Here is a 239,357-nt window from a genome sequence, read left to right on the forward strand (position 1 = left end):
AGCTACTGGACCACCAGGGAGGTCCCTGCATCTACTTGTTTAGAGAGTTGTTACGCCTCCTGAGGTGAGCTACCCAAGTTCTGAATGAAAAGGCAAAGCAGCAAAGCCTCCCTCTCAGCACCCTGCCCCCAGCAGGGCTCTGTTCCGGCCTCGCCTGCAAGCACCCTCTGGAGGGGTGGGAAGAAGACGGCCAACTGAGAGCCTCTGGCACCCATGTGGGAAGAAGGCCCTTCCTGCTTTCTCTTCTGTTTAATACACCATTGCTGAGGCTCTGTGCAGAATCAGGCATCACAGAGTTGTTAGGGCAGAAAAGGTGAGTAGGAGGTGTGCCCGGGCCCCAGGAACCCTCTACCCAGAGTTCAGGGCACCAGCGTTGAGTGCCACTGTCGCCATGGTTCTCCTTTCACATTTCTCAGAGTTGCTTTTTATGCCTGTGGTCTCAGAGTACAACTAAGGTATGTAAATAACAGATCCCTTATGTTTGCCAAGTTCTTCAAAGTTGGCAAACCTCCCTTACAAAATGGGTCTCAACGAGGCACTCATGACAGGTAACACTGATGTCATTATCTCCATTGCACAGATGAGAAAATCGAGGCCCAGAAAGGATGAATGACAAGGCCAAGATTCAACAGCTGAAAAGTGCCAGGAATTAGCCCAGGCCTTTTGGTGAAGTGGTGAAATATACCAAGGACTGCTAAGAACTAGAAAAGGGAATTGAGTGAAGACACAGGACCGCCTCTTCTCCATTCAAAATGAGCAGGGGAATGGCCCAGTGGAACTTCCCCGACCAGGAATTGAACCCATGCCCCCTGCAGTGAAGCCAGAACCTTAACCACTGGACCACTAAGGAAGTCCCCAAATGGCTTTTCAAACCCTGTCCAGCCTCTGGGATTAAACTCAGAGAGACAGGAAGGCACCAGAGAGTGAGTTGGCAAACTCAGCGTAGTTGGGCTTGGAAGATGTCCTCAGAGCAGCATCCTTAGGCAAATTCCAAGGGGAGGTGGTGACTGGGGAGGTGAGCTGCAAAGCAGGGGGGATTTTCTACCCCTTCTCTTTAAAATGGGAATAATAATCCAGCAGAGGCATTCTCACTGAGTGGCATGATGACCTCTGATGAAGGTAAAAAAACACAGAGCAAAGCCAGCATCAAGTCATGAGGGGAAAGGCATACTTGGGGATCGTCACCACAGCCAACAAGTCCTGTCCACTGTGGCATCTCATGGCCATTAGGGTTGATTTTTTTCACCTCACTTTCTCCCTGTATTATTTTAAATATTTGATAGATGACAACCCTAGATAACTCATATGTAAGTGAGAAAGCATAATAATAAAATGAACTCCCGTGAGCCCATCATGAACTTAGTGTTGTCCAGAACGCTGCCAACAGCCTGGTGCCCACGCTTGTCCTCTTCCCCATCTCAGCCGCCAGAGGTAAGTGTCACCCTGAATTTTGAGCATAATCATTGCCTTGCTTTGAAAACACTCTTTTATCACATTGACATGTATTTCCAAACAAAGTATAGTATAGTTTTTGAGCTTTATAAAAACAGTATCATGCTCTCTCTAGTTCTCTGAGATGCTTTCTTCACACAACATTGTCTCTCCAGGAAAAGTAGAGAAGAATGTGGATTTCGGGGTGGGCAAAACTGGGCTGGAATCCAGATTCTAAATACTCCAGCTGTGTGATTGCATGCAAAAATTTTTAAATTAATTAATTTTATTTTTGGCTGCGTTGGGTCTTTGTTGCTGTGCGTGGGCTTTCTCTAGTTGCAGCGAGCAGGGGCTACTCTTTTTTTTTTTTTTTTTTTTTTGCGGTACGTGGGCCTCTCACTGTTGTGGCCTCTCCCGCCGCGGAGCACAGGCTCCGGACGCGCAGGCTCAGCGGCCATGGCCCACGGGCCCAGCCGCTCCGCGGCATGTGGGATCCTCCCGGACCAGGGCACGAACCCGTGTCCCCCGCAACAGGCAGGCGGACTCTCAACCACTGCGCCACCAGGGAAGCCCAGGGGCTACTCTTCATTGCAGTGCACGGGCTTCTCATTGCAGTGGCTTCTCTTGTTGCGGAGCACGGGCTCTAGGCACGCGGGCTTCAGTAGTTGTGGCACGCGGGCTCAGTATTTGCGGCTCACGGGCTCTAGAGTGCAGGCTCAGTAGCTGTGGTGCATGGGCTTAGTTGCTCCGCGGAATGTGGGATCTTCCCAGACCAGGGCTCGAACCCATGTCCCCTGCATTGGCAGGTGGATTCTTAACCACTGTGCCACCAGGGAAGTCCGTGCATGCAAAGTTCTTAACTCCATTTAGTCTCAGCTTCTTCATCTATAGAAATGGGGCTCTCCTTTCCCCTACAAGGTCACAAAGAGGATTAAATAAAGCGTATATAAATGTTCCTATTGCAGAACAGGTTTTTAAAAATTATTGCGAGCTTATTTTTTTTTCTTTCATTTTTTTCTAGCTCAAGGGGGGAGGATCACTGATCCACAGTGGGGGAAATACTTACAAAATTATTCCTCCCTAGATAATATAACCAACTATTTTTTCAATTACGAACTGGGAACACAAATTTCATTCAATAAGTAAAGACATTACTAAAATATGTACTTCAGCTATATATTATGACTTGCTAATGGATAGAGGGTGAGAGAAAAAGGGAACTAGTGGGAGAAAGGGAAAAATAGAAACTATTAATGAGAGGTCAGCAACTGTGTTTCTGCTTTTTGAAATGTGAATTAACCATTGTTTACAGCTCTTCAATGGCTCCAATCCCTAAGCCTATTAAGGTCTGCTTAGAATGGGATTCTCTCAGCAGCCCACCAAGGAATAATTATTCTTTGGGGTGCAGCAACGGTGAACAGAACAATGTCAGGATGACATCAAGCTGTGAACCAGATGGAAAGTTCGATAAGCCTGTGCCAGATGAAATTCCTTGTGATATCCCAGTCCTCAATTAAGCTCTTTTCACACGTACCTACTTTCCTTTCATAGAGATTTTGTGGTTCACCTCTTATGGTATGGCCTTCACCTGCTTCCAAAATAAGGTTTTCGGCAAATAAATAGGCTAGTGGAAAAAGCAAATGAAATCTAAGATCTGGCGTCAGGAAAACCAGTGAGATTGACATTAAAATGCAGAGCACTGAAATATTTCTATGTGCCTTTGTGAAATATTAATGCAGCATCCTGCAAACATACAGGCAAACACTCGGGGGCAGGGCACCCTCAGACTCTTTGAAGACTGCCTTTTAACTGAGCACAGCTTTCATCATTGGAGATGTTCCATTCGCCTCAGGGCACACTGTGGTCTCCTGAAGTGTCAGCTGGTCAACACAGCCTTCTTCAGAACTAACCCAGAACACCTAGTTCCCCTGGGCCAGGTTGTTCCTGTGGAACAGCTGTTCCACCCTTCCTCACACCTGGAGGGCACCAGCCATCTGCCAGCTGAGAGGCCACAAGGACTGGGGCCCTGTATGGGATTGGCACACATGCTTGGCTTTGGGCTGCTAGGTGTCAAAGTCATCCTCAAAGGATGCACATCTTCAAAGGCTCCTCTCTGCCCACTGCCTGGCCCTGGGCTTCCTGAGGGATTTGGGAACCCCAGCGGGTGCCTTCAAACCCCAGAGAGCTGGGCTGAGGGGGACCCAGCCAACGGGGCTTTATATAATCTGGATGAGAAGGAGGTGGGAGGAGCAGCCTATAAGTAGGATGGAGTCCTGGATTCCCAGGACTTTACAGAATGTAGACCCCTGTAGGGGAAGTTATCAAGTCTGTCCTTTTCATTGTTCTAACCCTGGCATCTAGAACAGTCCTAGGCATATAGTGGGAGCCCAATAAATATCGGTTCACTGACCGACTTGCAGCCCGTGGAGGTTGGCTGCCGAGCTATCCCCACTCAGGGGCAGTGTCCTTTGCAAAGATGGAAAGAAGCAAGTGTAAGCATTTCTTCCATTTCCAGAAATGAAGGACAAGGCAGGCAACAGTAAAGGAAAGATGACAGCATGTTTAAAATGACGCAAAGCAAAGTGTCCATCCATTTCCTGAAAGGCCTCCCACAGTTATCAAGCTGAAGAAATGAGCACAGTACTAGGAGTCAGGAAGTCTGGCCTTTCATCAGACATTTTCACAAATTTGCTGTGTGAAGCAGAACTAGTCACTTCCTCTCTCTTGGCTTCAGTTTCCTCTTCAGTACAATGCAGTGGTTGGGCCAGACAAGCTCCAAAAGGCTTACCCTTTGGTCATGATTGGAAACTCAAGACTGGGTTTGTCAAAGCCATTCACTGCCCTCTTTCCTAGCAGGAGGGCAGCCGCCTACTCGCTACCACATTTTACTTCCTAGGAGCGCCCAGAAGCCCTTGTTCTAGAACATTCCCTGCTGATCATTGTGACCAGCCACAGCCATGACCCAGGGGCCCTGAACACAGTTAGCAGTTCTCAGCCTCAGCTATCCTCTAGAGGCTGGAGGGAGGCACAGAGCTGGATCCTCCTGAGAACTGGGACGTCCAAGAACTACAAGGCAATGGCAGAGCTTTCTTCAACAAGCTTGAAGGCCACTCCATTTCTGGCTGGAAGCTTTTCTGAAACTGGACTGCCTTTCTGTTTCTGTGGGGCCATTTTGCCCTGGATCATTCACTGGATGAGGGCCGCTGGGCCCACTCTCTCACACAATGTGCTTAAAACTTGCTGCTGACAAAGGGAAAGGATGCCTCCCCTTCTCCCCGTGCCCTTTCCTTTCCACACTTATTTTCTTCCCCTCTTTCCTTCCTGGCACACTTTCCCTCACTCACCTTCCAAAACTTCTCTCCCTTTCTTCCCACCTCTTCCCATGTACTTTCTCAGCCTTGGTGCCTCACCCTGACCCTTTTTACTTCTGGCTTCCAAGGGTCTTCTCTTGGGTTTCTGATCAGCACCACCATTCTTTTGGTCTGGAAAGCAGGGCCCAGATTTCTATGTTGTCAAAGTTCTCTTGCCATCTTCACTCACGGGTCCAGGTAGTCCATCTTTTTTTTCCTCTCTTTTCTCCCTGTAGGTCCCTCTTTGACCTTCTTCAACCACATCTTCATAAAGCCCCCTGCCCCAATCTTGGCCATCGTTGGCAGGTGTATTAGTTCTCTAGAGCTGCCTCAACAAAGAAGCACAGTCTGGGTGGCTTAAACAACAGAAATTTATTTTCTCATAGTTCTGGAGGCCAGAAGTCTGAGATTGAGTCTTGGCAGGGTTGGCTTCTTCTGAGGCCTCTCTCTTTAGCTTGTAGATGGTCACTTTCTCACTGTCTCTTCATATGGTTCTGTGTGTCCTGATCTCTCTTCTTATAAGGACACCAGTCATATTGGATTAGGGTCTACCTCAGTGACCTCATTTTACCTTAATTACCTCTTTAAAGACCTGTCTCCAAATACTCAGTGGTACCAGAGGTTGGGAGACACAACTCAGTCCACACCAGCAGGGGTGACTGTCGTCATAGTGGAGGGAGCACAGGCATTATATGCTGGTATCTGGGCTGATTTTCTTGGGCTGCACTCCTTTAGGGAAGGATGTAGAAGGTAGGCACCCTGCAGTCCAGAGGGGGTGGTTTAGTATGACCCTCGGAGGTGCTATCCACTCAGCACCCCAGGTGCTCCCCTACAGTCATAGGCACCTGAGCTAAAGAAAATCAGATCGGGAGAGTCCTAAAAGAAGCCGAGCATCAGGTAAACCAGAAGTTTAATAAAAGTGAAAAAAATTACAACACAGTGGGCTGAAAATGGGCTGCTTTAGAAGGTTTGATATGTTGGCCAGCATGACACGTGGACTCCATGTGGGTTCTGGGAGGTCACAGGATTGGTCCCTCACATCCCAAGATTCATTTCACTTCTTATCTTGTTCCCGTGGGGGAGGCCTCTGTCTTCCTGGTGTAAGTTTTGACCAGGCTGGTTCTGAACTCCCTCATCCTGTGAGAAAAGCTGCCTGAATCTGACCTTCATCCATGATGATGATGGTCATTTGCATAATTTTCTTAGGTCCACATCCCCATCCAGGTTCTGAGGTTGGCAGCAGGTGAAAGCCCGTTTTGTGGAGAATTAAGAGCTTTGGGAATGCTGGAGTCTCCTGCATTCCCAGGAGGTGACAGCCACAGCTCCCAGGGTCTCCTGGCTCCCCTGTAAACGCTTCTGAATCCTGCATGCCCATCTCTCTTGCAAAGTGCTCAGGGATGCAGAATGCCTGGGTGCTGGCAACAAGCGGGGTCCAAGAGTCTGCATAGAAAGGAGCCCTGCGGTGCCCAGGCCTCCCTGGTGGCCACCTTGAGCCTGGCCAGTTAGGAGGTACTGCTCCTCCTCCGGGGGTGGAGGGCTTTCCTTTTGGCGATGTCCTCCTCTGTGTCACTCTCACAATTCCTCTGGAAGAAAGAAAAAAAGAGAGACCCAGGGCAAGAGGGTCAGAAGGTGCCAGGAATGGGGTCGTGCTGGGCAACCTGAGCTGATACACCTGGGTCACGGGCCTGTAAACCAGGGAGATGGACATTGAGGGGAAGGCTGTTGCTCTGTCCAGAGACCAGGGGTGGGTGGGATGGGGGTGGGGAGGGACCTGAAATGGGACCAGACCAACTGCCTTGAGGCTGCCTTCCCAGGAGGAAGGAATACAGGCAGAGCAGAGCATCTAGGGAAAATCAGGTACCAGAAGAGGCCAAATTATAATAATAATGAAAATTATATCCGGTGTCCTTTGTGGCTGCCACATAACCAAGACCACTTGGATAGTTGGTCTGTGGGCTGGTGGGTCTCCTGAACTCAGCCTAGAGAGAACGGGGGAGAGATAGCCACAGGGATCTCCCCGAACTCTGACGGCCACCTCCCCCACTCTTCTTTGACTAGCTTAAGCTGCACCTTTAACCAGCCCTGCCATGTAGTCTTTCCAGGGAAATGGCTTCCGTGCTCCATTTTTATGAAAGAGAAAAAGAGTAAAGTGCAGTCCGTCAGCACCTACATGGCTAAGCCAGAGTGGAGCAGCCACCCTGGTGGTCATCGTGCCTTTTTCATTCACGCCACATGCATCTAATTAAATTATTAAAACTATTAAACAAAGTCCTAATTCAGAAAGACTTAATGCAAGTCATAAAAAAATCTATTGTCAGATGTTCAATTTTAATGCTTCCTAAACAAAAGGATGTATCTTTTCTTTTTTAAGGAAAATGCCTTTTGGAAAAGTGAATAATAGATGTCTGAAACCCATTCCTTTTTTTTTTTTTTCCTTTGGCCACGCCATGCAGCGTGCAGGGATCTTAATTCCCTGACCAGGGATCAAACCCCGGTCCCCTGCAGCGGAAGCGCAGAGTCCCAACCACGGGACCACCAGGGAAGTCCCCTGGGACTCATTCCTTTTCCACGTGTAGGGTGAGCCATTGAGCTGATATCAGGTGCTGACTGTTTGAGTAAAAAGAGGACTATTTAAAATGTTTGCACAGGGTTTCCCTGGTGGCGCAGTGGTTGAGAGTCCACCTGCCGATACAGGGGACACGGGTTCGTGCCCCGGTCCAGGAAGATCCCACATGCCGTGGAGCGGCTGGGCCCGTGAGCCATGGCCGCTGAGCCTGCGCGTCCGGAGCCTGTGCTCCGCAACGGGAGAGGCCACAGCAGTGAGAGGCCCGCGTACCGAAAAAAAAAAAATGTTTGCACAAGGACAAAAATTAAGAAAGAGTTTTATATGCTTTTCAATTACTCTCTGTTCCTCTTTCCCAATGGCCAGCACCGTATCAGGGCAACTCGGCCTGAAAGGCATGCCCGCTGTCAGCCATGTGCCTACCCAGGGCCCTCTCTCCTTCCCCTGGCCTGAGCCAGCTGGAAATCCAAGGTCAAGATCAACTTTAGCCAAATACTTCCTGGACCAAGCCCGGCTATAACAATAAAAATAACTCAAGCTCTGCTGAATAGAAACTTTTTAGCATGAGTCAGAGCCATACAATACAAAAGAAAGCTGGAGAACAGTCTACTTATGATTAACAGGGATTTTCAGGGGGAGCAAGTCCAGTCCCCTTTTACAGCAGATGAGGAAGGCAGCCAGAGAAGGGACACGGCTTGGCCAAAGCCACACAGTTGTTTTGGGTCTCTGGAGCCATAAATCCTCAAGTTCCGGACAAGAGTGAGAACCAAACGTAAAATAGATAGCTAGTGGGAAGCAGCCGCACAGCACAGGGAGATTAGCTTGTGCTTTGTGACCGCCTGGAGGGGTGGGATAGGGAGGGTGAGAGGGAGACGCAAGAGGGAAGAGATATGGGGATATATGTATATGTATAACTGATTCACTTTGTTATAAAGCAGAAACTAACACACCATTGTGAAGCAATTATACTCCAATAAAGTTGTAAAAAAAAAAAAAAAAAAGAAGAGCTCAGGCTGGTGGGGGGAGCATAGGGGCTGTGCCAGGTCCCGCGATGCAGCCTAAGTGCTGTGCGCCCCGAGGCTGCCCAGGGCTGACAGCCCATTCACCTCAGGCTGCCGCCTTCCAGCCTCTTCCTGAGCAGGCAGTCACCTTCTGTCCTGACCTGTGCCATCCTAGACACCCCTGGGGCCCTCACCACACTCGGTGAGCAGTGGGGAGGGTCTGTCAGGGAACCTCGACCAGCTGCAATACTAACACTGCATTTCGTAGCACCAGCACTGCATTTTACAGTCTACAAGAGGATTTTAAACAACAATAATAGCTGCTAATAAGTATTGAGCACTTAAAATGCCAGGCTCTAAGAATATGTCATCATTTAATCCTCATGACTACACTGTGAGGTAGGAACTATTGTTAACCCCATTTTACAAATGATGACATTTTGGCACAGAGAGGTTAAGTAATTTCCTCAAGGTCTCACAGTAAGTGGAAGATTTGAATCCTAGCAGTCTGGCTCCAGAGGCCATGCTCTTGACTACTATATTATATTGTAAGTCTCTCATTCTAGATGTACATAAAACTGCAACAAGCTAATCAAATATAAGATATCATCTAAATATTATTGTTTTTATTATTATTGGCAATCTAAAGCAAAACAGAAATGTAAAAATCGGCAAATGAATGGAAAGCTTTCATTCTAAAGCAGATCCTTGGATCGTGAGGAATTGATTCTGGATTGCCCCCGGTAGTCTCATTGTCTACTGTTCCCACGGTCCCTGGCAGGCTACAGGTCCTCAGGGGAAGGCTGGGGCTGTAGAGTGGCAAGAGCAGTCCCTTCGAAAGCCCACCAGGAAAGGATTCGAGGTCCTCCAGAGGCTCATGCTGCCCCCTTGGAGCGCCCCCTCCCAGCACTACCCCAGTGGTCCCCCCGAACACAGATCACAGTGCAGAGCCTGCCAGAAACAGTTAAGCCCCACCTCCTCTCCCCGCCCCCCTCCCCCCAGCTCCAGGCCTCACCCAGAATTCCACCCAATCAGAGGGCACTGCATTTACCCACCAGGTCCTCATTTTGCCTGAGCTGCACCTTCTTCATCAGGGAGCGGGTGAGGTGGTTACACAAGGAGACGATGCTGAAGGAGAGCTGAGGGAGGGGGAGGAGAGGAACCGCCAGGTGAGGATGTGCACCGAGACCCCGGAGGGAACCAGGAGCCCACCTGACCCCCAGCCCCACCCCTAAGCCCTGACCCACCTTCCACCGCCTGCGGACATACTGCTTCTTGAAGTTCTCCAGGTTGACCAGGGACTCCCTGCGCACCAGGGCTTGCTGGTTGTCCACAGGCTGGGAGACAAAGCAGAGCATGGTGGCTGACGCTGGGCTTTGGACAGCACCAGGGCCCCTGACCGCACGCCACCCTTAGCCTGACCCCGGGACCTCCCTGCTGGGCAGGGCACGCAGAGGAACCTCATGCTGAGGGCAACGGCTCCAGAAGTCTCAGCTGTTCCGGAGATGCCCTCGGCACCCCTGCGCTATTATTACCACAGTCAGATGTGCACGCTGGCTGGGCTGAAGGCTCAGACCCTACCTCCCCGAAGGGGAAGAGCAGGAGGCAGGTCCTTCAACCATGGGTCACTCTGGGGAAGGGTCATCGTACAGCAGCCCAGGATGCCCACTGTGCACTGGGCCAGTTCTGGGCCTAGCAGAATGGATGCCTCGTTAGCAGACGGGCATTAGTACTCCACTCAAAAATAAATGTAAGGAAATAGGGGCTTTGATGGGGGTAGAGAGGAGATGGGATGTGTAGTTGCCTTTCACTGCTTGGCAGTCAAGGCTTAGCTTAAACCCTGACTTCTCCAAGAAACCTGGCATGGCTTCTCTGAGCCTCAGTGTTCTCATCTGTAATATGGGGATAATAAATAACATTGTGTCACAGGGTTGTTTAGGATTAAGTAAATGGGGGATGTAAAGTGCTTAGCTTAGAGTTGCTCAATAAATAGTAATATATTATCGATAGCCTTCCTGTCTTCTCCATTCCATCTTTTTATAAATTATTTTATTTTTATAATAGCTTTATTGCAATGTAATTGATATACAAAAAAAACTGGACATATTTAATGGACTCCAATGTGAGGAGTCCATTCCCTCATGAATTCTTGCCTCTTCATAAAACAAGGTTTTCCTAGATTGAGAAACCAAGAGATGGGTTTCAGGGGTTCTGTGAACCTCCTGAAATGGTCTGCAAATTTTAGTGCATAAACTTGTACATGAATGTTCATAGCAGCATTATTCATAAGACAAAAAGTGGAGAGGGCCTAAATGTGCATCAACTGATGAATGGACAATCAAAATGTGGTATATCCATACAATGGAAGAACTGAATGGAAAATCCATTCATGGAAAGAATGAAGTACTAATACATAGGACAACATGGATAAACCTTACAAACAGTATAATAAGTGAAAGATGCCAGACACAAGAGGCCACATATTGTATGATTCTAATTACATAAAATGTCCAGAATAGGCAAATCCACAGAGACAGAAAGTAGATTAGTAGTTGCCAGGGCTGGAAAGAGGGGAGAATGCGGAATGACTATCTATGAAAGGGTGTGAAGTTTCTTTCTGGGGTGATGAAAATGTCCTGGAATTAGATAGTAATGATGGTTGTATAACCTTGTGAATATACTAAAAAGCACTGAATTGTACATTTTCAAATGGTGAATTTTATAGTATGTGAATTATATAGCTCAATAAAAAAAAACTTAGTGTATAGGTACAGACATACATTTCCTCTGAGAAGAGTCAATAGCTTCCAACGATTCTTAAAGGACTCCGCGACCTCAAGGAAATGAACTGCCCGGGGCGATCCATAAGGTCCCATCCAGCTCTATTCTTCTCTCTGCTCTGACAGCCTCCTCAGAGCAGTGCCTCCTCTGGCACCTCAGTGACCGCTGAGTGAGGCCACTCATTGATTCCTGATGCTGGTCTTGTCTCCTAACCACACTGCAAGCACACCTCCATGCCTGTTTATTTTTCATCATGGCGCCAGGTGCCAGTGGAAGCCAGTGCATATGGCCGGCCCACACTGCTCTGGACCTGACATCTTCTGGCAGGAGGCCCTTTCCCTGTTTACCCAATCTCCCTCCTCCAGGACAGCCTCTGTGTGTTTCAAAGCCCAATTCAAACATGACCTCTTCCAAGATAACTTCCAAGAAACACTGTCTCTCTCTCCCAACATGACCAAAACATGTGTGCTCCTTTAGTATACTTAGCACCTCTCAGTCAGCTCTGCAGTATACTTAGCACCTCTCTCGGTCAGCTCTTCATGTTTTTGTCAACGTTTCCTCACTACCCACTCCTGATGCAGAGCATAAGACAGTGGGTGCTGAAGAGCTGTACGGATAAACTGTTTCCCTGAGCTGCTGCAGAATCAAACCAGAACGAAGTCCCAGGACCTGCTCATTCCCACCGGTGAGAGGCCCAGGCACCTGGATCAGTCCAGCCGTGAGACCACGGAAGGGTGTCATGACACCATGACTCCCCACAGCTCTGCCTGGGAATCAGCAAGGTGAGAGGCAGCGTCCTGGGGAGGTCAGGGAGCAGGGAGGAGAGTGCACGCAACCTTGACACAGAGGGGAGACGAGAGAGCCAGGGGCTATTCACTCCCCTAAAATGGGACACGGTGGTTTGGGCCAAAGAGTGCAGGAGCGGGGAGAGGAGGAAAAGGAGGAAGGCAGAGAGGAGAGAGGAGAGAAAAGGACGGAGGCTCTGAGGGGACCATCAGGCCATGCCTTGCTCTCCCAGCTCTTTCCTTAACCGCCTCTCACCTCCTCCGCAAGCCCAGCCCTGGCTTTAGGTCCCACCTGGAAGAGAGATGCAAAAGAGGGCAGAGGGCAACTGATCTGTGCTGAGCCTGCCTTTTCCTGGCATCAAAACCTTCCAGCAGCTTCTGGGCACTCTCAATAGAACCCAACAGGCTCACCAAGAACCCCAAGGCCTGTATCATCTGGGTCCTTCTGTAACCTGATTTTCTCCCCATCTCCTTCCTGTCCCTGTGGCTTTCATTGCATGGGTCTGCTTGCTGGTCCAGGAACCCAAGGTCTCCGGGTCTTACTGTATTTACTTTGTCATTTTGTTCCGGTCTTTGCTCAAATGTCACGTCCTCAGGAGGCCTTCCTTGACCACCCTATATAAATAGCACCCAGCTGCCCCATGCAACTCACTGTGCCTCTGCCCCAGTTCCTCAAAGCACCTGTCACTACCTGACATTTTATTCCATATTTATTCATTTGTTGTTAATTCCACTTCCCCATACCTCTCAGCAACTAGTTTCTCCTTCCCAAGGTGACTGGCATCCTGCCTTCCCAGCCCACAGAACATTTCTACCTCTAACTTCACAAATGTCTGCAATTCACCTTCGAGTCGAACCCTTGCAAGGGACACTCTTGCACTTCACTTGGAGAGTTTGATGAGCTGGAATTAGTAGACTCTGGGAGTGAAGGGACCTCTTTTTGTCTACTTACTGATTGACACCCTTGTGAGGAGAGAGATGGCTAAACCCCAAGTATGGAAGGTTGACAGGCAGGCTAGGGGAGTCCTGTTAGTGAGAATCCCACCTTCCAACTGGTCCAGCAGTGCCAGCCAGTGAGCAGAGATGCCCAACTAAAATATCACATCGGACCATTCCCAGAGGCCATTCATGGGAGGTGATGCAGTTACTTCTAGGGCCCTGTATATATGCTACACAAAACAGCATGAACTCTGAGGAAGAGGCTATAAACCTGTCAGGCTGGCCTTTCCCAATCAATGGGCCTTGTTGGTTGCTAAGAGGCTCACCAAGCGCTGACGCTGTCATCTAGGCATGAAGGCAGAGAGACATAAATTCTGCAGTGAAGTCAGTTCCCAGAAGGAATGTGACACCAACACTTTGGATTAAATTCAGGGTGTGAGGGGCAACAGAGTTTGTTCCGCCTTCTCCTGACCCTCCCCCTTCTGCAAACAAACAGTGCCTACCTTCCAGCCTTGTGGTCCTTCAGCGATACCAGAGAGTGTGGGCGATTTTGACCAGGCTCCTAGGAGCATGTTTGGTGTCTCAGAAAAATGTTGGGAAGGGAGAAAAGAAGACAGAATGCTGTGGCTAAAGTAAGGTTTTGTTCATGCAGATGAAAGTGTCTCTGAAAAAGACCATTGGGGAGAGCTAGGCAGCACCGACATCCACAGAGCAGGGAGATGGAGCAGCAGCCATCCTCCCAGGCATAAAGACAGACCCTGGCTTTCCAGAAAAGGCACTCCAAAGACTTTCTCTAAATATCAGGGCTCCATAAAAAGAAACGAAATTGAGTTATTTGTAGTGAGGTGGATGGACATAGAGTCTGTCATACAGAGTGAAGTAAGTCAGAAAGAGAAAAACAAATACTGTATGCTAATTCATATATATGGAATCTAAAAACAAATGGTACTGATGAACCTAGTTGCAGGGCAGGAATAAAGAGGTAGACATAGAAAATGGACTTGAGGACATGGGGTGGGAGGGCGAAGCTGGGGTGAAGTGAGAGTAGCATCGACATATAGACACTACCGAATGTAAAATAGTTGGCTGCTGGGAAGCAGCAGCACAGCACAGGGAGATGGGCTCGGTGCTTTGCGATGATCCAGAGGGGTGGGATAGGAAGGGTGGGAGGGAGACGCAAGAGGGAGGGGGTATGGGGACACGTGTATGCATATGGCTGATTCACTTTTTTGTGCAACAGAAACTAACACAGTATTGTGAAGCAACTATACTCCAATAAAGATCTATTAAAAAAATAAAATAAACTCATAAATAAATAAATACCAGGCCTCCTCTACAAACTGCCAACAGTTGGCAACTTTTCGAACCTCCATCTGAGTCACTACTCCAGCCCCATCCTCCACTGAAAGCCATGGACACCTGAGCACCCACTTTCCTCTCCTGCCCAGGACTGTCTCTCTGAGCCTTGCTCCTTCATCTCCCTTAGTGGCATCTCTCTGTAGGTGGCATCTCCACCTCCTCCTTTTGCTGGCTGTTTTGCTGGCTGGAGCCTGGGCCCTGCTGGCCTTACCTCCCTGTTTAACCAGGAAAGGAGCATGTGAGGCTTATAGGGGCCTGAGTCTCTACCTCCTTATGCATGGGTGGGGAGAGCGGCAGAGAGGCTGTGTTCCTGCAGGTTGCCCCTACACTGAACAAGCCAATGGAAAGAGGTAAGAATGTCCCTTTCCTTGCCTGACCCAGCCTTACTTTTCTGAGTTAGGTCTCAGCATAGATACACTCTCACTTTTAATCTTCTCCCCGGGACCTTCAGTTTTCTGAGCAAGTTTTTATCCCCAGGAAAAGCTTCAAAAGCTCTCCCTCCTGTACTGAAGAGACTTGAGAGACATAACATCCAACTGCCATGTGAGGTCTGCGTTTGGATCCTGATTTGAACAAACCGAGTATAACAGGACACCCTTAAGAAAAGCAGGGGTGGGCTTCCCTGGTGGCGCAGTGGTTGAGAGTCCGCCTGCCAATGCAGGGGACGCGGGTTCGTCCCCTGGTCCGGGAAGATCCCACATGCCGCGGAGCGGCTGGGCCCGTGAGCCATGGCCACTGAGCCTGCACGTCCGGAGCCTGTGCTCCGCAACGGGAGAGGCCACAACAATGAGAGGCCCGTGTACCGCAAAAAAAAAAAAAAAAAAAGCAGGGGCATGTGACTCCAGAATGTGTATCCAGATGATAATAAGTAATTATTCTTGATTTTATCAGGTGTGATAATGGCGCAGTGGTCATAGTAAAAAGAAACTCCCTATCAGAGATTCCTGCTGAAGAATTTATGAGGTAAGTCAGTCTGAAGTTTGCTTTAAATTACTTCAAAGCTGGGTAACAGGTACGTGGAATTCACTCTGCCATTCTCGATACTTTTGTGCCAGTTTTGAAAATGCCCCATAACAAAAAGTTAAAAACAGAAAGTCTCCCTCTTTTAAATCTCTGTAACCTCCTTCCCTTTAATCTCCATTTGACAGCTCCACGTTCCTGACACCAAGCTGGGCTCATCCCCATATCCCTCCAAATTCTGCCTGGTACCTTCCCCACAAGGCTACAGCTTGGAGGGGAGTGTTGGGGGCAAGACCACCCCCCCCCCCCGAGAATGTTTCTGCCCTCTGCCACCCCTCTTACCCTTCCTCAGTCAGAGTTCGTCTCCCTCCTGTTTTCTGGAATATTAGGTACCCCTGTTTTCTCACTCACCATGGCCTTCCTCACCTCCCAGTTGGTTGGGGCCCCATCTGTCCCAAACACTGAGTCTTCTATTCAGGGGTTGTCTTGTCCTTATCTGTCACCTCCCTCCAGAGCCAGAGCACAGTCAGTGTTTGTTCAATGAACTGGCCTCTTCTGCTCCTCAAATATGCCCACTGCTGGGTCTCCTCTCCAGGGCAAAGAATCTTCTCCACAGGCCAAGAGTTTCGCAGACAAAGCAGAAAAGGCCATTCAGTTCCACAGACATGTACAGAGGCTGCCAGTGGGGGTGGGGGCTGAGCACCCAGCCACCTCCCACAAGGGCCCACAGCCCTGCCTGATGGAGTGAGGTGGGCAGTCGCCAACTTCAAGATCACCTGGAGAGGTGGGTGGCTGGTACGGGGAAGGGGTTCGCAGAGGAGACTCTGGCTTCTCCTACCGTTATGACTCTGCTCCATCCCTTCACTGCCAGCATCCTGCATCTGCAGAATCACCGGTTACCATGTTATCACGCCATCTCCACCCTTCCCCACGCAAAAGGGTAATCGTGTGAGACATGCCTCTACCTCAGAGCAGGGACAGACTGCTGCCTTCCCCAGGCACCGACTCTCCAACCTCCTTGGGAATCGCTATTCAGGAAGATGTCACACGCACACCCTGCACTCCCCAGGATGGCATTTGCCCAGAGCACAGAGGCTGACCTTTCACTCACAGCCTGGTGAATGAAAGGATCCTCTGTGACGGGAGATGGGCCGGGCCACAGAGCGGCGCCCCCCAGGTCTTCATCCGTCTAGGTACCAACGAAACACTCCATACCGCCACCGTCGGCCCGGCCCTGCCCTGTCCTTGATGTCTCTGTTAAAATGCCAGCTGTGGGCGTGTGGGGAGGAATCTAGCAGGTCCTCTGGCTGGGCATTCCACAGGCTTCCTTGGGCTCCCCTTGGCATCAGGTTCTGCTGCCAAAGGGTGATGGGAGTTGGACCAACCAGGTGACAGAGGAAGGTCACAATCTCCTCTGATTTCCCGGAAAGACTTGGGGGGCATTTTTCACTTCACTTCACTTTGTCTTTGGAAACACTTAGTACATAAAAGAGTCTGTTCATAAAACATCTAAATGACAAGTTGTTACCCACGACTGGACATGAACACAGAGAAGACGATTCCACTACTGTGAGGAAAACCACTTAGGGTTCTGACCCCAGCTCTGGGGCTGACTGGCTGGGGGACTCTAGACAAATCCTGTCCTGTAAAATCCTGTAAAAAGAGGGTGTCGGGTGGCTCATGCCTGAGGACCCCCCAGTATGGACAGTGTGAAGCTGATGCCAGGATTCTAAAATAACCACTTCTCTCTCCCTTTTCCCAGTCTCCTTAATTCAAATCATCATCCACATCTTACTACTTCATTGCATTTTATTTCGACCTTCACAAGAAAGTTTGCCCTGAGTTGCTCAATCAGGGGCTTCCTTTCTTTAGGAAACCTGTGGACTTGGCCAAAGGGACCTTTAATCTTTGCAGTGCCTTATGCCAAATGGGCACATCATGTCCTGTAACAGGGCAGGAAAGTTCTTGGAGAGCTCGTAGATGGGTCTTTTGTATCAGTTCTTCCAGACAGGGTTTAGGGAACAGGGCTTTGCCATCTTCCATTGATTCCAAGATGCACATTTTTGGATCTCTGAAATCAGGACTTAACTCCCAAACGATGGCATCATATCCTTACTGTCGGTCTGAAGTGAAGGCAGGTGTTCCGGAAGATGACCACACTGATTCTGCCAGCCATTGGGGCCACCCAGCCTCAAACCATTTGATGTTAGATTCTCTGCTCGAGGTCCTTTTGTTTTTGTTTTGTTGTTGTTGTTTTGTTTATTCACTTGTTTTGAGGTTCTTTTGGATCCCACTGATTGTGCAAATGCAGAAAGCAAAACCTGCACGAGTACCATGGACCTGGGACTCCTATTCTCAGTGGAGGATTTTCCCATCCCTCTACCCAGTGTCAAGGTTGAGACACACACGTTCCCTTGCCTCCCCTTCCTGCCTGGTGGCTTTATTTCCCATTTACCCTTTCAGTGAGGGTGTCCCAGCTTTGTATGTGGAGTCTCCTATTGGACTTCCCATCCTGGGCTTTTTTTTCTTTATTTTGGGGTCATAAAATAATGATGCATTTACATTTGATGAAAATATGCTTTCTTACAGTTGATGAAAAAAGTTTCTGTTACAAATGTTATATATGATATTTGAAGTGATCCAGCATGCAAATAGAATTAGAGGTAGGATTTTAAAGACATGGTTTCATGGGATCACAATCTCATGCCTCATTCTAAACCACTCCCCATCTGTACTGCTCACTGGGCATCCCTGCCCCCGCCAGCACGTCAGGCTGTTGACTGCCCGGCACCCATCATGGCTCCCCATGACTCTTGGGATGAAGGCAGAGCTCTTTAATACAGCAAAGCCCTGCTGGTCCTGTCTTCTCTCCAGCCACATCCACACCATACGCTATTCTCTCCCCTCCAGCTTTCTTTCTGTCTGAGCAATTTCAGCCCCCAGGCCCCCTCCCAGCACAGAGCCCTGGCATGACAGCTCTGTGGGGAGCACTACCTTCTCCCTGGTTTGCTTAGCTGATCTCAGCTCCAGCATCATCACCTCAGGGATGACTAGATCATCCCCCACTGCGGGCTCCTGCAGTGCTGCATCCTTCTCTTTCATCGCACTGGTCCCAGCTGCAGTTCTACCTTTGTAGAATGTTCTTGATGAATGTTGGAATCCGTTACTGGACCGCAAACTTCGTGAAGGCAGGAAACATGCCTGTTTTCACTCAACATTGTATCCCTGGGGCCAGGCTGAATGCCTGGCAGTAGACAGGTGCTTAAAAATTCTTTGTGAATGCATAGATGGATGTGTCTTGGTGTAACCTGCCCCACAGCAGAGAGTAAACTCTTGGAGACTGGGGCAGTTAGGGGAAGCAGAAAGAGCAACGGACATCATCAGAAGGTCTCCACTTTTGCCACTATTGTGACCTTGGGCAAATCACATCCTCTCTGTTTCCTCAGCTCCAAATTGGGAATAACACCTACCCCACCTATCTGACAGGGGGTTTGTGAGTCTGTGAAGGCACTTTGAAATGATACGATCTGTTCCCTCACCCCCAAGCTTCTAGCACAGCACTGGGCCCACACTCCACACTCCTTCTCCGTGAGCTAGTTGGCTGGCCCCTCCTCCGGGAAAAGGGAGACAAGATGATCCAGTCCTCAGGGAGGGGTGCGCACAGCTTGAGGTCAGGAAGGGAGCACTGAGCCTTGGGCCCCCCAATCTTAATGTCCACCCTGTTCAGACCTTAGGGACATGAGAAAAGGAACCTGCTTGCTGAGTCCTTTCTGGCCTTCATTCCCAACACAAGATTGGAGCCCTTAGCCAGAGGCGGGAAGTGGAGAAGGGCGAGATGCTGCCCCTCCCCTCCTATTCTGCAGGTGATCTTCAGACAGGGACACAGCTGCATGGGAATGATAAACTGCGTGCCTTCTACACACACTTCTTAGTACAATTGCCTAAAGGTATAAGGCTTCCACCTGACTTGGCAAAAACACATGAAAATGCTTACTTTACCTCTGGGATCTGAACTTTAATATTAACGTGAATTTTTACAGTAAAGCCTGTTTCTTCCCATATACTTCATCTTATAGAGCCGGGCATCCTGGGTTTCTGTTTCATCCGTATCAACTAGCTATGAATGAACTTAAGTCATTTTCCCTCTTGAGGTCAATTTCCTCTTCAGTTACATGGAAATGATAGTAACAACAATAATAATACCACTTACCTTCCTGTCTCACAGGTTCCTTTAAGGATCAAAGCCACAAATGCTTGGTAAGTGAAAAGTCAATATAAATGAAAAGTAATCTTTTCTCTGTGCATTCAGAATCCCTCCTTCAGCAGCAGGAAAGCACCAAGCCAACTGACTGTTATCCCTAGTTAACTAGAATATTACCCAAGACCTGCAATCTATAAGGCAGGAAGTGAGATGTGAACAAATCCATTATCACAAATCAGTTATCAAGTATCTCTCCAGGGCCAGCCGTCCTCCCTCTGTAGGAGGGTACACTGAGGGGTGTTCATCCTCAATCGTTTTAACAGCTTAGCTGCCCTGCCAGCCACCCTCCCAGAAAACCAGGCTGGTGAGAGGAGGTACAGAATGGATAACTAGCTAGCCCCTCCGTGATTCTGGATTCTGGGAAGGGGGTGGAAGGCTATGCTACAGACACACACCCCTGCAGGAGAATTCTAGTCGATGCCCTGGCAGGGCAGTTGGGAACAGGCTTCAGCAAACCATCCAGGATGCACTCCTGACTCGATTCTGGTGCTCAGAGCTTCAAGCTGGCCTAGACTTCCTCACTGCGTGATCTGTTGAGCAGCTCCCCTAGGCACTCACTGGAGTCCTGGCAACACACGGAGCTGGGGCTGTCCACGCTCCCACTCTCCAGCTGGAAGCCGCCCACCAGTTCCTGGAGCCACTGTAAGTCTGCCAAGAGCTCCTGCCCCAGGGCTTCAAACTGCGCCTGCAGATGGTCCAGTTTCCTGGCTGTGCTCCCGAGGCGGGACCCTGTGGCCCGGATGTCCTCTCGCAGGAGCTTCTTCGAGGACTCTACTTTGCGGAACTCGTACCTGAGCTGGGACAGGTCGTGCCGGGCTCTCTCACTCTCCTTCCGGTACCAAGCCTCCTTCTCATTGTAGATGGAGACCAAGGTCTCCACATCGTCCTGGATGGTGTCACGGGCCCCCGCCAGGGCCCGGCATCCCTGGTCCACCCGAGCCACGTCCTCGACCACACAGGCAAAACGCTCGAAGTTGACATAGGTGTTGTCGGGGGGCATGCTTGAGTGGCATTTGAGGGTGTACTCTCTCAGGCGCTCGGTCTTCAACTGGGCGGGCTCTGCCTTGCACTGTTCAGGGGTTCTGATCTCTCCTTTGGACTAGGGGGTGTTTAGACAGAAGGGCCAGAGTTACTTTGACGTCTGCTCCAAGGGCAGTCCAAGGTGCAGGCGGATGGCACGCAAGCAGCCTCTTTGCATTCACTGCATGCGCCAGGCCACGGGAGGACCAGGGCGGAATGATCACCCACACAGACCGTAAGAAAGGTCAGGTCGAGGAGGACGGGTGCTGCCTGCACACTCATTCCAGGGCAGGGTGGTCCACGGCCATTAGAGAGGGTCTCCACACGCATAGCATTTAAGGGTGCTCGCACAGACAAGCAGGCTAGAGCCAGGATTCTGCAGGCATCCACTCAAGGGCGGAAGCATACAAGGCCATGGCTGATGGGGGGAAGCTGGGGGCTTCTCTCCCTCATGGCTGGTGGGCTCCCTGGGCCTTGGCAACACCCGGCAAGCTGAGCTAGGAGGCAGCCCACCAGACTCCCTAGCTCTGTGGTCTGGGCCCAAACCTGGAGGGCCCCCGGCCTTCCCCATCCTTCAACAAGCAGATGCACCTGGCCTTCTCCAGAGCACTCCAGCCCTCCCTGCTCTCCATCTCCCGTGGGCCTCCGGCCCCTTCTCATCTGCACCCTCAGATCATCCTTGCCAGCTCTCCCATTTAACAATTTCAGTGACTGGGAAGTCTGGTGACATCCCTGGGGGCACACATCTCATCAGTCAGCAGAACTAGGGCCAGAATCCCACTCTCCTGATTCCTATCCCGCCAAAGTGCTTTTCACCAGCACTTTACTGTTCCTAGACGGCAAGGCCCTCTGAAAACCCAGCAGCTGGAAGCCCAGTTACAAGGCGGGTTAGGCAGGGAGTCACCTTTGTGTCCCCACCCTCCCCAGAGAGAATGAAGCTGCCCTAAGGAGTGGCTGCCTCTCCCTCCCAGCAGGCCTCCACCTCAGGGCCCCATTCCCTGGAGTCTCCAGGGGCCTGAGGAAGCCAGTGACCAGTTTGAGTGTCATCCTTTACTCAGAACTTCGAAAGTCAGAAACAAGGAGCCCTGGTTACAAAGTGGAGGTTTTTACCTGTCACTGATCTCTCTCTACAACTGAGGAGTCCTGATTTCTGCTTTGAGAATGACAGGGACATGTCCTCTGACAAAGAACCCTTTGTAAGATGGGCCCAAAGAACAAGGAGTTCAACTGACATTTGTGAAGGTTTCATTTCATAAGTCACCTGAACACGTGAAATAGAAACTTAAACTTGTTGACCTATTTGAACAAGCCCAGACCCTTGGAAGCCCCCAACTAGCTTTCGTCTGTGCTTGAGGGTCAGTGTTTCAAGCAAAGGCCTTTCCATAGGTCCCCTGCATCCGGCCGCCCCAGGCAGCCCTGGCGACAGAGCAGGGAACTGCTCACTGGAATTCATCACTGTGCCCTTACCGTGATCCAGGGGTGTCTGAGAGCCTCTTGGATCGTGAGCCGTTTCCTGCAACGAGGATCAGAAAACAGTGATGATCCATGAGAAGCTGAGAGCAACAGTCTCCATTCTCACTCTTCTTAGACCTCCTTTTTGGCATTCTTCAACCACTGCCATCAAACTAGAATAATAAGGGATGCAGAGGTGGATGGGGAACTGGCTGCATTCACTGCATTCCAGAGAAAGTGCTCCAGGAAGACACCTCAATAAAATGACATCACATAAACCCTCATCTTTGGTCCCAGAGTTGAAGGGGCCAACACCACACTATGGAAGAGTCATAAATGCTCTCCACTGCAAAACCTTTGGTCTCTGTTTTCCTGTTTGCCTCCCAGATCCACTCTCTGCCCTTCCCTGCTCTGTACCCATGCAGGGTGATCCCATCCCACCTAGCGCTGATCTTCAATAAGGAAATCGGGCCCCTGCACTTTAGAGGGCCCCGCTCTGCCTCTGGTCTTCTAAAGTCTGTGGACCTTACCCCTGCCTCATCTAGGCCGTGCTCTGGGCACCCAGCACCCTACAAGTCCTTGCCCATCTCCTTCTTTGATCTCACAGCCACGGGGCTCACCCTGGGCCCTGCAGAAGGTGTGGGATTAGCAGGTCTCCTATTCTCCCACTGTTCCGACCCCTCTGGGCCCACTTTCGCCCACTCCCATCCTGAACTGACTTGAAAACCCTGCCACTTTCCTTTCTGAATCCTAGTTCCAGGTGCCTTTGGGACAGACTGCAAAAGATGATGAGCCCTGGAGAAACCCAGGCTGACTTATACACACACACACACACACACACACACAGTTATTTGCATTTCAGCAGGAAAAGAAACCAGAACGACTTGAGGAAACAAGATGAATGCCAAGTCTTGACCAGTCCACACTCCTCAGCACCTGCCCAGATTAGACCACAATGGTCGATGATAGCCCATGGCAAAGCAGGGACAGACGGACATGTCTTTGGGAGAGGTGGCAGGAGAGGGTCAGTACCTGAGAAGCCAGTGCCTTTCTCTGTCCTCTTACCGGGTCTCTTTAACCAGAAGCTTCCGAATGAAGTCCTTGGCCAGCTCGCTGGTCTGGCTGAAGAACTCCTCATCAAAGTTGTAACTCACTGCTGTGATATTTGCCAGTGTTTCCTGCTTCGTGTCTCCCAAAAAAGGGGATGCTCCACTGAGGCTGGGCACACAGAGAGGAAACACGTGACCGTGGGAAAGCAGATGAAAGTGGGGGTGACGAACTCAGGGAACCCTGACTCGTACTGCTGCGTGGGCATGGGAGGCTCCCCGCAACCCTGCTGCCCCCTCTGGGGGGGGGCCGGTCAGCATCTTTTCAAATGAGTCCAATTCAATACACTTTATGGAGCTCCTGTGACAGAGAGAAGTACCTGTGATAGAGAGAAACCGTGTCTTCAAGGGACTCGAAAGAGGAGGGGAGACAAATACAGAGACCTGGCTCTTCATAATCTCCAGCCGAGCACAGAATAAAACAGAAGGCCAGAAAAAGGGCTGTGGGGGCACAGGACAGAGGGGAGGCCCAGAGCAGGCTTCATGGGAGAGCTGACATTTGCATCAGTTGTGTCCTGAAGAATGAAGAGGCTGTCAGCAGTCACAGAAGGAGTTGGAGGGTCTTCTAGGCTAAGGGAGCAGCTTGAGCAAAGCCAGAGAGGTGTGGCAATAGATGGGCCGTTAGGGACTGGAAGGGTGAGTGATGGTCCCCTGCAGGGTCTGTGTTGTTCAAATAGTGACTCTTGAATCTACTGTCTCCTGACTCATGTTCCAGATGTGCCACTGTCCCAGAGGTCCCTGCGCCCTACCCTAACCCTCCATGCGCTCCCTGCCTTGATTAATGATGTCACTTCATGAACGTACCCAAGCTAGAAACACAGCATCTTTGACTCTTCCTCCCATTCCCTCACCATTTCTATTGGTTCCATTTCCTAAATACCTCTTAAAGGTCATCCCTATCCCCACTGACACTTTCTTGGGATAGTGAAAGCAAGGCACCCTGGAAAAAAATCTGATGTTTCCCTCCTGGATTTGAATCCCAGCTCTGCCACTCATGTATGAACCTAGGAGAGTTACTCAACCTCTCTGAGCTGCAGTTCCCTCATCTGTAAACTGAAGAAAATGAAAGTCTCCACCTCACATAACCGTTGTGAATAAATATATATAAAATGTTGAAGAATAAATATATAGAGACCGTTCCATGCAATCCTGGCCCATACTAAGAACTCTGGAATTGATGGCCATTATTATTGTCATTGTTAGCACACAAAGAACCCTCTATGACTCCCTGTTTTCTATAGAATCACATCTGAACTCCTGAGCAAGGCATCAGAAGTTGGTCCACACACTCCATATATTTCACCACACTTAGCAAGCTCACTGCTCCCTTCCTCAGCTGGGACAGCGCTTCCTTCCCTTTCCACCGGGAGAATTCATCTCATTCCTTCTAGCCCAGTTCAAATCAATCTCTCTCTCTTCTCTGTCTCCGTCTCCCCCTCCCCCATTAAACCTTCTGCGGTCCCAGCAAACCAGTGGCTCTCCCATCTGTGTCTCACAAAGCCATGTTCATACCTAAAGGATAACCTTGGTCCCACTGGGTAAGAGTTCGCCGTCCGGTGTCTCCCACGCACACAGGGAGCTCCAGGCAAGCAGGACTGATTTTCCTTCATGTAGTATCCTGAGTGCCTGGCACAGTGCCCACCATGGAGCAGGCAGTCAATAACCTGTACGGAATTCAATGAGCTACAAGAAGATTGTGTGCCCTGGAGACACTGGAATTCCATACTCTTTTAATATGGAAACCAGAGTTCTGAAGATATCAAGGTGTCAAGAGTCAACATCTGAATATTCTGGCTCTAGTCTGGAACTATACAGCAATGCAGCAAATTCTTTCTCTCTGCAAATTCCTCCTTCAAATTCCTCCAGGGCTTTTAAAAAATACTGATGCCTAGACCCCACTCCTAGCGATTCTGATTTCATAGATCTGGAGTGGGGCCTGGGCCACAGTAGATATTGAAAGGTCTGGTGTGCAGCCAGGGTTGAGACCCTCTGCTGCAGCTCGGGGGACAGGATGGGCGGGCGGCGGGAGGTGTCTACCACATCGCACAGAGCTCCCAGTCCAAGGGGAGCCAGAGGGATGCTTTACAGGGATGTTGAGAGAGTTGAGTGCTGGTGCCCCATCCTTCATCCTCTCTGGCTGTGGGCTGCCTCTTACCCAGAGTGCCATAAAAATACCATTTTCCAGAAGTGCTGTGAGAGGAAACAGTTGGGGAGTACTGATGAAATGAACACCAACTAATCAGCCGTGTCCGTGTCTGAGCAGTGCCGGGAAGTTTGCACGTCTGCTTATTTAACCCTCACAACACACCCATGGCAGGAAGTTTGTGATTTCTACTTTTCTGATGAGAAAAACAGGCCCAGAGATTAAGTCTCTGCCCCAGGCGACAGAGATGGAAAGTGACAGGTCCACTACCCGATGCAGGAAATCTCTGCTTAAGCACTTAATACTTCAGTGACAGGAAAGAGAGACTCTGGGGAAAAGGGAAGAGAGAGAATGTGAGAGGAAAAGGGATCTTGAGAAAGGCAGGGGAAAAGGCAGAGAAAGAAGAGGCAGGGTCAGGAAGGGCATGGCAGCTTGAGGGCTGTCCCAAGGCTTCGGAGTGAAAACTGACATTTTCACAGGAAACCTGGGTCTGGGTGAGGCTGAGCGGTGGCTCCCCGACCACAGGAGGGATGCAGACACAGTCTGTGCAGGATGGAGGGCTGCAGGCTGGTCTCCTGGGTTCCTGCCCAACCCCAAGCCCAGGGTCAAATGTATGAAATGGAGCTGAGAGCACTTAGCCTCAGGTTTGCTGTGTGGCTCTAACACATCTGGTCATGGTGGGCACTCAGGAAATGCCCGTCTGTCTGTCTGCCTGCCCCCTCTCATCCCCCCGCTCCCCCTGGATCTGAGCTGGGTCAGAGAGCCCCGGGATCAGTGATACTCACAGGATGTAGGTGATGACGCCGATGCTCCTGTAAAACAAAGAACAGTCAAGTCAGGGCTGCGTGGCTGTCATCCCAGACCAGCAAGGGACTCCCCACATGGTTCTGAGGGCCCTTTCATGGCAGCCCCTGGATGCCCTCTTAAGTCCCATGCCCCTCCCCACTCCACTCTTCAGCAGCAGCCTGGGACTTCTTTGGAGTCATCAAGCTCTGGACATTGAGTCCAAGGACCCAGGTTCAAGATCAGACTCCTGCACATGCAGGCTGCCATGATCACCTCTGAGCCTCTTTCTCCTCTTAAAATGAGGGTAATGACAACTACCTCACAGGACCGCTGGGATGATTTTAGAAAACCACGTGATCAAGCTGCTTAGCCAACTGTAAAGCGTAGTTCACATGAAATAAGCCCCATCTGTGCAGAGAATCCATCACTGCAGTATCCCCCGGCCCAGCACAGCACCTAGAACATGAGGCTGCAGGTGATCACTTGGCTGACTGATGGAATGAGCTACCGTCACTATCATCTGTATCGTGGCTGCAGCAGGCCTCGGGTGAGCCTGCACCTCCAGCCTCACCTCTCCCCTTGTTCTCTGCCTCGGCCGTGTGCTAAGTGGCCGCAGGTCCAGCACACCCAGAGCAGCCAGAGGCTCTGAAAGGTCAGTGTGAAGGAAGAGGTTTTCACGGTCCAGGGGGATGTCAGCCAGAGCCAGGGTCTGGGCCACCTAGGCGGCCTGTACAACTTACCACATGTCAGCCTCCAGGCCCAGGGGCTCATAGTTCACAATTTCTGGAGCTGAAAGAAGCCATGTTGAAGAGTCAGCAGGGGTATGAAAATGAGAAGATCGTAAGGAATTTTAGGAAATTTGGTGCCAAATGTCTCCATCCTGAATCCTCAGTAAGGAAAATCAGAGAGGCAGATGGGGTTAATCTGGGTCTAAGGATTTTGAGGAAGGGAGTTGCCTTTTATCCTGATAGTGAGGAAGACGGGACAAAGGGACTCCTGGAAAAGGAAGAGGAGGGTGGAGAGAGGAAGATGCGGGAGGGGACAGTGGGGCCTAGAACAAAGCCTGCTTTAGAACCCTCTGCTGGAAACCAGTCAGGTCAGCGCTGGAAGGTGACGGAGGAGAAAAGGAGGCAGAGAGGGAATCCACACTCCTCTGAGTCTGTCTGAAAGAGGGCAACTCCCACCTGAGGAGCAGGAGGACATTCTGGTGGCCACTGAGGTGATGAGCCTGTGGTGCCCGAGGGGCATCCAGAGGAAGATGCCCAGGAACAGGCTGGGTATTGGAGGTGGGGGTGTGGTGGACCAGAGCCATCACACAGGCAGAAACAGGAGCCGTGCGAATGCTGCCATGACCAGGAGAAGGTGCGGAGTCTAGGAAAGAAGACTCTACCTGGGACAGAAGAGGACCCAATGGTGCCTGGTGATCAAGCCCATAAGCCCTGGAAAGCAAGTGTTGAATTTCACACTCACTGCAGTGCCCAGAGAGTGCTGAGTGTGGGCAGTGGAGATAAGGGTGCAGGTGACTCTTTAAAAAAGCTTGGTGATGAAATAGAGAAGAAAGAGAGAATGATAACTAGAGAAGGGAGAGGGACTGAGACTTTTTAACCATGAATGGAAAAAGGTGGGGAGTGGGAAAGGCTAAGTTTGTTCACCTAGAATAATATCAAAACCTCTGCATCTATAGGATGTGCCCCCCACCCACCCTCCCAGATGCAGGGAACCACTCTCCTGTCTTATTTTTCAGCTTCCTAAAAATGATGCCATACTGCATGTGATCTACTGTCACTTGACTTTTTTTCCCCCCACTCAACATGATGCTTCTAGCATTCATTGAATGTTCATCCATGGTTTTTCATCTTCAGTGCTATATAATAGTCCATTGTGTGAATATAGATCATCTTCTAGTCATTCTCTTGGTGATCATTTGGATGGTTTCCACTTCTTTTATTATTGTATTATATTATTATCTTTTATTGGAAAAACATTGCTATGAACTTTTTTGTACCTGTCTCCTGAGACACACATGAAAGACTTTCTCTAGAACAGTGATATTCAAAGTGCAGTCTGCAGGCAAACAGTCTGCAGACTGTCACTGGTCCTGACAAGATATGTACAGAAATTGACAGTAAGCATTTAGAGACTTGCATAGCAATTTGACATTGCTGTGACACTCAAACTGTGATCACTTTTCTAGGAATTTATTTTTATTGTATCTTACTGAACAAGCAGCCCAGGATAGACTTTTTTTTTTTTCAAGTGGTTCACCATGGAGAGTTTGAGGAGCACAGCTCACTTTCTAGTGCTCATCTGCTCGATATACATACACACTCATTTCTGTCCTTCAGGTGGTTTTGTTTGTCCATTTTCATCTGTGCTTTTCATCTTCTTTCTTGTCTTTTTTTTAACTCGCTTTTTGTTCATTTTCTTATTGTTTTTTTCCCCAGCTTCTATTTTTGTAATGGCTACCCCTGAGACTTTACTATGAATATCAAATAAATTCTAACATAATTCAATATTTTGACCCTCCTCTAACAATACAAGAAACTTAGAACACTAATTTCAAGTACTCTGTCCTAGCTAACATTATTTTCTTCAGTTTCTAGTTCTTTTTTTCAGTCCTACAATTAAAGCTTCATCATCAGCATCATCGTTATCATTATTTAGGAAAGAAAATAATTATATTTGCCTAATGTTTTACTGATTTCTTTGCTCCTATTACTTCTTGCATTGAGAACTCCCTTCAGAGCCATTTTCCTTAATTCAGAAGTACATCTTTTAGAAGTTCCACTAATGAAGGTCTGCTGGAGGTTAACTGTTTTTATTGTTTTGTCTTTTTTGTTGTTGTTCTTTTTTTTGTTTTTCTGAATCTCTTACCTTCATTCTTGAAATATAATTTCTCCACAATTATGGGGTTTTTATTTTTCCTCAGCTGTTTGGAGATTATATTCTATTGGACATTGGTTTCCATTGTTGTTTTCAGAAGTATGCTGTCAGTCCGGTTATTGGTTTTTGTTTGTTTATTTTTGTTTTTTGTAGGTAACCTGTCTTTTCTCTCTGGCTGATTTTTAAGATCGTCTCTTTGTATCTGGTGCCCTATACTTTAACTATAATGTGTCTAGGTATAGATTTTTTTTCTGATTGATATACATTGTCCTTTCTGTATCTGGGGATGCATGTTTTTACATTAGTTCTGAAAATTCTCAGTCGTTCTATTCAGATATTGCTCCTGTATTGTCTTTATTCCCTCCTCCGGGAATCCAAATAGACCTGTTTTAGGCTTCTTATTTTAAACTTATTCCACTTATCCTCTCTTTAATATTTCTATATCTTTGTCACTCTGTGGTATTCTAGATGATTTTTTCCAGCTCAGTCTTCCAATTCTTTAATTCTCTCCTCAGCTGTGTATAATCTGCTGTTTGCCCCATCCACTGAGTTTTAAATTTCAATGAGTATATATTGAATTTCTTAAAGTTCTATCTGGTTCTTTTAAAAACCTGCCTGGTCGTTTTTGAATCTCTTGTTGCCTGCTCATTCTTGTGAGCCTACCTGTTATTTCTATATATATTCCATTTATTTTATAGTCAACATCTGATAATTTTAATATCCTACATCCTTGAACATCTAAATCTTGCTAGTCTCTGATAAATGCTGATATGTATACTTGCCTTTAGGAGAGGTCCTCCTATTGAATATTCTTGTTGCTCAAAGCTCCAGCTCTACATTCATTTCACTCGATTTTCAAGGTAGGACAGGTGATGCTGAAGGAGTTACTACACTTAAAGATTTATCTTGGGGCTTCCCCGGTGGTGCAGTGGTTGAGAGTCTGCCTGCCGATGCAGGGGACACGGGTTCGTGCCCCGGTCCGGGAAGATACCACATGCTGCGGAGCGGCTGGGCCCATGAGCCATGGCTGCTGAGCCTGCGTGTCCGGAGCCTGTGCTCCGCAACGGGAGAGGCCACAACAGTGAGAGGCCCCCATACCGCAAAAAAAAAAAAAAAAAAAGATTTATCTTACTTCCTGTGAGTCCAGAATTGCATGAAAAATAATATTTTTCTCAAGAATCCAGTTTTGTAGTGAGAGGACCTTTTGGAAGACCTGGTCCACCACACTCCAAGAAGCTGACACTTTTTAACCCTGGTCTCAGGTTAAAATTTCAAAGAATGGTGGGAATAGGGAAGAGTGGTTATAACCTGTGTTCAGGGGTCTTGGGAAAAGGAAGTCATGATAATTTGGTCAGGGGCTTAGAGAAACCACCCTTTATATCTGTAAGGTGCAAATAAGACCAGTTCTGGGCTGGAGCTGTGTCACACTGGCTCACAAGAGTCAACTGTGTGCATCCTTGCCCAACTCTGAATTCAGGGACAACATGTTGGTAGGTTGAAATTGGCAGATGCTATTCAACCTAATTAGAGTTGTATTCTGTTTTGTTTTGAGACCTGGTTGTTAGACATTTACCAGTATACCACTGGGAAAAACCCTCCACAGTCTGGCTCCGCCCATCAATATCCCACTGACACTGCCAGCCCGTGTGAACCCTCTGATCCATCTAGAGTGGACAGTGAATGGTCCTTGATAAATGCACTCATTCTGGCCCTTCACCCCTGCTGTGGTACCTCTGAACCCAGGACGTGCACCTCCTCTACCCTGGCTCCTTCCCGACCCCCCTTAGATCCTCCCACACCCACAATGACAGCACTTTGTCCCTCACTGACTCAAGGCCAGGACTGATCCCACTGACCTTGTGAGAGTGGATATTTTGTCTGAACAGTCTTTCAGAGCTGTCTATATCACTCCCTTTACACTTAACCACATCCTGTCTTGTGTCACCTCTTCCATGACTGCCCTGAATTTCTAGTTGAACCTTTTATTATCATTCAACACTTGGTATGAACTTAAATAAACATGCATTTTTACCACATATGTGAATGGCGGGTAGCAACTGCTATCCTGGACGAAGTTTGAGGCTAGACACCTGCACCCCAGGTTCAAGTTGGCCCTGCCACCAACTCACTGTGTGACCCTCGGTGTGCCAGTCTGAGTGTGGCTTCTTACCATCACTGTGTCCCCAGTATCTAATATCTGTCATATAGTAGGTGGAGAATAACCATTGGTTGACCTTAAGTAAAATCCCCTAGCTCTCCAAGTCCACATTTAAACTAGATCAGGTGATCTGAAAACATCCTTTCAGCACTCTTCTTTGATGGTTTGATGTCTTGTTTCCAAAACTAAATTGTACGCTCCTTGAGGGCAAGGTCTTCTTATAGAGACAACATGGTCTAATGGAAAAAGCACAGGCTTTGATGTTGGATGTATCTGTTTTTGAATCTCTGCTCTACCACCTACCGGTTGTTTTGCCTTAAACAAGGCACTTGATGGAGAAGATATTTTAAATCTGCTTCATTAGATCCTATAAGGATTAATTTAGACAATGCCTGTAGAGCGCCAGGCATAGTGCCTGGCACACAGCAAGGTTTCCCTGCCAGGGGGTCTGTGGGGCCTCTGTAGTTTCATTCCACAGTGGCTGCAGAGCTGCTATGTGTGGCCTGAAAATCTATCAGGGTGGATGTTCTGACGCAACCCATCTTCCTTTTTGATTAGACTGTGGTCAGAAGTTTGAGCCCCCAGGCTTTGAGGAGACCATTCCCTCCCTCCATCTCTAAGACCACTCCAACTCCCAAAGCAGAGAGGTGTTGGTTCTGAACTCTCATTCCTTTCCCCTCTGCAAAGCTGTTTCTTTATGACCATCCCCCCTCCCCCTGACCTGTGGTGCAAGTCCCACCAGGCCTGGGCCAAGGCTGAGAGACACAGAGGGAAGACAGAGCCGCCAGGGCTCTGCTGGAGCTGGGCCTCCTGTGCGTGAATGAAGGCCAGGCACACAGGAGAGGCAAGCAGGTGAATCTGGCATCTGGCAGATGATTTCCCTTCTCTTTTTCAGGAAATCAAAAGCTACTCCAGAAAAGGATGAGTTTATGGGAATGCAAGAGGGTGAGGTAATTTTAAATGTTCATAATCTCTTCTAAGAGCAGGCAGTAGAGCCAGCTCTGGGAGGATTTAACTCTGCAAAGGCCTCTAGCCCCACCTGGCCTCTCACTGCCCCATTGGGCACTCAAAGCCAGCACCTGGACCCTCATCCAGAGGCCAGTGAGACACTTCCTTCCCTACCCATTAGATTTCTAGGGGGTCTCCAAGGCATCATCTCTCAGCCCACAGGCCACAGCCCCAGATGCAGGGCTTGCTACTGGGATTTCTCTACCTCTTGATCCCAGATTCTCAGTTGGGAGAGAAACAGGCCTAAAACTCACCAACAAATTCTGGCGTCCCAAAAATGTTCTTAAATTCAACTCCATCTTCTATTTCATGAGCCAGGCCAAAGTCAATCAGCTTGATGTGTGGAATGGGAATATTCTTGTCCAACAACATAATGTTTTCTGGCTGGAGAACAAAAAAAGAAAAGAAAAGGGATAAAAGAAAAGATGGTAATTAAAGCCCTATTTTATGTTTTTGCTTTGGTTTTGGGGTGGGGTTTGGTGTTCTTTTTTGGGAAACCAAAACAGCATAAACACTTTCTTGTTTTTGTGTCCTCAGTCTTCTCCTGTGAACTCAAAAACAGCCACAACGCCAAGGGCAAGGCCCGGGTTTTACCAAACCTGCTGCTGACAGCAGAACCAGACTCTGGCTTTAATCCTGTTTCTGTCTCTGAACGGCAGATCCCTTTAATGCAGTGCCTCTGTTTCCCCATCTGTCAAATGGGGCCAGGGAGATACTTGCAGCATTTCCTGTAAACAAAACCACTGCCTCTCTGGGTGTATGTGGGTGGGGAGGGGCACTGCAACGTAGCCTCACTTTACACATGGCTTATTAACCTCCCTCTTCCTGACCACCTCTTTCCCCTGGCCGGTCAGCTTCCTGTGGACAACACTCCCCTCCTCTAGACTAACGGTGTGGCTCACACTTCTCGATGTGTTTAACTAACATTGGCCCTCGGTGGGGCACAGGAAAAAAACACCTAATTTCCAGGGAAAATACCAGCTGCCCAGACTATTCCCAGCCCAGTAAAACAGCTGCCAGATCTAACACAATAGTGGGGGTGTATGTAGGTGGGGGGACAGCCCTGCCCTGACCTCACTCAGCCCAGGCTCCCAGGGAGGCTAGAACAGGATCCTGAGCCCAGCTCTCTCACTCCCACCCAACCACACAGAGCACTCAGTGGGTGAGCAGTCCCTCTGATTCATCTTCTTCCCTGCTGTTCCTCACCAGGACCATCCTAGATCCCATTCGAAATGGAATGCCTTGAAAACACACATCTACACAAAAGTTCACAGTAGCATATTCATAATAGTCCCAAAGTGGAAGCCACGCAAATGTCCATCAACTGATGAGTAGGTAAACAAAATGTGGTATATCCATACAGTAGAATACTATTCAGCCATAAAAAGGAATGAAGGCGGAGAAAAAAATAAAAAGGAATGACGTACTGATACATGCTACACCATGGATGAACCTTGAAAACATGGTGCTAAGTGAAAGATCAGTCACCAAAAACCACAGATTATATGACTACATTTATATAAGATATCCAGAATAGGCAAATCCACAGAAACAGAGTAGATGAGGAGTTGCCTAGGACTAGGGGATTGGGGAGTGACTGCTAATAGATACGGGGTTTCTTTCGGGGGTGATGAAAATGTTTTAAAATTGATTGCAGTGTTAGTTGTGCAACTTTGTAAATTGTAGACTTTAAATGGGTGAATTACATGCTAGGTGACATATAAATCTCAATAGAGAGGTTTTAAATCAACAGATAGGTAAATAAATAAGTGTTTAAGAAAACTGAATGTCCCTGTTTCTCAAAGTACTGGAGAATTTCCCACCTTGCACTTTTGCTTTCAACATCTGCTCTCCCTGGAAAGCCTCTGCTCAGTCTCAGCCCACTGAAATCCTAGCCAGGCTTCAAAGTCTAACTCTGTCCACCTCTTCCTTGAAACCTTTCCTCAGCAGCACTGAGCCTTCTCCCCCCATCCACGGATGTGAACCCTCCCTCCCCCGGGGCCCCTTCATGCTCACTGGAACCTTTCTGCTATGACAGTTGTCACACTCTCTCTTGTCTGACAGTCCTCGATGTCTGTCCTTGATGCCCTACTGGACCCTCAGCTGGAGGGAGGATTCAGGTCTTTGCACCTCCGCCCCTGCAGCGCAGAGCTCAGAGGGGGGCAGGTGGAGGGTGGCCCTAAAAGTTGGCTGAACTGATTCTGAATCTGCGTTGAAGACAGCCCAGGTGTCCCCATCCCGAACTTCCCGGGTCCCTGGTCTCTGTGACCTCACTTCACAGTGGCTGGAAACTTTCACTCAAGTGAGTTGGATGAAGAATCCCTCCTTTTTTATCCTTTTAAAAAATATATATATAATATGTTTCCTTTTGCATTTTAAAAGCGTGTTTATTCTTTTCCCCCTCTGGAGATTTCTCTCAACTCATTTTGAAACTGTGTCAAAGTCCTTTCCCAAGGCAGGGCGGTTCCTTACACTCTGCAGAAAGGAGAGTGAGGGCAGGGGGAGGTCAGGACACAGGATGCAGGCTGAGGGCCCCCTCCAGTGCCCTGACCCGGCCCTCCGGTGGCTGCCCAGGGACCCCAAACATCCTGGCACCCCATGTGGTGAGCTGCACCCTCCCCGCTGCCCACCATCTCCTGAGCAGGGGGCTTCTCCTCCCTCCATTCCACCACGTTCATCAGCCACCTTTTGGGAACTTCTCTCTTCCTGGGAACGGCCCTGAGGCTTCTCCCTGGGGCTGAGGGGCCCGGTCCGGGTCCTCCTGACCACCATCCAAGACCCGCTGAACAGGGCTGGGAGCCGCAGTGGACAGAGGCAGACACACTAGCCCTGGTGGTCCCCAGGACTGGGGGGCAGTAGGGACGGGGGGCAGGGACCCCACAGGAAGGAAGGAGGAACAATGGGAGGCAGGTTTCTCCCAGGCATTCCTGGAGAATCCCCGGGAGAATCCCAGGAGATTCTCCCTAAGAAGTGAGAAGCGTCCTTGCCTCCCATCCTCTCATCTCGGTGGCCCACAGTCCGGGGAAACAGCCTCTCCACTGGCTTGTGAGAACCTCTGTGCAAGGCCACGTTTTCTCACCTGTCCCATCTGTCCCTTGCCCCACCCCAAGAACCTATCACACAGCAGGTGACTGCTCCCCTGCGTGGGACACTCTCCCTGCACTGTCCCTACCCCCAACCTGGCTAATTCACATTCACATTTCAGCAAAAATAGTACCTCCTCCAGAAAGCCTCCCGCTGCTGCCCACACCCGCCACTTCCCCAGTTCCCATCAAACCCGGCACCTCCCCTACTTCAGTACTTTTCCCACTGCCTCGAGCTTGTCAGTTTACTGACCTGTCTGCCCCACTGGGCTAAGAGCTTCCCGAGGTTTTAACTCCTATCAACTACCCAAAGGTTAGCATAGAGCCTGACATCCACCAGGTGCTCAGTAAATGTTCCCCGAGTGAAGACAGGCGCCATTTAGTAAATCCCTATAATGTGCAGGTCCAGTGCTAACCAGGCACATGACATACTTTATACCTCATCGACCCTCTCATTACCTTATACGGTGGGTGTTTATCATTCCTCTTTCTTAGGAAAAGAAACCAAAACTGAAAAAATACTGACTCATGGACCAGAGAGTTTAACCTCTTTCTGTCCGACTCCAAAGCCTGTGCTCCTAAGCACTAGACTAAATGGTCCCCCTTCCCTGCTTCTCAAGGGTCCTGGGAATCTATCCCAGGAAGATGTGGGAATGCAGCTTGGGCCTGGCAGCCTGGGGCAAATTCGCACCCTGATTCAGGCACAGCTATTTTCCTGCCCCGACACCTGTTTCCCATCCCAGGATGCCTTTCTTCCTGTGATGCTTTCACCCTGGTGAGCAGCCCCAAGCCCCGCCCTTGGCCTGGCCCTCGTGCTGTGTCCAGGGACTCAGAAAGGAGCGTCAGGACCTCCTGGGCTGAACCTCCTCATTTCAGTGAGAAAACAGAGGTCCTGTCAAAGGGAGTCCCAAGATAGGTCTGCATAAAGTGATGGGGGTCTAGGGGTTTCAGGCTGGGAGGTGGCCCCAAGAATGCTCTGCTAGGTGGTGGAGACCTGGGTCCTTGTCCCCACCTCACTCACTTCTCACAAGTTGGATCATTTGGACCAGATGCACCTTCAGCTCAGACCAGCCCTGACTGGGAGTACACAGAGGTCACAGGCTCCCCGCCACCAATGCTTCCTACTTCCTGCCCATGCTACCAAGGAGATTCTAGGCTGGCCAGGGGATCTGGACCCCATAACTGCAGCTTCTCCGACTTTCGGCAAGGCTTCCTTCTTGCTATCCCAACCTCCAGTAATAATCTGAGGAGGCAAGGAAACAAGGCAGGGACTGACATTTTTTTTTTTTTTTTTTTTTTTTTTGCAGTACGCGGGCCTCTCACTGTTGTGGCCACTCCCGCTGCAGAGCACAGGCTCCGGACGCGCAGGCCCAGCGGCCATGGCTCACGGGCCCAGCCGCTCCGCGGCATGTGGGATCTTCCCAGACCGGGGCACGAACCCGTATCCCCTGCATCGGCAGGCGGACTCTCAACCACTGCGCCACCAGGGAAGCCCCCAGGGACTGACATTTACTGCACATCTACCAAGGCAGGCATTGCGCTAGTGCTCTATGTCATCCTTGCAGCCACCCTGAGTGGTAGGTACTATTATCAACCCCATTCCACAGATGAGGAAACAGAGGCTTAGAATGATAAAACATGCACCCAAGGTCCAACAGCTCATAATGGCAGAGTCAGGATGAGCTTCCTGGGAAGTCCAGCTCCTGCTCTCTCCACCACAGCACCCTATTTGGTTAAATATCTTCAGTGGTCCTACTGACCACCAGAGAAAGTCCAAATGCCCTGCCTGATATTTGAGGCATCTGAGGCTCTGTGCTTTCCAGCCTCACTGCCCATCACTTGCCTGCACCTGTCCTATATCCCCTCAGGATGAGCATTACCAGGCCCAGGACGACATCTCTATTCCATCCTTTACTCTGGCTCTTCCTCTTACCTAGAATGCCCTTCCCACTCTTCCTCACACTTTCAGAGCCTATCCCCTAACTCTGCCCCCTTTTATTCCCTTGCTTTTCAATGAAGCAGCCCTTGACCTTGTGCTCTAACCCCCTCAGCACCGAACATGCTTACGAGTGAGTGGCCCTAGTTGCAGGCTGTCTCTCGTATCGTGATGCAGCTTTCCTGGGTGGTAGCCTCCTTGGGAAAATTTCAACCAGTTTTAAGGTTCCTGGCATCCCCTATGGTGTCTTGCATCCTGCATGTTTCATAACAATTTGCTGATGTGAACTGAAGGAATTGAGGGCTAGTGGCTCTTCCCTTTCTGCGCCATGGAGGCCCTCGACCACTAGGGGAGCCCGAGAGCACGCCGCCCCACAGCGCTGGTATAGGGCTGGATCAAGAGGGAAAAGGGACTCAGGGAAGGTCTGAAGGGTGGTCTGAGGGCAGCAAAGAGGCAGTTCCCCCAAGGGTTTGGTCTAAGTTTCTTCGCTTCCCCGCTCCCCAAACAGGGTAGGGTGGTGGAAAAGAGCCCAGGCCTGGGTATTGGGAAATTCCAATTTCAACTCCACCACCCAAGGCTGTGTGAGCTTAAGCAGGCTACTTCCTCTCTCTGGGCCTCTGACTCCCAACTCCAAAATAGACCCTGGATGACAGCCAAAGCCTCTTCAAGCTCTAGGCCCTGTAGCTGCCAGGTGGTAGGTGCATCTTCCAAGCTGGCTGGGCCAATTCCCACTCCTCTGGGCCCCAAGGCAGGACCACAAAGCCTCAGGTCTCCTGGTTCCAGGGCAGGAAAGAAGAGCAGACTGCCCTTGGGATAGTGCGAGCCCATCCACACTCCCTCAGTCCTGTCATTCTCCTCCAGCTTTATTTACTTCAACCAAATACTTCACCCACACACCCACGTCACCTCCAAAGCATGGCTGGAGGAAGGGATCACATTTCCATAGTTGCTGCCACTGCCGAGCCCAGGGCCCATGGCATAGCCACCAGGAGGTGAAATTTTCCCCACCTGTTAAAATAAAGCCACCAACTCAGCCCATCAGGCAGACAGCTGTGGACCAATGTGCCCTTCAGCAGCCCAGTGGATCTGGCCTGAGGCACCTACTATGGTGCCATCTGGAAGCTAATCCTCCAGGGGGGACCTTGTCAGGTGATCCGTAATGGCCTGGTACAGCATGTCTAAGAGTCCCTGCAGGATGAAGGCAGCCTCAGGGGATCTATGAAGTAAGGTGCCAAAGACCAGAGCTTAGAGTCAGGCCTGGGTTCAAATTCCACCTCTACCTCTCACAGTGAAACCTGGGCAAAGTCATTGGACCTCCTGGAGCCTTGGTTTCCCCATCTGCAAAATGGGAACACCTACCAAGGCATACAGTGTCCTGACAATTCAGGGAGATGGTCCACATAAGGAGCGGTGCCCAAGGAGATTTCAGAGCAGGGTGGCTATGTTTGCTCTCTCCTTTCAGGGATGCAGCAGTGACAACAGTCATCCCTGGTAACTTTACTGAATGCCCGCTGAATCTGAAGAACATGCCCTTTGCAGACCTGCCTCCTCCCCCACTCATCTTCTGCTTCCTTCTCACCATCCCGTTTCACCCCCAGACTCACAATGTTGGGGTTGCAAGGGACCTCAGAGACCGTTCAGTCCCTTCATGCTGCAGAGCTGCCCAGAGAGGTCAAGAAATTGCCAAGGATACTAAGCAAAGAGCAGAGCCCAAGTCTGCTGACCCTCGGCCCTGCTGACCCTCTCCAGGTGCCTGCATGGCCTGTCCATCACCAGGTGAGGCTGCTCAGCTCAGCAGAGCTGGAGCCCAGCCAGGTCTGTGCTATGGCGACAAGGAAGCCGTCTAGGAACCTTCCCTAGAAATGTCAAGCACAGTCCCAGGTTATTCAGCAAGTGCTGGGCAACCTGAGAAAGCAGGGCCGCATGCTGCCAGGCCTCTGTGGGCAGGTTTCCATGGTGCTGCAGCGAATTCTCCCCACCCACCCCCCAGCACACTGTAGATGAGACCACAGGCAGCCCTTCCCCACCAGGCTCCAGTGCGGCCCGGGCCCAACGTCCACCTTCAGTGACATTCAAGGCCCTCCCACCTCTGGACAGCACACCCTCTGCTGCATGCCAGCGGACCTTCATCACCCCCACCCCAACCTGCAGTTCACTCTGCTGGAATGCCTTCCTGACAAGCTTCCTCCCCTCTCACCACCCAGCTCCAGCACTTCCCCACTGGAACGTCTTCTGTGACCCCCTCCCCGCCAATACACACAGCTAGTCGTTTCTACCCAAGGGCCTGCAAGGTACACGGACATACCTCTGGCACAGAACCAACTGCACTACAACTACTCCCTTACATGTCCTCTCCCCACTAACCTGAGGCCCCACCAGGGAGGACAGGGGCTTTGCCTCTCTTTTCCATCCCTCGCACCCAAGAGGGGCTGCAATGTAGTAGGTGTTCAGGAATGGTTTACCAGGTAAAGGAATGAAAGAATCGGCGCAGTCATATGTGCGTCTCTTGCACAACCTGCTTTTAGGGAGTCAACATAGACAATGACTAAGAGCCTTAGAACCTGGGCTCGAATCCCAGTTTTGCCATTTACCAGCAGTCTGACACCAGGCAAGTTACTTAACCTCTCTCAGCCTCAGGCTTCTCACTTGTAAATTAGGGGTAACAATAAAACCTACCTCAAGAGGGTTACTAAGAGGATCAAACAAGGCATATAAAGTGGCCTGTAGCCATTGTCATCATCTCTGTGCTTATTTTCCTGATCTTGCCGCTCCTTTCCAGAGGTCTTTATCATCTGCCTGTTGAACTCTTACCCATCTTTCCAGGCCCAGTCAAAATGCCATCTTCTCCAGGAAGCATCATCTGAATACCCAGCCCAGCCCTCCTTCTTTCTCCCAGCTCCACACTCGTGCAGCAATCTTGACCTGCAGCACCAAGCACTGCCAAGACCTTTATGTGTTAGTCTTGCCTCCCCCACTAGACTGCACACTTGCTGAGGGCAGGGCCTGCTCTTCCTGTGTTTCCAAAGGCACCCAATCTGAAGTTTCATGCATAGCAAAACCTACAGCACTTAGTTTACGAAGCGTTTACACACCTCTTATTTGATTCTCACTCTCTGAGGCAGGTACTGTCATCACCCCATTTTACAGATGAAGAAGTCGAGGCTCAGAGAGGTTAAACGCTCGCCCAAGATGCCTTAAATGCTTGCCCAAGATGCCTGTGTGCTCTCTCCTCTCCCATGTTGCCTCGTTTCCTCTAGCTGATGTAAGGGTGCCCACTTAGATCACCCCAGCCAGCTGGCAAAGTTGGCATTTCCATCTCGGCTCTGGTAACTCACCAGCTTGCTGGTCCAGCTCCATGTTTTTCTTTCTTTCTTTTTTTTAACTGATATGTTCCTCTTTTTTTTTTTTTTTTTTTTTTTTGGCTGCATCAGGTCTTAGTTGTGGCACATGGGATCTTTGTTGCGGTGCGCAAGCTCCAGAATGCTTGGGCTCTTCGTTGCGGCGTGGGTTTCTCTCTAGTTTCAGCGCTCTGTAGTTGTGGCGTGCCAGATCCAAAGCACGTGGGCTCTGTAGTTTGCGGCATGCAGGCTCTCTAGTTGAGGCGCGCAGGCTTAGTTGCCCCCCGGCATGTGGGACCTTAGTTCCCCGACCAGGGATTGAACCCTTGTAACCTGCGTTGGAAGGTGGATTCTTAACCACTGGACCACCAGGGAACTCCCTCCAGCTCCATGTTTTTCCTAGAAAACGCACATCTTAGGGAAGGGCCCCAACCCAGTTGCACTGGATTTGTTAAACCACAGCTTCTGGACATTCACTCATCGCCTGCTTCTCTATGGGAGGCTGCTGCATGGTTCTAGAAGCCCTGCCTGGTAAAGTCAGAGAAAACCACTACCTACTGTCTCTGTGCTCTTATTGGGTAGAGGGAGGGAAATAAAAATTCACTTTCAAGGACATTCTAGGACCACTGGATTTCAGCTTTGGGCCAATCAGCAATGCTGGCTCTCTGGTCTGTGCCACACGACAACCAGCATTTGCCTTGGGCTCTCCCCACACATCACCTTATTCCTCACAGCCGCCAAGCTGTGGATGGCCGGAGCCTCCATTTAACCAGTGAGGAACCTGGGCCTGAATCCAGGCATTCTGAGCCCCAAGCTGCGCTTTGGGGCCCATCTGAGCTAGTTACCCATTGGAATCCCCTGGGGACTGTGTTAAAAATACCAAAGTAATTAAATCAACCCACCAGGAGTGAGGCTCCAGAATTGGTTTTCTAAAGCAAGCTCTGCAAGAAAGTCAAAATCATACAGTGCCCAGTGTTTGGGGAACCAGCACTAAAGAGGGCCCTCTCATTGGACAGACTTGGTTTTTTTTAATAAATAAATAAACTTATTTATTTGTTTGTTTATTTATCTTTGGCTGAGTTGGGACTTTGTTGCTATGCGCGGGCTTTCTCTAGTTGCAGTGAGTGGGGGCTACTCTTCGTTGCGGTGCGCGGGCTTCTCATTGAGGTGGCTTCTCTTGTTGCGGGCTCTAGGCGCGCGGGCTTCAGTAGTTGTGGCACGTGGGCTCAGTAGTTGTGGCACATGGGTTCAGTAGTTGTGGCGCACGGGCTTAGCTGCTCCACAGCACGTGGGATCTTCCCGGACCAGGGCTTGAACCTGTGTCCCCTGCATTGGCAGGTGGATTCATAACCACTGTGCCACCAGGGAAGTCCCCAGACTTGGGGTGAACCCTACTTCTGCCCCAGGCTAGCTGTGTGACCTCGGCAAGTCATTCACCTCTCTGATCCTTGGCCCCTCATCTGCGAAACGGGAATGTTAATACGGTAAGGGGTTCTGAGGAGGCACAAGAAAACCTAGGAGCCCCTGAGCAACCTCCCCTTTCTATAAAATGGCCACGACCATGGAACCTCCCTCCCTCATAGGGTCGTCATGTGGATAAAAGGAGTAAACACATGCAGAACACTCAGAGAAGAGCCTGCACATTTACTACAGCCTCAGTAAATGCCGGCTGCCATTATTATTGTTACACCACTGCTGCCACCACCACAGCTGGCCTGCGGGTAGCACTGTCCTGTTTACAAAATGCTTTCACCAACAGAGTCTCAGAGAGCTGGGGGTGGGCTAAAGCTGGTGCCTACCGGCTCATGAGAGCCTGCTGTTAAATTTGCAAGAATGTTGTAAGCCAGTTGTTAAACTGAGCTATGTAAGAATATTATTTTAATATTAAAAATTAAATTATAGAAACATATTTAATTAAATTATATTTAAAATACTTAAAACTTATTACTTCCAGGACTTCCTTGGTGGTGCAGTGGATAAGACTCCACGCTCCCAATGCAGGGGGCCGGGGTTTGATCCCTGGTCAGGGTACTAGATCCCACATGCATGCCACAACTAAGGAGCCCGCCTGCCGCAACTAAGACCCCACGCAGCCAAATAAATAAATAAAATTTAAAAAACGTATTACTTCCTAATTTCTATTGGGAAGTATAAATTTCTATTTCTATTATATTTTATTTCTTTATTTTCTATTATATTTTATTATCTTCTATGTTCTTGAGGCTATTTAATGCCTTTTATCTCTGAATGGGGGAAATACTTCAGCATGTATGTTACTGCACCCCTCTTCCTAGCTCTAGTCAGTGTCATCAAGTTGGTGCCTTGAAATTGGCCACACTGGGTGTATTTACACCACAGAAATCCACAGACACTACAAATCAGGACTTGATTTCTTGATTCTAGACTTAGGAAGTGCTGCAGAAAATCACTTAATAACAGAGATTAAACTTATAAGGGTATCATGTCTATAGCCATTATTTTGTGCTAGCAGAGAAAATTGAAGGAATATTTTTCAATATTCAGAAACCATTATCCAATTCAGCAAAGAAGTCACTCATGTCATTGGCAAACAAGTAAAGTTCCAACACACGTCTTCATTGCTTCATTTTCACCTTACTTGTTAACATAAACAAAAATCCTGTTGGAACTACACTCATTTGTCTATTGCATCCATAGGTTGGCTATTGATACAAGAGGTCAGCAAAAACCAAGGAAAGTGTTATACAAGAATCAATTTATTTTTGTGAAATTTACAAAATAAAAGTATTATATATTTTATTACTTGTAAATTATATTATAAACCTTTATATCAGTAGACTTTATAATAATTTAGTGTGTGTGTACATATATTTGTTTATTGGAGATCCAGCTACTACCAGAACACCACTGCACAGAATCTGAGTAGACTAAGTTACTGTCTATGCTTCCCAGATGAGGAAACTGAGCATCAGAGAAGTTAATTAACTTATTCAAGGCCACATGACTAAGAAATGGTGCAGCTAGGTTTTCACCCAGGTTTTTTCATGCCAAGACACCTTTCCACCACCCTTTACCACTTCCAGAATCAGGTTCTTTCGCTCCTCCTGAGATCAGCTGCATGGGGAGGGCTAATGGTAGAGATGTGAATGGAACCTAAAAGGTACTATTTGAACACATGATACTTCAGTGGAGGCCAGGCCTGGGCAGGGGCCCAGAGTGGAGGGCTGCGGGCAGCTGGAAGTAGCAAAGAGACTCTGAGCACCTAATGGTGATGGCAAAGGTAGTAAGGACAAAAGAGGAGGGCACTGCTTTTTTGTCTTTGTTTCCTCATCTGTAAAATAGGGATCATGATATTCACTCCAAGCCATATCAACCTCACACAGTGTCCTGCCACGTTGGGAATCTGCCCAGCCTGGCGGTAGGAAAGCACCACCTTATTCATTACCCCTTTGGGTGCTTCCATGCCCACCTCCCTTTCTGAATCCCTTTGGAGGAAAGAGAGGAATGGGGAGAAATGCGGCTTCATAGGGAGGCTAGTTAAAATTCATAGCCAGCACTTGTAAGGAGTCTTAGAGTTTACAGGGACCTTTCAGAAACACTGATCTCTCCCTGGCCCCTCACGCCATTCCTGGGTGAGGAAGTGAGGGGCAATATTATCTCCATTTTCAAGGCCAGGAAAGGTCAGAGCCATGACCTCCTCAACCTTACCTAGCAGAGGTGAGACTTAAATGCAGGCTTGACCCACAATCTTCTCCTCTTTCCACCTCCCATGTGGCCTCCTGCTGTATCTCATAAAAAGCAGCTGGTTGGTTTAATGCTCCCCATTTACACATTTACTGCTATGTTTCAACTCTTTCAATTATGGCTCTCCTTAGTTTAATTTTTGCCACATTTTGCTCCTTCCCTCAACCATTTAGGAGCTCTGTGTCCTCATTTCACTTCTCCTCGGGTCACCCTAGGGTGGGCCTGCTGTAGTTGATGACGCAGCCAGGATGCATCCCTAGGGGCTCTGGGCTCCCATGCTGATGCATGGAGCTGAGATGAAGAGCCCACGGGGCACATACTGAGGCTGGGGCACAAGCTAAGCTTTGGGTATGAGGAACAGGAAACAGGGTCCACCCTCAGAACATGCCAACAGGGTAAGGAAATCAGAAAGACTTGTATAAAAGCCTCAACAGCAAAGTAAATCACTACAGAGCCCATGTGGCCTGCTTGGGTTAGAATGTAGAGTGAAAAAAGCAGAAAAGAAAATTGTGGAAGTAGTATAGTTATAACACCTTAACACACACACACACACACCCTGTTCATAAAAAGCTGGAGAAAATATAACAAATGTTAATAATGATTATTTTGGAGTAGAGAGTCTGCAGGTAACTTCTTTGTATGTTTCTGTATTTTATTACTTTTTATAATAGCATAAATGACCACTGACTTCATTTTTTAAGAAAAGTTTATGGGGTACCTTCGATTCATCTCTTCCCCACAGTCTTATCATTACCTGCAACTGGCCTACTCTCTCCCATCCATTCTCTCTCCACTGCCAGGAGAATTTTCTTTCTAAATAAGAAATAGAATAATGTTTCTCTACCAATTAAAGGTCTTCCACAAATTACTGTTAATTTTCTTAAGTGTGATAATGGTACTGTGGGTTGGTAGGAGACTGAACTTAATCTTGAGAGATGGTTATTGAAGTGTTTAGAGTGAAGTGTCAAGATAGCTACAATTTTCTTTCCAATTATACCATAATTTTAATAAATTACATACATTTTAATACTTTTTTTTTTTTTTTTTTTTTTTTGCGGTAGGCGGGCCTCTCACTGTTGTGGCCTCTCCCCTTGCGGAGCACAGGCTCCGGAGCACAGGCTCAGCGGCCATGGCTCACGGGCCCAGCCGCCCTGCGGCATGCGGGACCCTCCCAGACCGGGGCACGAACCCGTGTCCCCCGCATCGGCAGGCGGACTCCCAACCACTGCGCCACCAGGGAAGCCCTTAATACTTATTTTTAAATTTTTATTAGATATTATTTTTAATTTTAAAAGTCACACATATGCACGTGTGTGTGTGTATACATATATATAAAATGCTTTTTATATAAATGTAAATTTTTTTTTTCTTTTTTAAAGAGAGAAAGAGGTAAAGCAAATGTGGCCAAATGTTGAATGCAGGAGGAGGGCATAATGGTGTTCATTGTATTGTTCTTCTAATTTCTTCAGATACTTTGAAATGTTTTCATAATAAAAAATGTTGAGGGGTAAAAGCCTTCTATGGCTGTGACTGCCTATACAAACTTCTGCCCTAAACTTTTACAATCTCACCCGAACCTATCTTGACAGTCGAAACTGCCAAGCCTCACCTCTATTTCATGCTCCAAGGTTTTAGTATGGAAATCATCTCATTCTTGTAAGATCTACTTTCAAATGCATGCATATTTTATAGCAATTGATAGAATACAAATTAATTTTTTAAGTATGAGGAATAACCTATTAGAAAGAAAAAATAAGGTGACCAGATGAGAAATTAACTGTGCAAAGGATAAATTTATGGCACAGTATAAACCTTCAGATTAACTATGTGTAAAAGGCATGATGCAAGCAAGTAAGAAATCCATACTGTTAGAATCTGGTGAAATAAAACCTGGTGATACTCAGCTGTGCTTAGTGTCTCCTCGCTGGCTAAATTCAAGTACCAGCCCTATCATTTAGTACCTGTGTGGTCTTGGACAAGTAACTTAACCTCTCTGAATCTCAACTGCTTTATGTGTAAAAAAGTGACAATGCCTTGTACCTCAGTAGGTGGCTGTGAGGATCAAATGAGAGAAGGGATGTATAAGCATGCTGTATTCTAGAAAGTACAATGTACATTTAAAGTATTATTAGTATCATTCTTATGAAAGCTTGATGAGCAGACTCCATCGCATCATGAACATATGAACAACTCAAAGGATGATCAGGACACAGAGGAATTCGGATTTTTGGAGTATCTTGCTCAGGAATTCACTCTTCTTAACACTGTTTACATAAATCAAAAAGTCCCCTCAGAGTTCCGGGTTCCTGGCTTGCATACAATTTCATTCAATTCTCATGGTGTGTTCTTTTTGCTTAAAATACCAGTCAGACCTGAGGATCACCTTCCATTTCTAAATTCTCAAGTTGGATTTGGGGAAGGTAAGGGAGACTCACCCATACTCAGAGGGGAAACTCCAAAATCCAAAACAAACAGAAAACCACACAAACACACCCTCTACAAGGCCTTTATTTGTGTGGGATCACGTACTAGGGTGAGGTCCCTGGGTGCTGCTGAGCCCCATTTCCTTGTATCCATCCTCCAGATGGCACATTGAATGATACCCAGGATGAGGGGCAGTCAGTCGCAGTGTCACGTCCACTTATGTAAACACAGGGCAACATCGTCTACCTGCACCCCCTCTACCTACCCACACCAGCGGGCCTGTCTGTGGTGAACTTACACCACACACTGGGATGGTATTCATTCTGCTGAGGCAGAGACGTTACCCCTTGGAAGTGAGTGTTTCTTAGTGAGAGTCATGGGTAGATTTTATTTTAGATGGCCTCGGCACCAGTCTCACTGTGGCCATCTCCCCGTAGATGGTGGACCCTTGGAAGGCAGGTACCATATCTTATTGATGCTTGTCACTCTACCCCTTGGTGTACAATAGTCCCTCAATAAATGTCACATCACTGAATTGAAATCTGCCTGCCACCTCTTTTGCATTTTCCAGATGATATGCATGCGTGCATTTGTCTTACTAAACCATTCATTCCTTCACTCACTCATTCATTCAACAATGAGTAACTCATGTGTCAGGCACTGCACTAGAGACAAGAGCAGAAAGTGATGTCCGGTGAGAATTGAGAATTCGGTGATAAATGCTGTCAGTGGAAGTCTATACAAGGGGCAAGATAAGCAGGGAAGCAGGTTGGTTCTCAGTTATGCTTTGGCAGGCATGGGAAAGGCTTGCTTACCCGAGGAAATAGCATTTCTGCTGGGCCTGGAGGATGAGCAGGAAGTCCATAGGCAGAGAAAAGGAAGACGAGCAGCTTCCTGGATTTGAACAGCATGAACAGAGGAGAGGGGCCAGGACATGTATCTGTCATCCTGGTGCCTGGGGCTAGTGTTTTCGAGTGGGGAAAGGTAGATGAGGCCAGAATCAGGGCTCAGGCAGTTTAAGAAAGACCTGAATGCCATGCTGAGAAGGGGTTCTTTTATCCTATGGGTGACAAGGATCTGCCACAGATTTCTGGGCAACAGCATGCCGTGATCTGTTTTAACCAAGGCTGCTTATTGTACATTAATTTTTCTATTCATCTGCTCTCTGCCACAAGGTTGGGAGTGTGTCATAAGCAGGGATACAGTCTTACCATTCCAGCACAATGGCCGACACAGGAGGAGAGGTCATTCCTATTCCAGAGGCAGGCCAGAGAGCTGATCCTCCACCATCACCTGCTCCTTCCGGCTGGAAGGTGAGCGTGGAGAACAGGTCATGAGCAGGGGCATGGAGATAACAATGGTGGCTGTGTTCATGGGGCAGCCAAGCGAGCCTGACTCACTTGGCAAGGAGTAACAGCATACAAGAGGAGGGGAAAGCAGAGGTCCCTCGTGGAGAAGGAGAATCAGGAAGAGAAATGTATTCATATAAAATGAATTTTATATGGTGGGAAACAACATGGAACCAAGAAGTCCCCTCGGGCTTCCCTGGTGGGGCAGTGGTTGAGAGTCCGCCTGCCGATGCAGGGACACAGGTTCGTGCCCCGGTCCGGGAAGATCCCGCATGCCGCGGAGCGGCTGGGCCCGTGAGCCATGGCCGCTGAGCCTGCGCGTCCAGAGCCTGTGCTCCGCAACGGGAGAGGCCACAACAGTGAGAGGCCCGCGTACCACAAAAAAAAAAAAAAAAAAAAAAGAAGTCCCCTCTAAGCTACCAGCTGGACCTTCTGCATGATCCCTCCAGCTGGCAGGAAGTTCCAGCCAAGGGGAACACATACCCACATTCTGGCTCCAGGAAGTGTCTAGTCAATCATGAGGTGATTCCACTGAGTTCCAGCTACTCATCACTTCTGAAGTTGCCCAGCTGGGCCTGGGCCAAGGGACCCACGGGTAGGGGAGTCAGCAGGCTTCTTGTCCATACCCCTCTAAGGATACAAGGCAGGGGAGGGGTCAGCAGTATCCTCAACCCACCTGCATCCAGGGGAAACCCAGACTCTCTAGGTTGTGGAAACCGTCCAGAATGAGCCCAGGAGCCAGACAAGATCGCCCACAAGTAGCCCCACCTAGCAACCAATCTCAGCTCTCTGCTGGGCAATTTAGAATTGCACTAGCAGGCTTCGTTTTCCTAGTCTATCAGGGTCCAAAAAACTGTAACAGGAGGTGTGTTTTCTTTCCCTCTGTTCTGGGAAGGGAAATAACACTACCAGCTACTATTACAGAGGACCTATCTGGTATTCGGAACTTAACGCTGCTTCTCTCTCATGTTTACAACTCTGACAGGTAAGCATTATCATTTGTGTTAAAGCTGAAAAACTGAGGTTCAGTTGTTTCCTGGTACACGGTAGAGTGGGGGTGAAACCCTGACCGGGCTATAACTCCCCCCACCTCAGCAAGCTGCCATAGAAGCCAACCGTACAGCAGGAATATGCTCTAGTCATCAGGGCCTGTGGACTCCACACGCCTGCCTCTACCAGCCCCATGAGAGAAAAGACAAAGGAGGCCATTCTGAGGCCAGCCTCCTGGAGCCAGCAAAGACATAGAAAATAAGTCAACTACGCATAGCATTATCAGGAAGGAGACACACGTGCGATCCAGGTAGCCCATTTCCTTCTTGGTGTATGAATACCCTGAGGTCCAAAGCCCTGCCCAGGCCACACACTCCTCAGTGACCCTGACTTTTACCCCGTGACACCTGAGCGAGACTCTGCAAGATGTCTTCTATTGGAGGAATTCAAAATACTGCAACAATCTGGCCTAAGGAGGGGAGACTCACAGCAGGTCGCCCCACGGGGCACAGTAAGAGCTGGGGTGGGATCCCTGTACGGGACGTGAGCCCACACCGTGATGCAGCCTCTGAGACCACAAGACACCCTACCCTCTCTGGGCCAGCCCTGCCAGCCAGAGCTTGGGTGTCATCCTGGACTCTGCCCTCCCCCTCATGTCCCACATCTAATTAGGTACCTAATCAATCCTCAGAGCAACCTCTATAAAAGGTCTTGACCCCATCCCCTCCTCAAATTAGTCTGGCACTTGCCACATCCCACCCAGATTACTGTCCCCATTCTATCCGTGCTTCCAGCTGGAGGGCTCTTTCTGAAACACACATCTGCTCACCTTACCTCCCTGCTCATCTGGCCCATACCTCTCAGTGTAAAGTTCAACCGCCTTGGCTTAGCTCCCATGGCCTGTGTCTGCCTCCTGCTCTCCTCCTGGCTTCTCCATTCAGCACATTCACCCTTTGCCTGTACTATCCTGAATGCATTGTGCTATTTCAGGACCATGTACCTGCTGGCCTCACTTCCTTAGAAGGCCCTTCCCCTCTGATAACTCCTGGCAGTCCTTCAAAACTCAATTCAAATACCACCTCTTCCAGGAAGCCCTTCTCGGATACTCCAGTCTGACTTAGATGGCTTCTCATTTAGACTCCCAGCCCCCCAGTACTTCCCTCTATCACAGCACTTAGAGTTGTTCATCTCTCTTTTATGATTCCTGCACAAGTTTCTGGAAAAGAGGAACTAAGCTCAAACAAGGCCTCAGTTGATTTTGTACCTGTAGCAACACCCAGGCACCCAGCACAATGCTTGAAACACAACAGGAATTTCTGGATAGAAAAATCAGTGGGTCGGACTTCCCTGGTGGTGCAGTGGTTAGGAATCTGCCTGCCAATGCAGGGGACACGGGTTCGATCCCTGTTCTGGGAAGATCCCACATGCTGCAGAGCAACTAATCCCATGCACCACAACTACTGAGCCTGCACGCCACAACTACTGAAGCCTGTGCGCCTAGAGCTCATGCTCCACAACAAGAAAAGCCACCGCAATGAGAAGCCCACGCACCACAACGAAGAGTAGCCCCCACTTACCACAACTAGAGAAAGCCCGCAAGCAGCAACAAAGACCCAATGCAGCCAAAAAAAGATTAAAAAAAAAATCAGTGGGTCTCCTCCCCAATAAACGGGTCCCTCTGATTACAGACTGGGGGATCTTTATGCTTCAGGTGACTATAAAAGCTCATCAGCCTATGCAACTAAGCTCAGCTACTATGGGAACTGATCCTTCTACTCTGACCACACTCTTGCTTTGTGAAGTCCTGTGTGGTCACAGTGAACTTTCTCGACCCTGAATACCAGTTATCACAAACAATCAGTGGCCCCTGGAATCAGTTTTATGGCCACAGTAAGGGGCGGAGTGGGGGAGTACAACCAGTGGTCACTGGGCTCTAAGATTTATAATCTCTGGTCAAAGGATGCTGGACGCTGTGCTGGGTCCAGAGAGCCAGGCAACCTCAGCAGTATTCATCTGAATGTGTCTAGCTCCGCCCGCTCAGGAGTTAGCTCTTGGTTACTGAAAAGTTCAGTCTTGTGAAATGGGTTTGGTTTCAAGTTTCCTGTCACTGGCTTACTTATTTAAAAACTACACCCTGTGTATTCCCTGAAAGAGATAAAGTGCCAGTGGTCTGATTCAGAAGCTTCTTGCCATCAGCCCCTATGTGAAGAAAACCTTATCTGAGAAATGAAACTCAGGAGGGGGACACTCGTCATTTCTTTCCCAGGAGCTCAGTGTTTTCAACTGTAAGATGAGGGAGGAAGGCCTAGTGGGCGCTGACCCCTCCTGGCAATGACATTGGGAGAGACTGGGCCCATTCTTCCTAACCTGACTCTTTTCCCTTTCCCCCCCACCCCACTGACCTTGAGATCAAAGTGAGCAATTTTCTTGGCATGAAGGTAGTTCACCCCTTCCAGGATCTGCTTAATGAAGCTGGTGGCCTCCTCCTCACTCAGGGACTCCTTCTGGGCCAGGAAGTCGAAGAGCTCTCCTCCGGACACTCTGCAAGACACCGGTAAGGAGGGCCCAGGCCCAGTCAGACCTGTGTGTCCTGAGCCCAAGCCCATGGGTGCAACCCCTGACCCTGTCTCCAGGCACCGCGCTTAGCAGAATCCCCTCACTCATCTCTGGGGCTCTATCCAGCCAGCACAGGGACTGACTTTCCTTCTATTTCTACTTGCTGTGTTCCTCCCTTTGGATCACAAGGGCAGGAACCACCCTTAGGGTGTCACCAGAAGGGTCTCTGCTCACACTCTAGGCCCAGGTCCCTTGTTATCCTAGGTGCTACCCCTCCCCACAATATGACTCAAGTGACAGAGGACAGAAACAAGTGCTGTGGGATGACAAAGAGGAACATATGCTGGGACAGAAACTGGAGACTTAGGTTCCAGTCCAGCCCTGCTACTGGCTTTGGACAACTCACTCCCCTGCCCGGTCCAGGCAGGCCTCAGTTTCCTCACCTGCAAAATGAGCAGACTGATCAAGATGGCTCCCAAAGCCCCTTTCTTTCATCTTATAAAAGATGACCTCTTCAAAGACATGTCCCTAACTTAAACATCAAGACCCACTAATTATATTCATCTCTAAAAACTCTAAAATACTGCTTTTGTCCTCCCATTCTACGCTCCTGCACCCTATGTTTGATGTGGCAGGAATAGAGAGACCCATGGAGCAAAAAGACTAGTTTACAGTTTTATCTGAATTGGGGATTTATGGTTGCCAGATAAAATGGGAGATTTTTATTTGCTAAATCTGGCAGTCCTACTGGGCTTGTTTGGCCTCTGACAGATGCTGGAGTGTCCAGCCGACACGTGCTTCTCTGGAGCTGCAACATAGCCAAGGGTGACCCCAGGAAAAGATCTCAGGAAGGGATCTGGGCCAGAGAGCCCAGGAACTCAGGATCACCCGGAAAACTTGTTTAAAATGCAGATTTCCGGGTCCCACCACAGACCCTACCAAATTAGACTCTCTAGCAGCTAGGCCTCAGAACCTGTATTTTTATAACAGCAACATAGTAATGGTAATTAATATTCACTGAATACTTACTCTGTGCATAATGTATACTTTTTGTACATTATCTCATTTAATCATCACAATACCCTATGAGCTAAAGTACAATACTATTAGTTTCCTATTTCACAGTTGAAGAGACAGAGGCTCAGAGAGGTTAAGTCACTTGTCCAAGGTCAAACAGCCTGTAAGTGGTAGAATCAGGATTCAAACCCAGGCAGAATGACTCTCAACCACTATATCACAGAGTGTCCTCAAATGATTTTCATATGGCCAGAATGGCTTCTGTCCCAGTTTGGGGACTCATTCACTCCCTGCCATCTAGTCCATCCTAAATAAAGAGCCTCAAAATCTTTTTCCTTTCTTTAAAAGTGTCCAGAAGCATACATAGACCCACTCATCAACCTTAGCATCATGAAAAACAGAACAACTGAACACAATGTCATACAATAGGAAGTACACAGCAACACCTACAAAGTACTGCAACTTAAAAAACTGAACCTACGTCTGGTGGTGCCTCTTGTTCAGTGCTGTTGACAGAACTCTGCAGTGATGGAAATATTCTCTCTATATGCTGTCCAATATAGCAGCCACTAGTCACATATGGCTAGTGAGGATTTGAAATACGGCTAATGCAACTGAGGAACTGACTTTTAAATTTTAATTCATTTTAATTCAAAAACTGAAGTGGTGTAAAATATTTTCCTTTAAATACAACTTTATTTTTTTGGCAGGATCGCACTCTAACCATTGCATTGCAAATGAATTGAAATGTGCTGTAAGTGTAAGATACACACTGGGTTTTGAAGACACAGGATGAGAAAAAGAATGTAAACTATCTCATTAATGAGTTTTACAGTGATTACATGTTCAAATGATAATATTTTGTATATATTGAGTTAAATAAAAAATATTATTAAAACTAATTTACCGGGGCTTCCTTGGTGGCGCAGTGGTTGAGAGTCCGCCTGCCGATGCAGGGGACACGGGTTCGTGCCCCGGTCCGGGAAGATCCCACATGCCACGGAGCAGCTAGGCCCGTGAGCCATGGCCACTGAGCCTGCGCGTCTGGAGCCTGTGCTCCGCAACGGGAGAGGCCACAGCAGTGGGAGGCCCACGTACCGCAAAAAACAAACAAACAAACAAAAAAAAAAACCCCCCAAAAACGAATTTACCTTGTTCTTTTTACTTCTTATTCAATATGGCTGCTGGAAAATCTGGCATTTCCATTGCATATGTTGTTTGCACTATATTCTTACTGAACATCACCAATAGGAAGGGTATCTTGTTTAGGTCTAACTATAGGTTTCAGGAAATACAGGACATAGAGGAACAAATTAAACAACACCATGAGGAAGGGATAAGCCGAAACCAGACTGTGAGACAATCAACAGGACAAATGACCTAATTCTCCCAACAAATCAATGGCATCAAAAAAGGGAGGGAGGGCTTCCCTGGTGGCACAGTGGTTAAGAATCCGTCTGCCAATGCAGGGGACATGGGTTCGATCCCTGGCCCGGGAAGATCCCACATGCCACGGAGCAACTAAGCCCGTGCACCACAACTACTGAGCCTGTACTCTAGAGCCCGCGAGCCACAACTACTGAAAACCGCAAGCCTAGAGCCCGTGCTCCGTAATAAGAGAAACCACCGCAATAAGAAGCCTGTGCACTGCAATGAAGAGTAGCCCCCGCTCGCCACAACTAGAAAAAGCCCGTGCGCAACAACAAAGACACAACATAGCCAAAAATAAATAAATAAATTATTTTAAAAGGAAGGGAAGGAGAACTGCCATAGAATAAGAGACATGGGAAACAAAAGAACCAGACACAGCATGTGGACTTCCCTCATTTGGATGCTAATTCAAATAAAACAACCGTAAAAAGGTATCTTTGGGTCCATCAGGAATATCACTATGGACTGGAGTGTAGACAGCCTCGGTGGTCTGGGGCCTGGCTGGCTGGATAATTCTGTCGGGTGTGATAAATCCATGGTGGCTGCATTTTAAAAACTGCAGTCAATGAGAGATGCATACTAAAGTGTTTGTATGTAAAATGACATGATGTCTGAGGTTTGCTTTAAAGTACTGCAGCAAACAAACAGCTGGATTCGGGGGAAGTAGGATTTGATGTAAAACAAGACTGGCAAAATGGTGATAATGTGAAGCTGGGGGATGTGCCTATGAGGGTTCTTACATCCTTCTCTCTACTTCTGTATATGTTTGAAATCCTCCATAATAAGAGGCTAACAGTAAACTTCTAGGGAAGCAAACTCCTCGCTCTCCCTCAGTGACCCCTGCACAGAAACCATCGTCACTTGGAAGTTCTTCCCTAACAGATGAGGAAACCAAACCCACAGGAGGGGAAGTGGCCATGCAAGGTCTCCTAGCAAGAGAGTGCATGGTCAAGACCATGTCCAAGTCCCAGACCCCAGTCCAATACCATGCACCATATCATTGTTGGGGGTGGTAGTGCTGGAAGAGGGCTTGGTTTTGAGTTTATTTAGAGTTCACCACCTGTGTGATATACTTCCCCAAGCATTCTCTCACTTGAGACTCACATCCGCCCTGAGGGGTAGATGGAACTTCTGTCCTGGTTTCCCAAACAAGGAAACTGGGGCCCCAAGAGAGCAGTGACTTGCCCAAGGTGACACAGCTAGTAAGTGGCAGAACCAGGATTTAGATCCAGATCTTCTCAATCCCGGTGCACCACGTGTTCCTCTCGCCACGCTCTACCCCTATTATAAGGCTCGAGTTGCTGATGCAAAAAAGAAAACCCAAAGCCACCCCAAGCCCTAGGCTGTCATCTGCCATCCCTGTCCAGCTGCCTCCGTGCCCTCATACACTGGGCTGCCACTGTCTGGCTGGCTCTCTCCCCAGCTAGATTACCTTTGCTTCCACAGCACCTTGTACAAGACATTCAAGAGAAGGTGGGCGAATAAAAAAAAACAAAGGAAAGAAGTAAGACATTTAAAATATCAACATGGCACAGAATATTCTGTATCATACAGAAGTGAAGTCTTGGCATTTTCAAGAGACCTGTCAGGAGCCTTCTGCAAATTTTCAAATCCACAGTGTCCCTCAGGAACACAAGGACCTAGCCCAATCCTTGTTTTTATACTTCCAGCCTTGCTGGGTGGTGCAAGGCTGTGACCTCGGGCATATCCTGCCCTTCCTACCTTAAATAGAACACTGAGCAAATGTAAAAGAACTTCATGATAATGTGGATGTGTTCTGTCACCCCAAATTACTGATGTAAAGGCCCAGGCAGGGTGAGGACTTTGGGGGACAGTAATCAGCTGTTCTGTTGGAAGGTGTGATCTGGGCAGGAGACGGAGTGAGACATGATCTTCTTTGGACAAAGAGGGGAACAGCCATGGTGACCCTTAGAATCGTCCCCAGAGACTTGGAAAGGTGGGAGGCTGATGAGCCTGCCAGGTATCTGTCCCAGCCCTGGACACCCAGGCCAGGGACACTCACATCAATCCTCAGGCACCTGTTCTCAAGGCCGTCAAGGAGCCTGGGTTTTGTTTCTACCCCCAAACCTAGTTTCTCCCAAGGGCTTCTCAGCCCCAAGATCTCTGCCATGGAGTCATCCCCACTCCACCCAAGCTTCTCTCCTCTCACACCCCTGAACAATTTGACTTAAAGAGGAAAAGCAAAACCTAACAGCCAGCCTCTGCTCTCCTCCAGTGTCCCCAGGACCAGTTGCCTTCCTGCTAATCTGACCCTTGCCTCCTTCCTCCCTGCAGTTTGATCTGGCTGCTAGAAACGCTTTTCAGAACTCTTTCAAAAGCAACCAACCGTTTAGAGGGAGTGCTCAAATGACCTGTGTAGGCAGTGATTTGGGAAGGACGCTGCCAGAGCTGTTGGGGCCCAGAAAGCTGGACTCAGTTCAAGGCCTGGGAAGCATTGCCGCCACCTTGGAGCGCTCTGTCAGGCCCTGCTCTGGTATGTTCCCGCCGCTGTATTGCTTTCCACAGCTTGGAGTCAGGGAGGCCCCAGAGAGGTCAGGGGCCTGGGATGGAAGGGCTGCCCAACCCTCCCAGGGCAGACCTACATTTTTCAGAGCCAGCTCCACATGTGGCATGAGTTAATCCTTTGAGAGTTTGAAAATATTCTTTACACCCTACAGAAGTCAACTTACATGGACAACTCAATCTTTCCCAACCCTGCCATCACCAGTCCTGACGGCTGCTGCATAGGCGATCATGGACAGGGTAAAAACAGCTGAAGGGGACTTAAATCAGGGTTGGGAATGTCCTCTGAGCACTGGTCACTTCAGCTGAAGCCTTGCACTAAACAGTGCTGAGAGGTAGATCCATCCACAAACCCTGCAAATATCAACTGAGCAGGTGGGCTCTGACACCCGTGTTTAAGTACCAGGCAAACCCACTAGCCTAGTAGGGCACAGTGAGGACCAGGAGGCCAAAGGCTCCTAAGCAGCCCAACAGAGGTCACCAAGTCCAAACATGAAAGCCCATGAAAAGCCCTTCTCTCCTGGAAGGTCCTCCTCTCAGACCCTGGTCACACAAGATTGAGGCACTGCCTTAGCAATCCCTAGCTCCATAGCCAGGCACCCTGAGACAATGAGGCAGCTTGAAAGTAAAGGAGGAGACAGAGAAACTACGAACAGACAGAACTTCACAGACACAGCAGCTCACAGGAGCACCAGTGTGACAACTGATGTTACGGGTGGTGACAGCTCACAAGAAGAGGGCATGTAACTCTTGGTTAGCCATGAAGGCTGCTGGGAGAAACAGGGACATCTCAAGAGCATCCGAGACCCCAACTCCTGGGGTTCTACAAACAGGGAGTAACAGACAACTTCCCCAGCAATGACAGAAATGCCAATTAAAATGACAAAAAAGTATCATAACTGTAAAAGGCAATAATGAACCCTGCTTTAAAACAAATGACCCAGGGCCGGCAAGGCTGCAGGCAGAAAGAAACGCTCCCATGTTGCACGTGGTGCTGGTTAACCTGTCCTATGAAAGTGAGGATACCAAGAGCCCTAAAAATGTCAGCCCGATTGCCCCATTCCTGAGGATCTGTCTAAAAAAATTAATCCAAAAGAAAAGGGGGAAAACACAGGAAGAAAGTTGTTTTATGGCAGTAAAATGTGTAATGGTTAAAAGCTGGAAATTAAAACACCAAATGTCCAACAACAGGGAGATACGGGTATGTAATGTAATGAAACATGATATAGTCAGTTAAAAGGGAAAAAGCTATTCATGGCATTATGTTAACTGGGGGAAAAGTAGAGCAGGAAATTGTACAAGTACAATGAGTGCATGCAAATAGATAATGACTGAGAGGAACCACAGGGAAACAAATAGCTGTGTTTGGGTGGTAGGCATGTGAATGTAATTTCTTTTTAGTTGCTGTAAAGTTCTGACAACAGACTTAAAGAACTGGTCTGGCTTTCCCAGCAAAGGTGGGTTTGTCACTCTCTGCTGGGAACCAGTGCTAACCCTTAGCCTTGGGGCTTGCCACACCTTGGGCCATCCACGTGGCTGGCTACATCTGTGGGAACCCACCAGGCTTGTCTAAGTGAGGCAGGTATTTACACTGAGACTGGTCCAATTGGCTAAGAGGTCCCTGGGAGAAACACAGAGGACATTGGGAGTTAGACAAGGGGAGAGCATGGGTAAGTCTATGCACTTAAACACTGAGATGGATAATTTAAGAATCCAATGCAAAAGTATGCAAATGCCCATCTGCTACATAAATCTATAGGCTGACAACCAGAGCACAGTTCTCAAATTAGAATGGTCTCAAATGTCAGGTGGTCCACCCAACCCACAGGCAGGTTAAGGATGGCTGCCTGCTTTATAGATGAGAGCTGAAGCTCAGAGGGGTAAGGTGACTTGCCCCAGGTCACAAAGTCAGGGACTGCTGAGACAAATGCTGCCACTCCTCTGCTAACTGGCAGATGCCTCACGCCTCTGAGGCTCAGAACATTCTTTTTTTTTTTTTTTTTTTTTTTTTGTGGTACACGGGCCTCTCACTGTTGTGGCCTCTCCCCTTGCGGAGCACAGGCTCCGGATGCGCAAGCTCAGTGGCCAGGGCTCACGGGCCCAGGCGCTCCGCGGCACGTGGGATCCTCCCGGACCAGGGCACGAACCCGTGTCCCCTGCATCGGCAGGCAGACTCTCAACCACTGCGCCACCAGGGAAGTCCTCAGAACATTCTTGACACCCAGTCTTGCTGCTTGACTAGACACAGCCATTTCAACTTGTGCCACAGCCCAACTCAAACTCTACTAACCGCCGGAGGCCCACCTCCACCTCCCCAATCCATGGGGGGCATCTCCAGGAGGGACACCAGTTGGCCAACCAACCCCTGGAATCGTGATGTCACCCATCCAAATTCCACCAGACTGTGAAGGATTCCCCTGCAGGGCCAGCCCAAGGCCATCCCACCTCAAGCGCATAGCTATCTGCACAAGCAGGTGGACCCAGTCACTTCCTGGTTGTAGGATCTTGTAAATGACCCAGCCTCTCAGTGTTCTTGTCTGTAACATGGAGGTAATAAGAGTCTCCATGGGATAGGATTGTTATGAGGATTAAACGAGGTAACAGACATTCTCAGCAAAGTGAATAATACCAAGTCCTCTTGGCGTAAGTGGGACACTACCCTCAACACAGCTTCTGTGAAGACTGAACAAGACAACACGAAGGACCTAGCAAACGCTTGGCTTACAGCAGACCCCTCTAAGTAATAGTTACTATGATAATAATAAAGGCATCAAACGCAGCACAAAGGCAGGAGGGTTTTCCCAGGAAAGGGCTGAGAAGGGCTTTGCAGAGCCTGGAGGATGTTTGTTCTTCTCTTCCTCGTAGAACAGACTCTCCCTGACGGCCCCCTGCTCTGCCTTCCACCCTCTGCCCCCCTCATCCTCCCACGTGCTCACCAGCCAGGAAAGAACCCCAGCGCTCCCCACTTCTTCCCTCTGATCCCCAGGGTCCAGTGAAAGTCAGACCTAGACCCTCGCCCTCAGTCCCTGCTGCACAGCAAGCCCGGGTTCAGGAGGAGGATGGGGTAAATGAGGGAAACCACTTCCCACTGACTTCATCTCCTCCAGGTCAGGCTTCTGTCAGGTTGTTGCTCCCTCTGGGGCCTGTGGCTGGAGCTATCCCCCCACCCTGCTACCCCGCCCCCCCAGTCCCAGGCATCCACTCACAGCTCGAGGATGAGCACCACGTCAGTGCGGTTCTCGAAGACGTCGTGCAGCGTGATGACGTTGGGATGCAGCACCTGCCGCAGGATGCTCACCTCCCGCTCGATCTCCTCCCGGCACACACCCCGCCGGCTGGCCTGTCTCTGCCGCTTCTTGATGAACTTGGCTGCGTACTCCAGCCCCGTGCTCTTCTCTCGGCACTTCTTCACGATAGCGAACTGGCCGCTGTGGGGACACAGACCCACACAAGGAGGGCATTACTGTGGTTACTGGGGAAGTGACCTGGTTGTCACCCCTAGGCCACAGTAACTCAGAGTCATTCTTCCAGGGCAGGACAAATCATGCCACCAGCCAGCAACCCTACCTGGCCATCAACCAGTGAATGAGACAGAGTAAGTACTGGGCTTCCCTTCTGTTCATATGAATCCTTTACCTTTTACTAGGAAGGAATGTTGGTATTGTCACTCCCAGTGTACAGATGGGAACACTGAGGCCCTGAAAGGCTACTGGTTTCATCTAGATGACACAGCCTCATCGTTCCAAAGCCTCAGCTAGAACCCCTGTCTTGTGTCTACCAGATGAAATCACAATGTCCAGAGGTTTATACCACTTAATAAAAAGATTTTTAAGGAAAAGCAGGACTTTCCTGGTGGTCCAGTGGTTAAAACTCCATGCTCCCACTGCAGGGGGTGCAGGTTTGGCCGGGGAACTAAGATCCCACGTGCTGTGAGGTGTGGCACAAATAAATAAATAAATAATAAATAAATAAAATAAAAAGCAAAAATGGTCAGCATGGTCAAAATACTAACAGTAACAATCATCTGTTTGGGCCTCCCTTATCTGGAAGCAAGTACAAATTCATCTACTTGGAATTGTGAGGGGACAAAGCACCTCTATAGTCTCATGTTTGTACCTTTGTTTCCAAGCCCTCCCAACAAATAAAAATCTCAATTACCTGACATGAGCCAGGTAGTCAGACTATAGGGGACAGAGCTAGTATGAGGATGATGTACTTAAAGACGAGGCCAGAGGCTATGCCAGCTGGGTTTGGGGGGATCCTGGTGGAGGTGAGGGTGGGGTGGAGGCAGCCTAACATTGTTAGTAAGCTCAGTGGGTGTTCATCACGGTGAGAAGACTGATAGGACCACAGAATCGTAACATGTTAGGAAACTGAGGCACAGGAGACATCAAGTGACTCACCTGAGGTCATCACAGAGTTAATGGCAATGCCAGGCCGCAGGGCCGAGTGCCCAGCCCACTGTTCACAAAGCCACTAAGATAGTTAAAGGAGTCAAGATGATGCTTAGTGCCCTTCAGGGCTGGGCCTGAAGATCCTTCACTCCAGGGACCCAGACAGCAATCATGAAATGGTGTCCTTGTCAGAGTGGCAGGTGGCCCTAGGCCAGCCTCCCTGAGTGCTTCAGGGGCAGCCCCCCCACCACACACACACACACACACACACACACGCACGCACGCGCACACACACACACACACACACACACACACGGAAGGGCAGCGGCCTCCTGTTTCACCATCTCAGTCCAGGCAACCGGTAGGGGCCACTCGAAGTCCCTGCCCAGTGGCCACCCTCTTGTGGGTCTTCCCACTCCCCTTCCACCAGTGCCCCATGTTTTCTTGCCAACCACAATACCCACTGCTTGAGACAGAACTCAGAAAATTTTAAGGTTCAGCTTAATGGCTAAACAAGGGGCCATGAGACTCCACACTTTGGAGGTACTCTCTTAGTGGCTCTGGAGTAAAAGTTACACACAAGTGCTCTGGATATTTGCCTCAACCTCAGAAAACAGCATCACATCTGAGCCACTCCATTACTAGAATAATCCTTAGTGAGACAGCCTTCAAAATAAACCCAAGTGATTTAAAAAAAAAAAGTCAAGTAGAGCAAGTAAGGAATAGATATGCCAACACTTAAATAGAATTCTATGGCAAACACCTTAGAGATCTTGCCAAACACATGTTCATGCATCTCTCCATCCCCTCATCCCCCAATCACCCACTGCTACCTGAGCATCTACTCTGTGCCAGGCTCTGAGCTGCACAGTAAGGGGCAGGGACCAAAGGCACAGACATCAGATACAGATGGAGCTCTGGGGAGGGAGAGGGCCCTGGCTGCTTGGCTGGGCTGGGAAGCCTTTGTGGAGCCAAATGTCTATCACACTGTCTGCTAACTCTAAACTATTAGAGTTAACTCAGCTATTTATGCCCCAAATATTGGCTCTGGGCTGTCTACACACTAGGGGGTGACACAGGTGGAGTGAAGCCAAGCCTCCCAAAGTCAGAGGGAACACATTCAGTGAGATCTCTGGTCACTGGAAGCTGCTTTGGGCCTTGGGACATCAGGTGGCTTAGTGGGTGCCACCAAACACTGGACAAAGCCTCCAGTCCCAGGCAGCTGTAAGTCTCTGTGTCAGGATGGCCACACTCCTTTCCTCTCTCTCTGACACCTCAAGGGGCCTGGCATTGGCAGCCCTGAGGGATGGGAAAACCAAAGCTTAAGGATTTTAAGCGATTTGTTTAAGTTTACAGAGCACAGAGGTGGAGGCACAGGGATTTTATAAGGCAGAGCTAAATATTTCAGGTTACCTTGACAAAGCTTTCCCTTTTCCTGTGAGGGAAACGGAGGCATTTTTCTGTATCACATGCCTGAAAAATTTCTCAAACTCTCAAAAAGCAAATGAGTGTTTGCTCTTCCTGGTTGAGTGTTCTCTCTGTGAGAGCAGCTGCGGCAGTGACAGGTGACTGGGGGTCAGGCCTAACACAAGCAGGCATCTTCCTCCAGCCAAAAGGAGGTATTCTGAGAGTGCATGACTAACACAGAACCAAATACCAAGTAACGTCACTCATCTTCCCTCTCTTCACGGGACAGCGGTCCTCTACTCAACCTGCCCTGGGGAGCCTCAAGGAGAGCCAAGGCCACTTGCTGGTTTTCCCCTCTCCTTGAGCTGGTACTGGGAAGTGTGCAGAATATGCTCCACGAGGCCAGCCCTGGGGCAGGGAGGCCTTGGGCAGGGAGAGCAGCCTTCCGGGTCAGACAGGCCTGGCCTCAGGAAACTTACGCTTTCTGGCTATCTGCTCTGAGCAGCAGTTTCCTCATCTGTAAAATGGGAACTGTGACTCCCTACCAGGGAATTGTGAAGACCGGAAATATGTCATGCCGGCTCACAGGCAGCTCCAGTAAACAGTGACTATTACGTCTTATTAGTTAGTTGCTCACGTGAAGGCAGAAGTCACTGATCTACATGGTCTGCAATGTGTGGCCAGGGCATCAGTGCGATTTTAACACATCCCCACCTCACCCCCTGACGATTCCAGTGCACAACCAGATATGGGGATATCTTTGTTCTAAGCAATTAACCAACTCTTTTCATCCTTAGAGCAGTGGTTCTCAACCCTGGCTGCACACTGGAATCAGCAGGGGAATTTTTTTTTTTTTGGCCACACTGCACAGCATGTGGGATCTCAGTTCCCCAGCCAGAGATCGAACCCGTGCCCCCTGCAGTGGAAGCGCAGAGTCGTAACCACGGGGCCACCAGGGAAGTCCCGGGGAATTTTAAAATTACTGCTGCCTGGGTCCTACCTCCAGGGATTCTGATCTCCAGGGTCTGGGCTGCAGCCTGGGAATCAAGATATTTAAAAGCTTTCCGGGTGACCGTGACGTGCAGTCCAAGCTGAGAGACACCAACTTACAACAGTCTTCTGATTATCTCCATTTTCTAGATGAAAAAAGTACACCGCCGTTACTCATATTATTCCTTGCCCTCTTCAGTATTGATATATTACCCTCTCCCTTAGTTCTCTGATCTGATCATTAGAAGGAGGATGGGAGGGGAGAAAAGGATGGGAGGGGAGAAAAGGATGGGAGGGGAGAAAGTAAGCGGGGAGGAGTATCATCTCTTCCACCAGGACAGTTTTTGCTTGATTTGCAAATCAAGGCAGAAGACCACCCTGGGCTCTGGGAAATAACAGGAATAGAAGTGTGCAGTTGGGCACCCCCTGGTCACTGTACCCACAGCAGATGCACGAAAGCCAGACCTGAGGTGGCTTCGTCACGCCCCCAAGAAGACCCAAGGGCAGGTGGAAGCAGTGATGGTGATGAGCCCTTGTCTGCCCATCAGGAAGGCTCTGAAGCCAGAAATTCAGGCCCTGGGATGCAGAAGTTGCTCAGCTAGGCTACAGGGCAAGGGGTGGACAGCGAGAGCCCCTCTAGGTTAGGACAGAGCCACCCAGGGTATATCCCGGGAGGGAGCAGAGAGGAGCCATCCGACCATAAGGGAAGTGATTGCCAACACTAATTCAAAAATTATGGGAATGCTGAAACACTGATATACGTAGGCAGAGCATGCATATTCCTATTCCCGCCTCCCTAGCAAGAGTCAGTTCCTAACCTGAATGCAGCAAAGGGAGGGTAGTCCGGAGGTCCAATTCCTGGTCCCTGTGACCTGCCACCAAAGCTTCGTGGGCTTGGACAAGGAGCTGCCTTCTCAGTTGTTTTCCTCCACCTGCCACCTGAAGTCTCACCTCAGAAAGCTTCCTGTCAGAAAGCTCCTAATAAGAGCCCATGACAACTCTGAACAGAAATGAAGCTTTCCCTTCACTCTCCAAATTCCATCTCTGGGCTGATGTCTGGAGACTTGGGTTCTGGTCAGGGCCCGTCCACTAACTGGTCATAACCCTGGGCAGCCTGTTCAACTCCCTGGGCCTCAGGGTTCTCCCTTGTCAAATGTGGATGAGAGGGCTTCCTTGGTGGCACAGTGGTTGAGAGTCTGCCTGACGATGCAGGGGACATGGGTTCGTGCCCCAGTCCGGGAAGATCCCACATGCCGTGGAGCGGATGGGCCCGTGAGCCATGGCCACTGAGCCTGCGCGTCCGGAGCCTGTGCTCCGCAACGGGAGAGGCCCCAACATTGAGAGGCCCACGTACCGCAAAAAAAAAAAAAAGAAAAAAATGTGGATGAGAAAACCCCATCTGTCCACCTCACAGGGCTGTTGGGGAAATCATGAGATAACACCTGACAAAGGACTTAACTATCCAGCACAGTAGAAAAACAGGAGGCGGGGGTGGGTGGAATGCTGAGCCCGAGGCTGGCTTGCAAAAGTCACGTAGGAGGGTTTCCTTGAAGGACAGTAAATCCGCAAGACACAGAAACTACCTTTCCTGCTCCTGCCAGCTGCTCTCCTGCAAGTATGTCAGGAACACGCCCCTCTTCCCAGGCAGAGGGCCCAGCCCCTCACTCACTCAGTGCCCCGGGAGAACAGAGCAGGCTGCGTGAAGATCAGCGTCACAGTCACAGACAGAACTCGGCAGGGCCCAGGGTGGCACCCCATGAGGGTCTCCTGTTGTCTGCCCAGGAATCAGATGAGGAGTAAACCTAGACCGGCTTCTCAGAACTCAAAAATAGTGTTACTGTCTCCAACACCAGCTCCTAAGCTTCATGGAAGAGCCTGGCTCAATTACCACCGAATTCTTCACCGCCAAAGAATAATCTGGGCGTGACCCAAATCTCACACCCTGAGATAGATTTTGTATAGCAATGTGGACATCCCAGCACTTACATCCAGCTTTTCTCTCTGCAAGCTAACTGTATTTTTATTCTCTCTTTTAATATTTGCAGGTACCATTCTTAGCTCCATTTTACAGATCAGAAAATGGAGGCTTAGGGAGGTTAAGTGACTTGGTAGTTGGGCCAGGTAGCAGGCCCTGATAGCAGGGCTAAAACATAGAGTCAGGTCAACTGACTCCAGCTTCAGTGAGACTCCCAAGGTAACTAGCCAGCAGTGATGTACCAAACAGTGAGGAGGGGGCCCACCCCAGAATGGAGGAGCATTTTATCACTGACAGTATTGAGAATTGCCAGTGCATGATGATAATAAAAAGTAGACTAATTTTTATTCAATTTTATCATTGGTTTTGAATTCTCCAAAGACAATGCACCCCTCATGGCCGGCATTGAGGCAAGACCACTCCCACTGCCTACCCACTCCCACCAGGTTGGCTATGGCCAACTAGACTTATTCTGGCAACTCCCAGGGGCTGACTGCCAAAGGTGTTTTGTAAGGGTTACGGATAGAGTGGGTCTAACTCATTCTCATTCTCAGTCAACCCTGAAGTGTCCAGGAACTTAGTAACTTGCCCCAAAGTCCCCAGTTGGTCAAGGCTGAGATGAGGCAGAGCTGTACAGAACGCAGACCCCCCACCCCAGGGAGGAGATGCCATGAGAGGTAAAAGGTAACAAATGGGAAGTGCTCCAAGTCAGAGGGATGTGGGGACCAGGTTCCTCCTCCCGCTTCCCCCAAGCAATCACTGCAGTTCCTCTTCCCATACTCCAGAACAATGAGCCACGATTCCTCTGGAATTAGCCTGCAAGTTTGCAGGACCACTGGGCGGGGATGATGCTTAGAAGCTTCCAGTCATGGCCACCCTAGGTGCAGCCCAGCTGGGACTGCAGCCCAGAATGGGACATTCAACCAACATGTGTCAAATGTGTGGACAAGAGGAGCTCAAATCTACAGTCTGCAGGAACCACATCAGCCTGATCCCAGAGGACCCACACCCCAATCCCAGGGCAATAGAGGATGGTGTTGCTGGCACCCTCCCCACTCCTCTGCCTGGTCAGGCTTGACTGACCCTGCCTCTTAACCCCCTCCCCCTTCCAACACATCTCATATCTAGCCAGCCACTCCTGATTCCCATGAACAAGATCTTTCTCCCATTGCCTTAGTAACCAACTTGCTTCTGGTCTCCTATACCCAAGTCCAGGATTTAGAGTCAAAAGACCCAGGTTCTATCTCCAGCTCTGCTACTGTGACTCTGAGCCTCAGTTTCCTTGTGTGTAACACAGACATAAGAATATCCCAATCTTACCAGGTTATAATGAGAAAGAAATAAGTATGTAAAAGCACTCAGTAAACTATAATTCTCTGTGAATGCGAATTATTCTTTCTTTCCATCCACTGGATCGCCATATCTGGATCCTGGTCTCCATTTTCCAGTCCCAGCCCTGAATCTGATTCAGCCCCTGTGAACCCCATCCACAGATCCCAGCTTAAAAATAGTGCTGGAGAGAACTGGGGCCGTTGAAAGGCAGGGTCCCCAGGTGGTGCCAGGATCCAGGAAGACAGAGAACACTTCAGGACACAGTCACCCAAGGTCAGGGCAAACAAGGGACCAGACATCCAGGAAGCCAAGAACGGGTGAAGAAATACAAGGGTGCCAGAAGTGGGAAGTAGCAAGTCAAGATTCCAGGCGAGAGAGATGAGGGTAAGGAGCAAAAATTTACCAAAAGCCAGGTGGGCAGTATGTCAGGAGCTAGGTGGGCAAGCGAGGAGTGAGAGGCACACTGGCTCAGCAGCCAGACCAGCAGCCGGCACATGGAGATTGGAGCAGACAGAAACATCAGCACAAGACCTGCAAACACAAGAGCGCCCAGAGCAGTTCAAATGGCCTTTTCTCCCAGCTAGTGTGCCAAACCCACTATCTAACGAATCCATTTCTCCTCTCTGACCGTGTTGCCCATACCTTTCTAGTCTCCTGATGATGATTTTAAAATTTATTTGAGGTATGAAACCCTCTCTCCAATAAATCTTGCACAGAAGCCCAATATGCAAAACAGATAAAAAGCAGTACTTCTGGGACTTCCCTGGTTAAGAATCCGCCTGCCAATGCAGGAGACATGGGTTTGAGCCCTGGTCTGGGAAGATCCCACATACCGCGGAGCAACTAAGGCCATGCGCCACAACTACTGAGCCTGCGCTCTAGAGCCCATGAGCCACAACTACTGAGCCTGTGTGCCACAACTACTGAAGTCCATGTGACTAGAGCCCGTGCTCCGCAACAAGAGAAGCCACCGCAATGAGAAGCCCGCACACCGCAATGAAGGGTAGCCCCTGCTCACCGCAACTAGAGTAAAGCCAGCACACAGCAACAAAGACCCAATGCAGCCAAAAATAGATATCAAAAATAAATAAATAAATTTATTTTTTTTTAAAAAAGGAGTACTTCTTTTTGGGGGAGAGGCACTCAGAGGTCACCTACTCAGAGCCCACCAACATGATGCCTAAAGGGGCTTCATGGAACCCCAAGGGCTTCAGGGAACACAATTTGAGAAGTACACTCTACAGCATGGAAGCATGCTCGTTGATGATCCCAAAGCAATTTCAAACTGTAAGAAAAAAGAAAAACAAAAGGAGAAATAGAAAACACTGATGAAATAATTCTCAAAATTATTATCTAGTCTTTTAAGAAGTTACTGACCAAGCCAAACTCAGGGTCACCAGGGTCACATGTAGGATAAGCATCAGGAACCAGAAGTTTCCAGGGAGCTGAACCCTGACCTACAAATGGCCCCTGTCCAAGAAGTCACAGGTGTCTGCCTGTGCTGGCCGGTGGCAGCTGCTTTCACATCTTAGCTCATTCAATTCCCTGTCCCTCAGACTAACTTCCTTCCTCTGACACTTTTTTTTTGTGGTGGGGGGGGCAGAAAAAATTCCTAAAGCGCAAAAAGGGAGGACTCGTCGAGCAGAGCCAAGTCAAGCTGAGCTATGATTACCTTTTGGAATCTATTTTTAAGTCTAAGCACATTTTGATGCTGTTGTCAAATGAACATGAGCCCACAAGTCCAAGGCCTGAAATAAATTAGGCTGGACTTGGCTATTAAGAGAAAGGTTTTCACCGAAAATACAGCTCAGTGTCCTCTGGTATTTCCCTTAGTTTAGACTCTAGATTCTAGACACTGACATGAGGTAGGTTACTATGGTTTGAAGTGTTAGCCTTGGAGGGTACCACCCACCACTTACCATCCACCCACCTGTCATCTAGTCCCCTAACTACCCACCCACCCATCCACCTAACTGTCCATTCACCAATCCATCCATTCACTAATGTACTCCTCCATCCCTCATGTATGGATCAGTGTCCTAAGTGCTACAAACAAGATGCACCCCACAACTTGAAGGGCTCACAGTCAACTGGGGAGATCAAACACTATGGAAAAAGAAATATGGAATGGATGTATAGAAAGAGCTGTCTCAGAGTCAACTGCATGGGAAACAGTAAGTGCTGCAGCAGTTCAACAGAGGGAGAAAGTATCCACCAAGGGGAGTCAGGGGAAGCCTTAAGGAGCAGGTGGGATTTGAACCAGGTGCAACAGTGTACTATCAGGCCATTCAAGACGGCTGTTCTCTTGTTCTCTGGACATCCCCTGCCTCACCTACACCCAACTCACCTGACTGACCTTCCCTCTTAATCATAGAGCCTAATCAGTCAATGCCTACATACTTGCCCCCGGCCCCAGCTAGTGATTGTTCTAATCTCTAGATCAGAACATCTTGACCAAGACAGCTCATCAAAGGGGCCATGAGGGGCTGCTCCTCTGTTGGTTTCCCTGGTAACCGATGAGCCAACCTGACATCAATTCCCTCTATAACTGGTAACCTCACTCTCCCACCCAGGAGTTGACTTGCTGCCCTGTCCTGCCCGTCATCTGCTGCACATGGTGAAGTGTCGCTCCAGGACCTTGCTTCAGACACGTAAGATCCCCCCAGGCATTAAACCACTGACGTCTCTGTTGCTGACTCCAGGCTCTTTCTTCGGTCTTGAGGCTGGGCAAGTACAGGGCCTGCAGGCCTGCGGGGTACAGCCCAACAGGCAGAAAAAGCTGGATGCAGACAGGCAAAGGGGAGTCAGCTCGCCACAGCTGGAGAAGCAGGGAGTGGTACACAGATGCTTTATTCTGGGCAGGCCCCAACTCACCACCTCTCTACCTCACTTCCTCCCCGTCAAGTGGCCACTTTCTCGAGGAAGTACATCAAGAAGCTGAACTTGCCCTTTCCTCTCCTCTTTGTGCGGGTGGAGGGAAAGGAAGACAAGTGGCCGGCAGCCAGTGATGTTCGCCTGTAGGGCTCCCTTCTCACCACCCGAGTTCCTGACAATCAGATACACCTTTGATTAACGAAAGAACTTCAGCAGAACAGGTCAACTTGCTTGATCCCAGAAATGCTAGCCAATTGGCCTTCACAGCCTAGGTGGAGCCCAGGAGGCTGGACCATAACAGATGTGACCTTTTGTATGAGCTCATGCTACAGAGCAAAAAAGGGACTACAACAGGAAGACAGAAAAATCCAGGCTGGTCGAGGTTCTGTTATTACTGTGTGGGGACAGGGTCCTCCCTCATAAAATGGTGAAGTGAACAGTTTATCATCTATAAAACCTCCCTCCCAACTTGCCAGACCACTCTAGTGCCAAGAGTTCTGTACCCAGCCTCTCTCCTATGAACTCTGGACCTCCCCATGGTCCACATCCCCTGGGTATCCTTTCCATAATTTACCCATAATTCACACTGAGTGATATGGGAAGCAAAGGGTTAACCTGCCCTCAGTGCAAAGTAACACATTCACATTTTAGCAGCATCCTTGACCAAGAGGGGCTTTAACAGTGGCAAGTTTAGGCACACGTTGGGCAAGTGAAGGAACTAACTGGAGATAAAAAGGTCTTTCCTGGGCTTCCCTGGTGGCGCAGTGGTTAAGGATCCCCCTGCCCATGCAGGGGACACGGGTTCGAGCCCTGGTCCGGGAAGATCCCACATGCCGCAGAGCAACTGAGCCTGTGCGCCCCAAATACTGAGCCTGTGCGCTCTACAGCCCGCAAGCCACAACTACTGAGCCTGCGTGTGACAACTACTGAAGTCCGTGTGCCACAACTACTGAAGCCCGCACGCCTAGAGCCCGTGCTCCGCAACAAGAGAAGCCACCACAATGAGAAGCCTGCTCACCGCAACAAAGAGTAGCCCCTGCTCATCGCCAACTAGAGAAAGCACACATGCAGCAACGAAGATCCAACACAGCCAAAAATAAATCAACAAAATAAATAAATTTATTTTTTTTAAAATGGTCTTTCCTAAAATTCATGCCGAAAAGGTGGCCCTGAAGAGGACTGACTACATGTATCTGCATATGTGAATGCGGGTGTGCAAAAATCGCAACCAATTACTTCTTGTCAGTTCTCTTCTGTCCACCTGGATCTTAATGTTCAAGGGATTCTTGCTGCAACATCTTCACTAATATACACAACTCTTAGCCATCTAGGGTGGATGCTCTCTGTTCCTCGGGATTTCTGTGAGTTTTTGATCCCAGGTTTGCTTCCTCACCATTACTTGACAATGCCTCAGATCACCTCTCCCAAACTCAGGGCTGGGGATGGGGAAGACCACCATGTTGTGGGCAGAGCACAGGGTTTGGAGTCCCGGCTCTATCACCAATTTCCAAGTCCCCTTTTCTCTCATGGCCTCAGTTTACTCATCAGAAAAATGGTGAGTTGGACCAAGATGTCTCTCTCACCCTCATCCCAGCTCACCCTCTTAGGATTCCCTGATGCAGGTCAGGGTGTCACATGCATCTATCAGTCAGACACACAGGGTGATTTCTGGGTTTCCTGATGCACAGGGTCCAGCCACAGGTTCAAGCTACTGAGATTTGTCAGTCCCATTTTTAATTAATTAATTTATTTATTTTTGGCTGCGTTGGGTCTTCGCTGCTGCGCGCGGGCTCTCTCCAGCTGCAGTGAGCGGAGGCCACTCTTCACTGCAGCGCGCAGGCTTCTCATCGCGGTGGCCTATCCCGTTGCTGAGCCCGGGCTGTAGGCACACGGGCCCCAGTAGTTGTGGCTCATGGGCTCCAGAGTGCAGGCTCAGCAGTTGTGGCGCACGGCCCCAGTTGCTCCGCAGCATGTGGGATCCTCCCAGACCAGGGCTCGAACCCATGTTCCCTGCGCCGGCAGGCAGATTCTTAACCACTACGCCACCAGGGAAGCCCTGTCAGTCCCATTTTAACCAACTAAATTTCCAAAGAGAGAGTGGGATCAGGGCTTTGGGCAAGAAGAACAGATCTCAGGTACTCTCAGAAAGATGCCCCTGTACCATCTTTACATCCAGCAAATGCTGAACACACCAAATGGCAGAGATACCTCCATGACAAATGACCGAGGCATTCACCTTAACCAGCAACCAGCCCGTAAGAGCCTGGGGAGAAAGAACTGTCCTACTCATCTCACAGGGCCTGCTGAATACTGAGAACAAAGCAGGTATTCCGTCAGTGTAGAAAGGAAGAGCTAAACTGAGGCAGCAGGGGGACTTCCCTGGTGGTCCAGTGGTAAAGAATCTGCCTTCCAATGCAGGGGATGTGATTTCGATCCCTGGTCAGGAACTAAGATCCCACATGCCACGGGGAAACTAAGCCCACACGCCACAACTACTGAGCTCATGCGCCTCAGTGAGAAAGCCCACGTGCCGCAAACTACAGAGCCCACGCGCTCTGGTGCCCGAGCGCCACAACTAGAGAGAAGTCCATGCGCCACAACGAAGAGCCTGCACCGCAAGGAAAGATCCCACGTGCCGCAACTAAGAGACCTGATGCAGTCAAAAAAAATAATAATAATAAAAATAAATAAATAAAATAAAATAAAATAAACTGAGGCAGCAGGAAGTGAGGTGCAGGACCTGTCACTCACAGCCAGCTCTCCATGCAGCTGGAGCACATCACTGGCAGACTCTCTGGGAAAAGAACACGTTCTTGATATTTGTTTATTACAAAAAGCATGTTCATTATTTTTAAAAAGCACAAACAGGAAGCTTCCTGTTATCTTTTTTTTTTTTTTTTTTTTGCGGTACACGGGCCTCTCACTGCTGCGGCCTCTCCCGTTGTGGAGCACAGGCTCCGGACGCACAGGCCCAGTGGCCATGGCCCACGGGCCCAGCCGCTCCGCGGCATGTGGGATCCTCCCGGACCGGGGCACGAACCCGCGTCCCCTGCATCGGCAGGCGGACTCTCAACCACTGCGCCACCAGGGAAGCCCCCCTGTTATCATTTTGGTGGCTGCTCTCTTGGACTTTTTTTCAGCACATATTACGGTCTTTTTAAAAAAAGACTGCTCATTTTTTTAATGGAACTGGGATGATACCATATGTACTATCTTGGAAACTGCTTTAAAATTTTTTTGTACTTAATAATAGATCATGAACATTTACTCATGTCATTAAAAATTATTTTACTACCTGATTTTAAATAATATGCCACCATACAAATAAAGCATGGTTTTTAGAGCAAACGCTTAATTTTGGACATTTATATTACTTCTAATTGTTAATATAATTAATAAGACTGTTTTAGATACCCTTATATATAAATCTTTGTGTACATCCCTGATTATCTTTTCTGAAGGTAAATTCCAGGGAGTAGAACCCTTAGTCAAAAGTTATGTACATTTTTAAGGTTTTTGATACTTGACAAATTATCTTCTGGAAAGAATATCCCAGTAATACTCCCAACAGCCCTAAATATCAAAATCCCCTGCTCCTCACCCCACACACATTTCACCAAATACTGGCTCACTGTGTTTTTCAGCTTTACCATTTTCCTACTTGAAAGGTGATATCTCATTGTTTTCACTTGAATTAAATGTATTAATTTGTAGTCGATTACAAGTAAGAATGAACATCTTTTCCCGTGTTTGTTGGTAATCTGAACTGCCTTATATATGCCTGGCTTATTTGTCCACTGGGATATTTGCCTTTTTTCTTATTGTTTGTAAAAGCTCTTTACATATTTGTGACATGAACCCTTTGCCATGTATGTTGCAAATATTTGCCCTAATTGTTTTGTCCACAAAGGAGCTTTAGGTCTTCTGTAGCATCCGATGGTGTTAACCAGTTTTCTTCTTACCTCTCTCTCCTTCTGCCTGTCACTAAGCTGTGACTTCGGGGCACACTGAAGGGAAGTGCCTTATGCCTTGTGACCTTGTTGGTCACCTAGGCACTCAGTCCAAGAGATACCTTCAAACTCACCGCACAGGCAACCTCTCATCCCCCACGCCTGGCTCTTTCCTCAGTTAGCCCACTCTTCCTCCTGGCGATGCCCCTCCTACTGGTTGATTGAAGAAAAGGATGGCATCAGAGGGTGAGCAGGTCCTGCTACAGAGTGGGCCTGGTGTCCCCAAGGTGAGCCACAGCTGCTGGGGTGACCAGCACAACAGACCCCCTTTAGGGATACAGAGCATCTCCCCTGCCCCCAAATTATCCATGATGTTGTTTAGTGTCCTTTGTAACAGGCTGCAGCAGGAAATGGCTTTCCTTCAGAAATTAGTACCATGAAGATGTCTGTCTACCCTGAAAAACTGATACCCTTGTGCATCTCAGATAATGAAAATGACATAATCTATCTTATTTCCTTTTTGTCGTCTTGGTGGTCAGTGACAATAGCGATAGTGGCCCAGATCTTGGGTGTATTTCCTTCCTCCTTCCTTCACACCAGTGGCTCTCAAATTTGAGGGTGTAACAGAATCAGCTGGGGAGCTTGGTGAAAATGCAGGTACTCAGGCCTTACCACAGAATTGATAAATCATAATCTTTTGGAAGTCAAGTGTCTTTTGATCTTCCACCTTTATATTCAAATTCTGTGTGCCTCATGCTGTACGTTGCCTCAAGTTCTTACCATACACGGGCAGGACGAAGTAACTATAAGTTGTTCTGTGTTGCCATCACTGTGGCATGGAGAAAGACAGGGAGCTGCAGAGCATGCCTGCAAAGGCAGAACTTGGTCCATTTCGCAGATGGCTAATGGAGGCCCCAAACAGTTAAAGGGCCAAGGCAGGACCACCCATATAGCCATTTACAGTCCATCCCAATGGACAAGATGATCGACTGCAGAGCAGAAGGCATTTCCCATAGGAATAAAATGGTGCCACTCCCATCCCCCTCGGGCCCCATGCTCACAGGAGGCCCATTCCCTCATCCCCACCCTCAAAGGGATCTGACTTTTAGATCCACATCCATCCTCCCTATGCCCACAGCCCTAGAGGGTGGGGCAAGGTAGAGAGAACAGGTCCCAGTCCTCTTAGAAGCAGATTTCTGTTCAAAATCTCCTCCCACCCAGCCCTGTCTCCCCAGCAGAAGCCAGAGCCTCTGTTGGGCAAGCGGCTCCGAGGTGCAGCCGTGCCATCTCCGCTGTCGTCACCGGCCCCAATTAACAGCTACCAGGAGCCCTCGGGGCTGCCACTCCTTCCAGGTTCCTCTAACTCTGCTCTAAGTCATTACAGGATTTGATGCTGCCTGACATGTTTCTTTCAAGCCTAACCGTCAGGACGCCAGGAAGGTATGTGTCGCATCCAACGTGATCTGTTTTTCCTCTGTCTACCCAAACTGCTGTCTAGAATAGAGCCCGGCCTCTAACATGGCCTCTTCCTTCTAGAAGCCCACCTGCCAGGCCTCCCACACCAGCTGCCTCAGGGTGACCTTGACCCCACCCACATGGCCCATGCTGGAGTCACAGAGGGGCAGAGGTTAACCAGCAGAGCTCTGAAGGTGCAGGGGGCTCGAATCTGGGAAAGACGCCAGGATAACACCAACCCAGTTCTGTTACTAGCAGGCTCTGGAAACCTGGGTGAGTTTCTCTGTTCCTTCATCAGCACATAGGGATGACAGCCACCTCACAGGTTGTGATGCACATTAACTGCACTGATAAATATGATTTTAGTTTTAGCTCCCCAGGCTTCAGTTTCCTCACCTGTAAAATGAAAATAATACACTTAACTTGCAGGACTGTTGAGAAATTTTAATTAGAGAAATGTGAGAACACAGCACAAAGCCCAGGATATCCTTGGTGCTCAGTGGATGGTTTCTGAAAGGTGGAGGAGGAGGAATAAATCAGACGGTGAATATCACTGTTCAAAGCGGATGTTTTCACCCTGGCTGCAGGCTGCCCCTTCTTGCCCTTCAATGTCCCAGAAATCACCTCGTCCCTCAACAAAACAGGGGCTACCCGGGGCCCAGACTGGCCAGACAGGCACATTCCTGCCTCATCTCAAGAGCTGGCAGGTCCCGGCATTCCCTCCAGAGCAGAGTGTCTCAACACATCAGGGCCCAGGACAGCCAGGGGATGGACTGTGTCCCTCGGCCCTCCCATCACCCCACGGTTTCCTCCAGGGCAGGGACACTGCAGGGTCTCCTGCCAGAGGCTGGCTCTGGATGGCAAGGCTCATATACACACAGAGAAGGGTCCCCACGTACGCCAAGCTCTCTGCCTGGGTCCCTGGGTCTCTTCTGGGTGGGCCACTGCTGGAGCGGACCCAGCAGAAGTGTGAGGAAGCCTAGCCGCGAGCAGCTGAGGTTGCCTTGACCATAACAGGTGTCTTCTGTGTGCACGACTTGGCGTCCATCACATCTCTTACTGCCCGGGGTATTCTGTCTACTCGCCTGAATGCCACGCTCCACCCTCCCCACCCTCAGCGCCCCAGGGCTGTAAACACCTGAAAGGCAGGGATGGCTCTGTCTTGCCCACTGCTGTGCTTTTGGCACCTAGAAGCGCTCAGTAAGTATGAGCTGAATACAAGAGTCTTGCGTGTAGGCACTGGGAACACAAAGACGAACAAGATGCAGTTCCTCATTCACATAAGAACCAGCAAGTATTTGCAGAAGGCACCCCCAGAGACCTCTTTGCTAAACTAAACATTCGGCATATCTTCTCTCCCATGCTCTTTGAAGGCAGAGCTGCTTTGTGGAACCTCTCTTTACCCGTAGGACACCTAAGCTCTCACAGAGTACACAGCAGGCACTTTGACACAGACTAAACTCAGCTCGGGCGCGCTGCCGGTCCACTCTGCTGAAAACCTGCCCAGTCACTCTCTGTTCTGTAAGGAATTTTCCCTTGGATCCCAGAGGTGAGTAAAACACAGAGTAATTTGGTCACAGTTCCCCTTCCCCTTGAGCCCAGAAATTATCTGACCAAGCTGGGGCTGGGAGTTAGGACGATCCACAGGCTGGGTGTCAGACCTAAGCTTTTCTAGGGCACAGCGGGGACTGGGAGGGACAGTCCTGCCCCACAGCTGCCACCAGCTGCTTCTCACAGAACGGTAGGGTCAAACCGCAGGGGAGAGGAAGGACCCTTTTCACAGTTGAGAAAACACGCAGAGCTTGCCCGGGGTCACAGAGAAGCTTACAGCACAGCAGCCAGAGACCCCAGGTCTCTCAACACCTATTCTGTGTCTTTCTACTATGGCAAGGAGTTCCAGACTTTTTCTAGCAGTAAAACTCTTTTTCTTTTCATTATTTATTTATTTATTTATATAAATAAATAAATTAATTATTTTTATAAATAAATAAATAAATTAATTTTATTTTTGGCTGCATTGGGTCCTCATTGCTGCGTGCAGGCTTTCTCTAGTCGCGGTGAGCGGGGGCTACTGTTCGTTGTGGTGCGCGGGCTTCTCATTGCAGTGGTTTCTCTTGTTGCGGAGCACAGGCTCTAGGCACATGGGCTTCAGTAGTTGTGGCACTCAGGCTCAGTAGTTGTGGCACGTGGGCTCTAGAGCGCAGGCTTCAGTAGTTGTGGCCCACAGGCTTAGTTGCTCCGTGGCATGTGGGATCTCCCCGGACCAGGGCTCGAACCCGTGTCCCCTGCACTGGCAGGTGGATTCTTATCCACCGCGCCACCAGGGAAGCCCTCATTATTTATTTTTAAAAATCTTCAGCGGGCCTCCCTGGTGGCGCAGTGGTTGAGAGTCCGCCTGCCGATGCAGGGGATACGGGTTCGTGCCCCGGTCTGGGAGGATCCCATATGCCGCGGAGCGGCTGGCCCGTGAGCCATGGCTGCTGAGCCTGCGCATCCGGAGCCTGTGCTCCGCAACGGGAGAGGCCACAACAGTGAGAGGCCCACGTACCACAAAAAAAAAAAAAAAAAAAAATCTTCAGCAAAGGACTACACACAAACATGGATAAATAAAAATGAAATTGCACAGAAGGCCATAGAGTGGAATCAAGAGCCCCTGCCCCATTCCTCTCATGCCCAGCCCTGCTCACCCGAGGCAATCGCTTTTAAGCCTTTTTATGTTTAAGATCACACTGTTTTTCAAATAAATCTTACAAAAAAGTTTAAAGTACAAAACAGATCAAAGGGGAACAACGCGAAGCCCTGCTTGATTACTATATACACACACAGACATGCGTGACAGCCCCTAAGTCTGTACCACAGGACTCAATGTGAAAACCACACCACTACAAACTTCCCCTTATGTCACAGTCTCCTGCTTTTACTGGCAGCCTGCTGTGGAGGCAGAGGGAAGCTTTCCCCCTAAACGGACACACCTATAGCAGGTACACCTAGATTTTGTCCCCAAAGCTCTTCCCACACCCAGATTTCTGAGGTATCACCACCTACAGCAAAAGAGACCTCTACAAAGCCTCAGGTCTCCCTAGGGCTTAGGCTCTGTCTGCCTGGAGAGGGAGAAGTGGGGAGAAATCCACTTGTGTCACAGCTCACAAAAACTCAAAAAACTTATAGATAGTTGGATTAGCAGTCATGTATACCTTAATAGGAATTAGTTGGATTAGACTGCTTTCCTACCAAGTGGCAGAATTCAACTATGCCTGGGTGGTGGGGGGATTTCCCTGGTGGTCCAGTGGTTAAGAATCCGCGTTCCAGTGCCGGGGAGGTGGGTTCGATCCCTTATTGGGGAACTAAGATCCCACATGCCACAGGGCAACTAAGTCCATGCACCACAACTAGACAGCCCACATGTTGCCACTAAAGCCTGCACACTGCAACGAAGACCCAGCATAGCCGAAACAAACCAACAAAAAAACTATGTTGGGGGGAAAAAGAAAATTTTGATGTAATAGAAGAAGAGATAATGTTGGGGTGAGGAGAACTGAGGTACTTAGATGCAGAACAAGACGGGCCCTGCAGGGGAGGTCTTTGGGGTGCTAGAGGGCAGCAGGAGGGCACCCAGCATTGGCAAGCTGGCAAAAAAGGGGGTGGGAGCACCCTCTGACTGCTTACTCCTCAGTCCTTCCCTTCTTCGAAACACTTAAGTCAACACTCTTCAACCACCTCCATTACTGGCAAAAAAAAAAGTTCTGGTCTGCACTGGATTCTGCTGTGCTGTCCCATCAGATGCTGGAGGTGGGAACTGGCTCATTCTGCTGTCTCTAGATCACGGGGAAATGCAGCTTGCCACCGAGAAAGGACAGTTACTATACATGATGGGGCAATCTCCTTCCTTCCTCTTCCTCCCTGCAAGCACTCACAATGCACGTTTCCTCCCTCCAAAATTCAGAGCAAATGCACAGCCCAGGAAAATAATAGCCTCTCCCAGGTGGGGATGGGAAGGAAGTGGGGGCACTGACTTGCAACCACAGCTCCCAACATAGCCTTCCTGGAAATCTCCCTCCTGGAGCCCAGGGCTGCACCTCCTCTCTTCTCTTCATCACTGGACCTTGTACCCCCGAGAACGTTGCCCCTCCAAGTGTGGGCCTTGGACCAGCAGCATTGATTTCACCTGGGAGTTTGGCAGAAAAGCAGAAACTCAGATCTCACCCCAGCACTACTGATTCAGAATCTACCTGTGAACATGACTCCCTGGTGATTCATGTACATGAGAAGTGCTGTTTAAGAAAATATTACAGCAAACCACTACTTAATGGAATCCTGGGTACCCCAAAATTCCCTCCAAATCCTCTTTGGTCCTGGTCCTTCTTGCTGGAAGTCTGGACCTATGGGACTGTTTTCATACCTTGGAAAAGGCAGTATAATGAGCAGACACAAATGAATAAAAATATGTTGAACGACTCCTTCCGTGAATAATAAGTTACTCTTGAAGTAGCATTATGACTTACAAAGTGGTTTTATGTGAGTTCTCTTATTTCATACTCACCAAATCCCCAGGAGGCCCTTGGGGACAGGTAATACTGACCTCCTGTTACAGAGGAGAAGCCAAGCTCAGGGGCCTCGGAGAGAGTGGCACAAACAGCCTCCAACGTGGCACTTAGGGTCCACATCTGCGGGACATGTTGCAGCTCGACATGGATTAACCACAGTGTTTGAAGAAAAGGATAATCTGATTTTTAAAATGTTTAATAACAGGGTTCATCAGAAATCCCTTTTTGATTTGGGTCTTCTTGTCGGAAGCATGAATCAGCTTTACCTCCCCTAAAAGTGAACAATATCCTATATATGTGCTTTGATCAAATATGTTTTTGAAGATTAACAATCTTTAAAGGCCTTAAAGTTCTCTTATTTATCACTGTGTCTTCCAGAGCATCTACCACAGTAATTTGCACATAATTGTCAACAAATGTTTTTGAATGAATGAACTGATAGATGACCAATTGGCAGATTTATCAGTACACATCTTCTTCTCTCTCACTGGAGAGGCCTGGAAACTGAGCTGTGGGTATGAGAAATTGGGGTTCTACATCTAAAATACAAACCAGATTCCTGATGTCATCTTGTTTTCTTTTAATCTGCCTACTGAAAAGGTCACGCATACACACATACACAATTCCATTCAACAGAGGATTAGAGTTAACCGAAGTTTCATAGAGTGAGACCACAATCTGTCTGATTGTCTCACATGGTTCGCAGTCTGGCACAGAAGGCAATTCCCAAGGAAGGAGTTTCAGAGCTCTTTCCAGAATTGACAGGATCCTTGGAAGATTCTCCAAGTTATTTAAAAAGAACAACAACAAATCACTCATTATTTTGTCATTATTGAGTCTCATTAGACTCAAGTCTAATCTTGGTCTACTTACAAAGACTTTTCACTATTTTTTTAATCAAAGTATAATTAATTTACATTGCTGTGTTAGTTTCAAGTGTACAGCAAAGTGATTCCGTTATACATATATATACATATATACTCTTTTTCAGATTCTTTTCCATTATAGGCTTTTATAAGATATTGAGTATAGTTCCCTGTGCTATACAGTAAGTCCTTGTTGTTTACCTATTTTTTAGTTTCTTTATAAAGTATGTTTTTGGGTTTTTTTTAAAAATTATTATTTATTTATTTACTTTATTTATTTTTGGCTGTGTCGGGTCTTAGCTGCAGCACATAGGATCTTCGTTGAGGCATGCGGGATCTTTTGTTGCGGCGTGTGGGCTCTTCATTGTGGTGTGCAGGCTTCTCACTAGTTGTGGCGTGTGGGTTTTCTCTTCTCTAGTTGTGGCATGCAGGCTCCAGGGTGTGTGGGCTCTGTAGGTTTGCGGCACGCAGGCTCTAGTTGAGGCGCATGAGCTCAGTAGTTGTGGCGCACGGGCTTAGTTGCCCTGCGGCATGTGGGATCTTAGTTCCCTGACCAGGGATCGAACCCGCATCCCCTGCATTGTAAGGCAGATTCTTTACCACTGGACCACCAGGGAATTTTCTACCTATTTTATATATAGTAGTGTGTATATATATTAATCCCAAACTATTAATTTATAAACCCCCCTTCCACTATCCCCTTTGGTAACCATAAGTTTGTTTTCTATGTCTGTGAGTCTATTTCTGTTTTGTAAATAAGTTCATTTATATCATTTTTTAGATTCCACATAGAGGTGATATCATATGGTATTCATCTTTCTCTGTCTGGCTTACTTCACTTAGTATGATAATGTCTAGGTCCATCCATGTTGCTGCAAATGGCATTATTTCATTCTTTTTGATGGCTGAGTAATATTCCACTGTATATACATCTACTGCATCTTCTTTATCCATTCATCTGTCGATGGACATTTAGGTTGCTTCCATGTCTTGGCTGTTGTAAATAGTGCTGCTATGAACACTTGGGTGCATGTATCTTTTCAAATTAGAGTTCTCTCCAGATATATGCCCAGGAGTGGGATTGCAGGATCATATGGTAACTCTATTCTTAGTTTTTTAAGACTTTTCACTATTAAAAATAATAATAATAATAATAGTAATTTCTTTTTATATTCTAGGCACAATTCTAAGATGCATCAATGTGCTCAGTACTCTTACCAACCCTATAAGGGAGGTATTACTACTGCCCCCTGTTTACAGAGGAGGCTACTGGAACACAGAGAGGAAAAGCAATTTTCCAATCACACAGCCAGAAAGGGGCAAAGCTGAAATGTGAACCCAAGGGGACTGGCTCCAGAGCTTTACTCTTAACCTTGACCGCCTCATCAAGAGTGGAGTGAAACTGGTGGGAAACTGATTCAGGGGCTTGGGGAGAGATGATGAGATAGAAAGCGGGATCTTGTTTACTTATAAAGTCAAGCAGGGTCAAGTGTGACCCATCCTTGAACATCACCAGAGTTTGCTGGGAACTTGGCCATGAGAGAGAAATCAACCCAGGTTTCTACTTACTATTTGTTCCATCCAAAGAAAGGTCATCAGCTGACCCCTGGATGCTCCTTTCTCCCTCAGTCACAGGTGGTTGTTGACTTTTAAGATAGGCCTGAACAGGCAGGGCCCCCATCCTGGGCCCCTGGAGTCACTCGTCTACTGCTAGGATGTGTGATCTCAGGAGTCAGATGACCTGGGATCAGTACCAGCTCCCTCAAAATAGCTGTCATGTTTGGATAAGTCATAAACTCTCCCAGCCTCAGCTGCCTCTCTGTTAAATGAGGGTAATCCCTGCCTATGTGAGGCTACTGTGAGGCCCAAAGGTGATGATGAAAGTGAATACACTTTGTAAACTGCAAAAGGCCACACAAACACAGGGACTATGTATGAGCTCCATCGGTCTCACACATATACATAGGAGGCAGCTATTTAGTAAGAGTTGAGGAGACCTTTGCCCCTTCCCACGTCATATCTCTAAAGTGTCATTCCTAGGACTTCCCTGCTGGTGCAGTGGTTAAAAATCCACCTGCCAATGCAGGGGACATGGGTTCGATCCCTGCTCCGGGAAGATCCCACGTGCCACGGAGCAACTAAGCCCATGAGCCACAACTATCGAGCCTGCGCTCTGGAGCCCGTGACCCACAACTACCGAGCCCACGTGCCACAACTACTGAAGCCCGTGCACCTAGAGTCCATGCTCCGCAACAAGAGAAGCCACCGCAATGAGAAGCCCACACACCACAACGAGGAGTAGCCCCTGCTGGCCACAACTAGAGAAAGCCCGTGTGCAGCAACGAAGATCCAACGCAGTCAAAAATAAATTTTAAAAAAATTAAAGGGGGCTTCCCTGGTGGCGCAGTGGTTGAGAGTCTGCCTGCTGATGCAGGGGACACGGGTTCGTGCCCCGGTCCGGGAAGATCCCACATGGGGCCCGTGAGCCATGGCTGCTGGGCCTGCGCGTCCGGAGCCTGTGCTCCGCAACAGGAGAGGCCGCAGCAGTGAGAGGCCCGCGTACCGCAAAAAAAAAAAAAAATTAAAGGGCCTCCCTGGTAGCGCAGTGGTTAAGAATCTGCCTGCCAATGCAGGGGACACGGTTCGAGCTCTGGTCCAGGAAGATCCCACGTGCGGTGGAGCAACTAAGCCCGTGCACCACAACTACTGAGCGAGCCTGTGCTCTGGAGCCCACAAGCCACAACTACTGAAGCCCGTGCACCTAGAGTCCCTGCTCCGCAACAAGAGAAGCCACTGCAATGAGAAGCCCACCCACCACAACGAAGAGTAGCTCCTGCTCTCCACAACTAGAGAAAGCCCACGTGCAGCAACAAAGACCCAATGCAGCCAAAAATAAATTTAAAAAAATTAATTAATTAAATTGAATTAAAAAATATAAAAGACAAGGACTCTTTTTAAAAAACTATAGCCATAGTATTTATTGTACTTTAAAAAAATAAAAATAATCCTTTAATATCATCATCTAGTTGGTGCTAATATTTCCCCTATTGTGTCATAAAGGTTGTTTACAGTTTGTTTCACCAAATCAAAATCCAAATAAGGCCCATACACTGCAATTGATTGATAATGTTTCTTAAGTCTGTTTTAATCTATAGGTTCCTCTCCTTCTCTCCCTCTCTCTCTCTTTTTCTCGCAATTCATTTGTTGAAAATAATAGAGAGATCTTTTGACCTAGAGTTTCCCACGGAGTGGAGTTTGCTGATTGCGCCCCCATAGCGTTGTTTAACGTGTTCTGTTGTGCCCTGTATATCCTGTAAGTCTGTAGTTGGATGGAGAGGCTTAATCAGATTCAATTTTGAGTTTCTGGCAAAACTCCGCAGGTGGTGCTTCCATCAGGAGGTACAGGCAGTCTGGCTGCCTCTCGCTTGGTGATATTAGCAGCTGCTAATGATCAATGCCTAGATTCATTCATTCAATAGGGGGTTCTTTTTGTTTTTTTAACTAGCATCATCAAACATGACTTTCCTCATGCTGATACCTTTGCCGGGATGGGACAGCTTTGTTTAGACCAGTAGAGTGTTGAGGATTTTGATCTCCTTAGTGCATGGCGGGGGGGCGGGTCTCTGCTGCCTGGTTTGGCAGTGGGCTTTCTCACAGGCCCTGGGACCCACAGGCAAGTGCACTGAGCACGTGCAGAACCGCCTCCTGAGTCAGCCAGGGACCTGAGCCAAGGATCCTGTGACTCTGAGAGCCGCACCCTCCCTCCCACCCTCCCAGCAGCCACAGGTTGTTATTCGGTATCACATTCCTGGCTTCAGGGCCCAAATCAGTGACGACTTCTCTTTCCTTCCTCATTTGAAACATGAATTCCATCTCCTCCCATAGCTCCTTTTAGATGAGCTCTTCAAAACACTCTTACCTAATCCTCTAGCACTTAGGTGAGTATGGAGAGAGACTAGCAGAGTCCCGCCCTCCAGGCTGGGAAACTGAGCCCAGAGAGCTCAGCTGGTCTACCTGCTGTCCTGCTCTGGCCCAAAGCCTGCACTTAAGGGTGCAAGATCTTGCCTTTCATGGGACAGACACATCTTCTAAGTCCAATACCCACCCCTGAGGGACCTTCCTACCTATGGTGCCAGAGAAGCCAGGAGGCTCTGAACAAGGCAGGTATCCATCCAGCTCATAGCAAATCATCCTGCCTAGATTTTAGCAGCAATTGCAAACATTTTGCTCTGTTCTCAGGCTATAGTGTATGAGGCCATATGTTTTGATCATGGGGTTAGTAAATACAGTCACCACAGATATTGGAAACAAGAACAGAAACATTATCCTCCCTTGACCTAAATCCCAGCTGCCGGCCCAGGAATACAAGTGCAGCTCAGGGAAGACGTGCAGGTGCTGGAGAAGATGGAGAAAGGGAAGCCTGGAACAACCCAGAAGGTGGGAGGACAGCCGTGTGCCCTCCCAAGATGGGAACGGGCGTGGACCAATGTGCCCAGAGTCTCTCATGCTCGAGGCCAACAGAAAACACTGGGAGACAGATGGCCAAGGTGGGGGAGGGAGGGGAATAAAATAAGAAATCATCTAATCCACAAAAGAGGGAAATGAACACAAGCACTGGGTGCAGGAGTAGAACAAGATCCAACACACGTAAATCTCAGTCACACGGGCAGAACCAGCCTGCCCAGCATTGCTCTGCTCGTGCCGTCTCCTGGCACCCCATCATGCCCACGAGGGCTTCAGGACCAACCTGCACCGAGTGGTCCCACCCCAGCACACCGGTCCTCCAGCTTTCCCAGGCCAGCCCTGACCCCTCTGCTGCCACGGTGGCACCTGCCACCATGGTCTGTCCCCACTTGAATCTGACACACGTAGCTTTTGCCTGTTTACCAAAAAATAGGTCAGAGTCAGAGAATCAGCCCTTGCCATCAGAGGACACAGCCTTCCAGGCTGACTGGTCAGGCATCAGGAGACACCAAAGTAATCTCTCCTCCTATTATATCCTGAACTTTACAATATCTGTCAGCCCCTGTCTCCCTGCCCCCAACTAAAGTTGCACAGTTCCAGCACCTGTATCAGGACCCTCAAGAGAAGCCACAAGCCCCCCCAAAGCAGGACACAGCCAACCACGGAAAGTTGTCTGAGATCCCCAGCACACAATAAAACTTGGCAAAGCTCATGGAACTGTGGAAATAAAGGGAACTTCTCACCATGACCCTCACTTTACAGATGGGGAAGGCGAGGTCCAGCCAAGGGGATGGACCTGCCTGAGACCTCTACTCTCCCGGGCAGTGACAGAGCCAACAGTGTATGAGGTTTCCTGACAGGCATCCCTGTTCTCTCTCCCCGCCCCTCCACCCCACCTCATGTTTCAAACAGCTCAGCCTTGGCGCCTACATGGCAGCTGGGAGAGGAGAGAGCCAAGTCCAGATTTCATCAATCTCGCAGGGAGCCAAGAAGGAAGTGGCGACTATTCTTCCCTCCCGCCCACAGGTAGCCCAGCTCCAGAAAGCCACTGAATATGCAGGGAGGCTTGAACCTCACTCAGAAAAACCTCCACCAGCTACAGAGAGGGGGGAAAGTTACAAGACAGTAGCGGGCCCAACTTCACTTCACCGTGCTCATCACCACACAACACTTTCTGTATAAGATCCCCTTAGCCTGTAATCTGGCACCCTCAGTTTCCAGGGCCCCTAAATCTTCCCTCCACTCTCCTATCACGGCAACCTGTCCCCTGCTCACACCTGCCCAAGATGTCCATCTCCTCCTACTCCAGCCAGGCTTTCCATCCTTGAAGGCCCCCTCCTCCACGAAGCCTTCTCTGCCTCCTGAATGGGCTGCCTCCTCTAATCTCCCAGCCCTGGAGAAAGTTAGCATCAGGAAGGAAGGTAAAGGTACCTTCCTAAAGGTTGTGGGCTTACTCAGCACAGGGTTCCTTCATAACTCAGGGGGCAGCTCTCCGACAGTTCTCCCAGCAGTTACCTAATTTCTGTGGTTTGACTGTTACGATGAAAAAGGGACCAAGAGTCCTATATTTTGTCACATCAAACAACTTGGGGCATGCAACAGTGTTTGATAGATGTCAGTTAGCACTGAATATCAAGAACCACACAACGTAAGGGATTTCCCTGATGGCGCAGTGGTTAAGAATCCACCTGCCAATGCAGGGGACACGGGTTCGATCCCTGCTCTGGGAAGATCCCACATGCCACAGAGCACCTAAGCCCGTGTGCCACAACTACTGAGCCTGTGCTCTACAGTCTGCAAGGCACAACTACTGAGCCCGCGCGCCACAACTACTGAGCCTGCACTCTAGAGCCGGCGCACCACAACTACTGAGCCCGTGAGCCACGACTACTGAGCCTGCGTGCCACAACTACTGAAGTCCACACACCTAGAGCCCATGCTCCGCAACAAGAGAAGCCATCGCAATGAGAAGCCCGCGCACCGCAACAAAGAGTATCCCTCGCTTGCCGCAACTAGAGAAAGCCCGCGCCCAGCAACGAAGACCCAACGCAGCCAAAAATAAATAAATAAATAAAATTTTAAAAATGTTTAAAGAACGACACAACCTAAATGTCCATCAACTGATACATGGATAAATAAAAGGTGCTATATCCATACAATGGAATATTATTTGGTGACTCAAAGGAATGAAGTAGATACATGTTACAACACAGAGCCTTGAAAACATTATGCTAAATGAAAGAAGCCAGTCGTAAAACACCACATAAATATAATTCCATTTATATAAAATGACCAGAATAGGCAAACCCATAGAGACAAAATTCGCAGACTAGTGGTTACCTAGGGTTGGGGGGTGGGGTTGGAGGAAACGGGGAATGACTGTTAGTGTGCATAGGGTTTCTTCTTGGCAGTAATGAAATGTTCTTAAATTGATGGTGGTGATGATGCACAACTCTGGGAATGGAGTAAAAGCCACTGAATTGTATACTATAAATGGATGAATTGCATGGTCAGTGAATTATACCTCTATGTAGAGAGATAAAAAGAGAACCATGAAAATACTCACTCACGTGCTTCTACTGGGTCATATCAACTGTGCCTAAATGTGCAGGTCCTTTATGGGCCCTGAGTCATATCTCAACACCCTGCACAGTCAGTATTATCACAGAGCAGAAAGTTGAGCCTCAGAGACTTGAAGCCACACAGCTAACTAGCCACAGATCTGGAACTTAAAATCAGATTATTCTGAGTCCAAGTGCAGGGTTCTTTGGGAATGTAGCCAATGGAGAGACTTCAAAAGAGAAAGCACAGCTCCATAGACAAGGAAAATCTGGAAACAAGCTAAAAATCTTCCACTAAGGAACTGGGTGGTAATTAGCTGTTCCGGTTGCAATGGAAGATGACACAAACATTAAGGTGATAAACAGGAGAATCAGGTGGGACATGTTTATAAAATAATGATATGGGAACATGCGCAGATGGTATACGTACAGTTTGATTACATTTTTCATTTTGTTTAAACACACTTGTGTGGCCAAAAAATAGTAGAGAACACAGAGGCAAAAATGTGCTAGGATGATGAGTAGTTAAGTGAAAACCTCCCTTTCAAAACTTCCTGTGTTGTTTAACAGTAGAAAAGAGAGAGAGAGAGAAAATAAACACTCGAATGGACACCCCCAACCAGCACAGCAGAACACTGTGTGAAATAAAATTCATATTTTATGGAAAGACAAGAAAAATTTAAGCATAAGAAATTTTCTCTGCCCTTTGGCCCCTCTCTTCCCTCTAGTGTGCAGTATGTATCCGCATTATGCATTGACCAAACCTCCCCCATCAACAGGAATACCTGCTCAACCATAAAGAGCAACATTCTCCCAGCAACAAGACAACTCCTTAAAAGATAACATTCCTTCTTGATCTTATAAGGGGCCACACTGACACTTAGATCTGGATTGTGTGAACTGTCAATAATACGTCATTGATGTACAACTCTCTGTCTCAAAAAACTCATGTAACTGTGTTTTGATTTCTAATGGGTGCAAGAGTTCTTAGAGCTTTCTGAGATGCTCTTCCCAGGTTATAATTCTCAATCTGGCTCAAATAAAATTTTCCATTTCTTTCTTAGATCCACTGATTACTTTTTCATCAACAACTGTTAATTATCCAATCCGGGGTGAACTGGGAGGGGGAGCGGTCAGCAGTTTCTACCACACGTCACTGGGCTACAGGGTCACCAAGAACATGACAGTCAACGGTGAGGAAAGGGCAGGAACCTCTTCTTAGTCTACAAACGTAAGACCTCCTCTTTGTCAAAAGGAGCACAGGAAAGTCGGCCAGAATTTATTATCACTCCTGATCTTTCCTTAGAAATGTTCTTCAAACATATGGACACCAAGGGGGGAAAGCAGTGAGGGGTGGTGGTGGTGGGATGAATTGGGAGATTGAGATTGACATATATACACTAATATGTATAAAACAGATAACTAATGAGAACCTGCTGGGGCTTCCCTGGTGGCACAGTGGTTAAGAATCTGCCTGCCGGGCTTCCCTGGTGGCGCAGTGGTTGACAGTCTGCCTGCCGATGCAGGGGACACGGGTTCGTGCCCCGGTCCGGGAAGATCCCACATGCCGCGGAGCGGCTAGGCCCGTGAGCCATGGCTGCTGAGCCTGCGTGTCTGGAGCCTGTGCTCTGCAACGGGAGAGGCCACAGCGGTGAGAGGCCCGCGTACCACAAAAAAAAAAAAAAAGAATCTTCCTGCCAATGCAGGGGACATAGGTTCGAGCCCTGGTCCGGGAAGATCCCACATGCCGCGGAGCAACTAAGCCCATGAGCCATAACTACTGAGGCTGCGCTCTAGAGCCCGCGAGCCACAACTACTGAGCCCAAGTGCCACAACTACGGAAGCCTGCACACCTAGAGCCCAAGCTCCGCAACAAGAGAAGCCACCGCAATGAGAAGTCTGTGCACTGCAACAAAGAGCAGCCCCTGCTCACCGCAACTAGAAGAAAGTCCGCATGCAGCAACAAAAACCCAAAAATAAATAAATAAAATAAAATAATATGAAACATAAAGAAAAAATTTTTAAAAAAGGACCTGCTGTATAAAAATAAATAAAATAAAATTCAAAAAAAAAAAAAGAAATGTTCTTTGTGTCCTGGACATGAGGCTTTCCTCTGTTTCCACCTCTGGTGCACACCTCCATCATAGCATTCAGCACATTTTACTGAAATTCTCCCTTTGTATATTCCTCTTCCTCACTAAATTGTGAGATCCTCCAGCAGAGCCTGTAATCACCCATCCTTGTACCCCCAGGTACCTAATACAATGCTGGACCCCCTGTAGGGCTGCAGTACATAGTTTCGGAATGAAATTGACTAGACTCTCTTTATACCCACCCCCCTCTAGAGCTAGACTTTTACAAATAAATACACTTAGCACAACCTCCTGCTCAGCATTCGTGCCCACAGTCCTCCACCTACATTCCCAGTCCACCCCACACATCCCCGAGTCCATCTTCCTGAAACACTTATGTCATCACATTCTCTTCTACTCAAGACCTGTCTTCCCCTCCTGTCCAGGCTGTGTGCCTTGGCCAGGTCCCAGGGCCCTTGTACTCTGGCTTCCCAGCAGGGACAACCCAACACACACATTCCCACCTCGGGGCTTCTCCTGTTTGCCCGTTTGCTTATCCTGAGATACCTTCTGCCTAGTCAAATCCTACCTCTGCTTAAGTTCAAGTTCTAACTCCTCCTGGAAGCCTCTGAATGTGTCAGCTTACAAAGATGAGTATACAAAAAGACAATTATCTCTTTGTACCCTTTTCTTTCCTGTGTTTGTGTTTTTCCCACCCTCAAACTAGATTAATCTTCTTAAGGGCAGGGCAATATCTTACACTTCATCGGTGTGACCCACCACACCCACTGTAAAACCAGCACAGTGTAGAAGCTCAAGACTTACTGGTGGTTAGGTCTGAAAATCTGAAGCATAGACATGGTTAGTAATGACAACTGTTTTCCGAGTGGTACAGAAGCTGGTTCTAGGCGGGGCACAGCTGGGGCATAGGTAGGAGGGTCTGTAAAAGGGGATTAGAAATGTAAATCTGTGCCACTGAAACTTAAGCTGAGTTCTCTTTAGCACCTAAAGGTATAAACCAATGCTTTTCAAAGTATGCCCTGCAAACCAGCAGCATAAGCATCATCCGGGAACTTGTTAGAAATGCAAATTCTCAGGCCCTACCCCAGATTTCCTGAATCAAAACGCTGGGGATGGGGTCCAACATCTATGGTTTAACAAGCCCTCTAGGGGAATTCCAATATCCACTAACATTTGAGAATCACTAGCATAAACACACAAGAGAATTATCTTGGTATACCACAAAGTTCCTTCCACCTTTAAGGACTGCCTATGGACATAATTTTTTTTTTTTTTTTTTTGCAGTACGCGGGCCTCTCACTGCTGTGGCCTCTCCCATTGTGGAGCGCAGGCTCCGGACGCGCAGGCTCAGCGGCCATGGCTCACGGGCCCAGCCACTCTGCAGCATGTGGGATCCTCCCGGACCGGGGCACAAACCCGTGTCCCCTGCATCAGCAGGCGGACTCTCAACCACTGTGCCACCAGGGAAGCCCCTATGGACATAATTTTTAACTCCTGTCTTCCTGTTTACTACTACTACTACTACCACCACCAAAATTAAAAACTGCAGTTAGGAAAATTGGCAGGGTACTAAGTAGTTGACAACTGTTGTTGTTATTAGTATTACCAGTATTACTACCAGTACTAACAACAGTTATCAACTGCTTAGTACTCTCTGCTCATCTTCCTAACAACAGTTTTCAGGAGCCAGAGGTTGAGTGGAGGATAAAATCTATGAGGCATGGGGTACAGGCATTCTTGACCCTTTCAGTATGACGATGTTCCCCACTTGGCTCTCAGTCTTAAACCAGTGGTTTCTCATCACTCCTAACCACAGAGGCCACCCTCAGGCAAAGGCTCCGCCTGCCTGGCTTCTCAATCATCTTTATTTTCAGTTTGTACTTTAATCATTCTAATCTCCTACAGGAGGTCTCTAATATGTATAAAATAGATAACTAATGAAAACCTGCTGTATAGCACAGGGAACTCCATTTCGCTGTACAGTAGAAACTAACACAACATTGTAAAACAACTATACCCCAATTTAAAAAAAAAAAAAAGAAAAGAAACTGTCCTCGGGATAAATGAGGCAGGTTGAAGTGGAGGAAACATAGGAGGAGGTCTGGCTCTAATTATAGCTTTGCACCTTCAGCTGTGTGACCATGGGCAGCTGGTCATCTCCCATCTGTACACTCTCTTTTCCCTACCTGTAAAGTTAGAGAGTGAAGATGATCTCAAAAATTCCACCTACAGGGCTTCCCTGGTGGCGCAGTGGTTGAGAGTCCGCCTGCCGATCCGGGGACACGGGTTCGTGCCCCGGTCTGAGAAGATGCCACATGCCGTGGAGCAGCTAGGCCTGTGAGCCATGGCTGCTGAGCCTGCACATCCGGAGCCTGTGCTCCGCAATGGGAGAGGCCACAACAGTGAGAGGCCCGCGTACTGCAAAAAAAAAAAAAAAAAATTCTACCTACAAACATGCGTTTAGGAGAAAAATAACATTACAGCCTCATGGACACTTGAAGTCAGGGCTGTGGATGATGGAAATATCCAGTAGAGCACTGTCCAATGCAGTAGCCACTAGCCACATGTGAATCCTGAGCACTTGAAATGTGGCTACCATGACTGATCAACCTATTGTAACTTTATTTAATTTTAATTACTTTACATTTAGACTTAAGTAGTCCCACGTGGCCGCTGGCTACTGCAGTGCACAGAGCAGCTCTAAGTGAATTCATGAAATGCAAGCCCTTTAGAACGAAGTGAAAAGAAAAAAACTAACTTCACCTTCCAGTTTTAAAATGCTTACATTTTTTTAAATTTAATTTTATTTTTTTAATACAGCAGGTTCTTATTATTTATCTATTTTATACATATTAGTGCATATATGTCAATCCCAATCTCCCAATTCATCCCACCACCCCCCAGCTTTACCCCCTTGGTGTCCATACGTTTGCTCTCTACATCTGTGTCTCTATTTCTGCCTTGCAAACAGGTTCATCTGTACCATTTTTCTAGATTCCACATATATGCGTTTTTATACGATATTTGTTTTTCTCTTTCTGACTTACTTCACGTTGTATGACAATCTCTAGGTCCATCCACATCTCTACAAATGACCCAATTTCGTTCCTTTTTATGGTTGAGTAATATTCCATTGTATATATGTACCACATCTTCTTTATCCTTTCGTCTGTCGATGGACATTTAGGTTGCTTCCATGTCCTGGCTATTGTAAACAGTGCTGCAACGAACACTGGGGTGCATGTGTCTCTTTGAATTATGGTTTTCTCTGGGTATATGCCCAGGAGTGGGATTGCTGGGTCACATGGTAATTCTATCTTTAGTTTTTTAAAGCATCTCCATACTGTTCTCCATAGTGGCTGTATCAATTTACATCCCCACCAACAGTGCAAGAGTGTTCCCTTTTCTCCACCCTCTCCAGCACTTGTTGTTCGTAGATTTTTAGATGATGGATATTCTGACTGGTGTGAGGTGATACCTCATTGTAGTCTTGATTTGCATTTGTCTAATAATTAGTGATGTTGCGCATCTTTTCATGTGCCTCTTGGTCATTTGTATGTCTTCCTTGGAGAAATGTCTATTTAGGTCTTCTACCCATTTTTTGATTGGGTTGTTTGTAAAATGCTTTCATTTAAATGGTAGGAACTCTGAGCACTCCTTGAAGTAGTCCCAGGAAGCAGAGTCCCTCTTCCTGAGTCCTCATCCCAGCCTTGCTACCAGCCAGCTTTGTGGGGAGCTAGGACTCCCTTCATCAACCTTAGCTCAATCTTACCTCTCTGTGCCCCAGTTCCTTCTGTAAAGTGCAAACCAGCCACTCTGACTTCCTCACGCAATTGTGAGGACACATGGCAAAGCTGTACCTCAAGGAACTTAAAAGTGCCAGCCTTTTTCACAGCAAAGGAAACCATCAACAAAACAAAAAGACAGCCTACGGAATGGGAGAAAATACTTGCAAATGATTTGACTGATAAGGAGTTAATATCCAAAATACATAAAAAGCTCATACAACTCTCTCTCTCTCTCTCTCTCTCTCTCTCTCTATATATATATATATATATATATATATACACCTATTAAAAATGGGCAAAAGACCTGAATAGACATTTTTTCAGTTGGCCAACAGGTACATGAAAAGATGCTCAATACTGCTAATCATCAAAGAAATGCATATCAAAGCCACAGTGAGATATCACCTCACACCTGTCAGAATGACTAGCATCAAAAAGTCTATAAATAACAAATGTTGGTGAGGATGTGGAGAAAAGGGAACGCTCATATACTGTTGGTGGGAATATAAACTGGTGTGGCCACTATGGAGAACAGTATGGAGGGTCCTCAAAAAAAAAAACAACTAAAAACAGAACTATAGATCCAGCAATTCTACTCCTAGGTATATATACAATGAAAACAGAAACACTAATTTGAAAAGTTACATGCACCCCAAAGTTCATAGCAGCGTTATTTATAATAGCCAATACATAGAAGCAACCTATGTGTCCGTCGACAGATGAACAGATAAAGAAGATGTGGTATATATATATAAAATAGAATATTACTCAGCCATAAAAAAGAATGAAATAATACCATTTGCAGCAACATGGATGGACCTAGAGATTATCATATTAATTGAAGTCAGACAGACAAATACAAATATCATATGACATCACTTATATGTGGAATCTAAAAAAATGATACAAAGGAACTTATTTACAAAACAGAAATAGACTTACAGAATAGAAAACAAATTTATGGTTACCAAAGGGGAAGGTGGGGAGGGATAAATTAGGAGTTTGGAATTAACAGATATACAAACTACTATATATAAAATAGATAAACAAGAAGGTTCTACTGCATAGCACAAGGAACTATATTCAATATCCTGTAATAAACTATAATGGAAAAGAATTTGAAAAAGAATATATATATATACACACACACATATATATAACTGAATCATTTTGCTGTACACCAGAAACTAACACAACATTGTAAATCAACTATACTTCAATAAAATAAAATAAAATACAAAGAAAAATGAAATTTTGCTATTTGCAAAAACATGGATGCACTTGGAGGGTATTATGCTTAGTGAAATAAGTCAGACAGAGAAAGACAAATATTGTATGTTATCACTTATACATGGAATCTAAAAAATAAAACAAACAAGTGAATATAACAAAACAGAAAGAGAGTCACAGACATAGAGAACAAACTGGTGGTCACCACTGAGGAGAGGGAAGGGAAAAGGGATAAAATAGGAATAGGGGATTAAGAGGTATAAACTACTATGTATAAAAGAAATAAGCTACAAGAATATATTGTACAGCACAGGGAATATAGCCAATATTTTATAACTTTAAATTGAGTATAATCTAAAAAATATTGAATCACTATGTTATACACCTGAAACTAATATAGTACTATAAATCAACTATACGTCAGTTAAGAAAAAAAAAAAAGAAAGAAAAGTGTCAGCAAACACATGTTACTGTCATCACCCAGCACTGCTATAGTGACCTTCCTGAAGCCTCAGTAAATGACCCTTTAACCACTGGGAGGCTGAGGAGAGGGTACTGATACCGTGGTCAGGGGCAAGTGTAAGGGAGAAAGTTTCAGGCAGCCAATAATTCAAACATTCATCAAACATGCGACAAAATATTCTACATGGCTTACATGCATTCAATAAATGTGATAAATCAATCAGCCAACAATCCCACTTTCCAGAATTTATCTAACAATTGTACTGGTATGAGTGTGGCACTGGAGTTTGTCTTTTTTACTGCAGAATCCTCAGTGTCTAGGACCATACTTGGCAGATAGAAGGTGAGTAAATGAGGCATGCAGATGTATATACAAGGATGCGCATTGTAGTAACCACCTCAATGTCACCGGTTAAATTCATTATGGTCCATCCATAGTTGATCTATGCAGCTGTTAAAAAGAACATCTCACACACACACATACACACACACACACATGGATCTGGGAAAATGCACAAGATTAAAAAATCAAATTGCAGAACAACATTCTGATCCCATCTACATGCACAGTCTGATCCAATCTACATTAAAAAAAATATAGAACGTGCATATGTATGGCTGTGTATGCACAGACAGTTTCTGGAAGGATATATGGAAACTTAATAATGGTCCCTTCTGAGGCCTGGGGCTAGAAAGATTCAGGAGGATGGGGAAGGAAACTTTTCAGTGCACTATTTGATTCTTTTTTTTTATCCACTAGTTTTCTTTTTCAACTATTAAAGTTAACCTGATCATGTCACCTGGCCGATAAATATATTCCCTGAGGAAATGAGAGGGCAATGTTTACAATGTAATGTAATTGGGGAAAACAGGATATAAATTGTATCTCCAGTGTCATCATAACGGCAAACAGACAAAAAGAAAGCACAGAAGCAAAATCATTTTTAGACCCTATAAGGCCGGAGGCCCCTGCCACCCCTACCCCCAGACGATCCACAAGGTGGCAACCAAATCACTGAGGAGACAAACCACTTCCACAGCTAGAGTGCAGGAAGCAGTCACAGTGACACTGCAAACGTCCTGAGGAGTGAGACAGGTCCTACCCTTCATTCTGAGGGAATACAGAGCGGAGTGAGCCCGCCTTAACTCTGCCTCAGGACTGAGACCTTGTCCTTCCTTGTCCTTCCTTACCGAGATTTTAGACATTAAGTGAGTCTGTGTGATCTTGAAAGGCAGAAACTGGCAGCTCAAAGGACACTAGGTGCCTTTAAGACTTAGTAATTGGGCAGAAAGGAGAAACCAGGCATAGGGCTTCCCAGCAGCTGATATGTCTCTGATTTACTTGCAGCAGCTCTATGGAAGCATATCCCTTAAGAAAACAGAAGTGTCCGCTGGGAAAAGGGGCAAGAAAAAGTAAAGAACCTAAGGGCTGGAAGGCCTTGAGATAGCAGCTAGCCCAGCGCTTGCATTGCTAGGAAAGGCCCAGATAAGAATGCATTCCTTCCAAAACAACTGCAGACCCAGGAAGGGGGGCGCTGTTGAGTGACCAGAGTTATAAGTTTCCTGGCGGCAACTGGGAAAGCAAGCTAGGTTTGAGAAATTATCCATTCTGGAAAAATACAATTGTCTGCACATGACATGGAAGCCACAGGAAACAAAGGTCCAGTCCCTGTAAGTGTTGCAACCTCACATGAATAAATCATGATACCATCGTGAGCGGGTAGAGATCTCCCGCTTCAGGACTAATTAGTCATTGCACTTAACAAATCCCAACCTTCTTTGGGTGTGACTGGCAGCTTTGCCAGAAACACCTTCCAGCCAGGGTTCTGAGCTGGAGGCTTGGCTGCCTGAGGCCTCCCTGGAGGTGCAGTGACTCTGGTCAAGTGTTCATTTACTTCATTTTCCTCTAACCAAGGGCTCCAAGATGGCCTTCCCGCATCCCAGAGCACCTGACCCTTGGGAAGTGGGGTTATCTCCAAGACTGCTTACAGAGAAAAGTGTGATCCATCCTGCAGTCTGGTGTTCTAGTGCTACCTGAGGAGACAGCAGTGCTGCGGGCAGAGGTGGAGGAGTGAGTATCTCCGACCCTCCCCCAGGCATGGGGGAAGAACTTCCTGCCGCATCACACACCATCCTTCAGAGACCTGAGGGCTGTTGGGACAATCATCCAACGTTCAATCTAAAAGCGAGCTTTGAAAGTATCTAACAGTCCAACACTCTGGTTTCCAGAGGAAGAAATGAGAACACAGGAAGTGAGTGACTTGTTCAAAGCCACCAGATAATTTAGGAACAAATCACCCCCTCCTGGGTTTTCATTTCTTCTTCTGGAAAACCCGTGTTGGATTATTAAATACTCTCGAAGGTCCCTTTCAGGTTGAACACTGTGTGATTGCCCCAACAGCTCTCAGGTCTCTGAAGGAGACTTCAGGTCCTGGGCGAGGCCAGGAGCCCAAAACACTTTCCTACGCCAGGTGAGCAGCCAGTGGTATTTACCAATAGGTACTGAATATTTACCAAAGACCACAGGCAAGGTACCACGGGGGAGCTGACGTCTAACTGAAAAAACAGATCTGATCCCTCAGAAAAGTCAAGACCATTAAATAAAAACAAGATGTGCCACCTTTGAGGAAGGAGAGAGAAATTACCAGACAAGCAAGGGGCATGGAGAAAGGAAGCGTCCTAAGAGGAGGTGGGCAGGAAAGGATGAGGTGATGTGGGCAGAAGAGCAGAGCAGGTCCCTGAAGGGTGGTGAGGTGGCAGGAGAGGGCACCACATGGCCAGGGACCTGTGCCAGCTGACGTCTGGCAGGAGACCACAGCCTGGCTGACCCACGGGGCCCTGCCCTGCCAAGGACACCCTCTCTCCTGACTATGCCATGCAGGACAAGGACAGCATGTCCCAGGTGGGAATTACCGCTCCGAAGTTCAAAAGCAGCTAACCCCAGGGCTCTATGAGCTCTTCTTTTTTTTTTTTTTTCCCCAAGTTAAATTCATTTTATTTTTAAAAAGTCCATTCACAAAATTGAATGATTAATTCGAGCTGCACAGCAGCTAATGACTACTGCATGGCAGTGAAAATGAAGTGCACAGTGGCTCAGATAAAGGTCCTCATAAGGATGCTCCTTTTAGCCATGAGCTTGAAGTGGAATTTTGTTTTTTAAGAGTTGATAAGCCTGTAGTAGCACACTCCTCCCTGGCAGTAATCAAAACCTTCTGCCACTGTCATAGCTACTGCTGCTGCTGGAACCACCACTGCCACCTTGGTTTCGGGGTTTGGCAAAGTATGGGCCTCCACCACCATAGGGGCCAGAACTTCTGCCTCCAAAGTTTCCTCCTTTCATGGGTCCAAAATTTGAAGATTGATTGTTGTAACTGCCAAAATCATTGTAGCTTCCACCACCTCCAAAAATGCTTCCATCATTACCAAATCCACTATAGCCATCCCCACTGCCACCATATCCCCAATTGCGGCCGCCACCAAAGCCACCTCGACCACTGAAGTTTCCTCCACGACCACCACCAAAGTTTCCAGAACCACTTCAACCTCTTTGGCTGGATGAGGCACCAGCCATCTCTTGCTTAGATAGGGCTTTCCTTACTTCACAGTTGTAGCCATTCACAGTGTGGTATTTCTGAATGACAATCTTGTCTACAGAGTCATGGTCATCAAAGGTTACAAAAGCAAATCCTCTCTTTTTGCCACTGCCTCGATCAGTCATGATTTCAATCACTTCAATTTTCCCATACTGTTCAAAATAATCTCTTAGGTGATGTTCTTCAGTGTCTTCTTTAATGCCACCAACAGAAATCTCTTTCACAGTGAAGTGGGCACCAGGTCTTTGAGAATCTTCTCTTGAGACGGCCCTCTTTGGTTCCACCACTCTTCCATCCACCTCGTGTGGCCTTGCCTTTATGGCTGCAACCACCTCCTCCACAGTGGCATATGTGACAAACCCGAAGCCTCTGGAGCACCTGGTGTTTGGATCCCTCGTTACCACACAGTCTGTGAGCGCTCCCCACTGCTCACAATGGCTCCTCAGACTCTCATCCGTTGTTTCAAAGCTCAAACCTCCGATGAAGAGTTTCCGCAGCTGTTCGGGCTCTTTGGGTGACTCTGACTTAGACGTGACGGCAGTGGAGGCGGGGGGAGACGTCAACGATACTTACTTGGCAGCGTCCATGGGCAGAAAGGCTCTATGAGCTCTTAATACGGGGTCCTCCCACTGCTGGTCTACGGGGGGCCAAGACCCACTTGACCATAAGGCTCAGGGGGCTGCTTGAGGAGGAGTGGCAGCTGCATTGGCACAGGGCCCAGCCTTCAGTGATGGCACTGACCCCAGAGGTCTCAGGCAGCTCCAGGAGGAAAAAGGGGAGGCAGGTGTCACAGGTCAAAGAGTGGCCCCTCAGAAAAGATATGTCCATGTCCTAATCCCCAGAACCTGTGAATGTGACCTTCTGTAGAAAAGGGGTCTTTGGGGATGTAATGTACTGAGGATCCTGAGATGAGATCACCCTGGATTACCTGAGAGGGCCCTAAATCCAATAACAGGTGTCCTTATAAGAATGAGGTAGGGGACTTCCCTGGTGGCGCAGTGGTTGAGAGTCCACCTGCTGATTCAGGGGACACGGGTTCGTGCCCCGGTCCGGGAAGATCCCACATGCCGCGGAGCGGCTGGGCTCGTGAGCCATGGCCGCTGAGCCTGCGCGTCCGGAGCCTGTGCTCCGCAATGGGAGAGGCCACAGCAGTGAGAGGCCCGCGTATCGCAAAAAAAAAAAGAAGGAAGCAGAGGGAGATTAGACAGAAGAGGAGGACACACAGAGACACACGGGGGAGAAGGGAATGTGAAGACAGAGGGAGAGATTGGAGTGATGCATCTACAAGCCAAGGAATGCCAAGGACGAGCAGGAACCACCAGAATCGAGGTGAGAGGCATGGAGCCCATCCTCCCTCAGAGCCTCCAGAAGGAACCAACTCTATCAACACCTTGATTTCAGACTTTTGGTCTCCACATCTGTGAGAGAATATATGTCTGTTGTTTTAAATCACCTGGTTTGAGGTAATTTATTATGGCAGCCCCAGGAAATTAATACAGTAGGAAAGAGGGATGGGGAAGCAGGCTGGGGGTTTCAGGAGTTCTGGGAAAAGATGTCACTCATCTTTGTGTAACAGGGTCGTAAGACCTGTGGCAGTGGAACCTTCCCAGCAGGGTATGTGAGGGAGACAAAACAACCTCTGACTTCTGAGGACTTCAAGCCAGCTGGATGGAGGAGCCATGAAGAGGATGCCTACGCCACCTTGCCCCGTCCTGCTCTCCCATCAGGCACAGCTGCCACCAGCGGGGCTCACAGCCTCTTAAAGATTCTCTACCCAGAGCTGTGGTCCTGTCTGCCCATGCAAGGCCCCTCCACACCTTACCCTCTTTATCCATGAGTATCCCAAAAGTAACAGGCACCATCCTTCTCCAGCAAGTTTCTCACAGCTCATTTTCTTAGAGAGGCAGAGTAGTTCAGGGGAAAGTGTGCTGGCTTTGGAGTCAAACAGACCTGACTTTTAATCCCACGTTGACTTGGGATAAAGTGATTGACCTCTCTGAGTCTCAGTTTTCCCATCTGTAAAGTGGGGTAACTAGGACAATTAGAAATAGTGCAGGTAAAATGTCTATGATCTGCTACACAACAGGAGCACAATAAATGATAGCAATTGTCATCACCATTATTTACACGACTAACAGAGTTTTTCTGGAACATTGGCCTGAGCCTGCCTTGTCCTCACTGCTGTGGTGGAAACAAAGAGATCTACAACCTGGGTGCTGTCCTCCAGGGCCCTCACTAAGCAGAGAGTTGCTGAGTACCTGCTGTGTTCCCTCTTCTTACTCGCCTTCATATCCTTCCTTCGCCAGTCACTAGCTGTGACCTCAGTCCCCTATGTAACTCCCATAGGGATGCAATACATATTTGTTTTGTGAATAAGGAATAAATGGTGTTGAGTGAGTCACCCAACCTCTTGAAATGTCAGTTTTCTCATCTGTAAAGTGGGGCTAACAGCAGCTACCCACCCTGCTGCCTCACAGGGCAATTGTACAGACCATTAAATAGAAACAGCAGCCATAGAAGGCCACAGAGGCAAAGCCTACATAAAGCCCCAAACTGCACCTTGAAGGTTGCCTCATCTTCTACAGAGGCTGGCTCTGCTGGGCCCGGGACAGTCTTGGGTTGCTTGCATCTCCCTGTGCCTAGGGAGCCTGCATTCCAACACAATGGCAGGTCCACATCATAAACTGGATGCAAACCTCCCTGCCTTTCCTGGTCTGGAGTCAGAAAACCTTGGTTCAACTTCTGATGCTGCCTCTTCCTAGCTGTGTGACCAGGTCACTTAACGTCACTGAGCCCTCATTTTCTCTTCTGTAAAATAGGGTTAATTGTCCCTGCCTATCTAGAAATGTAGCCACAAGAATTGAATGAGATAATGTATGTGAATGTTCTTCATAAACTGTAAAGTTCTACACAAATGTAGGTGATTATTACGATTATCATGTCAAAAAACAGATACTCACATTAGTGTGAGCCTCAGAGAAACCCAGACTCCTGGGCCAGAAGGAGAATACAGATGCCACTACTCCTTTCAATTTTGGTAACTTTGAAGCCTTCTCCATCAAATTTCAAAATCCTATATGGTTTTGCCAGGAAACCAAATATGTTCTAGCCACAACTCTGGAGAACCACAAGATAAGCCATTTCCATAACGGGTGCTGCTGGGCTTCAATCAACTCAGCTGCTTGGGCCCAAAACATAGTTTTTTAAAAACACCACATACCACAATTCAGCCCCTCCCCCAAAACTCACATCCTTTCTCCTAAGAAAACAAAATAAGTGGAAACCAACTTTAACCAATGAACTCCAACTCTGAGGCATTCATTCTCAGAAGGCAAGCCTTCCCGGGTGAAGGGGGCAGACGAAGCATTCTCCAGGTAGGTTACGGTAGAGAGATTTCCAGAGGAGCTGGGCAAGGAACTGAGGCTCCTGGCCAGTCCCAAGGGCTGTGAGGACAGGATCTTTGGGCCCAAAGAGGCAATTGGTCAGACTCAGAAATTAGCTCTAGCAAGCCAGCTAAAAAGCTAAACCACCATGAGACTCTTTTACTGGTTGTTTTTATTAACCAGGTACAAAGTAGGCCTACAGACCAATTTCTCCTCCTCCACAGGCCCTGACTGTGTAGCCCCAAACTTCAACTGCTCCCCAACAAATGACCTCCCCCATCGCACAAGGGATGATGAGGATGAAGGGCCGTTTGGACTGGCCAGAAGGAACCTCAAAGAAGGTTCACCTGTCCCATGGTTCTTGTGGCCCCAATGGCCCCACTGGGTGGCCCCAGGGTCAAGGAGGGCAGATGGACCCAGTCCTGGGGTCAGGGCTGGCACACAAGGATGCTACCTGTAGCTACTCGCCGATGATTTACGCTTGGGGCTGCGTCTTCCTCCAAAGACCCTCAGTCCTGGATGGAGACTGCATGCATCTTGTTAGCTCAGGCTCCCTTTGCAGGTGTCTGTGCTCTCCTGTAAAACCCTAAATTGCTTGAGAGGCAGCCTGGCAGGGTGGGAAGAGCAAATGCTTTGCAGTCAGGCAGATGTGGTTTGAATCCAGAACCTGCTGCTGATGGGCTCTGAAGTTTTGGGAGGTGACTCTCCTAGCCCTGCTTTCCTCATCCCTAAAAGGTAGCTAATGCCTATCACACAAAGTTTTGTAAGGATTAGTAATATGTGGAAGGTTCCTGGCATATGGTTGGTGCTTAATCAGTGATAATTATTATTATTAATATAATGGCACTCCCACCCTTGCCCTCCATATTCTAAGGCCTAGTCCCTCCTCCATACCTTGCTCCTGCTACCTTACCAGAACCACTGGAACCACTTACCGGAGTGCCCTGTGCTCAGACCTGCCCAGTTCTGGGCCAAGCCAGGCCTGGTCACTGTAGAATACAGGGCTGGCAAATAGAAAGCACTCAAAGCAGTGTTTGTTTACATAGAAAAAAACAAATCCTGCTATCTCAAGTGAATGGAATTTTTTCCTACCACATTCTGCTTTCGTGGGTACAAATCAATACATAAACACACTTAGAGCAGGGTTTATTCTGAAGAGTACCTTCTCTCATATGGAGTTTTCTCGTTTCTTTGAGAGCTACGTTACCATACAATGTCCAGTAGGCAAAACACAAAGATCTGAGGTACTTAGAAGATTTTGAAAGTTCCTTCAGACTCTTCAAAGAAGGGTATTTTATTTCTAATACATTACCTTTTTCTGATTATAAGTAATGTGATTGTTGTAGACAGTGTGAAAAATAGTTTTTAATTACTGGCAGTTTCACCATTTCTAGAGAATGTCACAGTGAATGTTTTGGTGTATTTCCTTACAGTCTTTTTTCTCTATCCTTCAAGAATGTAAGTATCCATTCATTTAAAAATGAACGATGAACCAGCAGGCCAGCCTATGCCAATGGGACAGCAGCCGTGGATCAGCCGTGAAGGCTCCCTTGTCCTATTTTCAGCTCTCCCCAGGCCTAAACAACGTATTTGTCAATGATACGCCCACAGATTGCGTAACTACATCTTGTCTTATCAGGGCTTGGTGAACTTCTACCCTTTGAGTGAGTTAACACAGTCATCTCTGCTTTCCATTTTTGTGCCACAGAGTCAATATTTACTAGCCATGTTGCTAAAACAGGCCCTGGGCACAGCCTCGATGCCAAGCATCCCTGTCTAATCTCAGCAACAGCAGTCTCAGTGGCACCGGAGGCTTTACTGTGCCATGGCCCTTGATGACTCCTGCCCTGGTGAGTAGGTGGCCTCTGACCCAGCAAGGATGCTTCACATGATCATAAAGTCACAGAAGGCTAGTGCTGGAAGGCACTTAAACATTAGAGATGGGAAACCGAGATCCCCTGGGGAGGGAAAGGATTTGCCTAAGCACATGCAGTTGCAGAACCAAAGCCAGGACGCCTTTACTCCCACACCAGTTCTCGCTGCACGGTCTTGCCGAATGCAATGACATGGAGAAAGAGCTGGGGTGGCAGTGGGGGACAGAACCCATTTCATCAGGACTGGAAATTGGGCAAGTGCTGCTCTAAGATCGTCAGTTTCACAGAGGGGTCTTCCCAAGACTGCCCTGGTCTCTTAGAGTGATGATTCAGGTGATCCCATGGCATCATCAATTCTCTTGCCTCTTGCTAGAATTCATTCATTCATTCACTCATTCATCCATTCATATGACACTTCTTTATGGAGCCCAGTCATGGGACGGCATTACTTGCTTCAACAAAGCAGTGTCACTTGGCCCACCTTTTCTGGAAGGATCTCTTTGCAGCTGTCAAAAGAGACAGACACTAAATAACAAGGTCAGGTCCTACTGTATAGCATAGGGAGCTATATTCAATATCCTGTAATAAACCATAATGGAAAAGAATAAGAAAAAGAATATGTTATATATACGTATAACTGAATCAGCTTCCTGTACACCAGAAACTAACAGAACGTTATAAATCAACTATACTTTAATTTAAAAAAAGAGAGACAGACAGACCCATCACATAGCCCCAAGGAACTCTGAGGCTGAAAGGAGTGAAATGTAGGAGAATCACATTTTGGGGGTAGATCTCTGACAGCAGGCCTCTGAAGAAAGTCCCTACTCTCAAGAGCACCTCAGGTACTAACAGCAACAAGTCAAAAGTGAAAGGGTAGGTGACTTGGTGTGATATCAAATACCTGTAGTGTTTCTGTGTAGTAGTAGAAAGAGGAAGCACCAGGAGCAAGGAGACCTGCAATCAGGTTCCACTTGCACCACCAAAATGCTGCATGACCCAGAAAGGGAAAGTGTCTTGCCCAAAGTCACAAAGCATATTGACAGCTAAAGTGGGACTTGAATCAAGGTCTTTAAGTCCATGGTTGATGGCTCAGATGCCACAGATGAATCTTTGCATTTCTCTTATCCTCAGACAGCCCCAAGAAAGCCACAACCATGACCTGGAACTTCCACGGCATCTCCTCAGTTGAGATTGGTCGCTGCCCACAAGGGGAAGCTCTGGCATCTTCTCTGTCTGGGACTAGATACCCCGTTGGGGTTCGCAGAACCAGGCTCAGCCACTTCCTAGAGAAGCAGGAGCAGGACAGAGGCCACAAGGCTAACACCAGTGCAGGAAGAAGCTGTGATGTGCGGCAGTTCTGGCACATGAAAGGGGAGAACAAGTGAGCATTCTGTACAGCTGCTGGGATGTCAAACAGCTCTGCACACTTGGCCTGTTCCCCTGCTCCACCCCCTCCAGGCAAGAAAACAAAGAAGGTCGTGTGAACAGGACTGTGATGAAAATAATGCCACTGCATTTCTACCTTCTCCTGGGCTTGGAAACACAAACTCAAGCCCTCAGGGGCGCAATGCTGGCTGAGTACAATTTATGGTTACACCAGCCCCTGTGTTTATTGAGCACCTACTATGGATCCAGCTCTATGCTAGAGGTGGTGGGAACACTAAGAATGATAAACCTTGGCCTCTGCCTACAAGGGGCTCACAGTTTGGTTCAGAATACAGAATGAACCTCCAGAAAACCTTCTGCTTCAGAACAATTATGTATGCGGCAGAGATTGTAAGGGCTATGGATGCTGGAAGCTGGATAGATGGCTGAAGCTAGGGGAAATATCCATGGGAAGGCTTCAGGAGGATAGGAGGGATTTTCACTGGACTTGAGGGCTGAGTACAACTAGTAGAAGAAAGGAAGGAAGATGAGAGAGAAGGTGCTCAGAAGGAGGAAAAGAACATATCATTAAAAGGCTTGGATGTGGAATCTAAAAAATGACACAAATGAACTTATTTACAAAACAGAAACAGACTCACAGACTTAGAAAACAAACTTATGGCTACCAAAGGGGAAAGGTGGAGGTTGGGATTAACATAAACACACTACTAAACATAAAAGAGATAACTAACAAGGACCTGTTGTATAGCACAGGGAACTCTACTCAATACTCTGTAATGACCTATATGGGAAAAGAATCTAAAAAAGAGTGGATATATGTATATGTATAACTGATTCACTTTTCTGTACACCCGAAACTAACACAACATTGTAAATCAACTATACTCCAATTAAAAAAAATTTTTTTAAAGCCTTGGACAGTGCAGCTGGAGTGAGAAAGGTTAGGAAGTATAGAGAGGTAAGTTTGGACAGGTAGAGTGGGCAAAGTAATGGGCTAAATTAGCCACATCCTTCAGTTTAATCTGCCAGCCACTTATTCCTGACTCTGTATCAGACAAACTATAGGGACGATGTGGCTTAGACACTAGCCTTGAAGCACCTACCCTGCAAAGAGGAAACTAAGGTGGCAACAAAAAGGGAAGGTAAACACATTAGAGACATATTCCTATGGGCCTAGAGTACACCATCCAAATGTTGGTTAACATCAGCAGGGGTCAGCTAATCTTGGCAACGCTATAGGCTTTTGGGCAATCTCGCAGAGAGAAAAGAAATGTACAACATTGTTATTGTTAAATGAGCACCTGCAGTTTGAATTTGAATAGTTTTAAGTTTTGAGTAGCCCCCCCGCTCACTGCAACTAGAGAAGCAACGAAGACCCAACGCAGCCAAAAATTAATTAATTAGTTAATAATAAATTAATAAATTTAATCTAAAAAAAAAAGAAAAGGGTCATGGGAGGTGGCCCAGTGAGGACAATGACAATGACAAATGACTCTTTCCAAACCTCCCGGGGTATCTGCCAGAATTTTTCTGGCAAAAGAGATGGGAGACTCACTGCAGGAACCAGTGTGAATCTTCACCATCACTTTACCTCCCCTCTTAGGGGCTGCCACCCTGACTTGCTAATCTTTCTACAAGGGTTTACTGAGTCCTTTCTTTCTGTGTGAAGGATACAAGTCAGTGAAGCCTCCATCCTTCCCTTGAGAAGCTTCCAGGTCCTCATCCCCTCACATTCTTTACAGTGATTCACTCCTCACTGGGCCACCTCCCATGACACTTTCCTTTTTTAAAAAAATTAATTAACTTTTTATTTATTTTTGGCTGCATTGGGTCTTCGTTGCTGCACGTGGGCTTTCTCTAGTTGCAGAGAGCAGGGGCTACTCTTCGTTGCGGTGCGCAGGCTTCTCATTGCGGTGGCTTCTCTTGTTGCGGAACACGGGCTCTAGGCATGCGGGCTTCAGTAGTTGTGGCACGTGGGCTCGGTAGTTGTGGCTTGTGGGTTCTAGAGCGCAGGCTCAGTAGTTGTGGCGCACGCGCTTAGTTGCTCCAAGGCATGTGGGATCTTCCCGGACCAGGGCTCGAACCCGTGTCCCCTGCATTGGCAGGCAGCTTCTTAACCACTGTGCCACCAAGGAAGTCCCCTATGACCCTTTTCCCCATTCAATCCCATTAAACTTTCTTCCAGCTTAAAACCAGTATGAAGTCCAAACTCCTGAGCATGAAATACTTAAAAAGCAATTTGTTCTATATGACATAAGAAATACATGTTTAAAGTTTTTTTTAGAAAATACAGAGAGTATAAGTAAAAGACAATTAAATCAACCATAGTCCTAACTTCCCCTCATCCTTCCCACCTCCCCTCACTGTGATCAATACCAGCACTAGTAAAACTTTAATGGCAGCTTAGACTTTTGTCCATCCCCTCCTTGCTACTCCAGGCTCACACACTGCTTCCCTATGAGAACACGTCATCCAGTTTCTGGGGGACCCACTCTCACAAACACACCTTGCATTTTCCTGTCTACTTGGGAGGCTCAAGTCCACCTATTCCTAGAATGCCCACACTCACTGCTCGGCCTGTTCAAATCCCAGCCATCCTTCAGTGCCTCACTTAGCTCTTACCTCCCAAAACCTTTCCTGACTGTGCCAGTCCATGGAGGTAGCCACGTTCTGAACTAGTATCACATAGATTGTCTGGAATGTTCTTTTGGCTGCACTATGTTCTGACAGCTCTTGAATTGCTGCCAAGCCTGATACTCTCCGTGGGCTGTTTTGGTTATTTATTTGTTTGTTTATGTGCCCCTGCAACCTCTCTTTAAGCTCCTAGAAGGTATAAACTATATCTCTGCACTCACTCCCCTCTCCACCCCTCCCTATGCCCATCAAAGCATCTCCTACTCAATAGATGTTTGATGGGTATTTCATAGAATCATGACATTTTAGAGCTGAGGGGGGAAATGGAACTGAGAACCAGAGAGGAGGAGAAACTTGATTAAGGTCACACTGCAAAGCCAGAATAGAGACCCTGGGAGCCAACTGAAACCAGAACTCATTCAAACATTTATTGTGTACCTACTATGTGCCTATCACTGGGTAAGGCACTGGGAGATAAAAGAGAATGACCTCCGGATCCTATGATCAGAAAGCTCACTGGACTGCCAGCTGCTTTAGGGTAGCTTTTCATTAAGGGGCGATGCCAGAGACGGCGGGAACAGACTCAAAGGCAAATAATGACGACTAGGGAATCCACAACATGCTGTAGGAACGTAGAACAGGTGCACCCAACCCTGCCTGCAGTCAACAGGCCTGCAGTGGTCAGGACAGGCCTCTGTAAGGAAGCAGAACTTGGGCATGGGTAGGACTGGAGCAGGGCTCCGGGCATGGGTGAGACACAGATAACACAGGGAAGGCATGCAACTAGGCTGTTTGAGGAAAAGGCGGTCACTGGAAGGATACACACAGGAAGAGAAAGTGAACCCAGAAGCCACAAAGGAATTAGCTCGTGGAATCACTGCATCTCCTGTGGCAGCCCCATTCCCTCCTCACTGTGCATCAAGTCTCAGAGGGAGGCCATCTAATTGGCTTTTAGCTAATATATCACTGGTCCTAGTGGGCAGAGCTTTTTCAGCCCAGCCATCTCATAGGACACCAAATAGCCAATGAATGGGTCACTCTTGGGTCAAGTGACCATCCCTGTTCCAATCTGGGGGCCACCCCTGTACAAGAGCCAGCCCAGCTCCACTCTATGGGGCAGGGGGCTGTGAGGGGCTCAGGGTGGAAAAGGAAAGAGGGTAGTTTTAGCAAGAAAGGAATATCGGGTATGGCAGACACCATGCGCAAGTCCGGTGGGGGGGGGAATCCCAGCAGGGGTCTTTGTGAGCGAAGACAGAGGTAAAATTAACATGGCCCACTGTGATAGATAATAAAGAGACTTGCTCAATCAGGGAAGGAAGGAGTAAACCAACAGCTCTGGGAGCTTACTTTGTGTCTCAAGTACCATTTTGAAGAAGTGATCTTGGATCCAGGTGTACAGTCTACACAAATTGGGACACTTTAAAAAATATGGATGCCAGAGCGCCACCCCAGACCTTCTAAATCTGAATCCCTGGCATGTATACACGTGTGTTTGTTTTAAACCTCCTCTGTGATTCATACATGCTACCCAAGATGCCAATCACTGTGCTACATGTTTCGGTCATAATCTCATTCAATCCTCTAGAGTCAGGAGAGATGGAGGTTCAAATCCTGGCCTGATAAGGTAGGTGGTATGTTCTCAATTTCACAGATGAGAAAACCAGGGCTCAGAGAGGTGAAGTAACTTACCCAAGGTAACACAGGCAGTGAGTAGTAAAACTGGGATTCGTACCTAGGTTTAATACCTGAGCCTGAGAGACAGATTCTTGACTGTGTATTGGAAAGGGGTGGATCAGCTGCCCCGGAGATGGTCCAGCCACAGAACTTCCTGGATGGTAACAACACTGGGAACCAGGGGAATTGGGGGGGCGGTTGGTGGAGCCAAACCGGCTTAGCCAGGGCCTGGCAGTGCTTCCTGACCATCAGAAAGCTGAAATCTCAGAGGCATGTGTGGACCCCAGGAAGGCTCTTACATGAGGGCTCAGCTGAAACATCAGAAACAATTTCACAATTCCAAACTCTGGAAACACTGCTGACTTAGCTGGGTCCAAAGGTGTCTTATACAATTTCTTTCTCTAAGAAATCTTTTCAAGATTGCTACTTGGACCTGTGCTTACAAACCCCTGTGGACACCAGCCTTATCTCCACTCCATCTGGCCGCCCTGCTCTCAAGGGTAGGGCTGGGTCTTTGTGTTTCTGTTTCCATATCTGTAAAATGGGGACGGTGACTTCCTCCCTGCCCACCTACCCCAGTGTGGAGGCTCATGATCAAATGAGGTAACAGAGGAGAAGCAGCCCAACCCAGCTCCTCCCTATGAGCTCTTCAAAACAACTGACCGCTGGGCTTTTAGCATCACCTTGTCCATATCTGCAACCGTTTGCTGGGTACTTCCCACATGCCAGGCTATGCTCCTTACATCTGTGCTAGGAATGGGAAAAGAATCACTTTGAAAGCTGCTCAGAACTGTTACTGGTAATAAGGAAGGCAAAAGACTCCGAAATGGGGTGCAAGTGGGGTGGGGGGACGGTCAGAGATGGCTTTTTGCATGGGAAAAACTTTAAAGGATCTTTGGTTCTGGAAAAGAGAGGCCCAGGGTCCTTTCAGGGAGAGGCTGTAACAAGGACCTAAACTTCCTATATGTGAAAGAATAGGGGGTCTCTTTGGGGAGGTAAGTATAAGGATGGTAGCAGATCTCGGGCCTGGGGAGGGGTCCTGGGAGGCCCCAGCATCATGGCAGATGGCAGGAGTCAGGGGAGCGGAGGTATCTATTACCCCACTTTAAGTTGTTTCCTTCTCTGTGCAGAAATTCCTCTCACTACCCGAAACTCAGTTTATCCTGCAAGCAGCCTCAGTGGCAAGGGAGGCACTCAGAAACGGGCCTGAGTCCATGCCTGAGACAGGGTCACAAAGGGAGTGCTGCCTTGTCTCGAAGGAGAAAGAGGTCCTTGAGTCCAAGGACCTAAGGCATCAAGGAGGATGTGAGCCCTCCCTGGGGAGACCCAGAAATGCTCAGTCAGGAACAGGACTTCCTGTTGTCCTGGAATGGAATGCTCATTATTCTTATTTGGACATTAAAGGAGGGGACCCCAGAAGGCTGGAAAACAACCCTGTGAGAAATGGGACCATCTTAGCACAAAGAAATGGAGCCTATGAGCGTGAAGCTGCCCCAGGTCCAGAGGTTCACAGTAGCAGAGCCAGGATCACACCTGGACCCGGTGGCTGCAGCACCCAGAGTAGTCACCACCAGGCTAGGGCTCATCAGCCTGCTGCCCTGAGCCCATCCTCCTGCTGGGGCCCTCAGCTGGCCCTCAGCTGCCTTTCCCCCTCTGCCCTGTCTCCCTGTCTCCTCCAAAACACCCGTAGAAGCGTTTGCCTCCCAGGACCGTACTGCAGCCCCTGAGCAGCCAAGTTCTCCTCTTTAGCTGGTGGGCCCTGGGCCCAGGGTGTCAAATAAACCTCACCCCCAGGAGGGAAGGATAATTCATCACCCTCCAGGCCCTGTGGCCAGGCCACCAAGGACCAGCAGCTCAGGATTCAAGATTAGGGTTCTGAGGTCTCAGGCTTAGATGCAGGCTGCCAGGGGGTGGGCGTGGGCAGGGGAGCAGTGTCAGCTGTGGAAATGGATTAAACAAGGACAACTGGGCTCTCAGCAGATTCCCCAATAAACCACTAAACAATAGTATCCACCTCCTCCCCTGTTCTCTGGAGGGGAGCCCAGGGTCACAGGCAGAAAGAAAAATCTTGGGCAGCTTGGTACCCCCCCGCCAAAGAGCACTGGACCAGGGGTCAGAAGTCATGGGTTTAAATCCCAGCTCTGACACTTCCCTCGGCAAGTTAGTTAAGTTCTCCAAGCTTCAGCTTCCTTATCTGCAAAGTGGGAGAAACACCGGCCACCCCGTAGGGCTGCAAGAGGATTAAACTAGGTAACAGCTCATGACCAGTGCAGGGCCAGGTTTAGAGAGGATGCACAGTCCCTAATACCCAGACCTCCCTTCCCGTCTTCCACCCCAGCACTCCCTGCAGGACAGGACAGACTGACATGGACAGTGGTTCTGAAACTGGGCTTCTCGGAGAATTCCTCACAGGCTGTGTGAGACGGAGGGCAGGGAAGGAGGGCAGGTGGACCGCTGCTCACCTCTTCTTCCTCCTTTTACATAACTGCACCTCACTTTGATCTGTTTCTATCCTGTCCCCCACCCCAGAATAAGTCACCTTTTTAAAGTTTTGCTGCTTAACTAGTAAACCATACTGGAGTAGATCAGGAGTAGACACACTTTTCCCACGAAGAGTCAGATGGTAAATACTTTAGGCGTTGAGAGCCAAGAAGTAAAATCCAGGATAGTATTATTTATTATTATTATTATTAGTAGTAGTAGTAGTAGTATTTTTGGCCCTGCACCATGTGGGATCCCAATTCCCCGACCCGGGATCAAACCCACACCTCCTGCACTGGAAGCGCAGAGTAGGTACTTACATAACAAAGGAGAAAACTAAATTTCCACAAAATTTTAATTGATGAAGCTCAAAATATAATAAGAATTGCATTTGTCTTATTCTGTTTTGTTTGTTTTTTGTAATACAGGTCTGCCATGAGAAGAATGGAATTGCAGGGGCGGATAACAGTTTGCTTAATTGGGGTCCAAAGCTAGTGTTCCAACCATCAAATCTATTGCAACTGGTCATCTATAAAACCCATTCTTTCGGTGTTTGTGACCACCTAGAGGGTGGGAGAAGGAGGGTGGGAGGGAGGCTCAAGAGGGAGGGGATATGGGGATATATGTATACGTATAGCTGATTCACTTTGTTATACAGCAGAAACTAACACAACATTGTAAAGCTATTATACTCCAATAAAGTTAAAAAAAAACACACACACACATTTTGTAAAAAAAAAAAAAAAAAAAAAAAATTCTTAGCTCCAGGGCCATTGAAAGTAGGTGGCAGGCTGGATTTGACTGTAGGGCTACAGTTTCCCATCCCCTGGACTAGACAATGTCGGAGCCCTTGCAGGTTAAAGTTCTTGGGCTTTAAAGCCTGTTGAAGGCTGCTCTGGGGGCTAGAGCAATCTCCAGAAGAGAGACTCTGAAGGCTGCAGCATCTCCTCTGTGGGAGGCTCTGGAGGGCTTCACATGACCTCCCACCTGCACTGCCAGAGCCCTGGTGCTTTACTGCAGCTGAGGTGATGGGTACCTAAGGTCCTAACTCCCACCACTGGCCGCGGCTCTTACCCCTCACCTTGGTCTCCCCAGCAAGGGAGAATACAGGGAAACCAAGCTCTCTCCTTCACCCTCAAAACACACTTCTCCCCAAGCACCCCCTCTACCAATAGCACCTCACAGAAAACTTTCTTATAGAACCATTCCAGGGAATTCCCCGGTGGTCCAGTGGTTAGGACTCTGGGCTTTCACTGCTGAGGGCCCAGTTTCAATCCCTGGTCTGGGAACTAAAATCCCACAAGCCACGTGGGGCGTGGCCAAAAAAAAACCAACATCCAGCCAGCCAGCTTCTAAAAGTAAAGACAAAGAAGTGGAACCCTTTTCCAGAGTTCTGGGGTCCCCCAAAGACCTTGAACCCCCTCTACCTCTCGGGGGAGGAAGGCAACACCATCAGTCTGCAGGAAGACCTCTGCCTCTAGTCCTGACGGGGCCTCATTTTCATCACTTATAAAATGGGAATGATTATACTTGCCTTACCTGCCTTGTGTTGCTATCAGAACTTCAAAATATCTATGAAAATGAAATAGAAGCACCATGAAAAAAGGTAAAGTAGCACAGAGAACAAGATTTGGAATTAAGGGAGAAGCACAGAAGACTTCAACCACTTTAAATTTCTCCACAGTGAAAACATTAAGGTATCTTTACAAAACTCTTAAACTACACAAAAATAACGAAAGGGTATTGGCAAAGCCATAAGGAAATAAGCACATGCTGGTGACCTGGTAAACTGTCAGTATTTCCAGTTTCAACCATTACACAAATCAGCCATAACCTCTGACCTCATATTCCACCTCTGAGAATACACTGGCAGAAATAATGCAGAGAGAGGAAATTAACAAATATGTTCACAGAAACACTTATTTTTAGTAGTGAGAAACCATAGGGAAAGTTTAGTAAATTGGGGATGTTTATGTAGCAGACTATTATGAAGTTAATGAAAACATACAGACTGTATCTATTTGTTTCAAAAGGCCAGTATTCTTCAAAAATATCTTGTCATGAAAGTCAAAGAAAGGCTGAGGAACTGTTTCAGATTAAAGGAGACTAAAGATATATGACAAGGAGATGCAATATATATGATCTTCACTGGATCCTGTTTAGCAGGGAGAAAAACTGCTAGTTGGGGGACTTCCCTGGTGGCACAATGGTTAAGACTCCAAGCTCTTAATGCAGGGGGCCCAGGTTCAATCCCTGGTCGGGGAACTAGATCCCACATGCGTGCCAAAACTAAGAGTTCACATGCTGCAATTAAGGAGCCCGCCTGCTGCAACTAAGACCTGGCACAACCAAATAAATAAGTAAAATATTTTAAATAAATATATAAATAAAAAACACTAGCTGGGGAGTGGGAGGTACAAACAGTTGGGTGTAAGATAGGCTACAACGATGTATTATACAACACGGGGAACATATCCAATATTTTGTAATAACTGTAAATGGAGTTTAACCTTTTAAAATTGTATAAAATTAAAAAAAATTTTTTTTAAAGAACACTAATGGGAAAATTGACAAAATTGGAACAAGAATGATAGCTTAGATAAAAATATTGTATCAGAGTGAAATGTCCTGCATTTGAAAGTTGTACTGTGGTTATGAAAGAGAACGCCCGTGTCCTTAGGAGATGCATAATGAAGCATTGAGGATAAAGAGGCATAATGTCCGCAGCCAACTCCCAAATGGCTCAGAAACAATAATAGGTAAGTAGGTAGGTAGATAGATAGGTAGATAGACAAAAAGAAAGAAGGGAAGGAAAGGAGAAACTGAAGGAAAGAAAAAGAGGGAAGAAAGGCAGGAGGAGAAGGAGAAGGTGGGGAAGGAGGGAGAGCACAAGAGAAGAGGTGACAAAATGTGAAAACCTGGTATGTCTATTTGGGAGGCTCAAGTTCACCTATTCCTAGAAGAGGATATACAGGAGTTCTGTTATTCTGAAAATGTTGCTATTAAATTTGAAATTATTTTGAAACAAAAATATTTTTAGGTTATACGGACTCTGGATACATGGAAAGGTATACATAAAACAATGTTGAGTCAAAAAACAACACAATGCAAAATGTACACGCTGGCAATATATAAGTAGAAAGGAAAGTGTGTCCCGTAGATACAGGTATATAACGGTTTCAATTATCCTCACATAGGACCTCCCTCTCGCTCTTACAATTTTCATCATGCAAACTGAGCTCAATGAGACCGCTACCTCGGGGCAAGCAGTTTGCACCATGTGCCAGCTTCTGACTGAAGCATGTGCAATGCAGCCACTTTGTTTGAGTGGCTTTGTGCTTTGTTTGCCTGACAATGGGTGATAAAGGCGCCTCCTTCCTTCCTCCAGGGCCTCTGTCATCCAGGGCCCCTGCAGTCGCCTGTCCTCCTGGCAGCCCCCTCCCTTCAAGCCTCTCCACGCACCCTCTTGCCCAAGCCCAGGCCTGCTGCTTCTCAGTCTTTGGCAGAGCCCTGACCTTCAGGTGGTTATGTGCCATCTCCAGGATTACACCGTGAGGAGCTGCCCCACACAGGGTGACAGCTTCCTCCACTGAACAACTGGCACATGTTTGGGGGTCCCCCTATTAGCTTGTGGCCTGTTCCAGCGTCTCACTTCATTAGCTTTTGAGGAGAGTAACCCTGTGCCACAACTGAGCCCTAATCTCTTCTAGGGTAAGGCCTGAGCCCTAAGTCTCCTCTATCCATCACAGTGCCCAGCACACAGTGGGTGCCTGGGAAGAGTCTCTGGACTGTGACAATGAGTACAGACGTGCACTTACACACCCACACATGGTCACTCATATTTTGGAAACCACTGGTTTGTCTGGGGCACAGCTGTGGCCCAAAAGACTTCCTTGCCACTAACACCAAGCTGAGGGCTTCCTGGACCCGGCACAGACAAGCTCGGTGTTAGCAGTAAGAAGGCTTTTTTGGCATGAGTGACCAGCCACCACTGAAAAACTTCTCTGAGCCTCAGTTTTCACAACTGTGAAGTGGGAATGTGATCCAGCTCATATTGTTCTGGAAGATGGGAAGTACTCGGCACAGATACTGACATGAGGGCAGAAGATTCTGAACTTAGGTCGGTCACTTTCACTTTCCAGCAGCAGGAAATATAAGCATGTGTGTGATCAGACAAGCACAAGAATCCCAGCCCAGGGAGGCAAACAGGGCTCTGGCTAGAGAAGTTTCTGGCTTTTATTTCTGGCTTTCTCTGAGATTTACTGTGTTGCACGAAGTGGAATTTCCCACTTGCCTTCTCCTTGATAAGGTAGGTGGTCTGTATTTCTTGAGCCAGTTACCTAACATTTTGGAGACTGAATTTCTTCATGTGTAAAATGGGAATAGCAGCTGCTTCACAAGGTGCTACCAGGATTAAATACAATAATGTGTGTCCACTACTATATATAAAATAAACAACAAGGACCTACTGTATAGCACAGGGAACTATATTCAATATCTTATAATAACCTATAATGGAAAAGAATCTGAAAAAGAATATATATATATATATATAGCTAAAATCACTTTCCTGTATACCTGAAACTAATACAACATTGTAGATCAACTATACTTCAATTAAAAAAAAAAAAAGAGTAATGGGGACTTCCCTGGCAGTCCAGTGGTTAAGACTCCGCATTTCCACTGCAGGGAGCCTGGGTTCGATCCCTGGTTGGGGAACTAAGACCCTGCATGCTGCATGGAGCAGCCAAAAAGAAAAAAAAAAAAAGAGTAAGAAGAAAAAACAATGTGTGTCCAGGAAATGGAGTGTGTTTTGTTTCTCACTTTGTGTTTGGGGAATCCTGGACGTTCGTGCATTCCAAGGCCTATGGGAGCTGGGGGCTTGGCTGAGCTTTTGGAACCAAGGCAGGTTCCAAACAGCTCTGCAGTTAACTGTGGTGTCTGTGGGAGTTGAGCGCCTATCAAGCGTGAAAGGCCTGGGCTGGACACTATTGGGGTTGTGGCAGGGTGGAGGGTGTGGGGCGGGGAGGTGGATAGGGGCAGAAAATGAATGGATAAAAGATAAAGTATGCAGGAGCCCAGCATGGAGGACCCTGGGTCCAGCAGGGAAGATGACCAGGTGAACCTTCTGTGTAACATGAGATATGGTGACATTAGCACTTAATAGAGGTGTGGGTCCAGAATAAGAGGTAATACAGTCCATAGAGGGGGTGTGGTAGAGGGGGTAAGTGTAGAGGGAGTGGGTCATGGCAGGCTTTGCCAGGAGAGATGGCATTTGATCCTGACCTTGAGGGAAAAGTTTAATTTTTCCAAGAGTGAGAGAAGAGCGAGAGCAAAGAGAAGTCACCGAGGATTTGGGGACCTCTGGCCTCTGTCCCAGTGCTGCCGTGATGCTCAGAAGAGGAGAGCAGTTGCGGACCTGCCTTCAAAGAGTTGACAGCCCAGCACAAACAAATGTGAGATAGGCCTAATCTCATCACCGGTCATCCCAGGGCCTGAGCATTTCTCCTGCTCCCCTTGGTCTAGGCAACCCGCCCCCAGGAGCTTAGCACTTGGGGGAATGTTAACTCTGAGCACATGCAGGCCTCAAGCAGACACAAAAGAGGAGAGGATGTGTGGGCATGAGAAATAGCCATGGATAGATTAGAAGGTAAGACTCAGAAATAAAAACAGTTGCTAGGTTAAGGCTGCTAATCTTTTGTTGGCTTAAACTTTCTTCTTAAATGTTTAAAAAAAAAAAACTTTCATCCAAAGTAAGTCTCATAGATCTATATACTGTAAAAAGATATTCAATGTATTTCATTAAGTGAGAAAAGCAAGTTGTAGATTGTTCTGGTCATATGATCCCAACTGGGTCTACATTCACACTTGCTTTACTTAGACTAAGTTCTGAAAGGCAACAGAAGACAATTCTCATCAAAGTCTACCTGTGGATGTGAGACTTAGAGGGAGGACAGAGGGAGTTCTACTCTAACTTTTCATAAGTTTATGACATATGCCATGCATTACTTCTACAATAAAAAAAGTTTTTTTAATTTAAAAAGAAATAATAAAACCCCCTTCGCCTCCGAGTTCATCTTGGAAATGTTTTTTCCCAAGGACAGAGACAGGTACATCCAAACACCTATTATTATTGTTTTCTATAGAGCTTTGTGGCTAGACTGGGCTATAGAACCCAGCCTGGGTACACCTGAGCTCTACACATTTCCTCGAGGTTTTTATTTCTCTCCCAAAAGAAGTTGCTCTGGCTAAGCTGCATGTGTGGTGGGTGATCTTAACCACAGAGGACCCCATTGGGAGACTCAGGTCTGGCAGGCAGCTGTCCCAAGGAATTCCTCAGTCTGTTTAGGAAGGGTGGGGCCTGAGAGCAGTGGCTCCTTCCACGGCCCAAGGCTCCTGTCTGTATAAAAGGGGATTCTGCAGGTTAAGTGCCTAGCAGTGTGCCTTGCACACGTGAGCCTCCTGTACGTAGCAGGGCTTCTGGCTGCTATCTTCACCAGGGGAGCTGGGGAGGTTATGATGGGATGTGTGGGGTAATGAATGGTGAGATAGGCTCCCTGAGAGAGGTGAGGGCTGTGGATAAAAGTTGAATTTACATATAGAGAGGTTTTCCTCTGTTTGTTTAAACCAGCACAGTATAGTTGAAAAGCTTCTTTAAGTTTCAGCTCCTATATTGCTGGCTCTGTGACTTTGGACAAATCACCTCCCTCCTCTGGGCCTCACTTTTCTTGTCTATAAAACGGAGATCTGGACTAAATTCTTGTTGAGATCCAGTTCAACAGTAACATTTTATGATTTTATGTCCATCTAATAATTTAAAAATCTAAGTGAAGTAATATAAGTATAGGAAAAAAGAAACCACTGATCATTATATGCTGCTTACATTAAATTACCTTGTACCCTTAGACACACAGTAGTCATCATTGGGCCTATCCACCAGCACCCTTCCCCAGGGAACATCAATCCTTCCCAAATGCTCACCTTTCTGACTCTGACCCTGCTACCCTACCCTCAAGGTCAAAGAAAAGACTACCCTACCATATATTCTCCCCCACTCCCCAAAAGCAGTCAAATTAAAGAGAAAAATAAGTTTGTGCTTTGTGGGTCCTTATGGTGTGGTGGCCAGAGCCCTAGAGTAGGAGTCAGACCACCTGTGCCCACCCTGGTCTATCACCTGTTCACCGTGTGACCTTGGACAAGCCACTTCCCCTCTCTGGTCTCAGCCTCATCTATAAAATGAGGGGTTAGATGGGTTTCTCTTTAGGAGCCTTGCTCTGCCCTACAGTGGCTACCCAGGCTGGGAGAGGCCAGAAGCTGCAGGCCAGCATTCCTCCAACTGTTCCCAGAAACAGCCGACAACCTCCAGCATCCCCAGCAGGCTGGTGCCTAAATGTGAGCCAGAAAATCAGGTGAGATGCGCAGGGCCAGGTGGGCCCCAGCCGTGCCCAAGACTCTCAGGCCAGGGCATGATGTCCACATCCAAAGCTGGATTCTGCAGCTTTTCTCACAGATGTTCTCTTATTTGTAGGATAAGGACATACAAGGCCTCCAAAGGCATCAGAAACATGCCCTTCAGGGACCAGACCAGGGCAAGTGGACTTAAAGATTCCTTGTTTGTTAATGTATAGTTTTAGTTCAGATACAATATACCTGCAAGAAAATGTACATATACAAGTACGGCTTAACGTATTTTCAGGAAATTAACACATTAGTGAAACAGGCACCCAGATCAAGAAATAGAACAATACCTGTCCCCCAGAAATCCCTCTCATGCCCCCATTCAGTCACTAGTCCCTCAAGAATAACCACTATTCTGATTTCTAGCACCATGGATTCATTTTGCCTGTCTTGAATTTGACACAAATGCAATTATACCGTACGGGCTCTTTTGAATCTGGCTTCCTTCGTTCAGCATGATGTTTGTGTGAGCTCCATCTGTCATTGCAGGTAAAAAAAATGAAAAGTGACTCTCACTCATTTTCATTTTTGCATAGTAAGGACTTAATGAGGCGCTAAAGTCGATGAGACAGCCCCGAGTCTAGGTGAGGGTGCTCACAGACAGCCGAGGAAGCAGGTGTATATAAAGCTCCACCCAAACCTAAGAACAACCCCTCCTGCTGTTCCTCCTGCAGAGACCCACACTGTCCTCCTGGGAGGCTCTAGAAGTGGGAGACGGGGCCTTGACACCCAAACTTACTTCAAAGGCCAGAAGCTCTTGTTCACTGAACACTTCCCCTGTGCCCAGCTCTGTGAGGGACACCGCAGACTCAGCATCCCATTTAATCCCCACAACCACAATGTAGCTACTGTTATTACTCCTATCTTACAGGCAAAAATAAAGTCAGGCTCAGAGAGGTCAAGTAAGTTGCCCTAAGGTTGCAGAGCTAGGAAAGGGACCCAGACCTCAAACTGCGTGTCCCCAAAGGCCAAATCTCTCTACCAGTCTGTGTTGGCAGAGAGCTCGCAGGCTGGGTCTGGCCTCTAGCTATATATCCGACCTCATCTAGCACTGCTTGCCCCCAGCTCACATTCCACAGCCACACTGGCCTCCTGCCAGCAGCTCAGGTCCCAGGCTCTCCCCACCTCGGGGCCTGCATCCATGCTGCTTCCCCTGCCTGTGCATTTACCCTCAGCCACTTCCTCGGAGCAGCCTCCCCAGCCACCCAGGGCAAACTACATCCCCTATTCTCTCTCAGAGCATCCCACTCTCTCCTTTCATAACCCATCACACACTCTATAGTGACTTGTCCTTTTGTGATCCCTCAATCACTTGTTCCGTGTCTTCCTCCACCAATGGAACACAAGCTGCAAGAGGACAGGAACGTCGATTTTGTTCATCACTGCCTCGGACAACGCCTGGCACGAGGTACACCCGCAATAGTGTGTTATGTGAAGAAGAGAGGAGGAGAGACAGATAGCACACTGCCCCTTCTGAAGCCCAGCAGTCATCTGAAGGCAGCTCTAGTTCCAGCCTGTTTATGGCCCCCGGCAAGACCCTTCCCCTCTCTGAGCCTCAGTTTCCTCAACTGTCCGACGAGGGTCTTGGAAGAAAGACCTCTAAAGGCCTTCCAGCTCACCGGACCTCTAGACCAGCGGTCCCCAACCTTTTTGGCACCAGGGACCGTTTTCATGGAAGACGATTTTTCCACGGACGGGGAGGGGGGATGGCTCAGGCGGTCATGAGAGTGATGGGGAGCCGCAGATGAAGCTTTGCTCACTTGCCTGCCACTCACCTCCTGCCATGTGGCCCGGTTCCTAACAGGCTGTGGACCGGTACCAGGGGTTGGGGACTCCTGCTCTAGACCACAAATCCTAGGACGACAAGCCATTCCAAAGGCCTCAGGCCTTTGCTGCCTCTTACTCACCCTATGTCCAGCCAGCACCTTAGAATCTTAGAAAAGTTGCAGGTGCCAGGGGGTAGGGGGGAGGTTCCTCCAAGGCTCCCCAGGCTGTGAGGTACCTGGGGCCTTCACACCCTGTTGTAGATGGATGACCCCAGAGCATGAGGTCTCTTCCAGTTCTAATAGCTCTGAGGTATGGAATGGGGGAGAGACAGGACTAAGAAGGAATAACAGATGAATTCCACGGGAAACGTCTACTTCCTTCTTCAGAGCCCAAGCCCCACCCCATTCCTGACTTCTCAGCTCTCAGCCCACCTGACATAGTCCCATCCAACGCTGCCCTCGTTATGTGCACAGCTGCCTCTACAGCCAGGCTGGAGCTCCAGGAGGGCAAAGACTCCCCGTGTCATGCTCATCTCTGTACCCAGAGCACTTAGCACAGACCCTTACACACAGGACATGGCCAACATGGGGCCATTGAATCAAAAGCCACTGGTAGGACCTGCCAGGGTCTGTGGCTAAGGGTGCCACTTTGCCCCCGGCATCACCAAGTTCAGGAGAAGCACCCAAGGCGAAGAGAACCTTGCTTCTCACTCAGAGGCAGAGTCCAGCTGACCACCCTCCAGCCTCTTCCCAGCCCTTCACAGGCCCCGGATTGCCAGTGGCAATGGCCCAGACAGAAGGCTGAGGAATCTCCCCCTCTGGGACACTCTGGGACTCTGCAGACACTTGCTTCTTGACCCATCCAGTCAAGCAGGACAAGCACTCCCTAAACTTGAAGAAGCCGCACTTTCTTTTTTCTGGCCTCACCACGCGGCTTGTAGGATCTTAGTTCTTAGTTCCCTGACCAGGGATTGAACCCGGCCTGGCAGTGAAAGCACCGAGTCCTAACCACTGGACCACCAGGGAATTCCCATAACTGCACTTTCCATTCTTCTCTGAGTAAGGCTCCTCTGGCTTTGAAGTTCTTTCTAGTTTTTTAAAAAAATAAAAGTACCCAGTGACCCAACTTCTAGTTATCTATCTTAAGGAAACAGTCAAAAATAGGATCAGAAATGTCTGTTAAGGGATGTTCATGATAGCTTTAGCAATGAAAAATTTAAAAAATTAAATGGAAACTGCATATTTTTAACAGTAGGGGAAATGGCTGAATAACTGAGGCATGCATATACAAGGGAATATATAACTGCATTTAAAATATTTAATGACATGAGCAAACCTGTATGATACATTAAGATGTAATATTTAAAACTCTATTAAAACACTAACCTATAAATTCAGTGTGCTTAAAATAAAAGGAAATAAATATATACATATATTTGCAAAAAATAAACAAAAGAGAAGAAAAGAAAGTAAAAGAATTAGTCCTGACACAGGAGCTCTTTAAAGGGAAAGGCTCCCGTTGTGCATCATGGATACAGTGAAGGCCCTGAACCCCCAGATTTTTACTCTGCTGGGTGTGTGGAGGGGTTGGGCCAGGTGTACTGCAAGTATGTGTGAGTGTGCAAGAACCATGTGCACTGGAGAGAGCACGACAGGTGTGCAGGCACAGACTGGACTGGCCAGATGTTGGCCATGTCACTTGCTGGCTGAGCAACTTGGGGCAACTTGCTTAAGCTCTTTGGACCACAGTTTCCTCAAGAAAAATAAGAGTAAAAATAATTCCCATTTCATGAATTGTTGTGAGACTCAAACTCCAAGATTGGCGTTCTGTAATCATTAAAATACCACCTGAATACTAGCATTTGTTACAAATGAGAGGCAAGAAGAGAGCTTCAGAAAATCTTCATTCCTCTGCAGACAGTAACTACTTTCAGATCTGAGTTTACTCCTGTCTGTGTTGTGGGTTTAGCAAACCTGAAAATGCACCCAATAACTCAGATCCGAGGAACCTTCACAACTAGGCTCGTGTGGCTTGTCACTCAATCTAAAGCCATTTTCAGGAGGATGATTTCACCCCCCATTCAGGCTCTGAGTTTACAGAACAAAATCCTGAGAGCTGTGGAGGGACTTCCTTGGTGGTCCAGTAGTTAAGACTTCATGCTCCCAATGCAGGGGGCCCGGGTTCGATCCCTGGTCAGGGAACTAGATCCCACATGATGCAACTAAGAGCCCATGTGCCGCAACTAAGACCCGGCACAGCTAAATAAATAAATAAACATTAAAAAAAAACCAAACCTGGGAGCCACGGAGAATCCCAAGTGGGATTCAGAGAAGAAAACCAACAGGTCATATCTCAGTCCAGAGCCTGGGGAGGATTTTGGGAGCAAAGTAACAGATACGACAAGAATCATTTAGATTCACTGTTAACTGTCAGCCAGATTATACTGAAAACACGGAAGTCAGCAATTCTAGTCCCTTCTGCTGGCAAGTCTTCATTTCCAAGAGATGATTCCTTGCAGAGGCACCCATGAAGATGAATAAACCTCAGGACTGTTTTTAAGGCTTCCCACGAGTCCTGTGACAAGCCCATGCCCTACAAGATCTACTAACCAGTACACCTCTCACAGCCACTCACCTCCCCAGCTCCTCCCCGATGTCATAAAAGTCCTCCACCTTCTGCTGCTTGAACGTCTCCATGTTTGGGCTCCTCATTGAGGCCTGGAGCGTACAGCCCTGAAACATGAAAAAACCTGAGGTTAGGACAGACGTGTCAATTGGTACCAGCCTGAACCTAGGCCCAAAAGTAATTGGCTGCGTGGGAGCTAATAATTTAAGGATAACCCACAGCCCTCATTCCTCAAGAACAGCCTTGATCAAGCCTTTCCTCACCTGTGACCAATGATGTATCATTCTTATTTGATTTATATTAATCACATTTGTTAAGGAGACAGAAAAATAGCCCTCCTCACTTCTTCCGATCTGCTCTGAACAAGTTCAGAGAAACAGGGCCATAGGCAACTTCAGCAATTTGTTCTCATGAAATTCAGGTCTACTGAGAAAAGAGGCAGCTGTGATGCAGGAAAAACAGAACTCGTTTTTGAGTCAGAAGTTCCAGGTTCAAGTCCCACAGTTGCCTACGTCATTTAAACTGCAGAGTCTTAACCTCCTCATCTGTAAAAGGGATTAGTACTGTAAACACCACTGCAAATCAGGATATTAATTTTATAAACCACAAAATGCAGTAGAAAGGTAAGGGATGTGCATGACCTCAGCTCCTACAGGCGCTGTGCCACCCAATTTGGAGTCTGAACTGATTTCAAACTCTCTCACTCATCTCCCTAAGGGAAAGATGCCTGGGACTGGTGTGACAAATTACAGTAGGCACCAGGAGTTAGGAGCCTGAGGTTCTAGTTGCAATTTTGCCCACAACTAGCTCTATGACCTCATCTCTTGTCAGAGGGAGGAGGCTGTTTCCTCATCTGTAAAATGGAGCTCACTCTGCCTACCCAGGGCACATTAATGAGAACCACAGGACTACTCTGAACCATGCAGAGTACTCACCACTCCACCAGAAGAGACTGTCTGCATCCTCCCTTGGGATCCTCCTGCCCTAAGGAGCTCACCCATTCCTGGGACAGCCACATGCCACCCTGGACAGCACCCCGAGGGCAGGGCCCAGGACACAGCCTGCACATCACAAAGATAAAGCCAGCTACCTGTGGATGCATCTTCCAAGAGTCATTAGCAAAGGCCTGTCAGAGCTCATTTTGGCTAGTGCTGGCAGCTTTTCTTCTGCCTGGCAATCAGATACCAACCACGGCCGGGCCCCATGAACCCCAAAAGACTGTTTTCACCAGGCTGGGTGGAGGCACCATTACATAAGGGCACGTCTCATCAGCACCAAGTGGCTGAAGCTGTTCTAACTCTCAGGTGATGTTACATTTCACCCTCTTTCCTCCACCTCTGCCCCCTACAAACCAGAGCTCTGGTACCAACGTGCCACCTGCCTCCCTCCCTTCCATCGAGTCACACACATCCCTGAAGACCTCCAGGCAGAGCTGGCCTGGCTCCCAGGCCTTACTCTCAGGGCCACCTGCCAACCTCCTGCCTGTGCATCACCCATCCTGCTCCCTGCTTGGTCTTCACTCCATGCTCAGCCAGGGCCTGGCAAGCATGGAATCCTGAGAAAAGCAGGCTCCAGGATCCCCGGTTCTAGGCTAATCTGGGTGTATATTAGCCATGTGACCCATAGCACGTTGGCACCCTCTCTGGGATTCAATCCCCCTCCTCTGTAAACTGGGGTGATGACGTCTATATCACATACTTCACACATCCATGTGAGGATCCACTGTGATAAGGACATAAACTGCTGGGCAAATAAGAGCGATGATTATTATTGTTATTTGATTCATTCCAGGCCATTGTTTGTGTTTCTGCTTCCCACAGCCATTGAGACACCAATTCTGTTCCCTTCTGAAGAAAAGGTACTGGGATCCTCCTGGCAAGTTTGGCTTGAGCAGAATCAGAAGTTTGGACACCTTCGCCCCCAACCCCCATTCCTGGCAAACCTCCCGAGACTAGCACTGAGGGAGGCAGGACTGCTATCTATCATCTTCTTTTTGCTGAAAAAACACTTCTAAATAAACCATTTGGGTCAGATCCTGGGGGTGGAGGTGACAGTAGCTACTAATTTCCCACAGCTAGATGGAAGCAGAAAACTCAGAAAAAATTCTGTTGGCAGATACCCTGAGAATGGTCCCAGGAACAGCTATGATCTTCCATTGGCAAGAGGTCAGCTGCATTCGCTATCAGGAACTGAGCTGGATTTGAAGAAGCCCCACCTCCCCAGAAAACAATGAGCCCCTGCCTTGTGCTCCACATCCTGAGTGACCAGAACTTGGGGGCCAGGGAAGTCCCCTAAGCTCAAACGAGGCCCACCAGTTTGGCCCCAACTCACCATTTCAGCATAGCTCCCTCCCCCATAAATCCTATATTACAGGCAGAAGTAGACCTTTCCCATTCCCCCAAAACTTTCACCCCTGCCACACCCCAGCTCAAGTTGGGCCCTTTTCAGGGGGTTGGGGGGGCACCTGGAGAGCCCTCCTAGCAAAACTGTTCCCTTCCCACAAAGCCAGGCTCTAATGCTACCATCTCTATGAGCCTCCATGACCCTTTTTCTTGCCAAAACAGATTAAAACTCTCTTCCTCTTTAAATTCCCAAAGAGGGTTCTTTACACATTTTTAGGGTTAAAGCTTATCACGTTCTGGCTTATTTCATAGTCTATGTCAATGTGTAACCTAGAGGGAGAGAGTATAGGTTCCACAGGCACACAGGCCTGGGTTCATATCCCAGCTCTGCCACTTACTAGCAAACAGCACAAGACAACTTTTCTGAGCTTCAAATTACTTACATAGAAAATGAGTCTAGACAATGCCTAGTGTTAGTGAATATTTGGAGAACTCTCAAAACTGCTAGGGAGAGTATTCGCTGGGACTACTTTGGAAAACTATTGGGCAGTTTCTATGGACATACCTAAGAGAAAGCAGATGTTTTCCAAAATGGTCCACGTTAGAACGTTCACAGCAGCACTATCAGTAATAACTAAAATTTGGAAACAACCAAATGGCCATCAACAGAAGAATGGATAAATAAATTGAGTTATACCCATACAATGAAATTATTATACAACAATGAGAAAAAGTGAACTACTGCTCCCAGCAACAATGTGGATGAAACTCACAAACATAATGTTGAATGTTGAATGAAAAAAGCCAGACACAAAAGACTACAGACTGTGTGATTCCCTTTAGGTAACACAAATCCATGGTGCTAGAAGTCATAATAGTTGTTATGCCTCGGTCAGGGGTTGTGCCTGGAAGGGGACATAAGGAGGCTTCTGGGTGCTGACAATGCTGTTTCTTGATGGTATATACACTTATTTTGTATGCAATCAAAATTTTACATAATTAAAACATGAGTCTAATATCTACTGGACAAATGAGATAACATACATAAAGTGTTTTTAATAGTCCTTGGATGGTTCCAACAAATGTGAGTTCCTTCCCTCCTGCCTATTGTCTTGGAGCCTCATGAGGGCAGGAGTTGTGACATTCTCACCTCTGTCCCCTTGTGGTAGCTGATACACAGCAGGCACTCCATGAATGTTGGCTGATTTAAATTTAGTGCCCCAGCTGTCTTTCTCAAGGCTGCTGCTCAGAAAGCTCATCAGGTAAAAGCAGCTGATAACAACTCAAAGCCCCTTCATAATATCTCTTCCCAAGATGAATTTGCATTTTACCAGTTTAGAAACATGAAACTAAAGGGGAGACATTCTGAGGTGGAATTACAGTCACCAGCTAGGACCCAGAGAAGGACCCAGAGATACAGGCATCTTTCTGGCCCTGAAAAGATGAAACCACGTGGCAGAGGGCACAGCTACAAGTTTTGGCCAGGGGCACAGGCCATTGGCTCCAGACATTCCATGGTTGAGGCCCATCTTAATGCCTACATTTCTCTTAATGGAATCTCTAGAATTCACATTCCTGCCCCCAACCCTAACACTAGGCAACACTTCTGAAAGGTTAACACAGATTTCCTAAAACCTCACAAAAAGAGATCTCTAAGAACATCTAGGGGATTTTTAGACTCTGCTCAGGAGCTGCCAGTATGAGGAAGGGGAGCCAGAGAAGTTCCACTTTATCTACACTATATGTTGGGGTTCTGTGTAAGAATTCATGGGTGGGAGGAGTTTGAAAACCACTGCTGTCTGGTCAAACCCACTTGTTTTACAAGAAGGAAACTGAGGTCCAGATGGGGGAAAGGACTCGCTAAAAGTCACACAGCTAGCCCACTCCAGCTGCTCTTCCCCCAGCTTCTGTTGACAGTACCCTCAACCTCCAATGGTGGCACGAGGGTCACGAAGTCGGTGGCCTCCTGAGGGACAACCTGGGAGGAGGCCTCCAGGGCTGGAGGATCATCCTATAAGGAAGTTTCAACCCTACTAAGCCCTTCCCCCATGGGCCCCAGCTCACCCTGCTTAACTCTCAGACATCCTCACCCAGTGCAAGTCTGTGAAATGGGACCATGATTGCCCCCTTACACCCGCCCCCATCACATTCAGGAGGAGGCTGCCAACAGAAGGGAGAGGCATCCAGCATTACAGTGTCCCTCCATGCATTGGAGGCTTTGACCCACCCTGATCTCTGATGAGGAAGCTGGGGCTCAGAGAAGATCAGCCACCTGCCTAAGCTGACATGAGAAAACTCTCTTCCTGGTAAAGGTCCAGCTCCCCTGGGCAGCCTGCTTGGTCACCCCCCACATCTAACAAACAGGGAGGCCTTAGGGAGAGGGTCAGGGTCAGTTCAGATCTTCTTCCTGCCAGTGGGAAACTCGTCCCAAACCAGCACACACCCACTCAAATCCACACACCCCTGCACCCCCTGCCCAAGCCTCTCTCAAAGCTGCCGAATGGGGCCACTTCAGGTGCTAAAAACACATCTTGGGAGATGGGTGGTTTGGGGAAGAACAGGACTCCGGAGGAAATCGTGAAGAGGCCAACATACCAGCACCCCTCAGTCACCAGGGCTCTCCCAGGAATACCTTACACGGAGGCAGCTGAGAAATACAATGTCAGAAACCACAGCAGCGGCCCCCAGCTGCCCCCCACCGGATTCTTGAGTACAAGGTGTCGGGGGCCACCCGCCCCCAGCGACCTTCCCACCTGCCAGTGAGGCAGCAGCTAGGCATCCTCTCTTCCAGTGTGCACTCCTAACCTACCACCTGCCTGGCCTCAACGCTTACGGCTCTGGGCCTCCTCTCCCTCCCAAAGTGAGAAGACTAATTTCCACCTTGCAGAGTTACAGTGAGGATCAGGCAGACCCACACATGCCATGAGACATCCACAATGACTGAACCATAGTCGGGTAAACCGTCGACAACACCCTCCTATGCTGGGGTCGAAACCCCAGCCTGCCGCAGAGCAACTGGCTGCCGCCCTGCCCACCCTAACTCTGCCCCAGCCCAGGCTCCCGACTGGGACCACAGCTTCATTCTGCCACAGAGAAAGCTGACTGGGTACGGAGCACCCTCCTCGCATCACCTCTTCGTAAGAGGGCGAGAAGGAGGTATGCGAGGCAGATGATGCTGAAAAGATCTGGGCCCTCTCCTCCCGTAAATCTGGGGCCCTCCCCCGCGTCAAGGGGTCCTAACTTGATGGAAGTCTGTCTCCCGTCCTCCCTAGGTGCCAGGTCTGCCCGCCGCTCCCAGCCGGTTCCTCGGGTCAAAGTGCCAGACTTCGGAGCGAGTCCTAGAGGCCCAGCGGGCAGTCCCTGAGGTCCAGGGCCGGCTAGAGCACCCAAGGCCAAGGCCGGCCATACCCGGGGGCGGCGTCAGGGACCGGGCCGCTGACTTGCCCCGGAGCAGTTTGCCCCCGCTAGCCCCAGCCCCGAGCCGCGCGCCCTGTCCCGCCCGTCGAGCCCGCAGACGGGCGCTACTCACGGCGGGAGGCTGCGCGGCGCCGGGTGTGGAGGCGCGGTAGGCACGGGGAGCGCGGCCGGGCGCGCTGCTCTCTGCTCTGCTCGGCTCCCTGCGCGGTGGGCGCCCGCCTGCCCGCAGAGCCGCGGAGGAGCCGAGAGGGCGGGGCGGCCGGTCCCGTCCCAGGCGCCGGCTGGAGGCGCACCCGGAGGCCCGAGACGGCGCTCGGAGCGCCCCCTACCGGGAGTCCCCTCAGGACAGCCCCCGGGTGAGGGCCGAGAGCCTCCCTGCCAGGTCGGAGCGGGCACCTCCTGGGCCCTGAGGTTCCCTGGAGAGGGGGCGAGAGCCAGTGGCAAGACCTGGCGTCTTCACGGGCTCTGCCGCTTACATGATGTGTGGCCTTGGACAGGTCGGCTAACCTCTCCAAGCCTAATCTGGAAACTGATTTAAATGAGCTGATACGCTTCATATAGCCTGGCATGATCACTCAGAAAGTGGTATCTCCTTGTCCCCAGTTTCCACCGTGAAAGAGGAAGTCCCACCAGAGAACATGCCCCTTCCTCCCTCCCAGTCAGAGTGCTCCGACAACGGACAGATTCTTCTGGAAACCTCACCATCCACGGTTCACAGTGGGGTGGGGGCCGAGAGGGGGAGGGACACTTCCCTCCTCACAACCCCACCCCATCCCCTCATCCCCGCCCCCACTTGGGAGCAGCCTGGCTTCCGTGCCCCCAGTCCTACCTGGCACGTTGGTGAAGGCCCACATCACCATCAAGGCTTCCCTAATGAAAGACTTGGGAGTGGAATGCTCCTCTCTTCCTTCTGCCAAAAATCCCGGGAGGAAAAAGGAATGAGAGTGGAGGCGGTGGTGGAAGGACATGGAAACAGAATGTAAGTCAAGTTCAGTGGTCTTATTTCAAGACAAGAGGCTGTTTAGGGAGAATAAATGAAGGCCCCTTCCCAGAGCCTCCATCCCTAATTCATCCGGGGCACTCCTCAAGACAGTCCGAGAGGAAAGGGTGATAGGTTCAGAGTCCTACATTTTTTTTTTTTTTTTTTTTTGTGTGTGTGTGTGGTACGCGGGCCTCTCACTGTTGTGGCCTCTCCCGTTGTGGAGCACAGGCTCCGGACGCGCAGGCTCAGCGGCCATGGCTCATGGGCCCAGCCGCTCCGCGGCATGTGGGATCTTCCCGGACCGGGGCACGAACCCGTGTCCCCTGCATCGGCAGGCGGACTCTCAACCACTGCGCCACCAGGGAAGCCCCAGAGTCCTACATTTGGTTCAAAGCCCTGCTCTGCCGTTCCCGGTGTGGATATAGTCTTGGGCATGGCACCTGACCTTATTCTTCATCAGTAAAGTAGGTAAACATTCCTTCTTACAGCGTCTGATGGAGCTACTGTGGGACTAAAATGAGACAGAATGTGTAAGATGCACCTAGAGGACCTCTACCTGTGTGAGCAAGCCCCCTGTCCCCTCTTTAGCCTTTCCCGACACTGGGGTACTGAGATGTACAGATCAACCAGCCCTCTCCTGCTCCCCAGCTGACTGGTACTTCAGAGTCTGTGACAGCCTCTAGAAAGACCCCGGTGCTTCCTTGTTCATAAACTTGACAACATTCCAGGACAGTGCAGGCTTTGAGCCACCTCTCCCAAGAGCACCAGGCTACCTTGAGAAAGTAATATCCAAGACCAGAGGTGGCTCTCCAAGTCAGTGGCCACAGGAGGACAACCACTGGTGAGGTTTCACCAGCATTAGGAGGCCCTTCATCCTCAGCCCATCCTCAAACCTCCTCCCCCATTTCCAGTTAGCTATTGCTGTGTAATAAACCACCCCAGCCTGTGGTATGAAACAATTCTGTTAGGCTCATGCCTTGAGGGTCAGAAACACAGAGAGTGCATGGTACGTAGGGCTTATCTCTGCTGCACGATGTCTGGGGCTTCAAATGGGGAGACTTCAGTGGGTGGGAGTGACTTGAATGGCTGGGGGCTGGAATCATCTGAAGGCTTCTTCCTTCACATGGCCGGTGCCTGTGCTATGAGAAATCCAAGGCTGGGCTCAGGCGAGACTGCGGAGCACCTACATGTAGCCTCTCCATCCCTTCCCCCTCTGAGTCTCATGCTTAGGACCTAATTTGCAGCAGCAATGTCCCCTTGCCCAAGGCAAAAAAGACATTCTTGAATTTGACACATGGCAAACTAGTCAGAGAATGCAATCATCCCATCCAGCCAGGTTATTCTTCAGAGGAGGAAACTGAGGCTCAATGAAGAGAAATGACTTGCTCAAGGTCACACATCTGGTGAGGGGCAGAGCTAGGATTAGAGGCAGGCCCCCTCCCCATTTGCAGTTTGGTGCTCTTTCCATTCTACTTGCCAAATGCAATGCCTAGGGAGGTACCACCTGGAAATGCATTTTATGCTTGGGGTGGAGTGAGTTCATCAGAACCTCCCCTGAGAGCAGTAACAGGCTACTGAGCACTGAACATGGGACCGAGGTGGCAGTGGGCAGGGAAGGGAAAACCCTGAGGGTGGTGGCAGCAAGGACACCTACTCCAGAATGAAGTCAGGAGGAGGTCCAGGTATTAAGAGCTAAGAATTATCTCAGCCTCAGTTCCTGCGTGGTTCCAAATGCCTCACCTGGCATTTAAGGCTCCGACCTGCATTTCCCCACTGTGTATGCACATCCTCTTCCCTCTCGTGTGTGCACATCCAGCTCTCTTGCCAGCTTGGATTATTGGCTGTTCCTGCCTCCATACTTTTGTTTAAGCCATTCCATCACCACCCCCTCATCCCATCCTACAAAATCCAAACCATCTCTCAAGGGCCCTCTCAGGTGACATATCTTCCATGGACATTTCTCCAATCTGCCCTCTGGATGCCTTTCTCCCCTGAACCCTACCACTCTTGGCTTGTACCTAATTGGCATTCCCCTTCCTCTATTTTAGTTGTAATTAGCGTCCAGTTCTCTTTTCCTCAAGGGCAAGGACAACGCTTTGTTCATCTTTGTGCCCATACAATGCCTGACATCCCCAGCCCAGTAAAGCCTGTTAAATCGAATTACTAGAATGTAAATGTCACAAGGTAAGGGACCATAACTGTTTTGTTTTCTATTGTCCCCCAAGGGCACCCAAGTCCCTGGCACTTAATCATATGTCGGATGGAGAGATGTATAATTAAAGTTAATAACTGCCACATATTACATTCCAGGAGTTCTCAGCCCTGAATGCCCATCAGAATCACACTGGGAGTGTTTTAAAATCCTAATGCTCAGACTGCACCCCACACCGATTACATCAGAACCTCTGGGAGTGGGAGCTGGGCTTCAGTAGTGGTTAAAACGCCCCAGGTGGTTCCAATGTATAGGCTGAGAACCACTCTGTTCATGTCCCAGAGACCTGGGGAAACGAAAGCCTCCTCCATCAACCCACCAAACCACAGACACATCTGAGCACCTGCTTTGTGCAAGACACTCCCCCGGCCTGTGAGACTGGTGAGTCACAGGAGCCTGAAGCTTCCACAGGATGAGAAGACAAGCCCACGGGGAAGATGTAACCATGGGGGGCACTAAAGGGCAATGAAAGTGGGGATATCCTAAGGCACACTTTGGCGCCTGGCAAGTTTACAGAGCCTACCAACCTGCTGACAAGGAGACAAGAGCCAGGACTGAGATGCTGCATGTGTGGGCCGGGGCAGCCAGCACTGGGGTTGGCATAGAGGATGCATGGTGCGAGGGCTAAATGCAGGGACTCCGATGCCGGATGCCTACTGTGGATCCCAACGAGCAACCTACCGTGTGATCCCAGGCAACCTTCTCGGGTTTTTGTTGTTTTGTTTTGTTTTTCTGTTTTTGGGATTTTTGGCAGTGCCACACGACATGTGGGATCTTAGTTCCCTGACCGGGGATTGAACCCGCACCTCCTGCAGTGGAAGTGCAGAGTCTTAACCACTGGACTGCCGGGGAAGTCCCCCAGGGAACCATCTTGATCTCTCTGTGCCTCATTATCCCCATGGGTTGTTGTGACCATTCCATTAGTTACGGATATGTGTGCACTTGGATCAGTGTCTGGCCCATAAGTGCTCGATGAGTATTGCTATGTTTATTGTTCCTTAAATGTCTGATGTGAGCTCCCCTAGAGAAGGAAATGGATCTTACTCATCTTTACACCCCACCCATCCCCAGCCTGGCCCTGAGCAGGTCCAGAACGAGTCAAATGAAGACTGGACTGCCGGCTGCTTGACGGTGGGTCCAGTGCTGACAGCTTTCTTATGCTATCAGGACAGGCCAGGAGAGGACACAGCTGGCTCCTCCCCAGCTGGCTAGCCCCCTGGGTAGAAGGCAGGCAGGAAGCCTCCTCCTCTCAGTGGTGGTCAGTGACCTGGTTCCTCAGTCCTTCCCAGCCCTCTGTACCCTGCCCTGTGCCCTCTACTCTCCCACACCCAGCCAGGCAGGGTCAGGGTGTGGGGCAGACTTGGCCGCCCTTCCTGCTTCCTCCCTCAGGAGGCCCGCTGGCTCTTGCAAACAGAGGTGGCTGCTTCCACCTCTAGCCTGGCTGGACTCAGCTAGGACTTGACCCCACCATAAAGATAAGGCAGGGGAGGGGAGGAGAGATTGAAAGGGGCTGGGGCATGGGAGGCCTTGCCTTTCCCTGGAAGCGCTGGACAATGAGGATTTCCTGGGCACAGGCACGCACCCATTGATTCTGCAAACATTCAAGGGCACCCCCTGGGGCTAGGTGCTGGTGGAGGAAGAATAGGCTTAATGCCTGGTCAAGTGTCAGGTCTACTCCAGCAGGCATCATGAGGCGCCTAAGGGAAGGAGAGCCTTGACTCAAACGTGAAAGAAGAGGACCAGGAGAGTAGGAAGTGGGGTGAAGGAAGGATGGCACATTAGGTGGGAGTAGCTGTGTGGACAAAGGGCTGAAGGTATGAAACCACCTGCCATTTACTGCCTCAACTCCCACCTGAGCCAGCACAGGGGTCACGTGGTAGGATCATGATCCAGGCACATGCTATCTCCTTCTGTTTAGGCAGAGGTTGGTGACACGGGCACTGGGTGCTTGGCCAGGGACCCCAAACAATGCCCACTTTTAGGGCTATGAATTCCACCATCTCCTTCTCTAGGCTCAGGAATAAGACAGGCCTATTTATACTCCTGTTCAGCCACTTTCTGGGCAAGTCACTTCCCCCTCTGAGCCTCAGTTGTCTCATCTGTAAAATGGGAATAATTACACCTTTCTCTCAGGACCAGACAAAATACTTGAGAAATCACTGGCACAAATGGCAGCTTCCCTCCCAAAACAGATGGTTGCCAGGACTTCCCTGCAAGTCCAGTGGTTAAGACTCCATGCTTCCACTGGAGGGGGCGCAGGTTCTATCCCTGGTCAGGAAACTAAGATCCCACATGCTGTGCAGTGTGGCCAAAACAAAACAAAACAGATGGTTCCCTCTCTCAAGACAGTCTGTCACCTGTGCCCTACCTCTCCAGCCACGTTGTTCCTGCTTCTGTCTCTGAAATACTTTCTTCCTTTCCCCTCCATTTATCCAAGGCTCAGCTCAATTCCAGCTTCAATCATTTTTCAAACATTTCCTGGTGCACATCCTGGGCCAGGCCCTGAGGGAAATGAGGCACAGGCCTTGCCCTCCAGGGGCCTCAAAGCCAAGCAGAGGAGATATACTGGGAATAAATGCCAGAATCCCATGTTCTGGGGCAAGCCAGACAGAGCCCCAAGGGTGCCCAGAGGTGCCTGAATGCCTGGGGGGCAGGGTAGAAAGGCATCTCTAAGGAGAGAACTCTTCCTGGATGGCACAGTCACATCTGTTGAGCTGAAGGTAGGATTTCACTTCCCTGTGTTTGTTAACAAGCCCTGCCCTCCTTCTCCACTTCCTTCTCCTGTCATCCTTCTCTTTGCTGGTAATGTGGTCGGACCCATCAGAGGCCTGTGGTAGATCCATGAGGGAAGAATGGGAGGAGAGCATTTCTTCCCCACCTTCCTCTGAAGAGGAACTTCAGGGCCAGACCCGGTCAGTCCGCGGGTGTCTCCTTCCACACGTCTGGCGGATCCCTGACCTCCGTGTAGCTGGCCTTCCTATTCCGCGGCACGTCATTGGATATTAAAACCATTGAGTGGGACTTCCCTGGTGGCGCAGTGGTTAAGACTCTGTGCTTCCACTGCAGGGGGCACAGGTTTGACCCCTGGTCAGGGAACTAAAATCCCACATGGCACAGCCAAAAAAAAAAAAAAAAACCCAACCAAACAAACAAAACCCCCCAAAAAAAGAAAAACAAAAAGGAAAACAAAAAACACTGATTGAAACATTGTTGGAGAACAGGATGCTCACAGGGTCTCTTAAGTATCTCCTCGCAGACGTACTCATTAATGACAAAGAGGAAAGGGTACTTTGACAACAGCAGAATCTGGCAGATAGCACCTTAATAAAAAGTCCACATTTAACATCAGTAAAAATGGAACAAGAAAGATATAACATCATCTATGTGGTACTCCTGCCAAAAATGTAGAGGCTGAAACGAATCATGAGGAAACAATCAGACAAATCCAGACTGAGAGACATTCTGCAAAACAACTCACCTGGACTCTTTAAAAATATCAGCGCCGTGAAAGAAAAACAGGACTGTTCTACATTAAAGGGGGCTGAAGAGACATAGCAACTCAGGGCAATGTGTGATGAGTGATTGGATCCTGGATTTTAAAAACGTTAAAAGGGACATGATTGGACAATTGTGGAAATCTGAATATGGATGTTTTATTACATAATCATATCAGCGCTACGTTTTCTGAGTGGGAGGATTATTGTGGTTATGGAGGAGAATGTCCTTCCTCTTGGGTCATGCATGTTGAGGTGTTTTGGGGAGAAATAGCATTATGTTTGTAACTGTTCTTCAAATGGTTCAGCAAAAAGAATATGTATATGCGTAGAGTGAGGGAAAGGTGAACAGTTGATAAATCTAAGTGAATTCTTCTTGCAACTTCTCTGTAAGTTTGAAATTTTTCAAAATCAAAAGTTGGGGAAAGTAAAACATAATATTTATTATGGTAATTAGCAGAAAAACTAAAACTAAAAATTGTTCAGAGTGGTTGTCATGGGGAGTAACACTAGAGTGGGTGGAAAGGGAAACTTCTAGCTTTTATTTTATATTTTTTGAACATTTTTTTGGTTTTGCTGTTTCTATATTGCTTCTATGATCAAAGAAAACTAGGTTAATCAATAAAATACGTACAACAGAGGTTGCTCTGAGAATAGCATGCTTGTATCAGTGGAGGTCTCTTCATTGCAGAAAAGAATTAATAAGTATTGTGTTTAGTACCCATTAATGCTTATTAAGCCTTTAGACCTACTAATGAGTGCTGAAGTTCTTAGAACTCCGTCAGTCTTCCTCAGCCTCATTTCTACTCAGCAATAGCACTTATTAAAGGGCATTGTATTCTTTTCTTAAATCTTGCTAAAAGAAAAAAATATTGAAAGACAACCCACAGAATGGGAGAAAATATTTGCAAACGAAGCGACCAACAAGGGATTAATCTCCAAAATATACAAACAACTCATCCAGCTGTATATCAAAAAAACAAACAACCCAATCAAAAAATGGTCAGGGAACTTTCCTGGTGGTCCAGTGGGTAAGACTCCACGCTTCCAATGCAGGGGGGCCGGGTTCGATCCCTGGTCAGGGAACTAGATCCCAAATGCATGCCGTAACTAAGACCTGGTGCAACCAAAATAAATAAATAAATAATAATTTTTAAAAAAATGGGCAGAAGATCTAAATAGACATTTCTCCAAAGAAGACATACAGATGGCTAAAAAGCACATGACAAGATGCTCAACATAGTTAATTATTAGGAAAATGCAAATCAAAACTACAATGAGGTACCACCTCACAGCAGTCAGAATGGCCACTGTTAAAAAGTCTACAAATAACAAATGCTGGAGAGGGTGTGGAGAAAAGGGAACCCTCTTACACTGTTGGTGGGAATGTAAGTTGGTGCAGCCACTATGGAAAACCGTATGGAATATCCTCAGAAAACTAAAATAGAACTACTATTTTAAAAACTAAAATAACTATGATCCAGCAATCCCACTCCTGGGCATATATCCAGAGAAAACCATAATTCGAAAAGTTGCATGCACCCCAATGTTCATTGCAGCACTATTTACAATAGCCAAGATATGGAAGCAACCTAAATGTCCATCGACAGAGGAATGGATAAAGAAGATGTGGTACATATATACAATGGAATATTACTCAGCCATAAAAGAGAATGAAATAATACCATTTGCAGCAACATTGATGGACCTAGAGATTATCATACTAAGTGAAGTAAGTCAGACAAAGACAACTATCATATGATATCACTTATATGTGGACTCTAAAAAAAAACAATACAAATGAACTTATTTACAAAACAGAAACAGACTTTGAAAACAAACTTATGGTCACCAAAGGGGAAATGTTAGGGGGAGGGATAAATTAGGAGTTTAGGATTAACATATACACACTACTATATATAAAATATGTAATCAACAAGGACCAACTGTTTAGCATGGGGAACTCTACTCAATATTCTGTAATAACCTATATGAGAAAAGAATCTGAAAAAGAATGGATATACGTGTATGTATAACTGAATCACTTTGCTGTACACCTGAAACTAACACAACATTGTAAATCAACTATACTCCAATATAAAATAAAATAATTAAATTTTACAAAAGAAAAAATTTTGCTAAGAGTAAACATCACTAATGTGGAGACATATGAAGATGTAAATATCCTTCAGAAAAGGATGAAAATGACAAAATGAATAGAATCATATCTTGATTTTTATGTCCTATTTTTTTTTTACCAGTTCTTTGTCAATCTACCCAGCCCCTATTTTAGTCTACAAAATATTTAAGGAACCTAGAAAGTTTCACATTCTATTCTATCTTTCAATTTATTTTAATCAGTGCGGAGAAATGACTTGCCCGAATCAAACGCTGACTATTGGTCAACCTTAATTGGAAACCAGGCCACTTTCCATATATCCTAACCACATAGTCTTGATTCTGATTCTCCCATGCTATGTGAGTGTGAACAGGTCACTCAACATCTCCTGGCCTCCATTTTCTTACCTATAAAATTGGATAGTAGGATTAGATTAACACAGAATTGGCCCCCATGATCCCTGATAGTAGCCATGTATTCCACTTGGAGAAATGAAGGTCCAGCAAAGCTCTGCAACTTGGTAAGATTCACCCTTTGAGGCAAACTTGAGCTTGGCACACGTATTCATTTTATATTCTGACTCATCCGAAAAGACCTCACCTTAATGTAGCCAAGGAACACAATGTGACAGCTTCGGGAATCCAGCAACAAGGAAACTAAGCTGATGTGACGCAGTTTAGTTCAATTAGCTTAATCAGAACAACAACAACGACAAAGACCTAAGAACCATAACATTCCTTAAAAAAAAGAGAACAACTAATGCATCAATCAACGGATTAGCGACCGCGGACCAAGCTCAATATTAATCACTCCTGTGGTTGTTAATGATGTAAATGAATCCTTGGAAGCTCCAGAAAGCCAGCATCCACTGTGGTAGGTGGAAATTTAAAACCAGAAGGTGCCTTAGAGATTATCTAACACCTTATTTAATAGAAGGAAGAAGGAGGCCAAAAGAGGGGAAGTGACTTTTACCCAAGTTTACACTTCTTCGGGGAGGGGTCAGGATTAAAGTTCAGGCCTCCTGACCCCTAGGCCAGTGGGCATTCCTCGTAGGAAATGCCAAAGACCGAGGCCCTTGGTAAAGCTGAATCCCCTCATTATGACCAAGGTGAGCCTGAAATAATTCAACAAGAAAACACTGTGGGAGCTAAAGGGAGCATCTAAAGAAGATAGGAAATATTACAAAACACATTCATGACAACCAAGAATATGAACAGTGTGCTACAGAACTAGCCCCCAGGAGTTTGGATAAAATCAAAGGAAACTTCCCCAAAGGGGAAAATACATTTTATTTTATTTATCTCCCACCTTAATATATATGTATATATATTTTTGGACTTCCCTGGTGCGCAGTGGTTAAGAATCCGCCTGCCAATGCAGGAGACACGGGTTTGAGCCCTGGTCTGGAAGATCCCACGTGCCTCAGAGCAAGTAAGCAGAAATTGAAAAACACATGTGTAGAGAACAAACGTATGGACACCAAGGGGGGAAAGTGGCGGGGGTGGTGGTGGTGTGATGAATTGGGAGATTGGGATTGACGTGTATACACTGATGTGTATAAAATGGATGACTAACAAGAAAACAAAAATGCAAACCATATATGGTTTTTATACAATTTAAATAAAAACTCTGATTTGTAAAGGAAGGTTATACAGCTTTTGAGGACATGGGTTGGAATACTTTTTAAATGTAATTAATCTAAAATAAGCCAGGCAGAGGGAGACAAATACTGCATAGAATCACTTATATGTGAAATCTTAAAAAAAAAGTTGAAGGCTACAAACAGAGCAGAAAAGTGGTTGCCAGGGCAGGGGGTGGGGGAAATAAGGAGAGGTTGGTAACAGGGTACAAAGTTTCAGTCATAAGATGAATAAGGTCTGAGGATCTAACAAAAAACATGGCGACTGTAGTGATAACACTGTATTGTATAATTGAAATTTGCTGAAAGAGTAGAATTTAAATGCTCTTGCCTCCCCCCCAAAAAGGATAAATATGTGAGGTGATGGATGTGTTAATTAACGAGATGGGTGGGATCCTTTCACAATGTACACATACATCAAATCGCCACAATGTATATTTTAAACGTCTTGTAATTTTATGTCAATTATACCTCAATAAAGCTGAAATAATAGGTCAAAAAAAATAATAATACCCAATATTAATTAGTGCAGGACAGGGACACAAACACCCATTCTTGGTGAGATATTAATTGGTACAATTCCTTCAGAAGGAAATTCAGCAACCAACATGTGTCAAAAGTGTCAAAATTACCATAACCTTTGGCATAGTAATTCCACATCCGAGAAAGGCTTCTGTGATAATCACACCTGTCAGAACAAAGGCGCAGACTACAATGCCCCCAGTGTGATGCAGCCCAGTCAGAGTGGTGGTGAGTGTGCCCTGAGGGCGCCCCTAGGCAGATCCCTGGCGGGGGCAGAGAACACCCAGGACAGCTGACATCAGGGCTCTTCAAGAAGTCTTGCTCTTCAACGACCAACTGGAAACCTGGAAGCTCACACTTTGCTGCCATCTAGTGCTTCCCAAGTAACTGCACCCAGGCAGGGAGGAAAGTTGCTGCCTCCAACAAGTAACTGAGCACCAAGGGGCTTTCTCTTCTTTTTTTGTGGCCTGCGGGATCTTAGTTCCCCAACCAGGAATTGAACCCGGGCCACGGTAGTGAAAGTGTCGATTCCTAACCACTGGACCACCAGGGAATTCTCTCTCTCCTCTATTTTTTTTTTTTTTTTTTTTTGCGGTACGCGGGCCCCTCACTGCCGTGGCCCCTCACTGCCGTGGCCCCTCCCGCCGCGGAGCACAGGCTCCGGACCCACAGTCCCAGCGGCCACGGCCCACGGGCCCAGCCACTCCGCGGCATGCGGGACACTCCCGGAACGGGGCACGAACCCGTGTCCCCTCCATCGGCAGGTGGACCCTCAACCACCGTGGCACCAGGGAAGACCTCTCTCCTCTATTTTTATTTAACAAACACTAATAAAGCATTTACTATGTTCCAGGCATTGTGCTCAGCACTTATAAGCATTCCCTCTTAATCCTCATACCAGCCCTATGAAATATCATCCTCATTTTACAGATGAGGTAACTAAGGTACAGAGAGGTTAGGTAACTTGGCCAAGGTCACACAGTGGCTAAGTTCACGATTAGAACAAGGTGGCATGTTGGCAGCAGGGCCTGTGCTCTGAACTACCTCCATTGTGAGGCTCAAAGGTCTTTGTGATACTAATAGCCCTTAGAGAGAACTTTATAGCCCACACAGCAACTGCTATCCTCCCCCTTCCCCTAGCTCATCTCTCCCAAACAAGTTCACACAGGGACTGAGTTCACCTCTGCCCTATAGGCAGCCTAACCTGAGTCAAAGACAACCACTGGCCCAGGCGAGATCCAGTGGTTTTTTTTAACATTTTAATTATAAAATATTTTATATATTAAAAAAGATGTAAAAAATAACAGATACTCAGCACCCACCTGCAGCTTAAAATATAGAGTTGTTTCTAGTAGTGCTGTGTCAGTGATGAGGTTCATCCCTCACGGTTCACTGGCTTGTTTTCTGTCGTTGTATTAACGCATGAGGGACACCAACTGGGCTATGAATGCAAGGCCACTATTACAGCAATCCTTCCCCTTCCTAACAGATAGTCCTCCCCTAATTACAGTTAACTGTATCCTGCTGGAGACATCTGCGGTTTGGGTCACATAGCAGTTGCTCCACAGTGGAGCTGAGAAAGCTTCTGATTGCTTAACTAGATAGTGACTCCCAACCAAGGCTGTGAACCCCTGGGCTCTGAGGAGTTCTTAAAGGAATGGGAGCCCAAAGGCTCAGCTAGCATGATTTAGAGACCAGGATTATTTACTCCTTAGCAAATCCATGAAAGTGCTGGAATCACTCGCAAAGTTTCATGTGAGTGCCTATTTCCTCTAGGGAAAGGGTCCATTCCATATCTTTTATAAGATTTTTAAAGAGGTCTGAGACCTTCCAAAAAGGTTAAGAATCATCCCTACAGATCAGGAGCTGGCAAATGACCCACAGGCCAAATCCAGCCCAATGCTTGCTTTTGTACAATCCACAAGCTAAGGATGGTTTTTATATTTTTAAGTGGTTGAAAAAAATCAAAAGAAGAATATTTCACTACATAAAAATTATAAGAAATTCAAATCTGTGTCCATAAATAAATGTTTATTGGAACACAGCTATGCTCATTTACATGTTGTCATGGCTGCTTTTTGTGCTACAAAAGCAGGGTTGAATAGTTGCAACAGAGATGCAATGCTTGAAATTTTACTATCTGGCCCTTCTCTGAAAAAATTTGCTGACCCTGCCAGCAAACACATTTTGTGAATTTATAGACTTCTATTTTTCACTTGTATGTAGATGCTGTTATGGTTGATAAAGTACAAATTCATTTAAATATAATATTAATGTAGTGGACATTAGTCATCAGACTACATTAACCCTCTTGATGTATTTGAGCAATTCCTACCATGTAAGCCTTGCTGGGAGATAGACGGACTCCTCATACAGGCCAGATACTCCTTTCTCCTGCCTCCCTGGCAGCCAGGACATGGACATGGGACTTGGGATCAGTCCATTAGAGACCCCATCTAGGACTTTGCAGCTGGAGTGAGTCACACAAAATAGCAGGGATAGAAGAGATACCATTCTGACAGTAGCAGAGAGTACAGCAGTTACAGCTCACTTCGAAGAGCAGCAGGGCCAGCAGGATGGGGGTGCCTGCAGCAGTGACCCATTTCTGGTTGTACCATCACTGGTTTCCTCACCAGACAGTCCCTTAAGGGATGATTTTGTCTTTGGTTCTGGTTGACTAGACTCCATGTCTGCCTGGCTAGGACAAGCTCAGACACTAGACGGGACAGCCTGCATCACTCACTGCCTGCAGGGAAGAGGGGGCTGAAGGCAGAGGTTGGTAAGCATGAACTGAAGGAAGACAGACAACGGCTGATCCATCTTTGTATCCTTAGCACCTAAGACAGTGCCTGATACTTAAAAAGTGCTCACTAAATATCTGTTGGTGAGAGCACCAGTGAGTAAGTGCTTGAGTTGGTAAGAGCATACACTAGGGATCTCTGACTTCAATCGACTCCAGCCACCTGAAACTGGCAATGAGAGTTTCATGTATCAGGGTTTCATTAGAAGATATAAAGACAGCCCTACGCTTTAAGCCCTAGATAAGGCTCCAGGGGTGAGAAACGGTCAGTACTTGGGGATCAATGTGTATTTGACCCTGGTCTGTGAGCCTCAGAGCCCACTCAGACGATGCTTGTCCTATGTTTTAGAGGCAGACAGCTGGTCAAAAAGCACTTGTGTGTGCATGTGTGCACTGGGTGGGAGAATATGGTTCAGGGTGTTCACCAGGTACTATTAGCTCTTGCCCTGGATGGCAGACTTCCATGAAGCGGGAAACTTAGTGCTGGTCCTAAGGACCTTTCCAGTGGATTTGTAATTTAGAAAGAAGTGATTACAATGATGACTAAAAATCAGCAATATTTTATTACTTCTGGATCTATTTATATATGCTGGATAACCAATTTTTAAAGATCTGGGAAGAAAGAGAGGAGCCAATGAGAGCTTTCACAGCAAAAGATTAAGAATCGACAGTGACATTGCCACAAAGCTGGTGCTCTGATGCCACAAAGTTAGTGGTTTTTCTCAAGAGAGGAAGATCACGGGGATGAAGCTCTGCTGGGATATTCCCACAGTGCAGAGCCTCAGCAGAAGCCAAGATGGTTTTGGTTTTTTTTTTAATTTATTTATTTTTAATTTATTTATTTTTGGCTGTGTTGGATCTTCGTTGCTGCGCGCGGGCTTTCTCTAGTTGGGGCAAGTGGGGGCTTCTCTTCATTGTGGCGCACAGGCTTCTCATTGTGGTGGCTTCTCTTGTTGTGGAGCACGGGCTCTGGGTGCGCGGGCTTCAGTAGTTGTGGCACGTCGGCTCAGTAGTTGCGGTGCACGGGCTTAGTTGCTCCGTGGCATGTGGGATCTTCCCGGACCAGGGCTCGGACCCATGTCCCCTGCATTGGCAGGAGGATTCCTAACCACTGCGCCAACAGGGAAGCCCCCAAGATGGTTTTAATAGGACTTCTATAACCAGTATGTTGTGTAAGAATTGATTTTATTTTTGTCCCCCACTAATCCTTCGAAACTTTGTTGAGAAGGCATGATCTTCCTTTGCCCATGGGTGAAAACTTGGGCAGACACATGATTTCTGTCAGATTAAGTCATCTTGTCACTTTTAACCATACAATCTCACTACACTGAATTATCTAGTCACATCTAATAGTTAGAACTACAAACTTGGCATCAACTGTTTCCTAACTTGAGCTTGCTTCAGGCTTGAAACCTCCAGGGGAGCCATGGGATAGGGTCCTCTGCTCTCTCTTCTTTCCCCCTCTTCAACTTCGCCACTGCGGGAGCTGAGGGAGGGAGGAGCACCAGAGATGGGACAGTTCTTACTTAGCTGTTTGGCTTTGTGCTCTCTCTGCCTGATGATTAGAGCTGGCTCTTTCTCTTAGGTAGGCACTTTCGTTCGCTTACCAGGCGTTCCCGCTGTGCCCCTTGACCCTGGCAGAAGCATCTCCATCCTGGCTGCTCACTTGCCGTCTTCTCTCCTCAGTCCCTGGGCACCAGGCAGTACACCTCCAGACCCTTTCTCTGAGGTCTCCTTGGCCCTGCTGATGGCTTGTTGAACAATGTCAAATATGACCCCACAGCATGGTCCACGAGAAACATTTGTGCATCCCAGGGCTCTGTCATCAAGGTAGCTAGCCTTGTCTTTCTCTCACCCTCTAGATTTCCTGGACAGGAGTCAGGCCCCAGCCTTCAGCCCACTTCTGCTTGCTTTCTCAGGCCTGAGTCAGGCACCACTTTTCTGGGTCTCTCAACTGCAGAGGACACATTTCCAAACTCTCTGAGTTGTCCCCTTGAAATTCCCCTAAGCAGATAGTGGTAGAAGGTGTCATTTCCTCACCTTTCCACCAAGATGGGGGTTGGAACTCAGCATAGCAACAGCTTTAACCAAAGAAATCTCTTCATCAATCTTCTTACCAAATCCTCTCTGTTCTCTCAAAACTCATATTCTTGAAGTGGATAAAGGGGTTCAAGAGCCATGGAACAAGTTCTCATGTTTTCCCCTTAGAATCCTCAATTAAATTTGAGGCAGAAGAGTTCTATTCTAATACCTTGTGTATTAGTTACTTATTGCTGCACGGCAAATTACACCAAAACTTAGTGGTGTAAACAATAAACATTTATTATCACTCACAGTTTCTTTGCATCAGGAATTAGGGAGTGGCTTCTGGCTCAGGGTCTAGTGAGGTTCCAGTCAAGATGTCAGCCTGACTGAGGCTTCACAATGGCTTCCAACGTGGTTCCCTCACATGGTATGCAAGTTGGTGCTCGTTGTTGGTGGAAGGCCTCAATTCCTCTCCATGTGGAATTGTCCACAGGGCTGTCTGAGTGTTCTTAGGACATGGCAGCTGGATTCCTGCAGAACGAGCAACTCAAGTGATCACAAGGTGAAAGCAGTAACATCTCTTATGATCTAGCCTCAGAAATCACACACTGTCACCTCTGATTCTTTTTTAGTCATGGCAACCAGTTCTAGTTCAATATGGAAGGAAACTACAAGGGCACGAATATCAGGAATCAAGGATCATTGCGGGGGCACCTCGGAAGCTTCCTAACATACCCTGTTACACTTCAAATGACCACTGTCCCCTAAAACAAACTGAACAAAGTACAAGTAAAGAAGAACCCATTAATTTAAATTGTTTAATCAAAATTTCTTTGGGGACTTCTTGATCTTCAAAATTATATATGTCACCTGGCCCTCTTCACATTTGTTCCTTATCTATAAATGGGTCCAGGACTCTTCTTGAAGGAAGTCAGTGCCCAGGCCTGATATTAAGGGTTCTTTTTGGTTCTCCTATCTCTGATTCTACATAATAATCAGAAAATAAAGCTTTGGAAATATTTTTTAGTGTTAATATTTACACTAAAAGTTACAATTAAATAAAAACATTCTAAGGTGTGTACAAGAATCATCTGTTTTATTTATTTACAGAGTAATGATTTAAACTGAATACATTTGGGCACAGTAAATATTTGACATGAAAAGCAGTTGTATCAGAATGGGCATCAGAAAAATAGTAACTCATCTGATACATAATTACTAGAAAATATTTTTCTGTCGATCATTTAAGTGTTACAAATCCTGAGAATGTTAAACACTGAACAAACTAGGTACTACCTTATAATTAAATCTTGCTTGGAAATCATCCTTTAAAAAAATGCACTGAGGTACAAATCACCTACATATTAAACATGAGTCTTTTACATTTTACAAAGAGTTTAAACAAATATATCAAATGATTCCAGTTCAGTGGCTCTTAAAACAGCTATTAGTCAGGTTCAAGGACACACTGTTCCACGATTTCCCGTAAGTTGGGGTTCTCCATCGCAGCTGCCACTCGCTCTTTGTCATTTATCTGCTTGTTGACTGCAAAACACACAGGCAAAAGTTAGCAGGACTATGTCAATACACAGCAACAGACAGTATTTTTATTAGCTTTTTAAAATAGAATTTAACTCCTTGAGAACTTAACACAGGTTTTGGCTAATTATTCATAAGTTTCGAAGGGGAGACTTAAAGAGAAAAAAATCCCTTGTAATCCCACTTTTGCTTTTCCTAAATCCCACCTCTGTTATTTTTAAGTGGCTGCCACTTTATTTCTCTCTGTAGCTAGAGATCCTTTATACAAAAAAGCTTCTCTACTCCCATTTTAATACATTAACCCAGGAAGACAACACCTACCCCAAGATTCCCTAAAGCTTTACTTGCTGGACCTTTGATTTCAATTTCAAGTACATAGCTCTCTATCCTGCCACCAAAGAAAAGAATCAAGCTCTCTTTAGAGCTTATAATTCAAAGTTCCTAGAGCTGGATATTCTTCACAGATGTGTGGCCACTGGCCTAAACCAGTCAATATCCACAGGGCTTAACTCTAGTTCACCCAGAGTCCCACTAAAAAATTATTTTCTTCTCAAGGAAAAGCTAAGAGCTGATTTTGTTCTTTTTTGCAAATGACCCAATAGATACTTGGCTGGCAGAATAACGTAATACCCAAGATAAAGTACTATATGAAGCTGTTTTCTAATAATGGTTCAAAATTCACTTACTATCTTCCTCTGTTGAGTGGGTTCCTTCAGAAATGTAGATTTCCAACTAGGAAAAAAATACATTAAAAGCAAAACATTTAGAGCATTCTAAGATGAGTGAGGTGGAATGTACAATGGACTCAAGAGTCTAGGGATGAAAGCCCAAATCCTGTTTCCAACATCAAAGACTTGGGACAAATCTTCACATTCTTCTCTAAAATGAGGGCTGAAGTTAGTAGGATTTTTTATTTTGGTCATATGGGGAAGGCCCGCAGCGGGTATTCCCATTCATTATTTTTTAATGAATACAAACCTACAATTTTATACAAGTGAGATCTCATACATGTTTTACTCAACAATATCTATCCCCTGCACTCTACCTCTTCCTCCCAAATCAGTATCTAAACTTTCTCCCTGCCCCACCCCACAAGAAAGCCACATTAATAATCTAGTGTTGGGGCTTCCCTGGTGGCGCAGTGGTTGAGAGTCTGCCTGCCGATGCAGGGGACGCGGGTTTGTGCCCCGGTCCGGGAGGATCCCACATGCCGCGGAGCGGCTGGGCCCGTGAGCCATGGCCGCTGAGCCTGAGCGTCCAGAGCCTGTGCTCTGCAATGGGAGAGGCCATAACAGTGAGAGGCCCGCGTACCGCAAAAAAAAAAAAAATATAATAATAATCTAGTGTACTTTCTTCCATATTTTTCTCTATACCCACATAATTTAACAGATTTCACTCACACACACACGCACACACACACACACACACACCACACACACACCCAAGGCTGGAAGTTTCTTTTTATTGTGTACTTTACAAAAATGGGATCACAATATATAGTTTTCAGTATCCTCCTTTTCTCATCTACTATTATCTCGATAAATTTATTCTCAAGTACAATACTGGTTAAGCTATCTCTCCTGATCCTGCTGCACTCACTCCCTTAAACTAGCTAACCTCCAAGAACCAGAGCTTTTGAGACAAACCCACAAAATTATTGCAAATCTTGTGGAAAATAAATCATGCTATATGATAAAGATATGTCTATTTTTCAGGGAACATTGGAGCATGTGATCTAATTCGCATATATTTATTTACTACTGAGATAAATGTTTTTCATGAGGGGGAAAAATCATAGCCTATTATGGCTATAAGAGACTCTAGAGACCATTTAGTCCAGTCTTCTTTAAAAGACAAAACACCATATACATTCCCCCAGTGGCATAACACTAACTCTTATTCTAAACAACAAAGGAAGTGGTATAAAATCACTCTATACTCATTTACTTTGGCTTAAAATTATGCACAACTCATTATTCTGAAAAATGGTAAATAAAGGGGAAGATTCAAGCATTTACCTTGCTATTCCTATGCGAACTATACCTCAGGGTAACCAAACAGTTGGTTTGGTCCACAGAAGATTCTAAATTTGAGAGGTTTCTTGTGGCCCTTTTTAAGTGGTTCTTAATTGGTTTTAAATTTTTGGATGAATATTGTCACCCATTAGGGAAATGCAAATCAAAACCACAGTTAGATATCACTTCACACATTCTAGTGATGGCTATAATGAAAAAAAGAGATAATCATAATAAGTGTTGGCAAGGATGTGGAGAAATCAGAACCCTCATATGCTGCTGGTGGGAATGTAAAAGGGTGAAGTGGCTATGGAAAACAGTCTGGCAGTTCCTCAAAAGGTTAAATATCGAGTTACCATAGAATCCAGGAAGAAAAGAAATGGAAAACATATGCCCTCGGTGGAAAAGAAATGAAAACACATGCCCACACAAACACCTGCACACAGAGGTTTATAGCAACATTATTCATAAAAGACAAAAAATGGAAACAACCCAAATGTCTACCAAATTTTAAAACAAATAAACACAATGTGATATCTACGCAAAAGAACAGTACAAGGCAAGGCAAAGAATTAAATACTGATACATGTTATGACATGAATGAATTCTGAAAATATTATTCTAAGTGAAAGAAGCCAGTCTTAAAAGACCACAAATTATATGATTCCATTTAAATGAAACACCCAGAATAGGCAAATCTATAGAGACAAAAGTACATTAGTGGTTGCCTAGGGATGGGAGAGGGTTTAGGAGAAATGTGGAATGACTGCTAATTGGTATGGGTTTTTTTACTGGGATGATGAAAATGTTCCAAAATTGGTAGTAGCGATGGCTGCACAATTTTGTGAATATACCAAAAACAATTAAATTCTATACTTTAAATAGGTGGTTGTATGATATGTGAATCAAATCTCAACAAAGCTATTATAAAACAACAACAAAAAACACATTCCTTACCTTATGTTTAAACGGTAAACACCGCTGAAGTTTAACTCTTAAGCACAGCCCTGCGGAGGGAAAAAAGAAGCCCGAATTATCTCTTCTTATTGGTTCTTGAAAAAGCATACAGCTGTGTCTAGGTGTCTCTATACAAAACAGTAGCTGAAAAGAGCTTAGGCTCAATCCAATATATGCCTCCTTTGAGCCTGGCACCTTTAGCTAGCAACTTTAATATTGATACATCTTACGAATTCCTCATGATAATCCAGTGAGCTAGGTATTGTCAATCCCATTCTACAAATTATGAAACCAAGGTCACAGTGTAATTTACCCAAGATCAAAGAGCTAGTAAAATGACAGTTGGGACTGGAACCCGAAACCACTGCAAAACGCAGGTCCTTTCTGCTGTATCAATTTGCCTTCCATCAAAGACCAATTCACTCATTAAACTTTACTGAATGCCTGCAACAGGTCAGGCCACACAAAAACTTAAAACCAAGTAAGAGCCACTTAGAAAGGACCACAAGCAGGCTTCCCTGGTGGCGCAGTGGTTGAAAATCTGCCTGCCAATGCAGGGGACGTGGGTTCGAGCCCTGGTCTGGGAAGATCCCACATGCCGCGGAGCAACTAAGCCCGTGCGCCACAACTACTGAGCCTGTGCGTCTGGAGCTTGTGTTCCGCAACGAGAGGCTGCGACAGTGAGAGGCCCACGCACAGCAATGAAGAGTGGCCCCCACTCGCCGCAACTAGAGAAAGCCCTTGCACAGAAATGAAGACCCAACACAGCCTAAATAAATAAATAAATTTATTTATTTTTAAAAAAAGAAAAAAAGGACCACAAGCAACCTCTCAAATTTGGAATCCTCTGTGCCTGCAGGTTACAAATAGAGTTGTTTCCCTAAAACAAGCTCCTCTGAAGTTCAGTTTATCACCCCAATACCAAGTCACAGTTCAATAATTTTTTTTTCCAGTTGAGACTTCCAAGAGAAATTAAAAGTCAGCTTGGAACAGAGCCTCAGTGCCAATGTTTCACTTCTCTCCCACCATAAAATATGGCATACAATTTTAACTAAGTCTACACCTCTAGACAGAGAAGATAAACCAAGCTGCTCTTATTATGAAGAAAAAGTGTTTCAGTAATGAGTTTTTGAAAAATAGGGTCAGAATGAATCTCTAGTTCCCTGGCTTTGCAGGTTTTTATTTAGAGCAATTTATTTCCTCTCCCAACTAATATCAATACATAAGGGCTTGTTACATTATAAGGAACATTTTCTTAGTATTTTGGTTTGATTAAAAATAAACAACAATAACAAAACCCCAAACATAACACAGCAAAACATAATTGTTAGACTACCTCTCTTTTGGGGAGGTATGAAATTAATTTGCTTGTGGCTTTCTAAAGTACCACTAGGTTTTCTAACAGAATCATCTGAAAAATTCCAGAGAAAGAAAAAGAATTAAATGAGCTACAATGAGATTGGGGCTACCTTAGAGTCTACAACACAGTAATTCCATAATAAATATTAGGGAATTCTAAAGAAAATATATAATTTCCTTAAGAAGGGTCTCCCTTAAAAAAAAAAGAAGAAGAAGAAGGGTCTCCCTTTAGAGTATCTATCTACCTTAAAGCTTATCTGGAGGGTTGTCCTTCCTCTGCTCCCACATTGTCTCCTTAATTTGTTTCTTGAGCATCCTCATGTGTTCTAGTCACTGTTGGTAGGTATTTTACCCATAAATAATAACTGTTTTACAATTCACAAAGCGCTTTCTTGAATATCAGTATCCTCAAGATAGGCAGTATAGCATAACTGAGATAGATAATTTGGGTTCAAAAGTGGCTCCACTACACACTAGCTGTGTGACCCCAGGCAAGTTACTTAACGTCTCTGAACTTCAGTTTCCTTATCTGTTATACAAGTATTAGAATAGTACCACTATATATAAGGTTGTTACGCACGAGGAGTAAATATAGTCATGCTTAAAACAGTAGTTGACGCATAATAAGTATCCAGTAAATGCTAGCTATTACTATTTTATCATTTTCATTTTACAGCCAGGAACCAAGATAAGTGATTTGTTCCACATCACATAGCTAATATGTGGCAGAGCTGGAGGCTAAATCTAGACTCCAAATCCTATGCCCTTCATATCCTGCCTTCAGCCATTCTTGTTTAAGTCAACAGAAAAGATTATCAAGTGGTTTTTCTGCCCTACCCACTCACCCGCTTTGAGTCTTCCTTGTCTTTGGAATTATATACCAGGGTAACTGAGTAGGTGACAACCTAAGCAGTCAGGGTGGAACTCTGACTCAGGTGCCTTTCTCTGCTTAGTACTACCTGCTCATAGGAAATGCCTCCTAATGCATCAACCAGAAAGAGGACTCCCTTCATCGAGTTTTCCAGTCATGTTGCTTGAACACGGTTACTATGATACACTACCATACAACATTCTCAAAAGCCAATGGTCTTAAATGAAGCCCATATCAAAAGGGCCAAAAAAGTGACAAAACTCTGTCAAGAGGTGTACAGATCTGAAATTCAACCATAATCTAATCTTGACACCTTTACAGTTATTTTTATTTCATGTACTCTCTCAATCTTTGTCCACGTAAACACAGTTTTTTAAAATAACTGCAATCATAATGCAAATTCAATTTATCATTCAAGCTTTTTCATCCACGCTCACACAGATACTTTGATTCCTTGATTATATTCATCATTTTCAATAGAAATAAGAAATGCCATTATTTTTATATCATTTTAGTATTAATCAATACTATAGTTTCTTCCAGGATTTATTATCATAAATTTACTATATATGTTTTGTACATGCTACTGTTTTCTCCTAGGGAATTATTTCCTTAATTCCTGGGTCAAAGAGTATGACCTTTTTTTTTGGCTATACCACGCGGCTTGCGGGATCTTAGTTCCCTGACCAGGGATTGAACCCGTGCCCTTGGCAGTGAAAATGCAGAGTCCTAATCACTGGACCACCAAGGAATTCCCAGTGACTTGCTAATATTTACCCAGAGACTTAAAAATATTTCTACCATATGACCCAATAATTCCACTTACAGAAATTTATCCTGAAGCAATAACTAGAGATAAATAAAAATATTTATGTATAAAGTTGTTCATCATAGTATTACTTATAATGGTAGGAGGCTAGAAGTAGTCTAAATGGTTACAAAACTGATGACCATATAATTATATGACCATATAGTTGACCATATAATTAAAGAATAATATTTAAGGAGAACTAAAAAACATTTCTCATCTACTTCATGCTTTCCATTATTTAACCCTTACAACTCAGTAGTTACCCTTATTATCGGTAGTTTACAGATAAGGAAATAGGCTCAGAAAGGTTAAGTAACTTGCCCAAGACCAAAAAGTGACAGAGTTGACAGAGCTGGAACTTTAGCCTAGAGCACACATTCTAATGACAACTTTTTTTTTTTTTTTTTTTTTTTTTGCCGTACGCGGGCCTCTCACTGTTGTGGCCTCTCCTGTTGCGGAGCACAGACTCCGGACGCACAGACTCAGCAGCCATGGCTCACGGGCCCAGCCACTCCGCGGCATGTGGGATCCTCCTGGACAGGGGCACGAACTCGTGTCCCCTGCATCGGCAGGCGGACTCTCAACCACTGTGCCACCAGGGAAGCCTGACAACTTTTAAAAATTTTCTTCTTTATACTTTTGTGGAATTTCAAAATTATTGCCAATAAACATGTTACTTTTATAATTTAAGAAACAATATAAATATTACTTTTTGAAATCTGTTTTCGATATCTGTTGAGTCAGAAACTGTCCAATGACAAAAAATAAATATGTATTCAAGAATGATTTTTCTAGGGCTTCCCTGGTGGCGCAGTGGTTGAGAGTCCGCCTGCCGATGCGGGGGACACGGGTTCGAGCCCTGGTCTGGGAGAATCCCACATGCTGCGGAGCAACTAAGCCCATGCGCCACAGCTACTGAGCCTGTGTGTCTGGAGGCTGTGCTCCGCAGCAAGAGAAGGCTGCGACAGTGAGAGGCCCGTGCACCGCGATGAGGAGTGGCCCCCACTCACCGCAACTAGAGAAAACTCTCGCACAGAAACAAAGACCCAACACAGCCAAAAATAAATAAATAAATTCATTAAAGAATGCTTTTTCTAGTATTGGAATTTTATAACCACTATAGTATCTATGGATTCATAGACCGTCTAGTCCCTCAAGATGTGCCCCATATGCTGGAAACCACTACTTGAGGGATCCCTGGTCCAACAAACGAGAAGAGAAAGACAACTCACAACAATAGTAGAAACAATAATAAAATATTTACCTTTCCAATCCTTTTTATAAATTTGTCCATTTTTAAATAGGTAATATATTCTCAATGTTCAAAAGCTTAAAAATATAAAAAGTTATAAAGTCTCCCTGCCACCCTATCCCCCATCTGACCAGTTCCCACCATCACTAATGCCCACCCCCATCTTAGCTATTCATTTCTTATGTTTTCTTTATGGATATGCAATCAAATATAAATGTATATTTTTGCTTTTCTTTACACAAATGTAGCAATATTATACTTGCTTTTATTTCCTAACAGTATGTCATAGAGATCTTTCCATATTAGTATATGGAGAGCTTCTTCATTCTTTTTTATAGCTGCATAGTATTCCACTGTTAATAAACACCATCACTGATTATTTAATTGGTTCCTTACTGATCAAGATCTGGTTTGAAATAAACTTTCTTTACCTTCTTTTTAACAAAGTATACATTCAAAGATATCTATTGTATATCTCACACCTAACTAATCCAAAATATTGGGAATGCAACCTCTCAAAAAGAAAACTACCTAAAAAAATACCCTCCCACCAGGACTTCTGCCCATGCTACATAGAAGCCAAGAGAGCAGCTAAAAGGAGAAGATGGTGAGGGCAGCAGTGCTAGTCTGACAACACCCATTCCGATCTCCAGAACTGAGGAGAGGAGCTGGCCCACACTCAGGCTCCATTAATTGTAGAGAAGCAGCATGGTATAGCTAAAGGAAAAACACACTTAAAGTCAGGAGACCTGGAATTGAGCCTCAGCTTCATCATTTCCTGCCTACATGATGCTGAGCAAGTCCCTTAAACTCTCTGAGCCTCAGGTTCCTCATCTGTAAAATGAAGATAATATTGACTCTCTCATATGCTAATATGAGAACTACAGAAAATATTCTGTAAACCATAAAGTATGATACATGAGGCTAATTGTTATTGTGGGTCAGTATCAGCTAGAATAATTCAGAATTAATATATAAATATCTTTATCTAAAACCTTACCAATAAGAGTCGCCAAAGAGCAATGAGGTACTGTTGGCGTGAACCTGATAATAACCAAATAGTCTTCTTCATTTATCTCCTGAACCTCCACGCAACTTTCCGTTACCACTTCCAGTTCTTCTAAAGTATTGGGTTTCTCTGGGTCCCGGATAGTTCGAATCAAATCTAAAGAAACATCAGAGAAAAGATTTTATGTTAAAACATGAATGTTCTAAATACAAACAATTTTGCCAGTCCTAATCCAAACACTGACTTCTTTTTGTTTGAGCAAATACTACAGCCACCCCCCAGGTTTCTGACAGCAATTTCCACTACTTTTTTCCACTTTTTCCACAATTCCACAATTTCCACAATTTTTCCACTACCTTTTGAGAAAACCATTTTCTTGGATTATTACTACCTCATGTCCAGTTTCTTGGATCCAACCTTGCAGAGAGAATACATGAATGGGGAAAGTGTCATAGAAGTTCAAGGGAAAAAATAACTTAGTTTGAGAGAATGCAGTATCGGGATTTATGGAAATGGACTCTGAATCAAGTCTTTAAAAATGGGTAACATTTTGGGGAATTCCCTGGCGGTCCAGTGGTTAGGACTCCACTGCAGGGGACCAGGTTTGATCCTTGATCAGGGAACTAAGATCCTGCAAGCTGCACTGCGCGGCCAAAAAAAAAAAAAACCCACAATAAACAAAAAACAAAAACAAAAAAATGGGTAACATTTCAATATTTGCCATTTAAGGTGAAGGAAAGTAAAGAACAAGTTTAGTTTGCACGGAACTCAGCATAAGGGAAGAAGTTATTAAGAGTTTAGGCCAGCCCATTAAGGGTCTTTTAGAGTCAGCTACAGGCAATAGGACGTCCTCAAGAGGTTCTGAACAAGGGAGTGACATGGACAGCATTACACTGTCAGCTGGTAGACTCAGAACTAAAGAGCAGAGCCAGGGATACCAGCTGAAAAAGCTGGGCCTAAAACAGGGACATGACCATAGCAATAGAGAGAAGGGGAAAGACGAAGAAGTAATTTCAGAGGCAGAATCAACAGAATCTGACAACTATTTGGATGTAGAAGACAAGGAAAGGGAGAAAAGGAAGATGACTAAGATTGTAAATCTAAGCACCTGTGAGAACAAAGATAGAATAAAAAAAAAAAGAAGAGAGAACAAAGGAAGAAAATTGGGTGGGGGCTGAGATAAACAGGTTAAATCTTATAGATAATCATCCTGAGGTGCTTAAGGGGCAAACCAATGGAACATTCCAGCAAACACTGAATTATGGCATAAGGTTTAAGAGAACCAAGGCTGGAGTGGCTGTTGAACTCATGGGATTCACAAAGAACAATGAGTAGAACCGTAGTTTTCAACCTTGGCTGAACAATGGAATCACTAGGAATGCTTCAAAACAAAAACAAAAACAAAAACTGGTGTCTGAGCTCTACCAGGGATTCTGATTTAATTGATTCACAGTATGACCTGGGCATTGAGACTTAAAAAAATTCTTCAGGCTATTCTTATGTGCAGTCCAGTTGGAGAACCACAAATGTAAAGGGAAAGAGAACCAAGTATAGATCTGTAGGAAGCACCAAATTTGGGGATCAGTAGGAGGAAGAAAAGCAAAACGCAGCATAAAAGGAAAGAGGGGATGGTTAACAACATCAAATGCTGCAGAAAAGGGCCTTCCCTGGTGGCACAGGGGTTAAGAATCCACCTGCCAATGCAGGGGACACAGGTTCAATCCCTAGTCTGGGAAGATCCCACATGCTGTGGAGCAACTAAGCCCGTGCACCACAACTACTGAGCCTGCGCTCGAGAGCCTGCGAGCAGCAACTACTCAGCCCATGTGCCACAACTACTGAAGCCCGTGCACCTAGAGCCTACGCTCTGCAACAAGAGAAGCCACCGGAATGAGAAGCCCGCGCACCACAACGAAGAGTTGCCCCCGCTCGCCACAACTAGAGAATGCCCGCGTGCAGCAACGAAGACCCAACACAGCCAAAAATAAATTTTTAAAAAATGCTGCAGAAAAATGCAGGTTAACGAAAGCTAAAGCAGGTTCCAGAAGGTCACCTGTAAGAAAGCACTTTCAGTAGAGAGGTAAAGGCAGAGGCCAGCTTGCAAAAGGGGAAGTGAGAAGGAACTGCAAATGTAATCCTAGGGCTTTGACAGGGAAGGAGGGAAGAGCAAAAAAACAGAGCGTTTAGAAAAAGCTAGAACAATGACAAGGATAAGGGAAACTTGAGTATGTTTTATAGCCCAAGGGGAAGGATCAAACAGAGGAAGGAAAAAAAAAATAGAGGAAGAGACACAAATTTCAAGGAGGGGAGGGGAGGAGGCTGGTAAAATAAGCAGAAAGGAATGAGACCAAAGATGTAGGAGGCTGGGTTGGCAGTGGAGAGGAAAAGATTTCCTTCTTACCCTGAAGTTGTAGAAAAAGATGGAAAAGGAGAATGATAAGACAAATAGTGAGGTAGAAAAAAGCAGAGGGAGTTCACATGGGACGGGCTTGATGTTCTCAAGCCTGAGGTTTTGTTCTATTACTCACAGCACCCCTGTAATCAGAAATCCAGCTGGGAAAAACAAATCAATCAAACTCTGTCTTCTCCCCCCAGCAACTCCTGAGCTTATCACTTGATTAGAAACAGAATTTGAAAAGGGAGGCAGGAAAAAGAGGCTTCACAAGGCTGTGAAACAAGGGGCTCAGGGAAACAGGTTTTTTTGAAAAGGAATTTTTTCCCTTTCATCCTAGGCCTTTTCCCTGTAAGGCTCATATATACAAGCTGCATTATATTGTTTATATGTTAAATAACTTTGAAATTAAACCTCATGCCTTATTCAACTTCTCTACTTTTCTAGTGATTTGCATTTATTTCTTCAGAAAGAAAGCAATGTTGCCCTCCTCACATTGCTCCCTTGACTAAAATTCTTCTACTGGCTCTGCACTGATATTAAATTCTTCATTTATATTTAAACCTTCAGGATCCGGTTCCAACCTGCTATGTAAAACAATTTTTGACCACACCTCCCTCCACCTTTAACCACAAGCCCTACCTGTACAATGAAGATGGTTCCAGGGGTTGAATAGAAAATATAAGTGTGTGTGCGTATATGTATAATATATATTATACATATATAACTCACTGTGTGTATTTTTTTTTTGCACTCCAGGGTTGGGTGTGTTAAAGAACTACAAGTTCAAGGCCGGGCTCTTGGGGAATTCTGCTTACTTTGTGGAGATCATTCCACTCACACTTGTCACCTGACTGGGTTTAAGTCCTGCCCCTAGCAAGAGGTAAACCAGATTAACTCCGAAGGTCTTTAACATTCCTGGCTTCTTTCTACGGGTCTATAATCCTTACCTGCATTATCTATATTCTTGTGGTTATACTTTTACCCTTCGTCAGCAGGAATCTTTGAACGCTCGTTAGATCCAGTCGTTTTAGTTTTCAAAAACAATACTAATAAGTCCAAAAAAGGCAAGTCATAAAGCAATTATGAAGTGATGAAAAGCGCACTAAGTTTGGAATCAGAAGACAAGAGTTTTGGTTTTTGCTGTTTCTTTACTGGCAGAGTGGCCTCCGGGTAGTTGTTTAACCACTCTAAACCTTTATTTCCTCATCTGTACGATGAAGATGGTTCCAGGGGTTGAATAGAGAATATGTGTGTGTGTGCATATATATAATATACGTTATACATATATATATAACTCAATGTGTGTGTATTCTTTTTTGCACTCCAGGCTTGGGTGTGTTAAAGAACTATAAGTTCAAGGCCGGGCTCTCGGGGACCTCTGCCTACGGCCTCTGCAGCAGAAGAGGGTGGCTGTGATCTTGGGCCAGTCCCCAACTTGGCAGTCACCCAGCAGTACCCTCGGAGGCGGAAGGAGGAGTGTGTGTCCAGGGGCTAGGAAGGAAGGAGGCTCAAGTAGGGCAATCAGGCCAGCTTTGCTTCCTAACCAAGCACCCTAGACGCTTGCTCTGCCCATAAGTCTTGAGATGGCCACTAGAACGTGAGGGCAGACAAGGGAAATGAAACGTTTGAGACCTCCAGGCTCGGCTTGCCCCGGGTTTAGCAAGAGCCTGGGTCCTAGAAAGACTCACGTGCCCGCGTGACTTAGGACTCCGGAGAAAAAGCTTCCTACGCTCCCGGACGAGATCTGGCAAAAACCCGAGTCTCCACTCCTACCCCTCAGGTGAGGCCCTCGTTACCCCCGCCTCCACGTATACCACCAAATACTGCCCTGGGTAAAATTAATTACCATAAACTTCAAGCGCTTTCTCTTCCATGATCCGGGGCTGCCGGGCAGCTCCCCGCTCAAAGAGGCCCGACAGCCACAGGACTCTGCTCAGCGTCCAGGAGAGCAGTCCGGACACCCGCTCCATCCTTACGCTCCGCCATCCCTGGCGACTGTCCCACCCGAGCCACCGTCTCTCAGCAGCGAGCCTCGGGACTTATCAACTTCCTGGTCTTCAAACGGGCCAAGACAAGCCTAAAGGTCCAGGGGAGTAGAGAATAGGCGGGACCGGACGGAGTATCGCGAAGGACCTAGGTAAGGGAGCCTCGAGAACTACAAGCCCCAGCATGCTTTGCTCGGTTTCGGCGGAATAAGGGAAAAAAATTCTTAGAGGCCCATGAGACGCGTTGCGTGCTGGGTCGTATGGGCGTTTTCTTTGGAAGACGGCGAGCTGCAATATGGGATCTGTAGTCTCCAACGGTGGGCGGGGGCAGGTAACGGTCTGTTAACTACCGTTAATTGCCTCACTCAGCGTCTGGATAAGCTAAAGATGAACCCCGAAGAGGTAGGGGAAAGGAGATCTTGATTTCTAGTGCTGGAGGAGCGTCTGCACGGTGACTCCCTAGTATTATTTCTCCGAGGGAGCCGCTTCCGGTCAAAGTTTTCTTACGTCCTAGTCAGGCCGGAAGTGAGTTTCCGTTGCGGTTAAACGGAATGTCTTTGGAGCCTAGCAGCGATGGTTAGGCGTGGCGGGAGGAGGGGTTCCTTTTTGTTTTCTCGTCTCATAGAGACTCAGGCTAGCACAGCTCCCCACTACGAGATGAATATTTCTGCCAATCGCCTTCAAGATAACTTAGAACGAGAGAGCTTTCCGTATGTCCAGTGTGTCCAACAGTGACATTGGAGATCGCCATCCTAAAAAGAACGTCTTAAGCCCTCCGGTTTGGTGGCAGTGATGGATGCCAGTAACAAGGTTGATGATGCTAATTTTAATTTTATCCATCCATCCCTACAGTCAAATCTCAAACCTTTATTCGATACTTAATTTGCCAGACTTGGTCTATAGACGCCAAGGATACGAAGATAGGACACGGCCCTTACCCTCAAGCAGCTCACAGACCTGTGAGGGAGCCAACCCCTGTTGAGGAATTTGCAGTTACGAACAAATGGAACCTTTTGTCAAAGTTGATGACAAGTTTCGTACCATCTCTATTTTATTTTTTAATAAATTTATTAATTTTATTTGTTTTTGGCTGCATTGGGTCTTCGTTGCTGCGCAGGCTTTCTCTAGTTGCGGTGAGCGGCGGCTACTCTTTGTTGCGGTGCGCGGGCTTCTCATCGTGGTGGCTTCTCTTCCTGCGGAGCACGGGCTCTAGGCACGCGGGCTTCAGTAGTTGTAGCATACGGGCTGAGTAGTTGTGGCTCGCGGGCTCTAGAGCACAGGCTCAGTAGTTGTGGCGCACAGGCTTAGTTGCTCTGCGGCATGTGGGCTCTTCCCGGACCAGGGCTCGAACCTGTGTCCCCCGCATTGGCAGGCGGATTCTTAACCACTGCGCCACCAGGGAAGCCCTCATACCATGTCTATTGAGAGGAAAGTAAGGATTATCTTGCTGAATTATCCCATGATAACATCCCATTTATCTTTTTTAAAATAGATATTTATTGGAGTATAATTGCTTCACAATACCTGTTAGTTTCTGTTGCACAACAAAGCGAATCAGCCATATGCATACACGTGCCCCCATATCCCCTCCCTATTGATCTTCCCTCCCATCCTCCCTATCCCACCCCTCTAGGTCATCGCAAAGCACCGAGCCGATCTCCTGGTGCTATCCTGCTGCTTCCCAGCAACCAACTGTTTAACATTCGGTAGTGTAGATGTCAATGCTACTCTCACTTTGCCCCAGCTTCTCCCTCCCACCCCATGTCATCAAGTCCATTCTCTATGTCTACCTCTTTATCCCTGCCCTGCATCTAGGTTCATCAGTACCATTTTCTTTTTTTAGATTCCATATATATATGTCAGCATACGGTATTTATTTTTCTCTTTCTGACTTACATCACTCAGTATGACAGACTCTAGGTCCATCCACCTCACTACAAATAACTCAATTTCGTTTCTTTTTATGGCTGAGTAACATTCCTCCAATTTATCTTTAAACTCTTGTCTAGCTGATTAGATTTTAGGCCCACCAGACAACCAGTGAATAATTTAGGTCCCAGGAAAATTTCATTCAGAGTTTAATAATTCCCCTGCCATCTGTTCCACTCCACTTACCCCACAGCAATTGAGAGGATAATTCTAACTTCCTTGTGATCAAATTTAGAACACTGAAGTCTCATCTCCTCTTTGAGGCATCCCGCCTTCTCCAAACAGAATTGATGATCTCTTTTACTATGCTCCCACAGCACATTATAGCACTGTTCACTTACATGCCCATCTCCCTCAAGCACCTAGTGGGCCAGAAGCATCTTTATTTCTATATCTCAAACGCATAGCAGGGTGCCAGGCACACAGTAGATGCTCAATATATATTTCTTGAATGAATTAACTAAATGTTGTTGAAAGAATGAATAGCAAAACTTTACTGTATCTGTTCAGAGACCTCAATCAAAAATATTTATTGAGGACTTCCCTGGTGGCGCAGTGGTTAAGAATCCGCCTGCCAATGCGGGGGACATGGGTTTGAGCCCTGGCCCATGAAGATCCCACATACTGCGGAGGAACTAAGCCTGTGCACCACAGCTACTGAGCCTGCGCTCTAGAGCCCACAAGCCACAACTACTGAGACCGCGTGCCACCACTACTGAAGCCCATGCACCTAGATCCCGTGCTCAAGAGAAGCCACCTCAATGAGAAGCCCGCGCACCACAACAAAGGGTAGCCCCCCACTCGTGGCAACTAGAGAAAGCCTGCACACAGCGACGAAGACCCAAGGAAAGCAACAACTAAAAATATAAATAATTTTTAAAAAATGTTTATTGAAGCTCTATGTAGCCACTGTGCTTGGCATGGGTTGGTGGCACCAAGAGGTTTTCAGACTCGCTTCTTCATCTCCTTAAGAAGCCCGGTAGATAAAGCTATCTAGAGCACAAAGAACAGTTTAGAACATGCACGTCCCCGAGCGCCTCCTTTTCTGTCCCTTTGCCCCGTAGGTTAAGAGCTCTGCCCTGAGACCCAGGGTTTGGATTGGCTGGGCAGGAGCCACGTGTCGTCCCGCCCCGCCCCCAGCGCGTAGGCCCCGCCCCGCGCGCCCCGTGGGACTGGTAGCGGCCATCCCTCTCCGAGCCGCTGGAACGCTTTGCTCGCGGCACTATCTCTTTATAAAGTTGTTGTTGCGGCTTCCGCCGTGGGTGGAGGAAGATGGCGTCGGGGGGTGGTGGCTGTAGCGCTTCGGGAAGACTCCCTCCGCCCTTCCCCGTCCTGGAGCCGGAGTCCGAGGGAGCGGTCGGGGGGTCAGAACCAGAGGCCGGGGACAGCGACACCGAGGGGGAGGATATTTTCACCGGCGCCTCGGAGGCCGTGAGTTCGCACCCTTCGGGGCAGGCGGGCGGGCGCCCCCAAAGGAAAGCGAGGCTAAGCGAGGGTTGGGGAGGCTGGGCAGAGTGGGCCCGGCGAGACCTAATTACGTTGGTGACAGTAGTCGTGGCTTGGGTTCTAGATGAGCACCGAGACGTAGGGCCCGGCTTCCCCGCCTCTGGGCGGACGGTGAGGAGTTAGGGATGTGGTGGCTTCTCAGCTGAGGTCCCTGACAGCGAAGAGCCGCCGAGGCGGGCATTTGGCCCTGCCTTGCGGCCCCACGGACTCACGGGGCTGGTTTGCTGGTGGTTTCCTGCCGGGCTGATTTAATAGATCAAGATAAGGGGGTGGGGTGCAGACTTTCCTTTACCTCGCCTTACTGTTCCAAGGATGAATAATGTTATCTGGAGTTGGCCAGGATAGTGACCTGCTCACACATCCTTTCGTTAGCTCCATCCTTACCGGTGATTACTAAAGGCCCTTTCTGGATCTTAGTCTAGGAGAATTAAGTTGACTCCTTTGATCTCTAGGAAAATCCTGCCAGATGTCGGTTGAAAAAAAGGTCCTGCCAGATAAACCACTACGTAGATCGAAAACTTTGTCCCTTTTTTTTGTGCCTAACTACCTCAGTGGGAGCAAATCTGTAAATGAGAGGAGGAAATGGTGTTTCCCATAGTAATATCCGGGTTTCTTATAAGAGTTAGGTATTGGAAAAAACTCATCTTTATATGTGGAATGTGGAAATCAGTAATCATTTCTGGAACCAATGGAGATGTTTTTGGGCTGTTTTATAAGAATACTGACTCATACCACTTGATACAGTTAGTTCCAGGTTGAAAACTTCTTCAGTGCTAGGAGTGAATTTATGTATCTTTCTATCTTGGTTAATGCTTAGCTTCATAGTAGCTACTCAGTATATGAGTGACTAAATAAAACAGCTTTAAATTCTTTATGCAAGCATGTGTCTGAAAAAATTGGAGGCTTCTCTCATTTGAGTCAGAAAAAGGTTAAGTTTCTTGGCAATGTCTTCTGTGATAATCATTAGATTTTTCCGTTACTGTATTTAGGAATTAAGTCCATAATCCCAGCTCAAAAAGTATTTGCTTATGCTTATATAACAGCTCAGACTGTCAAATGAAGTCTCTGTTATTCTGAGAAATAACTCTTGCTGCTAATTTAGTTCTGTATCCCATTTAAAACAAACCTGTCTATTCCTTTAGTAATTCCCTCATAAGCCATGCAGAACAGCGACTGTTGATAACTGCTGAGATGGTAGATAGTCAGACTGAACATCTGAAAACAGAGACTCTGGCTCTGAAAGCAATTGGTCACATTGGTAAATGATGATTTATTTTTCAAAAAGGACCCTGGAAGGATGAGTTGTTATTTTCTAAAGTTCTCTAAGTAAGTTCAAGAGGTTGTGATTTGATTGGTCTCACCAGATTACTTCCCAGAGGCATCCACACTTGTCTCCTAAGATAGTGAAAATACTTTGACTAATTTCCATCTAAGGGAAGGAGGAGGGGGTCAGAATGAACTTGTTCTACCACAGAAAGCCAAATTATTTTTATTTAGATTTTGATCCAGGAAAATTGAGTTGCTGAGGGAACTAAAATGCCACCTGTAAGCCATTTTTTAGCAGCCTGTCCTAATGTTAATCTTCAGAAAGCCAAGACCCCAAGATTCCTCACTAGTTAGGCTGTGAATTTTTTGTTAAATAGTCAATACAAATTATATTACAATAAATGCTTTAGTTGTGAGCCAGTGTGAGAAGATGGATTGCAGTGCTTCTGTATCTTAAGGAACAAGATTGAAGAATAAAGTAATAAAGAAAGTGGGCTTTGAAGCCTGGTTTAAATCCAGGCTCTGTTACTTGCTGGCTTAACCTTGGGCAGGGTACTCATTTACTCTGTACAGTTTCCTCACCTGTAAAATGTGAATAGTAATAGTATTTACCTCCACCATTATTGTGAGGATTAAATTAGAATACCTGTAAAACACGTAGAACAGTTGAGCATTTTGTAAACTAGAATTACTCGAAGAATCAAAAAACCCACAAAATCTAATAATGAATTAGAAAAGTTAAACTAATTAATCTTAAAAATGGTTAATATAATTTATCAAAATCAAACTGGTAATAAGATTGATTTGATTAAAAGCCATCAAAGTAGGCACTTAATGACTTCAGTAGCATCCTACTGATTTAAGTTTATCTTCATACTGGGTTTTGTTGCATGTTGGAGGCAAAGAGAGGAGCATTAAAGAATTGAGAAGCAGAGGCATATAAAATTTAAAACTCATTTTTGGTATGCATGTAATTTCCTGGACATTGGTGTAACAGCTGCTGCTGTTAATCATCCCATCTGCTCTCTTTTAGAGCCCTAGAGGCTTTGTTAATATGGTAATAAAAATATGATTTGATTTCTAATGGAAAGAGCAGCCCCTGATATGCATTTTAGGATCTACAAACTAATTATTGGAATGGGATAGACTGGAGTTAAAAGGATTATTAAAACAAATCTGAAATCATTGCCTTAAGCCTGAAAACCAGCTTGTGGAAGTTCTGGTTCTTAAGAATACTCAAGACCTTATCTTCTTTATGCCTCTTACTTTGTGGACCTATGAATAAAAAGGTCTAAAATTTTAAATATATTATCGAATCTTTGATTGGACCTGAATCCAGATATGTATCTATTTAGTTAAAACTTTCTTAGTTCTAGGATAGGATTCATTTTTCCCTTAGTAAAAAGAGAGACTAAATTAGAGCCCCTTTTCGGTTCTTCTAATTCTTAAAATTGTTATATTAAAAAGACTAGGGCTTCCCTGGTGGCGCAGTGGTTGAGAGTCCGCCTGCCGATGCAGGGGACACGGGTTCGTGCCCCGGTCTGGGAAGATCCCACATGCCGCGGAGCGGCTGGGCCCGTGAGCCACGGCCGCTGAGCCTGCGCGTCCGGAGCCTGTGCTCCGCAACGGGAGAGGCCACAACAGTGAGAGGCCCTTGTACCTCAAAAAAAAAAAAAAGACTAAATAGCATACATGTTTTTGCATCTCATTTGACCTCACTGGTCTTATTTGCATACTTCTAAACCGGAAAGGTAAAATTGAAGCAAGTTCTTTATCTGCCTTCCCAGAAGCTCTTATATGCCCATCTCTTTTTAGCAGTATGCCAGGACCACCATTAGATTTGTCCTCTGAATAAAAGAGGAGAACTGTGGTGGCCTTTTCCATGCTGAGAAAAAGGAGGGAAACATAGATTAATGATATCCTTTGTTCAGGTTTTGGCCAAATCTGGTAACTTCTTCATTTGATGATACATTATACCAATTAGATTTTTTTTTCTCACCACTCATATTCTTAAATTGAAACCCTCGTAATTAGAGAAATGGCTAGAAAAAAAGAATAGGATAAGGACAAAATAGCAGGGGACTTGAAAATGAAAAGTCATATATTGAAAGAATTGTCTTTGGCTAATCAAGACTTATTTACATATTTCCACTGGTGTTCAAAGAACAATATCACTAGCCTTTATTGGTAGTCAAAAGTCAAGGATAGCAATTGGCTTCTGATTGACAGTGTTTTATGGACTATAGGGAATTATATAAACATAAGTTACATATTAACATTTAGACAGAAAAGGACATGGTATTTTTAGAATCCAGTCCTACATTTATGATCAATATAACATGTATCCTGAGGGGGAAACAAATCAGCTTTTTAAAAATTGTGGTATAAAACACACGACAAAATTTATCATCATAACCATTTTAAATTGTACAGTTCAGTAGTACTAAGTATACTCACATTTGTGTGAAACAGATCTCCTGCATTAAATAACAACTCCCCTTATCCCCCTCCCCTGGGCCCCTGGTAGCCACCATTCTACTTTCTGTTTCTATGAATTTGACTGCTTTAGATAACCTCATAAAGTGGACTCATACAGTATTTGTCTTTTTTGTGACTGGTTTATTTCACTTAGCACAGTATCCTCAAGATGCATCCATGTTGTAGCATGTATCATAATTTCCTTCCTTTTTAAGGCTGAATAATATTCCATCAAATGTATAGACCACATTTCGTTTATCCATACATATCCTTCAGTGGACATTTGGGTTACTTCTGCCTTTTGGCTCTATGAGTAGTGCTGCTATGGGTATGCAAATACCTCTTTGAGACCCTGCTTTCAATTCTTTTGGATATATACTCGGAAGTGGGATTGCTGGATCATAAGGTAGTTCTATTTCTAAGTTTTTGAGGAACCTCCATACTGTTTTCCATAGCAGTTGCACCATTTTACAATGTTATCTCAGCTCTTTTTTAAGACCAGTTTATTTCCTTTTGAGTGCTTATAGGATAACTTTTTTAGATCTGGATATAAGTTGGTAATTTCATTAAAAGCTCTTAAGGAAATTGATAGTTTAACTGGCTAAGATTTTAATTCTCTGTTCTGCAAAATGCATGGTGGCTATTCCCAAAGGTATAACATGTCCTCAGTAAGTTTCTTGATACTGTCCTTTCTCTGTTCCTAATCAGACTTCTTTTTTTTTTTTTAAATAAATTTATTTATTTATTTATTTATTTATGGCTGTGTTAGGTCTTCATTGCTGCACACGGGCTTTCTCTAGTTGCGGCAAGCGGGGGCTACTCTTTGTTGTGGTGCGCAGGCTTCTCATTGCGGTGGCTTCTCTTGTTGTGGAGCATGGGCTCTAAGCATGCGGGCTTCAGTAGTTGTGGTGCGCAGGCTCAGTAGTTGTGGCTCGCAGGCTCAGTAGTTGTGGCACACGGGCTTAGCTGCTCCGCGGCAAGTGGGATCTTCCTGGACCAGGGCTTGAACCCGTGTCCCCTGCCTTGGCAGGCAGATTCTTAACCACTGCACCACCAGGGAAGTCCCCTAATCAGACTTCTTAGAGTTAATCTATACAACAGTATTTTTAAACAGATTTAATACTTAGTTTCTTTAGTTAATGGTATAGTCATTTACAATTAATATTAGTAAATAGTCATGGGTAACTGTCCATCTAGTTTGTAGTATTTTCTGTAGGCATATTGTCTCAAGCACTTGTTTTTGGAGCTAACATCACATCAAGTGGTCAGATCTGATCAAAAGATCAGAAGTTGAAATTACACATTTTTCACACAGGTCTGATACAGATGTTCTTGGAAAAGTCAGTAACTGGTGTTTTGTCTAAAGATTCATTTTAATGCTCAGCTCAAATTGTAAACTTCTAATAAGTTTAGATTTTCCTGAAGTACATAGACTCATTGGTTTCTTGATCATAGACTTATACTAGCAGTTAACCTAGCTTTCAAGGTTATGGAGGAGAAGCTAACAAAAGTAGTTACAAAACACTTTTGGAGAAAGGGGCATGAGAGAAGACTTTTAAAGATGACTAATAAGAACCCAACTTAAAATGTATTTAAAATAAGAGTTGGGGGTGCTTCCCTGTGGCACAGTGGTTAAGAATCCGCCTGCCAATGCAGGGGACATGGGTTCGAGCCCTGGTCCGGGAAGATCCCATGTGCTGCGGGGCAACTAAGCCCATGCACCACAACTACTGAGCCTGTGCTCTAGAGCCCTCGAGCCACAACTATTGAGCCCACGTGCCACAACTACTGAAACCCGCGTGCCTAGAGCCCATGCACCACAACGAAGAGTAGCCCCCACTCACTGCAACTAGAGAAAACCCGCACGCAGCAACGAAGACCCAACTCAGCCAAAATAAAAAATAAATAAATAAATAAAAATGAAATAAAATTAGAGTTTGGGGCTTATGAGAGAAGCAACTAAGGTTGTGATCCGACTTCCAGGTTCTGTAGGGAGTTGCTGCCCCTTTACTTACTCAGATGTCAGTGTAACTCTAATGACTTGGCCACTTGCGATTCATTTGGCTGGGAGAAGGGAGAGGAAAAAGAACACTCTAATTTCTTTCCCTTGGTCCTCAAAGCTTCTCAGCACTCTTCAGTAACTGCTGTCATAAATAAATCATGAGTAGTTGATAGTTACTAGAGCAAGTAGCCATAAGTATCTCATCTCCAGGAAAAGCCTGTTGCTCAACTTTGTCTGGCTTATTCTTTTGCTTAGTCAAATGGACAGCTGGGGCTTCGTTTTGCTTTCAGAGCAGATTTGAACTGGGTTTGTTCTGCTTTTTCAATTTAGAAGCTAATGCACCATTAGTACTCTGATCCTTCTTCAGTTCCAGGCCCTTCCAAGTTATATTAGTTTGAGACCCCAAAAATTTGGTATGGAAGTTACACCAGAGGATTCAGTAGAATGTCTGTAGCTAAATTTTGGTAGATCATGGATGGCCTTTCACTTTGAGGTCTCTACTGCACTTGCTCATGGTTTTCCTTTACTAGCTCAGTGGTCAGTTTCAGGCTCATTTTCCCCACCCTTCTAGCTCCCCCTTTTCCATTTTCATTAGTCCTAGAGGAACTAGCTCAGAGGTTCTCTACCTTTTTTGTGTCATGGACCCATTAGCAGTCCAGGGAAGTCTGTGGACCCATTCTCAGAATAATGTTCTTAAATGTATAAAATATATAATATTACAAAGGAAACCAATTGTACTAAAATGTAATTATCAAAACATTAGAACAATTTTATGTTATATGCTTTTTTTTTAATGCTTTAAATAATATCTAGGGATAGGTCTAATAACTTCCGTGATTTTTAAATTGAGATGAGCATAAATGATATTTTAAGGCCTGTAATAACTGTAATATCAAATAAAAATATCTAATTTTTATTAGCTATGTCTCAGGTACTGCTACTACTCATGGTTTGTTGCCTGTCTTTATAATTGAAGAAAATGCTGAATTTCAGTTAGAGGTTAGTGAAAGGTAAATTGTAATTTTATTCCCATTTAAATTCATAGGCCCAATTCTCAATTCTGTGGCTCATGGACCCCACATAAGAATCCCTACTTTAACTCCTTACATTATGAGAGGGGGTAATACTGTGAAATTATTTAGGTTAGTTAGATATTCACCCAGTTTGTAGAGTAAGATGTACCAAATCCAGGGGACACTTAATGTCCATTTTCCTAAGCACAGAAACTTTTAGTGCATTTGTGCCATTTTTGAAACATGGTGTGGGAGAGGAGTCACTGCCTGCGGTAGGCGGAATGACTTCCCCCTCCAGCATGTCCACTCCTATTCCTGGAGCCTGTGAGGGTCTTAAGTTACAAAGCAAAGGGTAAATTTGAAGTTGGGATTAAGGTTGCTAATCAGCTGACCTTAAAGTAGGGAAATTATCCTGGATGATCTGAGTAGGCCCAGTGTAACCACAAGGATCCTTTAAAAATGGAAGAGACAGAGTCACTACCTTCAGAAGAAAGGCACAGAGAGATGTAACATTGTTGGCTTTGAAGATGGAGGAAGTGGGCCATGAGCCAAGGAATGTAGGCAGCTTCTAGAAGCTAGAAAGAGCAAGGAAACATTCTCCCCTAGAACCTCCAGAAAGGAATGCAGCCGTGATGATACCTTGATTTTAGCTCAGGGAGACCTGTATTGACTTCTACAGAACTATAAATGAATAAATTTCCATTGTTTAATCTGTTAAATTTGTGATAATTTGTCACAGCCATGATAGAAAACTAATACACTGCCCCACTTAGCTCATTTCTCCCCAGAAGTAAAGGTGGCAAAAGGAGCAGTATTTCATGCCAAGGTCTTCCAGTGTAAGTTTTTTTTTTTGGGCTGCGTTGGGTCTTTGTTGCTGTGCGCGGGCTTTCTCTGGTTGCGGCGAGCCGGGGCTACTCCGTTGCAGTGCGCGGGCTTCTCATTGCGGTGGCTTTTCTTGTTGCGGAGCGTGGGCTGTAGGCGCGCGGGTTTCTGTAGCTGTGGCACACAGGTTTAGTTGCTCCGCGGCATGTGGGATCTTCCCAGGCCAGGGCTCAAACTCGTGTCCCCTGCATTGGCAGGCAGATTCTTAACCACTGCACCACCAGGGAAGCCTTACCAGGGTAATTTTTAAAGACTTCGTGACTGCCATTTTATCATCTGGGTATAACTTCTGGGGTTGACTTATTCCTAATTGTCCGTTCCTTGTCACACAATTCCGTAGCTCCATCTTGCCTTAACTAAATTATCCAAATTTTTCATCGGAAAATGAGTATGTACCCAGTTTTCCAGGAGCACTGTTACTTGAGCTTTTTATTTGGATTCATCCTCTAAATGCAATTGAGTATTTCAATTGTACTACCTTCTGAGGTCCCTTGAACATAATGCAAAGATTCTGCCTGGAGCAAAGAGCAATTGAGCAACATGAGGAAGAATCAAAACTGGTTAACCTAAACAGAAGATCCCCGGAGTCACAGCAGTACTTTTCAGTACTGAATGGCTGTGTCAGCTCTGGGGGACAGGAAGCCCACATCTGTCCTTCCCTGACCTAAGAAAATTTCATTAGTAGCCTGAGCCTCATGGTTTGAAGCCAGTAATTGGCAAGGAATACCCGTTTGCTCTTAACACAAGTGCTGTCTTGCTGGCATATCTTTCTAGTGACTCTCTGAGAATTAGGATTAGGCTGTCTGAGTGCTCCTGTAATTACAAACAGAAGCACAAGAACCCAGAGAATACTGTTCCTCTGAGCCCTTCCTTAGACAGCCAAAATGATTGAAGACACATCGACATATGGACCGGTGGTGAGCACTGAAGATGCAGTTGCCTATAGAATTCAGACTTAAAGAGGAATAAAAAGGAGAGAGCATCATATGTCATGGTCGTACGCTCTGACACTACAGATATAAAACAACTATATTTTTTATTTATTTATTTTTTTGCGGTATACGGGCCTCTCACTGTTGTGGCCTCTCCCATTGCGGAGCACAGGCTCTGGATGCGCAGGCTCAGCGGCCATGGCTCACGGGCTCAGCCGCTCCGCAGCATGTGGGATCTTCCTGGACCAGGGCACGAACCTGTGTCCCCTGCGTCGGCAGGTGGACTCTCAGCCACTGCGCCACCAGGGAAGCCCACAGCTATATTTTTTAAAAAGGAAAGGGAATGGGGATAACATTTGCAAAAAAATGTTTAACTGTTTTCAGTAACCATAGTAGTTGGTGATAGTATCAGCATTGTTATCCTGAGACTGTAATGTGGGATAAATCAAGTGAATACTTACGAGACAGTCTAATCCTATCATCCACTGTGTTCTTGAGAATCAGAATTCTTATATGAAAGAAAGGAGACTTGAAATTTGTAGTCTTGATATTTGAATGGAAAATGTCAGTATGAACACATGAAACATTTTAAAAACAAATGTGTGTATCTATATCTATCTACTGAAAAGCTCTAGAAACACCGATGAACCCAGGTACCTCTGAATACCCCTAGTGATCAGATCGTGGTCTTGAAATACTATTTCAAGAAACCAGGGCTTCTTGTTCTCGTAGAACAGGCTGATTTCAGGTGTGAGGTAGGAAACGTACAAAAAGAGCCTGGACAATCTTGTCATTACAGATAACAAGGAAGCTGTCAAAGACTACAGGGTCACGTCAAAAATACTAAGTCAACCCCAGGCTTCCTTGGTGGCATAGTGGTTGAGAGTCTGCCTGCCGATGCAGGGGACGCGGGTTTGTGCCCCAGTCCGGGAAGATCCCACATGCCGCGGAGCGGCTAGGCCCGTGAGCCATGGCCGCTGAGCCTGCACGTCCAGAGCCTGTGCTTCGCAACGGGAGAGGCCACAACAGTGAGAGGCCTGCATACCGCAAAAAAAAGACAAAAAAACCCACTCAGAGCCAACTTGAAGAGGTTCCCACTGGCCAAAGATGGAATGATTTGAGCTTAAGTAATGATAATAATGACCATGAATTGCAACACATAAAATATATATGAATTGTAAAACAGTATGGAAGTTTCTTAAAAAACTAAAAATGGAACTACCATATGACCCAGCACTTCTACCTGGGTGTATATCCATAAAACACTAATTTGAAAAGATAATGCACCCCAATGTTCGTAGCAGCATTATTTACCATTGCCAGGATATGCAAACAACCTAAGTGTCCATCAACAGATGAAGGGATTAAGATGTGGTAAAAAAATATATATATATATATATATATATATATACACACACACACACACACACAATGGAATACTACTCAGTCATAAAAAATGAAATTTTGTCATTTGCAACAATAGGAATGGACTTGGAGGGTATTATACTAAGTGAAATATGTCAGACAGAGAAAGATGAAAGACAAATACTGTATGATATCACTTATATGTGGAATCTGAAAAATACAACAAACTAGTGAATATAACAAAAAAGAAGCAGACTCACAGATATAGAGAACAAACTAGTGGTTACCAGTAGGGAGAGGGAAGGGAGAGGGGTAGTATAGGGATAGGGAATTAAGAGGTACAAGGTACTATGTATAAAATAAATTATAAGGATATATTGTATAACACAGGGAATATAGCCAATATTTTATAATAACTATAAATGGAGTATGACCTTTAAAAATTGTTTATCACTGTTCTGTACACCTGTAACTTATACAGTATTGTACATTAACTATACTTCAATAAAAAATAAATTTAAAAAATTTCATCACAGAAAATAGTTTTATCTATTGCCTAGAAAGTTAGCCCCCTTCAGAGTTTTGTGACTTACTATTAAGAGATTTTTAAAATATGGATTATAAAGCAAGCCTTATTTTTAGTATTGATTTTGTCACTCTGTAATCAGTGTGCCTCTGCCCCCAAAAATGTGTCCTTCCTAAAATTTAAACTGTTGCTTCAAAATTAGCTTTTTAATATAAATCATTCCTTAATACTGATGAAAATTAAGCTTTTAACCTTGGGCATGGCATATGAAATATGTTATGTTTTAATGCCAGGTGGCTATTTATTTTGATGAGAAGTAAGCTATTATTATAAACTCTAGTCTCATGGAAGACTTGTTTTCTATTAACAGTCCTGTATAAATGTTGGGTACCATGAACAGGGGTTCATTTCTTCTTATCCTTAAAAATAGCTCTGCTCAGCTTCTCTTGCATTTGATTTTAAGTAAAACTTGAGAATATGCCCCAAAGGACAACTGTGTGCTGGGTACTCTTCAGCCTAAAGAAATAGGCCAGTGCCAATCCAAATCAGTCAATTGAAAATAAATTTGCTAAGATCAAAAATAAAACAAAGAGAAAAGAGATAAAATTGGGGGCGTGGGTACTGTACAATATGCCAGAGAGAGAGTTAACATACTTATGTAAGAGAAGTGTACATCTAAGTAACGCTAACTTAGCATAAAAAATGGGCAAAGGACATCAAAACACATCACAGGGATTCAGATGGCCAGTAAACATGTGGGAACAAGACAACTTACAACTAGTTAACCTACAAAGATTTTTTAGAGAGAGGGAGAATGCTTAATGTTGCTATGGTGGTGTGGGGTGGGGGCCTGGGGGTGGATGCAAATTGTGATCTTTCTGGAAGGGAGCTTAGTAGAGCCTTTGAAAATTTCATTGAATAATTCTGCTTAAGAATCTATCTCAAGGAAATAATCAGATGTAGACTTATATATAGGGATAGACATCACCATATTTTTTGTGATGATAAAAATAAAAGCCTGGAAACTGTCTAAATGCCCATGATTAGGGAAATGACTATGTTGTAGTATACCCATATGATAGAGAGTTAAGTCACTAAAAGTGGGATTTTTGTACAACCTTAATGACATGAAAAAACTGCTCAGATGGCAAAGGGGGCAAAAACAGAATACAAAGTTTTATGTACATAGATTAATTTTATAAAAGAACTACTGAGGAAAAATTAGAATAGTAAATACAATAATCAGTCTAACTATGTTCAGCTTTCCTAGAACTCAGCCTTGAGTGGTTTTTGGAATGGAGTCCCAGAGTATATTTGAGGAGCAGTTTTCTATTCTCAAAGGTAGTTGTTACCTAGCTTACTAAGAGTGTACAAGCTTTTGTTTTCATCACAGTTCTAGTCAAGCAGTGTATGGTTTGGGCTTGAAGGGTATCTGGTAGAGGAAGAATGACAAGTAGTTGTGCTCTAGTTGTCACCACAGTATCCCATCCATCTGGATCTGTCTTTTCTGATTAGTATAGGGAAAGACAGACTGCTATTCTTTTGTTTTTTTGATTGAAGTATAGTTGATTTACAATGTTGTGTTCGTTTCTGGTGTATAGCAACTTGATTCAGTTATACGTGTGTGTGTGTGTGTGTGTGTGTGTCTGTGTTTGGTTATATATGTGTATATATTCTTTTTCATGTTCTTTTCCATTATGGTTTATTACAAGATATTGAATATAGTTCCCTGTGCTATATAGTAGGACCTTGTTTATCTATTTTATATATAGTAGTTTTTATCTGCTAATCCCAAACTCCTAATTTATCCCTTCCCCATCCCCTTTCCCCTTTGGTAACCTTAAGTTTGTTTTCTGTGTCTGTGAATCTGTTTCTGTTTTGTAAATAAGTTCATTTGTATCATATTTTAGATTCCACATGTAAGTGATATATTTGTCTTTTTCTGTCTAACTTCACTTAGTATGATAATCTCTAGGTGCGTGCAATATGGCTGAGTAGTATTCATTGTATATATATACCGCATCTGCTTTATCCATTCATCTAGCAGTGGACGTTTAGGTTGCTTCCATGTCTTGGCTATTGTAAATAGTGCCGCTGTGAACATTGGGGTGTGTGTATCTTTTCGAATTAGAGTTTTCTCTGTGTATATGCCCAGGAGTGGGATTGCTGGATCATATGGCAACTCTACTTTCAGTTTTTTAATGAACCTCAATACTGTTTTCCATAGTGGCTGCACCAATTTACATTCCCACCAACAGTGTAAGAGGGTTCCCTTTTCTCCACACCCTCTACAGCATTTGTTATTTGTAGACTTTTTAATGACGGCCCTTCTGATCCGTGTGAGGCAATACCTCATTGTAGTTTTGACTTGCATTTCTCTAATAATTAGCGATGTTGAGCGTCTTTTCACGTGCCTGTTGGTCATCTGTATGTCTTCTTTGGAGAAATGTTTATTTAGGTCTTCTGCCCATTCTTTGATTGGGTTGTTTGGTTTTTTGTTATTGAGTTGTATGAGCTATTTGTATATTTTGGAAATAAAGCCCTTGTCGGTCTCGTTTGCAAATATTTTCTCCCAAACAGACTGCTGTTCTAGCATTGCTCCAGAAAATTTTCTTAATCTTTAAACTTCCAAGTTTAGATGATAAAACAGAAATAGAAAGGTGGCTTTATTCATCTTCGTATCACAAGAATGGGTTCTTCTCGGTGTTGTTAAAAATGGGTAAATTCTAACCTGTTCTTTTCCTGTTGCTTTAGTCTCTCTGGTGAGCTACTAGTAAATTAAATTTATATATGTATATTCTTAATGTATCTGAGTTTTAATCTCTCTTAGATCTCCATCTAGAGGCGACTGGCATTAGTGGGAACTGAATTAAAAGACATCAGATGGCTTTTTATGAGATTCCCTATACTGTACAAGAGCACAAGAGCATGTATAGGATGGACGTGTGTAAGACGTGTAAGAAAGTAGTTGGCAAGTTAAGAGGCAAAAGGGAAGTGTAGGGTTTGGTTTTGCCCTATTATTTGTTGTCTGTGTCTCGGCAGTGATGTTTTTTTTTTTTTGGTTGTTTTTTAAGATTGTGGAAGCAGCTAGAAGACAGGATCACTGTCTCTAACAGAATTGGTAACATTTAAGCATATACAACTAAAAGCTCATTAAATTTTATTAGCGTAGAAAATTTCGTTGTTTGCTAGTATAAATCTACATATTGGTAACAGTTTCTTTCCCTGAGGGTGGCACCAGTACTGGGATGGAGCTGTTTGCATGACAGATTCAAAGTACCCAAAAAATCTGTCATTTCACTTTGTTCTGTTGGGTCAGAAAGGGCCTGTTTCCAAGGAACAAACACCCTCAGGTTTGTTAAGGAAATGTTTCATAAAAGATTCCTTAAGTCAGGTCTTTTAACTGATTTGGCCTTGGGGTCTGACTTCAAAACCCTCTAATATGACACCATGGCTTTTGAAGTCAGATTCTCAGCTTTCTGTTCGTTTTCTACACAATCCAGCTTTGTTCACTCTGGTACCGGTCTGGGGCCTCACCCCACACTGGCTTGCGGCTGATCACTGAGCTTTTGATAAAGGTCATGGACTGACTGTATTTTCACCATGTGCCCATAGGCTAAGCATGGTTGGTTTTTCTTCTGCTAGCCTGACACGAGTCTGGTTGAAAATTGTGTCTCTATAAGTTAAGGATGAAAAGATAAGTTATATTTACAAACAACATTAAAGTGTCATACCTTCCTTTGCCTGTCAGGAGGGTCGGTAATATCCACATAACTGGGCTTCAGTGAATGGTTCAGCCAAGGCCACAAAATAAGTCAGGATCAGAGCTTGATTTATGGTCTCTAGTGTGGTGTCCTGGACACTAGAATGTGCCCTGTCAGCATTTGAAAGAATAAAGGTCATCAACTGAGGAGAAATGCATTTGGACAGGTTCTTTTGAAAATTATCTTTGTATACACATACCCATGTTGGCATCATGTGCTTTGGGGTAGGGCATCTCAGCAGGGTTATAGTGTTAGAAATTAACCCTAAAATGTGTGAGTTTATTTTAGCTCTGTGATCACTCAGGCCACACTTACATCACTAATAATGATTTGCTGCTTATTAAACTGGCTGACTAGTGATCCTGTCTTCCCCTAAACACCTGAGGGAGCAACTGAGGGGTGCATCAGAAGTCACTTTCTAGGTTGGTTTGTTTTTTGGTGGTTTTTTTGGCCGTGTGGAGCAGCATGGGGGATCTTAGTTCCCTAACCAGGGATTGAACGTGTCCCCTGCAGTGGAAGTGCAGGGTCTTAACCACTGGACCGCCAGGGAAGTCCTCTAGGTTTGTTTTTTTTTTTTTTTTTTTTTTTTTTTTTTTTTTTTTTTTTTTTGTGGTATGCGGGCCTCTCACTGTTGTGGCCTCTCCCGTTGCGGAGCACAGGCTCCGGATGCGCAGGCTCAGCAGCCATGGCTCACGGGCCCAGCCGCTCCGCGGCATATGGGATCCTCCCAGACCGGGGCACGAACCCGTATCCCCTGCATCGGCAGGCGGACTCTCAACCACTGCGCCACCAGGGAGGCCCTAGGTTTGTTTTTAATGGTACAATTTTATTCAGAGTATTCAGAGTATTTCTTTGTTTTCAGAGTAAGCCGCAGTCTCCAAAGAGAATTGCTTCCCTCCTTCCCATCAACAGTGGCTCCAAAGAAAATGGGATCCATGAGGAACAAGACCAAGAGCCACAGGATCTCTTTGCAGGCAAGTATGGACTCAAAACTTAAGCTAGGAATCTTCTAAGTTGCTGAGTTAAAGTAAAAAGCTGTATATATATGAGAAACACAACTCTACGTAAGATACTATTGTGGAGGATTCCAAAACATAATAAAAGGCAGTACCTGCCATCACGATTCTTACAGGTTTAGGGAGTAAGACATAAACATACAGTTATTTAAGAATGTGATTTAGACAAATTGTTAAACAATAATATAAATGTGGCCAGAGGACTGATAGAAATATTAGGTCACGGGAGCTCAGAGGGGTCTGAGGTGAGACTAAAGCAGTGGTTTTAGACTTTTATGACCAAGACTCATAGTATGAAATACATTTTGTGTCATAATCCAAAATATTTATGCACTTGTATAAAGCTAAAAGTTTTATTAAATGACTTGCCTTTACTACCCTCCATACAATCTGAAATTTTCTGTTGTTTCTCTTTGTTTTAAATGCTGTTTGTAACCCACTGAATCACTGTCACAATTCCCCAGTGAACAACAACCTGCAGTTTGAAAAATACTAGTATAGAACAGAGTTTCTCAATCTTGGCACTATTAACATTTTGGGCCCAATAATTTTTTGTTGAGAGGGACTGCCCTGTTCTCAACAAAATGTGGTCCTTCCCCTGCACCACCCCCAAAGACATTCAAAGACATTTGGCAATGGTTGGAGACATTGTTGTTTGTCACACCTGGCAGTGCTGCCGGTATCTGCTGAGTAGAGGCCATGGATGCTGCTAAACACCCCACAGTACACAGACAGCCCCTCACCAAAAAGAATTATCCAGCCCAAAATATCAGTAGTGCCCTCATTGATAAGCTCTGCTCTAGAGTGATCTTGTAAGACTTCTTGGAAGAAGCAGGATTTATGTAGGAAAAAGAGAAAGGGTGTAAATGGTTAGGCAGGAAGTATATGGTGTGTTTGAGGGACAGTCAGTAAACTCAGTGGGCCAAAACAGGGGCTTCTTAGAGATGCCATGGAAGATAAGTCTGGAAAGGTTGTTTAGGAGGATTTTGGATAACAGTAATAATTAGAATTTGAATTTTCATCCTAATGCCAATTAAGAGCCATTGGTAGTTTTGAGTAAGGAAAGTGAGATGGGCAAAGTGAGGAAAGACTGACCTGGTAGAATTATTATATAAAATGGATTGCAGTGGACAAAGACTGGAGATGTCAGAAGGCAATCACAAATTAATTCAAGAATGAAATGGTAAAGACCAAAAATAAGGTAATGGAAATAGGAAAAGAAAGGTGAAAACTTTTCAAAAACTGAAATCAACAGAATCTGGTGTTGTGATTGGATATAACGGGTGTCCAAAAATAAGGATTGAAGACAGTCAAAAGTTTCAAGCCCAAGGATTAGGAAGAAAATGGTACCATTTTGAGAACTACATTCTACAGAAGAAACTAGCTTTGAGTTGGAAGGTGGGGAGAGTGAGTTTGGGTTTTAGATATTTTAAATTTTAAATGTGGGGATCAACTTCCTAGAGGTGGTAATTGAAACTGCCATGTGAATGAGACCCTCAAAGGAGAGAATGATAAGGAAGGGAAGAGATGAGAGGGTGGACTTGGGAAGGGAAGATCTTGGGAGGACTCTCACATTTGAACTCAGTGCAAAATTAATACGTGACAAGGGAAGAAGAGGTTAGAAGAAGGAATATAAAGATTTCAAATATTTTCCAATTCCTTTCCTCTCTGAAACTTAAGTGCCCACTGTTCATTCTGCTAATGTTTACATTTTGGATAAAATTTCTGGAGGAGAAATGCAAATAATGAATCATCTAGTTATATGGCAGACTGCAAAGAAGGTTTTTCTATCTTTGGGAACTTAACATTTATATGATTTGCCCTTTAAGAAGACCTGAAATCTTGGTGTGACTGAGTTACCCCCATGGTTGGGTTTTATATATGAACATGTAGAAGATCTTTATTAGGGACATATTTATTGCTGATGAAGGTTCTGATTTACTTCATTCCCCAACTGTTTTCATAAGCAGCCAATGACTGCCTCATTACTAAGAAAGGAACATAAGATATCTATAGAAAGGAATGCCTACAGTGATACATTTAGTTTAGGACTCGAGTAGTTTCTCAGATATTTCAGTTATTGACTGTGGAAATTTAAATGTTCTGATACTTTCTACATGATTAGGTTAGTGATGGTCAGAATCTCTGTGATGGAGTCCAGTGGCTCTTCCATTACTCTTATCAAGAGTACAAAGAAAAAAGCATTTTTTTTTTTTTTTTTTGTGGTACGCGGGCCTCTCACTGTTGTGGCCTCTCCCATTGCGGAGCACAGGCTCCGGATGCGCAGGCTCAGCAGCCATGGCTCACGGGCCGAGCCGCTCCGCGGCATATGGGATCCTCCCAGACCGGGGCACGAACCCGTATCCCCTGCATCGGCAGGCGGACTCTCAACCACTGCGCCACCAGGGAGGCCCAGAAAAAAGCATTTTTGATGTAAGTTTTGTCACATTTGTCACAGGACTCTCAATAAAAAATGCACAGCTCTTCAAAAGGCTTTTAGTAGCACTCTAATAAGCCAAAGGTTTAAATGTTTAAATTCCTGTTTCGTTTTCAATCACATTTATTGGATTGGATAACTTAATTATTTATGTGGTGCCTGCATGATATGAATTTCTTAAACATACTTTAGCTGGTTGCTTGCTTCAAAGAATCCTATCACCCTAGCATGTTCATTATGCATACTTTTTGTGTGGTTTGTACTCCTACAGTAGGGCCAGATTATATTACCACCTCTCTTTTTCTGATGAGGAAAAGAATCCTGATAGGATTTCGACAGTCTGGCAACCTTGTTTATAGACATGATTAACTTTTAATGGTAATAACATTGATCTAGGACCTGGTTATGCCTTATAGACCCCTCTGTCTGGTTTCATTTTAGCTCCAAATGAAAGTCTAGAAAAGAAAAAGAAACAGTTATCTTTGAATTCCCTAAGGCTAGAATTGAATACTTACTGATCAGGCCAAACCCTAATGGATATTTATATTTTTCTTTATTAAAAAGAAAAAAAAATCTCAGTTATTTAGGCTTTGAACTTCTAGCTCCATTGCTCCAAGTTGAGAGTGCATTCTTATTATTTGCCTAAGAAATTGTAATGCCTAAAAATGGTACATAATGCTCTTTTAAAAGTCCCCTCCCTAGCACACTTAGGGAATGGGTTGTTCTGTTCAGCTGAGATTTTCCTAGACAAAGACAGCTCTTTAGCACTTTTTTTTTTAACTATTTTGATTAGAAAGATTTTCAGATATTGCAATATTTTTTTATCCCCCTTGGACAGCATATATTAAACATAATTTAATCTTTGCAAGATGATCTAAAACTGTAATTGTGAACATTCTTAAACTGTGGTAAAACAACAGTGTCATCCTCAGATGTGGCAAACAGTACTTTTCCCCCAGTGTTACTGCATTTGTATCTTAGGTCCATTTTTTCTAGCTTACAGTTTTTCTGACTCTTCTTTCATTATAAAATATCAACTATTTTTAGATGCCACAGTGGAGCTATCCCTGGACAGCACACAAAATAATCAGAAGAAGGTGCCAGCCAAAACACTCATTTCTCTTCCTCCACAGGAGGCCACAAATTCTTCTAAGCCCCAGCCAAGCTATGAGGAGGTGAGAATTTGTGCTGTTGGTCTTCTTTTAGATGTTTAGGACTGTGCTACCAGTCTGAAGTTCAGTTGAGTTTGAACCTTGATATAACATGTATGACTCTTGAAGAAGACTCTTATGGTTAATGGACAGCCAAAATCCAATAAAGAACTCTTTCCTGGGCAGAGTATCTGTTACCCAGAAGATGGCACAGAGGCTTTCAATGGTCATTAATGATACTTAGTGTCCGAAGCTCCCATATTCAAGAGTATAGTGTCTCCTCATTCCCTCCTTAGCCTGACAGAGGCAAGTCTTCCAAAACCTAGTGATTATTTGTTATGATCAAAATAATGTTTTAAGAGAATAGATGTAACAAAGACCTTCGCGCAAGCTCCGACTTAAAGTAGTGGAAGTTGCTTCATCAAGATTGTTGGGAATGGACAGAGCTGAACACTGATGTGTAGAAGGATATATCTATATCTAATATATGTTATTATACTGATGTAATGTTAATGCAGAGTAAAATTAATATAGCCTTTTTTGGGGTATCTCACGATTTGTCTTCTCTTTAAAAGCTAGAGGAAGAAGAACAGGAAGACCAATTTGACTTGACAGTTGGTATAACTGATCCTGAGAAGATAGGTAAGTGTACTTGGGACTCCCTGTGATGTTAGGATATGGCTGTGGAAAGCACAGTTAGCTAATTCCTTAATGGTTACCTCCAGAGCTGAACTAGCTAGTGTGAAATACTTCATCATTATCTTTCCTATGAAACTATGCCCCTTGCTATGCTTTCAAGGCCAGAAACAGCAGTTACCAGTACTTATTTAGGCCTTTTCTGGCTTAAGAAAGAAAAATTAGAAAATCAAATATTATTCGAATCCCTTTTTAAAAACCCAAAATGGGCTTCTCCCACAGAGTTGTTGACACCATTTTATTCCCTCTTGAGATCATAAATTCCATTTAAGCACCCTAAAAATACATGTTTTAAAATCTTGGGATGCTGGATTTATTTTTCCTTCAAGAAATTTGTATTTCTTGTTACATATCTTTTTACTATGTACTCTTGATATTCTAATAAAGTGGGGAAGTCTGCATCTCTCTTTCACAGGTAAAGATTAAAGAACCCAGGTTGAATTTTGATCAAATTGAAATTAGATTTTCAAAAAGTACAATACTTAACTTTGACCAGAATGTGGATTTTTAGGATAGCCTTCCTGTGTCCCAAGCTTGTGAGACCTTTTAGTGAGCGGAGAGCAATAGGCCTCGACTTCCCTTGTTCCAGGTATAGTCCCTAAGAGAAGAGGCTGCACAGAGCTTTTTCCTCCTATTAAGTAGGGGTGATATTTGTATGGTTAAGAGGAAAAATGTGATTTCCAACCCTTTGTCTATTCTGAACTAGGAACAAGAATTTTAAAAATCTAATTAGACTTTATGCCAAAATGGTTTGTCGTTAAACTGTAGAGTTTTACTTTTCCTAGACTGGCGCACTGGTAGGATATTTATGAGCATCTTATACAATTCCCTCATCCACCAGTAGAGGAAATTGAGAACCAATAAATGAAATGTAGCCTTCCTGTCAGGTCACAATGTATGGCCCGTGGTAGAACCTGGACCAGAATTTTGGATTACATGTTTAGGATTCTCTCTTGCCTCTCTAATACTTATGAATATTCTATATGCACATTGATTTTAGGCTAGTTATTATCTGCTTTAAATCCTTGGTAGAGGGCTTCCCTGGTGGCGCAGTGGTTGAGAGTCTGCCTGCAGATGCAGGGGACACAGGTTCGTGCCCCGGTCCGGGAAGATCCCACATGTCACGGAGCGGCTGGGCCCGTGAGCCATGGCCGCTGGACCTGTGTGTCCAGAGCCTGTGCTCCGCAACGGGAGAGGCCACAACGGTGAGAGGCCCGCGTACTGCAAAAAAAAAAAAAAAAAAAAAATCCTTGGTAGAATAAAATAAATTATTAGTAAATAAAACTAATTTAAAAGTCACAATATTTGTACCAGGAGAGGGAGGGAGTGTGTTAGTTTCCTAGGACTTCTGTAACAAAGTACCACAAACAGGGTGGCTTAAAACAACAGAAATTCATTCTCTCAGAGTTCTGAAGGCCAGAAGTCTTAAGTCATGGTGTTGGTGAGGCCATGCTTCCTCTGAAGGCACTAGAGAAGGACTGTTCCCGTGCCTCTCCTCTAGCTTTTGGAGCCTCAGGCATTCCTTGACTTACAGATGAATCACTCCAGTCTCTGCCTTCATTGTCACATGGCATTCTCCCTGGTGCCTTCACATCATCTTCCCTTTATGTGTGTCTGTCTCTGTCCAAAGGTCCCTTTTTTATGTAGACACCAGTCATATTGGATTAAGGCCCACCCTACTGACCCCATTTTCACTTGATTTCTTCTATAAAGACCCTGTTTTCAAATCAGGTCACATTCTGAGGTACCATGGGTTAGGATTTTCAACATATCTTTTTTAGGGGGACACAGTTCAACACGTAACAGTAATTTAAACATCCCATGGATCAGATTTATTTAAACACAAATCACTTTTGGTGATAAACCTTCATCCCCTTGCACCATAGTAGATTCTTAGTCATGTCGATGCCAAGAAACCAGCCACTTAAAGCATTTTCATACTTCAAGATTCATATTGATCTTTATAACAGCACCTTCTGTGTGCGTGGGCTGTTTACTCAACATGAGCTTCTCATTCCCACACACATCTAAATAAATTAGAGTCTCACTACCAGGATATTGCTTTTTAGAGCCTTGGTAATTTGCATATGTCATTTTCAACTTCCTGACATTATTTAGGAAATTAACAAATTTAAAACTGCTGCATTTCTAGGCCATTTCCATATCTTATAAGCTCTGGACATGAAAGTATGTCTCTTTTCTTACACATTGCCTCAATAAAAACAGCTGATAAGCAGGCAAAGTGTCTGAAGATCCTACTTTGCTACTGTGTTTTTATGTATGTTTGCACTTAGTCATTCCTTAATTGCAGGCACTAGATTATGGAATTGACCTTTTGGACATTTGACCATGATTATGCAACTGTGAATGAAAAATTGAAAGTTTATAAAGTAAATTTAGACTTTTTTCCTTTTATCAGTGGTAAGCATCCTTAGTAGTATTAGGCAATATAGTTTAAGTGGTTTAGAAGAGAACTAACAGTGGTAATAAATATAAAGTAATTTCTAAAGCTTAACTTAAATAGTTTCTGTTTTTTGTTTGTTTGTTTTTTAACACCTTTATTGGAGTATAATTGCTTTACAATGGTGTGTTAGTTTCTGCTTTATAACAAAGTGAATCAGTTATACATATACATATGTTCCCATTATCTCTTCCCTCTTGCGTCTCCCTCCCACCCTCCCTATCCCACCCCTCTAGGTGGTCACAAAGCACCGAGCTGATCTCCCTGTGCTATGCGGCTGCTTCCCATGAGCTATCTATTTTATGTTTGGTAGTGTATATATGTCCATGCCACTCTCTCACTTTGTCACAGCTTACCCTTCCCCCTTCCCTTGTCCTCAAGTCCATTCTCTAGTAGGTCTGTGTCACATTGCTCTTTTGGTAGGGCTTGGATAGATGGAGAAAGCAAGCCCTCTCTTCCTGTACAGTCTCCAACTTCTCTGTGTAATTTATAAAAGCAGTTATTCCTAGCCATCTCAGTGAACCCAAGTTGTACTATGTGACCCTGCAGGTCTAGAACTGCACGTTCCTCCCCTGGGCCCTTACCCCAGGACCAGTTCAGAGGCTTTGGCAGCTAGTAATTGTTGACCTACATTTTCCTGGTTGGTGTGGGGAAGAATCGGGGGGTGGGGAGGAAGGGAATGAAACCAGCCTAACGTGCCAGAGCCCAGCACTGAAGTTATGTCTGTCTCGAGTCCAATGTGTGTCTTTTCACTGCTCAGGGAGTCAATGGTGCCTTTATATCCCTAAGTGGTCGAGGTCAGGACACTACCACAGAGAAAAACAATTGCTTGAATCCCAAATTATTGTGAATCCCAAATTATTGAACAGTCAAAGCCTTTTTCAGAAAAATAATTCCTCCAGGAAAGAGAGATTTGTGTGACATCAGGTAGCCTAAGTGTCTTCCTGCCAGGCCCTTTGCTCTGGGTGAACATGCTAGATGAGAGGGGTCAGTGTCCCCCAGCACCAGTAGAGGGACCGGCGCAGTACTTCTGAAAGAGCAAATGGAGCCCAGAGCTAGCTTAGGGTAGAACTTCTTGTTTCCTTTCACATCATTTGCTTCCTTCTCCTCCTCCTGCTTTATACAGCAAGAGAATTGTTTGGATTTAGACAGATGTGTGTAACTAGCCCAAATACTGGCATGGTAACAAGCGATGGATTGTCAGTATCCAGTGCTGCTTTGTGGAGGGTATAAACAGAGCCTGGCTTTGGAACAGGAGGCTGACTCTCTTGTCTGACTTAAACTGGGGCCCAGCCAGCATCCATGGGGGCATGATGTGCGCCACAGAGGCCCTGAGACAAAGTAGGAACTGGATTATAGGATAGTATATAAAGCTTAGAGATGAAACAGATATCCCTTCTTGTACACAGCTCCTGTGGCTGGCTTTTGATTCCTGGTTAAATGTTAGCAAGATTAGTTCTGCTTTGGTTTACAGAATAATCCTCTCCTGCTTTCTTGTTCTCCCCACAGGGGATGGTATGAATGCCTATGTGGCCTACAAAGTTACAACACAGGTGAGTCCAAGTGACCCTGCTGATGACCACCTTAATAGACTTGGGTGCTCATACCAAGAAGGTCATCATTCAGATTATTTCTGGGTATTTCTTTAGTTTCTTTGTCAACATCTTCCTTCAAGTTTACTCAAGATGGAACAAGTCTGCATCCCCTTGGTAATCTCATCTGAGCCTTTCCACTTTTCTTCCAGAGAGCTAACACTTCAGTATGAAACTTTGTAAGTTTTATTAAGACATGTGGTGTATCTGATATAGTACCATCCCTCTTTAAGAGCTATGTGGCTTAGAGCTAGTTTGGTGGATCACCCCAAACTATATCACCTGTTTAAAAATCATCAGTTCTTCTGAGGTTTCCTATGTGGAACTTCTTTTAATGCTCTCCCTAACCTTTTGCCCCTCGGGTCTGGTCTTCCTTTTTTATATAATATTAATGCATACAAAACTTACACGTTGTTGTATGCAGGTTATGAAGCATAAAAAATGAAGCCCCGAACCTACCACCAGTCTTAAGATGAGTACCATTGAATCTACCTGCGTGTTTCTCCCTCTCCTATCCCCTGCCTCACACCTTAGAGGTGACCACTCTCCTGAGTTGTCTCTCATTTCCTTTATTAAAAAGTCTTCCCATATGTATCTCTAAACAGTGTACTGTTTTGCTTTTTTTTTTTTTGAGTTTCATTAAAATGGTATCATGCTGAATATAGTGCTTTCTTTACTACCATTGTTCCTCAGACCCATCCATGTTGTGTGTAGCTGTAGTTAATTAGTCCATTTTGTGATTATAGCATAATACATTCATGTTCCTGTTGTGAATATTTGGCATGTTTCCAGTTTTTGTAATTATGAGCTGTGAACATACTTGCACATGTCTCCTGGCGTACACATAAGAAGAGTTTCTTTTGGGTATATACTCAGGAATAGTTCCCCTGGGTCATAGGTAGTGCAAATGTTGAAGAAAAGGAATACAAACTGCTTTTTAAAGTCCTTGTACCAGTTTATACTTCCATCAGCAGTATGTAAATGTTCCCATTGACACACTTCTCTGCCAGCAGTTAGCAAGGCCCCACCTCATTAAATTTTGCCTGTCTGGTGAGTATTAAATGATCTCTCAATATGATGTAGGCCTAGTCTTTTTTACTAGAAGTTTTCTTTATATTATCTCTCTACTACTTGTTGACCTGCCCCTGTGTTCTAGATCCTGTGACACTTTAGAGGTTAAAGTGTCTACAGTGTAGACATTTCATCTGATCCTCCCCCTTAGGGGCATTGTTTACTGTCTTTTCTTCCGTTTGGCTGCTTTAATTCCAGCAGCTAATACCCTTAATAAGTCAGTGCAAGATGAATGGGTTAATAGATAACCATAGAATTCTAGCTTTAAACTAGATTGCAACATCTCTTTCCTTAGAGCAAGAGCCCTTAACCTGCAAATAAAACCGCATTTGAATTTAATTAGTTGCCTTTGTAATCCAATGTATGTTATTTTATGCACTTAAAATCATTATTCTGAGAAGGGCTCCGTAGATTTCCAGACAGCCAGAGGGGATTATAGCTCAGAAAACAAACAAACAAACAAGAGTAAGAATCTCAGAGAAAGTTATTTACCAAGTGGCTAAATGACACGGATCTGGGAAAAAGATTCCCTTGATGTCAGCTGGATGACTTTCAAGACACTCATTCATCCCCTATTTAAAATGAGATCGCCTTGTATTTTTTCTGTCCCCAAGACGAGCTTACCAATGTTCAGAAGTAAACAGTTTGCAGTGAAAAGAAGATTTAGTGACTTTCTGGGTCTTTATGAGAAGCTTTCAGAGAAACACTCCCAGAATGGCTTTATCGTCCCTCCTCCCCCGGAGAAGAGCCTAATAGGTAAGCCTGTGGTCTTTAATTCTGCTTAGATTCTTTCCTTTGCATTCTTTCTGCCATATACTTTCTACTTAGTATATGAGACTACTTTTAATAACAGTGTAGACTCTTGCAGTTAGAAAAGAAGTGTTTCTGGGACTTCCCTGGTGGCACAGTGGTTAAAAATCCGCCTGCTAGTGCAGGGGACACTGGTTCGATCCCTGGTCTGGGAAGATCCCACATGCCGTGGAGCAGCTAAGCCTGTATGCCACAACTACTGAGCCTGTGCTCTAGAGCCCGCGAGCCACAATACTAAAGCCCACACGCCCTAGAGCCCGTGCTCGGCAACAAGAGAAGCCACCGCAATGAGAAGTCCACGCACTGCAACGAAGAGTAGCCCCCGCTCACCGCAACTAGAGAAAGCTCGTGCGCAGCAACGAAGACCCAACGCAGCCAAAAATTAATTAATTAATTTTAAAAAAGTATTTCCAGCATTTTCCTATAAATTACACGTGGTCTAGAGAAATAGTATGTTTTGACATGGTCTCTTTATTTGAGTGCAATAGGAGGCTCTGGTTTTAGCTTCTACAGTTGTGTGTGTGTGTGTTTGTGTTGGTATCCTGGAGTCCTCAATGATTGCTGTTCCTTCCAGATTGAAATGTACTAACTGAATGAGGGGAAGGAGATGGGGCAAGGAATCTTCCCATTACCATCAATTCATGTCTGTTAATCTTTACTCAGAGCCCCATGGCCCCCTTTTTGAAAACATATGCTCTGGAAATCCCAGAGCGTAGAACCTTCAGCACTTTAAGACTAGTTTAAAAATTGACTGTCATGTAAAGAACCTTTTGTTCATGCCTGCTCGTGACATAGACGTGGGCTTTGGTTGTATTTTGTAGAGCTGTCCTCATTGCCTTCCTCCTGTGGGCTTATTTTTACAGGCTTGTGCTTTTCATGATGATATATGGGGGTTTTTTTTGTTTTTTGTTTTTGCTTTTTAAATTCTTTTCCAGGAATGACAAAAGTAAAAGTTGGGAAGGAAGATTCTTCTTCTGCAGAATTTCTTGAAAAACGGAGGGCTGCTCTAGAAAGGTAAGTACCATAAAACTATTTTCTTGAATGCCATGAGAACAAATGAGAAGCTGAAACTGAGACTTAATTACGATGAGATATTCGCTGGAGTTAGTAGTGGTGAAACTTGAGTGAATTAAAGATTCCCACCTCCATATTATCTCTAACCTTTCCTAAGTCTCTTTCCTTCCCACCTCAGGAACAGAACATCTTCTTTTCTTTCCCCACCTTGAGTGAGCAATCAGATTCTCCTTCTTCAACAGTCAAACATGAATGGCTCTGAGGTCTCTTTCTGAGCAGTTATTTTTCTCCCCTTTTTAGAGACGTGAAGAATATGAACTTGAATGTGCTTGTACTTAAGTGCCTTATCTGAGGACATTTTAAAGTAATGAGAGACATTGTACCCCTGCCAGCACTGTATGATACCCCAAACCTTGTGAGGCCAGGTCAGCTGACCAGATAACTCCTTACCCCGTAGGTACCTTCAGAGGATTGTGAATCATCCTACGATGTTACAGGACCCTGATGTCAGAGAGTTCTTGGAAAAAGAAGAGGTTAGTATTGTACAAACTGAATTTCATGATTCATATCTGCCCCTGTGAAATGAAACTAGTTCATTCAACAAATATTTGAGCACCCGTGTATAGCCTAGTCTCAGACTACATCCTAGTTTGTAAGCGCCCAAAAGTGACAAGTATTCTTCAGCCTCTGAAATAAAAGAAGCTCTGCCTGCAGTCAAAAGTAACTGGTTGTAGGGCTTCACTGGTGGCGCAGTGGTTGAGAGTCCGCCTGCCGATGCAGGGGACACGGGTCCGTGCCCTGGTCCGGGAAGATCCCACATGCTGCGGAGCGGCTGGGCCCGTGAGCCATGGCTGCTGAGGCTGCGCGTCCAGAGCCTGTGCTCCACAACAGGAGAGGCCGCAACAGTGAGAGGCCCGCGTACCGCAAAAAAATAAATAAATAAACAAATAAAAGTAACTGGTTGTAGAGGTCAAACTGCAACCTAGTTTTGTCTTTGTCTTATTAGATCAACACAGTGATCTGTTGGGCAGGTCCTTGGAATGTCTTTCATAGGTTACTACTTGGTTCAAATTGAATGCTTATTTTGTGCCAGGAGCTGAGGGGTTTTAGTTCAAAACCAGTTAACCACAGAGCACAGAACTGCCAACATATAGCAAAAGTGTTGATTCAAGTGGACAGTCTTTTTTAACAGGCTATGCTTAGGCTATTTATGATTGTGAAAAACTAGAGGCAGCTCAGTTGCTAATAATTGGAGAATTAAGTGAAATATATCAATACAGCAAATACTTAATTCTCATCATAAACAGAGAATATACAGAAATTCATTGGAAGCATACATTTAAAGAATTATGAGGGAGAGAGATAAATTAGGTGTATGAGATTAATGGATATACACTACTATATATAAAATAGATAAACAACAAGGATTCCCTGTATAACACAAGGAACTATATTCAGTATCTTGTAATGACCTATCATGGAAAAGAATCTGGAAAAAAAATATAACTGAATCACTTTGCTGTACACCTGAAACTAACACAATACTGTAAATCAACTATACTTCAATTTAAAAAAAAGAATTATAAAAAGTAAAACATGGAACAGCATATAAATACAGCTGAAGAAATATGTTAGTCATTAAGGATCTAAAGAAACACTGGAATAAAACAATGTTATATCTTATAGGAAAGAAAACTAGAAGAAAATAAGTGACAGGGTAGGACTAGTGTATTTATTTTTTTCATTTTATTTTTACATTTTTCTTTAATTTGCATATCATATGTATTACTCTAATTAAGAAAATGGTACTAAGTATATGGATTATTTTCCCCCCCAAAATGAACTTTTTTTTTTTTTTTTTTTGCGTTACGCGGGCCTCTCACCACTGTGGCCTCTCCCGCTGTGGAGCACACATAGGCTCAGCGGCCACGGCTCATGGGCCCAGCCGCTCCGTGGCACGTGGGACCCTCCCGGACGGGGGGTCGAACCTGCGCCCCCTGCATCGGCAGGCAGACTCTCAACCACTGCGCAACCAGGGAAGCCCCCAAAATGAACTTTTTTAATTAAAAATTCTCTGTCTAATGCTCTAAATCTTTTTTCTCCTCTGGGATTCCTAAATCCACTTTTCCTTTTCACGCCCTCACCCTTGCTTGGTACCCCTAGAGCAGGGTTTCTCTCCAGTGGCACTGCTGACATTTGGGCTGGATCATCCTTTGTTGTGGAGGCTGTCCTGTGCATTGTAGGGTTAGCAGCATCCCTGGCCTCATCCACTAGATGCCAGTACCCTCCCCCACCTCCCTGTCCCCAGTTTTATTTTTTTATTTTATTATTATTTTTTAATATATTTATTTATTTATTTTTGGCTGCATTGGGTCTTCGTTGTTGCGTGCTGGCTTTTTCCAGTTGCAGTGAGCGGGGGCTGCTCTTCGTTGTGGTGCCTGGACTTCTCATTGCGGTGGCTTCTCTTGTTGTGGAGCACAGGCTCTAGGCACACGGACTCAGTAGTTGTGGTGCGCGGGCTCTAGAGCGCAGGCTCAGTAGTTGTGGTGCGTGGGCCCAGTTGCTCCATGGCATCTGGGATCTTCCCGGACCAGGAATCGAACCCGTGTCCCCTGCATTGGCGGGTGGATTCTTAACCACTGCGCTCCCAGGGAAGTCCTCCCTGCCTCCAGTTTTAATAAGCAAAATTATCCCCAGACATGGCCAAATGTCCCCTAGGCGGCAAAATGGCCCTGAGTTGAGAACCAGTGCCTCAAGAGTCCTGGGCACTAAAATCTAATTGTTCAGCGTGGTATACTATATACACTATGGATTCTTCAGCATCCCTTTCATGCCTTCGGAAAGGAGTGGGAAGACTGAACTAGTCAAATTGTTTCTAAGTATTCGGCATGCTTGACTTAACTAGATTGTCCCTAAAAGTAGCCTCAATCTGAATAAATTATGTTCTTGTCCTTGGACCTTTGTTCACTGAGGAAAATCCAAATGGAATTGCAGCACGACTTCAAAGTATCTCTAGATTTTAAGTCTAGCTGTGTGCAGAGTATGCATCCAAAAGAACTTCTGACTTTTAACAAAAGCGTGTTTGGTATTTAAGCAGTTCATGTCTAGGTGGGCAGATGATCTCAGCGTGAGGTCACCTGGCCACGTAACACACTCTGCTTTCTATCTGCACACAATATCAGGAGCTGAAAATTTTGCTGATTCTATTTAATGTGGTCCTTTGATTTTTTTTTTTCTCTCTACATGCTAGTTATGGATTTGTCTAACTGTCTTTGAAAATAACAAGCTACAGTTCAAATAATTTGTTTGGCAAGTTTTGGGCATGCCGTCTGATGGATACTAATTCTTCTGAACCTAAAATAGGGGCAGCAGATAACTTGCCACCCTGCCTTCTTGGTCTTGTAGCTGCCACGCGCCGTGGGTACCCAGACATTCAGTGGTGCTGGTCTCCTCAAGATGTTCAACAAAGCCACAGATGCAGTCAGCAAAATGACCATCAAGATGAATGAATCAGACATTGTGAGTAGCCCTGTGCCTCTCAGCTTTCCCTACCCCCTCAGGCTTATGGGTCAGAAGCCTTGAGGAGTCCTGAAATTTCTGAGATTAGAGACTTTCTTTTTATGATAATTCAGTCCCTTTAAAAAACAAACAAACAAAAAACTGCTAAGGAAGACTGCTCTACACCTGTATGAGTAGCCTCCTTTAAAGCTCTGGGCCTGTGTGTTTCAGTGGTTTGAGGAGAAGCTCCAGGAGGTAGAGTGTGAGGAACAGCGCTTACGGAAACTGCATGCCGTTGTAGAAACTCTAGTCAACCACAGGAAAGGTAACAAACCTCCGAAATGCACTTGGAACTGGGGGAAACTGATGTCTCCAGTGAGCTGGAGATGGGAGGGTATGCTGTTCCCAAGCCTCTCAGCCATTCAAGTTGAAATTCTCAGCCCACCTGGTCCTTGATGTTCTTATAGAAAAGATATGCCCTGCATCTTCTGGCAAGAAACATGACTCCACCACTGAGGACATTGTACTCTTTACCTGGGAGAGGTACAGGGAAGCCATCCCAGTTACAGCTTGACCTGGGATACAGGCTTCTGTTGGTGGCATTTGAGTTGGCTTGTATCCAAAATGATGTTACATGCCTTAGCTACATGGTCCAACGAGCAATATGTAAATGCGGGAAACCATATATGTCTCTTAACCCTTCTTCACCTTTCTTTGGTGAGATTTACTTAAGAGCTAGTGAAATTTGCCAAGTTTGAATGCTTTCCTTTTCTGCCTTAAACGTGCTGATAATCAGAACTCTAAACAGGCAGAAAACCATTAGAATGAGGGCAATGTAAGGGTTGGCAAAATATGACCCAGCCCATGGGCTGTATCTGGCCATGGGCCTATTGCTCTGGGCTGGGAATGGTTTTTACATTTTTAAAGAGATGGGGAGCGGGGGCGGGGAGAGTGAACCAAAGCTTAAAATACAACAAAGTTGTCCTGCTCTGGCGCATGCAAAACTATGCAGTGTGCATACACTCACTCTTGCAGAAGGCTGCTTACCACAAGCTCTAACGTAAAAATCAGAATCATGCCATTGACCTGTTTTTATTAATGGCCCCTGGTTCTCCAGGAATATTGGAGCTGCTTCTTCCAAGTAAGCCTAACCTAGGGAAACTAAGGACAGCAGTTAACTCTCCCTGCTCACGTGACCGAGCTGCATTGCCCTCACTTTCTGAATACAGTTAGCTGTGGTGTAAGTGACTAGGTTGCAGAGCCCACAGTTGCCAGACATGGGGGGGCCAGCATTGCTAAGGCATCCATTGCAGTGCCAGCCGACTTGTCCCTTTTCCTTGGGAGATCAGAGGCCTCTGCTGTCTTCCTCCTTCCAGAGCTAGCGCTGAACACATCCCAGTTTGCAAAGAGTCTCGCCATGCTCGGGAGCTCTGAGGACAACACAGCATTGTCACGGGCACTCTCCCAGCTGGCTGAGGTGGAAGAAAAGATCGAGCAGCTCCACCAGGAACAAGCCAACAATGACTTCTTCCTCCTTGCTGAGCTCCTGAGTGACTATATTCGCCTCCTGGCCATAGTCCGCGTAAGCATCTCATTCCTTTCCTCTTTCTCCTCCACTTGATTTAATTTGTCTTTTCCTTTGCTCTTCCCGTTCCCAAGATAGTTTCATCCAGTATAGCTTGAAATAATTTTTTCTACTCTCAAAAGAGAAGGTGTCTCATGAACCAAAAAGTCCATTAAACTCTTAGTTATCACTGAGTCACATTGAGGCCCACGGCCAGTTTTTTAAATGAATTTGGACCACTCTTGAATTTCCAAGTAGGGCCCTCCTTATTGTTGAAGCTGGACAGTATCCTCTATGCTCCTTTCTTCAAGCAAGGCTTATTACAGACCTGCGGTCTTGTCCCCCTGGAGCAGTGACTTCCTCAGTCCTTTGGTCTTTGCCTCCTTAACAGTAAGCGGTGGCTTTGCCCTGGTAAGAGCTCTTTTTTTTTTTTTTTTAATTATTATTTTTTTATTAGTTTCTGCTTTATAACAATTGGTAAGAGCTCTTGCTGGCTTCCACTTGTCCCTCCAACGTGGGCAGTCAGGTAACTACACAGAACTGGCTTGGCGCTGGCTGCATGGAGGAGTGTGGCCAGGGGGCCGAGAGAGCTTGTCACCAGAGCCCTCTGTGAGCTTTGCTGACCACACTGGTAGCAACACTGCAGCCTGCCCCTCAGGTCGAGCACCTCACCTTCTCTTCTGGTGACCAGGGCACTCTGTTTTCCCCTGACCTTTCAGAGTGGCCAAGGAAGCTTCACCGGGCAGTGATATTAGCTCTCACATGGCCTCCCTGAGACAGAGGAAAGAGCCAAGAGGGAGCCTGGCGCCTGCCCTAAAAGGGCCTGAGTCTGCCCGACCCAGGTTGGGACCAGAATGTATGAGCCTCTGAGTTGGAACAGAGCCACCCCCACTCCCTGTCCCCAACCTCGCCCTCGCCAGAGAGCTCCTGTATTGTCAAGAGCCTAGCTGCACCCAGGACTCTCATTTCCTCCGTGGCAGAGGTGCTTATTATAGCCTGTGAGATTGCTCATTGTCCTCTCCCCTTGCTATTTGGTTTGCTGCTAACTCCAGAGTGATAAGAGGCTGAAAAAATAACCTGCTTGGGAATTCTTGGAACTGGTCAGACTACTTAGACTGGAGAGCCGTCCCAGGGAAGGGTTCTCTCTGGGGAAGCTTTCAGAGAGCAGTATTGTTTGGGGTCTCTGGAGAGCTCAGCACTTGGATATGACCTTCAAGCCAGGTGAGCCTGTATGGACAGGGGTGAGGGAGGCCTAGCTGGGGCAGCTTGCCTTAGAGCACAGAACTGCAAGCTGGTCCTTCTTCAGCGACCCCTCACCTGCCCTCCTCATAATCATGAGCTAGCCGTGGGGTTGGAGAGATGAACAGATGTTTCTTTTCTGCTGAACCTGCAGCTGTACCGCAGTTAGCCCAGGGGATTAGGTTGGATTTGAGGTCACCCTTTACCTAATCCTTTGACATTCCGCTGTTTAGAAATTGAGGTGAGCAGCAGTGACAATGCGGGGGAAGGTAACTTTGGTGTCATTTCACTCCCTAAGGTTCAAGTCTTGGCAAAGGCCTGCACTAAGGAGGCCTAGAAAACATCCAGGGAGCTCTTGTAGGGAAGGGGAGCAAAAGGAGCAGGGCTGGGAGGCTGCCCCAGACACAGGTCTTTCATCCAAGCCTCTTGAAGCCTACAAAGCCAGTGGTGGTGCAGGATGGTTTTGTTAGGCCAAACAGCTGTCCTCTGGAAATGCTGATTGTGGTCAAGGAACTAGAAACATGGAAAACCAGCAAGTGGACTTTGGAGAGCTTCTTGGGGGCCTTGATGGCCTAGAACAGTTGAATGTATGGATGAGATGAAAGCAGTGTGTCCCTGTGGTAGGTTTAAGTGTTTATTTAAAGATCTGTTAAGCTGGGCAGGGGTGGGGAGATCTGTTAAGCTAAGCCTGTATATTGTTTGGGTATCAGTTTAAAGTTTGCTTCCTTAGGTTGGCCTTCCCTGATGTATCTCCCAGGCTAAGCTAGATCCCCAGTTTTATTACAGTACTGTGCTTATTTTCTCTGTACTCTGCATACTTATAATTACTTATTGGCAATTAGTAATACAGTGTCAGCCTTTCCTGGTAGATTACAAGCTCCATGAAAGTAGGCCCATGTGTTTCATTCCCCATTGTATTCTTAGCTCCTGGCACATGGCAGACACTCAGGGAAAGTGTGTAGACTCATGAACTGACTGATCTGAGAGAGGCAGTTCAAAAGCCATAGGACTGGGCACTGGCATCAGGCCACCTACTGTGCTCCCAGCCCTCCAGCCTTGGGAGTAGCATGAAGCAGCATGGCGCTGGCCCACTGGATCCTTGGAGAGGAGTCTTACCCAAGCTTGTGCTTTTGGATGTTAAACTTCCAGCTGGGCACTAACACGTGGCTGCAGAACCTGCCCTTGCTTGGTCCTTCCCTAGCACAGCTGCTGGGAGAGCCCCCCAAGGCAGAGCCAGCAGAGCTCCTGAAGGGCTGGTTGTGCTCTTCCCCAACCTCCACCTTCACAGGCCGCCTTTGACCAGCGCATGAAGATGTGGCAGCGCTGGCAGGATGCTCAAACCACACTGCAGAAGAAGCGGGAGGCTGAGGCTCGGCTGCTGTGGGCCAACAAGCCTGACAAGCTGCAACAGGCCAAGGATGAGATCGTAGAGGTGAGGCCCCCGAGGCAGCCCAGCAGGGGTGTTCTGCTGGCTCCTGAATGAGCCTGGGGCCCATCCCACCCAGATGCTTAGAACCCCACAGCAGGCAAGAGAACTGATTGAGTCTAAAGGACAGCTGCTGGGGAAGCCTCTGAGAATTATCCAGGCTTACCCTGAGACCTGGCCCTCCTTCTCCTTTCCTGTTCCACTCAAACTTGCCAAATTAGAATCTCTGCAGGAGCAGTCCTGGCTGGGTCTTTGAAAAGCTCCAAGATGATTCAGATGTCCCCCCGCCGGGTGAGAACTAAATTCAGTTCTCTGGGGCTCCCAGCTTTGCTGGCGAGTACCTAAACCAGAGCCTCTGGGGTACCAGAGCTTTCTTAGGAACCAGGCTTGGCCGGAGGCACACGGCATCTCTTTCCCAGCCAGCCTGAAAGATGGCCTTCTACTGGACTCTGGCTTATGTGCTGAATCTGCATATCTAATCTTACCCAGAGGGACAGACAAATGCCAATTGAGGTCTCAGATACAGAATTTCTATTCAAAGGTAAAGACTTAATACCATAATATATTAAGTGATCCTTTCTTTCCTTTTCTTCCCAGTGGGAGTCTCGGGTGACTCAGTATGAAAGGGACTTTGAAAGGATTTCAACTGTGGTCCGAAAAGAAGTGATACGGTTTGAGGTGAGATAGAAGATCCTACTTCTCACAAGTGTGCAGTGCCTGGTTTAGTAACATTGTTGGTTTTGTCCAAGTCTCTACTGAGTAGGGAGACAGATGGCTTTGCCAGTGACTTGGCAGCTGTTGTGAACAGGCGTGGCCTTCTGTGTGTGTGTGTGTGTGTGTGTGTGTGCATGTTTGTGTGTTTGTTCCTGAGGCAAAGTGTCTGTCCTACACTTGTTGCTGGACCAGAGCACAAAACAAAGCTTGCAGCTGTCATAAACCCTCTACTCCCCTTCCCCACCCTGCCACCATTCAAGAAAACCTTGCAAGAGGCCATTTGGCTGGAAATTATAGCCAATCCAACTGCTGCCTCTACTTTCTGAGGCTGTGCTCAGCCTTGGTCAGCAAAAAACATCAGCACCCTATCAAGAGGGGAAGGAGCAACTGTCTGGATGGTCAGTGTAGAATCCTGTCTCCTTTAGAAAGAGAAATCCAAGGACTTCAAAAACCACGTGATCAAGTACCTTGAGACACTCCTGTATTCACAGCAGCAGGTATGTAACTTATGCATGGCTTTCATCCTCTCCTGCTTGCTCCGAAGGCCAGCTGCCTACTTGTGGCTTTGGTGACAAGATGATCTGGCCCTGCTTCAGAGGGGCTGGGCCCTGCTTAATCAATACTTGAAAGTAGGTCCTGGTTCTCTAACGTGGCGCATCCAGTAGGGTCTCTTGCTAAGCAGGATTGCCCTAATCCTACAATGAGTTAGTTTTTAAGAACAAACCCCAACTCTCCTCTCCCTATAACCCCGTGATACCACCTAACCCTCTTGAGGCTGAGGCCCCAATCAGTATGTGAAACAGTGGCTGCCTGTGAGATGCTGACTGAGCTGAGCCAAGCTGTGGCCCCCATGGGGGTACTTCCTCCAGGGTAGAACCAGGACTGTCTTCAGATATTGCCCTTGCACTTGATGCTTCCCTCAGTCTAGAAAGGTAAGGGCAGTGTGGCTGGCTGGCCAGTCTGTCCCAAGGTCCACTGTCAGCGAAGCCATTTCCTCAGCTTGGCCTTAGCCCAGGCCTCCCTGTGGGTGGCTGAGGCACTTGGGAGAGTGCCCTGGCACTGTGCTTGTTCCCATTCCAGGCTCAGGCTCTGCCACTAAATGGGGGCACTTGCTTACTGACCCCACTTCTTTGCAGCTGGCAAAGTACTGGGAAGCCTTCCTTCCTGAGGCAAAGGCCATCTCCTAATGGACCAAGGACACCAGAGCCCATCTGCCTGACGCTGCCTTTTTATACACTGTCCTCCTCCACCTCTGCTGGACCCCAGTGATGCATCCTGCCTAGCCTGGACTTCACCCCTTCCTCCCTGCCCCCATGGCCAAGCTGTCGCCGGTCACTCTAACCAGTCCTTCATTTAGCTTCCATATATATTTTCTTACCTGAGAGAATAGTTTCTTGCTTTAAGCAAAAAACCTATACTAGGTGGTGGAATTATGGGATAGGTGTGGAGTATTGATATAAATATATAAATACAAATGTATATTTTTCAGGATGTGGTTAAGAACTGGGAATAACATTTTCTGTTACTCCTGATGGTGCCATGAAAAGATTATGTAATAAAATACTTTAAAATCAGGTCACATGACTCAGAATGGTGGTGCTTTTTGCTTTAGGCTGGGGAGCAGTTGGGAAGCAGGTCTGGAATACTCCTAACCAAGAAATGCCCAGGTATAGCCAGGTATAGTTACTTCCTCTCCACAGGAGTTCACAAGCTTCTGCTCCTGCTTCCTTATGGATCTGGAATTTCCTTTTCTCTGTCTACCTCAGCTACCTGTTCTGAGGGTCTCTTAATCTATTTAACTCTTACTCCTACTTCTTTAGGGAAGGAGTTTTAAACACATCTCTTATAATAAGAGGGACAAAAGCAATTCTCCTGCAGAGGAGGCCAGCTTTCACTTTTATTCCTGCCCTGTTTCCCTCAGCTGCCCAGGGTTCTCTGAGAGTCTTGCTTTCTGATCGCAAAGCCTTGCATTCTGAACATCTTTTTGCCGCCCGTCAAAGCATGTCCTCAGTAGACTGGTCCATGTTAAAAATGTAAAGGACTGATAAGGACTTAGCACTTTATCCCACTGACAACAGAACCAGGCACTCTGCCTCTAGATAAAGTCATCCCAGAATTCCTAAACCTTCAGAGTTCCAAGAAGCTTCACTGTCTGTGCCCCGGAGGGAGCATGCCGGCAAGAGGCCCGAGTGTGGTCAGCACAAGCCGAGGGCGTTCAAAGGGGTCTCTGTGCTGGCCTGGCCAGGGAGGCCTGGTCTTGGATGCACCCGTGCCAGGCTTCCCCTCAGCTGTCCGCAGCCGCTAAGCTTGCTGGTCAGAGCACACTGTGAAGCTGCTCTGTGGGACAGGCTGGCAGGCTGCCTGCACGCGGGAACCTCCCCACTCCCAGCCCTACCAGCTGCAGAGATGCCCGGCTCTGTCAGTTCTTGTGGGGGCAATGTCAACTTTTGGGGAGGGCAGCGTGAGGCAGGAACCAGCAGTAAACAGCAAGCAGCGCTGATCTCCAGTCCACCAGCCTGACGGGGAGTGCCAGTGCCGGCAAGTACTTTTTCAATATGTGGATTTTTTTTTTTTTTTTTTTAGAAAAAGTCACTCAATCTCTCCCTCCCTGCTAATATCCTTTTTTTTTTAAATATCTTTATTGAAGTATAATTGATTTACAATGGTGTGTTAGTTTCTGCTGTATAACAGTGAATCAGCTTCCCCTAATACCCTTATTACCACCTTTGATTTTATCCTTCCAGTCCTACTTATATGCTTACTCTGCTTAGTTGTAATAATATACACACAAAATATTTTGTATCCTGCTTTTATCATTCAACACTGTATAAGTTATAAGCATTTTTTCTATTTTGTTATCTATCTTCACAGACTTTATTTGTAAGGCTGTGTAATTTTAAGGCTTCCATAGAGTGACTGTACCATAATTCTGACTCATCCCTTGCTGTTGGATTCCTGGTTTGTTTGGTAACTTTTAAAATTTTAATACGATTTTAAACTTACAGAAAAGTTACAGGAATATCACAAAGAACTCCCATATATCCTTTACCCACATTTACCAAGTGTTTACATTTTTATCCCATTTGCTTTATGACTTACGATTTTGCTTTATCTGTATTTACATGTTGGATTTTCTGAATCATTTGAGAGTAAGTTGCAGGCATTGTACCCCTTTACCCCAAAACTTCAGTATGCCTTTCCTTAAGAATAAGGACATCCTCTCATAATTTGTAACCATAACCACTTATCAAAAACAGGAAGTATAACACTGATAAAATACTGTTAATCTAACACGTGCTCTCTATTTAAATTGTGTCAGCTGTCCCAGTAATGTCCTTCATAGTGATTCCTGGTGCAGGATCATGTGTTACATTTAGTTGTGACACATGATTACATGTGTCTCTTTTAATCCAGACTTCTTGAGCTTTCCTTGCCTTTTATTACCTTGGCATTTTTGAAGAATACAGTCAGGTATTTTGTAGAATGTTCCTCAACTTGGATTGGTCTCATGGTTCCACATGACTAGATTAGGTTTTTGTATGTTGGGCAAGAACATCACAGAAGTGACATATCCTCAGTGCATCTTAAGTTGGCATGTGATGTTAGTTGGTCCCGTTAATGCTGACATTAGCTCTGATCTCTTGGTTAAACTGATGTCTGCCAGGTTTCCCTTTTTAAATTTACTCTTTTCCCTTTTGTAATTAACAAGTTATTTGTGGGGAGATACTTTGATATCATGTAAATATTTTGTTCTCATCCAGTGTGATTTTCTAACTCCATAGTTTCTTCTACATTTATTGTTTGGCATTCTACTTCTAAAGAACAGCATTTTTCCTCCCTATTTATTAATCTACTTGTTTATAAGTACAGATCAATGGATTCCTATTTAGTCAAAGTTGCAAGCCATTGCTTTAATTTGTTTTGATTCTCAAACTGTCCCAGATTTCTAGCAGGCTCTTGTGTCTTTTTAACATATCCCCTTCATTTTTTTTTTTTTTAACACTTTCTTACTTTCTGGCTTAACAAGATGTTTCAGGCTTATCTTGTATCTTCCCTGCCCCAACCCTGGAATCAGCCATTTCTCCAGGGAATCTTGATTCCTTTTAATGGAGAATGATATTTAGAAACCAAGAGCTGGGTGCTGAGTGTGCCCATTGCTACTGGAATGTCATTGCTTCTAGGCTCTTGGCAGACAGAGCAAGGAAATAGCTACAGATAAAAATATATGGAGGGGCTTCCCTGGTGGCGCAGTGGTTGAGAATCTGCCTGCTAATGCAGGGGACATGGGTTCGAGCCCTGGCCTGGGAAGATCCCACATGCCGCGGAGCAACTGGGCCCATGAGCCACAACTACTGAGCCTGCGCGTCTGGAGCCTGTGCTCCACAGCAAGAGGCTGTGACAGTGAGAGAGGCCCGCGCACCACGATGAAGAGTGGGCCCTGCTTGCCACAACTAGAGAAAGCCCTCGCACAGAAACGAAGACCCAACACAGCAAAAATAAATTAATTAATTAATAAACTCCTACCCCCAACATCAAAAAATATATATATATGGAAATACTGAGAGAGATGGAGATAGATGATATAAAGAATTAGATATTAGAAATCATGAATCCACACTGATATTTTCAGTCTAGCCCCATCTTCTCCCTTTCCATATTTGTAACTCTTTTCTCCAAACTGAATTTTAAAACTTTCTCCTTGCTTTGTTATGTTCCATCCAGTGATCATCTTGATGTAAGTCTGTTTTTATTATTTCCTTGGGATGGGCTCCCTTCTGGTTTCAGAACTTCCTCCTCGGCCTCCTATCCCGAGGCTGATAGGGCCAGCTGTCTTTTGGGCCTGTGCATTTCTGTGCAGAGCTTGCAGACATGGAAATTAAGAAGGCCAATAGCAGGTTAAGTGTACTGGGCTGTATGGGGGGGATAGTGCCACGAAGGTGGAGTCATTCCACCTGGGGACTCGGGAGAAAGAAACTGGAGAAGGGGATGCTTGAGCTGTCTTAAAGGTGAAGAGGCGTTTGCTTCTTCTGCTGGGACCATTCTGCCTCCCTGTGTCGTGTAGTGGGAGGTGGGCACGTGTAGGGAAATGCAAGCAGCTCGATGTGGGCAGAGTTAAGTTAGTGGATGGCCCACGGAGAGTGATGAGCAAGAGCCGGATCACACAGTGCCTGTGACCTGTGGGGCACTTTGAACATTATCCTGCAAATGTGGGGAGCTCCTGGAGGGACTTAAGCAGGAAATAACATGGTCACATTTGTGATGTAGACATATCAGAAGGTATGAGACTGGAGGCAAGGAGAGCCTGCCAGAGTGCCAAGGAGGGTCGTAGTACTGGTGCTGGAGCTCAGAGAGAGGTGGAGGAGCTGGCGAAGAGCCACTGTGGTCTGGCCACCGATCTGATGAGAGGCCCGAGGGAGAGCGTGGTGGCTGGCATGAGCCGCCGGCTTCTGGCTTGGATTTCAGGGTAGACGGTGAAGCCTTTCATGACATAGGTAATACAGGAGGCCAAATGGGTTTGGAGCAGATTGGCAGGAAAGCAGTGGGCACAGCAAGTGCTGACCGTGTCAGAGGCTCCTCTAAACGGGAAAGGAGGACTGTGCTGAGAGATGCGGGAGATCCAGAGTGAAAGCTGGCTTTGTTTTATTTAAAGGTGGGTCAGACCTAGCATGTTAATAAAATTCAGAGGAGATAAAGGGAATAGCCATCAGCCCTGTCTGGGAGTAAATGCAAAAATGCACAGAGCAGGGAGCCTCGCTGCTGGGTGTGGCTGGAGAAGAATTAAAATGTTCTCGGATAGGAATATCTAGTTTACCTATTTTGAGTCAAGTGGTTTAGAGAAGAGGTGTGGAGATGAGACTTACTTCTCCTGCTTCCCCTTGGGTTATTTCCCCCATGAATCTCTGGGCTCTGGAGTCCTGAAGGTGAGGGCTTAGAGCTGGAGGGACCCCAACGAGGATGAGTCGTCAGTGACAGAACAAATGCAAGAAGTAGAAATGATTGGAAGCGTCACACGTAGATATTTGTAACATTAAGCTCTTTCCAGATGCTTTTCATTGTGAATGCACCTGTAGCTGAGAATGCTAAAGAAAATAAAGAAAGCCTGTGCAGCTCAAATTTTTAAAAGCATGAGAAGATAATGGAAATCTAAAGATGGGGCCAGGAACTGGTTGAGGAGGGAACATGGTGATGGAAGGAGTGTCCTTTGCTGAGCGTGCTTAGGGCCCACATGGGATTGAAGACCATGGATTCTGAGGGACAGCAGGCCCTAAGGTGATGGGATTTTCCCCACCAGTTCCATCAGCCTGGGGGTTGGGAGGAGGGGAAGGGGAAGAGAATGGTGATCCCTCCTGCAGCAAGGAAGGACACACTTTGCTGCAGTTGCCACGTGACTGAACCGGACACCCGGTCTTCAGAGTCACTGGCTAAGATTCTCAGCTCCACACTGGGGAAGAGGAAGGCCTGAGCTCAGAGTTAGAAATGCACTAGAACAGCTTATCCCTGTCTTCTGGCCCCGGGGTTGGTGTGACATCTGCCAATGTCTTGTGATACCACTTGTGTGGTTTAATGTTGGCTCTCTCTGCCAAACAATAAAAATTCTGTAATATTTGATTTGGGCCTTAGAGTATCAATGGAGCTCAACTGCTACAAGGGATAGGTTGAGAGGAGGCAGGTGACTGAAGCACAAAAAGCAATTTAAGGCATAAAAAAAATTAGACAATAAACTCTCCGAAGTGGAGCATCTTTATCACCCCATGGCCCCTGAAAAGATCTGGGCTTAAAATAGGTGCCAAATATCAATAGATAACTGTTGAGTGATCTCCAGCTGTAGGCTCTGCCACCTGGCCTTCACAGCCTTCTGTGAGAGGACCCCAGCTCGCCTTTTCCTGTTTATCTCCTAGTCCTTCACAGCGGTACGCATACCTCATGGAAACAGATTCCACATATGCTCCTTCCTTCCTCACTCTGGGTGGCCTAAGAAGCCTTTATTAATATTGGGCTTTGTTCCTGAAGCACCCTATCTCAGCCCCCATCCCTCCCTTCAGTCTCAGAATTACACCTGTCTGAAACAGCCAGCCTTCAGTATTGTGGATGAGTGTGAATAAATAGCGATGAGGGCATTGGTTAATGTGTCAGAACATTCACTGGGGATTCCCATAGACACCTCTAGAAACCAAGTCCATGAAGAAGACTATGCAAAGAGGCCCATCATAGCATTGTTTACAGTTGTAAAATTTGAAATCAATCTAAATGTACAGCAGGAAGGGATTAAATGAATTATGGTACATAATTAGATATTATACAGTCATTGAAGATGACATATAGCTATATTTATTGGCAAGAAAAACTCATTTTTGAATGAAAGTAAGTTATAGAATTACATGTATGATATGATTGCATTTATATAAAATTATAATTATATATATATGGGAAGGATGTTGATCGAATTGTTAACTATGGTTGCCTCTAGGGATGGAATTTTGCATTATTTAAAATTTTTATACTATTTGATATTGCTTGGAATTTCTGTGTATTACTTTTATAATCGTAAACATTAAATAAAGCTATTTTCATTATGGGAAAACAATCCACTGCATCCTTTGAGGCCTACTTTATATGTAGCTGGGAAGCTTTCTTTGATCTACTCTTCACCCACCCCCGACCCACACTGGAGTGGGAGCCCTGCCTCCTTTATAGCTCTTGGCATGGCACTTTGTCATCCTCTTAAACCTCTGGTCTTTCTCGCTTGTGTTTGTAATGTTATCTCATCAGCCTCCATGGCTCTGAACTCCTTAAGATCATGGATTGTGTTCCTGCTCATCTAGGTGCCCTCCTCTGCTTCCAAAGGCAGCCTAAGGGGGAAGTGACTGCCCTTCAGCTGTGGAGATGACTGTTTTACGAGCCTATGGGCCCAGATCTTGGGGTTTTTCACGAGATCCAGAAATCAGGCCTGATTTGGGGTTCAGTAGGCTTTGCTGTGGTTGGCAGGATCGGTGCTCAGTGCCCCAGGTGGGGCCTGCCAGCGGGGAGGTGATAGCCACTTGCCCCACTGCTTGCCCCAGAAAGGCCTCCCCCCTTTGCCTTTGTCTGTTGTGGAAATGCCCCTCTGGCTCTGATGACCAGACCTCTGGGGCAGAAATCCCCACAGCCCCACCACCGAGGCTGCTCAGAGGAAGCCAGCTGCTCAGCCTCTGGGTCCAGAAAAAAACCCAAAGAAAAACCCTGTCCAAACTGAGATAGGACCTTTCCCTAAAGGGATGTGACGATTGTTTCCAAATGACTGCCCCCTCCTAGCTTCAGAGCTCTCAGCTTCCTCTTCCATTATGAGTGACAGTGATGATGACCACAGGGCCCCAGTAGCAGGTCTCCCCTTGGGAACATTAGCAGCCTCACCAGAAAAAGATGATGAGGCACGTGGCAGCTAGGAACACATGCAGGGCAGCGTCCAGACTGCCCCGATAGTCCCATCCCACCCCGGGACCTAATAACCAAGAGCTGCCATGTGTTCAACACCTACCCTGTGCCAGTGGGCTCAGGGCTTTGAACCTTATCCAGCACCACGGCTCTGCCAGGTCATTATCTACATTAAAAGACTGAAGCTTAGAGACCTTAAGCAGCTTGCCCAAGGTCGCACCATAGAGCTAAGACTTGAACTCAATCTGCTTGACTCGGCTTGTCTGCACCCCCATATCCCATACGATCCAGTCAGGGATGGACAAGGAGGACCTAGACACTAACCCACTAAGTTGTTGTCTTAAAGACCTGAACAAATCCATGTAGCAGGCCTGTCAAGGAGAAGCTACCCACCTGACCTTGTAGGCATTTGAGCTTCTCTCACCCTGTGAGATACTCTCCCCAGATGTGCTCAGTGTGTGGCAGGAGCAGAAGCTGGAAGACAGAGAACAGCTTGGGTGAGTAGCTGGGGACCATTAATGGCAGAGAGTAAAAACCCGACTTGCTGCGAAACCCCAGACAGTATCCAGGGCTAGAGCGGGTGGAGGTGCATCTCCATTCCAGACCTGGAGGCCTCCCAGCTTCCCTGTTGTCCTTAGTTCTTAGTCCCACGGCTTCCTTCATGATAAAGTCCTGTGACTTGAGGGTACCTGAGCATGTCTTTATTCCTTGAGCCCCGGTGCGGGCGCACCAGAGGGGCAATCGGTTGGTCCCCTGACGTACCACCCTAGGGGATGTTAGGAGTTGTTGTAGCGCCAGAAAAATCTCCCCGGGAAGCTGTTGCCTCGAAACCGGGTGGCTGGAGTGGTCTCCGCAGCTGCCCCTGCTCTGGCCCTGCATCATGTTGTCTGAAGCAGCTGAGCTGCCTCTGTCTTCTGGGCAAGAGGTGGGGGGCTCCTAGGATTGACGCTGGCTGGAGCCTACCTGTCCCTTGGGAAGCCGGGCACCAGTCTAACGGGGGGTCAGACTTTGCTCTCAGGGCTCAGGCAGGACATGCTTGTCAGAGGTGCCTTCCTAACACAGCCCTTTCCACAGCCCACTTCTCCCTTCCTCACACCTCAGTTTCCTCATCTATAAAATGATGAATTTAGACTAGCTCAGTAATTTAAAATGTTGTAGCAGCAGAACTAATTTTTGAGACATCTGCACCAAAGTCCAATATTCACAACATAAAAATTTTTTATTTGATTATTATTATTTCAAATTTATAAGATGTACTTACTAAGCAGTTAATAAGTGCTCTGAGGCTGTTAGGATGAACAGGATGGTTGCTGATTTACACCAGTCTCTGCTTCTAATTCATTCTCTTACCTGTTTTTGGTTGCACAATATTGAGAAAATCAGGAAAAGCCTGATCACAGAGTTAGAGGTTGGAGTAACTAATGTTTGTTTGTTTGTTTGTTTGTTTTTAAGCTAACCTTGTAACCTAGGATACTGAAAAAGGAATAGAAGAATTTGCTTTTGTTGTTTCAGAGATGAATCATTAATATATGAATCATTAATATCAATAATATATAATCATAATATATATGTAATTGGCAAAACCCCACAGTTTTGGCCTGCAAAAACAGCGAATTCGTATAATTCAGTCGAATAAGAATTTCAGCTAATGTTTATTTCCTGTGTGCCAGGCCCCATGCCAAACACTTTGGAAGCATGATGTCACTTAGTCTACACACAACTCCCCATGGTACAGGTAAGGACACTGAGGCACGGGGCATTGTCAAAGGTTTCCCTGGCCACCAGAACCGCCAACTCCAGCCCCCATCCCAGCAGTCCAGACCCAGCCTTGCCCGGGGTTAATGGGGTTTCAGGTCAGGCCGCCTCCGCCCGCCCGCGGGGAGGGGAAAGCATCCAGCTTCTGTGCCCAGCGGCTCCCCCCTGCCCGCCCGAGGCCCAGGAGCTGTTTGTTTTCTTAACGGGGTTAACCAAACCTCCGGAGCAGCGCCGGCCTCCCAGTAGAAGCCGAGCCTGTGAAAGGGGCTTTGTGTGAGGGCAGTGGAAGGCGAGGGCCGAGCCAGGGCGGAGACGCAGTCCAACCCACCTGCGCGCCCGAGACCAGGCGCCCCGGGAGAGGGGGCGTGTCGGGGGGGACACCTCTGCCCCCAGCCCTTCCTGCCCTCTGCTTGGTCCTTGATCCTCATCTCCAGGCTCCACGTCTGTACAGTGGGGCGAGAATGGCCCCCCTCCCTGGCGGGGCTGGTGTGGGTGTCAAGAGACAGGTGTTTACAATGTGGCCCCCAACCAGGAGCATAAGCATCACCAGCGACCTTGTGGAAAACGCACTGGGTCAGACTCCACGCCAGGCCTATGCATTCGGAAAACCCCGGTTAGGGCCATATAATCTGAGACTGGAACTTAGATCAGTGTTCACATACTGAGAGGGCCAATGTTTAAAGTATACAGAAAACAAACTTTTCCTTTGACTGTAATAACTGCTTTGGAGTGTACATCATGTCACGTGTTCCTCTTTACAGGACAATATTCTCCATAAGTTGTTTTACCTCCCCAAATACATAAATGTCTCCAGGTCAAGGATCTTGTTTTTCTTCATTTGGATCTTCACTCAGGTCTGAATGAAATGCTGTGGAATAAGGAGCTGCAGGTTTACTACCAAATGTTTTACGAGTCAGGTGCATCAAATCTCCCTCTATAAATGGGGATGAAAATCCCTTGATTTGAGACTTCTCAGGAACAGCTGAAAATCAAATAAGTGAATGAGGTGGATGATGGTCTGCAGAGAGAGAGAGAGAGAGAGAAGTGTCTAACTCCGAAGGTAGGAAGAGGATTTCTGCTGTTATCCCTCTGCAGGCCTTCCTGTAACCCTTCAGCAACCCTGCTCCCTTTCTGCCTCTTTCCCAGGCCTTCCCTCCTCTCCCTAGCCTTTTCCCAACATCCCCCTCCCCCATTAATTCATACAGTCTTTCAATCAACAATGCTTCTTTTGAGCATCTACTACATGCTTGGCACCATGGTGGCAAACCCCTGACAAGAGACCATGTCTCTGGCTCACTGGTACTGAGTCTGGGGGCCGAGTTGGGGACACCAGGGAGAAACAATAAACAAACAGTAACAGTAATATTGGAATGAGTGCAGAGACAAGGTGCTATGATAGGATGGTCAGGAAGGAAGGTGTCTTTGAGAAGGTGAGTTTTAGGCTAAGAATTAGAAGTTTTAGGCAAAGCCCACCAGGTGAAGAGTCAGGAAAAAGTGTTGCAGGGAGGGATTCCCTGGTGGCGCAGTGGTTAAGAATCCACCTGCCAATGTAGGGGACACGGGTTTGATCCCTGGTCCGGGAAGATCCCACATGCCGCAGAGCAACTAAGGCCATGCGCCACAACTACTGAGCCTGTGCTCTGGGGCCCACGAGCCACAACTACTGAGCCCGTGCACGTGCACCACAACTACTGAAGCCCACGTGCCTGGAGCCCGTGCTCCACAAGAGAAGCCATCACGGTGAGAAGCCTGCGCACCGCAACAGAAAGTAGCCCCCGCTTGCCGCAACTAGAGAAAGCCCGCACGATGAAGACCCAATGCAGCCAAAAATAAATAAATAAAATTTAAAAATTAAAAAAATACCACAAACCTTCTAAAAAAAAAAAGTGTTTCAGAGAGATGAAACAGTGAGTATAAATGTCCTGAGGCAGAAAGAGTTCGTTAGGTTTGAAGAACTGGAAGAATGTCGCTGTGGCTGGAGCCCCATGCATGAGAGGGGAGGAGAGAAAATGAGAGATGGGCTGGGTCATTTAGAGCTGTGTAGACTATGGTGGGGAGGGCAGATTTTGTTTTAAGCACAACATGAAGCCTTTGGATGGTTTTAAGCAGATGCCTTGACGGTCTGTGCTACTAGGTAGAGAGTAGACCTTGTATGAGGGAGAGAGGCAAGGAAAAACGAGAGATCCATTAGAAGATGTGGCAGTGTTCTGGGTGGTAGGAATAGAGACAGAGGCAGACCTTCATTAGGATGGGCGACCAAGAAGTTTAGAGGTTTGAGGGTCCTAGAAGAGGACTCCCTGAACAGCAGACAAGGAGAGCAGGGTCCCTGACTGATGGGGCCCTAGAGAACAAGGGAGGTAATGAAACACCAGCACTTCTCCTCATGGTGGATCGTTTCCCTTCCAGGAGGTTTCAGCTTCCTGATTCTGAGCCCCTGTGAGATGGAATTTGGCGGGGGGGAAAGTGTGGAACGTAGTATCGGTGAGACCTGCTTGCCCCCTTATGGGGTCATCCTCTCAGCCTCTCTTGGGGGCAGAGCTGGGAATGGGGAGTTTCTGCTCCAGCTCCGAAACACCTCTGCACTAGCAAGGGAGGGAGGGAGTCAGTGGTCCCCTAACCCCAGCTCCTACGACAGGTTCTCTGCTCCTTCCCACCATCAAGCTTTCTGCTGGGGTGAGCTCTGGGACGCAGGGGCCTCGACTTCCTCCACTGCCTTGGGAGGATAGTCTTCCTCCCAAGACTATCTGGGGAGGAGTCAGTAGAGTGGAGGCTTGTGCTGAATGGGAAAGCTCCCTTAGGTGGGTGGGGGGAAGAGCGCTGAGAGGTGGGAGAAGCCTCTCCTAGCACAGGAGGTGAGAGAGTTCTGGATTAAATCCCGCCACACACCCAGAAAGACTCTGCCAGAAGAGTGGGCAAGGGCAGCCTGGTGCCACCTCCCACAGTTCTTCCCCATCCATTGCCCTGCATACCAACTTCAGCCACCTGTGTTTCCAGGATGGGCCCACAAACTGCCATTTTCCTAATACCTACTCTGCTGAGGGCTTAGCAGGGATTATCTCACTCAGTTTTCGTACACTCTCCTGAAGGAGGCATATTATCTCAGTTTTGCAGAGGAGCACAGATCTACACAGTTGGGGAAACCCAAGCTGTCTGACCGCTAAAGCAGAGCCTCTGTCCCTACACTGCCTCTGCCTGATGAAGGTTTGGGCTGAAAGATGATTGAAGAGCAGGTGAAATTTGGCTCTCCCGCATTCCTGTCAATCACTGGGGACTCGGTGAATGTGGACACGTTGACAAACAGATGCCTCTCTGCCGAAGGGTCTCCACGCACTGCGGCCCCACTAAGCTTAGTGGGCGGCGCCCGCCTCGCGCCATCGGGGTCCAGCCTAATCAGCCCCTTGCAGGACCCGGCGGCGCTGGGGAACGCCCGGGGCGGGGCCAACGTGGGGGCGGGGCCCGCAGGCACGAGGAGGCGGGGCCGGCGCCGCCGCGGTCTCTGGTCGGAGCGCGGAGAGTTCGGCTGCCAGCGGCGCGTGCATGCTGGAAGTTCGCATCCCGTCGGTGGGGCCCGAGGCCGAGGGGACCCGGCAGAGCCCCGAGAAAGGCCACATGGTGAGCGGGGGCAGTGGATGGGAAGGGGCGCGGGGACCCGCCGGATTTCCCTGCGTCAAATGCAATGCGGACCCCGCACCCCGGGCTCGGGGTCCGAGCGCGGCGGCCCAGGCCGTCTGGGGACACCCTGCCGAGGGTCTCTGGGCCGCTTGGATTTGCCAGCCCCGCCGACGGCGGTCCCGGCTCCTGAGGGACTGACTGCACGGAGCAGAGTCCCCAAGTGTGTGGGGACTTGGGAGGGTCCCTGGAGAGCAGCGGCGCTCCCAGGCCGCTTTGCGCCTCTGAGGGCGGAGGGTGGGCGCGTCGCCGGGAGCCGGTCCTGCTGCACCAACCCGCCGGGCCTCACGCGCACCCGGCTGCCCTCCCGCGCCCGCCAGGTGTTCCGAGTGGAGGTGCTGTGCCACGGGCGCAGACACACCGTGCAGAGGCGCTACAGCGAGTTCCACGCGCTGCACAAACGGGTGAGGCTGCGCCCAACACCGACAGACCGACCCCGGCCCGGCTCCTTCCCAAGCCCTGAGAGGCAGGCAGACGAGCTGGCGGGCCCCAGCCTCTGCCACCCCCATTACCGGGCCCTAGAGAGCTCAGGTGGTGGGCACAGACCTCCCTGCGGGCTGCGGAATGCGCGCAAAGGGGCAGGTCCCACGTGCTGCCCGTGCCCCTGCGCGGCCGGTCTGGCGTCGGGCGTCTTGGGGGCGGACGGGGGTGTTGGGGGCGCCTCTCGCCCTTGTCCCAACCACTACTCACCACGTGGGCGTGTCTCAGGGTACAGCCTGAAGTTTGGGGGTGTGGGCGGCAGGGAGGACTGGGGAGGGCTCTTGGCTAGGATGAAGTGAGCTTGAGGGCTCAGTCGGGATGCTGTGATCGCCCTGCGGTAACCTCCTGGCAGATCAAGAAACTGTACAAAGTGCCCGACTTCCCTTCGAAACGCCTGCCCAACTGGAGGACCAGAGGACTGGAGCAGCGGCGGCGGAGCTTGGAGGCCTATATCCAGGTGTGCGTGGGTCTCACTCTGTTGCCTCTCAGCCTGCTGGACCAGAGGTGTGACACCGGCAGAGAGGTGCGGGGACATGGGGTGAGGGGACCTACATTTTGGCCATGTTCTAGTACTTCATCCCTCTCTGAATTGGTAGGATTGAGTGAGGTAACCAGGAGGCAGGCAGTCCCAGTTAAATGAAGGCTAGCTCTCTTTTCCTCCAGGGTGAGATCCTGTGCTGCCCTCATGATAAGGGTGGAGATCCTTCCCCTCCCCCCACATGGTTATGCCCAATTGCAGGCCAGGCTGGCTTCATGGGCCAATCTGTGTAGTCACAAAGGGCCAGTGCTCAGAAGGGCCCTAGCTTGGTTTAATGCTCTGCTCTGGCTGTCTTGAAATTCTTTATCATTTTGGAAGGGCCCACGTGTTTTCATTTTGCACCAGGCTCTGCGTATTACACAGCTGAATCTGATTACAGGTTGCCTGTGTTCTCTTCTCCAGGGCATCCTATACTTGAACCAGGATGTGCCCAAGGAACTACTGGAATTCCTGAGTCTTCGCCACTTGCCCATAGTCCCCAAGGCCAGCAGCTGGGGGTGAGCATCTCTAGAGGCGCTTGGCATGAGAGGGGCCCCAGTGTTGTGGGGACAGGGGCTCTCTGCAGCCAGCAGGTGAGGAAAGGTTTTAGAGGTCAAGCCCCTTTCCTTCTTGTATCTGCCAGGCCCTAGCCTGGTTCTTCCTCTTTAAGACACAACCTCCCCAGTAGGCTTTCTTGACCCCAGTGGAGGGGCTGTTTTCTGAAGAGCCTTGGCTACCCCAGGTGCCTCCCGAGCTGAGTTTGTTACAAATAGAAGCAGCAGTCCCCTGGGAGGTGAAATTCTGGGCTTCCGCATCTCCACCCCTGCCACATGCCCGCCCGCCCCGCCGGCATCCCCAGGCAGCTCACAGCCTCTCTCTTCTTTTCAGCACCCTGGGGGAGTTCCTGCCAGGCAACAGCAAGTAAGTCAAAGTCCCTGTCTGCACTGGGTTCCTGCTGCCCCCTCGTGGCCATATGCCAGGGCCTGAAGTCTCTGGCCTGTCCCCGTGGTCCAGGTTTTCATGTTGTTGCCTCCTGAGCCCACTTCCCACTTTTCCTCTGTGGGTCCTTGGTGATCTCAGTCCTTAGTCTCCACCCAACCTGACACTTTTCTCTGTTTCCCCCTCCACTGTTCATGACCCCTTTTCTTCCTAGCTCACAGCTGTACCACCGGCCTGTTATCAGCTTCTGCACGGATCCTTATATTTGCATCCCATCCCCAGGTGAGGAAGTGCCTCTGACCCATAATCCACATTTAGGGCCCAGGTACCAGGGTGGGAGTGAGGGTGAACTTGATATTTCTCAGCTCGCAGGACCCCTAGGCAGCATCTCCCTCCTACTGCCCTCCTTTGGGGCCACACCTCCCTGCTGTTCCTGTGCCCCTGTAGCCTGCTTTGTATTTTCCTCCAGGAAATAGACATGGTGAAATGAGCTTGGCTCCCCTGGTCTCCATTCCTTACCAGCCTGGCTTTACCAAGATGTGAACAGAATGTGAACTGGGAATGCCAAGGCCTCATTTGAGGTGGCCAACCGCTACCTGCTGCCTTGGCAGGGACCCCTGTTCTCGGGGAACAGGGAGTGCTGAGCCTACAAGCAGGAGCTCAGGGAGCTGCAGGCCTGCAGCCAGGCCCACCCCACTTCCTCTTGCCCTGAAGCCCCTCCCCCTTACTCCTGTTTTCCTTCTGTCCTAGAGCCTCTGCCCAACGTTGTGGTGAACGGTGTGCTCCAGGGCCTCTATGGCTTCAGCGCCAACACAGCTAAAGCCCAGCCAGAGGCTGCCTGTCACCCTGCCCCAGTGCCGATGCCCTGACCAGTCCAGAGGGCTTTAGGCCACCTGCCAGGACAGTCATGTACCTCAGTCCTATGAAAGGGACATGGGCTGGGTCAGCCTTGGCCTGGACCCTGGACTCACCACCCTCCACCCCTCCAGGCTCGGAACTCAGCTGCACTGGTGTCTGAGGTGGTAGGATCCTGCACTCCTAGAGCCCAGGGGCCCGGGTGGGCACAACAGAGGATAGGGAATGAAGGGAGAATTCCTTTAGAATGTTCATAGCCCACCAGTCTGGAGGTGGGCTATGAAAAGGTGCAGGTGTATTCCTTTACCTACATCAGGAGAAACGCATGGCGGAGACATGCAAAGGTTGAGGCACAGTGGCTAGCCAAGTTCAGAAGCAAGGGGCAAAAGCTCCTGCTTGACATTTTGTGCGTAGCACATTTTTCTGTGAATGTCCAGATCTGTTTCCCCCTGCCCTCCCAGACTTGTGTGGCCAGTTGGAAATATCTGGTTTGTGTTCATCTCTCCCTCATTTCTGGAGCATTTCTGGAGGGAAGGGGTTCAGGCCGGAACCCAAGGAGGGGACAGGCACCACTGCCACAGGAGCCCCAGATGGGCTGGCACTGGACTTGGGGTCGGGGTTGGGGTGCTGCAGGCCCCAGAACCCAGCCCATACGCAGATTATAAAAAAAACACCTTTATTTTAATCGGTCAGTGTTGGTAGGAGTTTGTTACAAAACTGGGCCCGCGGGCCCGCAGAATGTGGGGGGAGGGGTCCGCTCCGTCAGATGCCAGCACTAGGGCCAGTGCAGCATGGAGCCCTGTGGCGGGCTGTCTTCACCCCCGGGAGGGCAACAGGGCCACACAGACAGTTGCTCAAAGGGAAGAGGTTCCTGAGGCCCTACTCCTTGGCGATGGCGAAGGGCTTCTCCACTTCGATCTTGCCACAGTCTGCGATCATCACATCCTTCAGAGGCCTGTCCCGACCATCTGTCTTGGTGCTCTCCACCTTACGCACTACATCCTGGGGAGGAAGGCAGAGTGTCAGGCGGTCTGCTGGTTGAGGGAGACAGGCCCCAGCGTGCGGCCGCGAGGGCTGAAACCCGCACGTGATGAACAGTGTACAAACCACGAGGCACCAAAATCCTAAGGGCATCGTGGCAGGGTGCCAGCCCAGGGCAAGAAGAACCCAGCTTTGACAACAGGAGGATGCAGTAGTTTCGATCCTCTGAAGTATGACCCAGGCTGGGCTAGGGGTGAGGAGGGGGGTGGCTGGGGAGCGGGTGCCAAGCGTCTTCTCCGGGACAGCGTGTTCGGCTGGGCCCTGTACAACCGACAGTGGTGCCAGGACATGCCTGACTGAATGACGGGATGGAGGGTCCTCAATTGTGCAGCCTCACTGAGACCTCCTGGCCGGCCTCTGCCTGGGGCCCAGAGGGATTTAGAACTTGGAGGCGGGACTTCCCTGGCAGCCCAGTGGTTAAGACTCTGGGCTTCCACGGCAGGAGGCACGGGTTCGATCCCTGGTCGGGGAATTAAGATCCCGCACGCTAGATGGCATGACCAAAAAAAAAAAAAAAAAGAACTCGGGGGCATAGAGAGAGAGGCTGTTTAGTCTCAATTCCCCCCAGGTTTGTAGAAATAAACACTGGTCAGAATCTGTACATTCCCTTCTGGGAAAGGGATAAAATATATGGATCCCCTGCCCCGGGGTCTGTGTCAGATCCCTGGTCAGGGTTGCCCAGGGTTAGTCCCTCCCCCGCAAACTCACCATGCCCTCTAGAACTTTGCCGAACACTACATGCTTGCCATCTAACCAGGCTGTCTTGACCGTCGTGATGAAGAACTGGGAGCCGTTGGTGTCTTTGCCTGCGTTGGCCATGCTCACCCAGCCGGGGCCGTAGTGTTTCAGCTTGAAGTTCTCATCAGGGAAGCGTTCACCGTAGATGCTCTTCCCTGGGAAGAAAGAGTAGGTCAGGGGAGCTGGGGGAGCCCCAACGAAGCAGATCTTCGGGGCGAGGATTCCAGAGGCTGAACCTGTCCCCCGTGCCAGGCCAGGCTCCAGTGGAGTACAAGGACGTACAAGCTGTTCCCTTCCTACCCTCTGGCTCTGGAGCTAAACCATACTGACAACCCAAGTGGGGCATGAGGCCGGGGTGATTTAGTGAATAGCTCACACGATGATTACTTTGAGAATATAGTTTTATGACTTTCAAATAAGGCATATTAAAAACTACCTTGGCTGTGGCCTGAGAGGCCTGCCATGGGGACTTTAGTGGAGGGAGGTGCTGTGCAGGATGCAGGGGAGGTAATAACCCCCCAGAAAAGGAGGACTGCTGTGGCTGACCAGCTTTTCTTCCTAAGAGCACAGAAGATACTGAGGACACTCCAAAGCAGGAAGAGATGAGTGGGGAGGGGCAGGGAGAAGCAAAAGAGGGGGGCCGCCATTTGAATTCTGGAACGTCAAGAGCCTCATCAACACGTGAACCAAAATAAAAGGTGGCTCTGAGTGTGTGTACTGTGTCTGTCTGTGGAGGGTCTGGGGCCAGCATACAAGATAGTGGAGCCGAGAGAGGATCTCTACCCCATTCCAGAGATCCTAACCTAAGTTCCCAAGGCTGGTTCCAGGAGAAATACTGCAAAATACTGCACCCTTCTTTGTCCCTGTCCTCTCCTAGAGATTCACACTGTGCATTAGAGGCCCCAAGAAACGCAGCAACAAAGAAGTAATTTTCTTTTTTTTTTCTTCTTTTTTTTTTTTGTGGTACGCGGGCCTCTCACTGCCGTGGCCTCTCCCGTTGCGGAGCACAGGCTCCGGACGCGCAGGCTCAGCAGCCATGGCTCACGGGCCCAGCCGCTCCGCGGCACGTGGGATCCTCCCAGACCGGGGCATGAACCCGCATCCCCTGCATCGGCAGGCGGACTCTCAACCACTGCGCCACCAGGGAGGCCCTTTCATTTTGTTTTACCCAACACGTTTCAAACTTATTTGCATACGAAACCTTTTTCCTCTTCGATACACGTATTTTCATCCTGTGGTTCCCACAGAGTGGAACCAGGTTGGGAAGCTGTCCTATACTGATGCTAAGGAGGTATTTCTGATTGTACAGTAAGTGGGAAGTTTGAAAATCACCTGGCCAGGAAGGACTCAACCAGACAGATAAGGAGATTGGGGAGCCTCTTTACATCAGTTTTTTTTTTTTTTTCGCGGTACGCGGGCCTCTCACTGATGTGGCCTCTCCCGTTGCGGAGCACAGGCTCCGGACGCGCAGGCTCAGCGGCCATGGCTCACGAGCCCAGCCACTCGGAGGCATGTGGGATCCTCCCGGACCGGGGCACGAACCCGTGTCCCCTGCATCGGCAGGCGGACTCTCAACCACTGCGCCACCAGGGAAGCCCTACATCAGTTTCATATTACTTGTTCTACTTCACCAGGAGATCACGGCACTGTGACTTGGGGTGTTTTCTAACAGCATGACAAGGAAGACTTGTTCCCCCTTCCTATCAAAGAGAGAATAGTTTTGGAGGGGAGTAGTGGGACCAAAAAAAGCAATTTTTATTTGTAATGTGAAATGCAAAAATAAAACTGTCAACTCTTTTAGTTTTTTTTTTTTTTTAAAAAGAGGATTCCTGGGGCTTCCCTGGTGGCGCAGTGGTTGAGAGTCCGCCTGCCGATGCAGGGGACATGGGTTCGTGCCCTGGTCCGGGAGGATCCCACATGCCGCAGAGTGGCTGGGCCCGTGAGCCATGGCCGCTGAGCCTGCGCGTCCGGAGCCTGTGCTCCGCAACGGGAGAGGCCGCAACAGTGAGAGGCCTACATACCGCAAAAAAAAAAAAAAAATCATAAAAAGAGGATTCCCGTGTGAGAATCCTCTTTGTACATCTCAGTGAACTGCAGAAATTCAACTACTGCTGCTATCCAGAAAATCTCCAAATCTATATCCTTAGCTCCAATCACTTTCCCAAGACACAAGGAGTCCCAAACTTAAACGGATAGTGAAGGTTTTAAACTCAACATACTTTGTCATCTTTCTCTCCAGACGTCGGTTATTCTTTTGACATTTGTTTCCTCCGCATGTTGTCAATGTTGTCCTCACCCCCATCACGGATTCATCCTTTTCTCCCATTCCTGCTACCCCCGCTGCAATCACGGCTAATGCTCGGAGTGGGAACAGTGTGCCAGAGGGCTGGTGCAAGCATGTGAAACATAAAAAACCCACCCTGTAAGGCAGGAGCTCAGAGCCCCATTTCAAAGATGAAGAAACCGAGGTACAGAGGTTAAAGGTACCCCACCTGGGAAGCAGCAGAGCTGGAATTCAAACCAAGGTGGTCTGGCTCTCGAATCTCTGCTCTTACCCACTAGGTATCCTCCCTGGGTTCAGGCCCACATCGCCCGACGCAGGGGCAGCTGCACCAACCTCCCTGCCAGTCTGCTTCTCCTGTGTCCATGTCCTGAATCTGTCACATTATTATCCCTCAAACTCCTCTGTGAGCAGGCCTTGCTCCCATTCAAGTCTTCAGCGGATCCTCACTCCGTGGAGGACAAAGCCCTGGGTCCCTGGCCTGGCCGCGGCCCGCCACTCTGGGATCCCGGTGGGAGCTTCACTTCCATCCTCCTGACCCCACCTTTGGCCAAGCTCCTGCCGCAGACCAGACCTGAGCTCACGCCTTAACCCTGCCTCTTCCCTGCCCATTCAAATTCTCCCCAGCCAGATCTGTCCCTGTTCATATCTGTCCTCAGGTTTACGAGGCCATTTCCTGATCACCTTGGCGCAAATTGAGTCCTTTGTCAGCACTTTGACGACGGCTGACTTGACTTACCACTCGTTAGGCACTACACACTCAACATCTCACCTCACCCTCCCAGCACCCACAACTTTTACCACTTACTCTACAGAAGAGGAAACTGAGGTTCACAGGACTCACTTGCCTGAGGTCACAAAGTAAGAAGGTGGCAGACACCCAACTGTGTGTGACCCCATGATTACAGTGCTTTTGTATCACGTCTGCTTTGTCTTTGTCGTCCAGCTAGCTATGACTTACATCTTGTGTTATGTCACTTTCATAGTGTTTTCTCCTCGTTCTTCCCACCTCGACGATAAACCACTTGAGGAGAGAGCCTGAGCCCTAAAAGCTGCGTTACAGCCCATTTGTGACTTTTCAGGTATTGGAAGTGAAAGGGAGTTGCTGTCCCACTGGTTTTTGCATCCTGAGCACCCACCACAGAGCCTGGCCCAGTAAATATTTTTTTTTTTTTTTTTTGGCGGTACGCGGGCCTCTCACTGCTGTGGCCTCTCCCGCTGTGGAGCACAGGCTCCGGACACGCAGGCTCAGCGGCCATGGCTCATGGGCCCAGCCGCCACGCGGCACATGGGATCTTCCTGGACCAGGGCACGAACCCGCATCCCCTGCATCGGCAGGCGGACTCTCAACCACTGCGCCACCAGGGAAGCCCGAGGCCCAGTAAATATTGATCGGTGGGGTGAACTGCAGCTGCGGTCTAAAGGAACAGCAGGCTGTGCAGCCAAGTGTGGTAAGACCTGTTGGTTAGTCCAGGCTGTCTGTCTATCCTACTGTACAAGTAGCGCAGGTGAGACTGCCAGCTCTTGCCAAGTGGTCTCTGGGGGGAGACTGCCAAGCAAAGCAATTTCTCCCACCCTTGCTGGGACTTCCAAGGCCGCCCACACAAGCTTTGCATGCCTGACCTAGAATCACCTACAGGTGTTTCACTTTGCTCCCCTCCCTGCAGGGCGTATTGCGAGGCAAGGCCTGGATCAGCTGGCCTGCCAGCTGCGCGAGATTCTCTTATGTCCACCTGAAACCCATTCCTCCCTCTCCTTTGTACTGGGTTCCCTGGCCCTCCCACCTTGGGGGCTGCCCTGAAAGACCCCTCTGCCCAGAGGATTTGAGGTTACCTCCAGTGCCATCTCCCCGGGTGAAGTCTCCACCCTGGATCATGAAGTCCTTGATCACACGATGGAATTTGCTGTCTTTGTAGCCAAATCCTTTCTAGAAAAAGGGATGAGAAGGTGAGGAGGTGGCATGAGGCACCAGGCAGACATTAAATAGGCCCTGCAGGAACCCAGCCCACAACAACAACTGCTCACAGAAGAGAAACCCCTGCTGGCAGATTCATCCTTCAACGTGCCACTGGGTGACCAGGTATCAAAGGCCAGACCTGGAGCACACAGATCCAAGAAAGGCTATAAGACTGCACATTTCCTCTGCCTTTATACAATTCTACTTCATACATAATGCTTCCACCTTTCCCCTCTCATTTTCTTTTTTTTTTTTTTTTTTTTTTTTTTTTTTTTTTTTTTTTTTGTGGTACGCGGGCCTCTCACTGTTGTGGCCTCTCCCGTTGCGGAGCACAGGCTCCGGATGCGCAGGCTCAGCAGCCATGGCTCACGGGCCCAGCCGCTCCGCAGCATATGGGATCCTCCCAGACCGGGGCACGAACCCGTATCCCCTGCATCGGCAGGCGGACTCTCAACCACTGCGCCACCAGGGAGGCCCTCCCCTCTCATTTTCTTCCTAATCCAATCATATGAAGAGAAGCAAGGAAACTGACCAAAAAAAAAGAAAAGTTGGGCTTCCCTGGTGGCACAGTGGTTAAGAGTCTGCCTGCCGATGCAGCGGACACGGGTTCGTGCCCCGGTCCAGGAGGATCCCACATGCCGCGGAGCGGCTGGGCCCGTGAGCCATGGCCGCTGAGCCTGCGCGTCCGGAGCCTGTGCTCCGCAACGGGAGAGGCCACAACAGTGGGAGGCCTGCGTTGGTGGGGGGAGTTACCTGCTGACCCAATGGGAAGTTGGAATGCAGACTTTCTTAAATGGGGCATTCATTTCCTTAAAACCTGGAAAGCTCTGGGCCCCTCACTCTGGTGCAGAGACCACAAACTAGTTTCCCTGGATGTTTTCTTTGGTTACTGCAACATCTCAAAGATGAAAAATTTTCTCAAAAAAAGAAAAAAAAATTCTAATTCTGGATTTAGTTTAAAGAAACTCAGAAGATATGATAATACTGGGTTCCCAGTGCCAGAGGGCACAGATGGTACTCCGTGACGGCCACTGCTATGGGTGGGCCACGCTCTGCAGTTCAGTTTGCCACCAACCCTACTTGCCAACTCCGCTGCCTGTGAGCTTGGCTACCTCCGCTCTAGCAACTTACCTCTCCTGTAGCCAAGGCCACAAAATTATCCACTGTTTTTGGAACAGTTTTTCCAAAGAGACCGATGACCACCCGGCCTATATCTTCATCTCCAATTCGCAAGTCAAAGTACACCTGAGGAAAAAGACAATTTCAAACTTAGCCTCTTAAAAGGGTCCTTCCTAGGGAACCGAGGGCCCAAGAAGCTACTCGGAGGATGCGAGAAAACAGACCCATTTTTTAAGAGCGGTGTTTCTGAATCTGATTTTGGTGGCGACAAAAACCCCATGAGAATCTAATGAAAGCTCCATATGTTTGTTTACACTCTCCTTAGACTACAGGGTAACAACCTTAGCTCTAAATAAATAATGGGCCCAGATTCTAAAACTTAACATCAAAACACCATAAAGACGGGAGCCTAAGCACACCACTCAGGTGTAAACTATTACATTGCTGTGCTTTGTAACTGAAGTGGCTAAAATCTGGCCTACGTAGAGAAAAGACTGGCAATTTGGCAGGCGTGATCTTTCACCATTTCCTCAGAACTGTGGGGTATCTGCAAATAGACGGCTCTGAGTCTGCAATGCCGGCCCCAGCTGGGCATCCTGGGCGCCAACGCCTGGGTCAGGGCTGGGCTCTCGGGGAGGGTCCGGGTTATTCTCCGGTCTGAATGGGGGAGGACGGCCCAGGCGCCAAGAGGCCACGACAAGGAAACTAGGGAGGGGCAGAGCCAAGGCCGAGGACGCCCAGGCCCGAACTCTGGGACCCGAAATGCCTCGGACATATGTGACCAGAGGCGCCAAGGCCGGAACCCAGGCGGCGGAGGGCAGGCCTCGCCAGGCAGGTCTGGAGACGGGAGGATGGACCTTAACAGTGACTTTGGGTCCCTTCTTCTTCTCATCTGCAGCAGAAGGTCCAGGCAACAGCAGGAAGAGGACGGAGCCCACGATGAGGGCGGCGACGAAGAGCACCTTCATGTTCCGCTCCGAGAGGCGCAGCATCCACCGGTAGAAGCTAGCGCGGCCCCGGCTGCCGAGGCTGGAAGAGGGTGGGGGCGCGGCGACGTAGGCCCGGCGCCTCCACCGAGCGCAGCCGGGGGGAACCGGGGCTCCTGCAGGTCTCCTAGCGGGAGGCAGGCCCCATTTCCCCCTCTGGTTGGGCGCCAGATGGTAGGTCCCCCTGGGAGGCGGAGCCCGGCTCGCCGACTGGGCGGGCGGAGACGCGGGCTCGTGGGTGGCTGCCACGTTACTGCGGCTTCATTGGCTTCACAACTCGCCGACGCCCACCAACAGGAAGGGGATCAGCGGAAGGCGGAGCCCGCTCCAAGAGCCCCGGATTGGGCTTCTGAAGAGGCTACCAGCCGCTTGGGAGAGATCCCGTGGCTCGCCGTGCCTTTGCGGGAGTGGAAGTCGTTTAGCAGGTGGTGACCGAGGCTTTAGGTTAGGAAGTCTGTGGGTGGGGCAGAAGACACTTTGTCGTCCGTATTGGGCCAGTCAAGGGTTAGTCACACCGAATTGGGTTTAAATGTGATAGCCTCCAAAAACTCAGGGCACGTTTATGCCTACCCAGAGTATAACCTTATACAGCTCCGTTTGTCTTGCAAAACTTGCTTCAAAACCCACTTCCTTTTGACTTAAACCCTGTCACTGTCCTACCTTTTTTCTCTCCCTTCTCTAAGCTTACTGTGCTTACTGCTGTATGAGTCAACGCACACTATTGTATACTCTGGTTCTTAACTTCCTTTCTTTACCTGTCTTCCCAAGCAACTACATTTTAAAATTTTTTATTTGTTTATTTTGGTGAGAAACGGACTGTGTTGCTCTTACTTTGTATACAGCTCCCCCAACTGCTGCAGGGCTAAGTGCTCAACAAATGCTGGATGGAACAGCTGTCACGTTAGCACTGAGGTGGGAAATAATATCTGCAAGGGTCTGAGGTTGAGTCCCTCTTTTCTAGAAACCTCCAGGAAGGTCAGGAGTAGTCGTCAGATGCGCCCCCAGCAGTATTTCAGGGCTCCAAAGACGCTTGTTCCCAACGGTCTGCAACATATATACTTCTGTACTGGGAGTCTAGCACACACACACACACCCAAAATTGCCACTGACATCTTTCTAAAGCTAGGAACCATGACATTATTAAATGTCTTTAATTTTCAAAGATTAACTTTACAGAAATTCCTGGTCTTCACAGCCCAGACTGTAGGTAGACATGGCTCCATTTCTATAGTCGAACTTGGCAATTTGGTCTCTATATAAGGTGCTGACCTGAGTTTGAGGTTATGCATGGCCACTGACATTACCTCGTCCTTCCTTACACTGAGGTCACTGCAGGCAGACTGCAGAGCTTCAACAGACAGTTCTCTCAAATAAATGCAAATAACATTTGTTGTTTCTAATTCTCACACCTCAATCCAGACCACCTCTCAATGAGGTGGAGGTTCTTCTAGGTAAAACTGTTGCACTGAGAAAGATGATCTTTCAACCCCCTCTTCCTCTCCTCTTCATTTTTTGGGTCTCTTAAGCCTCTTTCCCCACTCGCTGGTCTCACACTGCCCACACTGGGAAAATTGTTTACCAAGCTATGTTTTCAAAGTAGCCTTCTCCACATGAGGAACTAATTAATGCTAAAACAGCATAAAAGCAACCTTCTTCCCACCTCCCCCCACCACCTTTGAAAAAAAAATAAGCTTGACGGATACAGTGCTCTCAATATGAAGCTTTTCTCTCATGATGATTTTTTTTTTTTTTTTTTTTTTGTGGTATGCGGGCCTCTCACTGTTGTGGCCTCTCCCGTTGTGGAGCACAGGCTCTGGACGCGCAGGATCGGCGGCCATGGCTCACGGGCCAAGCCGCTCTGCGGCATGTGGGATCTTCCCAGACTGGGGCACGCACCCGTGTCCCCTGCATCGGCAGGCGGACTCTCAACCACTGCGCCACCAGGGAAGCCCTCATGATGATTTTTTAAAAAAATATTTGGCTGCGCCGGGTCTTAGTTGCAGTATGCGGGATCTTCGGTGTTGGCAGGCAAACTCTTAGTTGCAGTGTCTGGGATCTAGTTCCCTGACCAGGGATCGAACCCAGGCCCCCTGCATTGGGAGCACAGAGTCTTAGCCACTGGACCACCAGGGAAGTCCCTCTTATGCTGATCTTAAACGTGTTTTTTACTAATGAAAGAAGAAATCGTTAAGTAGCAATTGAGTAGCAACAGAAAAAATTGGAACCAATGATGGCCAGACTGGCAGTTGTTGTGTGCCATATATGCACATCATAGTTATACCTTCTGTCTGTATAGATGTTCTTCATTAGTAGAGCAGAATTACAAAGCTGCCATTTCATAGTTGTTCCAGAGCAGATCCTAACTTCCTGGTGTTCTAGGACCTAAGAACCACAGGGATACAGGAATTAGTATGTGAGTGATGAATGTCTAAATTCTGCCAGAAATATTTGTTGTTTTTTATTTTATTTATTTTATTTTTGGCTGTGTTGGGTCTTTTTTGCTGCACGCGGGCTTTCTCTAATTGCGGCGAGCAGGGTCTACTCTTTGTTGCAGTGCGGGGACTTCTCGTTGTGGTGGCTTGTTGCGGAGCACGGGCTCTAGACGCACGGACTTCAGTAATTGTGGCTTGCAGGCTCTAGAGTGCAGGCTCAGTAGTTGTGGCGCACAGGCTTAGTTGCTCCGCAGCATGTGGGATATTCCCGGACCAGTGCTCGAACCCCTGTCCCCTGCATTGGCTGGCAGATTCTTAACCACTGCGCCACCAGGGAAGTCCCAGAAATATTTATTTTTAAAGTGACCCACAGGAGAGGTCAATGTTCAACCCAAAAGAATGACGCAAGAATGCCGAAGTATCAGGCATTATTTTCATTCCTGGAGCCTTGTAACTAAGAGTCCTAGACGGATTCTTCGTTACAAATGAACCAGGAGAGCTTAAAAGCAGACAAACCAACCAACCAAACAAGCAAAATTAGCCAAGAAAGATAAGACATTTTATTTTACATATAAAAGGGTGCAAACTGAGTCCTTTCCTCCCCAGATTGGAGAAGAGGTATACTTAGAGATCACATTTGTGTTTTCCATGGTGCCCTAGGAAATGGGCTACTTCTGAGATAATATCAAGACCCATTTCCATTTACTCCAAAGAAGGCTTCTTCCTCTGCAGAGGAGTTTCTACTTAATGGTGTACAAATCTCTCTCCTGGAGGAACTGTTTCAAATACACTTGAAATTGACATTCATGTTTAAAAATACTACAAGTTTCATTTTCACAGCTGAGCTTTGCAGACCAGTGCCAGGGTTTATGAAACAAAATTACGTATCTAAAATAAAAGGTTAAAAAGCATTTAACAATAATCAGACACATCCACGCATCAATTAAAACTGATTTCCACAGCTGATTTATACATTATCTAGTCTTAAAAAATTGCAGTCAACATCCCAACATCTTTTAAAAAGTACAATGGGCAAAGATTAAAGAAACAGACAAAATAATAATATAATAAATTAGAGCATGTAATACATCCAATGGGAATTGATGAATGAACATTATTTTCCATGGGGGGGCTTATAATATTTTTGGTTTCATCTTTTTTTCTGCTGTTTACTCTTCTGCTTGATAAATGGGGCTCATTCCCAGAGCCAGCTTGCTGCCACACCAATTTGAGAAACTCATTTGTTTCTTGTTTACTTCCGAGAATATTCAGGAACACATGGTCCCAGCAACCTGGGCTGTGAGGGTCTTTTTCTTCAGGTGGGCTGTGAGTCTTTATGGAAGTTGTAAGGTCGGATCTTAACAAACGGCACCGCGAAACAGAGGAAAGCTTCAAGTGAGCTTTATTAGAGGGCGCTCCGGGGCGAGGTTCACTGGTCCGAGAGAAAGGGGCCAGAGAAGTCGCACCCGGGCGAGGGTTGGGCAAGATTTTATAGGGGAAGAAGGGAAAGGGGTGTGGTGAATCTGGGAGGGCGCAGGGTATTCCTTATTTGGTGGTCTCTTCGGGTATCGTGGCAATATCTGGTGCCGGTTACACCAGTCTTGGGACCGCTAGTTCCGCCCCTCGAAAGGCGGGAAGGCTGGGCCGGGTGGAAGGTTCCCAGGTCAGTTTCTGGAACTGGGTGGTCCGGAGAGTTTTTGCGTTCCCCTGCCTCGGGCCAGTTGGCCTTACATCCCGACATCTTTGGTGTAATGGGGCGGCGTTCTGATCTCTGGCTACTTCATGCTGAATGGGGGCGTAGAAAGGGGAGTCGGGCAACCAGAGGTCCGAGGCTTAGGGGAGACCAGTGGGGGGTTCTGTAGGAAGCAAGGTGCAAGGACCGAGGAGCATTTTTGGTTTGTGGCCACCCGAGAGACTTCCTCCATGCGCCTGCGAAGGAACCTAAGAAAGCAGGGGACAAACATGAGCAAGATACAGATGAGAATTAAGGGGCCTAAGATTGGTGTTAGCCAGGTATAGAGGGTGGATCGCCACCAATCGGGAACTGGGGAGGCGGACTGTTGGTGTTTGCGTTGGAGTTCTTCTCTTAAGCGATGGAGGGCGTTTACGTTGTCTTCGACGAGTCCTGTTTCATTGATGTAATAGCAGCATTCCTCCTGTAGGAAGAGGCAGGTACCTCCTTTGTCAGCCGTCAGGAGATCCAGGGCTCGTCGATTCTGGAGAGCACCTCGGGCTATGGAGGTGATTTGGCGCTGGAGAGAGGAGATGGAGGCGGCGGAGGCTTCAATGGCTAGCTGGAGTTTATGTTCTAAGTCGCGGGATGTTGAAGCACTATGTGTTAGAGCTCCCCCCCGAGGCCTGCAGCGACCAGGGAGGAGGCGAGAGAGATGCCTGCCACCAGAGGAAGAAAGATAGCTCTTTTCTGTCGGGTAAAGGGCGGCGTGATTAGCGAGGAAAACTCGGCTTGGCTATACAGTGTGAGTTGTGGGACAAGAGTAACGGGGATACATGGGAAGGGGGAGGAAGAATTGATCTCTTTTGTGAGGGAACCATTGCACCACAAAAACATGCCTGGTGGTGCTTCAATTGATGTGTTTACCGTGAGGGATGAGTTGCAAAGAAACCCAGTATCAGCTAGATTTGGGCGGCTGCCGTAACAGATGGTGAGATTTTTTGAATCAAGGAATATGGGGACTTTTAACGGGGAAAAAGGTGGGTTTTGTGAGGTGTAGGAAGTAGAATTGAAGGGCTGGTCAAGTGGGACAGCAGCCAAGGGTGGCCGGCCAAGTGAGGCACATAGAAGGCAGTCGGAGATGTTACCTATTCCTGTGTGGTTGAGTATCTGTACTGCTTGACGGACGAGGGTCAACCAAGAAAAAGGATCCTCTTTGTGTTCGGGGTGAGGTAGTTGGTGTCTTAGGGCTTGTTCTGTTTCCTGGATGGCAGTGGCTTGTTCTCTCAACTGTTGGATAACTTTGGGAATCAAACTGATATATGAGCGAAAGACCCTGATAGAGCCCACGGGGTAGGCATCAGTTGCCCAGCAGTAGATTTTTCCTTGTACCCCTTTTACCCATCTTGTGTCCCAGGGATCTTTGATGTTGATGAATAATTGACCCTTGCCATTTGTGGTGAGCAGGTGGGATTGTCGGAGCGAGCTCCTGGTATCTAGTTTTGCCACATGGATGTTACATGGGTGATGGAGGCACCCTCCATAGGTCTCATCCCACCATTGACAGTAGTCTCAGGTCTGATCGTAAGTGAAGCAGACAGCGGGGCTGGACCATCCCAGGAGAACACCTTCTATGTTAGAGATGGGGATCTGGACTGTTACCAGGGCCTGGCACCCATCTGGTTGGCAGTCTCCCGTGCCCAGGACTCGGGCGTGGGTCCGACCTTTAGCTTGCCATGTCCCGTGGACATGGAAGCGCCACAGGGAAATCTGGTGAGTCCTGGGTGGCAGGAGGAGCAGGAGGAGAGACAGGGTGACGAACAAGCCGTAGTCTCGTGGGACCCAGCGGTAGGGCTGTCCAAGTCTCTGGAGTTGGGGCCATTTTAAGGCGGGAGACATGGTACCAGGAGGGGTGTCCCAAGAGTTTAGCTGCCATGGGAGTTGTGAGGATCACCGTATGGGGGCCTGTCCACCGTGGCTTGAGAGATTGAGGGTGTAATTCTTTGAGGAGGACGCTATTGCCGGGTTGTAGAGGGAGAGAGGAAGTTTCAGAGACAGTCACTGTCGGTAGATGACGGTCAGCGTGTTCGCGGAGAAGACGGCGAAGCAGGGAGAGGTAGGGAAGGTAGGAGGCTAGGGGTGGACTCTGGGTTGGTAGGTCGTGAAGGAGGAAAGGGCGGCCGTAAAGTAGTTCAAACGGACTGAGGCCAGTAGGAGTCCGAGGTGAGGCTCGGATTCGGGTAAGGGCTAGAGGAAGCAGGTCGGGTCATGAGACACGGACCTCAAAGGGACAGTTTGGTGAGGTGGTCTTTTAAGATCCCATTGGCGCGTTCAACCTTACCGGATGATTGGGGGTGGTAGGGGATGTGGAGTTTCCAGGTGATCTGGAGAGCCTCGGATACCTGTTGAACCACCTGAGAGACAAAGTTGGGTCCGTTATCCGACTGAATGGAGACCGGCAGACCAAATTGGGGGATGATGTGCTGAAGCAGGATGGTGGCGACTGTGTCTGCCGTTTCTCGAGTTGTTGGATAGGCCTCGATCCAACCTGAAAAGGTGTCAATGAGAGTGAGCAGATATTGGAAGCATTTGCAGCGGGGCATATGGGTAAAGTTGATCTGTCAGGCTGATGTCCACGCATCTGGTGTGTAGGAATTCGGGGCCGTAGGCCTCCTTGTGGGGAGACGGATGCGCAGGTTTGGCAGGCCATGTGAATCTTTGAGATGGCCTCTCTAAGTCCTGGCAGATGAAAGAGGGGGTCCAAAAAACGGAACATTGCTTTTGGACCAATGTGTAAGGATTTATGGACGTCTGATAGGAGGCCGGCTGCTTGGGCCAGAGGTAGGGCAATTTTGTTGTCTATAAAAATCCATCCTTTGTTGTCTTTGTGTCCCCCTTTTGATAGTAAGGCAGCTTCCTCGTCCGGGGTATATGTGGGTTGGGTAGGACTGGTAAAAAATAGGAATGGAGCTGGAGGATCCCCTTTTGTAAGCTCTCGGGCCACGGAATCGGCCTTCGAGTTACCTTGTGCTATTGGGTTGGATGGGAGTTGATGACCCCTGTAATGGATAATTGCTACTTCTTTAGGAAGCTGGAGGGCCTCCAGGAGTTTTGCAATGAGGGAAGCGTTGACCACTGGGGATCCCTTAGTGGTCAGAAATCCGCGTTCCCTCCACAGTGCTGAGTGGCTGTGTGCAATGAGAAAGGCATATTTAGAGTCTGTGTAGATGTTAACCCTTTGGTCTTTGGAAAGGTTAAGGGCTCGTGTAAGTGCGATTAGTTCAGGCTTTTGGGAGGTCGTTCCTTCTGGGAGGCTGTTAGCCTCGATAATAGTTGAGATAGTTATCACCGTGTAGGCTGCCCGTCGGCGTCCGTCAGGACCGAGTATCGAACTACCGTCCACAAAGAGAGTGCGGTCCGGATTTGAAAGAGGGGTGTCAAAGAGTCCCTCTTTTGGTGGTTTGAAGGTTTCTATGACATGAGGGCAGGAATGGGATGGAAAACCCCCGGTGCCAGAGATAGGCAGGAGGGAAGCCGGGTGCAGGCGGGGGAGAGATCAAGAGAAATAGCTGGGTTTTCAATAAATAGTAGGTGGAACTCCTGGATGCGGGAGGGGCCCAGGAGGGAGAGAGACTTGTGGCCTAGGAGGTTGACCAGCCGGTGGGAGGAAAACACGGTTAGTGGCTGGGCCAGAGTCAGTTTGAGTGTTTGGTCAGTTCGGCTGCTGCTGCTAGGGCCCGAAGGCATGGTTGCCATCCCCGAATGGTTGCGTCTAGCTGTTTGGAGAGGTAAGCCACGGGGCGGTAGGAAGGCCCTACAGGCTGGGCAAGGAGTCCAGTGGCTATTCCGGCCCATTCATCCACAAGAAGGTGAAAAGGTCGGTTTGGGTTGGGCAGAGAAAGGGGAGGAGAAGATATCAGAGCGTTACGGAGGGTGAGAAAGGCCTGTCGAACGGCGGAAGGAGAGGTGAGGGGTCCTTGAGAGGTTTCTTTAGCAGCTAGATATAAGGGTTTAGCGAGGAGAGCAAAGTTAGGGACCCAGTGTTGGAAAAATCCTATAAGGCCCAAAAAGGAGAGAATTTGTTCTGCTGTTTCCGGAGGCTGGAGTTCACGGATAATCCGGGTGCGATCGGCTGTTAGACCTTTTGTGGTAGGGGTAAGGTGGAGCCCCAGGTAGGTTACAGAAGATACAGATAACTGAGCCTTGGCTGGGGAGACCCGATAACCGCGAGAGCCAAGGTAAGTGAGGAGATCTGCAGTATGTTGTCTTGAGAGGCTGAGAGATGGTCTACAAAGGAGGAGGTCATCTACATATTGAAGGAGTGTGCTGGGGGTAAGGGAGCAGGAAGTGAGGTCCCGTGCCAGTGCCTGACCGAAGAGGTGAGGACTGTCGCGGAAGCCCTGGGGAAGAACTGTCCAGGTGAGCTGACTGGAAGTATGAGTATCCGGATCCGTCCAGGTAAAGGCGAAGAGGAAATAGGAGTCGGGATGTAGGGGGATAGTGAAAAAGGCATCTTTGAGATCCAGAACCGTAAAGTGGGTTGTGGATGGGGAGATATGGGAGAGCAAGGTGTATGGGTTTGGTACTACTGGGTGGAGAGGAATTATGGCCTCATTGATTAGTCGGAGGTCCTGGACCAGGCGATAATCCCCAGAGGCCTTGCGGACAGGCAGGATGGGGGTGTTGCAGGGAGAGTCAGTGGGGATAAGGAGTCCCTGGTTTAGGAGTCTGGTGATAATAGGTTGTAGGCCCCTAAGGTGAGTCTCAGAGATCGGAAATTGGGGCCTTGATGGAAATTTGGAGGGGTCCTTTAGGCGGATGAGGACGGGAGAATCGTGTGTTGTTATTATGGGCTTAGAAGTATCCCAGACTTGGGGATTGATTGGGTCTGGTGTGATTGGAAGAGGGGGATAGAAGGGGGAGGGTTCTAGAGACAGGCCGAGAAGAGGAAGCAGGAGTTGGGAGGAGGGGACCTTAGGGTCAAGTCTAACCAGCTGGAGGGAGGCCCCTAAGTGGAAAAGGACATCTCGGCCTAGCAAGGGAACTGGGCAGGATGGTATGACTAAGAAGGAATGAATAAAAGGGAGTCCTTTGATATGACATGGGAGTGGACCGGTCTGGAGTGGGAAGGATGGTTTGCCATCAATACCCATGACCGAGATCTGGGGAGGAGAAACTGGCCCGGAATAAGTAGGCAGGACCGAATAGGTAGCCCCCGTGTCCACCAGAAATGAGATGGACTTACCCGCTACCTGTAGCGTTACCCTGGGCTCGGCGAGGGTGATGGGGGTCTGCGAGTCCGGGCGCCGTCAGTCGTCAGCCAATCCCAGCAGTTCGAATGGTAATGCCGTTGGGTCGGCCTGCCCCCCCGCGTGGAGACGCTGAGGGAGGGCCAGTCGCAGGGCAGTCACTCTTCCAGTGGCCCGTTAGCCCGCAGCTGGGACAGGGCTTAGAAGGAGGTTGGGGATTGGGACATTGGCGAGCCCAGTGGCCTTCTTTTCCGCATTTGAAGCAGGCCCCCGGCGGGGTTGCCTTTGCGGACCCCGTGGATGCTGTGATCCATGGGAGATGGCCGGCCTTAGGGCGGCTACAAGAACTTGGGTTTGGAGGGCCACCTTCTGGTGCATCCGAGCCTGTCCGCTGGATTCTGCCAAATCCTCATGGCCATTGTACACTTTAAAGGCCATCTTTACCAGATCTCGAATAGGGGTTTGAGAGAGGTGAGGCGGAAGGAGAGGTGAGGGGTCCGTTTGCCCGTTTTAATTTCTTTCGGATGTCCAGGGCTGATTGGGTGATCAAATGGGTGGCTAGGGGCTTCCCTGGTGGCGCAGTGGTTGAGAGTCCGCCTGCCGATGCAGGGGACGCGGGTTCATGCCCCGGTACGGGAGGGTCCCACATGCCGCAGAGCGGCTGGGCCCGTGAGCCATGGCCACTGAGCCTGCGCGTCCGGAGCCTGTGCTCTGAAACGGGAGGGGCCACAGCAGTGAGAGGCCCGCGTACCGCAAAAAAAAAAAAAAAAAAAAGGTGGCTAGGACCGCTGCCCCTGCCGGGGTGTCGGGATCCAGCCGGGTGTAGAGAGTTAAGGCCTCTGTAAGGCGATTGAGAAAGATAGCTGGATTTTCATTAGGTTCTTGGGTTATCTCTTTTAGTTTTTCAAAATTGACTACCTTATGAGCGGCAGCCTGCATGCCAGCCAGGAGGCATTGGATCATGAGGTCGCGTTTACGACGGCCATCTTGGCCATCCTGATAAGTCCAGCCTGGATCAGTGCCCGGTAAGGCAGTCGCTCCGACAGGCATGGAGTTGTCGGTAAGGTGAACCTGATCTGCATGGTTTCGGGCAGCAGTTTGAATTCTTTCCCTCTCGTCAGGGGTCAGAGTAGAAGATAGGATCACAAAGATATCGTGCCAGGTTAGATCGTAAGCTTGAGAGAGGTAGCGAAATTCTTTGATGTAGCGGGAAGACTCGGCAGAAAAGGAGCCTAATCGCTTTTCTATTTGAGAGAGATCTTGGAGGGAAAAGGGAACATGAACTCTAACTAATCCTTCCGCTCCTGCTACCTCCCTCAGAGGGCAGAGGAGATTTGGATCTCGGGAGTCGTGAGAGCGTGTATGCGCACTAACTGGCGAAGCAAGGGGCGTGGGAGGAGAAACCGTTGAGGGAGGCGGGGGAGAGGTTGGATGGGCCGGAGCGGGTTCGGGAGGAGGAGGGACCGCTTCAGGGTAGGGTGGAGGTTGGAGAGGAGCTCTGGAGGGGGGAGAGGCGAGAGATTCGGGTGGGTCGGCTAGTGGAGAGGGGTCATCGTCAAAGGAAATTAGGGGCTTGGATGTAGGAGATGTCTGTCTGGCAAGAAGGATCTGGGAAGTGGAACAATCGACGCAGAGGGAAGGGCGGGAGCGTAAATACCAGAAGGCCTGAACATAGGGGACCTCGGATCATTTGCCCGTCCTGCGGCAGTAATTATCTAGATCACGGAGGATGTTAAAATCAAAAGTCCCTTCAGGAGGCCATTTGGATTGATTGTCTAGAGGATATTGTGGCCAGGCCACAGTGGAATAGAAAATAAGCCGTCGGCGACGGAGATCTTGGGAGAAACCGAGGGCTGTAAAATTGACTAGGAGACACCCCAGGGGCGTCTTAGAATCTGGTTTCGATTGTGAGGTTCCCATGACCCCCAGTCTGTCCCTGAGTGAATGGAGAGGGAGAGAGGCATCCCTGGTCTCAGTCTCCAATTCACGGCAGGTCGGAGGGCGGTCAGGCGATTGGGACATCTCCACAGTTGCCCGAGGCCCGGAGAGAGGACGGAGGAGTCCCTGACGCGGCCGCGATTAGGGACAGGGAGTCCGGTGGGTAGGGACTCTGGGGTTCAGAGGGAACAAAGCAGAGGACTTAAGCCGTTTTCTGCCGGATCGGGTGGATGAGTAGAGGTTCCCTAGTTGTCTCCTGGGGGAGGGGAGGAGCGGCCCGCGCGGTAACCCGCGGGGCTTGGTACCCCTCCCGGGTTTCGGCACCAAATGTAAGGTCGGATCTTAACAGACGGCACCGCGAAACAGAGGAAAGCTTCAAGTGAGCTTTATTAGGGGGCGCTCCCGGGCGAGGTTCACTGGTCCGAGAGAAAGGGGCCAGAGAAGTCGCACCCGGGCGAGGGTTGGGCAAGATTTTATAGGGGAAGAAGGGAAAGGGGTGTGGTGAATCTGGGAGGGCGCAGGGTATTCCTTATTTGGTGGTCTCTTCGGGTATCGTGGCAGTATCTGGTGCCGGTTACACCAGTCTTGGGACCGCTAGTCCCGCCCCTCGAAAGGCGGGAAGGCTGGACCGGGTGGAAGGTCCCCAGGTCAGTTCCTGGAACTGGGTGGTCCGGAGAGTTTAGGTCTGATGCAACCTGTGAATCTGATTGCGTTCCCCTGCCTCGGGCCAGTCGGCCTTACAGAAGTGAAATGCATACAGATGAGTGCTGGCACGCATGTGCACACACAGACACACACACACGCATACAAATGCAACCACACACACCCATCTGTAGATACAGTCCCCCGTAACAACCCCCCCCCCAAAGAAATGGCTCATCTTCCTGAGACATTCCTAACAGATTGATAAGCCTCTTAAAAAAGCTTTCGGTGTTAAGGGCTGGCCTGGGATTTGGTCTGGAGCTCATAAAGAGGAACACTGAAAATGTCTCACCTGCTCTGAAAGAGGGGATTTGCGGGGAAGGGGCAATCAGGATAGCTGTCCTCTTGTGTGAGTTACTGGGACGACTGCACTGCATCCCCATTTCTTACCATGGATAACCCTCTGCTTTGAAGGTGGTGATGGCACTGGAAAGATGATTGTGAGAAGTAAAAAAGAAAAGTAACAAAATAAATTCTGTCCACAGAACTGAGGTTTCTTTATAACACTGAGTTTGGTAATCAAACTAGAAATATATGGAGTACGCGTTCACTTTTTCCTTTGTAATACAAGCTGAGCTACAAACAAACTCTGGAGTGGACTTCCTGGTCGCTTTTTGAGAAAATATGTCAACTACTACTGTCTATATCCAGGTAACCTACTTACTATTTTGAATACAATGGAGACTATTCTTTTGCACTCAGTCACCTGCAAAAGGAATTAGGAAAAACATTTTAAGACTGCTTAATTGATCAAAGACTTCCAAGATTTCTTATTTGTGGCTAAAACACTGCTTAAAACTGCAAACCCTCAAAAGAGCCATGGTTTCCTCTTTTTCTTATTCAGAAACAAAATCACTCCCCTCCCCCATCAAAAACAAACAAACACCCAAGAAAACCAAACCACAGGCATCCCATTTTGATTCCTACCAACCCATCCTGGGGAAGACTGGGAGTCACTGGCCATCAACCTCTAGATGGGACCTTCCTGGAGCCCTGAAGTTGGCAAAAGCAAGAACCCCAGACACAAGTACCTGCTGCTCAGGCCAATCCAGATGGGGTGCCAAGTTATCCTGGCTCCCTAAGGGTTTCTGGAATTCACCTGCCCACCTTGGGGCAATGGTGGATTGGTGGCAGTGGCCTGACAAAGGCAATGTTGGCTGTATGACAATGCAAGCTCCCGATCTGAGAAATTCTAGCCCTAACATGGTTCTGACACTGGAGAAAATGTTGTCAGGGAAATTCACTGGGAATGAAAACTAGTTTAAATATGAAAATGGAAGAGGTGACTGCGACACACGAGGCATGCAGACTTGGGAAAGATGCATCAGAAGAAAGATCAAGTTCCTTAGAGGAGATCCTTTCTAGGCTGCCGTGGAAGTACTTATTTTTGATAAACGCAGGCCATGCTGCTCACTGGAGGGGGGAGCAGGTTGTCTCTTTTGCATAAAAAAAAGTTAAGGCTATGATCTTTAGTAACCACTCTGACATAACCTTACCCTCACTCATTTCTGACAACAGAAGTGGTTACTAACGCTGAGAACCAACACTGAATATGTACTCCCAAGGTACATTTCCAGGGAACCAGGTTGGAAGGTACTTTAGAGGCGATGGACACCTCTTCTGGCTAATGGCAAGGGCTGTTTCTAAGAACTTGGAGTTCACTGAGAACGAACAGGCAATCAACACTTCTACTGAAAAACTCAGGATCCTGCTGTCTTCCGTTGCCCTATACCCCCAAATAAAATGGGGCTTTAACTGGAGACCAACCTCATCACCTGACTTTGTACCTTCCTAGACCGTTTCCTCCTAGACAGACCCCAAATGGCAGGAGTATGTTAATTAAGGCAGACATGAAAGCATGCTGCTGCTGGCACACACTGCACATCCTTGCAGAGTAGTCTGGAGTGAAATCACTGGGAAACGCCAAGGGATGCACAGCAAGTAATCAACCCTTACTGCACAGACACAGCCATGCTCTGGTCACAAGGGAAGGCTCCCTTAGGTCTTGGATTCCTGGCCTGCTTGCCTCAATCTGCTCAGGATGCAATGCCTGAAGGACTGCAGGGCTTGGGAGAACCCCTAATGTTGTTAGTGCTTAATGCTAACTCAGCAACTGCATCAATCCTGAAGAAAAAGATCCCTAGGTATCATGGTTATGGAGTGAAGGAAGCTCAAAGACTACCGAGCAAGCGCATTTGGGTGGGCGGTAGGTGGCGGGAGTGCCCAACCCCGAGGCCCTGGCTGAGGAATATAGCTACTCGATGATAGCAACGGGGCTGAGGAGGGAGGCCTGATGGGATGTGCTGATGGGGATGAAACTGATGGCCAAATTACTCCTTAGGTATCCTTCTTAAAAAGAAAAAAAAATTTTTTTTTTTTTTTTTTAAAGGAAGATCACAGTAGACTCTCTTGGGGGTCTGGAACCACCCTGGAGTACCAATGGCCCTGGGAGGATCGCCATTACTGTGCATGCCAGAAGGACTGGGGCTCTTCACCTTTGTTATGAAAAATCAAATATCTAGTAAGAGATCTGAGGGGGGCAGAGAGTGAGAATAGTGCATTAGGAAGAACCCCACAACTACTCAGGTTAAATCCCGCAATAGCGAGCCTTTAAAACAAAGTTAAGACCCTGAAAAAGTCACAAACCCAGCTGCAAGAGGGCTTGCCCTGCAGCCAAGCTGGTAAATTCCTTTGCTTTTTCGTGGAGGTGGGGAGGCACTTAGTGGAGTAAGGGGTGCCAGGGATGCTCCGGACTTTGCCACCATTTCCTCTTGCCCTCCCATGAGAAGCAAGGCTTTTTCTACACAGGGATGTGGAGGTTAAAGATTCTATAAGGGAAATTAGAGTTACGCAAATTGAGAAGAGTTACCCAAATGCCAACTGAGAAACTATGTAAGTTTCAGCGACAGTGCCTTAACCACCAGCTAATGTCAAGGAAGCAAACCCCAATATTCAAAATTCTTGTGGGGAAGCGGTGTGACCCTGCATCTCCCAGCCATTCTGTTCTGTTTATAGGAAATTTTCTTTTAAAGAAATTAAAGGTTACAATCTTTATATAAGCTAGGCAAATTTGAAGCCAGTGAAGTGATATTTCCTAGCCAAGGACCAGTGGAACACAGGTGAAGCCCAGTAACTGATCCACACTACTGCTGCTATCTCTGCTCCATGTAAGACACATGAAGGGACTTGTCAGAAAATACCAACTACCAGAAAGTATATCTGCATCCTCCAGTCCAAAAGACAGCCCTACATCTCAAGCCAGAGGCAATGATTTCCGTGTTCCCAAAACCCCCAGACTAAGTCACCAGCCACTGTCCTCCATGGTTAGCTCTCTCTACCCCCAGATACAAGACCTCGTTCTCTGATGTAATTAATCCTTTCTCCTCGATCACATCTGGAATGAGAAGTCACTGTTTGGATAAGTCGCTCATCTCAAATGAAAATCAAGCATGAGAAGTTCTATTAACTCCATACATTGGCGACTTTTCAAGCAGTGAATGAGGAACCAAGACCCTTCATGGCAGCATGTCTGGACATGGAGAGTGTACCGGGGAGAACAGGCTCTAGATGCGTGGCCATCTCATCTAGAAGGAGTCTAAGTCCAAGTGAGAGGATAATTTCACACCTTTCATTTCAGTCTCCTTTCCCCAGGAATTTTCCAGCACTAACCAATCTTACCCTCCTGTTCACTGTAGCCCCATACACTGAGGCCTAAGCCTGCGGCTATGGACCTGCTGGAAGATTTGCAGGTACTTGGTTTCTGATAAGGCAGGCCAGCCCAAATGCTGTAACTCAGCTATTGGGGCAAACAGTACAGACCAATTGTATTTCCTGGCCCTACAATGAGCCAAATCCTGAGGTTCCTCTGGCAGTTGGAAGGCAGGATCACTTTCCTCCTTCTTGTCCACTAGTGGCAATACAGTGGTGGCTGTTTCATCACTAATTTTGTCCCCAAGTCACTAAAGAAGTCACATGGCTATCTACCTGGAAGTCCCTGGCAGTGGAGGAAACAGATATTTCAGATTTTTTTTGTTAAGCATCTCCTTCTCTGGGATGAACTGTCTCCTGTCACAGTCTGGCTTGGCTGGCTCATCCCATGTGCTGGAGAGCTAGGTTGTCCAAACTGCAGGCTGATGAGGTCAAGAGGCTCTGGTAGGGACATTCTTCAGCAGCTGAGAAGATGAATGAAAATTCAAGTATGTTTCCTTGCCAACCTGAGAGTTCACTCAGAATGACACAGAGTTTGGCTTCTTCTCTTCTGGGTGCTGCAGACCCAACTCTTTCCATTGAGAATGTCTTCTGGACCCATGTTCTCTCCGAATGGCTTGGCTGGCCCCATCCCCCTCAAAACAGAAAAAAAAAGTAAAACTCCCAATATAACCAGACACAATATGCATCTGCCATGTTTTTTGTTTAAAAAAAAAAAACTAAAAGTGCAATAAAGTCAGTTTTTTTTGTCCTTTGCTCAGAACAATTTGCAATGTTCTAGTACTGTCTGGAGAACAGAGTTCGCTTGTCAAGAAAGCTAAGAACGCCAACACACAGGGACAGTAGACTGCAGATTTCTCACAGCTTGTGTCCTACAGTGTAACTTCACAAGAGGGAAGGAGGGAGTAACCTGCACCCCGTGGCCAGCTCGGGATGGAGGCTGCACAGGCACAGAGGAAAAGGGAGCCATACTGCCAGACACACCTGGTGGGCAGATAAGGTTCTTCTCCAGCCTTGGCCTGCATCTCCCTCCTACCTTCTTGGCCGCACCCCCAGCCTCTCAAGCTCCTTCAGCAGACAAAGCCTTCAGCTCATTAGCTTTTATGCTGGAGAGGGTTGAGGGTGGGGCAAGAACCAGGAGCAAGTAAACTAAGGGGAGGGGAGAGAATAGTAGTCCTTGAGTTTTTGTGA

General features: G+C 47.1%; 5 protein-coding genes and 1 pseudogene across 9 annotated transcripts; 2 read left to right on the top strand and 4 right to left on the bottom strand.

Annotated features, from left to right (window-relative positions):
* Positions 1-6,283: 6,283 nt before the first annotated feature.
* DAPK2 (death associated protein kinase 2) lies at positions 6,284-123,705 on the bottom strand (the record flags this gene model as incomplete). The annotated part of the gene is made up of 11 exons (XM_079701257.1): positions 6,284-6,364; positions 9,401-9,484; positions 9,593-9,682; positions 21,918-21,963; positions 22,968-23,120; positions 25,937-25,963; positions 26,678-26,726; positions 32,241-32,370; positions 51,232-51,370; positions 59,563-59,784; positions 123,629-123,705. The coding sequence occupies 11 exons, from the start codon at positions 123,703-123,705 to the stop codon at positions 6,284-6,286; spliced, it is 1,098 nt and encodes a 365-aa protein (XP_079557383.1).
* Positions 97,944-120,370, bottom strand: LOC307050825 (heterogeneous nuclear ribonucleoprotein A1-like; annotated as a pseudogene). The gene is made up of 2 exons: positions 120,298-120,370; positions 97,944-98,902 (listed from the first exon to the last, which is right to left on the bottom strand). The product of its transcript is annotated as a heterogeneous nuclear ribonucleoprotein A1-like (transcript).
* A 22,608-nt stretch (positions 123,706-146,313) lies between the features above and the next one.
* Positions 146,314-159,349, bottom strand: CIAO2A (cytosolic iron-sulfur assembly component 2A; the record flags this gene model as incomplete). Its single annotated transcript, XM_079700715.1, has 5 exons — positions 146,314-146,716; positions 147,397-147,442; positions 149,683-149,732; positions 154,976-155,140; positions 159,226-159,349. The coding sequence occupies 5 exons, from the start codon at positions 159,347-159,349 to the stop codon at positions 146,619-146,621; spliced, it is 483 nt and encodes a 160-aa protein (XP_079556841.1). The 3' UTR covers positions 146,314-146,618.
* Positions 159,350-162,565: 3,216 nt separating this feature from the next.
* Positions 162,566-199,291, top strand: SNX1 (sorting nexin 1; the record flags this gene model as incomplete). 2 transcript variants are annotated; one of them, XM_079698893.1, is made up of 15 exons in its annotated part: positions 162,566-162,724; positions 177,890-178,001; positions 181,528-181,655; positions 182,207-182,273; positions 186,298-186,341; positions 188,066-188,207; positions 189,197-189,275; positions 189,733-189,808; positions 192,681-192,794; positions 193,005-193,098; positions 194,150-194,355; positions 196,865-197,008; positions 197,600-197,680; positions 198,142-198,213; positions 198,853-199,291. In XM_079698893.1, 15 exons carry the CDS (start codon positions 162,566-162,568, stop codon positions 198,901-198,903), a joined length of 1,569 nt encoding a protein of 522 aa, XP_079555019.1. In that variant the 3' UTR covers positions 198,904-199,291. The 2 variants fall into 2 exon arrangements, with proteins under 2 accessions (XP_079555019.1, XP_079555020.1); XM_079698894.1 differs by lacking the exons at positions 181,528-181,655; positions 182,207-182,273.
* Positions 199,292-211,420: 12,129 nt separating this feature from the next.
* On the top strand, positions 211,421-214,357 carry SNX22 (sorting nexin 22; the record flags this gene model as incomplete). 3 transcript variants are annotated; one of them, XM_079699725.1, is made up of 7 exons in its annotated part: positions 211,421-211,495; positions 211,873-211,956; positions 212,385-212,489; positions 212,973-213,067; positions 213,438-213,470; positions 213,703-213,770; positions 214,239-214,357. In XM_079699725.1, the coding sequence occupies 7 exons, from the start codon at positions 211,421-211,423 to the stop codon at positions 214,355-214,357; spliced, it is 579 nt and encodes a 192-aa protein (XP_079555851.1). The 3 variants fall into 3 exon arrangements, with proteins under 3 accessions (XP_079555851.1, XP_079555852.1, XP_079555853.1); XM_079699726.1 differs by lacking the exon at positions 213,438-213,470; XM_079699727.1 differs by lacking the exons at positions 212,385-212,489; positions 213,438-213,470.
* A 645-nt stretch (positions 214,358-215,002) lies between these two features.
* Positions 215,003-222,471, bottom strand: PPIB (peptidylprolyl isomerase B; the record flags this gene model as incomplete). The annotated part of the gene is made up of 5 exons (XM_079701112.1): positions 215,003-215,345; positions 216,093-216,277; positions 220,237-220,330; positions 221,492-221,605; positions 222,337-222,471. The coding sequence occupies 5 exons, from the start codon at positions 222,469-222,471 to the stop codon at positions 215,223-215,225; spliced, it is 651 nt and encodes a 216-aa protein (XP_079557238.1). The 3' UTR covers positions 215,003-215,222.
* Positions 222,472-239,357: the final 16,886 nt, after the last annotated feature.

The sequence above is a fragment of the Hyperoodon ampullatus genome, assembly GCF_949752795.1.
Source record: "Hyperoodon ampullatus genome assembly, chromosome: 3".
In the NCBI taxonomy this organism is placed as follows: domain Eukaryota; kingdom Metazoa; phylum Chordata; class Mammalia; order Artiodactyla; family Ziphiidae; genus Hyperoodon; species Hyperoodon ampullatus.